Source organism: Vulpes lagopus, chromosome 1, assembly GCF_018345385.1.
Source record: "Vulpes lagopus strain Blue_001 chromosome 1, ASM1834538v1, whole genome shotgun sequence".
Taxonomy (NCBI): domain Eukaryota; kingdom Metazoa; phylum Chordata; class Mammalia; order Carnivora; family Canidae; genus Vulpes; species Vulpes lagopus.
In genome coordinates this window covers 4181377-4469734 of record NC_054824.1, presented here as the reverse complement: position 1 = coordinate 4469734, position 288358 = coordinate 4181377, and the positions used below count along the sequence as shown (strand labels likewise).

Here is a 288358-nt window from a genome sequence, read left to right as displayed (position 1 = left end):
TCTCTCAAGTAAATAAATCTTAAAAAAAAAAAAAAAAGGAATCTCAGTTTATTTCTCTGAGCAGGGCAACAATGAGAACTATCAGACTATGCGCGGCTGCCCAAACCTTCCCCAAGAAGCAAACTGGTTTTCCAAAGGATGAGCAGCTAATAACACATTCTACAAATATCTGCCACTTATTAATAGCCAAAGCCAAGTTAATGTGTCCTGGTTCTCCACCAGGGTCACCCGAGGCTTGAACCCAGGGTTCTTCACTGTGGTGTGGTTTTTTAGTTCAAAACAACGACAGAGGGGATCCCTGGGTGGCTCAGCGGTTTGGCGCCTGCCTTCGGCCCAGGGTGCAATCCTGGAGACCCAGGATCGAGTCCCACGTCGGGCTCCCTGCATGGAGCCTGCTCCTCCCTCTGCCTGTGTCTCTGCCTCTCTCTCTCTCTGTCTATCATGAATAAATAAATAAAATCTTAAAATAAAGCAAAAAACAAAACAACGACAGAGATCATTTCTTCTGACCCCCTACTGGAGTATTATCGCTTTGCTTCCTGTACTCGCTGCTGTAACAAATAGACCGGACATTTTTTTTTCATGGTTAACATACTAGGGGTTTATTTCTCCATCGTCATCTCCTGCCTGGCAGGCTTTTCTCCACTTGATGACCCTGAGACGCAGGCTGCTTCTGCCCTGCCCGTATCTCCCCTGAGATCAGTGATCACCCAGTCCCACGGGAGAGGGAGCAGAGGGGCTGATGCGCATCTAGCCGTCTCTGCCTCATTTCCTTTAGTAATGAGAGTAATCGATGGGCCTTATTTTCTGTGGTCCTTTACACCGTGGTGCCACTTTAGAACAGGCCCAACATTTACGTTTCGCCCCTTATACAAAACTTTCAATTGCCCGTGAAAGTCGTGGAGCAAAAGGGCTAATGCTGCATCCCTAGTGTGTGTGTGTATGTGTGTGTGTGGGGGGGGGGGGGCGGAATTCAGGCCTGTCAGGGCCTGTCCCGAAGGCTAAAAGGAATTCTGTTTGCATGAGGTCCGGAGGAGCTTCAAGGAGAGGCAGCGTGTGTCTGAGCATGAGACCAAGCTGGGCATGAGAGCAGGAATCCTTTACCTTGCAGACGGCGAGCTGGATGAGGAAGGAAACCCTACAAGAAAAGACAATGGTCTGGAACTCCTAGGCCTACGGATTCTGCGCACGGTGCATGGGGCTGGCTGTACAGGGACGTAGGTAAGGATGGTGCCCTTGGTACTTCTGGGATTTACTGCTATAGAGAATCAAACCCGTTACACAGCTTACTGTGTACACATGACTCTCCCACTCTAGTGTCTTCATCACATGCATAACTTAATTATTACAGAAAATGCTTATCCGGGGAGACAGAAGTTGCAGACAATTTTATTGACCATTGCGAGAACTTCCTGATAGATGTATCAAGTCTTTATTTAAAAAAAAAAATTAACAAGATTTTGTTTATTTATTTGAGAGAGGGGGAGAGAGAGAGAGAGAGTGAGAACACTCATGTGAGCAGAAGGGAAGGGAAAGGGATAAGCAGACCCCCTGCTGAGCACAGAGCCCATTGCAGGCTCCATCCCACGACCCTGAGATCATGAGATTTTGACCTGAGCCAAAATTAAGAGTCTGACGCTCAACTGACTGAGCCACCCAGGTGCCCCTCAAGTTGTTTATTTAATTTGAATTTTAAAAAGCATTCAATGACAGCTTATAACCTAAACCTTTGGCTTCCAAAATCCTTGCTTTGTTTTGTCCACCCATACTAGATGATGGTATCATGAGCCTTCCTCGGCCCCGAGCACGCCGCACACCAAAACCCCGTCTTAAGTCAGACTTTGAGATCTCAGGACCTCCTTAGCCGCCCGCGCTCTGAGAGGCTATGAGACTCCACGGACAAGTGCTCTCCTTCACTGCGGTAGCAACAGGCTCAGCTTTGTCCGATCAGTGCGTTGTTTGGGTGATGTTCTGCACAGCCAGCGCTCCATGGTGTCTTCTGGTCCAGGGGATTCGTGCCAGCTTCCAAAGGGGAGGGAAACCGTGAGGGCATGAGCATTGTACTTAGGGGAAAAGATCGTCCCCGTGGCAGGTCCAAGCCACTGAGCGGGCCCAACTGTCTCGGACTTCGGCTTACCATGTAAGACAAGGACCCACCTCTAGACTGTGACTGGGAGAAATACAACAGTAGCTAGAGTCCCTGTGAGATGGCAGGAAGCAGCGTCCTCATAGGAAGATGCTGGGAGCGGACCGTGGCAGAAGGACGGGGAAAATAAATGCTGCCCAAGACCATGCTCAAGACGCACGAGGGGCCCCTGAACTGGCAGCAGTCGATTCCACGGGTGAGGCCCTTCGCCCAGATCCGGGCTACTTTTCCCGGCACTGTGCTCCCCAAGCCAGGGATGCATGGCTATGCAAAAAGATTGGCATTTGGGAGACCCCCCTCGTAAAAGTGGAGTCCCTCTGTGATCTGCTGCCAGAGACCAGAGCAGCTGCTAGAAAGAGGAAATACTGGAAGAGCCGAAGAATGCCTGTGAGCTGCCCAAAAAATGGAAGAGAGAGAGAGAGAGAGAGAGAAGGCTCATGGATCTGGGGTCTGGAGGAAGAAAAAGAGGAAAGGAAATGAAAAACATGTGATATCCATGGTAGGAAAGAGTCGGGACCACAGGAGAACAATCTACCACAAGAGAAGAAGCTGCCTTCGTCCCCACGAACTGAGATATTATCAGCCCCAAGGACAATAGGACTGTGGACCAGCATCTAATTCAGGGCTGGGTGAGGGATGGGGGAAAGAAGAATTTATCATCACTGCAGGGTAAATATTTGCATTAAATGCCTCTGATAAAACTTTCACTTTCCCCTGGAGAAAATTACCAGGTCATCATTGGTCATTCATACCATAAATTAGATTAGTGAATCAGCTCACTTTCCTCCTGATAGTTACAGGAGGAGGGAGAAAAGTTGAGTTGGAGGAGGGTAGGGGGAGCTGGAGGGGCGTAGGGGTCCTGGGGGCAGGAGAGGGGAAAGTCTGTAGAGCTTGGCACGCTTCAGAAGAAATCAGATATGACAGGATGTATAATGGGGCCCTGAAGCCAGAGGAAGTAGTATGACATTCAGTGCGTGTGTGTGGGATGTTCACAGGGGGGAAAAGGGCACCAAACAATCTCACTTATGAATTTCTTTCCCAGGCCAGAAATTCTGCATCCTTAGTCGAGCACTGGCTGGAGGTTTCTATCTGTGTGATGGAAATATTTGATTAGCACTGGCCGATGTGCCTGAAAAAACGAATATTTTACTTTAAAGGTAGTGTGGAAAAGACTTTAAGGCTAAAACAGAAACCTCAAAGATCTGAGCTTTATTTGTGAAGACAGTGGCCCATTTCTCTGCAAGTGGTGCAGATCAACCGCCGGAGGATGGAGAGCCTCTTCACTCAAACCCACGTGCTGAGAAACCAGCACTGAGGATCCGAGAACTGGGTCCGTGTCCTTAGAGAACCCTGGTGGCCTTCAGCTGAGCTTTCTGTTATATGTTTTAAGGCCTCGTAAGAATTGTAAACTGTCCTTTCTCCTAGTTTTCCGGCTGCAAAACAGAAAAAAAAAAAAAAACAAGGGCCAGAGAGTTATTTCACTTGGAGAAGGTCCCAGGAAGACCCAAATAATTCGTCAAGTGGAACAGATAGGGTCAGAGAAAAAGACTGGGGACAGGACATCCATCTGAAGAGCCTGGTCCTTGTTGGTAGTTGACCCCAAAGACATCCTGAGAGTCCTACACCCTCTGAAAGTGACCCATCATCACCTGCATCATCAGCCTCATCATAGTAATATTTACTTAGTTAGCAAATGTATACGTAGAACACAGAACGTTGCATTAAAAATAACAAATATTGAGCTTACCTTTAACACGGACGAAGTATAAAGAGGTAAACAAACAAAACGGTCGGTTTTAATCTTGCTTTTGATAAAGCAGATCAATAAACAAACCTATCCATGGTCACAAAACACCAATATACAGAGACACAAAATCCATGATTTATTTATTCAGCTCCTGATTGATGGACACATTCTGTTTGTTCTCCTCCTCCTCTTTTTTTATTTTTATTTTATTTTATTTATTTTTTTTAATCACAGATTTTGCTGCCATGAAGATCTTTGCATGAACATCTTGGTGAACATTCACTCAGATGCCCGTATGTCAAATGTCCAGCACTAGGAATACACATAAAATCATGTTAGGTCGCAGCCACCCTTCACTGAGCAACTACTATGGGCTGAGAAAAGTTCTCTATATATGTTTTTGGGTTTTTTGGTGGGTAGGGGAGAAAGCGAGCACACATGCATGAGAGGGAGGGTAAGGGGCTACGGAGGGGAAGAGGGTGAGGGGCAGGGGCCGAGGGAAAGACTGGTAAGCAGGCTCTACGGCCAGCCTGACTCCCACGCAAACTCATGACCCTGAGATCACGACCTGAGCTGAAATTAAGAGTTGGACGCTTCACCAGCTGAGCTCCCTCCAGGTGCCCCGAGGCTTCTCTATATTATTTTTAACCCCTACAGCAACGTAGCAAGGCCGTCAATGCCATCAGTGATTCCAGGGGACGAGCCTCCTCCTGCCCAGGTGGCAGAGCCGTGAGTGGCAGCGCTGGACCCGAGCTCTCCGTCTTTGTGACTGGAGAGTGGCGCGGTCGTCTAAGGGTTATCAGGCCCATTTAAGATGAGATCGGGCGACGGGAAGGGCCTTAGCCATCTCCTAGCCCGAGTCTTTTAATTTCGGAGATGGCAGGGAGACCTCGAACTCTTTGCCAAAGACTGTGGAGCTAGGTTGGGACCGAGGTCTTTCCACCCAGGACAGTGTCCTCTTAAGCACGGTGGTGGGTTTGCATGTTAGGGGCCACCGAAGCCCTTTTTCCGGAGAAAATCTTGTATTTTCTCAGAGCTACTCTCCCTGAATCAAGGGAGGGGGCCCAGAGCCTGGCTGCCCCTCGTCCTCCACCCCTTCTTTCTCTCCTGGCACCACCGGGGAGCAATTTGAAAACCACTGGTGTGGAAGCCACATCGGTGGCATTCATCATCCTGGGTGTACTGGGCGACCCAAAGCTCTGGCGTCTTCCTCCACATGGCAGCGCAGGCCTCGGGGCCACCCTGTATGCTCTGGGCCCCCTGCCCCCATCCTCCCGGGGGAGGCCCTGGTGCTGGGGCCGCTGGGGCTTCTTGCTCATCGGGCACGCGATGACGGAAGGTGTGCCGGGACCCCGGGGTTGTAAGGCCTGCAATGATTAATCCTGGAAGAAACGGGGGAAGAGTCGAAGGAAGGAGAAATAATCAAGGCTTTTTTAGAGTGCGAAGCTTTCTCCTGCTGCCCGGGGTAGCGTTGGTGGAGAAGCGTGGCTGCGCGGCTGACAAGCGCGATAAGCCGTCTCGGGCCGGGCCGGATGCACCACGAGGAGATGGGTAAAAGCACCAGGAGCCATGCGTCTCTAAAGGAAGCCAAACAGGAAATTTGATGTGAATCATCAGCAAGGCGACTGTGTGAGTGCGGCCGTGCAGCTCGCCGGAGGTGAAGCGGGGCTGAGGGGCGACGAGCGGGAGAGGGCCTGGCAGCCCAGGCCGGGTTAGAGACGCAGAGTGCCCGGGTCCTGGCCCAGGCCGGGTTAGAGACGCAGAGTGCCCGGGTCCTGGCCCAGGCCGGGTTAGAGACGCAGAGTGCCCGGGTCCTGGCCCAGGCCGGGTTAGAGACGCAGAGTGCCCGGGTCCTGGCCCAGGCCGGGTTAGAGACGCAGAGCACCTGGGTCCTGGCAAGCTGCTGTGAGCGGATCCTGCCGTCTCTGAGGTGCCGTGGGAGCCTTTGGCAGACGGCGTGGCTTCAGCTCATCTTGTGTCCATTTGCCCTGCCACCACCACGGGGGCCAGGAGGCAGTTGGCAGTGTCACACTTGCCGGCAGGCACAGAATAATTGGGGTCACCCACAGGCAAGCCGGGCTCCATTCAGTACGGCCTCTGTCTGAAGTGAGGGAGGCCCCAGGAGCTGGCTCTCTGGGAGAGGCTCTCCTACTCCCCAGTCTTCTACTCCCGTTGGTCCCCCCCCCCCCGCCACAGGAGGTAGGAGGGAAAGGTGGGAGCCGCGATGCTGACAGAGGGTGGCCAGCACCGAGAGAACGGGGGGCTCCCTTTCCCCCTCAAGGGAATCCTGGAGGTAACACTGCCTCCTACTCCCACCGCCTCCCACCCCGAGCCTCAGAAGCGACCACGTGTGCAGGCCCGTCAACAGGCTGCCCACGGGAGGATATCGAGGCGGTTTGAAGACCTTCGAGTCATATCCCGTGGGGACACTAACAGAACACCGCAGGGCGGAATGGAAGTGGGTAGGAAGTGTGGTCCGAGGACTGGACTGGGACTCTGAGCAGTGGCTCCCAGGGCCCCTCTTGCCCCTGGACTCTTGGGCCTAACTTGCTCTCTCTTTCCTTTCCTGTTGTATATAGAGGCTAGCCTCGAGGCTCTCTGAGGCCGTCCCCACCAGCACCCGCTGCCCCCACCACCCCGCACTCCGCGGCTCCCCTCTCCAAGCCACCTCGTGTAGCGGGGACTCTAATGCTCACTGAGTATCTGCAGTGACATCATTCAAAGCACGTTGTACATACAAACCCACTCCACCATACAACCCTTTATGGGTAAGTACTATTATTTTTGTCTTATGGATGAAGGAACCGAGAGAAATTATGTGACTAGCTCTGGGCCACACAACTAGGAAGCGCCCAAGCCGAGACAGAAGCGCCATACTACCCCAAAAGTGTACGGACGTTCAAAAGTGGGCAGAGGTGTGCTCGCTTCGGCAGCACAGATACAAAAGTGGGCAGAGGACTTGACACTTCTCTGAAGAAAACACAAATGGCCAATAAGCACAGAAAGAATGTCCAATAATAACTAATCATTAGGGAAATGCAATCAAAACCATAATGAGATACCACTTTGCCTATTAGGATGGCTATTATTTTAAAAAAAGAAAAGAAAAAGCAGCAACAACAACAACAAAGAAACCAACCCAGAAAATTACAAGTGTTGGGTGAGGATGTGGAAGAAATTGGTATCCTGTGCTTTGCTTGTGGGAATGTAAGATGACGGAGCTGCTGTGGGGAAACAGGGTGTTCTTCGAGAACCTAAATATGGAATTACTGCATTGACCCAGCAATTCCACTCCTAGATATATTTACCCTGGAGAACCGGAAGTAGGAACCCAGATAGATCCTTGTCCACCGGTGTTCACAGCAGCCTTATTCACAGTGGCCAAAAAGTGGAAACAACCCCAAAATCCATCTACAGATGAATGAACAAGCGCAATGTCATATATCGATACAATGGAATATTCTTCAGCCTCAGAAGGGAATGAAGTTCGGACCCACGCTGCGACATGGATGATCCTAGGGGACATTATGCTACTTAAACCGGTCCCCAGAGGACAAACACCGCATGGTTTCACTTCCACGGGGCCCGTCCGGAACAGGCAAATTCACAGATACAGAGACTAGAGGTCACGGGGACAGGGGCACAGGCCGCCGTTGAAGGGGCGCAGAGCGTCTGCTTGAGATGAGGAAGAGGTTCTAGAGTAGTGACGGGGGCACCACAACGTGGATCTACTCTGTGCCGCTGAACCACATTTAAAAAGGGTTGAAATGGTAACTACTGCGCTATGGGTATTTCACCACCACAACGGAGGGGTGCAGAGTCCTCCCTATGGCTCCTGCGGTCCCCTCCAGCTGGGCCGTAGCACGTCCACCCGGGCCAGGCTCCCCTCTGCTTCCCTACCCCGCTGCTCTGGGCCCCTTTTCACCACCCCCAGGAGGAGGGGTGAAGCTGTGCAAGAAGTCTTCCCCCGTCTACACCGGTGCCCCGGGCTCTGTTAGGAATCTCCCTAAGACTTGGGGGTCTGCGCCACGATGCTGAGGATCCCAACACTGAATTATGTTGTCTTGGAGCAGCGTCTGCATGTGCGGTGACTCTGGGCCACCATCCAGCTTCTCCTGGGGCCCCCAGGAAAGGCCAGGGGTGGAAATGCAGCCCACCCAGTGCAGGCTTCGGGCCTTGCCTTGAAGCCAACCTGCTGCCGACTTTTCCGTCCACTCTGGCCTCTCGCTCGCCTCTGCAGGGCCTGTGTTGAGGGACCTGCAATCTCCCACCTTAGGACCCAAGGGGGGACAGCTGAACGTGGTTGGGGGCTGCAGGAGGGGACTAGCAGGACCTGGCCAGGCAGAGGTGGGCTTCCTAAGGCAGGTGGCCCCCTCGGACGCTGCTCTTGGAGGAGCAGCTTCAGGGACCTCCTGTGTTATCAGCTCTGCGGTCTCCTCCTCGGATTTCCTCGCCCTTTAACGTTCTGGGCACAGACCCAGCGGGGGGGACCCAAACCCAGGGGCGACAGGGCCATGGCGGGCCGCAGGTGTGGCCCGTGTGCAAACCCTGGCCTGCACCCAAGTCCCCCTCATTGCACCTCCCCCAAGTCGCTGGCAGGTAGGTCCCCGGAGAGCAGTGATGCAGCGGGGAGCCCAGGAGGGGGAGGCGCGGGAATAGGGGGCGTTTGCAGCGTCACACACTATGCAGCGCTTCTGAAACGTGCTAATTCACTGGAGGCACCCCCGGTGGCCCCCCCGTGACGGAGGGCACAGGGCTGCAGGTGGACGCATCCCGACGCGCCGCTCCTCCGGGCGGGGGCGTGGCCCGGCAGGCGCGGCTGCAGCCCCCGCGGAGCCCTGAGGCCCCCCCGCGCGGTCGGAGCGTGACGGCAGCGACCTCTAGCGCGCGGCCCGGGGACTGCACGCGGCGGGGATTCCTCGGGAATTCGGGGAACAAAGGCGAGAGCGGCGCTCCCGGGTCCCGCGGTCCGGGCGCGCGGCTGGGCCCCTCCCCCTCCCCCTCCCTCCCCCGCCCCCGCCCCCCTCCCCGCCCCTCCCCCCGCCGCTGCCCGCTCTGGGCTCTGCCGCTTTGCTATTCCCTCCGGCCGGTTCCCTCCAAGAGGAATCTGGTTTTCAAAGGCTTCTCGGTTGCCTTGGGGCTTAACCCGGGGAGCTCGCCGCGGGCCCCGGGGTGCGGGGGGAGGGGGGAGGGGGGAGGGGGGGGGGGGCCGGGGTGCGGGGGGGAGGGGAAGGGGGAGGGGCGTCCTGGGGTGCGGGGAAAGGGGGCTTCCCGGGGTACGGGGAGGGGGTGCGAGGAGGGGTGCGGACCCGGGGTGCGGGGGAGATGGGCGGGCCCCGGGGTGCAGGGGTGCGGGGGAGAGAGATGGGCCCGGGGTGCAGGGGTGCAAGAGAGAGGGGCGGACCCGGTCGGGGTGCAGGGGTGCGGGGAGAGGGCGGGCGGGCAGGGGTGTGGAGAGGATGGGCCCGGGTGCAGGGGAGAGAGGGGGGAGGGGGCGGGGCCGGGGGGTGGGGGGGGGGGGGGGGGAGGAGGGGGGGTGGGGGGGGTGGAGGCTGTGGTGGGGGAGAGGGCCCTGGGTGCGGGGCAGGGCCCAGGAAGCCCCCGCCCCCCGCCCCCCTGCTCGCCCCCCACCTACTCGCACCCACTTCTTCAGAGCAGAGATGCTGCGTTTTATTTGTTTTTTAATTCATGTGTTTTGCTGTGCTCTTGAGCTGAGCGCGGCCGGGGTGCCGGGTGCGGGGTGCCGGGTGCCGGGGTGCGGGGTGCCGGGGTGCCGGGTGCGGGGTGCGGGGTGCCGGGGTGCCGGGGTGCCGGTGCGGGGTGCCGGGGTGCCGGGGTGCCGGGGTGCCGGGTGCGGGGTGCCGGGGTGCCGGGGTGCCGGGTGCCGGGTGCGGGTGCGGGGTGCGGGGTGCCGGGGTGCCGGGGTGCCGGGTGCCGGGTGCGGGGTGCCGGGGTGCCGGGGTGCCGGGTGCGGGGTGCCGGGGTGCCGGGGTGCCGGGTGCCGGGGTGCCGGGTGCCGGGTGCCGGGGTGCCGGGGTGCCGGGGTGCGGGGCCCTCCCGGGTCTGGAGGCCCCTCCTCCCAGGCGGTGGATGGGGCTGGGAGCGCTTGCTGAGAGCGGGTCATCCTCAGCGGTGACCAGCTGAAGCCCAGCCTCGGGCCCTGACATCGGGCGCCGGGTGGGGGGTGACTGGGGCGCTCGGCGGGCCGTGGCCCAGCGACACGGAGGGGTGAGGAGCCAGGAGGCCTGTGGCAGGTGTGGGGTCGCCCAGCAGGTTGACCAGAGGGCATGGCTGGGCCTGTGGAGCCTGTGGCCCGGCTTGGGAACAGGGTTGGGACAGGGGTGGGGACAAGTTCAGGCCAAGGGAGAGGGCCCCAGGGAGGAGGCTAAGAGCTCGGCGCTCGGGGTCAAGGGTTTAGCGCCCCGGGGCTCCGGTGAGGTGGGAAGGGGTCCGAATCCCAGCCCGAAAAGGAAGAAAAGCAACATCAGGATGATGGTGTGTACAAGCGACACCAAGAGAAGGGGGTGCCTGTGGGTGAGGCAGGGAGGCTCTGAGGGGAGGTTCAAGGGGAGGCAGATTGAGCTGGATGAGGCCTAGGAGGCCGGGGGAAGACTCCCTCCTGGGAAAGGATGGGGTCTGTTCTGGGGCTGTGACGGGCCAACAGGACAGGGACGCCCAGAGCCAGAGAGGAAAAGACAGTGGGATTTGCCGGCGCCCTGGACTAGGGGTTGGTCAGGAAGGATTAGGACTCCGAGGCCACGAGGATTTCTCCGAAGCTGAGTCAGGGACCCCGCAAAGTGGTGGCTGGGCCAGCCGGGCACTCAGGCAGGGCCAGATTTCCTGGAGGTAGATGGTGAGCCGGGTGAGGATTGTGCCCTGGGAGCAGAGTCCCAGTTCTCGCTGTCCCCCCTCTATGACCGAGGCGGGACTCGACCCCAGGACCCCGGGATCGTGACCTGAGCCACCCAGGTGCCCCGCTTCCCCAGATGTTTACATGGCTCGTTCCTTCACTTGATTCATCAGCTTTCTGCTCAGATGTCACCTCCGTGGTGAGAGACCTTTCCTAGCTAAGGGGACGCCCCTGACTTTCTCTGTCCCCTTGCCCCACTGTCTTTTCTTTATGGCACTTCACGGCCACCTGCTAGATACTTCCCTGTGCTTTCTTGTCTTCCCCCCCGGACTGTAACTCTTCGGACCGCTGTTACATGGAACACTGAACCTGCAGCACATCCAGCAGCGCCCGACACATGGAAGATGTTCAACAAACGTTCATTCACCAAGTCTCTTTTAGATGCCTCTAGATGTCACACTGCTGGCATGTCTTTCCTCCTGGAGATGCTGTCGTCTTTATGATGTCAGCTCTTGTCTCCTACTTTTTGGTTGCGATTTCTTTGTTTTCTCTTTTCCTGTTTTTCAAGGCTCGGGTTCTTCCCCGGTGCGCTTCTCTTGCTCCGCTTTATTCACTGGGGACCACGAGTGCCCTCAGAGCTTTCTCTCCCACGGCTGTGCCCCTCTCTTGGCATCTCATCTGAATTCCAGGCCCGTGTTTCCAGCTGCCTGGTGGCCATTTCCCATTTAGGAGTCTTCTTGTCCCCTAAAGCCCCCAAATCCTCTTCCACTGTTGGAGCCACTGTCCCCTGCCAGTGTCTACCTTCTTAAGGTAGAAAGAAAGGAGTAACTTTTCTCTTACTTTTCTTTCTTAGAAAGAAAGGTAGAAACTTTTCCATTTCCTTTTTGTCCCATCTTAACAATTTTTTTTCCCCCAATCCACACCAAGTCCCATAGTTTCTTCTTTCAGAATTCATTTAAGGAAATATTTATTTACTGCCTAGTGTATGCAAAACACTGTGTGGATGCTTTGGAGTTGGTGCTGTCAAGATTCATTTTCTACCCTCAGGGAGTTTGTAACCAAAGCTTAGAGGTAAAACATGTTCAGGAATAGTAATTTAAGGAGGAAAATAATGAGTTACAGATTTGAGTTACGAGGATGCAGAAGAGGAGAAAATGACTTCCACGTGAGTTCAGGGAGGCTTTGAGAAAGAGGGACATTTGAGATGGGTGTGAAAGTTAGGTCATGCTTGGACATGCCGACCCTGGGGTTGGCCGTCCGGCCAGAGGGAATAGCATGGACAGACCTCCAGAGGCAAGACAGCCGTCAGCGAGGAGGGAAGAGGACCACGGAGCTGGGGGGAGCCTAGAGTGGAGCCTCTAGGGTGTGCAGGAAGGTGAAGAAGACAGGCAGGGCACTTACTTCTGTTCGAAGGCCTTGGAAAGATTTTCAAAAATGCTGTGCAGGTGAACAGTGCACTGGACCTGCGTTTCCGGAGAGTGGATCTAGTTCTAACTCAGCCTTGGAAATGAGAAATGCAAGACGGGGCGCAAGCATCCAGGCTGGAAGTCGCAGCCGCCCGCATGTGGGTGGGAGAGGTAGAGGCCGACGTGGAAACCAGGCCCGGGGATCCCGGGGCCACTGGCGAGGTGGAATGAGCAGAACTTTGCATCCAAAGTTCGTGAACACGGAGCACAAACAAGAGGGAACCGTGGCACAAAAAGTGATGCTGACATGTTGGGCCCCAAAGTGTCGAGCCTCAAGCCAGAAACGGGGAAGACCGGAGGATCAAGTGTGCGGAGGAGAGTGGCCCGGGGGGCATCCAGCATGGGGCTTTCTAATAGGTGATTCAGCCCGTGAGCCTGAAACTCATGACAGTGGCCAGACCCAGAAATGGCAACCTGGAGGCCCTCCAAGGGGAGGGTGGAGGTCAAGAGACCGACCACGGTCGCGGTCGCCAAGGTGTGGTTGAGAGAAGGTGGCCCGGGACGGTTCCTTGTGAGACCCCTATATTGATGTGCTGGGGGAGGAGGACTCCAGGGAAGGGGCGTGAGGAGAGGAGGGAGGGGAGGACGTGTCAGAGAAGACGAGGGTGGCAGTTTCAGGAAGGAGTCGCAGACATCAGGCAGGGTGGAGGACCCGGGCAGGGTGACGACGGAGAAAGCGCGGTGGGGTTTACGTGACCCTGTGTCCTTCCGTCATCCTGTGCCCCCCACCCCATGCTCCCCTGTGGCGACCGTCCCCTCCCACACCTGGGAGCCTCCCTTCTCAGGCCTCGTCCCTGCTCCCGCAGGCCACCAACTCCACGATTCCTCTCTGATGCCAGTTCTCTATTCTGCGTGGAGCCAGAGAGGTGTCGTGGGAACAAAATTAGGCAAAGGGTGGAGAGACCTGCTCCCCTGGCTCTGCCAGAGAATGAGCCGAGGGCGCTCGGGCAGGGTCCTCGAACCCGTCGGCCTCTAAGTTCCCTTGCGCTCTAAGCCCTGGGATCTCCTTCTATAACAGCAAGACCCAAACAACCCTCCCAGGGTTTATTGGGGTCTCCCCCAAACCCTCCAGTCTGCCTCTCCAACCTCGCTCTCCAGGTTCTCAATGCGCTGTGCATCGTCACACTGGTCTCCTCCTGGTTCTGTCACCAGCCGGCACAGATGCCTGCCTCTGTGCCTTCTTCCTCTTGGCTTTTCGTGCCTCCCCTCTGCCTGTGTCACTCCTCAACTCCTCCCCGGGCCAGCTCAGCACCCGCTGCCTCCCAGGAAATGTTCCCTGGCCCCCCAGTTCTCACTGGTCTGTCTTTCTGTTGAATTCCCAGGCATCTACACAGAACATCTAAATCCTATTTTTAATTATTTTTTTAAAAAAACTTGCCATTGTTTTGGGCACCGTTAGTCTCGGTTCTCCCATGAGTTGTAAGCTCTTTGGGGGGGAAACGAACCACATCTTTTGTGTCCTTTGTATTTCTTACAGCATATTGCTCAGCATATGTCACCGAACGCCTGGTGTGTTCTTTATGTACATGCGTCGGTCAGCGTCCCTCTGAGAAGTGTAACACACAAACACCCACAGAGAGACTTATTTTAAGGATCGGTGAATGTGACTGTGGGGGCCTGGAAAGTCCTAAATCCATAGGGCAGGCAGCAGCCGAGAAACACAGGCAGCATTTCATGTTACATCTTGAGGCGATATTTCTTTGAGCAACCTGTTTTTGCGCTGAAGGCCTTCAACTGATTGGACGAGGCCCACCACAACCTTGAGGGTCATCTCCTTAAAGTCACCTATTGTGGATATTAACCACCTCTACCAAATGCCTTCAGAGAAACATCCAGATTAAGTAACTTGATTCAGTAACTGGGTGGTATAGTCTACCCAAACTGACATGAAACCGACCATCACGGCACACTTGCTCGTGGAATCATATTGGGGGGTAATTCGTTGTAGAGGATTCAGCAAGGGTGAATCTTCGGAATTAGAGTGGAAGGATCCATGAGAGACGTTAGTAAGGAGCAGGGAGTCTCCAGGGTGTTCAGGGGGTGGAAGCACTACGGTGTTCCTGGGTGAGCTGGTTGCGGAGAAGTTTATGAATTAGCAGGAATCTGCAGATTCTGGGTACTTGGTGGTTAAGAGGAAGAGAGGGGGGCATTACTCTTAGAAGGTACTGGAAATATGTCTGTGCAGAAAAAGGGGTGGGTGGGGTTGGGGCAAGATGGGGAGAGGGAGTTAGGAGGAGGGAGTGAAAGGAAGAGAGATTAGGGAGGGAGAGAGAGAGAGAAGGAAAAAGCCAGCGACTGAGAGAGAGAGAGACCCAGAACTTTAACATCCCAAGTCTTCGTTGTATATGGCTAAGTGAAACCGAGGTGAACGGAAGTGGCTTCAAAATTAGGCAGAGATTTTGCTTTTTCCTCAGGCACTAGACAGAAACTGATGAGAGACTGGAAATACGAGAACAAAGTCGATAGGAACCCACGGAAGGCAAAGCAGATGCCTCTAGTGAGGGGAGAGTTCTTGACAGATTTTCAGATGACATAAAGCCAATTTTTATCTGGAAAGGTTTATTTCAGATGAATTTGGGGAGATAAAATCTTGAGGGAGTAAAAGAAAAAAAAAAAAGAAAAATCCCCCAAACAACCCAAACAAATACAAAAGCCAAACAAAACTGCTTACAGCAGAAATCCAGATATTTGCTGCAAAACAATTAGTAATAGCATTGCTGGAGCATTCCCGAAATAGATGAGCTTCCCCATTAGCCTTCTGTGAATTCAAGCAAAGAGGCATCATTATACAAATTATACGCCTGGAGAAGGGGCTTCTGCACCGGGATGAACTTGTAAAAACGTTTAAACCGAAGGCAATTTCGCCTCTGTAATTTGCTCTATTCCCCTTGCTATCATCGAAGATATTTATGCCTGAGCAGATTTCTCACTCCCAATCCGATTTCTCCTCTTTCTTAATCCAGCCATGAAGTCATAAAATCCCCTGTTTGGGACAATATGATTTGCTGCCATGGAAACAATTACGATATCATAAATTCCTCCTTGCCCCGTGAGAGGAGAGAGGAAAAGCAATAACGCTGTGATTGTGCAGTTCGATAGTACCCACCATCCGGCAGTCACCAACTAGCAAATGTCATCGATTCGCAGATGGGGACAACGGCAGCGGCAGGCCCTTGTGCCTCGTCTCCAGCCCTGGGATTTTAGACCGCGGCAAGAATGTCCGGATACTTGTGACGCCCACCCCGAGGAGCAGCTAAGGAGCCAAACTCTTGGTCTCCGTCAAATGTCCTCGGAGGGGACGGGGTGTCGGCTCCCCTCCCAGCCCCTGGGCTTCACCCACTGTTCCTAGTTGTGAGAGTATCTGGCGGAACCCAGTCTGAGAAACAAAAAGGCCTTGGTGGTTGTCGCAGTGGTCAAAGTATTTACATCCATAGGAATAGGGAGGACGTTCCAGCGCTCTCCTCCAGCTCCACCCTGGCCTGACCCGCCCTCCTCCATCCTCTCTAGACGCCCAGCGTCTTGGATCCTGGCCATTGCTGAAGCTAAGGGCCTGGGGTGGCCCCTCCCACATAGAGACCCCGTCCGGGGCTCTGGAGGAGCCCCAGCAATGTTCACCTGGACGGATTTCTGAAAACATCCACACTCTACCTTCCTCCTGTGTCGGGGGCTGTTGGACTGGCCTCTGGGATTCTGCTGTGGGTGGGTTGGGGGGGTCAGGAATGCCTTGGGACTCGGTGGTTAGCAGTCACGTCGGTTGCTAGTTGAATTCTTGCTAACCGTGGCTGAGGGCAGGGGCTTCCGGAAGCCTCCTCTTGCCTTGCCTGTGCTGCCCCTCCTGCCTGGTCAGAGGTAGTCATACATCCCAAGGACCCATCACTGGAAGCAGGCATTGTGGGCCCTCCTTCTTCAGGGAGAGATGTGCGACATGCAATAATTCATCCTTTATTTTGGAATGGATGCCCCGGCATTCCTTAGATCACCGGGAACCTAAGTTGCTTTATTATTACTATTGTATTATTATTATTACTTTTTTCAAGGATGTGGTGGGTTCCTCAGCCTGCATACGGCTAGCATACGGTTCCTAGCCTCCTGAGGGCACGTGCCTTAGTTAGGCTTGCAACGTACTTTCTAGCCACTTCTTGCTCATCCAACCCCATGAGCATAATGTCATTAGTGTATAAATGGACCAGTGTGAGATTCTGTGGGATGTGTAACCAGTCTAGGTTTTTATTTTGGACTCTGTTAGGACAGAAGGTGGGAGAGTTCATATTGCCCTCAAACCCGACTATAAATATGCTGTTATGTGCTTCTGATCCTCTTTTTTTGATAGAGACAGAGAAGAATACACTTGCCAGACCCGTGGCTGCGTTCCACATACCCCAGGCCCTGTGCATCTGCTCTAGCAAAAATGCCACATCTGGTAGAGCAGCTGCGTTGGCCTCGACTGAATGGCAGCCACCTAAACCGTCATCCTTCAGGATCTGTCTGATTTTTGCAGGAGCCAGGCTGGTGACTGGAATGGAGGTACGATGGGGTTCACCAACCCTATGGCCCCTTACGGGTTTTCTTCCTGCCATTCCCCGCGGAAAGCTATCTTGTTTTGTGATTTACGATTTTGAACTGGGTTTGGGAGTAGTGTGGCTTCCACTTGGCTTTCCCACAGACAGTGTGGGTGTGTGAGCATCCAATTTTTCATCTGGGGACCATGGAAATGACAACCGATGGGTCCTTGGATTCAGTGGGCCCAGTGTAAGCCAATCTGGGGCCCGGCTACACTCGTTTATTACCTGGAACCCATGTGTCCTCATTGGAAAAGGAGGGCCAGATTGATGTTTTGAGGCTCCAAATGTCCGCGTCAAGTCAGCTCTTGTATTTGGTAGACCTCGCCATGTGCAGGGTCTCCCTGTCCTTGTGAGCCTGAGGCATAGGGCCACACAGTCTCTCTGGGGAAGGACTAGAGGAATTGTTAGTGGATGCACCTGCCATGATGTTGTAGGGTCCTTCCTCCCAGGACCCAGACTCTCTTTTATTGGGTTCCAGCAGGTCCATAAAACTTGTTGGGATCTAGAAACTGGGCAAGGGATCATAGCTTTATACTGGGATGACACCCTCAGCACCCTGATCATTCATCCTTGATTACTTTTAATTTCAGATTGAGCAGCATCCTTGCTGGGCGCCCATTAATTTTGTGCGAGGGATGCTAACCCTAGAGCACACTGGCTGCTTCCGTCGTCTCAGAGGATTCAGAACAGTCTGGGAAGTGAAGATGGTTGAGGGCAGTTGCCCAGATATCCCCATCCCATGTCTCACTTGGATGAGATGGACTCCAAGGTCCATTTTCATCCTGAAATATCTTTCGAGAGTGACCTTTTCATCCAGGTCTACCCTTTCCTTGAGGGGCAGCCAGTCACGGGCTATAGGATAGACCATGAAGGTCTGACCTGTGGCTCTGCCACTTACTACCTGTGGACCTTGAGCAACTTACCTGATGTCCAAGCCTCAGTTTCTTTATCTGTGGAATGGTAACAACGAAATACCTCCCCGGGAGGATGACATGAGTAAATACGTGTGAAGCATTTATAATAACGTGTGGCACGTAATGAGGTTGCCTTTCTCGAAGTATTTGTTGTCCTGGTTCCTTTGCTCAACAGGCTCGGATGCTGCCTCGGTGGGTCTGCGGCCTGCTGCATTTACGCGCCGCGGTGGTTTGGCCTGTCTGGTGTACAGGCCTCACCCCGAGCCCCTCAAGGACGCGAGTGTGCTCTGTGGCCTCTCACTCCTGACACGGTGCAGCTGTTGGGCAGCTGTTCTTGCGGCTGAGCGAGCTGCCGGTGCAGGAACGCCTGCCCTAGGCTGGGTCCCGCCGTGCAGTGAGTGCCCAGCCTTTTATTCTGCAGCAGCAGCAGCTGGGTCCTCCCGGGGGTGTGCACAACTGGATCCTCCGGGGACTGCCTGCTGCCTGACTCCTCCGGCGAGCCAGTCGTCCTCCGGGTGCTCCTGAGTCACATCACCGCTGGCGTCGTCCACCTCACGTCCGCACCTGTGCTCTGGCTTCTTGCTCCGTTGGGCTTTTGTGCACTACTTGTTTTTAGCTCTTCTTGGGCTTTCAGCTTATTGGTTAGCTCCTAAAACTCAGCGCCTCAGGTGTGCCCACTTCTGCGCTGACCTCCACGGAGCTTACGTTTTTGGTTCGCTCTCCAGGAGGTACAAGCAGATGCCTTGTTTCTATTTTGGCTTCCTGTGCTGAGACCCTCATCTAGCTTCTGGCCTCTGGGAGCTGAAGCACCCTTGACAGGTTCCCATCTCCGAGCCTGGGTGTTGTTTTTTTTTTTTTAATTTTTATTTTATTTTATTTTTTTTAAAAAAGATTTTATTTATTTATTCATTAGAGACACAGAAAGAGAGAGAGAGAGGCAGAGACATAGGCAGAGGGAGAAGCAGGCTCCAATGCAAGGAGCCCAACGTGGGACTCGATCCCGGGATTTCAGGATGAACGCTCTGGGCCGAAGGCAGGCGCCAAACTGCTGAGCCACCCAGAGACCCCATGGGCCTGGGTGTTTGATTGGTACTGCCCCATCATCCCTCCTGGAGCAGGGAAGGCACAGTCACCACCACTCCCCGCTCTGTGCTCAGGATTAATCCATCACCGCACTCTTCCCTTCCGTGTCCCGATGAGGTTGCAGAGCGTGTACAAACCCATAATCAATACTCCCCGCAGCCACTACCGATCAGAGTTGGCGCAGGAGCGACATCCTACTTGCCAACCCTGCATGAGATTGCGGCCTTCGTCCGTGTGGCTTCTCTTTACTATTTCCCCTGTGCTTCTCTGCACCTCACCCACCTCCTGCCCATTTGACAGATGAAGCCTGCCCATCATTCGGAGCTCCTGGCCCCAGCCGCACAGCTCTGGGGTCTGTTGGACATCAGCTTCCAGGTCTCTACAGAATCGGCTGCAGTTGTGCCTGTTAAGGGTCAAAGGGGACTCTTGGCCTACAGTCCCTCTACCACCGCCGTTCCTGAACTGTGCCTAGAAGCAGCTTCCCTGCCTGAGGTTTGAAGGAAGCCCGGAGAAGTCACAGATCTTTTCTGAAATGTACCATTTTCTTTTCTGTGCCTGTTTATGGGATTATCTTTGGGACAGAACCCAGGTCAGATTGATTCAAAGTGTCTTCCCGGGAATTACTCGTGTAGATAGGGTCTACAAGAGGTAACCACGTTAATCGAGGTCATAGGGTGCTCACTGATCCAGCATGACCGGGATCCTTACACAAAGAGGCGATGAGCACGCAGGCAGACACCGGGGAGAGACGATGTGAGGATGGTGAAAAGGTGGCCATTCACGTGGGAAAGAGGGAAGCATCAGAAGGAACCGGCCACGTCAACTGCTTGATCTTGTAGTTCTAGTGTCCGGCTAACCCTAACTGGGAGAAAATATGTTCCTGTTGTTTCATGTCCCCAGCCTGTGGTACTTTGTTATGGCAGCTCTAGTAACCTAAGACACATGGGGATGTTCTCCAGTGGGCCACGCTTCCCACCACTGCCCTGCCTGGCCCAGTTTAGCCATTCCCATCACTTCTCTGACCCCTGGAGGCCTCACAGGAACAGAGGGGGGTGTTTCTTCTTGATCAAGGGGAAGAGACCTCCATCTACTTCCCTCACGATCTTACAGAGTGGCGGGTCGAGAGATCCTGAATCTTGGCCAGGTATTTATACATTTCACCCCAAATAACCCTTTTATATACTTATGATTCATTTATACTCAGAGCGGCCTTGGGTAGCATGGTCAAGTTTATGCTTCTGGGACTGGTGTTTCTGGTGATCCCAGGTCTGGGGCTTAGGAGCTTGAGCAGGTGTGGAGGGAGGGGAAGGTGCCTCTCAGGCAGCAGAGCATGGAATCAAGAGAGATCCAAAGGAAGGTTCCGAGGCCATGTCTGAAATGAGGGCCACGCAGAGGCTACACATGGAACATTCATCTGAAGAGGCTGGGAAGAGTCTTGGGAAACGAGGTATGAGACAACACAACGCAGAATGGAGATATAGGCCAGACTGATCTGCTCCGGGTGACGGAGGAGGGTGGGGGAAAAAGCCATCAGGTCACCTGTAGAGTGCTTATGGCTTTGTCCTTGGATAGATGGGAGCTGTTGAAGGGTCAGAAGACAGTCATGTTGCCCTGCATTCAGGAAGGAGGAGCAAAGACCCTCCTCTTTGCTTCTTGGTAAGACTCACATAGGTTGTAGGCCTATATTTGGGAATCACAAACCAAATTAAAGTGTACAAAGCTCACGGAGGACAGACATCCCCACCTACCCCAGCACCCTAAGGCCTCACCAGTTCACACAGGCAGGATTAACAGGGAACTGGCGTCTGGTGGTAATAGTGTCTATCCTCTCCCTCCACCACTCTATCGTATTGTTTTTGTCCTGGAATATACTATTCTTATTTTGATACCTTCTGTGTGAGAAGGTAGAGAATTTTCCCTCCTTCTGAGATCTCTGTGAGGATAGTTTTGTTTATGCTAGTGGAAGAAAAGCAGAGTTTTTGAGTAATAGGTTGAAGTAAGGCCAGCCTTTGCCCAAGGTGGAACAGACCACGCCAATAATTGTCCTCATCGCCTGTTTTCTAGATTTATCAGTGCTCATGAAGCAATGCTGGCACCATGCCTTTATTATTTCAACGATCCACTGTGTATGGGGAGAATAAATCATTTTTGTCCTCTCTGCACCATAACTTTATATACTTAAAGATTCATGGCTCCCCTTAATCTCTTTCCTCATAAAGCAAACATAGTTGTTCTTATTTGTGTTTTCTTGTAAGACTTACTTTTTAAAAAACCATTTCTTGTTCTCATTTTCCTTTGAAACTCCTTGGGTCTATGTTGATTTTGAAATTTGCAACTTGAGGAAGAATATAGTTAGTATTCCCACCGGGTTTGGACTTATGAAGGCCAAATCAAGAGTAATAAACACGCGCCTATTTGACCTTGGAGTGAATCCCTGCATCCCAGCCCGACGCACCACGGTCTAGTGTAGTGGGGCCCTCTGTGGACCTCCAAAGTATTTATTACTCATGCTCAGCCAGACCAACAGTCCCAATTCTCAACTTGCTCCATATTTTTACTTCTGGGAATCACTTTGCTGTTTTAGAAATTGAGTCTCATTTTATTGATCTGAGCCCAATCTCTAATTCTGACAATGTACATGTTTTATTATCCTCCCTCACACAATGGGCCATTATTTTCAGTGCCCCGATACTTTATCATGAATGTTTTGGCCTGAAAAGAATCACATCTTTTGAAAATTCAGCATAATAGAGTTCCAAACTGCAAAATAAATGTACCAATTGTGTTATAATCCCCTCGCCGTATCTATGTTATGAAAGGAGGCATTTGCTTCATTAAATAAATATTGGCTTGTGTTTTAAGATCCTCCTCATCACGCCTTTGGAGTATATATTCGGCTGGCTAAAGAGAAATTTTCACTAATTTATTCATACTTTTGGTAGTTATTGAGATTCCATTGTGAGCAAGGATGTGGAGGACATAAGGGAGATGAGACATGACTACCCCAACCTTTAGGAACAGGCTCCCCTTTCCAATTGGCCGTGAATCATAACAGGAACTGAGTCTATATTCTCTTCCCTCCTTAGACATAATTCAAATTCATGGTGTTCGATAAAGGCTTATTGTATAACTGAGTGCAGTGGGTAACTACTTCCAATAAACTACCCTCCTTCCATCCTCTTCCCCAAACACGTTACCACCATGTTTTTTTGTTTGTTTTTATTACCACCATGTTTGACTCTAGTCTAATGCATGGGAACTCTAGTTTGTAATTGGGAGCAGAAAAGAAGATAAGATAGATGGAGGAGACACTGTAACACCTGTCCCCATGTAACCCAGGGAGCTGGTGAGTGCTGTGGTTGGGGTGGGGGGACACATGTCAGAAGCTGGTGGAATCATTCAGATGGTGGACAGAAGCTCAGGTTGCAAACGCATGACCCAGCGTGGTGGAGGGGAAGGCTACTCTCCCAGCCACATCAGGAATCTCATGCTGTTCTGGAGCTCTGAAGACTGGACACATTGGGGCCATTAGGACATAATGCCCATGACATGGGGCTTTAGGTTCTCAGGGTAAGTTTGGCCATTTGGAGTGTATGGGAGAGGCTAATTATTGCTCTCTTTGTTCCCCTCCTGAGAGTCCCTAATAAATGTAGGAAATGAGGGTGTGACAACTGGCTTAGGGACTTAACAGGTTGTATTTGAGTTAAAAGTTGAAGATTCTTAGCTACAGTGGGCAAGACAAAGAGGAACAGGGAGCAGGAAAAGGGGGAAATTAGTATCTTAAGTTTACATTTCGTATCAGCATATTGGGTACTTGATATATGCTGCCTTACCTCAACCACACAATAGATATCATCCTCCTTCTTTTCAGAGGAGAAAAGGGAGACTAAGAGAGGTTGAGTAACTTGACCAAACCAGGATTTGATTATATAAGTTTTCTTGGCTCAAAGACTATACCTCTTCCATGATAACATGACTGGGATTCCCTTGTATACTCTTCTGTGGTCGTGTCATATGGCCTAACCATGTAGACTTGGTCTACTTTGGCGGGGGGAGGCCTCACTCTCATAATTATAGAAATTTTAATATGACTCATCATCACTCTCCCCTTATAGAACACTTCCAAGGAAACAGAGAGAGTACACAGTGTTTTAGTACACGTCTCTCCCATAATAGAAAAAGTGTCCCAAATCAGGCCTGGGGCAAAACTTTTCTACATGATAAAAATCTATAACCTCCTTCTGGAAAAAAGTGCTTATGCAGTTTTCTGCTGAATTTTAATGGAATGAAGATCTGGTCTAGGATATCAGTTATCCACCCATCCCGCTGACTCTCAGCTGATTGTCAGAAAGGAGCTCAGGGACCTTTAACCCAGGCATTCTTCTTATTTTGTATCTAACAATGATATTTTCACCATGTTCTTTTCCTGTAAAATATCTCTGACTTGGCCTACCTTAGGCTTTTTCCCTTCCAAGCATGATGTAAGCCTTATTTTGATACTTGCTCATAACTAATTTATCTGAAATTTTTTCTTTAGCACAAATAATAATAAATATTAAGAATTAATATTTATTCAATTCCTACAACATGTTAGGCAAGGTTCTAAGGACATTAGTTATTTTGTTTTCATAACAACCGGATAAAGTAGGTACTGTTGGCATCTCCATTTCACAGATGAGAAAATCGGGACCCTGGGAAGTGAAATAATTTGCCCAGCAACTCACGGCTTGTCAAATGGTAGAGCTAGGTTGTGAATCCAGACAGCCTGAGTCTTTCTTCTTCCCCTAATGCTTGAGGTCTACCTGCTTTTATTTTTGAAGGTTTGATTACTTTTACCTTCATAGAGCTTTGAATATTGATCTACTTATATTCTCTGTTGGGTTTTGCACTGGCTCTTCAGTTAGAGAGAAAAGAGGCAAAATGTAGCCCCTCTGCCTTCGTTTATGGTTGAACGTTGTCATAATCACTCCATCTTTATTCTGATCAAATTAAAATTTTGGCTTTTTTTGGCGGGGCGGGGGGAGATGGAGAGGTTTTGAACTGAGGAGTGTTATGATTGGAGCTGTATTTTAAAAAGCTCACTTTGTGGTCTCTAGAGGAGATGATAGAAGGACAAGGGTGGAAGGAGGGAGGACACTTGGGAGACACTCCCAGGACTGAGGGCTGATGGCATCTGGGACCAAAGTGTAAGAATAAACTAGAATCTATAAATATTTTTGAAGATAAAATGAAAAGGATGAAATGGGTTGGCTATGGGATAAGGAGCCAAAGATAGCTCGATTAGAGGCTCTCTCTGGGGACAGGAAGGGGGAGATGGTGCATCTTCTGAGCATGATTTCTGGACCATCCGCATGAGGATAAGAGCCGTCAATACCAGCTCCTCTCCACAGAGGAGAAGGTGCAAATCTTCTTTTGCAAACCTTCACCCCTACCCTATTGGAATTTTCCTAAACCCTGAGGTAGATAATAGGAAGGTTATAATGATTCAAGCTGGTCATGGTTCTTCCTTCTTGACTTTCTCTTTCACCTGTCTCCGGCATTGTATAGACTCATAATGGTCATGCTTTTGATTTGATTCTTATTTTTACTTTTCCCTTTTTAAGTTATATTTTCCATATTGTATTAAACATCTTTTGAGGTATCTTTCCAGGCCACGGGCCCCTTCTTCTGAAAATCGTTTCCCCCAATCTCGGCTGAGGGTCTTGTGTGTCATGTAATTCTTTATAGACATCCTGCATAATCCTTAACAAAAAAGTAACTACTCCTTTTTTTAAAAAAAAAGATTATATTTGACACAGAGAGACAGTGTGTGTGTGTGTGTGTGTGTGTGTGTGTGTGCACGAGCAGAGGGAGGGGCAGAGGGACAAGCAGACTCCCGGCTGATGAAGGAGGAGCCCAAGGAGAGGCTTGATCCCAGGACCCTGAGACTAGGAACTGAGCCCAAGTCTGACTCTTAACTGACTAAGCCACCCACAGGCCCCTCTCCCCCTAATTTATCAATCGAGAAACCTGGATTTTCCTATGGAAGGTTAGCCAGTCGGCGGGGGAAACTTCATACTAGTACAAGAGGATTGCCTTCGCGTTCGTAACTAGCTAGCTAGCTGGACAGACACGTAGATACACATATATATGAAGGTGTGCAGATACATATGTGTAAGACCGCGTATGCCGCACGTATTTGAGCAGGACCCACCAGTCCACCTTACTGGGTGCTTGACACAGTGAGGGGAAACGCCCTGAAACTGATGTAGGCACTAACAGGAATTCATTGGCTTCTGTAGCCGAAGCATCCAGGGCAGCCTCGCTCCAGGAAGGGCTGCATTCGGGCACTCAACCACATAACCGGGGACCTGTAGCTCTCAGGCAGGCTCTCCTGACCTCACAAGCCCCAGCAGTCCCCAGCTTACATCCCACTGGCTGGAAACGGGTGAAAAGAGAGCCAAGTCCAGCGATTGGGTCTCACGGGGATGACTGGGTTCGTCTTCCTGACCCTGCTCCCAGCTCCAAGACCTCTTGGCTCTACAGAATGGGAGTGGAAAGGGGATAGTTTTCTGATAGGAAATTACCAGAAGAAGGGAGACGGAAGCCCGGCTGCCCATCAGCAGGTGTCCTCGCTCAGATTTCGCCTCCGTTCCTGCTCCCTTGGGCTCTGTCGGTAGTGGACAAGCATCTCCCGCCGGGGCCTGGGTTACCAAGTGCCCACTGCATTCCCAACTCGAGACAGAAAGTGCCTTTTTGAAAGTGAAACAATGAGGTTGTTTCTTAAGGAGCTTTAAAAAAAAAAAAAAAAACTCCCTCCTCCACTCCCCGCTTGAATTTAATCTTTTATATTTCCATCAGAAATAATTTCTAGTGTTCTTTCATCTGCAAATAAGAGCTGATGTTGTCTTTGTCTGCATGTATTATTTATCATTCAATTCGTGGTGTGTCTTTGTCGATCAGCCTGTGGGTGTATGTGCCTGAATTTAAATGAGAATTTATCTGTGTGGTCAAAGAAATCGTTTGGGACATCGTCCCCCAGAAGAGGCGGTGAAGGCAGCAGCGGCTTGGCCTTGCGCTGGGCTGGGAGCAGGAAGCTGCATGGAATAGCCGGTCCCCGGGGGGCAGGGAGCCCCGCTAAAGCTCCGAGATCACCAGGCAGGTGTGCGTCCCGGAGCACTGATGGCATCTCCGGGGTCACACGCGGCCTCAGTGCAGCCCAGTGAGGAGTTTCTGGATTACCCGACGGCGGGCATGCGGGCACAGGTTAGCTTGCATCTTACCACCGAGGAGAACTCACCGCCCATTCTCTTGCTTTATGGGTGATAATTTCCCTCAAAAGGGACAACTGCAAGGAAAAGGAGCTGAAATACATCACTCACTAGTTCCCTTCCACGCTTCAGGGGTTAGGAGTTTTCAGAGTTGTTGGTAGGAACCAGAGGCACTATTTGCACCAAAAAAAAAAAAGCTTCCTGGCAAGTGGTCGGCTTCTGAAAATAATAGTTCAGCCCCCATCCGAGGGCTTCCATCCCCGTGGCGACAGGCGAACTCTCGGGTAGACGCTCGAGTGACGAACACCACGGGGACCTGTGCTCACTCCGCGAGGCGTGGCTTTGTGCCGCTGGGTCCTGGCCGGAGCCCAGGCCCTTGGGCTGCAGGGTCGGTGCGGCCGGCCCAGGCCTCGCCCGGGGAGGTCCTGGGTGCAGCCCTCCTCCTCTGATGCACCTTTTTATTAAAAGACCAGATGCTTTCCGAAAGCATCGTGAGTTGGAAATTCTCCTTTAGTGTCGTCGAAGAGAAAATTTGGGGCAAAACTCCACAAAGGGGTCTCGGTTTCTTGCCTGCTGCCTCCCCCCACCCATCGCCCTTCCCCTATTAGTGACCGAGTGAATGGAATGAAGGCCGCCACCAGCCACCCTGGGGCACACGCGCCACGTCATCCCGGCCTCTGTGGCCGGACAACCTGGAAGGACGTTGGGCACCGACAATTCCCTTCTTGAGTCTCAAGAGCGCAGCGGGCAGTCCCAGGAGGGCCGGGCTGTGCCCTGACGTGGGGGCGGCGGGCCTTCCCTTACTGCCGCTGGGTCCCTTCCTCCCCTCCCTGCACCCCTCTGCCTTCCCCTCGCTCCCCTCACGGAGCATCCCTCCGGCCCCTCACTTCACAGTGACTTGCGTCCCTTCTTGATGGGGAGCGTCCACCCTGCAAATCTCCCACCCTAGAAGCATCGCCGGTTTCCCCATGACTCGCTTCCCGCTGGGCCAGCTGAGTATTTTCTTCAGGGAACCCCCCCTGCATTTAAATTGCTGTGATCATCTCTCCTTCTGGGGGCACAGCTCACGGCCTTCTCTTGGCCTCCCAGACACACTTTTCTTGGATACGAGGCGGTGCGCTGCCCGGAGCCCCAGCAGGTGCCACGGAGCCGGGGCTGGCGGGGAAGGGTGCAGGCCCAGGGCCAGACGATGGCCTTGGGGCAGGGGCCTGGCCAGCGGCGCCCGGTGCTCCTGGGCAAATCCCTTCTCTCTGTGCCTCCATTTGCTCCTCTCTCGAGTGGGGACAATAGGGTCGTTGTGAAAATGACGGGTTAACTTCTGGAGAGCACTCAGGGCTGTGCTGGGCCTGGGTAAACTGAGCATTAAAGGCAGCTGTTACTACAGATGCTAAGACCGTGTCTAAGATCCTTGACATGTTCTCTGGGAGCCAAGTACTGCGCTGCGGGTTTCATAAGGGCTCTGGCATCGAATCCACGCAAAGCCCTATGGGTGTGTCCTCTGGCTACTGTGGACTTTGTAGATGAAGAAACTTGTTCCGCAGCGTCCCTCGGTTACCCAGTAGCAGAGACAAGGTACTAACCCGCTAATGCCCTGCTGGAGCACATGCACTTCATCACTAGGCCGGGCAGGCCTGTGAGTTCTAGTATTTGGGGTTTTTGGGGTTTTTTGATACTGGGAAAGGTTGGGTGGGAAAAAGCAACTTTTCCAAAGAGTGATTTTTATCTTAGTAGTAAGACCTCATTTGGATTTGAAAAAAAAAAAAAAACGCATTCCCATTCCATAATTATTAGATCTATGCAGATCTCTTCAACTAATAAAGATCTGAGGGGATCCTCCCCGTGAACGTCTTGCTGTGCACACACACCTCTCGGATTCCCAGGAGATGGCACACAGCCCGGGGAAACTTGGCCCATTTCAGAGACGGATCCGAAGCCACATGAAGGAAGAGGGGTTGGTATGGGTGCCTTGAACGGGTGCTTCTCCTCCCTGAAAACCCCAGCTGTCCGGTGCTAATAAAATCAGTTTGACTGTCACTTTGGAGGAAACTGAAAATAATTGATCCCAGAATACAAATTGCTTAAAAAAAATTAAAAAAAGGATTTTGTTTATTTATTTGAGAGAGAGAGAGAGAGAGCACAAGCAGTGGGGAGGGACAGAGGGAGAGGGAGAAGCAGGGAGCCCGATGATGCCAACGCCAGGGCTCCATCCCAAGACCCTGGGTCATGACCTGAGCCGAGGGCAGATGCTTAACCAACTGAGCCCCCCCAGGCGCCCCCAGAATACAAGTTCTGCTGAGAGCCAGCAGGAGGGAGAGCAGCGTGCGGCTCTCCACGGGGGAGAGGCCGTGCAGCTGGCGTTACTTGAGGGCAGCAGAGCCCCGAGGCTGCCCGGGAGCATCTCAGCGACGAAGACCACGGTCCGAAGCTCTGCTGAGGATAACTGTTGTTTTTCAGCTTTGCTTAGTCCTGGGCCTGGGTAGCCCAGGAAGGTTCTGGGAACCGACAGCTACTGTCCTCGTGCGCCAAATCTCTGCTATACATGCACCATCCCATCTTTGGGGGTGTTCAGTACTATCCTTGTGTTAAAGGTCACCTGTTAAAAGAACGGCTGGGCTAATTAAAAAAAAAATCCTGCTGGGCACATGAGCTGTGTGGAAGGAAGTTGAGGCCGCCCTGTTCTTTCCCTCCTTGGCACCGTATCCTGGCAGCTAGCCGAACCCCCGGCTCCTCGGATAAACTCCGTGGGCCGCCCCGGCCAGAAGTGAGTGCCTGTGCGCGTACAGGGAGCCATCCCCACCCCACACCGTCTCCGCGTCTGCGGCTCCTCCTCCATCCACAAAGGCAGCCTTTCCTTTTTTTTTTTTTTTTAAATTTTTATTTATTTATGATAGTCACACACACACACACACACACACACACACACACACACACACAGAGGCAGAGTCACAGGCAGAGGGAGAAGCAGGCCCCATGCACCGGGAGCCCGACGTGGGATTTGATCCCGGGTCTCCAGGATCGCGCCCTGGGCCAAAGGCAGGCGCCAAACCGCTGCGCCACCCAGGGATCCCTCCTTTGCTTTTCCTAACGGGCCCTCGCCGAGGACATTGGCCGTGGCCAAAGCATTTCTCAGATGCCCAGCATCGGAGCAGGTGCGCTTCTGGACTCCCGACCTCTTGTCCCTTCTCCCTGCCCCCCACTTCTGCATCTGTCCGCTATTCGTGTGAGAATGACGTGAGCTGAGCCCCCTTTTTCCCAACTGTAAAGTGAGTCTAACAGAAGCAGCCCCGCTCGGGGCTTCCACGGGGATGGAGTGATACGCGAAGGGCCCCGTGCCCTGCTGGCCAGAGGCCCCAAGGAGCTTCAGCCGCCGTCACCCCCCGGCCTTGTGTCCTCTTACGTGTCCCAGTTAGGTAAGGTACGTCCCTTACAGCATCTTCTAGAAGCTCACGGGAGACCCCGATGATTTTCTTGAACAGCTCGTACTCAGGCCTCTTTTCATTAGCCTTACAGCAATGCCTCACACTTCCTCAAACCTAGAGTTAAAATCAGGCCCCAGCTATTGCCCCCAGTTTCAGGAGGCGTAAATAAGCTTCTCCGAGAGACTTGGAGACTTGCCTCGTTCGAGGTTAATTAGCTCTGCATCTGCAGGGTGTGTGCATGGGGCTGCCTTGCTCCCACCAACTTAGAAACCTTGTATGAGCAGTTCTTGCAGCACTTAGGGGTGTGCGGGGCGCTGCCCAGCACGTCTCTAAGGGTTCGGGCATCTCTGCTTGTGCTGGGGCTCAGGCTCCCGTGTGGTCCCTCTGTCCGCAGCCATCCGTCGAGGGTTTCAAATTCGGGGACGCGCCATCAGTGGGGGGGCGGTTTCAGAGTGTAGACAGCCTTAGCAATAACAAGCGCGAGGACTGTTTTGAACAAAAGTCAGGCTGAGTCTTTTGCATCTGTCATCCTTGGCTCCTCGGATCCCAGCTAGGACAGTTCCAGGGGCCATTCCTCTCCGCCGTTCTCCAAGTTAGGGCAGGCCAAGGGATTCTTGTGGGCACTGCCTTCCGAGCGGACAAAATACCTTGAGAAGCTGTCAGTGTGGACTCTCTCCACTTTCTCCTTCCTATTCTTTTCTAGGACCTCTCGCATCACCTTCTGTCCCCACCTCTGTATCGGACCACTCTTGCTGAGAGCGACGGGGACCTGCAGGTGGCCGAGCCCAGCGCTCGAAGATCTCGTTCTCCTGGACCCATCGGCACACTTGACGCGGCCCACCATTCTCTGCTGTTTCAGAAACGCTCTTTGCTTGCCTCTCAGAAGCCTCTCGGTCTTCCTCTGGCCCCTCCAGCTGCTCCTCAGTGCCCTTAGCTGATTTCTCCCGATATCCGGACCTCTGAACACAGGCCCAGGTGTTTGGACACCTTTCTTATGTCCACACCCTCCCTGGGTGGTCCAGGCTCACGACAGTAAATACAACCCGTTTGCTGACGGTGCTGAGGACCCGAACACTCCTACATCCAGCGCCTGTCTCTTCCCGGGGCCCCTGAGTGCATCAGGAATTGCCTGGGGACCACCTCCACCAGCGGGCTGGGGAACGGCCCTCCAGAACACACCTAGTCCCTGCCACCTGTTACATGACCTTAAATGGGGAAGGGGACTTGGAAGCTGTGACTGCGTCCAAGATGGGGAGAGTGTGTCGAGACGGGGGGGATGACCCCGGTTACCTGGGCCGGCCCTAAATGCAATGGCCTGCAGCTTCACAGGAGGGTCGCACAGGGAGATCGGCCACGCAGAAGCGGAGAAGACAGCGTGACGGCGGAGGCAGAGCTGAAGGTGAGGCAGCCAAGGCCAAGGGGTGCCCCAGCCTCGGGGAGCTGGGAGAGGCAGGGGACCGATTCTCCCCGAAGCCCCCCGGAAAGGACATGGCCTTTCTGACACCTTGATCTTTGCCCATGAAAACCGATTTGGGGCTTCTGGCCTCTAGAACCTCGGGAAGGACGTCTCGGTTGTTTGAAGCCACCTAGTTAGTGGCAGGTTGTCACGGCAGCCGCAGGAAACACTGACACCGTATCCCCTGGGCGCCTGCAAACCTGCACGCCCGGACCACACGCCTGGGATTCCGGGTACACCCGCTCTCCTGGCAGCTCTCCTTGTCCCAGAAAAGTGACAAATCTGCACTTCCCGGTGCTGGGCCCCGAACCCTGGAATCGTCCGCAAGGCCTCTCTCAACCTCACGTTTCGCCTCCCGCCTGGTGCATCCTGCTTGCTCCAGCTACTGGGGGTCCCGGTCACTGGCCCTACCGTCCCGGGTCACCGCCCCCATCGGGACCACTGCAGACGCCCCTCACTGGCCTCCTCCCAGGGAGGCCCCCCGCTCATCTGGGTGAGGCGGCTCCCCCGGGGACCCCTGACCCGCACCTCCCTGCTCTCATTCCCGCTAGCAGCTGTAACTACCGCACGGACCATCCATTTTACTTGTTGACTGTGTCTGTCATCTTTTTCCCTCACCAGAACATAAATTCCAGGAGGAAAGAGATCTATTATTTTTTTTTTTTCCGTTTTATCCATCACCCCAAACACCATGATCTATCCCCAGGCCAAAAACAGCACCTAACTCCTAGTACGTGCTCAATAAACAGTTGTCAAATGACTGATTGAAGGAATCGCCTGGTGGTCCTTAGGCCAGAGGAATCGAGAGAGACCCACGGTCCTTTCCTAAAGAGACTGTGTCACCGCACATGCTTTCACTGGGGTTCTTCAACGACCTACAGCTCAGAGGACTTTCATTAAGCAGAGGATCCATTGTTCAGCACAAAAATAGAATGATAATTCCTGAATTTTCTTTGGCCTCAGCCACTCCCCCATTTGCTGTTTCCATTCTTCATTCTCAGGTATTTCATTTCTCTTAAAGTTCTCCTGCTCTTCTGAGTTTCCAGGGCTGCATAAATTACAGGAAAGCCAAGAAATATTCAACAGAAACTGATAAAAATCCAAGATCATTTTGCTTTTTTTTAAAATGTATTTATTCATGAGAGACACAGAGAGAGGCAGAGACACAGGCAGAGGGAGAAGCAGGCTCCCTGAGGGGATCTGATCCGGGACCCAATCCCAGGACCCCAGGATTACGACCTAAGCTGAAGGCAGATGCTCAACCGCATCCCGATCATTTTGCTTTTTAATGGTTCAGTATTAGAAACAATAAAATACTAAAACATTCTTCCCTGCAAGGTCACCTCTGGCCGTGTGAGACCCTTAGCTCTGCACCCTGCATGGGGAAGGTGCTCAAGCCAGTGTCTAGTGAATAAAAGTAATTGCAAAAAGCACCCCAGCACCCATCATTCTCTCAATGAACTCGAGTCCTCTTATGTATCCACGCTCTACACAGAAGCTAAATTATGAAATGTCACAACCCAGCAATGAGTTGTAGATTGGGACTTACTACGCCAGAACTTAGGACATCTACTCCCGTCACCGCTGCATGGAAAAGAAGAGCGTTTGAGCATTAGACGACTTCATTGGCCTTCTGTGCCAGGTGCCATTTCTAAGCACCCTACAAATATCAACTAATTTAATCTTCATAACAACTCCATGAGCTAGGGACCATTACTAACCTCATTTTTTAAGATGGAACCAAGACATAAAGATTGATTTGCAAAGGCCACTGTGTTAGGATTCCCAGTACAACAGAATGTACTACAAACTGGGTGGCTCACGTAACGGAAATTTATTGTCTCACAGTCCGGGAGGCCAGATGTCTGAGATCAGGTGGCATCAGGGTCATGCTTGCTATCAAGACGCTAGGGAAGGATCTGTTCCAGGCCTCTCTCCCAGCGTCTGGTAGCACCTTGGCTTGTGGCAGTGGAACACCATTCTTCACAAGGGAAGAACCCACACCCCTATGTGTGTGGGTGCGTGTGTGTCTGTGTCCAGATTTCCCCTTTTTATAAGGACACCCATCATTCTGGATAATGAGCCCACCCTACTCTAGTGTGACCTGAATTGAACTTAACTAATTGCATCTGCCAACAGCCCTGTTTCCAAAGAAGGTCACATCCTGAGGTACTAAGGAGTTAGGACTTCCACACGGGGATCTGAGAAGGGCACATAGTCAGCGTCCGTCGGTGACTAAGTGCAGAGCCAGGACTTGAACCCAGTTCTGTGCTGTTGACAGTGCAATGTGCTATGCCCTCTACATGGAGGGAGTAAAGGAAACGTGGAGGTGGTGGTGCAGGGAGCAGCACTAAATGCTTGACTACGGTACTTGCATTTACTGCCATCATACGATGCTCAGGGTACTTGCTCTCACTGCCTTCATGGGGGAAAACATAGAACTGGGCCAGATGTTTCATAATTTTAGTGGATTCTATGTGCGATGGACTGTTGTAGTTCTGACAGTTTTGCTGGTTCTCCTCAGAGATTTTAGAATGTGACAATGGGAGGTCATTGAGTAAAGGATGGGGGTGGGTAGGCATGATTCCCCCTACCCTGGGACTGGCCTGAAACCTAATGACTTATTTTTGCATTAGTTAATCAGCAAATGATTATTGAGCTCTCTGATTCTGCTGGGGCCGTGTGCTGGGCACGGGAATGACCTGTGACCGTGGCAGACATGAGGCCCGCCCATGGGCAATTACGATGGGTGCTGTGGAGCAGGGGCTGGGCAGGCCGTGGAGGGCTGAGATCTAAACCCATGCAAGGAAGGCAGTGGTGAAGAGCCAGCTTTTACACTGAGGAACACCAAGTACAAGTATGAAAAGGTCTGAATATATTTTCATACATAAAACAAAAAACAGGACTGAGGATACAAGTGTACGGGATTTAGATCGCTTTCCTATTACCCGGCAATGAGGAGAACCGAGAGGCGTAGAGTGAGGACAAGCCAAAAGGCTGCTTTTCTGTGCCCCTTCATTGTGATTTTTTTATGTGATGCCTTTCGTTCCCTTCCCCCCACCCAACCGGCATGAGAGGTGGGGTCCAGATCGAGCCCGAAAACAGGCCACTGGACAGTTAACAGTTGCACAGGTAGTGTTGGGAGTCTCGTTTCTGCTCAAGGAAGGCTCCATTTTTATCTCGGTCCCCCAATACTGGAAATGGCTCTTTCCAACACACTCTTCCCTTCCTCCATTATCCTAAAGGGCACAGTGGCCCAGAGCCCTGGTGGGCCCAGAGGTGCACCCAGGACAGCGCTAGGCAGAGTGTGTGTGTGTGTGTGTGTGTGTGTGTGTGTGTGTGTGTGTGTGAAGCCAGTCCTCAAGGGGCAGGAGAAGACCTGGCTGGCAGCCAGCCTGGAGCAGGTGTGTGGGACCTAAGAAGCAGCCAAGTGGCCTGGCAAGAGGCCAAAACAGGCACCAAGCTTCAGAGGAGACACAGTCCAGACAGGGCGACACAGGAGAAGAGATATCGGAACACGTCAGAACACAAACCAACAAAGTGGTTTTCACTAGTTCTTGAATGACAGAGGTGGGCCTGGGTCTCAGACCCCAAGGCGGACGGTCACCTGACGTTCTGAGCTGAGAGATTGCTAAGTGAGCTGTCCGGCCACGGCCATCTAGCTCCCATTCTGGTCGGTCGGTCCGTCTTTTCCCAGCAAACGCGTTTGGTCCGTTCCTAAAGCCCGTGATTTTGGAAACCTCTCAGGGATCACTTCTGAGGGTTGTCTGGGTGGAGTGGATCCTACTTACTAGCTCAAATCTATGCAGTGGCTGGAGCAGGAAACGTCAGCAAGCCACGTGCCCTCCAGAACGGAGCTCAGACAAGGCTTGTTTCAGTCTGGGTCTGTTAAACCTTACACCCTTATTCCACAGGAGGGACTGGCTTGATTTGTACTTCCCACAGTGCCAAGTATTGTGCATGGTAGGCATCCAGTAAATATAAATATATGGGAGATATGCATTGAATTAAACTACGGGTTCTGACATCATCCGTAAATCCTGCACATTTTGGGATGCCGTCCAGCTTTCACAGGACCACCAAGACCTGTGGATCCCCCTCCGACCCGCTAACCACATCCTGCTGTGCATACGTGCTTGCAACTAGAGTGCTTGTACAGCAGTCGACTCTACCAAAGTCTCAAGTTATAAAAGATTGTCCACGATGGTGTTGGGTGATTGCCTCCTGAGGAGCGGGAGCACGGCTACTACTGCTGGTTCATTGGGACTGAACTGACGTGGTCCTTACCCAATGTGGAAGAGGGCGATTCCAAATGCTCCTCTCATGGAGAAATCTCCAACCTGTCTTTAAGTAGGTTCTCTCGGGACGCCTGGGGGGCTCAGGGGTTGAGCGTCTGCGCTCGGCTCAGGGCCCCTGCGATCGAGCCCTGCATTGGGCTCCCCGCAGGGAGCCTGCTTCTCCCTCTGCCTGTGTCTCTGCCTCTCTCTCTGTCTCTCATGAATAAATAAATAAAATCTTAACAATAAATAAACAGGTTCTCTCACCTTGAGAGGCAAGATATTTGATTTAGAGAGTAAATAACTGCAGTTAAAGGACACGGCCATTGGTCAAGGTGTGGATTTTAATTCTTCCTGAAAGGGTCAGAGGACTGCCACCCTCCTGGGGGGGGGGGGGCTTTTAGCGTCGTGGTGAGTCTGGGTTGTGAGTGGCAGGGGGTAGGGTGATCGCTGTCCTCCAAAAGGCAAAGCCAGAAGAGCCCGGCTTGAGTCTGCCTTTGCCGCGCCTCCCCTCCTCCGTTCCACGCAGCCCTCAGAACTCACTTTAAGGGAGCATGGGCTTGGGAGGTCAGTGAGCCCCGGGATACCTACCTAGGTCCTCAAGGCAATGAAACTTGGACAGAGTGATGGGTTTGGACTTTGAACTCAGGAAATATATCTGAAAGTCTCTACTTTATATTGGCCAAAGAAAGTGCAACCAAACCGATACAGCGAAGTGTGCAATCCAGTGAAGCCACAGGCTTATCCAGTGATAGCAATGGTTCGGTTGGGTGGCACGAAGAAAACACAGAAGCGTAGAGCCTTCGTGGAAAGGCCCGGCTTGAGTCTCAGTGTGAGACAAGAGGGGACCACGGAAGAAATGCCTTGCCGTTCCACTGCTCTGACTCCCCACATCCCTCAAGGACGACCCCCTGCTGCTACTCGTGGCTGCCATCTTATTCATGAAGATGATGACCTTGGCCCAGTAGGGTTTCTCTTGTTATTATGTTCAAATTCTTAAAGGTTGGGCCAGTACACAAGGACTGGCCTGAGGGTCGGCTACTCGTGGGGCCATGGTTTGTGTACAGAGAGAGGGCAGGCGGAGGGAGAGGAGAGAACCATGTGACACCCATAGTTGTGCCATCGCAGAAGCACTCCGACAGGATCTCTGCTGAAGGCTGCTTGGAAGCATCCTCTGTGAACTGGAACACTCTTCATCTGGAAGACTTCCCTGCTTAAGATTTAGAAACCACCCAATTTACTCCTCACTGTGTGGATTTCTACACGCTCTACGTCTTTGACACTGTCAAGATACACAAGATGCCCTAGAAAGGATTTGGGGGTTAGGAAGGCACGGGAAGCCTGGCATTTAGGACTCAGGGGTCAGCACAGACTGTCCGTGCAGTGTCTGTTCAGGGATGAGGTGTATGTGAGTGAACCTGCCTCCTCAGTCTCTCCGTTCTCTGTAGTTGCTCCCCCTCTGGCTCCACGTGGGCAGAAGGAGAATCAGGCCATCGCAGCGTCTTCCTTCCTCTCTCACCCATCATTTCTCTGCCATCCAGCAGCTCGTAAGGTGCACCCATTCCGTACCAAGGCACCGTTGTCTTTTGGCTTCTCCTCCTCTGTTTCCAAGTCATCAAATTGGTTCAGGGGGCCCAAAGCCACTATCTTCAGGAAAACAGCAGACCTGTACCCTTTCCTATTCTCAGAATAATTCTACAAGGATGTGACTATCATACTTGTGTTTTGACACAATCTGACACCGGTGACAGGGGAGATGACTGTGTCCTGGGTCTGGGACAGTACGCTCGTTTAAAATCACGTATGCACGCATGCATCCCAAGGATGTGGACCCCTTCTGTGCCACCAGACTTGAACGAAACCTTCCGACTTAAACTCCCCCCTCGTCAGGCCTTCTGTTGCGTAGCCCCACTCTACCTATCCGGTCCTACTTCCCTCTCGGGTATAAACTCTTTCACTGTGTACACACAAGAGCATACCGCAAACAGGCTGCTGGAGACCAGCGTGCGGTGCTTGCTGTTGGCCGGGCCTGCTGCCCGCGATGATGTTGGTCCTCGCTACCCGGCAGCCCACCTTGGCAAACGTGCAGCGCATCGCCAGTGAGAACGTGGCTCCACAGAGCAGTCAGTCTGTGAGCGCCCACGAGATCATCGGACAGGAGTATCTGGAGCTGCCTGGTGCCACAGAAAAGGGAAATGTTGAGAAACAGGAATCTAGGGCAGTTTCTGCTTTGAATTTGAGCCTGAAGTTAATTTAAAAGGCTGCCAGAAATCTGGAACCACTTTGCTGGCTGGAAGTTGTTGGTGAAAGCACAGAATAGAGTGTTTCCTTTTTCTTGAGGCCAGTTTGGAACATCCTGGAAATGGCCCTTGGATCCCAAGTCTCCGCTCTCTGGGCTGTGATGTCTTCATTGGGGCCACGTCCTTTATGTTGGGCTGTCCTCTCCCCAGGGCTGAAGTGAACCTCAACATCGTTACCTTCCTTCGGGTCCTGCCTGTTATCCCGCCACCCCAGGCCCCAATGTCTGGACCAGCGTTGTTAATCCTCTCCTTCTTTCTGGCTCCTGGAATTCATTACCACCCTTTCCCCCTTCCCCAGAGATGATCTGAGAGCTCACCAGAATCAAAATAATCTTCTTCCTAAGTGCTTATCAAGTGACTCTTCGCATGCAGTGTTGGGCTGGGCAAAGCACCGAGTTCAGGGAGCAAGGCCTGTGCTCCTCAGGGTGTTGCCCTTCTGTAAACACCAACGTGGAAAGGATGTTCAAGATGTTTGGTTAGGGGGCACCTGGCTGGCTCAGTCAGTGGAGTGTGTGACTCTTGCTCTCCGGGTTGTGAGTTCAAGCCCAACGGGTATAGAGATTACTTAAAAATGAAATCTTAAAAAAAAAAAAAGACTTTTGGTCAGTTAATAAATACTTTCTTTTCCCTTTGCTCTTTCTTGTGCATTATTTCCTTTTGTTTTTGTTTTTGTTTTTGTCTGTTAAATAGGAATAGGAAAAAAATAGGAATAGGATCACTTGTCTACTAGAGCTATTTAGAGAAATAAATGAAGTGATTTACCTGGAAGAGCTTTGACAACTATGAAGTCCCATGTGCGTGTTTGTCATTATTTCCAGCACCCTACATAATGCCTGGCCCCTTGAGTACTTGGTCATTTTGTTGTTGTTGAAAGAATCAGTGAACGAAGGAGCGAAATAAAAAACATAGTCTCTGCCATCTGGTTAGAATCAGGTCGGGGAGAGGTGGCGCACACGCATGAAGTACATGAGAACAGTATGTAACGACACCTCACCGAGTGAGACGCCTGTTTTTGGGGTGGCAGCAATGATCTGGAACGTAGTTGAAAACCAGTGTCCCCAGGTCAGCTGGAATAAATGCCCTTAAACAGATACACCCAAGCGCACGCACTTTATTCATGGAGGAGGCCTTGAATCATAATCTACATATTTTTATGATTTTGTCCATTCTTCTAACAAACGTTTCTCTGGGCTCCTAAACTCACAGCAACACTTTGGAGCAAATGGAACATGGAAACCTCTTGCTAAAGGGACTTTATCATGGGTCCCAGAGGTATCACTGTGATACAGCCTGGGGTTATAATTGATGTTTTTAATGATGACCATTTGCGATCAAGTAAAATCTACAGTAGATGTAGTGTCTTCTGCAATCATCTGACTTAAATAACACATTGTGGAAATGTTTAAAAAAAGATTAAAAAATCTCCATATTTAAGATGTTGACTCCAGTGGTGGGAAAAATGCAGCGTAACGTGCCGGAGCCAGCGGATGAGGAGGGACACTGTCTGGGTTCGGTGCGTAAGTCCGGAGAGGCAGAGGCTTCAAGCAGAGGCTATTCCGAGCAGCCGCCTCTTCTCCGAGGAGAGGATTGAACAACAGTTGTTTTAGCAGGTGACTTACCCCGTGCTCCGCAATATTCTGACTTTGCCTGTGTTAACACATTAAATTCTTGCAACGACTCTCTGAGGCAGCCTCGCCATTGTCACCCTTTAACAGATGATGGAACCGAGACCCCGAGACGTTAACCTGCCCGAGGTCACGCAGCGGCGGAGGTGAGTCTGGCTCCAGACGGTGCCACTCATCATTGTGCTAATTGCTTCCCCATGTTTGGAAGGAGGAGAATGAGACTCCTTGATAAGGGAGAACAATGGAAGCAATGCACTGAGTGGGAATAATGAAGGAAAAAAGAATCATTGAAATGGTGCTTGAACAGTCGTGAGATCGCAAAACAGCCGCTGTGAAAAAAATCCATGCAAGAAATTGTGGTTTGGGGAATTGCCTGAATGATGAACCAGGAGAGACCATCACTCAAAAATAAGGCACAGCACATATAGCAGGGAAGACTATGGTTTCATAAAGCTCTAGTTTCACGTGTGTGTGCTGGGATGTGATGTAAAATAATTTTGTTTTCGTTTGGTTTTTGCTGAGAGTCACAGTCAAGAATCTTAGAAAGCCCTTGACCTGTAGTTAGGCTGGAGCAGCCAGCACTTATAATGGTCCAGGTTTGTTGTCTCCCTGCCCTGTAGACCCTGCAACCTCATAGCTCCATCCTCATCACCTGTTCCTATTTCCAAAGGGACCATATCGGAGCAGCGTGCTGAGGCTCACCAGGAGCTCCCCTGGCTGGTTGTCTCCTTAGGTCCATGGCGAGGCGCGCGGAAGACCACTCGGACAATAAACGAACGTGGATCAAGCACCTACTGTGTGAAGTCCCCTGTGTTAGGGTTCTTGGGCTCTGGCATTTGGGGTTCAACAAAGGTATGTCTGATGCAAATTTTTAAATGGCAGAGAGGGAATTTTGTTTTGAAATGGGAGAGAGAAAACAAAGTCCTTCCCTTGTTTGTCTCTGTAGCTTGACAAGCTTCAGTTTGAGGGTTGGCTTTAACTCTGTTTTCATTTCCAGTGGGTATGCTTTGAGTTGGCACACAAATTCAATGTGTGAATGGTGTGGGAGTTGAGAAAGTTGCATTGCTATTTCTCTTCTTAAAATTAACAGTGGAATCCTTATGAGAGCAGTGTAGGCTCTGGAATGTGCCACACACGGCTCCCTAACTGCATAATTAGGGAGTTCTCCATAATAAAATAGTCCTCATTCTTGCCAAAATTGATACCCCTCCTCCATGGCCTCCTTTGAGAAGCAAGTGACTGACGGTTGCTCTTCAGGTTTCTCCAAGGCCTGGAATTTCCCTGTCAGTGTTGTATCCACACCCTGGTTATTAGGCTTTCTCAGGTGAGCTTTAAGGACACGTTCACCTGCTCTGAAGTCCTGTTGCCTTTAGCTTTCCGGGTGTTCCAAATTCACTCTGTGTACCTCACTGATGCACGGTAGGTGCACACACACCCCCAGGCGAGGTCAGTCCCCAGTGGGTCGTGGCTATCTTCACAGGGAAAAGCTCTCTACACAAACGTGGTCATCACGGAGGCTTGCTAGCAATGCACACTCTCAGGCCCCTCCCACGCCCCACTGGATCGGAGTCTGCATTTTAATGAGACCCCCACCCCCACCCCCCGGATCATTCATGGGCACATTAACGAAAGAGAAGCACCACGGTAGACTCTTGAGAGCAACTCAGAAGGCAGCCCAGATTTCCCTATTGAGACCCAACCCACCAACCAACTCACCAACTAGTCAGCACCTACATTTCTGTGGAACACCCACCATGTTTTCCATGATGACCTATGTACATGATTACCAATGCAGAAATCAGAGTCATAAAAAAGTGCTGTCCTTGGGTTTCCCAAGGAAATTTTCCTCATCATGGTCATAGGGTTAAGGACAATAACTTAGCCCTGGAAAGTTGGTAACGTGGGAGGAATCCAACAATTCTGTGAACACAGCTTGGGCTACTGCAGTTACTATTGTGATGACTTCATTCTGGGTGGTCAGTGCTGGCAGTAGAGAATAAATCTGGATTTGGTGTTTGACAAAGAAGCCATTGTCGGGGCGGCTGAGCAGGCATGAAGGTGGCACCGTGTCCTGCGGCAGCTTAAAGCCCCTTCAAGGAATCCGTCAACTAGAAGTTTGTAGTTCTAAAATGGTTGGATGTAGGGGTGATGTGGCTGCCATATATGTCACCCCACTGGTAGCCAGAGTTGGTTCAGCTCATCTGGCTGGTTAGGTGTCTCTTTCCTCTCTCACTGCTCCCACAGCTTCATGCTCTCTTGATTCAAGAGGATGGCCTGCCCTCATAGAGTTCTCCAGTCAAGGGTATAACAAGCAGCCGTGCTCCCTGCTAGAGCCCTCAGACAAGCTCACAAGGTCCATTTGTAGGAGATTCCAGACTGATCCCAATGTTGGGTGCTGCCTGCGGTAGCCTGCTTTTCTTTAAAAAAAAAAAAAAAACTAAAAATAAAATGGTTATAAAGTCATTTCTCAGGATATACCAATGACACATTTGAAGTCTTCCTTTCAAGCTCTTGAAGCCATGTTTGACTCTTCGTTTCCTGCAATATCCAACTTGCCATCCAGGTTACTAATTCTTCTTTATTTAAAAAAAATTAAAACAAAAATTCTTTAGACATGCTTTTCCATCTGCTTCTTCCCCCATCACACCCTCCCCCTTTCTGTGCCATCGCTGTAGTCCAAGCTACTCTAGCTTTTGTTTATAACAGTTATTAGGTGACGGTCTTGCTTCCAAAATATTTCCCCGAGTACATCGTGAAAATTTCTTTAGCTGCACAGAATGTCCTCAGATGGTGTTTATCAGGTCACTTCCTGGCTCTATAACCACATGGATGTTCCACCTAAACCCTCTGTGGTCTTCAAAGCTTCTGCAACTTGGCCTCATATCACCTGGATAAACTTACCATTTATGCTCAAAACAGGAATTAAAAATTTCCTTCCCAGTACCCTTCGGTCAGAAAAAAGAAAAGCTACTTTATATTGAAGTCTTTACAAAGTTTGTAAAGAGAACCTGTAATGTGGGTGTTTTCTCAACTAAAATTGCTAGCTGGAGGACACATATTAGGCTAACACGAGCGCTAGAATTTCCCTGTCAGTGTTGGATGTTTGGGATGCTTATTAAGGTTTCTAGTTAGTCATAAAAAAGAAAAAGGCAAGCAAAAAGAAATTTAGTATGGCTTAGTAATTACTTCTGAGGGTATGACCTCACTTTTAAGATTTTTCAAGTTATAATTTTTTAAAGGTTATTTAAAAAAAATACAGTATGCAGTAGGAAGTCACTGTGTGGAGATCACGAGTGTGTAACAATAGAGAGGTTGACAGCAACAACAACAGACCTAAAGAAAAAAAAAAACAACAGACCTAAAGAATGGAACTGGCAAATCACAGCTTGGATAAGACATTCAGTAACAACTTTGCACGTAGGTTTATGCCAAACTGTATGTCCAGCGCCTTTGATGACGGTAAGGGTGGTGGGCTCTGTGAATTGTGATGCACGACCCGAAACTGTAAGTGATGGCAACGACGCACATGGAGATACATAAAGAGGTGCCTCAAAACCTGGGTTACAAAAAAGTGAGAATGGAGACAAGCATGTGTACGCTGTGTGAGAGAAGATTCCAGAAGGGCACACACATTAGACCCAGAGATGTGTTGCCCAGGTGCCTTTAGGGAGCCACTTGCCTCCGAGCTGTCAGGGCCATCGGGCCTCTCTGTGAAGACGGCTCCCCGCCCCTGCGCTCACTCTCCGGGCAGCTCCCAGCCGAGGACAGAGCAAGGTAGAAAGACAAAGACCCGGCCACTTGGCTTTACCTGGGGTAACCGTCATAGGCAGTAGCCCCCATCCCCATCCCCTGCAGGTTGGTGACGTCTTTGTCGGCCTAATGTACAAATTAATGCCGTCCTGCTCAATCCTGCTTCCCCTTCCTTCCTCTTCCTTCCTCTTCCTTCCTTTCCTTCCTTCCTTCCTTCCTTCCCTCCTTCCTTTCTTTTTCCTTCCTTCCTTCCTTCCATGGGGTTTAATCTCTGATAAACATTTTGCACCCCAAGCTCCCTCTTGGCATCTGCTTCCAGACAACTCACCCTGCGACAGTGATGGAATGACGTTAATACATGTTGCACTAACACGTTGATTAGCTCAACTGAAGTTTGTACATTCAGGTTGGCTATTAATTTTTTTTAAAAAAATCCTCTCATTGGGAAGATTGGGCATCACCTCATGACTTACGAGCAGGCTCTTTTATTGGCATGTACTCAGTGTTCCCATCACTGCTCTATTGGGGCCAGTCCACTCCCTGTCCTCACATCCGTGCCCTGCCTCCTGTATCCCGTCCCCCCGCCCCACTCAGTCATGCTCGGAGGTTCTTCCTCATGCTGCTCCCTCCGCTGCAAATGCTCTTCCTTCCGCTCTCTTGCACATCCAAATCCTACTCATTCTTTAAGGTCTTAAAGGAAGGTACTGCATCCTCCACGAAGACCACAGTTACGCCTTGATGCCCAAGTGACAGGCTCTCCTGGGAGTCGAGCTGATGACGGCTAGTCTCAAATCCAAGGTGGGGAACACGGCCCCCCAGGCAGGTGGGATGGAGCATCCCTGCAAGCACAGGAGGCCCGCAGAGAAGCAGGGCAAGGGAGAGCCCTTAGCCCCAGGGACTCACGGGTAAAGATTTGCCTTGGGCAGCCGGTCTCAACTCTGGCTGCACATTGGAATCACCTGGGGAGGCTTTAAAGTCCTGGATCCTGGATCTCACTCCTGTAGGTGCTGATGGCATTGGTCTGAGGCGGTCCGAGGACACTTAGAAGCTCCCCACGTGATTCTCATTGCAGCCAAAGTTGAGATTTCTCCACAGCCACGGCTTTAGGCAGACAGGAATGAGAATATTCAAAATAATTCTTTCTTCTATGCTCCCGGTTTCCTCTACTGAGTTATCTGTTGTCCCAGAAATTGCCCTGGAAGCTGTCAACCACGGCTCCGTAAACAACTGTCCGAGTTGCTCCCCTTGGAGCCTGAGCCTGCCACTCCCGGTGGGGTCTGAGGACCCCCAGCGCGGACACCACCCTGGAGCCACTAAGAAAAGCAGCATTTCCGGCCCCACCTGGATCCTGAGTCATGAGCCCCCCACTGCTTGTACTTGTTGGAGAAGCACTCGGCTACACAGAGTTGCCCCGCGAAAAGCAGCTCCACTCAGCTCAAAAGCTGTGACCCAAAGCAAACAACAAACCAACAAGCGAACCAAGTCTGCGACCCAGACCGTCAGCCTGTGTGGCTGTGTCTAGACTTAGGTTCAGGCCAAGGCACATCTCTCCCCGTCAGCAGGCGCCTGGCCTCCTAAACCTCAGGTTTGCTACCCTGCTGGATGACGGCTAGCTCTGGAAGGCAAGCCTTGGGCCCCCAGAATGAATCTTTCAAGGAGCAGTTGGTCAATGTTTTGTTTTTTTTTTAAGATTTTATTTATTTAGTCCTGAGAGACACACACACCACAGAGAGAGGCAGAGACACAGGCAGAGGGAGAAGCAGGCTCCATGCAGGGAGCCCGATGTGGGACTCGATCCCGGGACCCCAGGGTCACACCTTGGGCTGAAGGCTGTGTTAAACCGCTGAGCCACCCGGGCTGCCCAGTCAATTTCTTTTTAAAGATTCTATCTACTTATTTGAGAGAGAGCGAGAGTGAGAGCGAGAGAGCACACAAGCAGGGAGGAGGTGCAGAAGGAGAGTCAGGGAGCCTGATGCAGACTCCATCCCAGGACCCTGGGATCATGTCCCGAGCCGAAGGCTGATGCTTAACCCACTGAGCCACCCAGGCGCCCCCAGTTAGCCAACATTTTAAGTCAGACAATCTGGAATTCATGAAAATCTTGTCTAGCTGTGTTCCCCGGAGGTGGTCAAAGCAGAGGGAACCAGAAACGTAATTTTATTTATATAGATAACAAATGGCATCAGAAACAGTTCTTTTCCTGCTTTGTTTTGGATGAAATAAAGAATGGGGGTGGGGACGGAGGTGTAGGCCCTAAGAGATGGGCCGAATCATCCAAATGGATGTGAGCCAGCTACCCAACAGCCCACTCTCAGGTGTTCCTGGAGGGCTCAGCTGGATGAATGAAGAGAGTGAGAGAGAACCCTCCAACGCCAGAGATGAGCTCTTAACTGCACAGTGGGGTGTTAGCAGGTCTACCTCCGCCGTCGTGCGCCATCACGGCCCGCCCCGCCGATGAGTGCCCTGCAGCTCGAGTCAGTGTCTCCCATCCGGTGTCCTTGTAACCTTGACAGAAGGACTTAGGACTTCCCTCACAATGAAAAACAAACGGACCCAAACCAGCCTCATATCTTTGCAACGAGTAGATGTTCTGGACCGTGAGCCCTGTTCTTTCTCCAACACCAAGCTCATGGAAGGTCCGTCCTTCCAGGGCAAACACAAGGAGCCGACTCCTCATTTTCCTCTGCTGTGCTGCTTGTGCGTGGGCTCATTAGCTCCCTTATTCATTTGTTCAACAAACATTTATTGTCTGCTTTTCTCTAGGAACAGTGCGAGGTGGGGGGACACGTGCTCCTGTCTACCTAGAGGTCGGAGAAGGACACATCGTGGATAAACTGTCAAACTCAATTTTTTTTGAGGGGGAGGAGAATGTTATATTAGAAGGTGAAACTGTAATATATTAATTATGTCATCAATGGAGAATACTAATTGATTAATATAAAGGATAAGATTGCTGTTGGAGATGTTCCAGCACATCCCTTCTAAACAGAAGATGAAGAGTAGATAATTGTAGAAATTCAGTCATCCTGCAGACAACTTATTTTTTTCTCTCCAGAATAGCGCACCAGCCCCAAATCAGATACTGATGACAGCAGCACGGCATGTCTGGTACCTGCACGGTCCTTCTGGCCTCTTCCATCACAGTCTGTGCCACGGTATGATAATCAGGCCAAATGTTGGCCATGTGGCCGCCCAAGCACAGAGGACTGCACAAGAATCAATAGAAATGTGCCCACCTCAGGGATGAGAATGGGACTGTTAGTGGTGATGCAGCAAAGGCCCAAGGAGCCAGCTGTGTTCATTTTTGGTCATCTCATTACTCAAAGGGTAAAAGGGAAAGGATGGGTTCCCGGTTGCAAATCAAAGACCCCCCTCCTTGCTGTTCAGAGAAGGAAGGCATTGGCAACGTATTGGGTAGCTCATGGGATCCACGGGAAAGCTGCACAACTAGGCATGGACGATGAGGGTCTGTGCAGGGCGAGCCTGGCAGTGAGGGTCATACCGCAGGAGCAATCTGGTCAGCATATCACCATTGGTGCTGCCCCCACAGCATGGCCTGGACGTCAGTACCACCATCCCCACGGCAACCACAGGTCATGTCTATGTTCTTTCCAGAGTCCCAATCGGGAGCATTCAATCAGCCCGGCCCAGGTCACACATCCACATGGGGGCTGTCAGTGGATGGAGAAGATCCCATCAGCCCGGCCCAGGTCACACAACCACATGGGGGCTGTCAGTGGATGGAGAAGATCCCATCAGCCCGGCCCAGGTCACACATCCACATGGGGGCCGTCAGTGGATGGAGAAGATCCCATCAGCCCGGCCCAGGTCACACATCCACATGGGGGCCGTCAGTGGATGGAGAAGATCCCATCAGCCCGGCCCAGGTCACACATCCACATGGGAGCTGCCAGTGGAGGGAGAAGAGCACTGTTCGTCAACTTCTGGCTCCTGTGGTAAGAGGTGGTGTCCTGTGTCCCTCCAAGATGCATGTTCTGGAAGGTTGATTCCCAAATAAGAAGAAGCTTTGGCTACTGGACAACGAAAAATACAGCATATGTCCACTAGAGGTTGTGTGCACCTGAGTTGCCCTACTCGGTGCTCCTCACCCCTGGTCAGAGTCTGCTGTAGGTTAGGTCCCCTCGGCTTTCTGCAGAGGGAAGAGAGTAAGTTGGAAGCCAAACAAATGGCAGACGAGTTACATCTCCGTTGGATGCAGTTACCAGAAACCCAACCCAAATTAGCTTAAGCCAAAGAGAAACATGATTTTCAGCATATGGAGGAGGAGTGTATCTCCTGGAGCCCAGGGGCTGATGACTGCTAGAGATCTTGGCAAATGCCACAAACCTAGCAACTTGAGCGCTGGCGGGATTCTGACACTAATATTACTGGAATTAATAGTAATGTTTCGGAAGCACGTATCACGGGTTCGCGCTATATATATATATTTTTTTATAACAACTCTAGGAGCTCTGAACGGAAATCACTTGCATTTACAAGAAGGAAGCCTGGAGACATTAGGGCATGTGGCCAATGTCGCATAGTCGAAAGTATGAGAATGGGTGTGGACCCGAACCCTGTGTCTGCGACCCTCACCACGCTGCGTCCTCCTGCCCCTGGTGCAGACCACGGTCGTCTGCCCCTCACGTCTGCAGACCCCCAAGTTTCACACCTGCTGTCCCTCAGCCCGGGGAGAGGTCACACCCGCCTACGCACCACGCTCAGCCTCTCGAGACAACCACTGCGATCGGCCAGTGTGGCTTAGGTGCCAGGGGTAGCGTCACCCTGAGTGGCCCTGCCACCACCAAGTAAGTGGGATGCATGACTGCGAGAGGCTTCAGGGGGAAGCCAACCGCCTCCAGGAAGTAAGGGTGGCGGCAGCCCAACCGCCGAACTACAGATCTCAGTGTGGCCTTTCGCGTGACTTTTCGTTTTGCCTTAGTCTCCAGCAATTTGGGAATCCACTTCATTTTCCAAGGCGATGACTAACTCCTTCCACGTGCCCGGGAACAGCTCTGCCTCCGCTCGCTTCTCCAGAACAACTTTCTTCTTTTGTCGTTTCCATTAGGAAAATCTCAATTGCCTTAATCTGTGCCGTGCTTTGATCTTTTTGGTAAGTTGTCTTAGAACCTGTATGGAAGCGGGTGAGGAATAAATCACACACGGAGAGAGGGAAAGACTACCTAGGGGTGCCGTCCAACACGATAGCCTCCAGCCACGTCGGACTATTTATTTATTTAATTTATTTATTAAAAGATTTTATTTATGTATTCATGAGAGATGCACAGAGAGAGAGGCAGAGACGGAGGCCGAGAGAGAAGCAGGCTCCCCAGTGGGAGCCCGATGTGGGACCGGATCCCAGGACCCCGGGGTCACGCCCTGGGCCGAAGGCAGACGCTCAACCACTGAGCCACCTGGGCGTCCCCCACATCTGACTACTTAAATTTAAGTGAAATTTATTTATTTAATACATTTTAATAAATTTAATAAATTTAATAAAATTAAATAAAATTCCGTGTTTCTGTTGCACTAGCCATATTTTACATGCCTAACAGCAAGCACGCTATAGCTCGATAGTAGGCAATATTTCCATCCTTGCAGAACGTTCTGCTGAACGCTGTCGCTGCAGGGGGGTTCCACGGACCGCATGGCCTGTCTTCCGAAATAACGAGCTCCCTAACGAACGTGGCCTGCTAACCTCGAGGGACCCTCCAGTTCCCGGGCGCTGCGGGTTCCAGTTCTCGTTCCCAAGCTATGATTCCTGTCGATTAATTCCTGATTTGTTTCCATATTCATTTTCTCAAAGCCAATATTTGCATCATATAAACTTGAGTTACTTCTTTCCTATAGTAGAAAAGGTGTACAAACTGTAATAGAAAGTTCCTGGGCCGGAGGCACATTTGTGGCCGATACTGAAAATTTAATGCACTTGCTTAATTACAGTTGGGACAGAAGGAATGTATGAGCTGGAAATGCTGGTTAACAAAATGACATGTTTCGATGTGGAGAAGCTTCCAGAACCCAACAACAAGAGTCCCTGTGTTCTGCATGCTGAGGCAGTTTCCATCCTCCCGTTTTTATGACTGTCCCAAAAAGACAAAATATTCTTGATTGAAACCATTCTGAATCTTTAACATGACTTTGTCCCTATTAGAACAAAATTCATTTCCATGTGGAGCCAGTCCACAAACTCTGTTTCTACTTCCCGTTGGTTCCTTTAGATCCCATCTAAGAGGCTTTACAGCTGTTACCGTTTACAGAAAATTCTACCCCGGAGTGGGAAGGGAAAGAGGCATGTCTCTGGAGGCAGCTGGGCAGCGACGGAGAGATACCCCCCAAGACTAGGCAGGCGACTCGTGAGTGTGGGGGCTGCTCTCCACTCCTCGGCTGTGCACTGTGGGGATGGTCAGACAGGCTGTGGGGTGACCCGAGCCAGGCGGGTGGACCCCAGAGGCAGGACCTTCCAGGTCAGAGGATTCTCATACCCCGGGAGTGGGACAGAAACAGCAGACTCCAGATCCAAAGGGACACAGGGACTGGAACAATGCGGCCTGTGGGCTACAGGGACCCGGCACCCTGACAAAAATCAGGATGGAGCAGGTGCCTGATGAGGATTCTGACCCCACTGCCCATCACCTGTGTGGAAGGGGGACTTGGAGTCACATTTAACCTGACTTACAGGATCCTAAAACCGCGTGCTATTTGTCGGGCACGTGAGTTTCAGAACTGAAATTCTTGGACACACAAACTGAGGGCCCGGATGGCGTTCCAGCAGCCCGCAGCCCGCAGCCAGGACTCAAGGGTCACCTCCTATGTTCTGAGGTTGACACGCGACTCACCCATCCTTGGGACAGTTTGGTGGCTGAGCCTCACCTGCTGCCAGCCCTGCCGGGCCTAGAGTGAGCTCAGTTTTGTCCTGCCGGGTCTTAGGTTAGGACCACATGTGATTTAGCGATTGATCCAGTGACCGTCCGTGTGGACTTGGCTGAGGGACAGGTTAGGCTGTATATGGATCGGTGTTTGGCAAGATGATTATTACTTCTCTGAGTTCAAGGAGCAGCCCTCGTAACTGGCCTCCACGTAACTGGTTGGCCCGATTAGTGAACCGCCTCCGCCTGCCCATTTCCTTTGAGAAACAGACAGATGGGAATGGAACCAATGTTTGTATCCCTTCAAAATCCATACGTTGAAATCTTTTTTTAAAAAATAGAGATTAGCATATTTTGATTTTATTTTTTTTAATTTTTATTTATTTATGATAGTCACACACAGAGAGAGAGAGAGAGAGAGGCAGAGACACAGGCAGAGGAGAGAAGCAGGCTCCATGCACCGGGAGCCCGACGGTCTCCAGGATCACGCCCGGGCCAAAGGCAGGCGCTAAACCACTGCGCCACCCAGGGATCCCCCATACGTTGAAATCCTAAGCTCCTTCATGAGGATGTAGGAAGTGAGCCTTTGGGAAGGGGTTAGGGCCCTTGCAAATCTGATGACTTCCTTTATAAGAGACCCAGTGTCCGCCACCGGGGGAGCAAGGGGCCTTAGTCTATGGAGCAGGAAGGCGTCCTACAGGGGCACAACCACGCTGCCACCCTCACCCGGGGGCACCCAGCTTCCACAATGGTGAGAAATAAATTTCTGTGGCTTGTCAGCCACCCAGCCTTCGGTGACACCAGCGCCCACAGCCCCCAGGGCTGGAGGCTGCCCTGGCAGGGGGAGGCTGTTGGTTCAGCGGGCCCCCCGGTGTGGGTTTGCCCCTTGCATCTGATTGTGCTCCAATAAGCACCTGGCCTTGGAGTGGGGGCTGCAAGAGCACCCCAGAAAAGAGGGATGTGCTGCCGATGAAAATGAGGCTTTCCTGCTCTGGAAAGACTCCACCAAGGGACGTTGTCTCACGGGTGCTGCTGGGTGATAGCTGCTGGCCGTGCGCACAGCATCTAGAAGGATCTGGAGTCACGAGGCCTTGCACTCTCTGGAGTCTCATTTCACTAAGGTGGCCCGAATGCTAGGACCCGGGGGCTGATGCACTGTGTGCACCTCGGCCGGCCGGGAGGGGGACAAGGCCCAAGGCCGCTCAGGGCAGCAGATCCACGTTCAAAGGGCAGGCAGGCGGGATCCCTGGGTGGCGCAGCGGTTTGGCGCCTGCCTTTGGCCCGGGGCGCGATCCTGGAGACCCGGGATCGAATCCCACGTCGGGCTCCCGGTGCATGGAGCCCGCTTCTCCCTCTGCCTGTGTCTCTGCTTCTCTCTCGCTCACTGTGTGCCTATCATAAATAAATTAAATTAAAAAAAATTTAAAAAAAAAAAAAACAAAACAAAAAAAAAACAAAGGGCAGGCAGGCAGGGCGGGCGCGTGCACGGACCCGTGAGCGCGTGCACGGCCCCGGCCCCGGCCCCGCAGGCTCGCGGCCTGCACGGACACGCGCATCCTCTGGGCGTGGGATCCCCCCCCCCCGCCCCCCTCCGCCGCCCTCCGCCGCCCTCCGCTTTGTTCGGGTGTCTTAGCGCCCCCTCGCGGTCGGAAGCGGGCAGTGCCGCCCCGAGGCCGCGGGGAGCCCCCCCCCCCCCAGCCAGGCCGCGCGGCGCCGATTTTCGGAGAGAACCTGCGGGTTTCCTGCAAAAATGCCGGCTGGACGTGCAGCGGCGGCGACCTGGAGGGCGAGGACATTGCTTCCCATCGGAAGTGCTCTCACCTGCGCACCTGAGCGCCTCCCAGGCCTGCGGGATGAGCATCCCCGCCCCGCCCCCACCCCCACGCGGGGTTCACTGCCCTCTCGTTAGGCTCGGTGCGATCTTAGCATCGAGATGGCGTTCGAGGCGGTGGCCTCCCACGCAGCTGCAGCCTTGGGGCCGCGTTCGGAGGCCCCGAGGAGGGAGCCGGGGTCGGGGGGAAGGCGCGACCTCCCGGGACCCAGACGGTAACGCGCGCCCCGGGCAGCGCCGCCTCGCACCGCGCAGGGCTGCCTGCTGCTGCTGCTGCTGCTTTTTTTTTTTTAAAGATTTTATTTATTTATTCATGAAAGACACACGCAGAGAGAGAGACACACAGGTGGAGGGAGAAGCAGGCTCCATGCAGGGGGCCCGATGCGGGGCTCGATCCTGCGACCCCGGGGTCACGCCCGGAGCCCAAGGCGGGCTCCACCGCCGAGCCCCGGCGCCCCTGGGAGGAGCTTCTCCAAGGGCCGGCGCTGCGGCAGGAGCAGCGGGGATGCGGGCGGCCCCTCCCACCCCTGCTCGGCCCACCCCACCCCTGCTCGGCCCCCCCACCCCTGCTCGCCCCCTCCCCTGCTCGGCCCCTCCCACCCCTGCTCGGCCCCTCTCACCCCTGTTCGGTCACCCCCACCCCTACTCAGCCACTCCCTGCTCGGTCCCTCCCACCCCTGCTCGCCACCCCCCTCCCCCCGCTCGGCCCCGCCCACCCCTGCTCGCCCCACCCCACCCCTGCTCGCCCCACCCCTGCTCGCCCCCCCCTCCGCTCGGCCTCCCCACCGCTCGGCCCCTCCCACCCCTGCTCGGCCACTCCCACCCCTACTCGGCCACTCCCAGCTCGGTCCCTCGAACCCCTGCTCAGCCTCCCACCCCTGCTCGCCCCCCACCCCTGTTCGGCCCCTCCCACCCCTGCTCGGCCCCTCCCACCCCTGCTCGCCCCACCCCACCCCTGTTCGGCCCCTCCCACCCCTGCTCGCCCCCCCACCCCTGCTCGGCCCCTCCCACCCCTGCTCGCGCCCCCCTCCGCCCCCCCATCCCGCGCCCCGCGGCCGCTCCCCGAGCCCACGGCGCCCCCTGCAGGCCATGCGCGCTCCTTGCAGGCCGGCCCTGGACCGTCGGACCCAGCAGCCTGTAGGCTCTAATTTTCAGAGGCAAAGAAAAAAAGGAAAAAAAAAAAAAGAAAGGAAACGCGTGGTGCTTCTTCACTTGCCTGTCAGGTGGATCATTTCAAGGCGAGAAAAGTAAACAGTGAGTGTCAAGCCCCTGCCTGCCGCGTGGTGGGCAGCAGGGCTGCGCAGGGCTCTCCAGCCTCAGGGCCTCAGCCTGGGAGGGCCAGGTGCCTGCGAACTATGGGCAGCTAAAGGAGCGTGGGGTCAACCGCGAATAGTGCTTTCGTGTAAATGCGTCCTGTGTGTACTTAAACAATTTAAGCGGGCATCCTAGCAGTGCTGCTAGCTGCATCTGGGACCCCTACGTGGCAACGGATGATTGCAATATGGATTTTACGTGGCCCGGTGCTGGTGCACAAAGGCTTGAGGGACTTTGGGGTGCTGGTGAGGAAGGCTTCTTGGAGGGGGAGCCACTTTTGCAAATGATTCACCAGACCGGTAAGTGATGGGTGGGCAGGGATCTCCCGGTGGGGCAGCAGAAGGGAAGGCACGAGGCTGGGGGGACCCACAACAGGCAGGTCTGTGCTGCTAGAGCACGGGGTGAGGAGGGAAGGGGCCCCATGGGAGCCTGCTGCATCCGGTTACCCACCGGCTGGATTGCAACCTGTGTGCAAAAGGGAGTGGGAAAAGGGGGTATAGTTGTCTTTGTTTTTTGTTTTGTTTATTTATTTATTTATTTATGATAGTCACAGAGAGAGAGAGAGAGGCAGAGTCACAGGCAGAGAGAGAAGCAGGCTCCATGTACCGGGAGCCCGATGTGGGATTCGATCCCGGGTCTCCAGGATCGCGCCCTGGGCCAAAGGCAGGCGCCGAACCGCTGCGCCACCCAGGGATCCCCTAGTTGTCTTTGTTTTTTAAAAAATTTTGTTTTTAAGTAATCTCCACACTCATTGCAGGGCCCAAACCCACAACCCCGAGATCAAGAGTCCCGCGCCGCACTGCCTGAGCCAGCCCGGCGCCCTGAAAGAGAGGTGTTAGGTGGGAGGGTAACAGGGTCAAAGGTGTGTTTGAAGAGTAGTGTGGAGGAGGGATGGCAGGGGTGAAGAAGCCCCAAGGAGGGGTTGGGGGAGGACCTTCCGAGCTCAGCAAACTCTTAAGCAGCAGAACCTGGATGTGAACTGGGGCCTTCTCTTTCCCAACCGGGGCTCCCCCTGCAAACCAGACCAACAGGCCAGGCGACAAAGTGAACAGGAAGGTCAGGAAGGTATTTGGCCTTGTTTCCCTGGGGCCACCGCCTGACCTTTTGACGCCTTGGGAACAAGGCGAGGGCACCTGCTTGTTTTTGGAGAGATGCTGCCTCGAGGCCCACGCAGACAGCCGGCAGGGCCGGGGTGCAGTGGCTGTCGGGGGGCCGCTGGTTCTTGGATCCGGTTCACTGACAGCTGGGTGGGAGGGGCCGCTGGCAGCGCCTTACCACAGGGCCGCCCTCGGGGCACACACGGGTGTGGGTGGGCCGGGCTCACACGGGGCGTGGGTGCTGCAGAGAGAAGACACCTGCTCTCTCAGGTCGAAGCACAAAAATCATGAGGGGGTGGGTGTCTTGAGGTGGGAGTTCTGTGAAAAGATTCGGTTGCGTTTAAGATGAAGACCTGTAGGGACAAGGCGAGAAGTGGAAACAATTAGCGATAGAAAAAACGAGCATAAAAAGATGCGGTGGATAAATGTGTGCAAAGGGATAGTCCTGCTTAGCTGCGGTAGTCAGAGTGGAGGTCACCAGGAGTCCGTGTAAATAACCGGCACGTTTTTACCGCACACCTGCCTGTAAGTGCCCCCAGCGCCGTTATGCCCGCGCTGCCAACCTGGCTGGAAGAAAACCGCTGCATTACTAGAGATCTGGTCGCAGGCCCTGCTGGGGGTGCAGAGAGCCAGAGGTGTGGTCCAGAGGTGCCCCGCTTTGGTTTTGGTTCTGGGGCCTGCAAGATGTCAGGGAAGAGAACACATCCAAGGAGAATAGCGGTTTTGTGACGCTTGGAGTATTTGTAGCGAGTACCAATGACTCCTCAAATCATGTAGTGGAGTGTAGGAGGTCCATTTCTTCATTTTCTTCAAATTAAACATTTATGAAATGTAATTAATTGATTAAACTTTAATTAAAATGACGATTGAAGCTGGCCCAGAACCCCTCCGCCGTCTCCATCTGTTCTAAGCTCTCGCTGGTGGGTTCCTCCCACTCCCGATGCGGGCACGGTGGGAGGCCGAGCGGCAACCCGGGAGGCCTAGCTGGTGCCCAGACAAGAGGCCAAGCTTTTGATCTGAGCTTTCTGAGCTTTCTGCCCGCACCCTCCGGGGCTGCCCGGGCTCTAGAGGCTTTGCGTGCGCACGGAGGTGTGCAGGGAGCTTGCTGATGGGGAGCCCTGACACCGGGTCAGTCTCCAGAAAGTACCGTGGGACACCAAGATTCTCTGGGCTTTGATGCTGTCACCAGATGGACTGAGCCTCCAGCCCTCACTCAGCCCACGGGCTTCACCTGCTTCCTCTTCTTCTGGCTGCCTCCCATTTACTCCCCTCCCCTCTCCTCTCTCAGCCTCCCCTCTTCAGTGAGGTCAAGCATTCCAGTGGCTTCCATTTTCTGCTTGAAGGATGGATCTGAGAGAAGGATCAAAGGCCTCGCGAACTTCTTGAGATTAGAGAGAGGAGCGGGAAAGTGTTGAGAACTCCATGCAAATTAATATCTCCGCGAATCGTCCTGCTATCGACTATTATGGGATGGCTAGGCCAGGCGGGGAGGTAGCGGGACGCGGGGAGTAAATGCTTGGAGTGTCTGCTCTGTTTCCTGCTATCCGCGGGGCCTACTCTCGTGGTTGCCTCATAAATAAAAGGAAGATGCACCCACCCCGCTGTGTGGCCTTGAATCAGACCGGCCGATACTTCCACAGCACTGGGCACAATGGAGAGATCCCGGAGCACACACTGTGAGCTGCGTGCTAGTGTCTAGCTTCACCCACGCAGATGCGGACCCTCCCGCAGAGTCCACTTTACTACACCAACCGTGTACCCTCCCACAGGCAGCGAGTCAGGAACGAAGGAAGAAGGTGTGGGCTTGAACCTTGGCCTGTCCAGGTGGCTGAGCCTCCCCAGAAAGGGGAATATTCTAGCTGTGATGACGTGCCCCACAGCAGGATTTCAGGGCTCTCACAGGAAGGGCGGTGGGCCGTGCTCTGCGCAGATGGAGCTCGTCACCGTCACCGTCACCGTCACCGTCACCCTCAGAGGTGTGCATTTCACCCGTGCAGAGGGCGCTGGAGCAGGAGCCTTCCCCAACCCTCCAGGGGCTCCACCTTCAACTCATTAAGTGCCATGTCCTCAGAGACGTCCTCTCTGCCTCCCCATCTCCATAGCTCCTCCTCCCCGCCATTCTTTCTTAGATTTTCTTGCGCCTTATCATTAGCCTTTTTTCAGTTTTTAGTTATGGACACTTGGTGTGTTTGTTTCCTGACCTCTCTCCTAGGAGGTTATAGGTGGCTCTAGAGGGCAGGAATGAAGTGTGTTTTATTGACCAACTACAATCACGTAATTTCAAGTTTTTAATACGTTAAATGAGGATAGGTAAGACTGCTTTTGCATACCTCACTGAGCTGTGAAATTGCCAAATAACATGAAACTTCCTAGTAAATCATAAGACACGATGCACATATCAACTATGCGCAGCGCCATGTGTTTGGAAGCACATCACAAGCCGAACACTTGTGCGGGGGCTTCCCAGGCAGATGAGCGCTTCGTTAAATGAGATAATAAAGGAAAGTGCTTGGAATAAAGGATGCACCCCGTGTTGCTGCTCATGGCCGGAAGTCGAAGAGGGCAGCCCCGAGTTCTAAAAATATCTTATTCCCTTAGTCCATCTGTGGTAGGCTTGACACTAGGAGCCTGCCCGTGGCTGGAGATGTGTAAACACGGGTGACAGTGGGTAACCCAGGCCCCCCAGTTCTGTACACTTGGGCGGCGAGGGGGCTCACAGGTTGGTACTCAACCAAGATGTTCCTTTCCTCCTGAGAGGCAAGGACAGGGAGTATGACACTGTCCTGTGCAGAGAGATCACAGAGGGAGGGAAGACATTTCCAGAAAAACGGTGGCTGCTCCCAGCATCTCACAGGGAGCCAGTGGGAGGAGGCTGGGCCTCCTGGGGCATCACACTTGAACGGGGGGCGCTGGAGCAGGAGGCCTGGAGTGGACCAGTACGCTCGGCCTGGCTGCGGTTCCTCTGCTTTGGCCGGACCGGCCAGGAGGTGAGAAACAGCCCATTCCAGTGGCCAGTGGGCCCGGGGTCACCAAAGATCCAAGAGCGTTAAACCAGAAAGATTAAATAAATAGGTTGGATTGGATCCAAACATACATTTTTCCCTCCCCGGGTGGTTCTGAGGTTTTGTCCTGTTTCTTAGGAAGGAAGGAGAAGGAATTGAGGGTCCCAGCCCCGCCGGGTAGTCCTTGCTATGAGGTGTGATGGCAAATACGGCTTCATCGACGACTTAGTACTCTGTGCGGGTGGCACCTCGAGGAGCCCCTGGTCCTCGCAGGACCCCGGGGTCCTTGTCGTTGGCAGAGCCCGGATTTTCCCCAGACCCCGGGCACCGGGGTTCACCACCTGCGTCTTTATAGAGCTGTGACCGCTCCCAGGAGCAAAGGTGAGCAGAGCGCCCGGGAGCCTCCAGGTAACGGGAAAGATAGGAGGGTGCAGGCTGGAAGGGAAGAGAAGGCGGCCTGGGGGGGCGCGGGGGGCGCAGCAGAGGCGGGGCCCGCGGAACCCCGACCCGCGGCAGGTGCCGGTGGAGACCAGCGAGGCCGAGGCTGAGAAGGCGCAGGGCGGTCGGCACGCGGGGAAGGCGGGGGGCGCTGGAGGGGCGCCGGGGCGGCACCGCCCTGAAACACGCTGATCCTCTCCCCAGTCTCGACTCCTCGGTGGCTGCCACGAGCAGGACCTCTCCAGCCCCAAAGACTGCACTTAGCTCGGCTTCCTCGGCCGCGGGGCCGCAGCGTCTGCGCTCAGGCCCCAGGCCCCCGCCCCCGCCCCCGCCCCCGCCCCCGCCCCGGCCGCCTCCGTCTGTGCCCGTCAGGGCCGGGTGCCCTGGGAGCCACCTGGGGTAAGTCAGGGCACCCCGGGGTGGCTGGGGGCGGATGGGGCGGCGCGGGGCTGCCCTGGGAGGGCTGTGCTCAGGGCCCCGGGGGCGGGGGCGGGGGCGGGGCGCAGGGGGAGGGCCTGCCCGGAGCGAGCGGGAGGCCGCGGGGGGGGGGGGGGGGGGGTGCTTCCCCGCCGCCAGCTCCCGTCGGGAACCCGGGGCTGCTGCAAGCGCCCTCGGCCTTCCCGCCCCGCCCGCCCTCCTCGGACGCGGGCACGCCCCTGCCCTGGCCCTGCCTCGCCCCTGCCCCGCCCCGGCCCCGCCCCTGCCCTGCCCTTACCCCCCCGCTCCTGCCCTGCCCCGCCCCTGCCCCGCTCCTGCTCCGACCCTGCCCCTGCCCCCGCCCCCGCCCCGGCCCTGCCCCGCCCCTGCCCCGCCCCTGCTCCTCCGCCGCCCCTGCCCTGCCCCTGCTCCTGCCCCTGCCCCGCCCCTGCTCCTGCCCCTGCCCCGCCCCTGCTCCTGCCCGCCCCTGCTCCTGCCCCGCCCCTGCCCTGCCTCTACCCCTGCCCCGCCCCCCTGCCCTGCCTCTACCCCTGCCCCCCCCCCCCGCCCCTGCCCTTGCCCCGGTTCCGCCCCTGCCCTGCCCCTGCCCTGCCTCTACCCCTGCCCCTGCCCCGCCCTGCCCGCCCTGCCCTGCCTCTACCCCTGCCCCCCGCCCCTGCCCCTGCCCCTGCCCCGCCCCCGGCCCCGCCCCCGCCCCTGCCCCTGCCCAGGCGGCGTGCGGCGTCTCGGCGGGAGAGAGCCGCGGGGCAGGCGGGTCCCTGGGGCCGGGCGCGGGCAGCATGCGCGGGCGCCTCCTCTGCGCTCTGCTGGGCGCCGCGCTGGCACAGGTGAGCTCCCCCTCCCAGGGGCCCCGCGGGCTGGGTGGGAGGCAGGGGCGGGGGCGGCGGGGGCGGGCAGAGGGCTGGGAGTCCGCGTTCCTGTGCGAGCGCCGCCCGCCGCACCGAGCCACGTTGTTCTCCAGGTGACGGGTTTGTAGCGCGGCAGCCTCGGGGAGGCGGCGGCAACCCCCCCCTTCCAGGTGAAGGCGCTACGGCCTGCTCCCAGGTGTTGGCGCGGCTCGCGGACCTGAGCGCCCCGTCCTGGGGGGCCCGGCTCCCCCACCCCCACCCCCACCCCCCCCCCACCCCCCCACCCCCGCGGCCGGGTCAGCCCGGCCTCTGCCTTAGGCCCCAGCCTGGGCTCCGCTTTCCTCGGCCCTGGCCCTGGGCCGAAGGTGCAAAGAGCGACCGGGGAGAAGCGATCCTGGCAGTTTTCTCCACTTAAGCCTCTCCTTGCTGGAGAGGAGCACTTCGGATAAACATTTCTATTTATTTTTTTAGAGATTTTATTTATTTATTCATGAGAGACACACAGAGGAGGCAGAGACACAGGCAGAGGGAGAAGCAGGCCCCACGCAGGGAATCCCATGGGGGACTCGATCCCGGGACCCCGGGACCAGGCCCTGGGTCGGAGGCAGACGCCCAACTGCTGAGTCACCCGGGCGCCCCAACATTTACGCTTTTAAAACATTCTGTTACTGTGCCTTTTCCCAGCTTAGGTGTCTCTCACTTTTCCTGAAAGGGAATCCGTCCATGAAGACTTTGAAATAAATAGTTCAAGCCACAGACCAAAGGGAAGTTTAATTTAACTGGAGCAATTCATTGCCTTCGTATTTTTTTAAATAAGCAGATGAAAACAGGATGACTTATTTATGGATATATTTACACAGGGGAGGTTACTGCCTGCCCAGAGGATGGAGCTTTTGAAAGCTTCTGGTGATCAGGAAAACACGGAAGTGTCTGAGTGAATAGTCAGTCGATTAGGGCAGTAAATTGTATTTTAGGAGACAAGAGATGGAAAGTTGTTATAGTTTATAGGGTGAGAGCTGAGATGACAAAATAATCCTAATAAGAATGCGGGTGGCACAGTTTACTTTCACTGAGAGCTGGAGGGGCACATTTCCCCAGTAGAAGTGAGATGGGGATGCCTCTCTCCCACTCTGCCCATCTTGAGAAAAGTCCTGCCCTTGTTGTGAATGGAGACCCTACAATGTATTCCTAAGCAGCAAATATTCCAGTACAGACAGATGTGTCCAAAATTAAAAGAAAAAAAACATAAAAAGGCATTAAAATACAGAGACAAGAAAGTATTATTTTGCTTACTTTTGCCAGAATGAATTTTTGAGGAATAATACCTACCATTCATTGAGCATCTGCTATGTACCGAGCTAGGTACTTCAGTAATTATCTTAATCCTCAAAATAACCTTACAAGGTGGATATTAATAATTCCATTTTGCAGAGGAGGATTGAGGCTCAAAGATTAAATAAATGATAGAAAGTGATTTAAGATCTCAGAGCTAGAATAAATAAATAAAATCGTTTTAAAAAAAATCCACCAAAGCTCAGCTCTGGTGTCAACTTTCTGTTGACACCAAAAGAGCCTCTTTTGGTGTACAGAGGTCTGTCTCATTTCTTTTCTGTCGTACCAAAAGAATCTGCTAACTCTTTTGTTGCTCTGAGATTTTGATTTTTGAAAACGATCAAAATGTCTGAAGAAAAAAGAAATCTATTGACCTATCTATCTTTATATTTTCCCACTATTGGCCATTTCAGGGACTCTTCATTACTTTGTATTTCTGAATTACTATCTATTGTAATTTTTCTCTAGACGGAAGATCTTCCTTTAATATTTCTTGTGACACAGATGTGCTAGCAACAGTTTTTCTCAGTTTTTGTTTAATTGGAAATTAAATTTCACTTTCACTTTTGAAAGATAGTTTCACTGGAGATAGAATTCTAGGTTGACAGGTTTTTTTTTCCTCCTTTCAGTACTGGGTCTTGTTTTCTTCCTCCTCCCTTTTTTTTTTTTTTTTAAAGACTTCATTGTTTTTTGAATTTTGTTTATCACAAGAGACCCAGAGAGAGAGGCAGAGACATAGGCAGAGGGAGAAGCAGGCTCCCTGCCAGGAGCCCGATGTGGGACTTGATGCCAGGATCCCGGCATCACGACCGGAGCCAATGACAGACACTTAACCACTGAGCCACCCAGGTGCCCCAAGACTTAAATTTTTTTAGAGTAGCTTTAAGATAACAGCAAATTTGAGGGGGTGCCTGGGTGGTGTAGTTGATTAAGCATCCACTTCATGGTTTCCGCTTAGGTCATGATCTCAGGGTCATGAGATGGAGCTCTGCATCAGGCTCGGTGCTCAGCATGGAAACTGCTTGAGATTCTTGCCCCATCTCCCTCTATCCCTCCCACTTGTGCTCTCTCTGTCCCTCAAATAAATACATACATCTTAAAAAAGAGATCACAGCAAATTTGAGAGGAAGGTACAGAGATTTCCTGTGTGCTACCTACTGGTACACATGCATAGCTTCCCCCATTATTAACATCCTCCACCAGAAGTGATGGACCTACGTTGATACATTATTACCCAGAGTCCAGAGTTTACCTTGGGGTTCACTTCTGGTGAGGTACATCCTGTGAGTTTGGACAAATGTATAATGACATGTATCCACCATTAGAGTATCATAGAGGATTTTTGATGCCCTAAAAATCCTCTGTGCTCCAGCCATTTACCTCTTCCCTCAACCCCTGGCAGCTACTGATCTTGTTACTGTCTCCACAGCTTTGCCCTTTTCCAGAATGTCATGTAGTTGGAATCATACAGTATTTAGACTTTTCAGATTGGCTTCTTTCACTCATTTCTTTTTAGCACTGCATAATATTTCATGGCCTGGCTATGTCCAAGGCCCCCACTGAAGAACATCTTAATCTCTTTGGAAGTCAGGTCTCATTATTTTTGTTATTCTCTTGTATATAATGCTTCTCTTTTCTCACTCTGCTTTCAAGATTTTTTTTTCTTTATCTTTGGTTTTCAACAAGTTGCCTTGTGGCCTCAGAGATTATATAGAAATGCTTCAAGATTGGAAAGAGAAACAAGTGTCCGCAGGTGGGCAGTTTTGAGAATAGGCATTTCCTTAAGAGGCAGCGATATGAGGAAAGCATGGAGGAGGAAACTGAGCTGGTGGGCCTAGTAAGCAGTAAGACACAGGAAGAGAGTGCATTGAGAGTGAAGGCTGGAGAAGAAGGCATAAAACCAGCAAAGGCTTTTGACAACATGCTTATAATTTTGATCTGCACAGTATACCCAGTAGGGGTCTATTCATGGGGTTTTAAGAGAGGAGTAGTAGAATCAGATATGTTTTTTAAAGGGATCCCTCCATCAGCAATGTGGTAGATTCATTTGGGAAGTCATTCTTGAGGAAGGAAGACCAGTTGGGAACATATTGCAATCCAACTCAGCAGCAGTGCAAACGGCGAGATGGTGACTAGTTCTAGAAATAGGAGGACAGTATTAGTCACTGAACGGCTATGGGAGGTGAGGGAGAGGAAGATGACCTGGGTGACTCCTGGCTTCCTAACTCCAAACTTTGAAGAAGCTGTCCAAAAGGGCAGAGGTGGGTGAGGGATGATAAGTTTAGGGAATGAGCTTTTTCCATGGTACATTCTAGTGGCGATGTCTAGTCGGTAGTCAGCTATATGGCTCTAGAGCTCGGTGGAGAGATCCTGGATGGAAATTTAGTTTTGAAGCTTGTGCAGGGTGGAAATCAAAGGCAAAGGGTAGACGAGATTGCTAAGAGACCGTGTGCAGAGTGTGAAATGCAATCCTTTAAGGTTATGAAACATTGATTAGTCTAAATGTAAGTCATACTCAGGGGGTAACGGGAGTCTGCAAAAGAGATTGAGAAAGTATGTTGAGAGGTTAAGGGTGGAATTGGAAAGGTCTTGTGTCATGAAAGCCAAGGGAGAGGAGAAGATTAAGAAAGAGTCAAATACCCCAGAGACGTGGACAAGGGGATGACATAGAGGTGCCATGAATAGAAGCCCGATTGAGCGCCACTGAACCTGGCAGGGAGGCCTTGGGAAAAACTGAGAAGTAGACACTATTTCTACTCCCTTCTCCACTATTGTACTTCTGTCCCCCTCCTCCTTCTCCAGAATCCCAGCACTGTTTCCTCCAACTCCATCCTCACATTGTATCTTCAACCTGAATTGTAGCTGAAAGTGTTTCTCTGGGGGATACATTTTGCCAGTGATGAGACAAAAGGCTGGGGTGGAATGGTGGAATTTCAAACTAATGCTTTTAAAGGCAGGATTTTTGAGTTTGAAAGAGGCTTAGATCTCTGGATCAGTGCAAGTGCTTCAGTCTATTAAATAAAAATTGAGGGTTGATTATCCAAGTTACTTGCTAGGTGCTGTGCTAGGAGCCAAGAGTACACCCACAAATGAACCAGGGGCCTCTACGGCTGGATAGCGGTAAGCACGTGGAGAAGGCAGGCACTTACATAGGTGATTTCAGTACAAGGTCATGAAAAAGGGAGGCAGGGGAGTTGTAAGACGTTTTCTGGAAAAGCTGATACCTGACCAGCCAGGTGAAGGAGTGGGAGTTGGGGAAGCATGTTCGAGGCTGAAGGAACAGCATCAGATATGCAGGGAACTGCAGACAGTTGAACTTGCTAGAATGTAAGGAATGCAAGAGATGAAGAGGGCCCCCCGAATGCTGTGCTTTGGAGTTTGGGCTTATTCCTCTAAGTCAGTGACTTTCAGGTGTGAGGGATGAAGGAGAGGAGTAGGTGAGGTTGGCTTTCTGCTTCCCTGGGAAACAGGAACTCAGTGGTTGGTGCCCCCATTCACTAAAATGGGAACCACTAGCTGAGGAGCAGTCTGTTGTGGGGAGGGAGGAAATGAGATGCTCACAGGGCATCAAAGTGGGTAGACCCAGTGGGAATTCGTGAGTTGCAAGCTTAGGGAGAGAGATGCAGGCTGGAGAGGAGAGACAGATGCAGAGATTAGGTGGTTTGTCCAGGATCAAAGCTGGTGTGTGCCAGGACTTGGGCTAGGGAAGGAAGGCAGCAAGGGTTGAGAGCTCAGGCTCTGAAGTTTGCTGGTCTTGTTCAAATCCTTGTCCTACCACTTACTGAATATGATCTAGTTTGTATATAATCTGAGTTTCAGGGGCCTCATTTATAAAATGGGGTGTGTGGTTTCCAATTGCCACAAACTCAGTGGCTAAAACAACACAAGTGTATTATCTTTCAGTTCTGGACATCTGTAGTCTGCAAATGGGTCTCCTAGGGCTAAAATCAAGTGTTAGCAGGCCTCTGTTCTTTCGGGAGGGTCTAGGGAGGGCCTAGGGGAGAGTCCTTTTGTTGCCTTTGGCAGCTTTTAAAGGCACCTGCACTCCTGGCACTTTTGCCTCTGCTTCTGTCATCTCAGCTTCTCTGACATTCCTGCCTCTCCTCCCCTCTCCTTTTTTGAGAGAATGAGAGAATGTGTGCAAGTGGGGTAGAGTGACCCAAGTGGAAATCAAGAGTCAGATGCTTGCAAAATGCTCAGCATCAGGGAATTACAAATCAAAATGAGACACCAGCTCACACAGGTCAGAATGGCTAAAATTAACAACACGGAAACAACAGATGTTGGCGAGGATGAGGAGAAAGGGGAGCCCTCCCACACTGCGGGTGGGAATGCAGGCTGGTGCAGCCGCTCTGGGAGACAGTGTGGAGGTTCCTCAAGTTGAAAATAGAGCTGCCCTACAGCCTAGCAATCGCACGGCTCCGTATTTACCCCACAGATACAGATGTAGTGATCCGAAGGGGCGCCTGCACCCCAATGTTCACAGCAGCAATGTCCACCATAGCCAAAGTATGGAAAGGGCCCTGGATGTCCAGCGACAGGTGAATGGATAAAGACGTGGCAGGTGTGTGTGCGTGCGTGAGTGTACTACTACTCAGCAATCAAAAAGAATGGAATCGTGCCATCTGCAATGACATGGATGGAGCTGGAGGGTATTATGCTGAGCGAAATAGTCAGAGAGACCATTGTGTGACTTCACTCATGTGGAATTTAAGAAACAAAGGAGAGGATCATAGGGGACGGAGGGGGAAACACAACAAGGTGAAGTCAGAGAGAGAGACAAACCATGAGAGACTTCTTACCAGAGGAAACAGCCTGAGGGTCCCTGGAGGGGAGGGGAGCCTCAAGGGGTATCCACTGTAGGGGGCCCTGATAGGGGTGAGGAGAGGAGAGGGGAGGTACAGAGAGGGCTCTGAGTAGGGAGGGGGGGGCACCCAGAAGCCAACGGAGAGGGTGCAGGGGGAGGAGGGGAGTAGGGAGGGGGGCACCCAGAAGCCAATGGAGAGGGTGCAGGGGGAGGAGGGGAGAGGCACCCCAAAAGCTGACAGGGAGGGCGTAGTGGGGAGAAGGGAGAGGCACCCTGAAAGCGGAGGGAGAGGGCGCAGGGAGAGGGGAGAGGCACCCAGATAGCGGGGGGAGGGTGCAGGGGCAGGAGGGGAGAGGCACCCCGAGAGCCGGGGAGGGCGCAGGGGGAGGAGGGGAGAGGCACCCCGAGGTCAGCAGGGGAGGGCGCAGGGGGAGGAGGGGAGAGGCACCCCGAGAGCCGGGGAGGGCGCAGGGGGAGGAGGGGAGAGGCACCCCGAGAGCCGTGGGGGAGGCTCAGGGGGAGGGGGGGAGAGACACCCGAGAGCCTCCGGGGAGGGCGCAGGGGGAGGAGGGGAGAGGCGCCCCGAGGTCCTCCGGGGAGGGCGCAGGGGGAGGGGGGGGAGAGGCACCCCGAGGTCCTCCGGGGAGGGCGCAGGGGGAGGAGGGGAGAGGCGCCCCGAGGTCCTCCGGGGAGGGCGCAGGGGGAGGGGGGGAGAGGCGCCCCGAGGTCCTCCGGGGAGGGCGCAGGGGGAGGAGGGGAGAGGCGCCCCGAGGTCCTCCGGGGAGGCGCAGGGGGAGGAGGGGAGAGGCGCCCCGAGGTCCTCCGGGGAGGGCGCAGGGGGAGGGGGGGAGAGGCACCCCGAGGTCCTCCGGGGAGGGCGCAGGGGGAGGGGGGGGAGAGGCACCCCGAGGTCCTCCGGGGAGGGCGCAGGGGGAGGGGGGGGAGAGGCACCCCGAGGTCCTCCGGGGAGGGCGCAGGGGGAGGAGGGGAGAGGCGCCCCGAGGTCCTCCGGGGAGGGCGCAGGGGGAGGGGGGGAGAGGCGCCCCGAGGTCCGCCGGGGAGGGCGCAGGGGCGCGCAGGGGGAGGCCGGCCGCGGGGGGAGCGCGGGGGAGCGCGGAGGGAGCGCGGGGGGAGCGCCGGCGCAGGTGCCGAGCCCCCCCCCCCCCCGTGGCCGCGCGTGACCCGCGTGGGTGCCCGGAGGTGTGCTGCAGGGCGGCGGCGGCGGCGGCGGCGGAGCGGCGGGGGCGGCCCGTGTGCCGCTGGCCCTGCGAGTGCGGCGCGCGGCCCCGCTGCGGCCCCGGGGTGAGCCTGCTGACCGACGGCTGCGGGTGCTGCGAGGTCTGCGCCAGGCAACTCGGCGACGCGTGCACCGAGGCGGACGTGTGCGACCCGCACCGGGGGCTGTACTGCGACTACTCGGCGGACCGGCCGCGGTTCGAGACGGGCGTGTGCGCGCGTGAGTGCGCGGGGCCTGCGGGCGGGGTCGGCGGGGCCTGCGCGGAGCAGCGGGTGCTCCCGGGTCCTTGGCGCCTGGGCCCCACCGTGGGGCGCAGCCCGCGTCCGGCCTTCCTGCCCCTGAAACGGATCGCGCTTCGGGCGTCGGGGTGGGCAGGCCGCCGCGCCCCGCTTCAGCCTCAGCCTTTCCAAATAACCCGCAGGCCATCGTGGTCTGTTTTTTAAAGATTATTTATTTATTCATGAAATTCACAGAGAGACAGAGAGAGAGAGAGAGGGGCAGAGCCACAGGCAGAGGAGAAGCAGGCCCCGTGCAGGGAGCCCGACGCGGGACTCGATCCCGGGCCTCCAGGGCCAGGCCCTGGGCCGAAGGCGGCACTAAATCGCCGAGCCACCCGGGGATCCCCACCGTAGGTTTTTTTAAAAATTGTATTTAAAAAATTTCCCCCCATCTAGTTTCTAGCTGAGGCAGACGCGTGAAGAGGAAGGCCAGGGGGACCCCCAATCACACCCCGACCCCCAGCTTTAGGGGCTCCAGCTCTGGACACTGCTTAAGACCGCCTCAGTCTATCCCTTGACAGCAATTCAGGATCCCGATTTACCTAGGATTAAACTTTTTTCTTTTCTTTCTTTCTTTTTTCTTTTTTAAAGATTTTCTTGGGACGCCTGGGTGGCTCAGCAGTTGAGCGTCTGCCTTCAGCCCAGGTCGTGACCCCGGGGTCCCAGGATCGAGTCCCACGCCGGGCTCCCTGCATGGAGCCTGCTTCTCCCTCTGCCTGTGTCTCTGCCTCTCTCTCTGTGTATCTCTCATGAATAAATAAATAAAATCTTAAAAAAATTAATAATCAAGTGAGCAAGAACAGGGGCAGGGGCAGAGGGAGAGGGGGTCGCGGCCTCCTCCCTGGGCCAGGAGCCCTCGTCGGCCCCATCCCGGGACCCCAGGATAATGACCTGAGGACCTGAGCCGCAGGAGGATGCTTACCCCAGTGAGCCACCCAGGCGCCCCCCAGATTAAGATTCCTGGGGAAGAGCAAGCCTGCGGGCCAGAGGAGGGGCAGGGGCAGCCCGCGGTGCTAGGCTGTGCGGTTCCCAATGTGGGCACCAGGCTCGGGCGAGTGATCGCACCCTGGGCTGAAGGCAGTGCTAAACCGGTGGGCCACCAGGGCTGCCCTCTATTGGAATTTAATGCATTTAAATGGATTAGAAATTTATTTTATTTATTTTTAAGATTTTATTTATTCTTTCATGAGAGACACACATGGAGAGAGAGGCAGAGGGAGAAGCAGGCTCCATGCAGGGAGCCCAACGCGGGACTCAATCCAGGTCTCCAGGATCAGGCCCTGAGCCAAAGGCAGCACTAAACCGCTGAGCCACCTGGGCTGCCCTAAATGGATTAGAAATTTAAAAATACTTAATTAACTCATTTAAAAAGAGCAAACCCATTGCAACTTGATGGGAATACATATATTTATGAAAAATACTTTATTTTCTAAAAAGGCAGAAAAAAAATAAAAGGCAGAAAAATTTAGTGAGAAGAATGGACTGTTTTACATTTTTGCCCCTTTCTCCAATGTCCGGCTTAAACAGCAGATCGATAGATTTCCGCTTTCCGTCTATTCCTGTGTGTTCTTTTGGTTGAAATATATGAAGGGAACGCAGCCTCACACAGATGGGGTCCTTGGAAAAGGCAGGAATATTTTAACAGAGTTTTCAGATAATTGTGAATATTCCTTTTGATATTATATTAGAACCTGAGAAGTGGTAGTGTCTTGGGAATTAGCTGCATCGTGGAGTCAGAAACCACGTCCGTGAATGTGCCAAGCTCCGTGACCGTGGAATGCACTGGTCTCTCCAAGACCCACTTGGAGTGTGTCTTTTACTCAGAAGTGATTTTCTTTCTTTCTTTTTTTTTTTTTTAAGATTTTATTTATTTATTCCTGAGAGACACAGAGAGAGCAAGAGGCAGAGACACAGGCAGAGGGAGAAGCAGGTGCCACGCAGGGAGCCCGACGTGGGCCTCGATCCCGGGAATCTGGGATCACGACCTGAGCTGAAGGCAGCGCTCAGCCGTTGAGCCACCCGGGCGTCCCGCAGACGTGATTTTCTGATACCACGCAGTGGTTATTTGGAAAGTGCTGGTTTGGAACAGTGGTGATGTAGCTGTTCCAAATACCCATACACTTAACCATGTAATATTTTTAACAAATCCCGCAAATTGATGCTGACCTCGTGGGAAGCTCTGCACGTCGGCAGCTACGGAGGCTGGTTTCCGCTCGCACGCCTGCCTCCGTCCTGTCACGGGCCACTTCTCTTTTCCTTGAAGTGACACAGGCTCACTGTTGACTTTCAAGGAAACGTCTGCTGGAACCCGAGTGATCGTGGTTTCCCCGTGAGTCATTTCTGTCGGTGGCATTCCTACTGCAGCAGGGGTCGCTTCAGCCCCAAACCCCAACGACGGGGGAGGCGCTTCTCCTCGAGATGCTATCGTGTCTGCAAAACTGCTCTGCGCCTACCTCCTTGTGTCCCGCAGGAGATTAAAAAGACATATATTTGATGATTAGGATTTATTTTTATTTTTTAAATTAAAAAATTTTTTTGATGATTAGGATTTATTTTTATTTTTTAAATTTAAAAAAAAATTTTTTTTGATGATTAGGATTTAACACAGTGATTTTTGCTGTGCTGTCAGGACAGTATTGAGTAAAGTTAGCTTTTTTTTTTTTTTCCAAAAAGTACATTTCTGGACAAGTAGCGGCGGCAAGGCCAGACTACGGAGACCACCTGTCCAGTCTGGGGGATGCTGAGCTTCCAGCTGCAGCTCCCGCCCCCGTTACAAACACCAACGCGGGGTAAAAAGCCGGGCACAGCTTAGTATCTTGAGCAAAGGCTTTGACCTTGCAGATCCAAGAGGTCCGAGGGGTCACAGCCTCTGAGAACTGCTACTCGGGGTCACAAATGCCTGTCGGAGGAGTGGGCGCCCCTTCCAGTTGTCGCGGCGGCGGCATTAGGTACCGTGCAGCCCCGCAGCTTAACCCATGCTGGCTTCTCCCGCCCTCGCGCAGCTCGTTTCCTACGTCCCTGCTACTGCTGGATCCCTGGGAACACCTCTGGCCAGCCGTGTGACTTGCAGTCACCGTGCCCCCCGCCATCCTCGCCGTGATCCGGAACGGGGGGCCCGTGCCTGGTCACTTCTGAGGGACCAACCGGGGCTGAGGGCCTACAATGAAAATGTCTCATTTTCACCTTGTGGCTCATGTTCTGAGAAGGAGGCTCCGGCCGGGAGCCTAAGTGACTGAGGACGCTGCTCCGCGAGGGAGAGGGCTGTCCCCGTGGTCCCCCCGGGGAGGCCTGGGCTAACAGGGGTGGCCTCCTCGGTGACCTTGCGCTTCTGTCTTTTCAGACCTGGTCGCTGTGGGGTGCGAGTTCAACAGGGTACACTATCAGAATGGCCAGGTCTTTCAGCCCAGCCCCCTGGTGAGCTGCCTCTGCGTGAGCGGGGCCATTGGGTGCACACCCCTGCTCCTTCCGACGCCGGCCGACAGCGACAGCGGCTGCTCTGGGGCTCAAGACAGAAAGAAGCTTGACGGACTCGACTGTGGCCGGGGGCCGTCCCGACAGCAGCTTTCAACAAGCTACAGAACAAGGCCGGGTGCGTAGACGCGAGTCTGTTGGTTCATGTGGCTTCTCGGGGTCTCGTCTCCTGTTCCTTTGATGAACCAGAGGTTCCCGGGCCAGTGTGAGATTTGGTCTGGCTGAGCCATCTCTCAGTCTCATAATGTTTAGAGTTTTCCAGTAGAACATTCCAGTGCTTCAAAGTGCTGCTCGGTCAGAGGAAACTCTTCTAGGCCTCGGCTCCTTCCCGCGCTACCCCTTCTCAGGAAAGCGGAGCAAACCTGGCTCCCAGGCACCCTGAGGAGAACTTGCACTCGCCTCCATGTGTTACGAGCCAGAAGGGAGAACCATCCAGTCTCCGACATTTTCCAAGGCAGCTTTGCTACAGGATGAAGGCAGAGCTGGAAGGCTGCTGGTTAAAAATATTTGAGGCTATGCTTCGAACGTGTGAGCGTCGTTTCTAAAAGCAGAAAACTGCTGACATGACATTATCATTTCATTTGCTCGGAGATAGGGCGAATAGGCAGTAGAGCTCTGAGCTCTGTCCGCAGTCACCAGCCTCCCTCTACGGAGACACAGGTGCGGGCGTCTGGAAGGAGGCCGCCCAGGTAAGCGGGCGGGAGGCCCACACCCGTGGGGAGACCCCGCGTCGCTCGCCGTTTGCAGCGAGCGTCACCGTATTCGTAGAGGCTGTGTTCTGGTCAGCTCGAAGCTAACATACTTTTTTTTTTTTGCAACAATTTAACTTTTTTTTTTTTGAAGCTAACAGCTTATTTAAGTGCCAGGGATGGGAGTTTCAAAAACCCCAACGAATGAAGCATAGGTGAGGAAAGACGCAGATGGTTCCGTATTCATGCCCGGTTATTGTTCATGTCTCTGTGTTTTCACTCGGGAATCAAGAAGGCCTTTTTTTTTTTTTTTTTTTTTTTTTTTGCATCAAAATTTAGAGCTTAGGAAATGAAAGGCGCCGTGGAGATGCATCTACACTGAAAGCTCTCAAGTTCACTTCTATTATATGGATATTTAGTAAAAGCAACTATGGTCCGAGAAATTAGTTTTAGGTGTTTGAAAATGAACTCTAGGAAAGGAACATTCTCGGAGACTTCCAATACGCCAGTTACTTTGGGAGCAGTTGAACAGGTTGTGGTGCATCCAGCACACTTCATCGTTCAGCTAATAGCATGACACTACTCGTGCTCTAAAACCTCCGAGATGATAAGCCAAACTCTTCTTTGTTCGAAAGGTGCAGGAACACTTGATTTTCTGCATTGGATCTGAGGGGCTCAGGGTGAGGTCTTGGGACCCGCGCGTGAACCTCGCTCGTGAGAAAATGCCTTAGGCTAGCAGTTTGCACAAGTGAAAGCCCCTTGGATCAGGTTCAGTTGGTCTCCTTTGTGGCGGAAGGCCAGTTCCAGAGGATTCATTTGGGACCTGGTTCGCAGGGGGTGTTAGGTGGCCATTCTTTGTGGCGAGTGCTTTGCTACAAAAAAAAAAAAAAAAGAAAAATCTGCCACTGTGCTCTGTGGTCGTAGAGGTCACAGGCCTGGGTGTGTTTCAGAGGACGTGTACGTCTCTCCCCTGCTTAACTGAAACTGTTCATGGGCCCAAGCAGAGGTGTGGTTGGGCATCAGGCACAATGACACACACACACTTAAGGTATATTTGTGACAGTAACTTACACGCTTCCTTAGCGCCAGGCAGCCCGTGGTTGGGGTTGGGATCCAGCCCCTGTCGCCTCAGTATGAAGCACGCAGTGACGTGATGCCCCCATGCTTTTCCTCCCTGCTCACCAAATGCTAAATAACCTCTTAACTTTAGAAGCTCTTCTAGTTTTCTTGCTTTTTAATGGATGTTAACTTCCTGAACGGCAGCTCTTAGCTTAACTTTAAGGGGGTTATTGGTAAGATGATCATCTAACCTGCCTTTATTTATTGCAGATGCGTGCCGGGCTTTTAATCTGCTTCCTGCATTGAGGTCTTTAAACTGTTGTCTACCTTTCCAGGTATCTTCATGTTTCTGCTTCCTCTCCCTCAGCTGCTTGTGCAATCGCAAGATCCAACTGCAATAACACTGAGAGCTGCAAAGTATCATTTTATTCAGAGACGGCAGATGCTGGCAGATGCTTCAAAGCGGCTGATGTTTCCCATCAAGAAGGCAGTTGGCGGGGGCCTGGGTGGGTGGGAGGGGGCAGGAGGAGGGTGTCTTTTCAGTTTTATTTATTTATTTATTTAAAAGATTTTACTTATTTATTTATTCATGAGAGACACAGAGAGAGGGGCAGAGACACAGGCAGAGGGAGAAGCAGCTCCCTGTGGGGAGCCCGATGTGGGACTTCGACCTGAGCCGAAGGCAGATGCTCAAGCACTGAGCCACCCAGGTGCCCCCTTTTCAGAGTTTTAAACTGGCACTTTGAAGTAACGTAGCCAGAATGCTGCTATGTCCAACTGCAGACTCAGACTTATACCAAGCATCCATTTGGGATGCATATTAACCTTAGGAAATGCTTTGAGACAATGAACCCATGTGTAGTTTGTTTAAAATGAACTTAAAATGGCTAAATTCATTCATGAGCAGAAGAAGCTCCCAATGGATTTCTAAGAAGATGGAAGAGTTATTTTGCACCGCACCACACTGTATTTTCGTTATTCATCCCCTTGCCCTCCCTTCTGCTAAGCAGGAATCAGTGGAGGGGGCTCCATCTAACCACCGGCTTACCCCCCCACCCCCCATAAATCTATCCATCTTTTCTTTTGGCTTGTCTTTTTCTAGAGCTGATTTGAAATGGCTAGTCCATGGAAGGAATACCATGGGCCTGATACCATAGGGAATGCAGCAATTAAGTTGAATGAATAAAATAGATTACACATTTGCCATGACTTAGTCTATGGCTATTCTGATTACTTCAGTGTAATGCAGAGAATTTTCTAAAAGACTAGATTAAGGGGCACCTGGGTGGCTCAGTGGTTGAGAGTCTACCTTCGGCTCAGGGCATACCTCGGGGTCCTGGGATCAAGTCCTGCATTGGGCTCCCTACAGGGAGCCTGTTCCTCCCTCTGCCTGTCTCTGCCTCTTTGTGTTTCTCATGAATAAATAAATAAAATCTTAAAAAAAAAAAAAAAGACTAGATTAAAACAAGTGGAGGAAAAATAACTGGGCTCAATAGGTTGTTCTCGAATAGAACTTTTTTATTTTAGGTTTTAACATACTACAAAATTTAACATTAAGACATTGTTCTGATTAATATCTTGAATTCCTTAATCCTACTACTGTCTATTTCATTATTGAAAATAATATCCAGCAAGATGCAAGAATGAGAGAAAACGCAGTAGTTTAATACTTGGTGAGTTAAGCCGAAGCAAGTGGGTGCATCTACTCAGATTTTCAAAGATAAAGATTTTTCTTCTTCCTAGGAAATTGGACTATAACATTTGCTTGAAAGGTAATTTGGAAAGTGGGAAGAGGAGAGAACGAGTTAGACCAGCTTATTCTGAATTACATTACATAAAAGGTTCTGATCTATTAACTATTAGCTGAAAAATATTAAAAGTTGTCTATGTATTTAGATACACATCTACTCTCCCCCCCCCCCCCTTTATTTTAGCTTATAGGAACCTCCCGCTTATTTGGAAAGGAAAATGTCTTGTGCAAGCAACAAAGTGGACTCCTTGCTCCAGAACGTGTGGGATGGGAATATCTGATCGGGTCACCAATGAAAATAGCAACTGTAAAATGAGAAGAGAGAGAAGACTGTGTTATATTCAACCTTGTGACAGTAATATATTAAAGAGAGTAAAGGTGAAACTTAAATTTGATGTAACTTCATTATAATTCAATATTAAAGAGAGTCCTAAAAAGTGCAAGTGTGTTTCAGGGGAGAGATTGGGTGTGACTCTTATAAAAATAAAATCGCCTCCGGGTAACTCTTAAAGTCAAATGATCTCGGAGGAGAACAAAGATTAATCTAATTGCACTTCATGGGGAAAATCCTACCCGGCAAAGGGGTAATGTTAACCTGTTGATTCTACTCTAACAGCTTAACAGTGTGGGTCCTGGCCAGCCTGGTTGGCTGTGGTACACCCACCATGTACGTCTTTTAAAAGTAGATCCTTTTCGGATTCCAATTTTTTAGAATATATTAATTTTATGTGGTGGAGTCAAGGCAATGGATAACAGATTTTGGTTGCTGCATCGTAATTACTGAAACAGACCTTACGAACATCAGAGAAGTTCTGATCTTGGTTATGGATCACCAAGTTGGAGGGGGAACCCACCATTTCCAAAATGCTCTGTGCTTAGATAGTAAACTTGCCAAAGGACTATGATAACATATTCACACTAGAATTGTTTGGTATAATTAGAGCTGGTCCTTCTAGGGCAAGGCAAGATGACGGTCTCAAGAGTAAGTCTAAGGAATGCTAAAACTCATCTCCAGGTTATTCCCGATCATAGTAAGAAGCTGACAACTCAATTTTAAAGGAATTAAGATAGGTATTCATTTATTCATCCACTCAAAACCACCTATGTTAGGGAATTTGCTGTCTTAGGTAAATAAACATTTAATAAGACATGGCCTTTGATATTAAAGAAGACAGAAAAGTTCTCACTGTAGAAATTGTGGAACAAAGTGAAGGGTGGACAGCAAAAAAAATTGGGGAGCGGCTCCTACATTATGATGGGACAGGAACAGGGGGGCACAGACCCCTGGCGAGGGGATTTCAAAGGTAGGAGAGTGGGGAAAGTCACTGCCCGCGTTTGTGTTTCCGCATTTGTTTCCATATATAGTACTACTTTTTCTAAACTCTTGTATTCGGATTAAAGAATGACTTAATGTTATGTGCCTTTTCAGATCCCGAAAGGAAAAACGTGCCAACCTACTTTCCAACTCTTCAAAGCTGAGAAATTTGTCTTTTCTGGATGCTCAAGCACTCAGAGTTATAAACCCACTTTTTGTGGAGTATGTGTAGATAAGAGATGCTGTGTTCCTAATAAGTCGAAAATGATCACCATTCAATTTGATTGCCCAAATGAAGGCTCATTTACATGGAAGATGCTGTGGATTACATCTTGCGTATGTCAAAGAAACTGCAGAGATCCAGGAGATATATTTTCTGAGCTTGAGATCCTATAAAACCTAGTATATATGGGAAAAGTTAGGTTCAGGTGATTATGTCATTACCTAAGAAAATTGGAATGGTTTCAAAAGGGTGGCAAATCTTATTGGTTTAAAACAGTAAGAATGCCTACCTATTCTCAGATGACTATCTTTAAGGCATTAGAAGCTATTAAAAAGGTTCTCTTAAAAATAAATGTAAAACTTGGTACAGCTCTTTCTGCTTATGGGTCCTGTCCCGGTGCTTTAATAAAACCACCTTTTTTTGCATCCCCCCCCATATATAAAAAAATATATATATATATATATATATATAATGTTAAAACTATATGTGTGTATATATATATATAATTTATATAATGTTAAAAATCTTAAAAGTAAACTTTAAAATGTGTAATTATGAAATACACAGTTGCTTTCATCTACATACATACATATTCCATACATAATGGAAAAGTGATTCAATTTACAAGAAAGCATTTTACTCTATAATCTAGAATACTTTGTTGAAGATGTGTAAAAAGTTTAGAGCTTTTTCGGAACTTCTTTAAAACTTTATCTGTACTTTGACAATGTAACCTAGGATTCCATCAGATGATAATCATTACATGGTGTGTGAGATTCTAGGTTTAATTCTTAAATAGGACAACGATTAAACTGTCAATGTACTTATAACTTCCACTGCCCTAGTCTGAGTATCAGGTTTATTAAGATTTCTTTTGGAAGGAGAAAATAGAACTTCTTTGGCCATTGGTGACCACTGTAATCTAAAAGTTTTTATACCAAATACTGTAAAATATTACATTTCCAAGATAAAGATCAAGAGCAGTATCCTTACTTTGAAAAGTAAAAAAACTTAAAAACTTAACACTGAAGGAAGCACAGATGATTTGGCTTGAAAATAAACTGTCCCTAAAAATTACTTCCTTAAATGATAACTCCACCTATGGATTTAAAATATAAATTGTATTTAAGGATAAGTTAACATTAAAACTGTAACCGGAGATTACAATACCTGCAACACTGTCACTGGACTATTACAGTCATTTTCCTGCAAAGTTTGGGAGAAGATGTCAAGCTAAGTAATGTTCTGTTTGCTTATATAAATGGTGACAAACAAAACCAATTATCAAGCGGTACTGTTTAAAAATATAGACATTTATTATTAAGAAATCAACTGGTTTAATAAAAACATTAGATTTAAAGATAATTTAATACATATTCAGGTTAAAATAAATGTAAATTTTGATTCTTTTGAGTACAAACAAGTGGTTACCCAAAGGAGAAACAAAATCTCCTTCATACTATAATAAAACCTATCCTTGTAAAGTTAGTGGGTATTACATAGAAGTATTTATGTTGTGTTCTTCTGCTATTCCTCGTACTTGCTTTTAAAGAATCAGGAGAATTTAAAGGATATAAAAAAATAAATTATAAATAAATATAAAAATATACCTGTATATGATTTTTTTTAAAAGACATAAATTATCACTTTATAAATGCCTAAATATGAGATTATAAATAAAAATGTTGAAGAACTCTGTTTTCCCAATTTTAGAAAAGGCGAATTTTCTGAAGACAAATGTTTGAAGTTAAGGTACTAGTTAAGGTACTAATTTCACAGGTTATTACCCACAAATTGTGATGAAATGAAAACCACTCTTTTTTTTTTTTAAAGACAAAAATACTTTCTAATAGGAAAAAGTGCAAAGTGGGTTTTCTGAATCACAAATATTCCAAAACAAAAAGAAAAGGTGATGAAAACCAATGTAAAATTAAGAAAAGTAAAAATTGTATTTTTGGGGTATTTTTTACATAGCTATGCTTAGTCTAGGTAAATCTTCCACAGGCATGCTTTTTGTGGCATCCAGTTGGTTGTATTCCTCTATAAGCCTTGATAAAGATGACACCGCTTCCATGAAACAGCTTTCTTCCATCCCTTCAATTTGTAGATAGTGATGAAGATGAGCCTATAAATAGTAAACTGGATACTGTTGACCATTTTCAGAAAATTGAAAAAAAAAAAAATCTCCTAAAACATAAATAATTCTTCATTAAAATGGTAGTTCACTCAGCTTTACAACAGAAATGAGAACTCAAATCCTGTGAACTCATGAGATCTCTCGTTTAGATAGTCTGAGTGCACCTCTCCTCTTCAGCTATAATCAGTACGATGAACACAGCAGTCAGGATTGCCCCTGACTCGTAATAGTGTAATTCGCAAGAAGACATCTTAAATAGCCAAAACAATCACACATAGTTATGAAGGTGTCCTGACAATTACCTTTTTCTTGTAGAGCCTCGTGAATCTGTCTCTCAGTTCCATGAAGGTGGGCTTCACGCATGTGTTATTTGCTAGAGCTAATAACGAATGGGAATGGCCCACAGGCGGTACTGAGCACAGGCTGGTTTTCCAGCCTTCTTGATTCCAGGAGATGAACCGGAGAGAAGGTTTCAATCTGAGATGCAAAAGCTCAAAGGTGAGAATGAAGGTACTGAAAATTCTGCCGTGTATGGCAGCGGACATTACTGATGGCAGCATTCTCTTTGCTCAGTATTTACTGTAAGCTATCTATGTTTTACTATTAGCAGTAACGTGGTAGAGCCCGCCAGTGAGCTAAGGGACATTTACTCGGGAGGACGTTAAATCTGGGGATGAAAAAGAGATGAAAATACTACATTTTTCCTTGTTTTGTGAGTCAGTAGAGTTTTCCTAAAAATAGACTGTCAAAAAATAGTAAAACATAAACTTAGAGGCAGTGTAGTGTGGTAATAATGAAACCATAAGTTTTCTGAACACCTTCAGAGGGTAAAACATATCCTATATCATTCACTATTCATAAACGACAATTTTGTGCCATTATTATTATTTTACATGTGAGAAAAACAAGGCTTAAGTGAGGCTAAGTAGTTTGCTCAAGGTCACACCTTAGTTAAGTGGCAATGCTAGAATCTGAAGAGAGGCCATCTGAACTACTATGCTACACTGTCACAAGTAGTACACACAAATCATCACGGAAATATAAAATCAAACCTTTCAATATTTCTGCGAAGATCTGAAACCTGTACGTTTCCTCTCACCATAAGGGCACAGGCGAGGTAGAGACTGTGTTTGGGGTCAGCCCGAATTAGCTGGTGATCTTTACTAAAGGCATCTGAGAACATCTGGTCCAACCTAGAACAATGAAAGAATCACTGTTTATACAAAATATTATTTCTTCTCTGTAGAACTACAAAATGCGAAGACAGTCACCTTCTGGTCAATAAATTTCACACACAAACACATTCTACGTTTCAGCTATCATTTTCTCAGAACACAATCTTGAGAAATACGACAAGAGAGGAGGACATCATTTATCCTTTATTTAAAGAGGGGAAGAAAAAGGTGCCAACAAGTTTGTATCTAACAATACACAGCATCCTAGTCTTTAAAATAGCTCCAGCCTGGTTCTTAAATCTCACTTAACTCAATACAAATATGATTAGGTTCCCTAGATCACTCTAGATTCTGTGTGCTGGATCTGCAGAATGGGAAGAGCTGCAGAAATCACACTGTGTTACTTACTCATTCAACAGATATTTAACTAAATGCCTACTGTGTGCCAGGCACTATTCTAAGTGCAAGAGACCAAGCAGTGAACAATTTCTACTCAAATGGAAAAATAATTCTACTCTAATGGAACTTACCTTCTATTTTGGTTATGTAACAGCAAGAATTGAAGACTCCTTTAGGGAAAGTGAGCTGTGTGGGATTCATAAATCCTCTGCTACGGTGTTCAAGATTTTGTTGTGTATGTACTTTTGGGGATTTTTACAGAGATAAGGAAACCCAGAAAAGCTTAAGAATTACTCTACAACAAGTGGCAAACTCATTCTTGATTCATCCTCTGCCACAAAACGTAAGAACTAGGAGCTATTCGTCATTTTGGCATACTTATCTTTTTTTTTTTTTTTTTTTTAATTTTTTTATTTATTTATGATAGTCACAGAGAGAGAGAGAGAGAGAGGCAGAGACACAGGCAGAGGGAGAAGCAGGCTCCATGCACCCGGAGCCCGATGTGGGATTCGATCCCACGCCTCCAGGATCGCGCCCTGGGCCAAAGGCAGGCGCCAAACTGCTGCGCCACCCAGGGATCCCCATACTTATCTTTTTTTATAGAGAAATATGGAATTTTAAGAAACAAATATACACACTTCATGTGTGATTATTTTCATGTGATAAAAATGGGACGAGGTACAGGACTGACATTTATTAATAAAGGTACCCCCAAGACATTCTCACTACTAAGAAATTAAAGTGTTTTAAAACTATGACTTCTAATAGAACAATTTTAAAACAATTTATTATCTTACTCAAGGATAAATGTGTTCATGTGCTGATACGGCAGCCTCTGAAATATCTATAGTACAGCAGAAAAAGGGCAAAAAACAACACAAAGATAGAACACTGTGACAAGTTCCCTAAGTGCTAAAATCTTTAAAGTCCCTTATACATTTTCACACGTTTTGATTAAAAATAAACCTTTGTAACAATTATGATTATATGAATAAAAAATGTTGCAACAGTATAATTTTTATCAAAATATGCCAAAAGCAGGATTAAAAGAAGTTTAATTGGCTTTAAAACATTCAGGTTGAATGACCTCAAACATTATTTTCTTTATGTAGAACTTAACTAGAAATTCCATGTCTTTATTTTTTAAGAATTAACTTTAAATGTAAAAATGTCTGGATTATCACTCTAGTACAATAAATAGTTTAACACCAATTTACATGTGTCCATATTAAAGATGCGTATTTTATTTAAATGCACTACTTTTTAATATGCAGGGCTGATAATAAGAGTGAACATTTAGTGAGTGGGTACCATGTTCCATACACAATGCAAGCTGCTTAACTCAAGGTCATCGGCATCCCATGCAGGAAGAGTCTCATCTATTAGTTGGCCTAACTGGTTACTTGTTAGCAGCTGAAATCAAAGTTAATCAATAGCACAGTGACATTACAGTGCAGAACTGTTATTTTGCCCAAACTTAAACTATAAAGAAGATCTTTAATCTAGTTTCTACTTTATCATTTACATACTTTCCTCTTACAGAGTTTGACAGGACCTTTTCCCTCTGTCAACTGTGGATGTCAGTGGGACCTTTTCAAGCTCGTCCTGTCTGTGCTCAGAATATTTTTCAACTACATTTTTTTGTTAACTAGACTGATTAAGTTTTATGCATATAAGTGGCACACAGTTATAAAACAAGGTGCTCTGGAAATGATATATAGCAGCTACCACGAACAACCACATTGGAAAAGCCTTCTGTGGTGCTGGACCAAGATAAGAACTTTAAAGATACTCTTACTCAATATACTCAACAAGCCTACGAGGTAGGTGCACTGATTCTCATTTCCACAGATGAGAAAAACTAAAAGAAAAGTCTGTCTCCTGCCCAGTGACAGAATTAGCATTCAGACTTAAGTATGTCAGACTTCAAAGCCCTGAAATCTGTTTCAATAAAAACCAATCTTTATTAATTTCATTAGTTTAAAAATTTACATTTCAAATACTGACCTTTTTTTTTTTTTAAATACTGACCTTTTAAACAATGATTTATAAATAAAGAAGCATTCAAATAATGAAAAAGTGGTTGTCATCAGCTGCATTTTATGTTCCTCTCACAAAGAAAATGACATGAAAAAATACCTAGCATTATTACAAACTTTAAAAAATGTTATTTCTTAAAAACAACTCAAATTATCAAGTAACTGGAGTAAAGTGACTACATCTTACCTTCGGGTAGGAATGTTAACATCTGCCAGCGTATACAGTGGTGTTAGACTTGACACAAGATAATGCAGCTGAGGAAAAGGAACTAAATTCATGCTGATTTCATTAAGGTCCATATTAAGGGACCCTTCAAATCTTGCAGAGCTAAAAAATCAACATTAAAGCAAGAGAAAAAAAATTTAATGTTAAGATTTTATACTTTGAATGCAGCTTTACTTATTCAGCAGGCATTCTTAAATCCTTTTGTACACTGTTCTTCAGTAGAGAATATTCCTTTTTTCTGTATTAGTGAAATTTAGTACCATGAATATCATGTACAAAGGTAATTATAATGCACAACATCTATAGCAATTCTTATTTGTGGATTATGTGATATGCAATCAACACACTATTATGTTGCACGTTACATATACAAAAATGTCTTATTTAAAACAGACTTTGAGTTAAACACATACAGATCAATAATTTAATTATTCTATAAACTTTACTATGTTCCTCAAGCACCTGCTTAATGTGCTCTATAGTTTGGAATAAAATAATGCTAAAGCAATCTTACTGGAGCAAAGTCAAGGAGATATTTTGGACCAACAATAAGGAGGTAAATATTAGCTGCTTTAAAAAATGACGATGTTCTACAGCAAAACAATATGCTTACTGTTATCTAACCAAGTTCTCAAGTGTTTATATGTGACAAGCTTTTTTCATGTAACACTTATTATTTTCTGGAATGTCCCTGGGAGAATGCTGGTTTGGAGTAAGACATGAAAATTCTGGTCCATGACTCCAAGATTTGAAAACACTAGACAAAATAAAATCAAATAAAAAGAAGTTCCTACGACTTAGAAAAGCTAAAAAAAATGCTACTATGAAAATGTTACTGCAATCACCCTCAGAGGCCAAGGGAAGCTTTTAAATTGTCCTAAGATATGCCATCAATAGGATTTACCTTGTTAGGTTCAGCAGCAAATTGGCCACAATGTTGTTCATTGCATCAAAAGGCTTCTGGTGCCGCTTTTTAACAGCCCCAGCGCTTGAAGTAACCAGACTCTTTGCCTTTATAGTTGTGCCCAACTTTCCAGAATTCACCATGAGGTCAATTTTGCTAATGATGTCAAATAAAGACTTTTAAAGAAAAAATATTGGGAGAGAAGCTATTAAGAAGAGGAGACATAGAGGACATTCTACCAGGAAGGAAAGAAGAGAAAGAAAAACAATTTAAACTTATTTAACCTTCAATCAGAAGGCTGAAAAGGGAAGAGAATGTTTCATATGCACATAGAAACATAACAGGAGACTCAATGTATATATGATACATCTATAAATTATAATGTCATTTCTTACTTGGTTGTCAATGGGCAACACACAGTCTGCATGCTCATTAAGTTCCTTCATTGCCAAGATGCTATTATAAGGCGAGGTTATGACATCATCCTCAGCAGAAGGATACACTGAAGTCACGAATCTGTATACTTCTGGGAATTCATCCTCAAGCACCTTTAAAAGAAATGTGCCAAGCCCAGATCCTGTTCCTGAGGATTAAAATTACAAAAACAAAAACAAACCAGCATAAGTTATTCAAAATAAGATTGTGAGGAACTTGGAATTTTCTGGGTTTTTTGGGTAGAAACATATATTAATAACCACAGCATTACATAGAAGACAGCTTTGATTCCATTAAAAACTTAAAAAACACACATAAAAATACATACATATATATATATATATATAAAACCTACAAACAGAATGAAAAAGGTAAACTAAGAAAAAATCTCCAACACATATGATGAAGGACTAAATTTCTTTAATAAAGAGGTCTCACAATCAACCACCAAAAAAAAAAAAAGAATACAACAGAAAAATGAGTAAAAGTACGTAAATCATAATGAATCAAATGGTGAATAGATGTGAGGATGTTCAATCCTTTTTCTAATCAAAGATATCTAAATTAAAACAATCTAATTTTGAACATATTAGATTTATGTCTCATAATACTCAGTGACAGTGTAGGGAAATAAACTTGCATAAATTGTGCTAATAATATGGATTGGTGAATTAATGTAGGAAGGTGTTTATAAATATCAATCAAAATTTAAAATGTACATATTCTTTGGTCCTACTTTCCTTTTGGGAATATTACCTACAGCTACAGGGGCATAACTGAGCAAAACTGTATGTACCAGATGTTCAAATGGGGATTATTTATAATAACTAAATACCATTTAGTATTTTATAAAATACCTAAAATTCTAAAAATACCATTTAGAATTTTATAAAAGAAGCTAAAAAAAGTTTAAAACAACATCTGGGAAACAGACTTTAAAAATTATTATATATTAACACAATTGAATTCTATGAGACAGAGAAGACACTGAAAGACATTCAGGAAAGACAAAGTTAAAAAATGTCAGAATGATATGCACTGCATGGTCTTGTTTATGTTAAAACACACACACACATTTTTAAAGGCATAGAAAGTATCTGGAAGGATAGAAATTGGCAAACTTGATTACCTGAGAGGAGAGAGGCTAGGATTTAGATGTGGGAAAGGGGACAGTTTTTAACCTCTCCCATTATTTATTTTTGCCAGTAAATTATGAATATAGTCTTCTGAGATTTTTGAGTAATAAAGGGATTTAAAAAGGCACCATAATGAACTATAAATCAAATTAGTTTTTTTCTGAAAACCTATCCAAACTTGGAGGTTAATTATACTAGTACAAAGAAAATTTGTTTAATTTAATGATTATGATGATGATCGTCTAAAGACATGCCTACATAGCACTGTAACTTTAATTTTAAAATGTTATATTGAATAATATGTATAAAAATCAATTCATATAACCTGAATATAAAATCCTAATCTGAGTGTGGAGAAAAACAGCATGGCAATTTTTTTTTTTTTTTAAAACTCACTAATCCTATTTGAAATGAGCAAAATAGGATATGTTTCCAGTTCATAGAACAAAGGAGCAAAATACTTCATTTGCAAGGTATAGGCTTCCCTGGGGACAGAAAGCAATGCAGATAATTTATTCTAGGTCAAGGTAATTACCATGTAAGGAGTGATTTAAAGGAACTAATCGGATTTCTTTTACCTATGTCTCTTATTGGACACAAGAAAGGCTGGAAGGCAGTTTAAAGAATACTGATATTTCTTAGCACAGATATCTATGAACAAGCCAGAAATGCTTAGCCTCTAGGTAGGAGATGAGACTATATAAGCAAACTCTTAAGAGAAAGCATTCCCCAAAAGCTCACAAATATTGAAATGTAGTTGGAAATTTTATAAAAGAAGCTAAAAGTAGAAGAAGAAAAATCTCCAGATTCAGTAGTACTGACTCTTAAAAGGGCTTCGGTTTAAAAACAATGGTAACAGCAACAAAATTTGACAAAAATTTAAAATAAAAAAGTTATGAATATACTCATAAACACATAGTGTTAAAAGTTGTAACTTTATTATAAAGCATAGGTCTGAAAACAGACTACTGTTAGCAAAATGAACTCCCACTTACACTTTCACATTGTTTTAGGGAAATGTGTGAATAACTTTACCTCCTCCCATGGAATGTATTATAAAAAAACACTGCAGACAATCACAGTGCTCTGCCGACTTTCTGAGTTTCTCTAAAATCTGTTCTCGATAAAGACTGCCAAAAACTTTGTGACCCACAGCCCTGAAAAAAAAAAAAAATTGTAAAAACACTCTGGCATTTATTATTTCAAGATTTTATTATTTCTGAACTAAATAAAAAGATTACAGAAAAACCCGGAAAAGCATTTTTACTGTATTAATTTTGTTTCACATCAAATAAACCGTATTAAGATATTTCAAACATACTAGATAGAAAATATAAAAAATATATAGACCTATAATCCTCAAATATTCTGATAAAATAGCTCATTATCGATGGATATTAAACTATGATTTTCTAAATCTATCTTCTTTTTTTTCCCTTTGGTATAAGACTTTAGTTACATAGTTTTTTCTCATCTCCATTTAAAATAAATAGTGATTGCAATAAATTTTACATATTAAAAAGCAGAAAGTAATCAACTAAAAGGACCTTAAAAATAAAAAATTTGGAACATATTGGTTTAATATATGAGAAAACACTGGTCACATCATGTTACCATTAGCTGAAATGATACACAATAGAAAACTGATATTCATAAGGCTCTGCAAGTCTTTTTGATTAATCGAATTTGTAAATAGCACTTTGATGCATTAAAGAATGATTAAATGATTAAAAAATGAATGAATGACTTCCCCACAACATGCAGTCTGGTTGTGTAACTCAAAAATCACATGTAACTAAAGTCTTATACCTAAGGAAAGGAGCTACTTAATTTTTAAAAAGCAGCAAAAACAGTCTCAATGTAAATTTTCAAATGATCACTGTTGAAGCTATTTACCCCGTTAAGGAGAACAGACAGTTAAATACTTAAGAGCTAAACACAGCCTTAGGCTGAGCTTAAATGCTGGGGTGCTGGGCTGGCTTGCACTTCTTACTAGTCCTATCAAGTCTGACCCACTGGAGAACTTGATAGAATCAAATAATATAGGTAAGAGAACAGTTTATAAAAATAGTTAAAATTTCTGTCACTAGTATTATGAAAGAATCAATTTATAAGAAATTTAGTAAATCCATTTTTCATGAGTTTTCTTTAAAAAAGTGAGAAAGAACTATGATACAGGTGGCTTTTAAGTATTAAAAAAAGACCATCATTTATCCAGAAAAAGATGATGGACGAAAAGCCGAGAGGCAGGTTTGGCAGGTTAGATCTTGCTTTTGGGTCAGCAGGACCTATTAGAATAAAGGAAGTTCTTTTTTTTTTTTTTTAGATGACATTCAATTTTTACATATAGCATATTCTCACCAATTATTCCCTGAGCCGGAAATATCAGTGATGAGCTGCTTGCTATCAAACACATCTCTCAATGGTCCCTGCAGAATTTCATTTACTACCCCTTCCTCCATGTCAATCAAGACAGCCTGAGAAAGAAAAATAACATTGGATTAGCATGTTTTTCCTTACAGCTAGTCACTCTGTAAATTAATTTATGAACTATAACTTGCATTGTTCTTTTTATAGTTTAAACTCGATCAAATGTGTATCGAGTCTTTATGTAGAATCTGTTATTAAAAATGAAAAAGTAATTTCACTGTGCTCAAGAGGTAGGATACAATTAAAAGACGGGTTCTAAACTCTTATCCTACTCCAAAATACCACGTGGGATGAAAACGGGAGCTGAACATCCCAACTGATTTTCTAACAATTCTTTTATTCATTTGCCTACGTGACTGTCAATGTTTTGAGAACAGGTCTTGGAAATTAAAAAAGTGCCCTGACCAGAAAAAATTCTCAATACGTGTGGAGTATTTTAATGCACTTGCTCACCAGGAGCAACCATGCTGCTCGTCAGGAATCACAGCCCAAAACTGTCCAAATCAAATCAGTAAACTTACTATCACATGCAAAGCAAGGCCCTGGATCAGAGGTCAAAGATAACAACAGGGTCCCCACGCCCAAGAAAATCTAATTCATTACCACAAACATTACTGACATGGAAGGTGACCTTTATTACTAAGAAGAAAATGAGAATATAAAACGTAAAATTAACTATGGAAAGAAAAATAGAAAAGATTGGAGGGAAACAGCAAAAAGTAGGCAGGAATAGCTTGGCAGTAGGATTAAATACTCCCTGCCCCCACTGTTATGTACTTCTTGTGTGTTCTATACTGAGGAAGAGAAGTGAGAGTGAAATAGTTAAGTAAAAAAGCCAAAAAAACTAATGAAATAACCTTAGAGTACACCACAAAGCTATTAGCTATTTGATTCAGGGTCCCAAAGCCTGGTTTACAGGCTTTTCTAGTTCTTGCGACCCTGTAACATTAAATGCTACCTGTGGCTGTCCTAAGTGCTTTACACGTATTACCCCCTTTTGGTCCTCACAACCCTCTATGTGCTTACTATACTTACCTGTCCTGCTTTACACGAGACAACTGAGGCCTAGGAGAGCTAAATCACTTGGCTGTGATCACCCAGCTTGTAAGTGGTGGAGCTGAGAGTCACACTGGTTAGCCTGGCTGCAGAATATTCAGTCTACGCTCTCCTACCTACTGAAAAGACAGTCAAGTTCGAAATTTATGGGGGTACTAACTACCGAGGGGTTGCAAGGTATGCCCATTTAAACTCTGTGAATTAAATGGTTTATGTAGGGCACCCCGGGTGGCCCAGCGGTTTAGCACCGCCTTCGGCCCAGGGTGTGATCCTGGAGACCCAGGATTGAGTCCCACGTTGGGCTCCCTGCATGGAGCCTGCTTCTCCCTCTGCCTATATCTCTGCCTTTCTCTGTGTCTCTCATGAATAAATAAATAAAATCTTTAAAAAAAAAAAATGGTTTGTGTAGTTAATTAGCTATGCTACTGCAAGTGATTAAAACAGTGTTACACACAGTGGATCAGAAATACTGCGTTTCTAACTGTACAACAGTACATCACAGTAGGATGTTAGGAAGACTATATATTATGTATTATAAATGTGCTCTTTTACAGGCAGCACGCAATAGACGTATACTTTACGTACACTGGACTATAAAGGGTTACTTGCTGGCACTTGAGGGATTTTCTAGGATATTTTATGGTAATTTTTCTCTTAGGTGTTGACTGAAACACCTAATCGGCCGTAAGAGAGCCATCACTGCATGGTAGTAGTAGCATGTGGTATACTACAAGTTGAGTAAGATCACAAAAAGAAACAAATATTAGCTTATAATGGCCTTGTTCCAAAACAGACTTAAGACTGCACGGTTTGGAGTCACAGCTTTCAGGATCTGAGGTTTATCGTTTTCTGCCAGAGCAGCCTGGTGATAGCTCTCTGGCCTCTGAGCTCTTCCTTAGGTCTAATATAGGATTTACAAAACTCTGAGTGTTTGCGCATTAACCTACGATACTGGACGCAGATGAGGGACCTAACCACTAAATCTCGTGAAGCCTGGACCCTTCAGTGATCACAGCCACATACTACTAAGACTCCAGAGGGGAAATAGAAGAGTACCTCCTAGGACAAGTCAAAGGTTACAGAAACACACTGATTTATCCTTTGCCTATAGTGTGCCCTCCACCTCCTACCTCGCTCACTGAGGGGGAGGCAGGAAAGAGCTCGAAATGGGAGTGCTCTAGGAAACCCAGTTACTTTTTCTCTGAGATCTGGATTGGGATGTTAGTGCTCTCCAGTGTGCAGGGCACCACGGGTTAATCGTCTGAACAGCCTACAAGCATATGGCCTCTGTGACTAAATTTTGTTTTCCAAGGACATTGGAGATTACAGATACAGGAAGACAGTGCTTGGGTACAACACAACTGCTCTTCACTCTTCCAGCTGCGACCCCAGGTCTGATCCTTACTGTCTTAATTCCTTCCACCTAAACTGCCTTTCTTTTTTTTGTTACAATGATTATTGATCAACAAACTGGAAAAAGCAGTTTTCTGTAGAGAAACAACAGCAGGAGTCTTACTGGAATGAGATTAAGACGAAATATGGGCTACTGACTCGAAGCATTTTTGTTCGTGAGGCCTTACACGACGATGGTACTCACTGTAACACGGCTGGATCTGTGGTTTGTACTGGGGATAGTATAACTGACGCAAAGAAACCCTCCATTATCTTCAAATGAAAAATTAGCCTGGATTAGTATGTGTTTCAGGCTTAGAGTTAAGAAAGTTCCTTTGTTATCATTTACCTAGATGTGGATCTCCTCCGAAATGGTTACCAAAAAATGCTAAATACACAGTGTGTTTTTACTTTAAACACAGTTCCCCCCTGAAGTTTCTGATAGATATAAATGTCTGTTTAATTACATTTATACTAAAGTGTGGCTTAGTACTTTTTTTTTTAATTTGAGAAGTTAAAGTTTTATTCTCATGATAGTTACAGGAGTGAAGTTATTATTATTTTTAATTATTATTATTTTTTTAAATTTATGATAGTCACACACACAGAGAGAGAGAGGCAGAGACATAGGCAGAGGGAGAACCAGGCTCCATGCACCAGGAGCCCGACGTGGGATTCGATCCCGGGTCTCCAGGATCGTGCCCTGGGCCAAAGGCAGGCGCCAAACTGCTGCGCCACCCAGGGATCCCAGGAGTGTAGTTATTTTAAAAACACATGCAGCGTTAAGAATGCAAGTATATAGATCTTACTCGTGCTTTCAGAGAACAAATCTTCCCCTTGGAAATACTGCCACCATCACCAACCACTCTGAAAGATAAAAAAAAAATGGGAAAAGGTTGTAAGATCTTCCGAGGCTAATACTGCTGTTAGGTAATAAAGCCAACTCCCATTTATATAATAAAGCTACTTACAGGCCTGGTGAGGCAGACAACATAGGGGTGAGGGCAACATAGAAGGTGCCATTCCTATTCTTCTCCTGCCCACCCTCCCATTAGGCTGAAAAGTGGGGTACTTTTTCCCCTGGCTGTCTTTGTAGTCAGGGCTGGCCATGTGATCCAGTTCTTACTAATGAGATAAAAAGGGAGATATTCTGGGAGGCTTTTCTGATAATAAAGAGATTCGGATGCACTTGGTGCCAACTCTTCCTTTTCCCCCACCTTGAATATGAATAAAAATGTGATGCATAGAGTGGAGGCTGCCACTTTATAGTCTGGAAAAAATAAACATGAGGACAAGAAACCAACACTATAGGAATAATGAAACGACAGTATCTTGGTCTTTGAAGACACTTCTCCAAGCCTAGGTCATCCCATTCCCAGGTTTCTTTGTATGAGATAACTGGATACTTCTGTTGCTTAAGTCCCCATTAATGAGGTTTTCTACTGTAGCTGAACATACATCAACTGACATATCAGTTATATTACTGTTGAGTATCTAAGGCTGTTCCTAGAATTTCATGTTGAACTAAAGTAACTACATCTGTGACCAAACACAGAATTGGGGTCAATATAGTTTACAAGAAAACAGACTATATGAAAGGAAGCTGAACTGAGCACAGATGATGCTATGGGCTGGGTTGGTAAACTATGATCCTTGGGCCGACTCTGACCAACTGCTTATTTTCCTAAATTAAGTTTTATTCAAACACAGCCATGCCCACTTGCTTACATACTAGTAAGCTAGACCTGCATTCCTGTTACAACAGCAGAGTCCACGAGATGTGACAAAAACCTGGAATATTTACCTCTGGTCCTTTGCAGTAAAGGTCTGTTAACCCCTAGCATAGGTAAATTCCTAGTATGCTATTAAAAAGGTATGGTCGTTTCCTCAAATAGATACAGGAGTGTATACAAGAAGTGTAAACAGCGGATCTTGTTTTTGAAAGTTTTTTTTTTTTTTTTTTTCTGGAACAGATGCCAGTAGGTGCTGCTAGTACATAGCAAGAGTCAAATGCCAGGACTCATCTCCCCTTTTTGGAAAAACTTGGGAATGGGGAAATAAGAATGCTCTCAGGTTAAATTATAAAACGGAGTAGAGGAGAATGTGGTTACGGAGTCAACTTATCTATTTTTTTTTTTAAAGGTTTTTATTTATTCAATCATGAGAGACACAGAGAGAGAGGCAGAGACACAGGCAGAGGGAGAAGCAGGCTCCTTGCAGGGAGCCTGACGCGATCCCGGGACCCCGGGGTCACGCCCTGGGCCGAAGGCCGCGCTAAACTGCTAAACCACGTGGCTGCCCACCAGAGTCACCTTGTTAAGAAACAATACCTCCCCTGGCTGAGACTCAGCTAAATAATACTAATGATAGGACTGGCCATCAAGAGGAGAGCGGATGAGTGGCAATTTAGAAGGGAAGCACGTAAAAGGAGGTATTACTAAGGCACATATGAGTCTCTTAACAGTATTTAGGGGAGAGGATGTTCTAGTTCACAAACAAGAGGGAATCTAGGTAACAGAGATCTTCATACAATAAAGATAAAGGACACCAGCCATTAAGGTAACACCCCTAACTCCCCTTGGTCTGATTCCACTGTCACGAAGCAACCTTTAATTATTTTGCTTTTCAGGTAGTTTTCCTACAGAAGAGAAAGTGCTTTTGAAGGGAAAAAGCGGATGCTCTCTCTCCAGTTACGGCTCCTACTGTCTGTTACTACACTGACCTTCTGCTTTTTAATCTCGCGTTCTCTTTATGTTTGGTTTGTCTGCCTGTACTGGAGAGCAACGGACTCAGTCTCAAGATGTTACGTTTTCTGAGTCTGCAAGCCCGAGGGCCTGCCTCTGAGATTCACCATGGAAGTGGAGACTAATTAGCCTTCCCTAGGAGACAACTCACCCCAAGTACCCCACCGACTAATTCAAACCAGAACAAGAATTTTTACTGAATTATAAAGGTGGATATTCACTACATGTATTTTAGTTCAAGTCCACCACAGTTTGGTTTTATTAATAGTGTTGGAAACTTAATGAAAAAATACAAACTTCATGATAAAACATTAAAAGCTTATGGACATACCCTGAAAGTCAAAATCACTTTCAGATAAATGATACACACGCTCTTTATGATAAACAAAACTAATTCGACAACTGTTTTCCTCCTTTTTTATAGCACATTCTATTATTAAGGCAAATATTCGGGGATCCCTGGGGGGCTCAGTGGTGGAGCGTCTCCCTTCAGCTCAGGTCACGATCCTGGAGACCCAGATCGAGTCCCCCGTCAGGCTCCCTGCGTGGAGCCTGCTTCTCCCTCTGCCTGTGTCTCTGCCTCTCTCTCTCATGTCTCCCATGATTGAATAAAATCTTAAAAAAAAAAAAAATTCCTGACTACAAGTAGTATCACCGAAATGTAAAAAATACAGTTCACTTTCAAAAATTAGTCATTCTTGGGGGGACCTGGGTGGCTCAGCGGCTGCGCGTTTGCCTTTGGCCCAGGGTGTGATCCTGGGGGTCCCGGGATTGTGTCCCACGTCGGGCTCCCTGCATGGAGCCTGCTTCTCCCTCTGCCTGTGTTTCTCTCTCTCTCACGAATAAAAAAAAATAAATAAAATCTTTAATAAACAAAAAAACCCCAAAATTAGTCATTCTTGAATGCATTAACAATATACCCTGAGGGAAATTTTCAGTAGTCCTTCAGCAAAACTGCATTTCAAGGTCGTGCTGAAAGGTGGTGCACGAGGCGTGCCCGGGTGGCTCAGCTGGTCAAGTGTCGGCTCAGGTCCGCACCCCAGGTCCTGGGATGGGGCCCCTGCTGGGTGGGCAGTCTGCATCTCCCTCCGTCTGTCCCTTGGTCCCTCCTCCCATACGTGCTCTCGCCCTTGCTCCCCTTACTCTCTCATAAATCAAATCCCTAAAAATGAGATGGAACAAATAGAACAGAATAAAATAATAAAGTCAAACAAAATAAAATACTTTAGGAAGGCACACTAAAGGTTCTTCTTGTTCCTTCACATGGCCCTGGAAGGAAACATGCTGTGCTGCTCTGCAGAGTCACAGGAAGAATATTAAAGACATGAGAAATAATGAGGGGAAAAAATATGCTTTCAATAATGAGAAGGAAAAAAAAAAAAAAAGCCAGACGATTTACATATAGTTATCAACTGTTTCATTGTCCTTTGGAGAATTTTCACCCAGTCTGACGACAGGAAAAGAATCCTTTTTTTTTTTTTTTTTTAAAGATCTTATTTATTTATTCATGAGAGACCCAGAGAGAGAGGCAGAGACCCACGCGGAGGGAGGAGCAGGCTCCACGCAGGGAGCCCGACGCGGGACTCGATCCGGGACCCCGGGGTCACGCCCTGGGCCGCAGGCAGGTGCTCAGTGAGCCCCCCGGGCGCCCCAGGAGAAGAATCCTAATGCTATGTGACGAGACTTTCACCCCATCTTACCTGGTATCCACATTTCGAAAGAAGCTGCTTATTGCCTCATCATAAATTCCCTGCTAATAAATAAATAAATAAATAAATAATAAATAAGTAAATAAATAAATAAATAAGGCGTACATGACAACACTGCTAAGGCTTTGCCCCTGGCGCGGACGGTTTAACCACCTCCCAACACCCCGATGGCTGGTCCCTGGCTGCCATGGCAGCACCGACGCCGTACCCAGTTACGGCCCTAAGCCCGGGGACCGTGCAGAAGAAGCGGGGCGGGGGCGGCCGGGGGCGGCCGGGGGCGGCCGGGGGTGGGGGCGGGGGCGGCCGGGGGTGGGGGCGGGGGCGGGGCCGGTACCTGGTTGACCGCGGCGTGCTCCCTCAGCGCCAGGTCCCAGAAGCAGCACCCGATCTGGTTCCCGCACTGGCCGACTGCGATCAGCGACAGGAGGGAGACAGAGCGGCCATGAGGCGGCACGCAAGGGGCTGCGCGGCGACCGGGCGCCCCCCATCCCCGCCCCCGCCCTCACCGGCGCCGCTTACCCTGGACCACCACCGACTGGGTCATGCTGCGGCGCAGCGCCGTCCGCGTCACTTCCGTCCTCCCGGCCCGGCCCCGCCCACGAGCGGCGCGCCCGCGGGAGCGCGGCAGCCGTAAGTCACGCTGCTGCCGCAAGTCACTACGGTCGCTACGCCCTTCCCCGGCGTCGGCCCTTAACGCCTTCCGTCGAGAAGGCCGCGCATGGGCAGTCGCGTCCTGCCGTTCCCATAGCGACGCGTCCTCCGCCCCATGGGACCTGCGGCTTCCGCCAACATCTTCGAGCTTCGGCAAGCTCCGGAGGCCGGGGTAACTGGCGGGTAACGAGGCTGTGGAGTGGGGTCTTTGAGCCGTGTGTCTTTAAAAGCGCGCACGGGCTGTCGGAGGCTTGGTTCGTGTTCAGAGTCCAAGCGTCCTGAGCGCTGGGGCTGGTGCCGTTTAAGGAGAGTCCTCGGGACGCTGTGCTTGGGGCGAGCATCCGACAGGCCGCGTCTTGGAGCAGCGAACGGTGGCTTTGGGACATGTATATATATATAAATGTATATAATATAAAAATATAAAAAATATATAATACATAAATATATAAATATATAATATATAAATAAAAATATATAAAAAATATAATATACAAATACATAAAAATATAAATATATAAATATATACAATATATAAATAAATATAAATAATATAAATAATATAAATATATAAATATATTATATATATATAAATAAATATAACAAATATATAAATATATATGCATATATATAAATATATAAATATATACATGTACATATATTTACATATATAAATATAAACATAAATATATGCATATATAAAATATATAAACATACATACATAATATATACATACACATATATTTACATATATAAATATATAAACATATATTAAAAAATATATATATATATTTCAGACGCTCCTGAAAGTTACCAAGCAACCTCAAATGGTCAAGCGGTCGAAAAATTCTCTGAACTCCTTAATCGATCAGCGTAGAGCAGATTTCAGTTAAGAACCCCAGCCCTTCTTTGCTGAAATTAGTGATCTCCACAAAATTCTGAGGCCCCAACAAAGATCCCGGGAAGCCACCTGCATTAAAACCAGGAAAAGTCAAAGTATGTGCGCAATTAGTGTGCAGTGACGGTAACTATGATATTGGATTGATCAGATTGATCAGAAGCACCTTATTCCTCTGCCGGTAGTAGTTGTCACTGTGCTTCTTCGCTCAGTGGTAAAGCTTGGAGTTGCAATGGGTGGTTTATGGTGCTTATAGGCTTCCCCATGTTTCCATTTGGATTTTTATTTTTATTTTTTAAGATTTTGTTTATTCATGAGACACACAGAGAGAGGCAGAGACACAGGCAGAGGGAGAAGCAGGCTCCACGCAGGGAGCCTGACGTGGGACTCGATCCTGGGACCCCGGGGTCATGCCCTGGGCCGAAGGCAGGTGCACAACCACTGAGCCCTCCAGGGGTCCTCCATTTGGATGTTTTTAACTTTAGTGCTTCTCTCTTTTGTGATGGGCAATTTTTAATCAGCAATGCTTTGCAGCTGTGAGATTTTACTCTTAAGGGCTTATTAGTGAGCATGGGGTCAGTGGTGGAAGTGTGTAGTCTGAAACCCCCAACACTTCGCTTCAGGTTTTGATGCTGAAGTCCCAAAGCCTGAGGCTTCCAAAACTTGCCATGTTTGATCCAGTGTATAGGCAGTGGTGTTAGTAGGTCTGCACCAGCGAGTCAGGGTGTCGGCTCATCTGGTGTTCTGGCCTCTGCAGAGGTCTCTCTCCCATTCAGTGCTTAGGTGCATGCAAGGCATTATTCCGCACAGGTCGTACCTCGGGACAGGTTAAATTGAAAAAGTCCTATCAAGTCTCATTAATAGCTTCAGACTGGAGAGAAGCAGACCAAGAGGCAATTGTGCTTTATGACCCAGGCAGAGCCTTATATACCAGCCATTCTAAGACCCCAGTAGAAGCAGAAAAAACGCTTTAGAGTTTATATTTTCCAGGAGTCCACATTGCAGTCCTATATTTGAGCATATGCTGGAGCTGAATAAACTCCTAATTAGATGCACTGAGACCTCAGTTAAGACCTTTCAAAAACTCAGAAAACTAGGGAGAACCCAGGCCATCCCGGAGGGTTATACAAAGCTCTAGTGGGGTTGTGATATACCTCCTCTGATACAAACACAGTGAACAAAAATAGAACTTACCTTTTGTGCTATAGCTGTAAGTAGAAGAATTGGTTTTAGAAATGAAGAATTAGAAGCACGAAGAGACAGACTAGAGAGCCGAAAATCAAGTTACTGATGTGGACGAGAGGCTCGAGGTAATCATAGAGAATACCGAGGCAACGACTAGAGGTATTAAAGCTCTTAGAAGAGAATATAGATGAAAGAGACAAAGATGGTTCGACAGGAGATTAATAAGTGCCCCTGAAATAGAGAACAGAGCAAATGGAAGAAGAAATGTCCCTACTGGTATTAAAAAATACCAAGGAAAAAAAAAAATACCAAGGAAAGAAAAAAATCTCTAGATGAAAAGGATACAAGATTAAGAATTATAGGAAGGGTATTAAGAAGAGAATGCTTATCATGATGAATACTGAGTAATGCAGAGAATGTTGGATCATATTGTACATCTGAAACTAATAAAACATTGTATGTTAATTATACTTCAATTAAAAAAATAAAGGGATCTACCATGTTCCCTGGAAAGATTTCTGTAGGACAGTCAACACTAGGATATATCCTGGTTAAGTCACTCAATTTTTAGAATAAAAGAATTCTGTGGGTACCCAGGCAAGAAACAAAGGCGGCAGCAGCGGGCTGGGGAAATGGTGGAGAAAAAAACAATTAGGGTTTGTTAGACTCATCCATAGCACAGCCAGTACTGGAAGACATTGAAAATATATTACAGAGTTCTGAGGGAGAATAAAATGTGTTCCAAGAAAATGATACTCCTTTGACTTCCCAAGTTGTCACTTGAATATAATTAGAAATTGTGGGGGCTCTATCCATTTTTGTTCCTGTTGGCACACTGCATTTCTGAGCCCATCTCTCTTTCATGTAACTTGACAAACACAACCATAGCAACCAATGTGTTGCCAAAATTGTCTTCTAACCTCTTCCCCTAGAATTCAAGTTCATTAGCGAATCATCTGTCTTCTAGGTTATCCCAAGAGTTTTGCAGAGAGTTTTCCCAGTATATTTGCCACTAACCACATAAATAATTATCCTTCCAGCTTCCGGTAACAGTTTCCTTGTTACCTGCTGCCTCATCACTATGCTAGTGACTTATATTTTAGATTTTTGTTATGGCAGTGTTCAAGTCTAGACCCAAGTCTGTATAAGTCATGATAAATTTTACGAAGTTGTGTAACAACTAACTCCTGAATTTCAGTGATGTAAAGCAGTAAAAGTTTATATTTTTGCATACGATCCATGTCTTTTGGGAGGTATCGGCAGTTGTGCTTTACGTTTACCTCACTCTGGCACCCAGGTTGCTGAACTACCACTATTTGGTACATTCTTGGCTTTTGTGACAGAGGGAAAGACAAGAGGATCTTGCACTGTAGTTGATGGCTTTTGTTAATTCACTGGCTAAAACTAGTCACATGGGCTCTGAGTAATCTTAGGGGGCCAGGAATTGCAATTTCTAGAAGGCAGAAAGCCAGAAATATTTGATGAACAGCATCTATAAGTACATTATAAGCATTCTCAGACATGGTATCAGAATACAGCATTCTCTCTCCTTGAGTATGGACGAGACCTGGTAACTTCTTTCTGGTGAACACAGCTCACACACAGCCCAACTGCCATCCTGAGTTGGAGAGACAGAATTGAAAGTTCTGGGGACCAAGGCAGCTAGGATCTTCAGAGCAGAGTGCCAGAGAGAGGAGTGAGTATAGAGAAAGCTCTGGAGATCTTCAGGGAATTTCTCTGAGCCTTACTGAGTAGCAATATATACATATGGGGAAACTACCCGAGACTAAGGAATGACCACTGGGAAGAAGCACGCATAACAATTTAGGGGGGTTCACACGGGCTGGAACTAGCTTATATTCCCAGTATCTTTAGTGGAAGAGCCCTGTAATATCGGGGGGTGTTGAGTACAGTAAGGGTATTGCCTCAGTGGTGGAGAGAAATTAGCCATAGATAAAAGGCTCTCCTCTTCTAGTCTTCAAAGGGCCAAGCTATTTCCAAATAACTGTGTCCCAGATCAAAACTTTTAAGGGTTTAGAAGACTAAAAATAAAATCTAGCATTCAACAACATAAAATCCACAATGTGCCAAGTCAAGTGAAAAATTGCAAGATTGGAAGATGTAGAAAACACTCCACATGAGGTTAAAAAGAATCAGTAAAAACAAAGCAAGGAATGACACAAATGAAAGAATTAGAAGATGAGGACATTAAAATAACATAAACATGCTCCATATATTCAAGAAGGCAGAAGGAAGCATGAAAATATTAAGAGACAAATGTAAAAGACCCAAATCAAACATTAGAGATTTAAAAAAATGCAATGTCTAAGGTGAAAAATACACTGGATGGAATTAAGAGCAGATTAGACCTTACAAATGAAAAGAGTAATGAACTTAAAGATTTAACAGTAGAAACTATCTAAAATAGAACCAAAACAGAATAAAAAAGGATTGGTGAGCTGTGGGACGACTTCAAATAGCTTTATATACACTAACTGGAGTTCCAGAAGAAGGAAACAAAAACATACTTAGAGAATATCTGAAAGGTTTTCACATGTGATAAAAACTATGAGCCCACAGACCCAAGATGTTCAATGAAACTTTAGACACAGGAAACAGGAGTAAAATTGCACCAAGCACATTATAACCAATACCAGTGCCTAGGAAAAAAATTAAAAGCACCCAGAAGAAAAAAAAAAAAAGACACACTGTATGTAGAGGAACAAAGAATAAATCAGACTTAGAAAACAATGCAAGTCAGAAAAGTGGAGCAAAAATCTTTAAGCCCCACAAAACAAAGCTGTTGATTTAGGATTCTGTACTCAGCAAAAATACTGTTCAAAAATGGAGGTGGAGTAAAAACATACTGAAATGGGATGAATTTATTGCTAGTAGACAGAGCTGTTAAATGAAAATCTTCATTCAGATAAAAGGAAAATGCTGTTGGAGGGAAATCTGGACCTACTGAAGGGGATCAAGAACACTGAAAGTGACAAATATGGGAGTAAGTATAAAAGATTTAACTTTTTTAAAAAAAGTTCTTTTAAAACAGTTGCTTGAAGAGAAACTTATCATGTGTTGTGGGACTTATATGTAGAAGTTAAACATGACAAAATACTACAGGGTGGGAGGGGGAATGATTCTTTTAGCCCGAGTTTCTTTTAATGTAGGGTTTTAGTGTAGGCGAAGCGGTGTAATGTTATTTAAGGCAAACAGGTTAAAAATGTGTACTTATAAACCCTAAGATAATAGATTTTATATTCATAAAATATACTCAATTGTTTCCAAAGAACAGACCAAAAAAAAGGGAACAAAGAACAGATAGCACAAATAGAATACAAATAGCAAGAGGACACACAAATTCAGTTATATCTATCGCATGAAATGGAGACAATTGAAACATGCTAATTAAATTCAGAGATCATCAGAGTAAATGAGAAAAAGCAAGATTCAACTATATACTCTTTATAAGAAAACCACCTTAAATATAAAGACCAAATAGGTTAAAAGTAAAAAGACGGGGGGAAAAAAAGCCACATTATACTAACATTAATGAATAGAAGGTAACTATATAAATTTCAGACAAAGTAGATTTCAGAGCATAGGATATTACTAGAGATAAAAAAGGAGAGTTTTTAAGAATAAAGTTGTTAATTCATCAGGAGGACATAAGCCTCCTGGGTATTTAAAATGTACCTAGTATCAGAGATTCAAAATATATGAAGCAAAAACTGGTAGAACAGAAAGGAGAGATAGATACGTTCATAATTATACTTGGAGGTTTCAACATCCTTATTTCAATAATTGAAGAAGAATGCAGAAAATCACGAAGAATGCAGAAGACTTGAACAACTCTCTCAGCCAAGTAATTCCAATGATAGAAGACTTCACTCAATAACAGCTGAATCCATACTCTTTTCAAGAGTAGAAGGAACACTTGCCAAGACACGTCTCCATAAATATGAAAGGATTATACTCGTACAAAGAATGGTCTGTGCCAAAAATTGAATCTTAAGAAATCAGTAAAAGAGAACTGGCTAGAACATTTCCAGATATTTGAAAACAAAATAGTCCTAAATAACAGTCCTGAATAACTCATAGGTCAAAGAAGTAACCAAGAGGGAAATTTTTACCTGAAGGTAGTGAAAATACAGCATTTCAAAGTTTGTGGGATGAATCTAAAGTTGTGCTTTGATGGGAATTTATAGAATTAAATATATCAAGAAGGGAAGTCTCAAATCAATGATCTAGGCCTCCGTTTAAAGATATTAGGAAGAGAAAAGCAAATTAAACGCAAAGTAAACAGAAAAAGGAGATACTAAAGGTTGGAGAAGAAATCAAACAGAAAACAAAGTTAACAGAGAAAAATCAATGAAACCTAACATGTTTCCTGAAAGATTAAAATTCTTTTGTGAGCTCCTTTGCTCATAGGTTAAAATCTTTAACTTGCATTCATGTTCCTGCTTGGGTTAGCCTCTACTTATTTCTCTGATCTTATTTCTTTTTTATTTTCTCTGCTATAGTTATGCTGGCCTTTCATATTTTTTGTTGTCTTCTCTACTGGCAAATGATGTTTGCACCTGCTGTTTCCTCTGTTTGCCCCATCCTCAATGGTCTCAGTGTTTTTACTTCCTACCTATTTTCACCTAGTTAATGTCTAGACTTAGGATCTAATTCGTTAGACTTAGGTTTGATACCCTAGTCTAGCATATACACTACCCTAACCTGTAAACTCTACTAGAATAGACACTGTGTGTGCTTTGCTCAATATTTTATCTTCAGTACTTAACATATGCCTGGCTGATGGTGGATTCTTAGCAAGTATTTGTTGTGTGAATGAATTATTCCTAGTAATAGATCATTTTTCTTAAGATATGACAAGTTCAAGCATTATTCCTTTTCCGCATCTCATGAACCAATAGTCTGAGGATTGAAAGATTATCATTACTCTGAGGTTTATGAGGATTAAGAGAGAGTATTGGTGCCAAATAACTAGTTAAAAATAATAGTACGTTTGAGGAATTTATGAATATTTCACATGAAGATACTTCATTTTGTAGTTTAAAAATATATCAGTGATTAGGGATGCCTGGGTAGCTCAGTGGTTGAGCATCTGCCTTTGGCCCAGGCCATGATCCCGGATCCCGGGATCGAGTCCCACATTGGGCTCCCTGCAGGGAGCCTGCTTCTCCCTCTGCCTGTGTCTCTGCCTCTCCCTCTCTCTCTCTCTGTGTCTCTCATGAATAAATAAATAAAATCTTAAAAGATGTATCAATGATTAAAAAGTGAAATCAATGCTTCAACACACTGATTTCAAGAATTATGCACAAAGATGGGATCCCTGGGTGGCGCAGCGGTGTGGCGCCTGCCTTTGGCCCAGGGCGCGATCCTGGAGACCCAGGATCGAATCCCACGTCGGGCTCCCGGTGCATGGAGCCTGCTTCTCCCTCTGCCTGTGTCTCTGCCTCTCTCTCTCTCTCTCTCTCTCTGTGACTATCATAAATAAAAATTAAAAAGAATTAAAAAAAGAATTATGCACAAAGAGAATGTGCGCTGATGGAATTTTTTGTATCTCAGACATCAGCTTTATTACATGTTAGATTTTTTGATTCCTGAAAACAACTCTATGGTGTAGAAATTCATACCATTTTTTTTCAGGCAAACTTTTAGCGATTTGCTCAAAGCCTCAGAGTTAACATGGTGTTACAATTCAAACCTAATTCTCATGTCAAAACCCATAATGTTCCCTCTGCGACCTCCACTAGAAAATGTAAACTCTTAAAAGTTTTTGCCATCCTAAGGCTCAAATGTTTAGGTCCTAATGATACTTTAGCTAACAATGGCTAGCAAGTATTTCAGTTTGTCTGACTGTGACACAGTCAGTTAAATGGTTTCTCTAGGCTAAAATTGTGATCAACTATTCACACATAGCTCCCTAGTAAGAAAAAGTAGAGGTAAGATTTTGTCTAACATCAACTTAATTACGTAGAATGTCAATTTCCAATGCTGTAAATCATATGAAAACGAAATAGTGGGAACTTAGCAGAAAATGTGGGTAGTAAAAAAGGTTTCCATTAAATGAAAAAAAAATGCTTAATGTCATGTAATATTTTGTCATCAACTATGAAAACTGAAAAGAAATTGACGATGGCAAGGAAAGAAAAAAGAAAAGAAAAATGAGAAAAGATTAGCTGAAGAGCAATGTTCTGGCTTAAGGGTTATACTTTAGTGTTACATTCAGTAAGGTAAGCTCTTGCTACAGAAGTTGGGAGAGGGCAGTTCAGAAGAGAAGTTTCATCTTGTTGCTGAGGCTGTGAATTGAGACACTTTATTCTTGAGCAGATAGGAACCTATGTGATAGAGTTCTGATGTCATAATTTCAGGGTGTCGCTGGGACACTTGATCATCATTCCTTTGGCAAAGATGGTACAAACAGAGGAGAGCCTCAGGGTCCAGGAAACAGAACAGAGACAGTACAAGATGTATTCTTATTTTCTCAATTGTCCTTATTTCTGTCATTTGGGGATTTCAAGGTTCTTGAGGAAATAGAAGTGGTAGTCCAGGCATCAGATGTAAAGAATCTCACATAGGAAGAGCCGTAGAGAAATCTGTTAAGGTGCAGTTTGAGGCCTTTGGTGTGGGATGAGGACATAGTTAGATTGGATTAGTTTGTATTAATAGTTAAGGGAAAAACTGGAAGATAAAGATAATGAGGAAAATGGGGTATAAAGTGGAAAGAATCTTGTGATTTTGTACAGATTAGACTGTAGCTTTAGAATATAAATACATTTATTCATAGATTAAAATATTTCATATCATTGGAGAATAATTAATTTCATATCATTGGAGAATAAGGCAGTGACAATGTCAACCTTTAGAGACGATTTTTTTTGCTGAGTTTCAGCTTGCTGCTGGAGCTATGAATTGTGACATTTTATTCTTTAGCAGGTAGGAAACTATGTGAAAGAATCTTCTGATGTAATAATTTCTGGGTGTCACTGGAACATTTGATGATCATTCCGTTGGCAACTCCAGCCTTCTATGGAAGGTCAGTAGAAGCAGTTGATTTATTCACCTCTACAGGAATCAGACTCAGCCTATTTTGGTAAGTTTACATATCCTTGGTCAAATTAGCCAAAACTTAATACTTATATAAATTAGATAGTTATACTAAACCATAGATTTTACGGTAGTTTTAACTAACTTGTCATTGAGCATGCCACTTTTTTCCTTGATAAAGGAAACCCATAGTCTATAAAAACCATTATATATGATGTTCAGATTCCTAAACTTTAATAATTCAGTTTTATTACTGCAATAAACACTTATTAGGCATAGAATACTGTTCTAGGCATAAAAAAACAGTTATAAGACCTATTTCATTTTTCCTTTCTTTTGTTGAACACATGTACATTTATACAAAATAGTTATTAATTACTGTGTGCCAGCCACTGTTCTGGGTATTAAGGATTCAGTCAGTGGTGACAAAGACAGGCATGAAATGGGGGAGGTGGGGGCAATGATTAAGCAGAAACATTTACAATTACAGCGGTGGTTCTCAATAGGGGGTGGTTTCTTCCCCTTTTCCACCCCTTTTTCTTTTTTTCTTTTTTTTTTTTTTAAATGGAATCCAAGTTTAATTTAAAGCATTTACATCTAAAAGAAGGATAAAGTGATGGTTGCAGATGCATTAATAAAAGGGAAAAATGGCAATTGTAAATGCCTACAATTATATTACTATTTCAATTTAAATTTTATGAATAAGAGTAACTTAAAAGAATATGGAGTATTAATTCACACTTGAATAACACTTGCATAACACTCATGTGCACATGATAACAATATTTAACAAAAATCTGTATTAACTTGCAAAGAAATACTATTAATTTATAATAAAGGTAGTTTTTCTATTCAACTATGAAAGTCCCAATTCCAACAAAACACACCAATTTGGCAATGTCTGGAGACATTTTTGATTGTCACGACTTTGGGGTGAAGTGCTATTAGCATATAGTAGGTGGAGGCCTTGATGATGCAAAATATCTGACAAAGCACAGGCCAACTTCTCTCTCCAACAAAAAACTATCTGGCTCCAAATGTGCATGGTGTCACAGCTGAGAAATCCTGAATTAAAGTAATAACTGTTACAATCAGAAACAGAGAGTTCCATGAAACCTTATGTAACAGAGCGGTTATGGAAGGCTTCTCTGAGAAAGTGAAATGTAAATTCAGACTTAATGAGTTAGTCCCAGCAAGTAAGTGGTGGGGAGCAGTGGGGTGGGGAAGAGCTCCAAGTAGAGGCAATAGTAGGCCATAAAGAGCTTATTTTAAAAATTGTGTGTTTGTGTACGTGCATCATACTTACCGGCTATCTCACATGTACATTATGTGCGTGTTTGTGTACCTATATTTACTAATGCCCAGTAGCATCTGCTAGGTAATAATAGTTAACCTTGATTGAGCATAACTATGTGTTAGGCACTGCATTTTACGTGTATCACCTTATTTAATCCTCACTATTACCCTGGAAGGAGATACTCTTATTCCTGATTTATCCTTGAGAAACATTCTCGGTTAAGTACCTTGTTTAGGATTATTTGCTCAGTCCAACTTTCCCAAGGCTCTTTCTTAACTAATAAGCTGTGAATAGAGAGACGTGGGGAAATGAATGATCATTCCTGGAGGATGTGAGGCTTGGCTATGCTTCAAAGGAAGAGAAGGGCTTGGCAGAGAGGCAATGGGGAGTGGAAGTAGGGGCTCAGGCTTATTGATTTTAACACCCATTTCAAATAAACTGGTTTATTTCCCCCCCACACAGCAGAAATAGATTTCAGTAATGTTAACTATAGGGCACAGTTTACTTCTGCCATCTAATGGCTGTTTTATATTTGTCGCTAGACTTCAAATTGTGTGTAAGGGGGAGTTGTGTGTAATATAGCATTTACATACTGGTATAGATATTTTAAAATGTCATTTCGATGGTGCAGCGGTTCGGCGCCTGCCTTTGGCCCAGGGCGCGATCCTGGAGACCCGGGATCGAATCCCACAAGGGGCTCCCGGTGCATGGAGCCTGCTTTTCCCTCTGCCTGTGTCTCTGCCTCTCTCTCTCTCTCTCTGTGACTATCATAAATAAATAATAATAAAAAAATTAAAAAAAAACAATAACACTAAAGACTCCAATGAATTTTTTAAAGACAGCTTAGCCCCACACCATTATTTTAACTTTCTATCTAGGTTTTCGGTGAATTATGCCTTTTCGGTTTGGGACCCAGCCAAGGAGGTTTCCAGTGGAAGGAGGAGATTCTTCAATTGGGCTAGAATCTGGGCTGAGCTCCAGTGCTGCCTGTAATGGGAAAGAGATGTCACCAACTAGGTAAGGTCTTCTCATCCTGATGCCTAAGGAAATGCGTCATGACTGTTACCAACATAAGCTTTAGTTGATGTCCAATATTAACAAGAAAAAAGTCCAGGACCATTAAATTTATATTAACAAACATTGCTATTATGAAGTCAGTATTAACAGATTCCAGGGTTTCTTAGCACAGTCTGTTTTTGGCACCTCTATAAGTCCAATAATAGACCAATTCTTTTTTTGGTAAATTTTTAGCTAGATTGTTGTTGTTGATAGTTACAAGAAGATAACATTAATTTAAACAAGTAACTTTAGTGCTATTATATGTTACGCAGACATCTACAAATGAGAAGACCCCAACCTCAGATTTAGTATCACTTTGGCTTTGATTTGACTTTTAGCCGAAAGATGGTGATACAAAGTGTGAATGTTTTATAAAACAAAATCATTTCTGAAAATTGAAGAAAACTATAATGAATAGGATTTCTTCCACTTTTCTGCTGTTTACCATTGCAAAACATCAAATACTACGTTGTTAGATTTTTTTCACGGCTTGGAAATTTTTAGAACACAACACAGATTTGAACCTAATAAGGCAGTTACTTTAAAAATCAGAGTTATTCAAGGATGCAGTAGGCTATTTTGGGAAGTACTAAGCCCTTGTCTTTAAAAATGTCTGAGGTGATTATCTGGTGGGAATGTTGGAACAGAAATTCAAGCACGGGATGTATTTTTAGACTAGATGTCATTTAAGGATTCTTTTAACCTGAGGTTCAGTCAACATTTGAATAGTATATTAAATAGTATGTTCAGTTTTATATTTTTCCACAAATACTCTAGTTTTTAAATCACTCAATTGAAGTGATTTTAAGGTACATGTGTGCATAAATTGCCATAGTATTATCACTGTTTACAACTATGCACTCCCCACCACCCATCTCCGCTCTTTTTTGCCCTTTAGCAATCACTGCATACCTTTCAGATTATCATCTAGAGGGTTATTTTATCTTTATGAACTTCCTGTGACTAAATGTATGGCAACAACCATAATCTTTTTGTAACCTGAGTCTAAAATGTCTGGCTCATCAGTGCCACTGTGTTATAATTCTATTGTGACATTCAGAGATTTCAAAATGATTTAAAACACTTGATATGTACTCAAACTTTGCTGCCCTGAAAAAAATCTCCTTTTTTAGTATCTAACCACATGTCATTTGCTCTTTTATTCAGGCAACTCCGAAGATGCCCTGGAAGTCATTGCCTGACAATAACTGATGTTCCTATTACTGTCTATGCAACAATGCGAAAGCCACCTGCACAAAGCAGCAAGGAAATGCATCCTAAATAGCATCATTAAGTCTTTTGTAGAGGTTTGACTAGGTCAAGGGTAATGGGCCAGTATCATCTTATGATCTGGTAAAACAAATAAAAGTGGTGGCACCTTTGGATGATGACAGCAGTTGAAATATTTATTTTTAGTAGGAGAAGACACAGTGTCATCTGGAACACGTGTAGTGATAAGCCATCAGTTATGTTTGATAGATAAGATGGAATAATATTTCACAATTAGAATGCACTCTAGTGATCATCTTGCTCACAGTGGATCATTAATATCAATAACTGCAGATGAAGGTTAATCTACCTTGATTATCAGTCATGAAGGCCCTGTTCTAAATACTTAGTGTATCCTAGGCTGGTGTCCTTTGTTTGTATTTGGGTTGCCACTTAGCTGAATCCTCTCACTTGAATACCCTAAGCCAGTTCCTGGCTTGATATCTTTTGATAACGTTCTGCAGTAATTATATTGGTTATATTATATTAGCTTATATTGGTTAAGAAAAGCCCAGTAGATTGTGCATTTGGGGAAGAAATGCCAAAGAAAGTTCTTAGTCTGTGGTTAATCTGCAAAGCATTAAACTGAAAAAAAAAAAAAAAAGCATCAACTGTTTGCATATGGGATATCAGGTTTTTTGTTAAATTTATTATAATGAGGTCAAGGCTGTGTTTCTAGCTCCTATTTTTCCATGAAGAATGATGTCCCCATCATTATACCATAGGTCCCAGAGCCACTCCTCTTGAAATTGTCTACAATTGATACTGAGAGACCTCGGGTGGATTTTTTTTTTTCATTTGATTAGTCCTAAGGATACATTTTGAGGTCTAGGCCAGCTCTCTATGTTTTTTTTTTTTCCCTTTCTTTTTGCAATAGTCTCAACAAACTCAGCTGGCTTTCATTTCCTCTTGAAGGTTGCCACCATCCAACCCATGAAATTGCCTTCTCCAAAAGACTGAGTTTAGGGTCAGGTATAGTTCCCCCAGTTTCTTGTCTCCCTTGCATACCTGAAGATATACAGATATGCCTTTTTAAATGAAAGGTTTATTAGCTTATAATTACATGGACATAGGTACATGTGTACCACATGAAGTGAAAAAAACTGGAAAAACAGAGTTGTATAATATAATGTATAATAATGTACATTAATACATAATATATAAGTGGAATAATTCACAAAGTGCCCAGAGGTATTTGAAGTCCAACCAGCCAGAGTGGAAAGACCTTGTTAAATGTGAAACCTCAGAAGGTCACACCTTAGTTGGAGGTCTACATTAGCAATGGGTTAAAAGCTAATGTATACCAACTTTAACAAAGCTTAAATGTAAGATTTGAGAGAGTCAAAGTGATTCCTAAGTAACTTAATTACCTGCCAAAATAAAATGTAATACTTCTTAAAGCAAGAGAACAAAATCCAGAAAGGAAATTGTCCAAGGCTGGGGAAAAGTATAGCAGGAAAGGAGAGAGAAGTGATGAAAAATTCTTCAGAATCTATACAAGACTGGAAATAACTTGTGTTTCAGTCAAAATAAAGAGATCTTTTAATATATGGAGCATTGAACAGATTCATCTGCAAGATATTACCTCGGTGGGGTTGGCTTTGGGGTGGAGAGGGTAGAAATAGCTTTAGACTAAAGGCTATTCTGGACCTTTCCTGACAAAACTTAAGAGCAAGACTTAAAAGGATAAAACTGATTCCAAGTAACTGCGCCACATTCAAGGAGGGGGAAAAAACCCCAAAACCTTTAAGATTTAAAGAACTACAGGGATGCCTGGCTGGCTGAGTTGGTGGAGCATGAGACTCTTCATCTTGAGATTGTGAATTTGAGCCCCACCCATATGGGCTATAGAGATTACTTAAAAATAAAATCTTATGGGGTGCCTGGGTGGCTCAGTGGGTTAAGCATCTGACTCTTGATTGGGCTCAGGTCATGATCTCGGGGTCATGAGATTGAGCCCCACATCAGGCTTCACACTCAACAGGGAGTCTGCTTCTCTCCCTCTTCGCTGCCCTTCCCCCTGCTCGTGCATGTGCTCTCTGTTTCTCTCTCTCTCTAAAATAAGTAAATAAATAAATAAATAAATAAATAAAAAGATAAATATTTTAAAAAAAGATTTAAGGAACTACAGTAAAATCCAGCACCAAAAATGTAAAATTAACAGTGAACATACATCGTTTAGTAAAAAATTACCAGTTATGCAAAAAAGGAAGAATATACAATCTATAGTCAGAATCATTAGTCAATGGAAACAGAATCAGAAAGACAGGTGATAGCATTAGCAGACAAGCTACTCTAAATATTCAAGTAGTAGATTAAAAAGTGTAATAAAAAAGAGGTGGAAGGTATAAAAGGGTCCAAATTGAGCTTCTAGACATTAAAAATATAATATCTTAATAAAAATATGCACAAAATGGTATTAGGAACAGATTCGACATTGCAAAAGATTAAGTAAACTTGAAGACATATGAATTAAAAAGGACTGGAAACATAAATTTTGTGTTTCATATCAGGCAGTCTAACATATATTTAAGTCACTTCCCAGAAGGAGGAGGAGGGTGGATAGAAGAATATTTGAAGAAATAACGGCCAGATTTTTTCCATATTTGATGAAAACTGTTAGCTCACAGACCCAAGTAGCTTAACTATAAGAAGAAACATGAAGAAAAAACAAATGAAAAAGAGCCCTATAATTAAATTATCTGAGAATCCAGGGATAAAGAGATACATTAATTAATTATTTATTTAGTTTAGATTCTATTTATTTATTAGAGAGAGAGAGCAAGAACAAGCAGGGAGAGAAGAGGGACAAGCAGACTCCCTGAGGGTGGAGCTCAATTCTAGGACCATGAGATAATGACCTGAACCTAAGTCAGATGCTTAACCGAGCCACCCAGGCACCCCAAGAGACAATTTTACGATGTGACAGAAAATTCATTCAGGGGAATAAAAATAATAATGAGAGCAGAATTTTCATCAGAAACCATTTAGGCAAGAAAGCACTGGAACAGTTTTTTAAAGTATCTTTCAAAAGCCACGAAGAAAAGACTTTTCAGAAATAAATAATAAATAAAATAAAATAAAATAAAATAAAATAAAATAAAATAAAATAAAATAAAATAAATAAAATAAATTGCTGAGTGAATTCATTACCAGCAGACCTGTACTAAAGGTATGTTAAAGGGAGTTTTTTAGGCAGAAAGAAAATGACACTAGATAGGAATTTAGATCTGCAAAATAAATCAAGAGCACCAGAAATGGAGAATATGTGGATAAATATAAAAGCCTCTTTCTCATTTTTAAACATTTAACAGGTGACTGTTTAAAGCAAAATAATGACAGTGATAATTTATATAAAACGGATAATGTATAATAAAAATAACCAAAAGACATGGGGAGGAAGATGGAAGTTTGCTCTTGTGTTTTAGACTATTTATGGAATGGCATAATAGTATTTGAAGATAGACTGTGATAAGGTAAATATGTAAATTGTAAACTTTACCGTTATCTCTAAAGACAGTAACAGAGAGCTAATACCCAACAGTGGAGGTAAAATGGAGTAAATATTACTCAATCCTAAAGAAGGCAGAAAAAGGGGGAAAAAGGAACAAAGATAATGAGTAGAAGTCAAATTATATTGATATTTACACTAATTACAAAAGGTCTAAATACTTCAATGAACAGGCAGAGATTCTCAGATTGGCTGGAAAAGAAGATGCTATGTACGTTTTTTTTTTTTTAGATGCTATGTACTTGAACCTACTTAAATACTAAGAGACATAAATTAAAAATATAAAAGGTGAAAGTAGATATACCATTTAAACATTAATCAAAAAGTTGGAGTAGCCTATATTAATAACAGGCAAAGTAATTTTAGAACAAAGAATACTAACAGGGATAAAGAGAGGCATTTCATAGTGTTAAAATGGTCCTAACAATTTCAAGTGCTCATGCAGAGCTTCAAAGTATACGATTCAAAAACTGATGAAATTGAAAAGAAACAACTCCACATATTATAGCTGGAGATTTCAACCCCTTTCAACAACTGGTAAAAGAACGATACTATGGCAGAGACTGGGTATTCTCTTCGAGCACACTTGGGAAACTCACCAGGAATAACACCATGTTATAGGCAACAGAACAAGTCTCAACAAGTTGAAAAATGGGCAAGATATGCAAACGTATTCCACTAGAATTAAGTCAGAAAAATATCTGGAGAATCTCCAAATATTGGGATACTACATGACAGGTTTTCAAATAACCCATGAATAAAGAAGAAATGACGGGAGAAATTAGAGTATTTTGAGCTGAATGAAAATGGAAACACAATATATCAAAATAGATGGGGTTCAGATGACTAGTGCTTAGAAAACATTAAATTCTTTCATTGGAAAAGAAGAAGTATCTCAAGCGAACGATCTAAGCTTTCACCCTAAGAAAACTGAAAAGATGGGCAAACTAAACCCAAAAGAGGCAGCGAGGAAGAAATAACAAAGACCAGATATCAATAAAATAAAAACAAATAAGAGAGAAGAATCAATGCAACCAAAAGCTGGTACTTTTAAAAAGTCAATAAAACTGATAAACCTCTAAACAGAATTATCAGGAACACCCCCCGACACACACACACACACACACACACACACACACACACACACACCCCCTACTGATATTAGGAATGAGAATAGAGACATAAGGTCATAAAGACATAATTTATTATTAAAAAGACAAACCAGTTAAGTTAAAAAAAAATTTTTTTTTTTAACCAGTGTGAATTCTTTAGTCTTCTAAAATGCTTTCCCACATTGCTGTCATGGCTAGATATGGGCCTTCCGTAAAGGGGATACAAACAGGTTGGGGGGCGCCGTGCTTGCACAACCTTCCTCCAGGCGGACACCCGCTCATTAAGCGTCACCCTTAGACGTGATCATTTTAAAACACACCGTGTTGATGGGGCCGATTCAGCTGCTGAGATGCACCCAGGGCCTGGCGCCTGCTGGCCAGAGCGTGCGGCCCACCCGGCTGCGGCAGGGGGGAGCAGGCCTTCCTTCCGCAGGCTCACCTGCCCCCAGCCCCTCGGGCCTGCCCACTTTGCCCCCAGCAGTGTCTTCTGGGAACGATGTCCCCTGGTGCCCAGAAGCTTAAAAACCGAGCTGGCCTCATCCAGGTGGCCAACCGTGCCCCCGACTTGGTCTACGGCTTGTCTACTTACTGCTACCGTGAGAATGAGGAAGTAGGTGCCCCCCTGAGATGCTCCTGGAAAATCTTTTGGAAAAGAAAATGGTGGGTTGTATCAGAACCACTTCTTCCCACCTGGGTCTGATGGAGGGAATGCGATGCGGGTGTGTGGGGTGTTTTGCTCACTGGCTCAATCTGGACTTGTCAAGGCTCTAGACGTTGGGTGTAGAGTTTTTAGTCTAGACGTCACACATGGCTCTCAGAAGGTTCTGTTTGGTCAACCTGGTCCGGTGGCTGCTGCCGCCTTCATTAGTTACCAACCGAAAAATCAGGCTGTTCCAAACCCCCCAGATTTCAGCCTCTGTTGGCAATTCTGGGTCCTTGAAGACCTGTGTTCTTTCATGGGGAGAGTCAGGTGAGTTGAGCCACCTGCTGGCTTTCCAGATACAGTCTGGCAGGTGCCCTCTTGGTTTTGTCAGTCAGACACCCCCCAGCCCCCGCTTTACTCCTTTATGATAACTCTCCCAACTCTGCAGGCCTTTGGGTACGTGACTCCAGCTTTAGGGAACAGCTGACGGCGGGAGACAGTTCTCCGGGGGCAGGAGGCCAGGGGGTCACTGGGCTGCCAGAGGCCTGGCTCTTCGGTCCAGCCGAATGACAGCTGACAATGTACACCTAACTTGTCTGAGTCTCAGGTTTCTCACCTGCGAATGCCACCTCCTGGGAGATGATCAAACCAACCTTAGCTTATCACGGAGGCCGGCGTGCGGTCGCTCCTCTAGGAATCGATACCAGCTATTACCATTGATATCTTCAACTTTATTATTAATGCACCTGAGACAGGAGGGTAGCGGGGGAATGGACGTAGATATATGTTTATGTGTCTTATGAAATACTTTACATATATCTCCCCCCCAGGTCAGACATTATTTTATTCCCTTAATAATTCCTCAAAATATTTTACGCCCCCTTCCTTGCCCCCAAAGTCATTCCTTTTACATATCCCTAATCCTACTGATGTGAGGGCCTATTTTCTCTCAGTCTGTCTATAATGTTGATTATCTTCTCACGTACAATCTCCTATTTCAGTTTCTGTATTTTAACGACATAGCAGCTACTCAAGCCTATTTTTTCTAGACTTTATGAACATAGTCACCTAACAAAATCATAAAATTATGCTGGCTGTGGTGTACTTTTTGGGGACTTTTATACTTTTAAATAAAATTTTATGATTATGTCCTACTTTCTTAGCTATAATTGTCCTCCATGATTTCTATAGAACACACAGGAATAATATCTTAAAGGAGCGTCCCCTTATGCTGTTTTATTTTTCTTTTGAAGTAAGAAGGGGGAAAAAGTGGTTTAACTCCTTTTTGCCTTCTCTAGAAAAAAATGGATGCTTCCATTTTTCTAATAATTCATTAGAAATCTGCTTTATTAAACCTTATAACTGCTATAAGCCTAAAATAGTCGTGTTATACTGATCACTCAAACAAAAGTGCTAAGAGCAAACCTGCCATCTAACTTTAGATTGTATGTAGATTAGTAAAACGTTTTCGGGATACAGAAAAGTATACCTTGGATATTTTGGTGTATTCAATGCAAAGCACAGTCCCTGAAAGAAAGGTGAATCCGAGAATCTAGCTGTACTTAGAAATGTGTGCCAGTGTTTATTTAGAATCCCTTCTAGTTTATTAGAAACAGGAACGGTAATTTCACCAGCAGGAAATAATACAATGCAAGTAAGCGTAACGCTCCTTCAGGGTGTTGTTCACTGCAGAGATTTGGGATCCGAGGTAAGAATCCACATGAGAAATAATAAACCGCCAGTCCCTGATGATGCACCTAAGTCCTGCTCAACCAGATGACAGCTCCGGCAGCGAGGAAAAGCTGCCCATCCCGGCTGGCTTCGCCTCCCAGGCAGCGCTCCCAGGACCTTTGCACAAGCGGCTCTGCGGGCTCAGGCTGCCGGGCAGGAGTTGATGCTCACGGCGCCGCTGACCAGGGCCGCCTTGCTGAAGCTCACCGGGCGCCCGTCAATCACAAAGTGACGGATGCAGCCAGTGAAGGGCCGGCCGGGGGCCAGGCGTGGGGTCAGCAGAGACTCTGGAAAAAAAGAAGAAAGAAATGGAAACAGGGATTGCAGAGGCGCCCCTCCAGGGCCCCCACGTTACTCTGGCAAAAAGTACATGCGAGCAACCGCTCAGGCCATCAAGATTTACGTGTCAAAAGATGGAATAGAGTGATAATTTACTCATTTTTTTCAGGAACTTTATCTGCTTTTGTTTTATTTATTTATTTATTTATTTATTTATTTATTTATTTATTTATTTTCCTTTGTCTGCTTTTGAAGTAATGGGAACAAGTGGTGATTTTCCCGCTTGGCCACGTTTCCCGTGATCATTTTTCTGAACGCAGCGCAGCAGCTTCCAGGGCCGAACTGCCCCTCACGCAGGGAGCCTGGGGAGTGCATCCTCGGGATCCCCCTATGCTTCTGCCTCTTAGGGCTAATTTCGTCTTGGTCTCACTTGTTGTGTGTGATGGACGCAGGAAAGAGGAAGAAATTTTAGCTTCTCTACTATTTTTAGACTCAGTTAGTGCTCCTCTTTCTGTTTAATCTGTATCATTACCTTTCAACCTTAAGCCTCCACATTTTTGCCAAGCTCACCCCATATAATGAGGAAATAATGAATTCACGTAACCTGACTTCTAATGTCTTCGGAGCTCTGGGTTTAAGAACCATAAATAGGCTAATGATCACTGGTCTGGTCTGTGTGGGCACAGGTGCCCCGGAGTATGCCAGGGAACCTTCTCCCCTCACCTTCATTAGAGATCTAGAAGAAGCCTTATGCTTGTTAATTGTCCAGATACAATTAAACGAGTCGGACGATAGAAGCAATATAATTTAAAGCAACTTAGAGGGCTTGGAAACATCATGGAAATAAAATCCATTTAGTCAAAGCTTATTATTACGTACAAACAGCTATGTGAGCAGTAGCCGATAAAAGACGGAAAACCCTCCGAGATCCCTAACTCGGGAAGGAACATAAAACAGGACAGCGAATTAAATACCATCACGCAGCTGTAATAAGTTTTCTAAGCAGCGTAGATGGAGACTGTGTACTGAAAATAAATCAGGGAAATAGCATTTCATCTTCGGAATGATAATTATGATGTTTTAAGATTTGGAAGGGGCTGCGGGGGACTTCTCTCTGTCTCTACGTTAGCAAGACTGTATATATTCGGCAAGGCCGCTCCGCGCACTTCACCATCAGAATAAAAATGAGTGAACGGGAAAGAGGGCAGGGGCAGGAGCATCTATTTCTTCTGCTCATTTTGGAAACTAGTTTTAGAGCATGGCTTTGGCTTCTGTTCAAGCGCACCATCCTGTGGTTCGCAGGGAACGTCGTTGAGGGGAAGTAGTTCATCTAGAATTATTACGGTCTTCTCAACGCACCACACGACTTATTCTAGGTAGTGACGGTAGATGCCCCAGAACCCTAAGTAACTGATTAATAAAAGTCAATCCATGATGGGGATCCATGGATGGTTCAGCGGTTTGGAACTGCCTTCAGCCCAGGGTGTGATCCCGGAGTCCCGGGATCGAGTCCCACATCAGGCTTCCGGCATGGAGCCTGCTTCTCCTCTGTCTGTGTCTCTGCCTCTCTCTCTCTCTCTCTGTGTCTGTCATGACTAAATAAAATCTTAAAAAAAAAAAAAAAGTCAACCCATGATTTTAAGAGCGAACCTTCCTCAGGTTGGGAGCCCGGCTTCACCGCAGACTAATGCAGGCTTTTCAGTAGAGGAACGGTCAGATCGGTGTGTTTGTGGACCCACGTTATCTGGAACGCTTTTTTAATTTCCGATTTTGATTTTTACATTCTACAGTCAGATTGACTTTCAGGGCACATAGCTCATTAAATTAACGTGCCGTTGACAGAAATAATATCATCAGGGTTCTGCGTGACACAGGAGAACTCGTCGGGCTTCCAAGGGAGTTGGGTGCCTCTCGGAGGTTTATTTATGCCCAATTGCCTTTCGTTACTCTTCTTTTCATGCCTCAGTTTCTGATGTGATTTTAGTGGGATTAATGTCGAACAGCCCTGAATGGTGTGATTAATGACACTCAGCTTAAGCCATAATTGCTTTTGTCCCAGGCTCGCTGGCAGGTTCCTGGATGGCACCCGAAGCCATAAGGGGGTGGTGGGCTGGCGGTGAGCTGCCCCAGACCCTGGGGCCCATGTGCTGCTCATTAGCTATGACCTGCTGTTCCCGAAAGCAGGTCTCGGGCAGGCCGAATGTGGCTTCAGGGACCCCTCACCCACCCAGCGTGCGCAGCTTAGCAACTCTTGTGGTGGGAGACACGACGGCAGCGCGTCGTGCTGGGACCAGACTCTGCAAAGACACGAAAATCAAGTGACAAACGTATGTTTGATGCAAAGAAGAGAGCCACCTCCGGTGAGCCCCCGGGAGGAGGGCCACTCCCGTCCCATCCCTGTCTCAGCGCCTAACAGACCGGAGTTGCTGGCTTCGTGTCAAGGGGAGTCGCGTCGCCTGGCAGCAATGAGTGTACTGTTTCAACCTCAACATCCTGCGGCAGGTGTCACCGGAGGGCGGCACAGACCCAGCAGGTGGGGAGACAGGGCATCGCACGTGTCAGGAGAGGGCTGGGCTGAGTATGAGGGGTCAGGAAGGAGTCAACCCGGGAGAGGAGTCGGAGAAGTTCTTGCTCACAGAGGTACCAAGGGAGGGGAGCAAGGACATTTTCCAGAAACTGTGGCCCTGTGTGCTGCGTAAAGGCCGGGGGCGCCAGGGGGGCAGCGTGGAAGCACGCGGGGAACTGCAGAGAGTGTGGGGGGCCCAGAGGCAGGGGTGTGGAGGGGCCGGAGGGTCAGGGGCCTCGCCGAACCCCGCCTCACAAGCTCTTGGGAACCTGTGAAAGATCTTAGACGGCGCCGTGGTGTCCAGGAAGAAAGCAGCGTACAGAAATATGGGAAGTGATGGACACGTCGTGCACACCCCAGCTGCAGGAGGTTCGGCGGGGGCCTTTGCCAGAAACCCTCTCAGCACTGAGGCTGGGAGCCAGGAGGACAGGACGGGGAACGGAGGTGCGTGTGGACAGTGGACGTGAAGATGATGAAGGTCTCAGACACTTCACCAGCGAGTTACTGTCCATACGAGCATTTGAAAAATACAGAGGAAGGCTTAGTTGCCACTATCTTCTGAGCACCCACGGTCACGTGCTTAATTTGATCCATGCTTTCTCTCTCTCCTCTCTCTTTTTTTTTCACACACTCTTAAATTATTACTTGCCTTTACATGGGTCAGTCTAAAATAATCCAGGTATGGGGATCCCTGGGTGGCGCAGTGGTTTAGCGCCTGCCTTTGGCCCAGGGCGCGATCCTGGAGACCCGGGATCGAATCCCACGTCGGGCTCCCAGTGCATGGAGCCTGCTTCTCCCTCTGCCTATGTCTCTGCCTCTCTCTCTCCCTCTCTCTGTGACTATCATAAATAAATAAAAATAAAAAAATTAAAAAAAAAATAAAATAATCCAGGTAGGACACAAGGAACCATCATGTTAAGTTTTTCCTTAAAATCACCACCAAATTCCAGATGTAAAAATTTGGTTTTCTCCTTCTGTCTGTCTCCCTCCCTCTCTCTTTCTCTTTCTCTTGCTTCAACATTCTGTTTTTCCAAGTTAGTGAAATGTGCACATAACAAACATTTTCAACATAGGTCACGGTTCTTGCTCTGGAGATTTAAAACTATTGGTGGGGGGTGGGGGGGGTCCCTGGGGGTGCTCAGCAGTTTAGCACCTGGCTTCGGCCCAGGGCATGATCCTGGAGACCCGGGATCGAGTCCCGTGTCGGGCTCCCCGCAGGAAGCCTGCTTCTCCCTCTGCCTGTGTCTCTGCCTCTCTCTGTGTGTCTCATGAATAAATAAAGAAAATCTTTAAAAAAAAATAAAATGATTGGTGGGGTGGGGTGGGGCGTGGGGGTCCATCCGTTTCCTCCTGTCACCACCCTGGATTATACACCTTTCTCGGCAGAGGACAGCAGCGATGTGACTGGTGAGGTTTGCAGGGTGGCAGCTGGGATGCACTGTTGGGGCCTGGCCCTACGTAGGAACAGAACAACCCAAGGTCTACAGCTGCGTGCACCACTGGGGCCAACCTTGGACGGGGGAGAAGAATATATTCCCTCCCCGGTGAGGAAGGGGAGTGATTCCCAGTGAACCTTCAGCCCTCTGGATTCTCAGATCCTAGAGCAGTGTCAGTACATGAGGGTGCTCTGTGTCAGAGAGGAAATGCAGTGTGTGTCCCTAGGCGGACGCGAGGATGCATAAAGGGGAGGGTGAGTAATGTCCACCAGGCCGGGGGCTGAAGCGTGGTGCTTCCGGGTTACTTGGGTTTTGACCCTTGGGTAAGGAGTCTTAACCGCCTAGGAGAGAACCCTGTATATAAGAGCCCCTTGAGTTGTCAGGGGAATCACGAGAACCCGCAGCTCAGCCCTTCGTACCCCAAGAACGGTTATGAGAACGTACCCATTTCTTGGATTTGGAAACGTGTCCCTTTTCAAGTGACCCTTACCTGGAACACCCCCAACAAACACCGGCTCCCTGTGATCAACCGGTTTTGGATTCAGGGGTCCAACCACATGGTTCACTTCAGAGTCTACATCCAACTGAACCACATTTGAATCTCTAATAACTGAAACAGAAGGAAAAGTCTGGTCATAAATGGCACCGGAGCGATGGCTTTTCCCGTGAAAGAGACTAACTTGTAACCGTAGTGGCTTTTATGTATTCCGGAACAAGCCTCACACTTTCTTCTGTATCATTGAAAACGTCAACGTCTAAGCGATCACTGTAACATTTTCCTTTGCAAGGGACAATATTTAGGATACTCTATTTTTTTCTTCATGAATTATGCATTAAAAAAAAAAACAAACTTCCCTAGGACTATTTTTTTTTTCTTCCTGGGAATATTTTGGCAGGAAAAAAAAAGATTATTTTGAGAGTACTCAAATTTTCAAACCACATGTGGGTTTGATGATACATACAGTAACATCTGATTCTCCTTCCTTGGCCACCTTGGGGCCGTTGCCCACCCTCTATCTTATCATGCAAGTTACAGTCCGAGCTCTTCCAGGACGGTCATCCCACGCGGCGGGGACGTGGGCCCCCGCTATAGGGTGAGCCTGGGACACTCCGTGCCTCTCACCTGTAATTCTGTGCCACCTGCCGTCGCAGAGACTCTGCTTGGGCGTCACGGAGGTGGAAAAGTCCCTGATGCCGTTGTTGACCTTCACTACGACCTGCCAAAGACACGTATGTTACACACTTGCCCTCGTCCTCACAGTGACAAAAGGCCAGACTTCTTGAACGGACCACGGAGAGGCACCGCGTCCACCCCTGCGGGCCGGTTAGCTTTGCCGGGTGAACACGGGGTCAGTCTTCGGTAGGTGGTGGGGGGCAGATGGTGGGAGAGGCCCAAGAGGATGGAGTGGCCGGGGGAGCAGCGACAGGGCCGGGGAGGGGGGCATGAGCTCCTGTGATCCTTACCGCTGCCCTCCGAGCAGGTGCAGGTGTTGCTGGGGAGCAGGGACGTGCAGACAGAATGGGCGCCCAGCCCGGGGCCCCCGTCTACGCACCTGTGAAGCCCTCCCCACCGAGCCACCGAGGGCCTCACTGCTGGTTTGGAGCTGTGCCCTCGCAAGCGCTTGGCCATCACATGGCTCAAGAGGACCGGAGCTCCCATAAAAATCAGTTCTTTGGGGCAGCCAGGTGGTGGCGCAGGGGGGGCCCAGTGGTTTAGCACTGCCTTCAGCCCGGGGTGTGACCCTGGAGACCCGAGATCGAGTCCCGCTTTGGGCTCCTGCATGGAGCCTGCGTCTCCCTCTGCCTGTGTCTCTGCCTCTCTCTCTCTCTCTCTGTGTCTCTCATGAGTAAATAAAATCTTAAAAAAGAAAAATCAGTTCTATGAAGTCGGAGACGGTAACGCAAATCTGCTGCCGCTTCCTTAATATTTGGTTGGACACCCTCATGGATGTTCCTTAGTCATGCCTTTTAAGGATGAAAGTAGCATGGAACCATAATAACTTTTTGATTTCTCACAATCGAAAACAATATATATGTAAATATACACCAATACGCGTACGTGCACATCGATACATACACGTCTGGCCCACGGACATAGACAGGGGCTTGGCTGCTGTTCGTTCTGGTGCAGCCGGGTATGTCTGCTGCTCTCACTTGTAAAGAGGTTTCCTTCCGATGCTTTTATTAAAGCCTTTTAATTCCTTTGTTACAGTTGACTTTTTTTTTTTTTTTTTTTTTTTTTTTTTTTTTTTTTTTTTTAGCTTTGCCATGTTTCCACGGCTCTTTGCTCTAATCAAATCCATTCCCAACATATGGATCCGAATCCAAGGACCGCCTGCATTTAGATTTCCTGTACGGCTTCCCCACTATTCTCCCCCCCAGCTGCGAAAGACTGGCCGAAGGGCTCTGTGAAACGGTCCTGCTTCGATCTAGAATTCGAGGTCAGAGAAGAAGACAGTTAACCAGTGTTTAAGGCCCTACCTGGCCCTTCTTCATGTGAACATTCAGGTACTCCCCGTTGACGCTGTGGCCGTGAACGAGGGTCCCCGAACTGCTCCGGGGCCGCACTTCGAAGGCAATCTCAAACTTCAGTCCGATATTGAAGGACTCATCTGCGGAGAGGAAATCAGGTCTTCAGGGCAGCAGCCTGCAGTTTGTAGCCGCCGTGTGACCGCGTAGACGCGTTGCTACCTCTGTTTTTGAAACCTCGATGGGTCTCTCACTAGGTAAGCAGCAAAAGTGCCATTTCCCACGTCAAAGCCACCGTGCCAAGCTCAGTGGGGGGTGTGAGACCACGAGCACCCACCCCGGGGCCGGGAGCTCGGCGGAGGAGAAACTGGTCCCAACCCGCAGGACCACCTAACATGGCCCAAGTGAGGAGGGGGAAAGGGCCACGTGGGCGCGGGGAGCGGCGTGAACAGGGGTGTAGAGGCCGGGACACCGGGAGGGGCTGCGGAGGCCAGTGGGGCCAGGCCTGCGGGGACGCTCGCTGGGAGCCACGGGGGAAGGGGCCGTGCTGTGCTCACGTAGGGAAGGTGGGCTTCATTCTGCAGCCACTGAGCAGGGGTATTTATTTATTTACTTGAGAGAGACAGAGAGAGAGAGAGCGGGAGGGAGGGCAGAGGGAGGAGCAGAGGCCTGGCGGAGCAGGGAGGCCATCAGGGCTCCGTCCCAGGACCCCGGGATGGGGACCCGAGCTGCAGGCAGATGCTTAGCCGACTGAGCCCCCCGGGCACCCCTAAAATAAGTCTTAATAAAGGAACTGGTGCCAGAACCGCAGAGCGGCCCGGAGGAAAGGGAAGCGGAGCTGCGACGGCCGGGCCGAGGGCCGAGGGTGAAAGCTCACTAGAAGAGCCGGGCTCACTCCAACACACGCCCTGCAAACCCGGGCATCTTCGTAATACTCACTGGACATGTGTCCTTACAAGTCACTTTTTAATTTTTTCCCCACTCTTAGTTAATGTTTACGGAGAGCATGCACGGTGCGGGTCGCTCTGCATTTCAGGCTGCCGAGCCTGCGAGTTCTCACCACTGAAATCCAGTGACAGGCTGAGAAATGTGAGTGCAGGTGCTTCATTGTGGGCGAAGGAGGAGAAAGGAAAGTTAGGTCATGAGCCAGGCAGAGAGAGGAAACACGACCTCTGGTGTTCTGTTGGACGCGGGGCGGTCATGCCTTCATTCAGGGGGTGTTGGGGTGCCTTCCTCATACCTGCCGCTTGCTCTGTAGAGCTGCAGTGGCTTGGATGGGGATTGGGTGCCGTCTGCTAGGACTACAAGTATTTATTTTTGGAACCATTATGTTCCATCACTTGGCATAGGGAGGGGCCTGCCAGAGGCACGCAAGAAACACTCGGTTGAATGAATGAGAGAGTCAGAGTTAAGGGGAATAAAAATCCAGAAATATAATTTCTGAAGGCTGGGGTTGCAGAGCGGAGGGAAGAAGTGGGCCTTCCTTTGGCAGGGTCAGGGGGTCATGCTAAGAGGGAGCAGAGAAAGAGCAAGGTGGCCAAGAGCTGACACACATAAGACCACAGAGCAGCACAGGACGTCCTAGGAGAGCCACGAGGGTCCACGGCAGAGGGCTTGGCAGCTGTGGAGCAGCTCTGGTCAGGGAACGCACGCAGGGATGGGCACGCCCGGCTGCTTGGGGACAAAGGCAGGGGACAAATGCGATCCCCGTGGGAAGGGGCCTATTCCTAGGGCTGAGTGGGTCTGCTCCCGAGCCCGACCCCCCTGCCAGCCACCGTCCCCCGGGAAGGAAGCATTCCACGCTCTGCGCACTGTTACCTAGAACCACGTAGCCTCCTTCTGTTGAAAAGTATGTCCCTGTTTCCATCGGACCCTCAAAGCAAGGCGTCACGCTAAACGTCTGAGAAGCGGAGGTGATGGAGGCCCCGTTGAGCTGAAGATTGCCGAGGCAGCCACTGAAGCTGTAGACCGAGTTTATCTGAGGGAAGAAGACACGTCTTGGAATCCAGTTTCTCAACACCCCCAGGTGCGCACCGAAGGGAAACAAAACGAAGGGATTTGTCCTGGGAGGGACGAAGCAGTCCCCGGTCTTACTCATCTAGCTGTCTGGGGGCGGGGGGGGGGGGGGTCAGTCATTTTCCAGGTAGTTGCTTCTTTAACTAGTCCTTTGAAGCTGGGATTTTTCTATTCGATAATGTCAGGCTGCAGTCACTAGCTATGAAGGTTTCTACACACACAATGACAAATAAGTCGCAGCTGTGGTTTTGAAATTAAATATGAGAACTACCGTTAGTTTGTCTCCCTTCAAGAATGACAGCTGGCCCCAAATCATCCAAAGCTGACGAGGGCTAGCGGAGGTCTTAGCCGTTCAACCTCCCATGGTTAGCTGGACAGCAGAAAGCTTGCATTTCTGGCTTCATTACCTCATCTTGTGGTTGAGCATTTATCACACCCCAGGACGTGGCACTTGGGCCACTTTGGACGACTGAGATCACACTGCTTTGCAAATCTTTCTTTTAAAGGGGTTGTCATGAAATTGGGACCACTTGCCTAAAATCTAAGTATAACATGGCCCCCCTGCTTTTTTGCCTTAGATTAGCAAATCTTAGAAATGCATCGATTTTTTTTCATGCTGAGGTCAAATCTATAGGTTAAGAAAGATTTAGTCCTTTGACACATTTCCATTATTGCTAAATATTTTTGTAAAGGTGCGGTATTATTAACTTTTTTTGATATTATTAACTTTTAAAGCACAAAAATAATATGTATTTCTTACTGTATCCCCCTGCCTCTCCCCCCGCAGGGGTAACCACACTTCCTTGCACATTTACAAATTGTGTGTGTGTTTGTGTGTGTGTAGGAAACAAAAATGAAATCGTAGGCTACAGAATGGCCCCAAAGTTTTTTGTGACTCAATAATATATAATGGAGCGACTTCCTTCCTTCCTTCCTCTTTTCCTTCTTTCCTTCCTTCTTTGCTTCCTCCCTTTCTTTCTTTCTTCCTTCCTTCCTTCCTTCCTTTTCTTTCTTTCCTTTCTTTCTTTTCTTTCTTTCTTCTTTCTTTCTTTCTTTCTTTCTTTCTTCTTTCTTTCTTTCTTTCTTTCTTTCTTTCTTTCTTTCTTTCTTTTTTCTTTCTTCTTTCTTTTTGTATTTTTTGCACTAAAAGCATGGGTCCTTGCTGAACAAATAAGCATCTGCTTGAGATATAACTTCCCACGACAGCTTAGACTTCTGAAACTGTTTCGTCTCACCTCTACCTTAGAATCAGAAGATCCCTCCTGATTTTGCAACGCCAGAGGGCAGATAGACTTCTTCTGGGACAATACGCACTTTGATAGCCTATATCCAGGGAAACTATGGTTCTATTCTTGCCAATCTGCTGATAGTAAAGCAAGGCCCTGGATTAAATAATCCTCCGGCTCTAGGGGTCAATGGCTCTCCCTGGTCATGCCAGGCCTACCTGGACATTTTTCACAGCCCTTCCAGGAGCTACACCTCCCAAATAAATAGGACCCTTGATGTTCCAGGCAGCTCCAGTAGGAGGAAGACTCTCTTCTAGGACTCGAAGGCCATCAATGATCAGTCGGCCGCTGCTCTTCTCCCGAATAAATATCACCTGGATGGAGAGAAGGACAACAGCACCTGTCAGGTGCATCCCAAGATTTGGGGGAAGGCTCAGTTGCCTCCTCTTCTAACTTTGCTACTGTAGGACTGTGGGAAATCTGCAGAAATTCTTTAAAAAAACCTGGTCTTTTCTCTGAAAGTCAAGGGTTTGTTTTTTTTCCTTTAAAGCTTGACTTAAAGCTACAGGCTTAATTTCTGACTATAGCTTGTATGTATTTAGTAGAGTCGTCAATGAAGCTCTTACCAGCTGGCCCACCCACTTGGTTTCTCCGTCTCCTACATTTATGGTAATTGATCGTAATGCATCTTACACTTCTTACTGTTTTCATTGCATAACACTGATTTGCTTCGATATTTAGATATTCTCCCTACGGTATCTTATCTTCCTAACAGATTTACTTTTCACTTTGTATCTTCCATAGCTTAGCCTGTAAAAGACACTCAGCAATTGCTGCTGAAATTTAGAGACTTCCAGGCAGTGGGAAAACAAGCAGAAATTTGTTGAAAATCAAACTTCAGGTTAGGTTTGCCATTGGTCCTTTGGTGAAAATTAAGTACGCTAAAAAAAATTACACTCAGCCTGTATCTCTTTTTAAATAATATGCTTCAAGATTTTTTTTATAAGGAATTAAAAAAAAATTTCAAAATTGAGCTCCGAGTTTTAAAATGGGTATTTTGAGAGAGACCAACAGTGGGCATTAATGTCAGTTCATTTGACAACGATGAATATTTGCTGGTAATAATATTCCTCTGCCTTCAACTCACATCATGCCACACTCCATCATTGTATTTCTCTTGGCTTCTAATCTTTAGTTTCTTGTGGCCAACATTAAACATGAAAACCAGGCGGCCGTGGGCTAAGAATAGAGTCATGAAGTCATTCTCTTCTTGATCGGAGACATAGAAAATCATCCCATGGGAGGAGCGAGTTTTCAGACGAATGGAGAACTGAGATCTGGTAAATGAAAAGAAAAAGCTTACTATCTGTAAAATGAGACTCAAGGTGGTCTCTAGTTTCCCACAGCAACACAGTGTAAGGAAAGATGAGTAGCCATTCCATGAATCCCAAGCAGCATCACTTCTAATTATACCTTAGTGTGATTAATGAATATTGGGAAAGGGCGACTAATTCAAAAATCTAAATCTTTCCCTACTTCTTTATACAGCAGGGCTACATTCCACATTCAAGGAAGCATTGTTTCACGTAACGTGTCTTGCCTTGAAAATAGGGTTGCATTTAGTTTGTTCATGGGGATAACATACTAGTCAGTAATTAATGTGCATATAGAAATCGGCATAGAGAAAGTATGATTTGTGTGCTATCTAAACTACAGATTCAGTATTCCTGTCTTTCCCAGGAAAAATTAATCCGTGGATATCACAGGTTAAAAAGAGCCACCAGAATGTGTAGGAATTAAACAAAACCTTCTAGACATTTAGCTCCAGGCCCTATAGATAAGATACATTTATTAGGCTGATTTCCAGTTTGATTTAATTCTAAATTCTTCCTAATGAATACAAAATACTGATACTGCCCATTAGGCAAATAGCAAATTCAAAGGCGTTAGAGGTTACTTACTGAATGCACCGCCTCTATGAATGTTTGAAAGATATGAGACCAATATAAGAATATTTGGGTGCTCACACTATAAAAAGAAATCCTCAAAAGTGCCAAGTAACCTGGAGATTTGTGGAATACTGGGAAGAAGGGCTGGGCTTTACGGACAGCTGGAGCACTAGCAGACAGGGAAGTGGGTTTGGGATCTTCAGTGTCTTTCCTTATTAACCTTCCAGCAGTTCAGAGGCACCCCCATTCTAGATATGAAAGCAATTTATATGGGAGAAGGAAGGTAATGCCAAGGTTCGATGACGAGTCATATGAAATGGGTCCCATGTGCCTTTCTTTGATTGGCTTTCCTTTTTGATGAATGCAGCAAACTCCTAGGAGAATGCGGTTTTATCCCTCTTACTTTGGGGAAGAAAGTCACAGAGGACGTAATGTATCGGAAAGGAAGGATCCTGCACCATGTAGCACTTATTCTGTTAATAAAATAATAGGATTAAGTGGTACAGAGAGGAAAGATCATAGGAAAACGATGGCAGATAGAGGATAAGGATGAAGTCCAGCCACGGCATAAAGTTTCTGGAAGGATAGCGTGTTACTTTACTTTTCACCAAAATCTCTTTTTAGGTGTTCAAACTCCTGGCGGCTGTTGGCGGTCCCTCCATACTGATAGGCGTGCTCTATGGCCCTAGGACTGTTGGAAAGGTGGCAGTAAGCATCTCTTGGAGCATTCCCCTCTGGGAACTTGAGGCCTGCAGGGTCCCCAGAAGGTGCATCTTTACTTTTCTCTCCCTGTAAGAATAGGAAATAAATCATAGTAAGGGATGAACCTGACATACTAGTAGCGGAAGTTCATTTGTGATTTCTTTATCAGTAATCAATAAAAATAAAATATAGTGAAAGTGTTCATTATTTGCGCATTTTCCATTCACAAAATATTAGGGCCCTCTCTTTCCTTAGGCAAACGACAGCAGGAGCTTTGTAGCACTAAGAACAATACATGACAACAACGCAGTATCTTAACAAATCCAAAATTCTAGTCTGTGATAGTAAAGCAGAGCTAACCTGAAGCCGCAGACATAACCGCTCTATCATTTCAATTAAATGCACATCTTAGCCAATGGTGAAAAATGGAAATATTGACAAATAAAATAACCTTGAGGGAATCCGTCGATAAAACCCTCCTATCTTAGACAACAATATTTCTTCAACACACAAAAGTTAACATACTGAGTAACGTCTTCAAAATATTTAAGAATATTTTTGGTGATAAGATAGCTAGTAAGCTTCTATGTGACGGGACATAGAACAACACTTAAAAATTACTTTGCGCTCCTAAAATTGCACTGCTGATTTTAAAATTTAGAGCTGTGAGACTACAGGCTAACATTTAGTGGTTATCTAGTGTTAATTTTGGAAGCAATGTTAAACTAAATGCAAATAAGTCTGATCATCTAAACATTCATTTATCCAAGCAAATGTTTACTGAATACCTAATAGGCAGAAATGATGTGGAAGGAAATGAGTATTTCTGCGTGCCCCCCACGGGCCATGTGTGGTGGGGGAGGAGAAAGGTGAGGGAGAAATAGTTGTGGTATTTTTTTTTTTTTCTTAAGGAAATGAAAATTGATTTGGAAAAACAGGCAGTTAAATAGCGAATTGGGAGACAGGCTGTCGCCGGATAGAAATGACCTTAGATGACTTGCTAGGAGGATGAGGTTTTGTTTTGCAGGAGGGTGGGGATGAGAGATTGGCTGAGGGGTTGAGGACCATCCCCAACTCGAGGGGGGCTCCTCCTCCTTCCCCTTGCCATGGAGAGGATCTCACTGTTTCTCAGTCAGCGTGTCCACTAGCAACGCGGACCGACCACGGGGGTCAGCGAAGCTCAGGGCTGCTGGAGCGGCCCTGCCTTTCTCTGCTTCCATGTGGGAATCCGTAGGCTGGGATCTGTCTCCTGTCTGCTGCAGGAGGGGAGAGATTCTGGTATTGGTATATTTCCATATGGTGACCAAACACTCTAAACTCTCTGTGGATATAAGCCCTGAATATCAATAATAATAATAATAATAATAATAATAAATGAGTTATCATGTAATGAGTCCCATATAACACAGAGACTCCGTTTACTCTGCTAGAGTAGCTGTGTGCGTGGGTTTCTGAACCTCACCAGACTCTGAATTTCCCACTGTAATTTTTTTCTCTGAGCATCTGTTTCAATTCAGTACATTTCTTCAGTTTCACATAAGAGCCAAACTAGTTGAGCTGCTTAAGCACAAGAGGGCCGTGTGTTATAAGGATATGGGAGTATCTTACGCGGTCCAGGGGATGTTAGGATAATATAGTGGGGCGCTGCTAGGGGCAAGAATCAGGAATTGGAAAGCTAGGAAGAATCAAGGCACTCCTTTTCCAAATGTTTTTGGTATCTCAGCTCTGTTTTTCTCAGACTGTTTGCTTTCATTTTTCTTTCCCTGCAGGAGAGCTTTCTGCCTTTTCCTCTTTCTTACAAAGCAGCTTGCTTTCTCCGTGCACGATTAATGCAGAGCTCTTAGGTTTACATGTTTTCCGTTTGATGACCAGACTAGACTCGTGTCTTTGGGTTCTCAGTTTCTAAGGCAGGGAATCTCATAGCCCAGCTTAGTTCACATGATCTACCCTGGTCCAAATATCTATAACCAGGTGGATGAGGTCACCTGCCTAAAATATGGGGCTTACCCTGTGTGTAGGGAATCAACTCTCAGAAAAGGGAGTGCTTGGCTGGGTACTCCAGAATGATGTCTATTATAACACGTAACATTTTCATTATCACACTAAACATCACATGAGAAACTATGTTCTCATTTAAATTTAAAAACGTAAAAATTATGAAGAAATTTCAGGTTGGAACATAGGTGGTAAGACAGGTATTCTGATGTACTCATCGGGGACTATAAGTCAGTGTTCCTTTTTTGGCAAGTAGTTTGCCTTGAACCCGGTAAGTCTACCTCTAGGAATATTTTGTAAAGATTTATTCAGCAATGCAATCAAAGATTAACGTACAATGATCTTCACCCAGGAAGGGAGGAAACTGGAAAGCACTGAAAGTCTCTTAATAGTTAAATAAAATATAATCTACCCATAAAATGGAGTATTAGGAAACCACTGTGAAAGGAAACGATTATAAGCCCAAATTGCTTTGAATCAGCCTCGATAAAAATTGAAAACAGAGGCCACACGTTTTCCTGGGTAGCTCTTTAAGAAGCTATTGATACAAGGGTAAATACGAGAGAAGATTAGCAAACATTTGACATTCTAATTGCCAAGAAATATAAGTGAAATCCATAGTGATTCTGTTATTATGAAGTTGAATTTCGAAGACTTTTTTTTACAAGAAGGGCTAAGAGGTTTCCTATAATATCGAAAAGTTTGTGTTAATAGTTCCAAGGGCTGTTGACTGCACCCTTGACAGTATGAATATTTGTTAGGAAACTACGTTTGATAGACAGCTTCAAATAGAAAACTGTCTTCATTTAAAGGGGTAAAGTGAAAAAAAAATAAAGGGGTAAAGTGTGTGCCGTGGGTGCATCTTCCTCCTCAGCCTCTGACATTAACCAGCTGCGAGTGATCCACTGACCTGCGCTCAAGTGTCAGCTGAAAAACTTCAGGTTAAACCTTTTAGCATCAATATGAGAAGCTGACAGTAAGATTTTACCATAATTTCAGAGTCTCCTCCGAAAAAATCCTTTATAACATCCTCTAGGAAAAGCCTTCATAAAAGTCACATGCAGTGATCTCGCCGCCTGAATCACTTAAATCTTTCTGCCTGAATCACGTGACATTCAGAAAAGGATCCTGAAAAACCCTAGATTTAGATTACACGGAGATAAAATTAATTCCGCTAACACTGATAAGTGCGAACAGAGGGGTTGCAAGGAGGTCCTCAAACGGGGTCCCTCTAAGCTGAAATACACAGGGAAGCGCTCCAGAGAGGAGGGCCGGGGAGGCCAGAAGCTGGGGGGATCACTTCCTCTCGCTGGTGGTTCACAAGTCGCCTTGGAGGCAGATCGGGCCTTCCTCTGAAGATGCCCAGCCGCCCTCACGGCCCAGGAGATGCGATTAAAACCGCGATGAAACGTGTGTCTGTTCGCAGGAGCGCAATTCAGCGCGGCCTCAATATCGCAGCCCTAGTCCATGCCCCAGATCAACCCTGCCTGTGAGCCCTTGGAGTGAAGGTCAACGAAGGAAGGGAAACGGGGGGGGGGGGGGGGGGGGGGGGGGGGGGGGAGTAGATCAGAAACTCTAGTAGCTTTTGATTTGTATTTCCCTGATGGCCAGTGACGCGGAGCATTTTCTCATGTGTGTGTGTTGGCCACGTCTATGTCTTCCTCTGTGAGATTTCTGTTCACATCTTTTGCCCATTTCATGATTGGATTGTTTGTTTCTTTGGTGTTGAGTTTAAGAAGTTCTTTATAGATCTTGGAAACTAGCCCTTTATCGGATCTCACCTCACCCCAGTGAGAATGGGGAAAATTAACAAGGCAGGAAACCACGAATGTTGGAGAGGATGCGAAGAAAGGGGGACCCTCCTGCACTGTTGGTGGGAATGTGAACTGGTGCAGCCACTCTGGAAAACTGTGTGGAGGTTCCTCAAAGAGTTAAAAATAGACCTGCCCTACGACCCAGCAATTGCACTGCTGGGGATTTACCCCAAAGATACAGATGCAGGGAAACACCAGGACACCTGCACCCCGATGTTTCTAGCAGCAATGTCCACAGTAGCCAAACTGTGGAAGGAGCCTCGGTGTCCATCGAAAGATGATGGATAAAGAAGCTGTGGTCGGGATCCCTGGGTGGCGCAGTGGTTTGGCGCTTGCCTTTGACCCAGGGCGCGATCCTGGAGACCCGGGATCGAATCCCACATCAGGCTCCCGGTGCATGGAGCCTGCTTCTCCCTCTGCCTATGTCTCTGCCTCTCTCTCTCTCTCTCTCTCTGTGACTATCATAAATAAATAAAAAAAAATTATAAAAAAAAAAAAAAAAGAAGCTGTGGTCTATGTATACAATGGAATATTCCTCAGCCGTTAGAAATGACAAATACCCACAATTTGCTTCGACGTGGATGGAACTGGAGGGTATGATGGTGAGTGAAATAAGCCAATTGGAGAAGGACAAACATTATATGGTCTCATTCATTTGGGGTATATAAAAAATAGTGAAAGGGAATAAAGGGGAAAGGAGAAAAAATGGGTGGGAAATATCAGAAAGGGAGACAGAACATGAGAGACTCCTAACTCTGGGAAACGAACTGGGGGTGGTGGTAGAAGAGGAGGTGGGCGGGGGGTGGGGGTGACTGGGTGGTGGGCACTGAGGGGGGCACTTGGCGGGATGAGCACTGGGTGTTATTCTATATGTTGGCAAATTGAACACAAATAAAAAATAAATTTATAAAGAAAAAAAAACTCTAGTAGCTTCCATGAGGGTGACGGAAGCCTGAGATCTTACACAAAAGCAAATGATACTGGGAATGACAATACAGTACCAGATAACACGCATCATGGGCACAAATGGTTAGGGATGGAGCAGTTTTAGCGACTGCAATGAAAAGCAGTGGGTCGTGCAGAGTAAAAGCTGATTCAAACGGTTTCTCTGGGAGCAAAGCTCCACAGATCAAAGCTGACAAAGCAGCAGGTCAGAGGCTACCAGGATCCCCCCTCCGTGTGCACACACAGTCGCAACCTGAAGTCGGTCGCCTAAAGCACGGCGTCTAGCGTGGAGAGCACGGCTACGAGGGCGGCGGGGAATCTGGCACGGCGTCATCGTTTACCTTCTTATTCTGGCTTGCTTTAGGCTTTGAGGAATTTTTCCCTTTTTTGTAGAGAAGGAACAACGGCGAAGACTCGATGGGACACTCATAAAGAGAGGTGTGGACCTTCTCCGAATACCGCTGGAAATCTTCGACCTCCACATCTCTATCCAACCTATGCAACAACAGGGGGAGGGGAGACCCCTTAGGATGTTGTTCAGAACTACATGATGGAAACCACGGAAGTGAAAGAATTTGGCAACTGAGATGTGTGTGCGTGTGTGCGGGTGATGGGTCTTTACCTATCAACCACTACCTTCATCTGAGCCCTTGTCACGACCCTTGAACAATCCGTGGATAATTTTGCCTGGCACCAGCACATCCTGACAGATGAACATCTTTGCCCTCCCCACGCTCTGGATGATTGGTGCCACCTCTGTGTCATGCATTAAGTTTCTCCCCCGCTTTGTTCTTGTACTCAGGGAGCCCTTCCTGTCTTCGTGAAGGACCCGGAGTAATGGCTTTGTTTGAAGTGATGCATCAAATTAATAAGACTCCCTTCACCCTCTCACAAGGGTTTGGGTACGTTGCTCTGCTCCACCATGAATGATAAGGACAGAGATAAGGTCCCTGATACCCACAGCCACTGTATGCCAGGTGCCTTACGCACATTTTCTCATCCAATCGTCGTAACGAGGGGGCAGGCACTATTATCCTCTGCATTTTGGCAGAGAAGAAACAAAGGCTGACTTAGCCAAGGGCAGACAAATTTATTTATTTATTTACTTATTTATTTTTAGGGGCAGACAAATTCAAAGGCAAGAAACCTACAGGCAAACCCAAGTATGTCTAGTTGCTCCAGCACGTGCAAACTTTTAATGACCACCCTCTATTGCTTCTCATACGTTTCGTAGTTCTCAATATTTATATGAAAATAAATATTTTCATTATGGACTTGATTTTTTTTAGCCGATCATGCAGACTTATGAATAATAAAAATATCATACCTGGTGAAGTAGGCATTACTTATACAGCCAGTGAAGTTAGCATACTGGGGACTGATGGGGGAGCCGCCAAAGTAAAACTTCTTTTCACCTGCTTGGGTCTGTTCTCCTTTCCCTTTGGTCGGGTTCTTACTCCCAAGTCTGCTTTTATCTACTATCAGTTCATATCTGCAAAGGAAAAGAGCTTCTTTACACACCACACTGCTACCATTTTACCTGCAGTTCCATTCTAGGCTGCAGGTTTTCTCATGGAACTGAAACGGTGACAATTTGGTGTTGAAAAGATAGTAATTTGCCAGACTCTTCATGAAGTCCAGGATAAAACAGGCGAATATTTTGATATGCGGAAAAGACTCCCCAAACCCCTAAAAGCAAGAAGCTCAGATGTTTAGTTACCAGCATTTGTGTGTGTGTGTGTGTGTGTGTGTGTAAAAAACAACATAATTCATGGTGATTATTTAATCACATTTGGGGAGCCTGTTTTTGTTGTAAAGCACATTGACTGGTTTTGAGTGTAATTGGAAATGGAGTCTAGAAAGGCCTATTAACGTGTTTGTTTTGTAACAGGAGGGCTCCACAGACGCTGCCTGCAACAGAGATTTAATTCTTATTCCAGAAAGCTTTCTTCTCAATAAAAAAGAAATTCGGTATCACCTATTTAAAAAAATTAAAGTCAGAGCTGTTAAAATATGGCCAGAAATGTAGAGCTCTCAATTGCTTCATTAAAATCTAAATGAAACCGATGTGTGCGGGTCTCCTCCTAGGTGCCAAACACCGCACTCCACGCAGTAAGTACGACATGGAGGCACTTCCCTCAAGAAGGTTTGTGGTTTTATTCGAAAAAAACCCTTTCTATTCCTGTTAAGCAATTATACAGTGATTCATTTGGCATGTCTTGATCTTAAAAAGAAGTTGCTATTAATTAAAATTAAAATTAATAGGAACTTCTTTTTAAAAGAATGTAAGGTATTTCCTCTATCATTTTTTTTTTTAAACACTGGGAAAGCAATAGCGTGGCCTACTACTTGTCGTGGTCGTGTAGCAGGGTCGTGCCTTCCAAACAGAGCCGGCTGGTGGGAGGAAGTGAGGTGAGGCGAGGAGCTGTACCTTGCGGGTGAGACAGAGGTAATGACCAGGTGGGACAGCCCATCATTGTACTGCTTGTCTGCCGACTGCACCTTGATGCCCTTTACGTCCAGGACCACGGTGCCGTTATCCAGAGAAATGGAGAACACGTCAGCCTGCAGTGCAAGCACAGGCATTAATGTCGGGAGGCCAGGGACCCAAAGGAGGACACGGTTTCCGCTTTCCCCGAATGGCATTGCTTAAAGGACCACCCCACGTGCGGGCAGTTTGCTTGTAAAAGAGCATCTATGAAAACAACGACAGTGCATTGCTTATTAGGCACCTTTCAACGGAGAAAGAAACCCTCTGCTGAACTGAGGGTTTCTGGTGACTTTGTCAGGCTGAGAGTTGTCTGTCGCAGGGTTAGTGCTTTCCCTGACCCGGGCCCTGCTAGTCTGCAGCCCCCCTCCTGGAAAGGCAAGATTTGAATCTCGAGTCGGGGATGTAGCTAGAGCACCAGGCAAGGGTTAATTTGCCAATCTGGCTTTTTAAGAGTTTTACTTTATCTGTAGAAGTGGGAGAGAAATAGAAGAAGAGCAGAAGTCAACGTTTCTTTTTCTGAATTTGCTAATTGATTGCTTAAAATACTGGCAGATTCCCTAAAAAAAAAAAATACTGGCAGATTGACAGCCTTGCTTCTCATCCCTTCTATGGGCACTATGACTCGACAGTTGAGGGCATGGCCCCCAACATGACCACTTCTTGGGGACCACAGGTGTTACCTAACCATGGGAATCTGAGGCAGGTTTGCTGGTGGATGTCCTACAATGTGCTTTGGGTAAATTCTCACTGTTGCTACTGATTTAAATTCAGTATAAATGTGACAAATACAAGGAAATAAGTATGAACAGTGAAAAGCTGCTTTTATAAATTATATTATGACCTGCTCTATCAGTGTATATATTGGTGATAACCTTTTCAGAGATTGGGTCTTGGGGTCACCAAATCTCCGGATATCTTGTTTTATTTTTGAAATAATATATCTTCGGAAGGTTGAGTTCACGTGTTTCATAGCCAGTCCGAGAACAGAGAAGTATGTTCCTTTTACTATTTTACAAATTAAATCACATGTGTGTTTCTATATATACACAGAGTCCTTAATACTGTTTGTGCTATGGACCCCTTTGGCAGTTAGGTGATATACACAGGCCCCTTCAAAGATAACATTTTAAAATTCTCAAACAAAATATCTAGGGATACAAAGGAAACCAATTATATTGAGATACAGTTTCAAAATATTAAAATAATAAATCTGTGATCTAGTAATTAGGTACTTCTTTATTAAAGCGTCAAATTGTAAAATCTCTCAGCAGATCTAATAACTACTGTCATTTTAAAGGAGCAATGAGCAAAAATGGTATTTTGAGATTTCCGTGACAACTATTATGTGAAATGAAATATATTTGTGGTTAATGATATAGTAACAGGTTCTGCAAATATTTCTGATTTGTTGCCGACATTTGTAATTGAAGAAAATGCTAAATTTTAGTTTGAGAAAATAAAATAAAATAAAAATCTTAGGGCCCCTGGGTGGCTCAGCAGTTGAGCATCTGCCTTTGGCTCAGGGTGTGACCTGGGATCCTGGGATCGAGTCCTGCATCGGGCTCCCTGCATGGAGCCTGCTTCTCCCTCTGCCTGGGTCTCTGCCTCTCTGTGTGTCTCTCATAAATAAATAAATAAAATCTTTAAAGAAAAATCTTAATTTTTTCTGACCTAGGTCCATGGACACACCAAATTTTCTTCATGAAGTCCTCAGGGGTGGGTCTATGAATCCTAGGTTCAGAACTTCTGATATGCAATGTACGCAATTATAAAGTGGATGCAATGAGGCCTTCTGCAGTGTGTTCATGTGAGTCAAAATTAATCTGAAGCAAAAATCACTTTTCAGATGCTTAAAGAGTAGTTTCAATAGACAAAAATGATCATCACAAAAAATTTCCCATAGGGAAAAACAAGTACTTACCCCTGAAGCATAATAGAATAGCAACCCATTTGGCTGTAACGTTCGGAAATTAAAACCTCCTTCAAAGCCATCGAAGAAAGATATTTTCTGAACTGAAGCAATGAAACTCTGTCCATTGAAATATGCTCTGCGAGATATCTGCGTGGCAAAGAAAAAAAAAGTGTGTTTAGTGTTTGTGATAATTATCATATGCTTCAAATACCAATTTCTCACACATCAAAACCCTGTCTACTGGTTTCTATAATAAAGAGTTTATGTTTTAACTTCTGGTTTATACTGGAATTCAGGCATGTTAACTTTTCCTTCTGGGTGCCTCTACCCGATGGGGTTTTAACTTCTTCACTTCCTCCACCCTGAGTGAGGAAAAAGCTCACACGGCTTCTCTGGGCTTTGGACGTCCCCCGCCCCCTGCCCTTGAAACCCGAAGCACATGGACAAGTCACAGCGGAAGCCCCACGCACCTTTCCAGCTTAACCATTCTCCTTTCTGCTGGTGGCGGAAAAAGGAGCCCAAGGTATACCTGGGATCACAGAGAAGCTGAAAACAGCTTTTCCAGTTTTTAAGAATGAGAAGTTTCATGGCTATTTATTGTGTGTGTGTGTGTGTGTGTGTGTGTCTATTTATTAAAAAGCTTTTGATTGACTAGTACTTACAAGAGAGTCTTCTGGGCATCCATAACCAACCCCCAGAGTTTCCGTCTGCTCCAATAAATTGAAATCTTTCTTTTGGAACTGGAAACCCTTCATGCATCCTCTGAAGTTGATATCTAGGGGAAGATGTGCTCTGAGGGTCCTGGAAAAGAAAATTAGTCTTCAGTAATATTGTCATGGTGAGGAGGAGGATGTTGCCCTGCATCTGTGGGATATGAAGTTTGATTTTATATATTGTCATTTTTAGTAGCTTTGTAATTATTCATATTCTCATGCTTCCTTTCATAAGCACATGCAGTGTCTAATCTTTGCCTGTAGAACAGCTTTATGCCACATCGAGCCAATTTGTTTACTTCTTTATAGTTTCCAAGATGCTTTAACTTACATTAGCTCATTTTATGTTTATAAAAATTCCGTGAGATGGAAGGAAAAGCTATTATTTCCCTTTTACAGATGATTGATTAATAGGTTGAACCACAAGGAACTGATGCATTTTAACAAATGGTCAACTTTTGGCAACTTCACACGGTTTAATCTATAAAATGAAACTAAGAAGCATCAAGTTTTGTTTGTTTTTTATTTTTGTTTTTTTAATGTCACAAGTTGTAGGCTAGGAGTTGAACCCAGGTGTTTAGTCTTCCATTAGTCCATTCCCAAGTGGGTTGAAGTCACGAACTCATCTTCTTGGCTTTTTTGGGAGACACTATAATTGACTAAGGCCCGAGAAATGTCCAGGTGAATGTTGAGCTTTTGGATTAATAGGAAAGTAAGAACCCATTTTTGAGATTGGGGGGAAATTTTGATTAATATTGTAATTCTAGTACCTGTCATTATGCCTAGTATCTAGGAGGTGCCCAGGAGCATATTATTAAATATGGAATGACTATGAAATTAATTTTGATAAAATTACAATGGCTTCAATGTATTTTAAATGAACAGTGGCCAGACTAAGGAGTAACAGTCTCACTATATTCTGTTCCATCAAAATCACAGCTAGGGGACGATGCTGACTAACAGACTGGGGTTATATAATGACAACCATAATGGTTAAAGGTCCCATGTGGCACTGTTGAAGGAGCTAAGAGGGTATCTAATGGAAAAGAAGCTTGAGGTTGGGGCCTCATCCCAGACCAACTAGAATTTCTGGAGAGTGGTTATGGGCAATGGTGTTTATAAAAGTTCTCCAGGTTTTTCTAAGGAGAACCAGGGTTGAGAATGACCAGACTGGAACATCCTAAAAGTTGCCTCTCAGTTTCAAGGGTGTCTGATGCTATGACTTGATCGTAATAAGAGAGTTAAAATTTTAAATACAGGAGAATAAAATTGTAATGACACCTAATTCACAACCCCTTGGATAGGCTTAAAAATTTTTGTGCCCTCAGATGCTATTTGAAAGTTCAAAGAAGTTTAAATTAAGACTGAAAAGTAAAGGGACACAATGCTTCATTTTCACACAGTACACATGCTCCATCTTTCCTCTTGCAGGTAAGAAATGCCGTATTGGACTATGTTCTAAGATTAATACGACAATTAAAGAAACCTGTAGATCTCATCTAGGAGATGCTAATTTAAGGAGGTCATGAGGGTGCATGAGGGTGCACGTAGCCAGTGGGAGTGCCTTCATGCCTTCAAACTTTTACTAGACCTCTCCTGGATGTTGAATATTCAGCCCCGTACATCATCAGGAACAACAGCCACCTAACAACAAGAAAAGTGTACCTGGATTGTAAAATTTCTGGGGGAGCCCCTCCAATGTATATGTCTGTAAAAGGTATTTTCATCTTTTCATTGTCCATGCTCTTGACATGTCGTCTGTCAACCACCAAAATCATTTTCTTGTCATTGTGGTAAATGACTGAGATCTAGGAGACATAATATATAGTGAGTCTTGATATTGTGTAATAATCAACTTTTTGAAGATGACAATATATTTTAATTACTCAGGTTATAACAGCTGAGCCCCTGTGTTCTTGGGCTTGTTTGTTCACAAAATGGGGAATAGATTTTCCTTTCTTACAGACATGGAAACTCACACTTAAAGTAGCCAGAAGCTCACATTTTCTGGAGAAGGATTTTCATGTGGAGAGGGAGCTAGACCAAACAATATTTATATATTTTTTTTAATCATGAGACGAGTTGTTTTCATTTGCTCCTTTGGGGGGATTCAGGAAAAAATGATAAACAGGGACTTTGGGGATCCGGACTGTACGTTACCTGGTGTCACTGTTTTAGTGACACACTGAAAAGTTTTAATGAATCTGCAAAAATGCTAGTCAGAGATATAGTTAAGATACTCTTCCATTGTAAACCATCCTCATGGAGGCGAGGGACTTTGAACTGCAAAGAGAAGTAAAGCCTCCTACTCTCTGCATTTTGGTTCAACTTAAAAGATAGGCCTTTTATACATTTTACTAATTGTAGATTCACAGTAGTTGTTAATGAAAATAGATGAAGTATATTGTCAGTATAGTGTACAACTGTTTCAAAGTCAAAGAGGATTCCTTACAGACTCTCTGTATAAGGAAATCTGCATTAGTATCTTCTAGGGTCCAGATAAATGGTTTACAAGGAAATTCTCTATTTGCTTACTATCTACTCTTTGTACATTTAGTAGTGCTCAAAGGATACATTTAAAAATGGCTGTGTATCCACACTCTGGCATTTTCAACAAATGTGCAAGAGAGTCCTACGGAGTGCCATTGTAATCGGGCAGGCGTCTTCTGGTCAATGAAGCAATTAAAATGAATCTTTCAGTGACTCTTTTATTAGAAAATATCAATATGACAAAAACATTCATTCTTTTAAAGCAAATGTTATCCTGGAGTTGAGTAGATGGGACCCTGCGTTGCTTTTTAGAGGTGAAGGTGTTCAGTCTAATTACTTTCCCATCTATGTCACTTGACCATCTGATTAGATCAATAGATCAAAGTACAAGTAAAACAAAACCAAAGCACACAAATTGCAATGATTTGTACCTCATGGTATTTTGCATCATTAATTTGAGCTCTCTTCGATGTGTCCTCAAGATGCACAGGGCCATTGCTAAATCCAAAGTCATAGAACACATGTAGGTAACCGTTGCGCATTTCCAAGCTGAAAAACATACTCTGTGGAGAGAAAGAAGAAGCTATAAGATACAAACATCTGCCATCATGAAAGTGCAGATTTAGCTGAATTTGATTTTAGCTGTATTCTTTATTCTTGAAACTGAAGACTAAGGAAGCCTCATGAAGTTCTTATTATAAAATTAAAATCACAACTCCATGCATATCAGCAGTTACGCCTTACATTAAGATACCAAAGAGTTAAGACTTATACACAACTTAACACAACTATCTTCTGTTTCTTAATTTATGAATTAATGAAATTTTAAGTTTACCTGATTGACCTTTTAAAAATCTTGAAAACTTCTGAATATCCTAACAGGCTAACAGATATGATTGCATTTTAAGAGGAAGATTGGCAATCCTGAAAAATAATTCCATAGTTTTTTTGGAAGAACCTTAAAGAATTATCAGCAAATATGGGTATAAGAAAAAAGGACGTTTCTGTATTATTTACGGACAGTGGGTTTACATAGATAAACATGAATCGATTATGCACTTGAGCCATATGATGTTTGAGAATCAAAATAATTCTGTAGCACTCAAGTAATTTACTGGCCAGGCTTGCTTGTTTTTGAAGATAGTTTACAGACAGAATTGAATGGATTTGAAAAATAAGGATTGTGGTAAAGTTCCTACTTATCAGAAGTGATCTCTTGAGCGGGGTCTGTATACTCCTGAGATATGGAAAACAATCCCTTAAGGGGAAGAAAGAAAATATTTCAACTTCCATTTATACTAATTTTAAAACTCTAAAATAGAGGGAAAAAATTAACTTTTAGTATTTAATACATGGAGTGAGCTGAGCCTTCATTTTATCCTTTGGACAGATTTTCATGGGCTTCTCATGATATGTGAGGCCTTGAGGGCAGAGTTTCACGCTTGGAGGCTGGTGGTGGCCCCTCACCCACTTCTTTGCTTTAAGCCCTGTTGTAGTTTATTGCAGGTTACGTGTGTCAGGTTACCTGGATTTACACGTGAGAAGACTTAATAGAATATTTAAAATGATTTTTCTATTGAGATGCAATGATGTGAAAATATTTTTGAGACACTGATGTTTGCAGATTACTTCTTGCAAATGACTAAAAATGCTGTCAGGTTTAAAGAGGGTTGGTTACACATTTTCTTTCTTAAATGGGTTATTGTAAATTTGTTGGCCTTCATTTGTGATGACAAATGTCTTTCAGTACTGTGAAGTTTACCGGTTATTTAAAAAAATATATTGGCTGCCTTTAGTTTTGTTGTTTGTTTCCACTGTGCAGAAGCTTTTTATTTTGATGTAGTCCCAATAGTCTATTTTAGCTTTTTTCTCCTTGTCTCAGGAGACACATCTAGAAATATGTTGCTATGGCCAACGTCAGAGACATCACTGCCTGTGCTCTCTTCTAGCATTTTTATGGTTTCGGGTTTCACATTTAGGTCTTTAGCTCATTCTGGGTTTATTTTTGTGTATGGTGTGAGAATGTGGTCCAGTTTCATTCTCTTACATGTTGCTGTCCAGTTTTCCTACCGTTTGTTGAAGAGACTGTCTTTTCCCCATTGTATATTCATTTTTCCCTTGTTGAAGACGAATGGACTATACAGTTGTGAGTTTATTTCTGGGTTTACTATTCTGTTCCATTGATCTTTGTGTCTATTTTTCTGCCAGCACCATACAGTTTGGATGACTACGGCTTTGTAATATAACTTGCACTGGAATTGTGATCCCTCCAGTTTTGATTTTCTTTTTCAAGATTGCTTTGGCTATTCAGGGTCTTTTATGGTTCCATACAAATATTAGGATTGTTTGTTCTAGTTCTGTGAAAAATGTTGCTGGCATTTTGATAGCTATCACATTAAATCTGTGAACTGCTTTGAGTAGTGCAGCCGTTTTAACAATATTTGGTTTTCTATGAGCATGGAATATCTTCCTATTTCTTGATGTCATCTTCAATTTCTTTCATCAATATTTTATAGTTCTCAGAGTACAGACCTTTTGCCTTTTGGTTAAGTTTATTTCTAGATATTTTATTATTCTTGGTGCAATTGTAGGTGAGATCTTTTCCTTGATATCTCTTTCTGCTGCTTCATTATTAGTGCATAGGAATGCAACAGATTTCTGAAGGGAAAGTAACCTTTTTGAAGAAAGCTGTCCTCTGGAGAGATGGTTTTTAGAAAACACATTTGTAAAATTTTCTATTGCTAAATGAATTTGTTGATGAAAATCATGTGTATACCTATGAAGACTCTCATATCTGCGCTACTAGAATAATTTTGGAAAAAAATTTCTAACCTGTTTAAAAATCTTTCAAATGAAGATTTTGATGGTCTTGAGCTCTTTTGTTGAAGTTTACAAAATGATATGTATCTGATTAGCTAGCTAGAACTGACATCAGGAAACATGGAAATGTACCAGCCAAATTCAAATACAACTTTTACCAATTAGTGAAGGACACTGAAAAATGGTATCAAGATTCAGTGAGCATAGCCAATAATACACATTTTACATTTTTATTTTTAAGGTACCTTATTCAGTTTTGACAGCCAATAAAAGTTAGTATGGAAATCAACTGGACTTTGGACAAGACTTTTTTGTTTGTTTGTTTGTTTTAGGACAAGACTATTGTATCACTGTATCCCAAGGAGTTAATGAGACTTTCAAATATACATAAGCATATTTAATTATATTGTTCTTGCTAACACTGCTATTAATATTTGTGCCATCAACAAATTGAAAAGAGCTTTATTTCATCTTTATTTTAAAGTTGTATTTATTTTATTCAATATTTTATCTTTATACAAATTGCCTTTTATTCCTAGTTTTGAATACTATATCTCTAATAACATTATTATTATTTTTTAAAGATTTATTTATTTATTCATGACAGACACAGAGAGAGAGAGAGAGAGAGAGAGAGAGGCAGAGACACAGGCAGAGGGAGAAGCAGGCTCCATGCAGGGAACCTGACGTGGGACTCGATCCCGGGTCTCCAGGATCACACCCTGGGCCGAAGGTGGCGCTAAACCGCTGGGCAACCAGGGCTGCCTTAATAAGATGATTATTAATAACCATTAATAAAATGCATCATTACTTTACATTTTTATGTATATTATTAATAAAGAAATGCATATATTTATAGTAAGCATGCTAATTTTTTTTTTTTTTACTGATAAAGGCATATGATATGATGTGAAAGTGCTAAATTTCTGCAGACACATTACCCACCTAGATCTTGGTGCTGATTTTCTGCAAAATTCCCTAGTCTATTAAAGGGGATTATGTTTAATATGCATCCCAAAATGCATTTCAGGGCTGCTTTTACTTCTTGCTGCATCACTTCCCTAAAGAAAGAGAAATCTAATTTTGCTTTCTAAACTCAGTTTTAGTTTACGTTGACACACTCAACCTGGGAAGGTTCCTAGGAAAATGCATGGCAGAAAGTAAAGGAGCTAGAGGAGAAGATAAAGGGCTTTTATGTGTACTCACTCCATTGACCATCAAGAGTATGAGGCCATTGTCAGCTGGTGTTCGAACTTCTATGTCAAAGCGAGTCACCTGACCGAATTTCCCTCTCCTTGTGATATCCCTCACCACGGCATAACTAGAGCCATCGAAGAAATAGCTGGCAGCCCGACTCTGAGTGAACGCCAGTTTATCTCTGAAATAAAAACATGAACATGACAGTTTGCATTATGCTTTTCGCGTGAGGCCCTTTTAACCCTTACACCTGCAACCAGCATTACACTGTATGTTAACTAACAGGAATTTATATAAAAACTTGAAAAAAAAAAAAAAGAAGTCCCAATGTCTTCATGGCAGACATAGAAAAAGTATTCATAGGTAAGTTAAATGGTTTTATTTAAAAAATTTTTTTTTTAGTTTCAGGTTTAGAATCTAGCGATTCATTGCTTACATACAACACCTAGTGCTCATCACACCAAATGCCCTCCTTAATGCCCATCACCCATCTAGCCCATCCCCCTGCCAATCTCCCCTCCAGCAACCTTCAGTTTGTTCTCTATAGTTGAGTCTGTTTTCTGGTTTGCCTCTCTTTATCCCCCCCATGTTCATCTAAGTTATGTTTCTTAAATTCCACAGATGAGTGAAATCATATGGTATTTGTTTTTCTCTGACTTATTTCGCTCAGCATTATGCTCTCTAGCTCCAGCCACGTCGTTGCAAATGGCAAGATTTCATTGAATTCCATTGTATGTATACGTAAACCACATCTTCTTTATCCTAAATGAATTCTTTTACATGGATTTCCTCTTTACCTTTTGTGCTAAGACAGCAGGAGTTTCCAGTGAAACCCCAATCTCTGGAATCCTAAATTAAAGCGGCAAGTATGTTGTTTAACACTTTTCATAATCGTACATGTTCATCAGTGGTAGAGGAGAACTGAAATGCTTTCTGCAGGCATGACTATCATGCAGTTTCAAAACTGGTTTCCCCAAAGGAAAAACCGAGAACCTGAATATTGATGATCCACGTTTGTCTCACCTGCTGCTCTCGCGTGGCTACCAAAGTCTTTAGTACTCTTACCACTTTCTTACCTGGCACAGGGTACTGACTTGGAGGGATCCATGTTATAGATGTGCTTAAAGTTGTACAAGCTGATCACATCATTATTCAAAGTGGCCAGTTCCAGGCAGCCCACGAAGCCAGGCAGGTTGAGGCTTGCAGGGAGCTGTACGACAGACAAAGTCAATGATCCCGTGATCGCATTTCACCCAGATGATACAGAACAGACAATGAAATAAGACAGCAGGTCAAGGGGAACGACCTATGGGTATAAACATCTTGTTAGACCTGTGTCTCCTCTGTGCCAAATGATTTAGATAAGCAATGATTTGTCAGTTGTGCATATGCAGCACAGAGGATGGGACTTGTGGAGTAGGTGCTATGTATCAGTCACACTCTCAACAGTGAATTCAGGACCAAAATCAATTCTTACAGCAGCCCTGCGAGGCAGGTATTCCTGTTCTCAGATTAACAGAAGGCAAGTCATTCTCAGAGAGGTTCAATAATGTGCTAGTAACTAGTAATAGCTCTGGAATTGAAATCCTACATCGACTCCCTTTCTGAGCCTTTCATTTGTTTGCCCTTTCCCGAGTCTCATACACCCACCTAGACCCACCCCTTCTTTCATCCCAAGTATTTTATTTTATTTCTGTGGTAGTTGAAATAACTGAGTTTTTGAAACTGTCATTGTGATCCAGAAGACGAGGTACAGACCCATGAGGTATACACACTCCTGTAGTAGCGGGTGCGGGTAATATCGATTACATATGCACGGATCGGAACGAAATGAATTGATTCAAGTGTTAGCGACAGCTTGAAAGCATGTGATGCTATGAAAATATGGGTGGCAGAGACCAGATTTATAGATCAGAATTTTATCATACACTGAGTTAACTTCTTTCTTGAAATATCAAGATTTCTATCTCATCCCCAAATTACTGCAGGTTTTATGGATTTTTAAAAACAATCAGTGTCGATTTTCAGTAAGTCCAAGTCTGGCTGGCTAGCTTACCTTAAAGTTTGAAGGCACGCCACCAACATAAAACACAGTGTCCTCAGGGTCCAGATCCAACAAGGAGTCATCTCCCGCAAATTCGCCTTTTTTAATAAACTTTTCTTCTGCAGTGCTACTTAGACTCGGGACTGTTAAAAACACCTTTCCGTGTTTTCCTACCCTGTTAAGAATTTTCAGTCTTTGTTAGCCAGACAATTTGTAGAAAACAGGGTTTTTTTTTTTTCAATGTCAAAATGCTAATGTTCCCTCTTTGCAGAATTGGTGATTTGATTTTATCACAGCTTATAAGCCTTAACAGAATGTCAACAATCAATGGAAAGAGGCAAAAAAGACATTCCATCTTGGGATCAACTCATGGATTGTCCAGATAAAAAGATCTAATAATCAGATTGCTACTTAGAAGTGATGAGTATTTTTTTCTAATCTTTTGTTTTCCACTTAGGTATTTGGGAAGGACTAGAGGAATAATGGAAAAAAGTGGAGCAACAATAAAGGGGAAAATTGCTGTGTGTGTGTGTGGGGGGGGGGGTGCATGTGCATGCATACGGTCAGTAGATTTCGTATGAAATGTGCAGGGAAGTCTTGTGCCGTGGCTTACTTTACCTTTCAATCTTGACAATGCTGAAGTAAGCAGGCCAGGAACTGACGGGCTTGGAGTCCAGGGGAATCTCTACATCCTTATTTCCCAGATTATAAACGTACACCAGGTTATCATTTTTGATTGCAAGACCCATGTATTCTTTTTTGGCCTGAAATGTCAAGAAGTCACTTAAATAAATAAACTCCCTATGAATGAACATCATATTCTGTTTTCATTTCTTTAAAGGACAACCATCCATCCAAGCACGTGGCTGTATACGAGGCCTGAATTATTACAAAAAGTGCTGCTTCCTTTCCAGGCTCCCCGTGGCTACCTGGGTCCGTTGTCCCCTGTGTTGGTCCAAGTGCATCCTGGTTGGGGAAGCAGGGAACTGCAGGCTTGTGGACATTTGACAGCTTCCAAGAGTGTGCTAATCCTGTCTGGTTAACCTGGGGACATGATGCAGCCTGCCAGTGCCGATTGCTGTGCATCTTCAAACAGGAGGCTTCAAACCTAACAGGCCTCTATGTGCGGAAAGTCTGGGAAATGCTGCATTCAGTTAGCAGCGTGAGGCTGATACTGAAGTGCCCCAGAAACAGCCCATGCAGAGAAGAAGGAATTACTTGTCTTTAAATCACTCCTTGAGTCTTGGTGTTAAAGTGAACTCTACTTTTTGAGTTACCAGGATGGGAATTTTGTTTGTTTGCATAGGTAGTTTTGTGTTAAGGCAAGAGAAAAGCCCCAATCTTTCCTTTTAATATTATTCTCTCTTTTAAAACATCATGCTCTACTGCGTGTTATACGCAACTGATGAACTATTGAACTCTACATCTGAAACTAATGATGGACTATATGTTGGCTAGTTGAGTTTAAATTAAAAAAAAGAAAAAGTTAAAAATAAACAAATAAATAAGTTTACTAGGGGGAGGAAAAAAAAAACACATCATGCTCTTACATGTTTGCTTCCGAGGTACAGGACAAAGCGGTCCGCAGCCCCAGCTGGCTCTGGCTGCTTCACGGGAGGAGGTTTCATGTACAGGCTCAGGGATGTGAAGGTCTTTAAGTCATCCAAACTGGTTTTGGGGTGTACCTCGACTGCTGACTGGCCATCAAACATCATGGATACTTGGATCTGTAGTTACAAAATGTTTCTGTTAAAAGCACCCTGCAGAAGTGGGCATAGATAGCTCTCCCCGATGGGGCCCAATGGGCTTCCCTCTGTCCTTATGGGCTCTGTAAGCCCTACTCCTCTCCTTGCCCTTGTTTCCTAATATCCTCACCTTGTGGGAGAAAGGAGCTAGGGTGGATTATAATACAGTCATTTAAATTTAAAATGGGGTGAAAGGAAGCCAAAAAGAGGGGTGAAAAAGCAGATCCGAGATGAGGATACACACGAATTCCACAATGAACTACACTCCTGGTTGGGGGGAACCAAACAGCTTGATGGGATTGATGGTCTACACAGCTCACGACGCCCATACAATTAACAACGACTAATTTATCAGAAGAAGTATAACTAATCTTGGGTACTAATGAGGTGAGGACTTCCTCCTCAGTGTCTTCAAAAGAGGAACATGAAGTAAGGCTGTAACATCCTTGAGCACATCCGGACAGTTGGGAGGGGTCTGGCCCCAGCTCTGAAGTCTTAGACGGGGTCTTGAACCTGGCTTTGCCACTCACTAGCTATGTAACCACGAGCAAGTCCCTTAGCCTGCAGTTTCTTCCACTGTAAGGGGAGGGCAAAAAAATTTGCCAAATGAAATAAGGTAATAACTATAAAGTACTTTCCAGTTCCTGGCTCCATAATCATTATAACTCTAATGAGGAGTTCATTAAGATGTTTCTTATAATGATTCTTAGAAAGGTATCACAACAAAGCACAGGTAAGCAGATGCCTTTATTGAGAGGCCCGAGACGATTAGCCGAACTGGTCTGGTTCAGGATGATTTTCTGAGTGTTCAGAAGTGGAGAGGCTTTTTATACCCATGCTGCTCACGCAATATTTCTGAATAATCAAATGTATTAAACATCCATTATTTCATATTGATTTGGTTAATACTGATGGTCAGTAAGCTCAAAATCATATTCCCAAATGTCTAGAGTACGTCATCCTATGTTGCTGGTGGAGTAAAAATCAATCATCTTAATAAACAAACAGTTTGCGGGATAAAAGCCTTTTTGTAAAAATTGAGTCTGAGAAAGGAAATATATCTGCACAGAGAGCCTCTCACTTTGGGGAGCCAAGTGGGCCCCCAAAGGCATTTGCCAAGACTCTCTTTAGAAAACGGTTTTAGGTGATTAAGGTCTCCTAAATTCTTCTCCATTTATAGAAAATTACTAGAAAGCACCCAAAGAAACTTAGCTTTGGAAACGCCGTTTCACCACGATAAGCTTTTCTTGAAATGCTCCCCAAAGGATCTAAAAAAGTTAATTTGTGGTGTGGGACCAATGATCACATATCATTTAAAAGTCGGATATATTTACCAATAATAATCTCCTCCATTACAAACCAGTGGCTTTCCAACTCCCTCTGTCAGTACTTAGGGCCAATGGTCTGTTTAGGCCAATTTGCAATTGAGAAGATGAAACCAATTCATTTGGCTGTAAAAATGATGCTGGTCTACACTTCAATGAAAAATAAATGAAAAAGAGGGCCAAGAACAAGCCCTGTTTGCCGGATTGAATCATTACTTGTTGTGTCAGGATGTGTTCCCACCACTACCAGGCACAAGTCTTGGTGTCGCCATGTGGCCTCTGTGCAAGCGTCTCAGAACAGGGTCTTTGTTGAGATTATTCAGTTCATGTGGTCTGTGATTCCCCAGTGAGGGAGTCAGTAAAGGCTTCCAATCATCATCGTTACCCAGACAATTCCCTGAAGAGGTAGATGGGCAAGTCACCGCACGTGGTCATTGCACTAAAACACCTGTTAAAATAATTCATAATAATGACAATACTAAGTCAAGCCTACTGGTGTTCACTTTCCTCAATTTCTTTTGCTCTATGAGCTTTGCTGACCAGGTTAACTCTGTGGCTCTTAATCTTGCCTGTACTCAAGAGTCACTGGGAAGCTTTTCAAAGACCCTGAGCCCCTCCTCTGGAGGGCCTGATAGATTGCTTTGAGGTTGGGACCAGGAGCGGGTTTGGTTTTCAAAGCTTCTCATGCGATTCTAATGGACAGATCCAGATGGTGCTCAGAGCTACTCGGGGAGAAAGGTTCCCGGCTCTGGAAGCCGCCCGAAGAGTGGCAGTTCGGTTCCACGTCGTCCAGATGCCCGAGTACTGGGGGGGCCTCCTTTCTCGCTTACCTTGCTGGCGACGCTCCTGGTCTGGGCGATGAGCTCCCGGATCCTCTGGATGCTGGCGGAGACGTTGCTTGCGGGCCGCTTCTGTTCTACAGTGCGAAGCTGATCCAGCAGCTGAGGGACAACTTCTGTCAGATTTCGTACTGCAGGCAACAAAAATTAAGCACGTGAGTAAGGATCGCAACCACACTAAGTAATGCTAACCATCGTTAGGAGCCAGGGGAAGAGACGACGAACAGACGGTTCCTGGATCGAACTACAAGAAGTTATTTGCAATCCTGCAAAATTAATAGGTAAGCCCGAGACGTGAGCGCTTCCTATTCTGTGGCATTTATAACATACACTGGGCTACAAGTTGTGTGCAGACTAAGCTGGCTTTTAATGTACTTTTCTGAAGGGCGGGATCCACGGCAAAGGTACAGGTGATCCTTCACCATATAGCTCAGGGGCTGCTTGCATTTCTAATGGAACTGATATAACAAGTCAGAAGGGAGGCCGGGCAAAAGGAGGTGGACAGATCGATTTCTAGGACGCCTCTTCCCACATCTCCCTGCTGCTGCCGTGGTCCACCCAGAGGCAGGCTATCTGGAGGAAACAGGTGGCACCCAGAAGAGTGGCAGTTGTGCCAACGTGGGGGGAGGGCAGCCTGTGCTCTATGCCCCCAGAGAAGGGTGATGGTGCAAACACAACATACTGACTTTGTAGGTTAGGTTTTTCCTTTTTGTAAGGTGTGACATGCACATAGAAAAGAGGGTGGGGTGCCTGGGTAGAGTAGGTGGTTAAGCATCCCACCCTTGATTTCAGCTCAGGTCATGATCTCAGAGACGTGAGGCCGAGCCCCACGTCCCATGTGTGCTCAGCACAGAGTCTGCTTGTCTCTCTCCCTCTGCTCCTCCCCCCGCTCACATGCCCCCTTTCTAAAAATCAATCAATCAATCTTAAAAGAAAAACAGAAAAGAGAATGAATTTTATATATTTTATATATTTATATATTATATATATTTTATAAATAATTATATATATAATATTTATACATACAAATATTTATATATAATTATAATTATAAATAATTATATATAATATATAATATTTGTAAAGCATATATAATACAATATATATAAAATATACATATACACAGATCGATGAGGGAAACCCACAGCCGAGAGATGCCATAACTCTCTCTAAGTTTTCCTGAACCGGACCAGAGTTTTTTTTTTTTAATTTTTATTGTTTTTTATTTTTTTATGCCACTGAGAGGTATTTATTCCTCCATGAAATAAAACTATAGCACTCTGAACTGTCTATTTCGAGCTGCAATTCCATCCAAGATTTATGTTAAGATTTTTCTCTTCACTCAAAAACAAGACTCCAAGAAAAAAAAAAAAACGCTCAGGGAAAAAAATGGAAAGCCCTCCAAAATAATTTTGTTTACATCTGTAATGAAGGCAGATGTTACCACTTTACACTGCCAGGTGCCACACCATGGGCTCACCCACACAGGCTCCTCCTTATACAGCTCGTACTGCACTTAAGGAGATTTGACACCCAGAGCTCTCCCTTGAAGGCCCAGACAGGCGCTCGGGACTTCCTCTGCTGAAGAGGCTCAAAGTGGTTCTCAAACGTGTGGTCCCCAGACCAGCAGCATCGGCCTCGTCCGGGAACTTGTTAAAAATGCGAAATCTGTGCCTCTGACCCAAACCTGCTGACTTAGAAACTCTGGGAGTGAGGCCCAGGTGATTCTGAAGCACGTGAAGGTTTCAGAACCACTGAACTAGAAAATGAGTATCTTTTGGGTATTTTGCTGGCTAAGGGCAGGGCCGCGCTCATTGAGCAGCAGCAGCAGCTGGAGGATGGGTAAGCCTCTTCCTGGAGCCAAACCAAACTCAGGTTCTGGAGGATAAGTCAGTGAGGACCAAGGATGAATGTCTTTTCTGTATTTAGGACATGTCTTTTCTCTATCATAGGGAACGGAATTAAGTAAAATAATAGCAATTATTACTTTATTGGATTGACAAATACAGAGGTAAATATTTGTTGTTTGGATGACTAACCACAATAGCCATTTTATAGTATAACAGTCTTTAAAAATTATGGGTAATAAAGTATATTTAACGCCTTATGCTAGATTTTGATTTTGGAAATGTTTATAAAACACGGTTTCCCTGTTGTCAATTCTCCGAGAGAAAGGGAGCCACCTTTCATTAGAGTCTTTATAAAGTTACACGGAGGAGCTCACAAATACATACTTAAGAGATGAACAGAAAACAGCTGTCTTCCAGTTACGGGAATGAATATTTGTGACCTGGGATAAAATTTGTAGTGACAGACAGATCATATATGGACTAATAAAATTGTTTCTTAACTCAGATGGAGTGAAGGTAGCATGTTCAGCAAAACCATGCTGGAGAACAGAAAGCTCTAGTCATGACAAAGACACTGATATTTAAGAGGCGGAAGAAATTGAATAGGCATAGTAATATGTGATTTTATTTTATTTTCTTATTTTTTGAGAGAGAGAGAGAGAGAGAGAAAGCACTCATGCGTGGGCGTGGTACGGGGAGGGAAAGGGAAAAAATCCTAAGCAGGCTCCACACTGAGTGGGGAGCTCAGTCTCACGACCTTGAGATCATGACCTGAGCTGAAATCAAGAGTCAGATGCGTAACTGCCTGAGCCACGCAGGTGCCCCAGTAATACATGATTTTTATATCTATGTGTAACTAAACAAATGAAGCAGATACTGAAATGAATATTTCATCTTCATTACTACAAATCTGTCTCCAAGCTGGCCAACAAACTGTTCTTCTTCACGGGAACCTTCAGTTGTGTTTGGCCACAGGCGGTATTTGTTGGTGGGAACCTGCTTTACTCGGGTAAGGAAAAAGCAATGCAGTTTAGTAAATATTTTTCCTAAAAGTAAACCGTTATTTTGTGATTGACGTTCTCCCCCAAGAGAACAGATTTACACTGACCAAAAAAAAAAATCAGTGCTGCCGTGGTTTCATCTAGAAAAAAATGATTCTTCACCAATCTCCCTAGTGGTTATTTACGTGAAATATACCTATTTCCTGTGCACACACACACACATCTGTCAATAGACGAGCCGAGCAAAATTTTTCTTTTTTGCTAAGCCAACTTCTACAATATTCCAATTTTAGTATATGTGCTGCCGAAGCAAGCACAACTTCTACAATATTCCAATCTAACAGCCCGATGGAAAAACCCGCTTCTTAACGAAAGACGTGTTGAGCTTAATGGGCAACTCTACTGGATGTTTGCAAACCGTGATACCTGCATCTTGGGCAGAGTCCACTGCGGTGTTGTAGGCGGAAGAGTCAAAACTCTGAAGATTTTGCGACCAGTTGGTTAGATTGTCAGCCATCGGGGCGGCTGCCTGCTGGACTTCCACTGTGGTCTTGCTTGCCTCCTCCGTGATCAGCTTCGACTGACCCAGGCGCTGGTGAGCGTCACCTTCACACACAGAGCACAGGGATCACACTCACTTGGCAGAGAAGCAGGACACTTGTGGGGAACACTAACCTCCATTTAATTACTGGGATAAAAGAGACCTCAAGGTTTTTTTTTTTTTTTTTAAGTTTTGGGTTTTTAAGCTGAACATAGATCTTTAAATGTAGGTTAATTAGGGTCTAAGGTGCAGAATAAAATTAAAAAGTGAGCTTGAAAGACTCTAGATTCTTCATCAGCACACCCGCGTGGCCCTGATGGGTAAGCATCTGCCTTGGGCTCAGGTCAGGATCTCAAGGTCCTGGGACGGAGCCTTGAGACCCGGGCTGCGGGGTCAGCAGGGAGTCTGCTTCTCCCTCATCCTCTGTCTCTCCCTGCTTATGCTCTCTCTCTCTCTCTCTCTCTCTCTCTCTCTGTATCTCTCTGTCTCAAATGAATAAATAAATCTTTTAAAAAATAAAGACTCTTAAAAATAAAGACTCTAGAGTCTCATTAAAATCATGTAGTCCCACTTAAAAACTGTTCAAATTAGAGGTAAATTTTAAAAAAGTAAGTGGTATTTCTTCAGGTTAGAAACCTGGTGAGGAAGCCACAGAAAACACATACGAGATTTTAACTCACAAAATGTTTATGTCTGGAATGCATCGTAAATGTCACTTTCTTCTATGTGCAACACCTTTTGCCATAAAAATGATGTTCTCCTACAGAAGTAAATTAGTAAGGAAAACTATTTTTAAATAGTAAAAGCAAGTTTCCAAATGGCAAAGTATAGTGACATTCTATTTTTATTAAAAAGTTATGTATTTAAAATTGGGCAGCCCCGGTGGCACGGCGGTTTAGTGCCGCCTTTGGCCCAGGGCGTGATCCTGGAGACCCAGGATCGAGTCCCACGTCGGGCTCCCTGCATGGAGCCTGCTTCTCCCTCTGCCTGTGTCTCTCTCTCTCTCTCTCTCTTTCTCTCTCTCTCTCTTTGTGTCTCTCCCTCTGTGTGTGTGTCTCTAATAAATAAATAAAATCTTAAAAAAAGTCATGTATTTAAAATAGAAATAATGTAGGTTTACAACAAATGTTTTCCCCTCCTAGGTAATGAGATCATTAAAGATTTTTCTTCTTTTGTTATCTCTTTTTCTTATCTGTATTTTCTACTCTTTCTGTAATAATCATGTATTGATTTTGTTGTAAGCGTCACTGAGGTGAGGTTGTAGCTTTACTTCTTTTGGAGAAACATTTAATTCAACCTCACACGGTCTGAACTCTGATGCGTGTATTTTTGAATCCCGGGTCTGCCTCTTGTTGGAGCTGTGCCTTTTGGAGCAAGTTCCCGAACCTTGACAAGCCTGAGGGCTCACAGCTATCTAAAGGCAAGGGTGATACTTTACCACATCACATAGTGTTTATAAAACAGAGCCCAGTGCCCGGCGTGTGTTAGCTCTGATGGTGCTGAGGATAGGGATTCTCAATGGACCAGACCCTCCTGGTGGGGTTTTGGTGTGCTACGGTCCTGGAGTCTCAGATTAGGCAAAATGAGGGCTCTGGTGTCTCTATGTGGCTTGCTGGTCTCCCTACTTGTACTATGAGAATGACGTGGCATGAAACACAGGGCAGCTATTTAGAGTTGGGGCCAGAGGAAACCCAATAACCAAATTAGTGCATATTTATTAACAAAGAAAGAATGTTCACAAGAAAGTGGGTTACCAACTACTATAAGCAGCATGCTCTTATTAAAACACACACACACACACACACACACAAAATTGGAGGAAAATGCTCTCAAATTTAATGGTCATGCTTAGATGGTATGATTATAGCTTTTACGATTATTTTCCTCTGTGTGTGTGTGTGTGTGATGAACATAGTTTCTTTTGTCATCAGAAAACAATATTTATTTATGAAAGGAATCATGTACTTCTTCCTCAAAGGAATTATTTTAATCCCAGTGAACAAACAGATGAGGCGTAAGCTCTTGTCTGTGATCCTTACCTCTCTCTGTGGCTTGCAGTCGCTTAATGGCATCATTCAATCTGTTTCTGAGAGCACTCTTCCTTGCTAGAGCTCCATCCACGCGCCTGTTGGTGTCGGCTACTGCCTCATCATTGCCTGTGGAGAAGACAAAGAAAGTACCAGTAGAGCCAAGATGCTAGGGGGAAAAAAACCCTCCATTTCAACAAGGAAAATTCTGATGTGTCCCATCGAGTCATCTGTACTATTCTGACTATGATGTGAACATAGAACACCAGTTCTGGAAAGTGGCGCCCCAATTAATGAGGTACGGGACCACAGAATACTAGTCACATTGCTTGGGAGTGATTTAGGATGCCATAAAGCGACTCATAAAAGGTGCGGAGATAATGGCTAATGTCTTTGAAAAATACAGCACAGCTGTGACTGACAACTCCTGGCAGCACGGTTGATAAAGAGCTGGAAAGAAAAACGTCTGTCTATATCCATGGTGAGGACTCTTACATTAGAATAATTCTTTTTTTCTTAATTTAAAAAAAAATCCTAATTGATACACAAGATACCTCTAGAAAAGGGTGCATGTTATGAATGAGTTTTCACAAACTTAGAGCTTGTATTCACAAACAGAATATAAGCAGTGCCAAGTCAAGAAAGTGGAACATTATTGTTACTCGGTTTCCTGGGACCCCTATGATAACCCAAGGATGACCACTTTTCTGAATTCTATCTCCATCTGTGAGTTGTGTCTGTCCCTCAACTTATTCAAAAGAAATGATACAGTATTCGAATTTTAAAAAATATTTTATATCTGTTTCAATTTCTGTAATGGCAAATCTTGATATCTGGTGGTTTGAGTCTTCCAGCTTTGTTTTTGTTCTTCAAGGACAGTGCTGGCTTCTTAGCTCCTCCCACCTCATTTGCATAGAAATTCTAGAATCATCTTCTCTATTTACATATAGTTCTGGTACTTCAGTTGGTATTATATTGAATCTACAGATAAATTTGGCAGAATTCTCATTTTCACAAATTTGAGTCTTCCAGTTAATACATACAGTTTTTATTTATTCTTCTTTAGATCGAAATTCTCATTTTCATCTGTTTATTTAGATCATTTTTAATTTCTTTCAGTAGCATGCTATAGTTTTATGTGTAGAGATCTTATCTTTCATCGGCTTTTTCCTATTCTATGCTATTGTAAGTGGTGTATTTTTTAAAAGTCAATTTTTAATTATGTTTTACTGCATTTTTATGCATCGAATTGGTAATGTGGAGTATCTTTGCCTTGTTTCCAATCTTAGTGGGCAAACTTTAAATATTTTAGTATTAATATGCTTGCTATTATTTTATTATTCTTTGTTAGATTATAGAAGTTGCCTTCGATTCTTAGTTTGCTATGAGTTTTTTAAAAACATGAATGGGTATTGAGTTTTGTTAAACAATCCTCCTGCATGTGGTGAAATGATCATATGAATTTTCTGATATATTCTTTCAATGTGGTGAATTACTATTGATGTTTTAAATGTTACACTATCCCTGAAGTCCTGGAATAAACTTAACTTGGTAATGTATTATCATTTCTATGTGTGTTAGATTTTACTTGCTAATATATATATTTTTTTGTTTAGTTGCTAATATCTTGATTAGGATTTTGACATCTCTGTTTGTGAGAGAATTGAGCTTATAGTTTTCCTTTTTCAATAATGTCCTTACAAAGTTTTTTATCTTAGTTTTGTTGGCGTCATAGAACAAATTAAACAATGGTTCCCTTTTATTTTCTATTTTCTGGAAAAATTTATTTACGTGTGGTGTTATTTGTTTAGATATTTGGAAGGATTCACTGGAGAAGCCCTCTGAACCTTGAATTTCTTTGTGGGAAGGGTTTAACTACTGATTAAACTTATTATATAGGTACATGTAGGCCTACTGGATTTTCTATTTGTTCTTGTATTAGGCTTGATAGTTTTTTTCTTACAAAACTTCTTGAAAGTGCGCTTGTAACATTAGTCTCAAAACGGGTCATTGTGGAGCAAATCCAGACAAGTCGTGATGTAATATCTTGTTTTTTGAACTGAAGGATGAACTTTCCCAAGAATTCTTGGTTCATGCTTGGTTTATTTCCAAAGCATCAGGAAACTTATGCATTTTTACACCAGAGAAATAATTTCTTCACTTCCTATTGTATTCTTCTCTTTCTCTCCAAAAGACTTGTATATATATACTCTCCCGTGGCGTATTTTCTCATTTCTATTATACAGTCTTCGTGCACTTGATTTCTTGTTCAGTTGTCTTTCCCAACTTGTGTTTAGTGGCTATAAAATGAGGGGTGCTGAGTTGACTCTGTCACCAAGTACAATGTAAACAAAGTACAAGCATTTCTTTCTTGTCGCCTCTGGGTAGTGCCAAACATTTCCCAGAATTCAAGGAGGGACTTAAACATACTTTGTACTTTATTACACCCTGTCTTCCTCTTGTACTTTCAATTTTTGAATATCATAATACAAACAATTTTTTCAACTCTTCCTTTTGGGTTTTGTAGTTTCAAAAAATGCTGACTGATACACTGAGAAAGAATATGTTTAAATATATTTGGAGCCCTTGATAAAAATAGGTGAAAAAAAATTCTATTTGGGGCTGGGTGTTTATAAGAAAAAAAGCGTTTCATAAAAAGTCTTCTGTCCTATTTAAAAATCGTATTGTTTTACATGAACATTTTTCATTTTACAGATGAATTCAGTAGGAGATTCCTTTAAATAGCAGCTTCCCGAGTTTATTATAGATTGCTAACTATTTGATATAGATAATGAAGAAAAGGAAATCTGGGATATCAAGATTACTGATCATTGAAAGTCATCTGGAAACAAATTAACAGTAATTTGAAATTATAATGTAACTCAGGAGATAAATATAGTTTAATCTGAAAATCTGAAATTATATCACACACATGTATTATCTAAAGGGAGCCAAGTTCTGATCCACACAGTTCTAACTTCCCATCGGCGTCCCTTTGGCAAATAAATACGTGAAAAAATTTAACCAAACAAGATCATGAAATAGATGCCCAGATCTGTAAAATATTCAGAGACTAATGCAGAGAGATTTTATCTGTGCTTAAAATATAGAACTTTGAAGAGAGATTATGACCAGAAAAGAAAAACTGTTTTCCTGAGATTCAATAGCTCAATAATGACAAAGTTGTATTGCAAATTATCAAGGAGAATAAAATGTTTCAGTCACTGTGTCATGAAGACCCACATATTCTGGTCTTTACATCACAAACAAAGCAATATGGCAAATTGGCATACAAATATGGCAACATTTACTTAAAAATATTTTACTTTTAAGAGTCACTTATGGGATGCCTGGGTGGCTTAGCTATTGAGCATCTGCCTTTGGCTCAGGGCATTATCCTGGAGTCTCGGGATCGAGTCCTGCATCGGGCTCCCTGCAGGGAGCCTGCTTCTCCCACTGTCTGTCTCTCAGCCTCTCTCTCAGCCAAGCACAGCTGGCTGGCTTAGATAAATGTTTTTCAACATTTATTTATTCTCAAGAATAAATAAATAAATAAAATATAAAAAAGAGTACACTTATGATGAGCACTGAGCAACAGAATTATTGAATCATTATATTATAATACCTGAAACTAATATAACACTGTATGTCAGTCATACTTTAATAAAAAATATATTTTACTCTTAATATTCTAAATCGTTGCTGCTAATATTCTAATTCTTTTGTAAGGAGTATGTTCAAGAGTAGATTTATATAATGAATGAACCAGAACATATTTATTGCCTTTATTTACTCAGCAAACAGAAAATAATAGTTACTTTATAAATATCCTGCATATGAAAAACCAATGCATTTCCCCCCTCTTTATATATAGAGTGCTCTTTGTAAAAACAAAAAAAGAAAATGCATGGTTAGAATTGAGATCAATTGCTTTCATAAAATTACATGACATTTTCTGTTTCAAATTTGGTCTTTGTTTTTAGGTGATGTCAGAAGTTACCTATATAATAGATTTCCAACCTCATTAGTCAATGCACACCCATCCTCCGGCACGAGTTCATCAGCTTAGAGATGAGTAATGTTTAGTGAAATTCTCAGTCCATGCAGTTGTTTTCAGAAGTAGCTCACAAGAGTCAAAGTTGACTAAAATGATTTTGCTTTTATTTTTTCTCACTTGGGTGTGCTTGCTCTCACAGATGAACATTAGCCCTTGGAAATGGTTCTTCCCGGGTGGTCGTTCGGCTTGGCGTAAATGCAGTAAACTTGTAGAACACAAACTACAGGGCAGTGCCAAGATCCACATGGCTCGGTGGTATCTTGTCCTCCTGACACTCCCTGTGCTGACCATTACTTCATGTAAAAATTTAAAGGGCCTTCTGAATTGTCCAAGAAAGACAAAATTATGCACAATATAGTTTTAATGCTAAGTGTATTTTATGGCATTATCTCCTTGAAAATTGGTATTTATGGTAAATTTCTATTAACCAGCCTATTTGATTAGCCAGAGCATCCACCACTACATGTTCATGTACATGGAAGGTTTTTTGTTTTTTGTTTTTCCTAAACCACAATTTATTTTATAATATCCAATCTTCGGGGCACCTGGGTGGCTCAGCTGGTTGAGCGTCCAACTCTTGGTTCCTGCTCAGTCCTGATCTTGGAGTCGTGAGATCAGCCCCGTGTCGGGCTCTGTGCTCGGTGTGGAGTCTGCTTGCCCCCCTCCCTCTGCTCTCCCCCCTGCTCTCTCTTTCACGCTCTCGACTAGAAATTTCAAATCTTAAAAAAATCATAATAACATATCCAATCTTCACTTTTCCAATACCTCGAATCTCAGCAGGAACTATTGATGTATTATTCAGTTAAAAGATCATCTGCTCTTTAATCCTAGAATTTTGAAATCTCTGTCCATATGCAGAAGTGGTGTATGAAAAGAGAGAAGCAACTATAAATCAGAAGGGAGGTAGGAAAGGGAAGATAGTTACTAGGATCTGTCTTTGCTTGCAGCTCTCTGGCTTGATTGAGGAGGTTCTCGCTCTCATCCTTATGGTAAATGATTTGAGTATCAATCCCACTCACAGCCTGCAAAGGAATTGTGTGGAAAGAGTAAGAACGACAGCAGAAGAAATCCACTTTTCATGGATTGAAAATTTAAATGGCACCGTTTATCTGCTAAACATCACGCAAAATTCACACAATTTCATTTCCGTAGCTCAAAATCAAGGTCAAGTGGGAACACAAGAAAATAAAGTCCAGGACATTTTCAAGATAAATGTTTTTCAAGGAAAATTCAGTGCATCTAGAACAGTGTCTGGCCAAGGCCCCAGCAAGGTGCTTGTCAAATAGACGCCACTCAATAAATAGGTTTTTGAGTTGAAAAAAATGAATGTATGCATAAAGCGTCTTCTGTCCCAGCACAAGCTATTCTTAAATATGTCTTATTCAGAGACTGTGGTTTAAAAAAGCTGTCAAAGGAACTGGCATTTGCTGACAGGAGGATGGCACATAGTAACACAAATAAAATGGTCTTTTCTTAGTTCTCTTGCCCTTTCTGCCATTTGTATTACATTGGAAGCTCAAGTGGTTACACGATAAAACAGAAAAGTCATAAGCTGGGAAAAGACAACATGTAAAGTGAACTTTAAAACACGAGAACACGCAGGGCGGGGGAGCGCGGCTGGCTGGCTCAGTCACAGGAGCATATGACTCTGGATCTCAGGGTTGTGAGTTTGAGACTCACATTGGGTACAGAGATTTATTTAAAAAAATCATAAAAACAAGTAAGGGAATGCTCACATCATAAATTCGGTCAGTGATGTTCAGAGCCCATGCTGCCGTTTCATTGGCTTCATTGACGTAATTGGCGATGTTTTCATAGACATTTGAAGCATCCAAAGCCTTCTGTACCAGCCCATTCATATCTGAACTGTGCAGATTCCTGTTAAAGAACAAATTTGTCATTATTTCTCTTTCTTACTTTTTTTTAGGGGAAATGAGGCCATTTATATGGTTTGATCTGAATACTTCTGGGACCACAGGGACCTCCTTCCTGGTATTCAAAATCACCTGTCTCAGCAAGTCTTCCTGGGCTGCCTTTCCTAGGAGCACATCTTTTGCTCTCCTTTGCCTTGGTGCCCCCAGGACTTTACCCCATACTGGCTCCATGGAAGCTGTTTGCCCCGCTGAGGCCACAGGAAAAGGGAAGGATGATTTCAAAACTGCCCTCTGCACCTCTTCAAGCACCCAAATCGGCATTGTTATTTTCTTTCCATAAAAGAAACTGAGGCTCCCAGAGCAGGTGCACAGCCTCAACATGGTGTCAGGTACTAGTTGGTTTTACTCTATTCATTCAGCCTTTGGTTCACTTTATGAAACATCAGGTTTTCCCTTAAGAAGGGGAATGATATGGGACACCTGGGTGGCTCAGTGGTTGAGCACCTGCCTTCAGCTCAGGGTGTGATCCCCGGGGTCCTGGGATGGAGGCCCACATTGGGCTCCCTGCAGGGAGCCTGCTTCTCCCTCTGTTGGTGTCTCTGCCTCTTTCTCTTTCATGAATAAATAAATAAAATCTTTAAAAAATAAAAAAAATAGGGGAATGCTATATACTGAGCATCTAGGTGCAGACACCAGCCTAACCTTGTCCTGCATGATATGTCTTTAGTTCTTACCACACCCGTGAAGTAGACATTGTTATTCCCTTTTCATAGAGGGAACCAGGGCTCTTGTGATGGTTTGTCTCTCTCCTGCGGCCAAGCTGCTTCCTTAAAGGGCGAAGCCCTACTCATGCCCGTTTCTGCCTTTGCCCTATCCACCGTGTTCTCTGCCTTTACCCCTCTGCGGCCTTGGTAAGGTTCATCTAATAGTAATGGTACCCATCCTGCGGTGGGCACTCTCACATGGCGGATCTCACATGCCTCAGGGGATTGATGTGAGGTTCAACAGGGATGAAATATCTGAAATGCTTGGTACCGTGCCTGTCATCCAATAAACATCAGGGTTTATTATTGTGCCTAAACTATTTCCTGAACCGGAATTTCAAATTCTAAGTGTATTCGTAGAATAATTCACTTTATCGACAAATGCTTCTTTCTAGTATAAACATCTCTTCATTTCTGCAGCTCATCCTGAATCCTTTGTCTTAATTTTACTCAGTTTTGAATCCACCATTCCAAACATTGATGACTACTATCACTTGATTCATCAGGAACTTCTAGAAGATTCTCTGTGACCCAGGATGTGACATTGCAGATCCCATGCTGGCTCATCTCTTTCAACTGCCCTGACCTATGGAGCTCAATTGAGTCTCAGCTTCCTGAACCCAGCTTCAGCCCCTGTGTGCTCTCTCAGGCTCAGAACGACTTCTCTGAATCCCCTTGGCTACTTCCTTCTCTTTTGTCCAAGCTCATCATCATCGGGCTCCTTTGCGAGAGGGCTGGTTTATCCATTAGGCATAATAGGGCCCCATAAGATTTTTTTCATTTTTTTTAAATCAGAAGAACAATGAGGATACTAATAATGATTACATTAATCTTTATAACAATGCTGTCATGACGTATAATTTAATTTTTTTTTTTTAATGGAGGAAAGGGCCCACAGAGGTGAAGGTACCTAGGGCCCAGGAAAGCCATAATGCAACTCTGCCTTGCAGAGGTAATTCTAATCCAAATAATTGCTATTTTTTCCTACCCACAACCCCTTGTCCTTAGAAATGGCACAGATAATAAAATTTAAGGAAGTTTTAAAAGGAAGGGATATAAGGAGTAAAATGTTACAAGTATTCATTAATATTTTAAAATTTTGCTGGCTAGTATTAAGATACTAGAAAGAGCTGGAAACAGTCTGTAATACTCTGCTTTCATTACTAGACACAAAACAGGTATTGCATCAATACACAAAATGAAAATGTGCTTTTGAAATGGAAGTTTCTTGATGAATTATGTTTATCTCTGTTTTATGCACGCGAAGCAAATCGTTGGGTCAACAAATGATGAAGAATATTTACATCTTGAGGGCAAGACATCTATTAAATTTGGAGGTTTCCCTGAATATATCCAGTCTAAAATATCCTAAATGCAAAAGGCATTCAGGGTGATTGATATTTCTGATCATTTTTCCATGTGAAGCATGGGCAACTTTCTTGGAATCACGCTAGGACACTGTTGCAGGGTGTCATTTAGTGAAGGTATGTGTTGGGATCCCAATCAATAGGACATGGTCACTAAAACGGCAAAAGAACAATCAAGAGAGCCATAGGAGGCATCTCAAAAACAATATTATATTAATATAGCATATTGTGCAAATAGTATACTATCTAAGCTCCATTTAATTGGCTTGATCAGAAGCACATTTCTTGGAAGCATGACACTAAGGTGGATATAACGCCATCCTGGACACCAAGATTTTACATAACATCTGTTTCTCTCTGTCTGTCTGTCTACATCTCTCCCCTCTTTCTTTCAATTCTCAGAAGATTCGGAGGGATATTTGAAAATTTTGACAATCAGGAATAAAGAGGTAGTTTAAGTTTGAAAGAGAGTTGTTATTGGTTTTTATTTTATTCATGACCTTTACTGATCCTCGTTTCTAATTGCCAGATTTGTAGTCCTTCTCTGTAATTATCTCATTATTTACCTATCATTTCAAGGTCACGAATTCAATTCCAATCTTTCAGTACATTTCAATTAACATTAATTGAGTGCCCAAAGGGTGTGCGACTCTCTTCTGGATGCTGTGAGGAAAATTGCCAATTGATTTTCTCTTAATCAGGTGTTGAAATCAAACATTTCCTGCTGGGCAACTGTAGAGTGTCTAGAGTATTTACCAGAAGTCAGTTGTATTGCCAACTTCCAAACGGCTTTACCTGAGACCCTGGGGTATGGAAACCTAATGGTGTCTGTGAAATAAATATGTGATGGGGGTAGAATTAGACTTGTAGAGGGATCTGATTTACTTGGTAATTTTTTTAAAAAGTCTTATTTATTTATTATTTGAGACAGAGAGAGACAGAGAGACAGATAGAGAAAGAGAGACGAGGGGCCAGGGGAGAGGGGGAGAGAGAATCTCAAGCAGATTCTATGCTGTACATGGAGCCCCACGCGGACTTAATCTCATGACCCTGAGCCGAAATCAAGAGTCGGCCACTTAACCAACTGAGCCACCCGACGCCCCTTACTTGATAGTATTTTGTGCAGCAGTTATGCCCCTAACCAAATGTCTTAGGTCTCACTTTATTAATAACTATGGAGCAGAACCACCCCTCAGGACACAGGTCTCTAATTTGACAGATTTTTTTTTTTTTTTTTAAGACCAAGAAACTCTTCCCAAAGTAATTGCAATAAACAATGATTGACTGGTTCTCAGTTCTCAGAGTGGCTTGGTTCCAACCAAGCGCCCTCCAAATGAGCACAAACACACCCCAAAACCTAACCCACTAACCTGTATCCCCATAACTCCGGCATGTGGAATTGAAGAAAAATGAGTTATTCAGCCTATGCTGGTATTTGCATTTCTAAAACCAGGATATTACCTGCTCAATTCATCAGCCTCTTGTTGAAGGTTCTGTGCATGGTCAACAGCTTCTTGGACTAAATCATGACGAAGGTTGCTGAGATTGGCTAGTTTGCCTTGTAGTTCATTTTTGGCTCCGTCTATTTCCGCATAAATCCCCGAAGCATTCTAAAGAGAATATTTTAAAAAGTGAATTGAATATAGAAGATCTTAAAATCTTTCCCCCAGGGAGCTCTTTTCTTCCTTTTTATGAGGTTCAGTAAATTCCAGGCCAGGTCTACCTGAGCCTGAAATACTTTAAGTAGACTTTTATCTATTTCTCTTGCATCTTCAACAAAGATTCCTCCTGATTGCTTGCCTAGCTTTCAGACACTCTCTGCCTTCTCCCATGTGAAAATAAAACAAAATGAAGCTAAACAGAAAACCTCCATTACCCATACCTCTCCCCAGTGTTGTTACCTTACTTTTCTATTCCCTCCGCAGCAATATGTAGACAAAAAAAGTGTTTATGTTAGCTGTCTCTATTCCCTCACTTTTTAATTCGCTCTTGAACCCACCCCAGTCTAGTTTTTACTTCACTACTCCAACAAAACAGAAATTCAAATGAATGATATCTAAGTTGCTATATCTAACGAGCGTCATTTGTTGCTCCCAGTCACCCAAAGAGTGATTCTGATCATTGTCGCCATTCTTGAGCCAATCATATTTCCTTCCTCCATCGCCATCTGATTCTCAACAGATCACTTATTCTTTTTTATTTAGAAGACATCAACTGCCTGCAGCAGGGATCATTTTTTCTGTCCTCCTGATGTTTCCTCCCTATGAGGCGAGCTCAAGTAGTGAAGCCTCGGACCTCTCCACCCCTCTCCTCACTCTGCTCCTGAGAGGGGGACTGGTTTATTTGATTGGTAAGTTTTGGGGGGATAACTGTAGGCTCTGTTCAATTCTACCTTCTGCCTCTTGGTAGCAAGCTCCAGCAGAAAGCCTGAGCTCTTCCTGTGTTTGTCCCCAGTGAAAGCTGTTCTGTGCAGAAGCCCCACAAGAGCCTGCAGTGCTGCCTGAGTGGGCAGCTCTGTCTAATTCTGGGACTGAGTATTAGCAACCCCACTTGGCTAAGAGACCTAAAGCCACACCCTCGACTGCATTGGAAATGAAGGCGATGTTCTTAGACTTTACATTTACTGTTTTATTTATTTTTCAACTTGCTTAGAACTTGGGAGCCAAAAGGGGGTACTCTTGTACTCACAGACTCCAACACCAACAAAGAAGAACTGCAAACAACTCTTTGCCACCATCCTCCGGTCCCTCCCTCACCCAGAAACCCCTATACACTTATTTATAGCTGCATCTTTATGTACATTTTCTTCATACTTTCAAAGGAAAAGTGTTCCTTTTCCATATAAGGTACGCTGTCCTGTTCTCTGTTCTTCTGGCTCCTTAGCTACTGGCTCCTCTCAGATGTAAACATGCCCCAGTTAACCTCTCCCACTAAAAACAAACAAACAAAACCTACTCCTTGACGCTAACTGCCCCTCCAGCTTACTTTCTTTGTTGATGCAGTGCATTCCACAGAAATGGTTCTTGCCAAGGTCCCCGGTGTCAGACACCATATTGCCAGACCCATTTGACACTTTCCTGTCTGTATTTGCTGGATTTATCTCTGGTCTGTGACAGTGTTGGTCGCTGCCTTTACCTTAAAACTCTCTTTCCTACCTTCTGTGACACTGCTGTCTCCTGGCTCTCCTGTTTCACTGTCTAGGAAGGAGACTTTAAAAGTTGGTGCTGCTCGGTCTTGACTCAGCCCTTTCCTTTCTGAATACTCTAACCCCTGTCTCCCAGCCCAGACTGCCAATCTTCCAACCCACTGTGCACCATCCTACAGGAATGGTGATCTTTCTGTTAAGCAAATCTGATCGTGTTATTTTCTCTCTCAAAATCAGCCAATTGCTGTACAGGAACAAATTGGATTACTCAAGTGGCTTCATCAACTGATCCCTCCTCTCTCACCAATCTCATCATTTCTCACCCCCTCCACCCTATTACCTACCATGTGCAAACTTTGCTAACTGATGTTTTAATGCTCCATGATTTTTTCTGACCCCTGTGTTTTTTCAAATAATATTTTCTCTGTCCATGATACTTTGTTTCCTTTTTTCTCTGACTCACCTGGAAAAGTTCTACTCATCCTCCCAATTTCAGCTGAAACCATCCCTAATTTCTCCAGGATGAGTTCAGTGTTGCCATATATTTCTATTGTCCATGTACCACACTACTATAATCATTTTACCTGAATATTCCACCCACCAGACTACATAGTCGTAGAAGTCAAGATTTGTGTCTAATTTATTTTTGTATTTCCAGAATGTAGCACAATTCCTAGAACAGAGGGTTTATTTCTATGGAGACAGTATTAAGTGTTTAGCTGTTTGGTAGGTCATCTGGGGAACAATACTTTGAAAAAAAATATTTAGTTATAAAAACAAGAAAAATACTATGGACATTCCACCTTTACTCATTGATTCATTCAACAAATATTCATCATATGCCCACTATGTGCCAGGCACTCTTTTAGGGGATAGCATACATAGCTATGAATGCAGTCTCTGCTCTCCAGGAATTTACAGTCTAGTGGGAATGTGTAGATGATAAACAACTGACCAAATAATTAAACAAGTTAATTTCAGGGAGTAAAGAGTATTTTGAATAAAATAAATAGGCGGGATGGATTGGACAGTGATTGAGGGTCAGAACCCCATTTGAATTGAATGTTCACAAGGACAACAGCCATTTGACGATCTGGAGACAGCAAGTGCAAAGGTCCAGAGTTAAGGAAAAGTATGGGTGTGTTTGAAAATCACAGCAGAGTTGGCGGGTAACAGGGGAATGGGCTGGAGGGCAATGAGTTGGGGAGAGATACATGGAATGAGGTAGAGAGTTGGGGCAGAGCTGGGGCACTTAGGGTCTCACAAGCCATGGTAAAATGAGCTTGTTTCTTACTCTAAGTGTCACTGGAAGTTTTATGAAAGAGAAATAATGTGATCTGATTATGTATTTAAGGGATTGTTTTGCTACTGCATAGAGAATGAGTCTTGAGGGGCAAGATTGAGGCAAATGAACCAGTAGGAGGCTCCTTTGGCAGTTCATGCTGGAGAAGAGGTGGTTGGGACTGCAGAGCAGCAAACAGAGAAGGGAGTGGTCAGAAATCAGGACTCATTTTGGAGAGAAGCTCAAGAGGTCTTATTGAAATGGGAGGGAGGGGAGAGGAGAAAACAACGACTTCAAAGTTTTGATTTGAGCAAATGGGGTTGTGCCACTTACTTAGGGGGGGAAGACTAAGGAAGGAGCAGGTTTTATTCAGAATATGTTAAGTTTGATGTGTCTATTACACATCTAAGTGGTAGATAAAATTATGATTCTGCTATATATCACATTAAGTTCTTGAAAACTTCAAGTAAGAGTTTGGATATATGAGTTTGGAACTCAGTGGAAGTATGAAAGTTGGAGGTATGAATTGTAAGATCATGCATATAATCGTTCTTTAAAACCATGGGATTCAACAGGATCAACTAGGGAGAAATTAAAAGTACCAAAGAGGGCCCAGGACTGAGCCATTCATTATCAAGAGCAGGGATGGACAGAGCTCTGTGCCAAAAATGGCTCAAGGCCTGTTTTTATATAGCTCCTAGCCAAGAATATTATTTATATTTTTAAAGAGTTGTAAAAAAATAAAAACAAACAAACAAAAAAAAAACAAAAAAGATTAGCCTGCAGAGTCTAAAATATTTACTACATAGAGGATGTGTGGAGGTGAAGCTAGCAGAAGAGTCTGGGAAAAAATGGCCAATGAAGTGGGAGGAGGACCAGATGAATGGGGTCCTGGAGGAGCCAGGATGAAAGCTCAGAATGTTTGAAAAAAGAGGAAAGGTTAACTAGCAGGAAGGGTAAGAATGCTGAGGAGGGAGAAACAACCACAGTTTTGGCTATGTTGAGTTCTCCGATGACCTGGATAGCAGTCTTGGTGGAGGGGCGTGAAGTCCCATTTGGAGTGGGTTGTATACAGCAGACAGTGGGGTCTGGGAGGTGGAGATGACAATGGGAAATGACTCTCTAGGTGTTTTCCTGTGAAGCTGAGCAGAGTAGAGTAATGGGGCAGAGATTAGAAGGGATGTAGGCAAGGTCTTTCCTCTTTTAAAAGATAGGAAATGCTTAGAGCATGTTTACATTTTGGTAGGAATGGTCCAGTAGAGAGTGAGAACTGGATGAACAGAAGAAAGAGGGAAAACTTTTGGGAGTGAAACTCTGTGACCATTTTTGAGCTGAAGAACAATGGGATTCAGAGCACAGGTGGAGAGATGGGACTTTGCCAGGAGAAGAGACACTTACTTCATTAATTATAATAGGAAGGAAGAGTGAAGTAGGAATACAGATGTTGGTGGGCTAGTGGACCCGGGCAGGAAAGATTAGGGAAGTCGTCTTCTCTTTGTTCCTATTTTTTCAGTGAAGCACAAAGTAAATTCACCAGCCAGACTAACAGAAGAGGAGGTGGGTTTTTCATTATGTTGGCTTCTCTGGTATGGCCATGATGCTGGGGCTACTTGGGTTTACTGGGATATGAGGATGAGTCAGTAGGGGAAGTGGTGGGTGTACAAGTTAAAGGTGTTTGCAAATAATGATTATATGGTAGTCTCGTCTTATCTTTGGGGGACACGTTCTAAGACCTTTAGAGAGTACCGAATCCTAGATGTACTATGGTTTTCCTATGCATACCAACCTATGATAAAATTTAATTTGTAAATTAGGCTCAGTAAGAGATTAACCACAATAACGAATAATAAAATTGAAGGCTTATAGCAACGTATTGTAATAAAAGTTACGCGATCCCTCTCTCAAAACATGTTATTGTACTCGCTCTTCTTGTGATTATGTGAGGCGATAAAATGCCTACATGATGAGATGAAGTGAGGTGCCTGATGCAGGCAGGCATTGTGACATAGTGTTAGGCTACAAGTCACCTAGAGAGGATAGGTCAGAAGCAGGATCATCTGCTTCTAGATGGAGGTTGACTGTGGGTAACTGAAACCGTAGAAAGCAAAACCATGGATAAGGAGGGACCACTGAATCGATAATTTTAGGTGCTTAAGGAGGGAGAGAGGAGATGAGAGGAGTGGGACAATGAGCTGGATGAGGTCTCCAAGTGGCCAGAGGATTGTTGGAGTGGGCATTCCAGAGTAAGTGAGATGAGAGAGGGAGGGGCTGGATACTGGGATTTGGGAGGAGGTACTGTTATTGATGACAAGACCTGGGTATGGCCCTAGGAGGGATAACCAGGGCAGGCTGGAGGAAAAGCTTATTGGCCAGGAGAAGTTATAGGAGCCAGAGCTCTGAGAGCTGGTGGGCTCAACCGTCTAGATTTTGATGTCACCAAAGATAGTGATGGGAGTAGGGATGGAGAGGAAGACAGGGAGCTTGGTGCTGAACTAGCCATAGGACGAGATGGTGATCCGACGACTTTAAAATGGTATCCTTGCAAAGGTAATAAAAATGAGCTAAGAGTAATTTGGGGATTGGTTGGGTTTACTGCATTTTACTGGAAATTTTCCACTTTAAAAATGTGTCTCTTATTGATTTTGAACGCTAGCTTTATTAAGTACACAACTTACGACTAAAGAGTGAGTAGGATGGACCTAAGCAGCACTTACTTTCTGCAAGGAGGTCCCTGCTGTCCAGGTCAGTAGCCGCTGGCCACGGGGGGCGCTATCGAGCACTTGAAATACGGTTAATTGAACCGAGGAATTCAATTTTAATCTCTTTCATTTTAAGTCACTTAAATTTACATTTAAATAGCCGTATGTGAGTAGCACCACCATACGATGAAAGAAACTGAAAAATTCGGTCATCTAACGTTGCTTCTATAACGCCAGTTAAGTCGGCAGATCGGGAGTGGATTCCGTTAGTGTTCTGTGACCTGAGCAGCTGCTCCAATCTGCTATAAACACAAACCTCCAAGTCACATGCGTCCTTACCTTTACTGTGTCATCAAGTTCTGAAAGGGTCAGCCGAGGTGTTGTCAGAGAATCCAAGGATGTCTTCAGAGAAACGTTCACCCCTTCCACCTGTTCCCTCACTCTCTCGTGTTGTTTCTATGGGAACGAGGAGCAAGCAAGAGTGGAAGAGAAGGTCACTTTAGAGAAAGCATCCAGGAGGGTAGTCGATGTCACCTCCTCCTATCTGTGTGCCCAGACGAATCTGGGTTCTTATCCCAGCCCCACCACCTAATGGCTGCGGGACTTCGGGTAATTCTATGCATGACATACTCAGTTTTCTCATGTATAATATGGAGGTAGCAAAAGTGAGCCCTTTGGGAGCTTTGAAGCACTTAGTTATGACTCTTACTTGCAGCACCGTCACCTCAAAGAGAGTCACCGCTTCAGAGAGGGCCGTTGACTTTTTCTCCATAAACGTAAAGTAGACCCTGGACGCAGGATTGCACAGAGGCTCTATATTTGCAGTAAGTGGAAAATGAATTAATTCCCAAATCCATTTATCATGTGCTGACTTTAGGCCAGGCACAAGTAGCTCATTTGGATAGGAATGAGCATATGCAAAACCTCTATAAACAAAATGTTTAAATGGCCCTACTATGAAAGCATAAAACTGTGACTTTCCTTCCTGCCACTCTGAGCTCTTTATGTTGTTCGAGGCTCAGATTTTTTGAGGGAAATGGCCCCAGTGTTTTTTTGACGAATGCTTCCGTTTCTACCCTCACAGTTGGGTTCTAGAAGCAGGCATGCTGTGATTCTGAGGAAATATTAGAAAACGTCAAATGAGTTTGGAGTTTGAAAGCAACCGGAACGATGCTTCAAGAGGGAAAAGTACGACTCGTTTTACAATCGGAGTAAAAAAATGAGTTGAGGTTACTTTAGAAAGAGTAATTTGAATGGGAGCTGAAGCATATGACTTGCGGTGCCATCGAAGATATCATGGGAATAATTATCGAAGCCCAGATACAGAAGGACATACTTTAAAACTTCCTAAGTTCATCTTAATGTCTTTCGTGCCCCCTGCAGTCTTTTCTAATTTAGTGGGAAAGAAGATGGAAACCATCCTCTGCAAACGCATCGCTACAGGGGAAGATATAGGTCCAAGGACAGAAAAGAATCCCATTTGAACATCTTCTTAATGCAAGATCATTACAAAATCAATTTGCCCTCAAAATCCATCAAGCTTACTACAGTGTGACTATCTTGGGTTAATTATTCTTGTCTCCACGAGGAGAGGTACTTACACAGCTCTACACAAAAGCAATATTTTAAAGTAAGGGCATTAAACTCTGTAAGGAAGGGAGGTGAAAAAGGTGGGTATTACTTAGCTCCTTCAGAGCAGTTTTCCTTTCCAGACTCTGAGATGTGAGCCCTGTTGGAAGCTCTCGTATGTGGGCGCCTTGGGGGGACAGAGCTAACATTCTGAAGCCAGAGCCCGATTTCAAAGCCTTGAGGTAACATCACCGAGTGCTAAGTTCTTTGCAGTAGCTGGGGGGTGATGGGCGCCAGGTTAAGGGGCTTACCCCTTGTCGTGTACAGAACTCATCATACACAGCGTTAGACAGAAATGAGCAGGATTAGCTTCGAACCAAAGATGCTCCCCACAGGAAGGAGGTCAATTTGAACAAAAGAGAGTTTTGAAAACCAATAATTATGAAAACGACACACAATTAGCACGACGAGGCATGTTCGGTATCCGTTTCACGTATGCAAAGGATAATAAAAGGTTCCTGATCCTTGAAAAAAAAAAAAAAAAAGATAGAAACGGTCCTGGGAAGGCAGAGGTCTGGCTTAAGAGACTCTCGGAACGGTGCTTTTTAAACTATAGCATCTTACCATCATCGGACGAAGATCTGTATCATTCTGTTACCCTTCGGGGTGTGTAGGATGGTGAAGCAAATGGTGTAATTACTAGTTGTGTGGCTGCTGTTTGCACACATCAGGATGATGAAACTGCGTGGTTATTTTTGGTTTCGTAAAAGGGCCGGAAACACGCTGTTGCTCTCTTCTAAGCTGTGCTGTAGGTCTAGGGGTGAGCTGTGGAGCTACCACACGTGCACCCAGAGGGAAGACAGGTCCCCTGGGCGGGGGGACGGTCACAAGGCGGGTTATGGGATTGCTGAGGAGGCACCCACTAACCTGGGGAGGGGGGTAGGCTTCCTGGGGGGGGTGATGCCTGGGGCTACTGGGGGGGGGGAGTAGAAGAAGTGTCCGTTCCAGGCCGATGGGGTGACTGGGGCTGTGATATCGCCTGAGCTAAGCTGCGAGGCGGGGACACAGCGGTAGGAGAGGCCAGGGAGCCTGGCAAGGGTGGGTCACAGAGGTCCCTCGCGGCCTGCACAGGGCAGGGCAGAGGCCACAGGACGGTGCCTCAAGTGTCCTGAACCATGACCCTCAGCAAAAAAAAAAAAAAAAAAAAAATGCAATCTCAGTTGCAGGACTAAGGCAGGATGCGATGAAACCGCACCTTCCTGTAGATAATGCGCTTTGATAGTCTCTATTCTACTCTTTCTTTCTAGTCAGTGCTGGTTATTCAACTACACTTCACTTTTTATTTCTTTTAACGGCTGGTTAGAACCTTCCAGTGGCTCACAGGCTGCAGAGTCAAAGGCAGCAGGAGACGACGAAGGGCGTTAGCAGCCGAGCAGGGCCTGGTGTGGGAACGGAGGGAACGGTGAGGGGGCAGCGGCTCAGGCGGGGTGCTGCGGCCCGGTGGGAAGGGCCCGGGGTGGGGAGGAGACGGGGACGGGTTATTTTGGTCACTACCTTGACCGTCATCGTTCTAGAAATCTACTGGCTAAGGGATTGCTCCTGTTTGGAAAATGGTGGTGATAAAAGGGTGATTCCCTTTCATTCGGGAAAATTTCCAGTGACCTACTGAGACATGGTGACGACTGAATACCAGGGCGGAGAGTCTCACTGAGGTTGGTTTTGCAGACAACAAAAACAAACATAACTGAATTAACGAATTTGCTCATGGCAGCTTCCTATTCTTTGGCATTGCTATTTCACTCTGATCTTTATAAATATGTCCAGCGACGCACGCGTCTTCCTCCCAGAGGATGGCTCCCCTCGGTGGGGGTGGTTGTGGGTGTCTGCGTTGCTCGCAACAGCCGTGACCACCGACCAGACGTAAGCCCCCGAAGCGGGCCTGCACAAATCCTGGCCCCACTGGGGTGGCCGCCTCTGCAAGCTATGGCTACGTCTGCGGATTTCTTTGTATTTGCATGACCTTTGGCTTGAGTTGGCCTCCCTAGCTCTGCGGCTGCTGACCAGCCAGGCTGTGGGATTTGCTTATCAGGCCTTCCCCAAAATTACCCATACCCTCTAGAAACGTGGTTCTGGGTTGCTTTGGTGCTCTAGTGCGCTCTCTCTCTCTCTCTTTTTATTTTTAAGGTAGCCATAGGGGACGCCTGGGGGGCTCAGCGGTTGAGCGTCTGCCTCCAGCTCAGGGCTTAACCCCCGGGTCCTGGGATCGAGTCCCACATCAGGTTCCCTGCAGGGAGCCTGCTTCTCCCTCTGTCAATGTCTCTGCCTCTCTCTCGCTGTGTCTCTCATGAATAAACAAATAAAATCTTAAAAAAAAAAGTCTTAAAAAATAAAGGTAGGCATAGGAGCAGCACATTGCTCGCTCACTTGCAAGAACCCACATATCCATACACGCAGACACAAGCACCAGTTGTGTCCTTATCAATGCAAAAGCCAAACAATGACGACGGTTTCAACTCGACTTTAGGTGCACAGGGTTCTATTAGCCACCTATGGTGGCAAAAATGTACAGATGCCTAAAAAACAGGAATATTTGAATGCACTGATATTTTAAGAAATTGGGCCCCCAGTGTCCCTTCCTGTCGCAGGGTCGTGTGGCGTACGGCTGGCATGCATTCACGGGTGGGGCGTGCACCGTACCTCGTGGTCCCGCTGCCTGGCTGCCGTGGCTCTGTTCATGTCTTCGGCATCCCTGACGTGGTCAAGAGCCTGGTCAAGTGATTCCTGGAGGTCTGACAACTTAGCATTGTAGTCATCCAGCTGCTCCAGGACGACAGGAAACAGAGAGCGGGTGTCATTGGACAGCCGCTGCCAACTCTCGGCCTGGTTCAGCACTGGGAAGAGATAGGCACAGACACTCAGTGTGGGCCGCGCGGCTCCTCTCATTCCACCCGGCCCTTAGCGGAGGTGCCAACCCGTCAGGCCGGGCCTTCTTCAGCAACAGGGACTGGGGCCGTTGTTCATAAAAATAGCCCCGTGTTTTATACTCGAACAAAGACAGACTGTGCTGTAGGGTTTGGGAGCCCCTGCATGACAGCCAGAAAGAGAGTTCGATTAGTTTTTCCATCGAGATTACGTTTTTTTTTGCGGAAACCATGTCATTATACTGTGTTTATTGTTACCTGTGATATTAATAATTTTACCAGACAAGGGTGTTTGGATATACACCCTTGGATATAATAGTAAAAACTCTTAAAAAAATAGTAAAAACTCTAAAAAATAGTAAAAACTCTTAAAAGTAACCAAGATTATCTTGTCTGGTACTGACAAGTGGTGTTCACAACCACTCATTTTTCTGTATTCTCTCCAGGTGATTGTTTTTGGGTAGTTTCTTTAGGCCCAACCTAAGCCATTATTTTGGGTGGTAGGAAGATTAAAAAGATTGTATTTCAGGTACAAGAATATTAATGACCAAGCAATGATACATTCTTAAATTCCGTATATGTCTTCATTCTCTGATCAAAGCAATACACATTGAGTCTGACCCTTAATTCTCTTTTCCCTCCAGGGACTATCAGTCTGACTTTTTGAGGTTTTGTATTTCCTTTCATCACTGTGAGCAGAAGATACAAGCTCATGGCTGAGTAAAGAAGGTGGTTAAAAATGCATTGACTACGTGGAAGGTGGCTAAGTGGGAGATGTGATTGGTTTCATTTCCCCAGGGCAGCCTCGTTACATTCTCAAATAGGCGAGGAGTGTGGAAGCATCTGCCTGTGACGTCAGAGCTCCAGCGTTCCTGAGCGCTGGCTTCATCAGAAGTGGGGCCTGACAGGCCTCTTGGGTTCTTACTGTTTCTGAGACTTCATACATTTGCTATGACAATATGCCTTTATGGGAAGAATGTTCCTCTTCTGCAATATGTGCAATAATTTTTAGCAGAAGTTGATGGGAACTATTGCAGGTCATAAATTAGTGCAGGTGTTCTTAACCCTCCCCCCCTTTTTTTGGTTCTTAACCCTTCTTGTGCCACGGGACCCTTTACCGTCTAGTGAAGCCTTCAGACCCCTTCTGATAATGTATTTTAAAATGTGTAAAATAAAATATATAGACCTAAAAAGAAGACCAATATATTAAAAAAAAAAACCCAAATTGGTAATATGACAACACATGTGCTTCTTTATTAATGCATAAAATAACCAGAAGTAGAGGCAAGGCCTCATAACCACATAATTTTGAATTACTGATGAACCTAATGAGATAAGAACTTGTGAAATAAGAGTTTAGCTAAAATCTGATATCCAAGTCCATGGCTTCTCTTGTTGATTGTGGAGGTTAAAAGGGACACGAATTCTTCACAACTCTTGCCATCAAGAGTAGAACCTATTTCCTCACACCTTTAATCTGGGCTGGTCTGGGCCAGTAAGATAGATACCACATGGCTGAGTTCCATTCTTGCCTTCCCGGAAGGCTGCTGCCTGTGAATGAACCTGGGCAAGGCTCCTTGAGGGTAACACCCGACTAGGGGGAGAGGCCCAACCATCCCCGCTAAGGCCCCAGGCAGAGGAGGGAGGCCAGCTCGTGCTACGTGGAGCAGAGATGAGCTGTCCAGGTTGATTTGAGCCCAAATTGCCAATGAAATCACGAGCAAATAAATGGTTATCATTTTAAATGAATATGTTTGGGTGAGTCGTTGGGTAGTCATTGATAACCGATCGAACGACCAAGTCATAGGTACCCTGATCCTACCTTGGTTTCTTGCCTACAGTCATCATTAAAGCAAGTGTTAAATTTGCACTGGAGGTTAAGAGTCATTAAAAGTCCTTCTCAGACCTCGGAACATGAATGTTGCTGGGCCTGTGGCTTTACCGCCTTCTCGATAAAATTTCTTTTATTGTGATTCTGAAAATTGGTTCCTCTTAGGTTTTCTTCCCCTATTTTACATGTTTTCATCAACTGTGAAGTCCCTGTTTCTTGTCCTCAGGAGTTTCAGGTCTATAGATTCTGTGTGGCATGTCAGCTGTTTTTCCAATGCTCAAGGTTGGGCCTGGATGTAAAAATCTTGGATTACCTGATACCATGTCCAAGGTTCTAAATAGCAGTAAATAGGGGTACCAGGGTGGCTTAGTCGGTGAAGTGTCTGTCTTTGGCTCAGGTCATGATCCCCAGGTCCTAGGATGCAGCCCTGTGTTGGGCTCCCTGCTTCACGGGGAGTCTGCTTCTCCCTGTCCCTCTGCCCCTCTCCCCACTCATGCTCTCTCTCACTCTCTCTGTCTCTCTATCTCAAATAAATGAATAAAATCTTTTTAAAAGATAGCTGCAAATATTGAGGATTGCTTGATTCGACCAGAAATGCTCCCCCGTGGCTCAGTGTCCTCACTTGGACCCACAACGGAAGCAGACACGTGCTCTGCAAGTGGATATACTTACGCTCATGGGCTTCATCTACTTCTTCATCAACTAGCTCCCTTTGTGTGAAGAATGGTTGACGGCGTCTGATCTCCTCCAGCATTTTCTGGGCCAACACCAGCTTCTCAGAGATTTCCTCAGAGGTCAGTTCGTGCTCCTCCCCGTAATAGAGCATCTTGTTGTTGATCTCTGAAAGGCAGGACACAGTGAGGGAAGAAAGCACGGTGGGGTGTCTGGGCGTTTCCCAGCCACTGAAAACACTGAAAACACGGGGAGTGAGGGCAAAGGGCTGGGCGGATCCTAAAATGGAAAGAGGCCTTCATTCAGAGACAGCGAGACAGTGTACTGATGCTCACGCTGCAAGCACTGGTCGCCAGGGTTGGAGTTCACCATATATTCCAAGGAGAATTAAAACCTGAGGAAACAACTCTGCTTCCCATTTGCTGTCTTCAGAACGGGGATGAGATTAATGTAAAGTCTGTCCTGACTTCACAGTGTCTGGTTTCCATAGTAATGCCTGAACATTAATATTTAGCGCACACAAATCCAGGGTCTTTGATCAACCCCCCCCCCTTTTTTTTTAAATAAAATACATAACTAGAGAAAATCGTCTGAGGTAGCACCTGTCATAGGATGTGTTAGAGGCATTAATTCTATTTTAGCCACATTTATCTGCCCAAAGCTCTAAACCAAAATGAGAGCATATTGATAGTAGTTCAAGTAGGTGTTTCAGAGTATTCCATAGACCAGATATGACATGGAGGTTTGTTATAGTGTGAGTGTTTATTTGCTCATATAGATTTATAAGTTTTGTGTGTATACACACCACATTCTGCAATTGCCTTCTGTAGTATGACTGTCAAGACTGGGCCATTTTAATGCTGGATCATTTTCGGCCCGCTTCCGTAAGTAGGGCGGAGAATTTTAGAACCAAAGGCACTGCTGATGTTCCGAGGGACGAGACCAGTTGTCTACATATCAACAGAGCTGAATTGTTCTTTGACTTTCTCTTCCTTCTAAATATGATCAGATGAAAGTTATGTAATTGCCACCTTGTCCTCTGACAGCTCTGGGAGGAAGCATTTTATCTTCCTGGCATAAATGAGATTGTGTGTCTGTGGTTTACTATGATCTATGCGGTTGGCCAGACAAGATGGGTAAACAAACACTGGCGTCACATAAATCAAACCAGATAAGGCCTTGTATTTTATATGGATAATAGCTTGAAGGTCACCAATAGTTATTTTACAGATGGTTGGGCAAAAGCAGGACACACTGTTGGTACCGTGTAGCATTCCTAAATTCTGAAGGAAGAGAGATAAACAGGTAAGAGGCTTTTAACGTTGTGAATATTACCGAGAAAGTCATAGGGAAACCGAGATACGCTAGAAACAAAACTTATGAAGGGATTAAACATTCACTTTTCAAGTGAAATCTATAATATTAACTCTAGAAATAAGCTAAACATCGGTCCCCCTCCCCACCCCAACCCCCCTTAGATCTAGCACTTGCAGTGCTGACTTCTTTGGCATTTTGCTCCAAATACTACATGTTCACTTGGGGCCTGTTTTATTTTAGCCATGTCTGGCGTAGATTAGAAAAAGGAAATGTAGACAATAACATTTTTTTTGCCTTAGTCTTTGGAGACTATTCGTACATTATTTTTAAAAGGTAAACTGATGGAAATTATTGTTTCCCATTTATATTTCTTTTGTATTTCTTTCACCTTCTCCAATGCTTAAAGGGTCAAATAGAGGGCTTAGATGCCTTCCAAATGAAACACGTTAGAATAAAAAATTTACCGCAGCCAAGGTGAATTATTTTCTCTGAATGGCTTACGAGGATGCTTGCTTTATTTGCTGCCTAGAGGGGCATTTATTTCTTAATTAGATGAGGTCGGCTCTTCTAAGTTCAATCTTACTTTTTGAAAAAAAAAAATCAATAGTAACTCTAAAATGTCACAGGAAAAAAATGTTTTACTGGTAGATGCAAAAGCACAAGACAGTGAGGACGGGATTGAGGGGTGTTTGAAATGCATGTCACTTATTTTTATTGTGTAGTACGGGCAGCAAAGAAAATACAGCAAGTGTCTAATCTCGGCTCCATTCATCCTTTTGCCTGGAATATGCTCCTTATACTTCAATATAAAGATATGACCTTCCCACTGTGGGCTCCTTCACTGCTATTGTGCCCTGAGATGCACTTGGTGTTGTCACCCAGCTCTTAATACATAGGATAAAAGCTGTGGAAACACACAAATACTGTACCTTTGCAGACTGTAACCCACGGAAATTCTTTTTATAACGAGTGAAAGTGCCTATTTTCTGTTGGCGAATTGAAGGCTGGTTTTCAGTAGGCTATTAAGACAGTCCTCAAAATATAGCCAGCACTTATCAGAAGTTAGAGCACAAAGAAGTCCTCCTCTAAGAGGGAAGGTAAAGCCACAAGGCTTTAGGGTAAAGAAATCTCACATGCCCCCCGGCCCCCCGGCCCCTCCTCCAGGCTTTTCTTCTGGACTGGGGACCAGAGCATGTTGCCTGCCTGGTCTTTGGGAAATGGCATCGTAGAGACACCTTAAGACAGTTTGGATTAGTGGACAGTTTCCCGCCACTCTAAAGGCAGTGTTTTTGCTGTAAAGTGTCCAGAAAACATGACTCCTACTCAGCTCTTGCATTTTAGAGACACCATAGCAATTCCATTTCTTCCGCTGGAAAGGTAATCTGGCCTTCCATTTCCTTGAAATGCCTGGAGAGGGAATGATTCTATACATTTATTCTTGACAACCGACACATAGAAAGTAGAGATGAGTGCTTGGGGCTCCTAGACGGACAAACTAGGAGACCAAATGTAACAGATACACTACTCATATTATATATAAACTAGGTCATTAAGACCTATATGATCTATACACTACTCATATTATATACAATATATATAATATTATATATATGCACTTATATTTCATATATATATAAAATGTATGTATTGTATATAATATGAGTAGTGTATAGATCATATAGGTCTTAATGACCTAGTTTATATATAATATGAGTAGTGTATAGATCATATATATTTCATTTATATGAAATACCATGAGTGCATATATATTACCTTATATCTAACAGTTCCTGGCACAGAGTAAACATGAAGAGTGACCATATTTCTGTTGTTGTTTTAACAAACACGAATGATTCCTTGACATTGGGCTGTAGGAGAGGAGAATATATTTACCTTGAATTTTATCCCTCATGTCATGAGCTTGCTCCACGAGTTGAGTTGCGTGGTTAATGGTATCCATGCTTTCCTTCTGAGCCAGCTTGCCCCTTCTCAAGGCTTGATTTTCCTACAAATAATCCATATAAACACCAGCTTAACTTTACGAGAAGGGGATGTTGTGTACGTGCATGTAGCGGCGGGTGGGCATACCGTATTCCATTACACACAAAGTTCCTGGGCACAGAAAGCTCTGGAACACCTAAAATGGTCCCAGAACTCATGCGTTGCAGGCGGACGTGATGGCCCACTTTGGAACTGCAGGATGCTCTGAACTCAGCCAGAGTCCTCTGCGCTGGTCAGGGTTCAGTCCAAACCAACCGCCTTGCATATGTAATTTACTCTTTGAATTTTTACTGTAGCTCCGGATTCCAGACTAGGAAATTATCCATGTCTGCTGACCAATCTGACATTGTGCGGACGGAAGAGCGTCAAGTTTCCCAGTTGGGGGGGGGGCGGGATTGTTGAGAAAGTAGGCAGACCTTGAAATGCTTGCGCGTCCAAGGGCTGCTCCTGGGTGGTCCAGCCAGTGCTGACACCCAATTACCCCAGAGGTGGAAGGGATCATGCTGCCTGGGCTCAGTGTGGTTTTCCGTGCCACAGTCCAAATTCCCAGGGACACTAATGGCACTTGGGTACAAAGGGCTCCCCCGGCAGATCTGGCCCATAGTGAATTGAGACTCTCCTCTGAGAAGCAGACTCCATCCTCTCTGCTTGGGAGCTTCTGTGTCAGAGCTCCCATGCAGTATTTGTCGAGATGAGATCCCCACTCGAATGCAGCTTCTGGAAGGACGAGTGGGTGTGTATGTGCACGTGCGTATTTCTGTGTGTGCAAGGACAGAAGCTCATCTAAGAAATGGTTCAAGGCCGGGACCCTGGCCTGCGTGCAGGGCATTGGGGATGCGGAGCACTGGAAAGATCGACTCATGGCTTATGTGTAAGAGGAGAAGTTCTCCTGTCTGACACCTGGTAGATGCCCATCGACCTCATCTGGTGCTTTTCTGGGCTCAGGTCTCTTAACAAAAGGCTGCGGTATCTGAGTGGACTGCAGGCTGGTCTGCCCACTGCTGCTGCACCAGGACAGGGGAGGGGTCTTTTCAAAATCCTCTCCTCTGAGGCCTCAGTGTCCTAGCCGGGGGATTATGGCATGATTTTACATGGAATGTTTTATGCTTTCCAGGCATAACCCACAGAGAATGCAGAAATGGTATCACAGCAAGCATGTGCCCCAGAGGCTTTCTGCCAAGTGAGCCCCAATGTCTCCCATATAAAGCTCCCTGTGCAGCGGTGACGCTCCCCCAAACAGCGGGACCTCCGAATGGACCCTGCACCTGAGTCATCGCGTCCTTCCTCCAAGGACCGTCTTCCTCCTGCCTTGTTCTAATGCTTTCCAGACACACAAAATCTGGGGCCATTTTAATATTATACGATGCAGAAAATAAGATGAATCTTACTCTGATGTCAATTCCCCCCACTTTTAAAAATTATGGATGCAGACACTTAAAACATCTAGAAATTTTTAACAAGTTATTTTTGATTCAGTTCGAGTTATATTTGCAAAGTGCAACACTTAAAAAAATTTTTTTTTTTTTTACTTTGGCTTCATCCTTCAGAGAAAAAGGCCTGTCCTAATTACTGTATTCATTTAACTTATTTCTTGATAAGGCAACTTTGAAGTTGAAGCAATGAAAGGCCGGAGGAAAATGCAATACTTCTGAAAAAAACTCCTTTCCTACGAACACCAGAGGGCGCCTGGATATACGTTATATATTTAATAAAAGACTCCATTCGTGGTAAAGAACGGCCATCACTTTAAATTGGAAATTTATTGGCTCTAATAGATAGTGATGCCTTACTTGAAAGTTTTATTTTTTTCTCTAACTTTGCTTATGGAAGAAAAATAATGGTAAAACCGCATGGTAAAACTGCGGCATCCTGCTTTAAGAGCTAAAATTTAAAAAAATTAACTCACAACTGTAAACCAGTTGATGGTTTACATTACAAATAGATGAATCATTTACTCACTTCGACATCAAACATTCCTTGTACCTGCTGGATATAAAAAGTGGCAAGAACTCTTTGGTAATACAGTGCATCAAGGGTGGTGTATCTAGATTACTGATTTAGAAAAAAAAAATCAACCAGACTAAGTGAGGGTTGATAATCAATATCTAGGTTGATCATATACATTATTGTTTGCACTGTGACACTTTTGAAAGGGAAAGGAAAAGTGGTCACTCTGGGAGATTAGCGTAAATAAGGTTGTTACTGGACAAAACAGTAGTGGGAATACCGGTGTGCCACTTCAGGATGTGTACAGGGATACCCACCGTGGGTTTCCCTGCCTCCTGAATGTGGATGGCTTCTGAAGCCTTTTCCTCTGAGCTACAGGCTCAACTCTTTCTCTAACTGCCTCTGGGTATCCACAGAAAAATGTCCAGAGTAATTCATTCTGTAATTTTATTTTTTGATATTTTTTATTTATTTTCTTACTTATTTTATTTTTAAAAGATTTTTTTTAATTTATCCATGAGAGACACACAGAGAGAGGGAGAGACACAGGCAGAGGGAGAAGCAGGCTCCATGCAGGGAGCCCGATGCAGGACGCGATCCCAGGACTCCAGGATCACTTCCTGAGCCAAAGGCAGACGCTCAACCCCTAAGACACCCAGGCGTCCCCTTACTTATTTATTTTAAATGTAATCTCTACCCCCAACGCGGGGCTTGGACTCATGATCCTGAGGTCAAGAATCACATGCTGTACTGACCAAGCCAGCCGGGCACCCCCATTCTGTAATCCTAGAATAGTCATGTCTCTACGCCAGAGCGTCCTTCCTTGTTACTCATGTCCAACTGGTCACCACATTGTCCTTATTCTACTTGCCATTCCGGCCTCTCTTCCTGTTCCGTACCACCACGGTCCTGAATGATTCCTAATCACTGCAGATTCTTTCAAGTGAAGGCAAGGTAGTACTCAACCTGGCTTACCTAGACTACTGAGGCAATTTTCCAGACTACTGGTGTCAGGATCTTCAGAGTCTTCCCTCGCCAATCCATCATGCCTACTGCAGAGGAATGTTTTTGAAATTTCCAATCTGAGCAGTTCGTTGTCCTGTGTAAATACATCAGTGTTCTCCAGAGTCCACAGGCTGAAGTGCGCCTCTTCTTGAGCGTGGTGGTCGACGTTCCTTGTGATCCGGCCTCTGAGAACTTCTTCAGCAGTATCTCCTGCTCTTTGCCTTACAGCTAATCCTGCACTAGGCCATGGTCAAGGGTCTTCTAGTTCTAAGGACACACTATGAACATCTCTCTGCTCTTGCGGTATTTTCTCTTGTTTGGAAGTATTCGATAAATTCCCAGTCATTTTGAAATACATACCCATGTGTAAACAATACATGGGTGGCTCAGTCGGTTAAGCGCCTGCCTTTGGCTCAGATCATGATCCCAGGGTCCTGGGATCGAGCTCCGCATCAGGCTCCCTGCTCCTTGGGAAGCCTGCTGCTTCTCCTCCTATCCCCTGTCTGCTGCTCCCCTTGCTTGTGCTCTCTCTCCATCAAATAAATAAATAAAATCTTAAAAAAGAAAAAAAAAAAAGGGAAACACATAGGTCAATACTCACCTTCTCTGAGAAGCATTTCCTCAAGTATCACAAATTCAGTATTTCTTCCTTAGAGTTCTCTCTTTCGCCCTGTAGCATGCCTCTTACCCTGCTAGACTGTGAGCTGCTTGAGAGCAGGGTTTATGCTCTATCATCATGTTCGCTTCAGCATCTAGCACCCAGCACAATCCCTTATACAGCAGGTGTTAAGTGACGCTTTCGGAATTCAAACATATTTTTTGCCCTACGTTTTTATCAGGATCAGAAAGGAGGCTCAGGCGCTTTTGATGTCTACAGTTGACCTACTTTCCTTGTGGTCCTCAACATCTCTCTGATGCACTGATAAGCAGGGAGTTTTGTTGCGGCTGAAGGAGGAGGATGGAGAGGGAGGAGGTGGAGAAGTGGAGGGGATGGTGCAGCACCCCTTGAGCCAGCCCTTGGAGACTGGGCTCCATGCCTTGGGCTCTGCATTGCAAAGTCAAGTTCCGGTGGGCAAGGGGGAGCACTGAGCTTGGGAGAGGGCCCCCACCTCTACTTTCACTTGTAGCCTAGTGCCACTCTGAGCATGGTGGCTCGGGAACATGGGAAGGTGCAATCGCGACATAGCCTTTGGCACTTCCTTGCAGCCTCCAGGGCTGGAAGAGTGAGGTCCTTTTGAGCAGGGCTATCTGTGAAGACCAACGCCCGGGCACCCTTTCGGGGGGGTTCCCAGAAGTCAGAGGGCAGGAAACGGCTGTAGAATTTTCCAAAAGAGGACTTGGTTGTGAAAGTTGGGACAAAACCAGTAACTTTAGGTTAATGTGAATTGTGAGCTTCGGGTCTCACGAGGTTTATAACCACAATTTGCAGGCAGGTATTTTCAAATTCAAGAGGCAACATTACTGTGATTAAAAAAAAAAATCACCGTGGGAACCTACAGTGAACTCCTTCACTCTATTTAAAGGCAAGTATTAGTTACTTATGTGTAGGGGACTTTCTAAGGCGATCCTTTTCTTAAATCCTTCCAAGAATCAATCACGGACTTTTCTAGACTAAAGGATTGAAGGATGCTTGAGAGGTCATTAAGAGCAGCTCTGGGCATTTGTTTCAAAATGTTTTAGTGGGTTCTTATGCCATCTCGACTGTTGTCATAGTTAGAAGGACCTTATTTTCAGTAAGAGTCAGTAGAAGTAGCTGGAAGTTTCAGGAGCTTTATCACCAACCTCTGTTCTTGGTGCCCAGGAGCCTATTCTACTGTGATGTCACTTTTAAGCTCATGCTGTTTCCTCCCTATGAGAGCCTGCATTTACCTTCTATTGGAAGTGGAAAAAATGTACAGCAAAAGGATCAGTAACTGTGTCTGAGCTGTGAGAGGAACTAATCTTGGGGAAAATATTTTCTCAAGAATTGAGACACTTTGGGCAAATTCCAACCATGGTACCGACACGAAAAAACAATGAGTTTTTTCACAGAGATTTCTTTCCTAGTATTTCCTCCTTTGAAATTTAAGACATTGCATCGCTTTCTACATACGCTTGCGGTTGGATTAATATGCACCACTGCATGGGAAAGAGGGACACAATTTTCATTTTTTTCTTCATACACATTTCAGAGTAGTTGAATCTTCCAAAGCTAAGATTAGAAAATTCACGTTTTTAAAAGCATAATCTCTAAAACGTTTAAGAGGCCCAGGGTCAAAAGAGACGATCGGAGTTATTCTAACTTTTATTTTTGTAGAAAATAAGAGCTGTTTTTGAGAGGAATTTCGATAATTGATAATGCCAAACACCAATGTTTGAACGTAGAAATTCCAGAGCAGTCTGGTAAAGAGTAATCAGGGGGGAAAAACGTGTCAGACATTTTAATATGTAAAATACGGCACCTTGTGGCTTAGTTATATTTTTTCTTTATTAGTACAGATGGATATTTTTCCATTCGGCTCCTGAGGAATGTATTTAATAGTCTTTCAATGTTGACTCCGCTCCTGTTTTAATGTTGTTTTTTTTTTTGTTAATTTGTGAGAGGCTTTACAAGCCATATTTCCCTCAATATTTTTCTTAGTCCGGTTAAATTTTCATTGATTTAGTTGTTTTACTGGGCACTTGAAATTTTATCTTGTCAAATCTATTACCTCTTTTTATCATGATTCTTCACGCTGTATTGAAGCATACTGTTATTTCTTTTCAAGGTTTAACAAATATTTAGTTCTGCTTTCTTATGGATTTGAGGTTTAAACTCAAGTCTTGATCTGTGTGGAATTTATTTTGGCATGTGGTATCAAGTGAAATTTGAAAGTGATTTTTTTTTTCCTGTCCACCTGCAAGATTGTTTTCTCAGCATGATTCTTCTTTCCTTTTATTCTTTAATGCATCCTTCAGCAAACATTTAAGTATACATTCTATACAATAAAGTTTATTTCTGGGGTCTCCACAGCTCTTAGCCATAAAATATTATGGCAAACAACTGACCGACTACCCTAACTGAAACATATATCAACCACATGAACCAGAAGCAAATACAATGAAAGTTCCCCCATACACATAGTTTTTCCAAGGAAAGCAATCAAAACGGGGAGAGACTGTAGAGATCAAGTATATTAGCTTTCTCCACAGATCTTGCCTTGATTTATTTTAAGGCACATGGGTCACTGCATTTTTCCTGCACTGTGTTAAGCCTCAATCGTTGGTGACTAGCCAGGCCGGCCCCAGCTAAAGCCTTTCTCTGAAGGCAGCCCCAGAAACTGAATACGTACCCTTTCAGCTAACTCCTCCACGTCAGACAGAAAGCTTTTCATCGTGTTCTCAGCATTGTTGATTTGTATCTTTCTTAGGACGTACTGGTTTTCTCTTTCTGACAATTTTGTCTGTGGGGAAAAAAGTTTTGAAAATACTCAGCAGATGTGCACACCAGGTTTTAAAAACATCTACACAACGGGGCACCTGGGCGGTGCGGTCGCCCGCACCGAGTCAGGTGTCTGACTCTTGGATTTGGCCCAGGTCGTGATCTCAGGGTCCTGAGAGTGAGCCCCATGTCGGGCTCTGTGCTCCGTGCAGAGTCTGCTTAAGACTCTCTCTCCTTCTGCCCCTCCTCCTGCATGCTCTCTTTCTCTCTCAAATAAGTCCTTTTTCTTTTTTTAAGATTTTATTTATTCATCAGACACACACACACACACACACACACACACAGAGGCAGAGACACAGGCAGAGAGAGAAGCAGGCTCCATGAGAGGAGCCCAATGTGGGACTCGATCCCAGAACCCCAAGATCACGCCCTGGGCTGAAGCCAGGCGCTAAACTGCTGAGCCATCCAGGCGTCCTCAAATAAATAAAACTTTAAAAAAATATATATATACATACAACACTTTCAGTGTAAGAGGACTCGGAGTAGAATGTGAGCATCTGTTATCAAAACTGTGGGGTCTGAAGTGCTGCTGCAAGCTGTTGTGAAGGTTGGGGTCTGCAAAAGGGTTCCAGCAGCCTACAGGGCCACCATTCTGCAAGCTCTGCTCACTGGGCCAGAGACCCTGACCCGGGTTGTGCCGGTCATGGAGAAAGGGCACATTTTTCTAATTTCACAAAGCACCATATATAGACTGGTGGCGGCCCAGGGTATCTGACCTTTGCAATTCCAATTTTGGCAGGCCCTGGAGGAAATGATGAACCCACTAGGATTAATGTAATATAAAATGTAACGTAAAATGGAGTTTGGAAATTTCCTTTTTTTTTTTTTTTTTGGAGAAGCAGAGCAATTTTCTTTATTTCTGATCATTTGTCCGTTCTTTTCCATTTTTGAGGAGTTAGAGCTAATGTAGCTTTTTGCCTGGATTACTTTGGAGTGAGCCTTTCAATCCTGGCTCTGATTTCCTGTCGGCTATAATTATACGTATCTTGAAGTTGTGCTGCTGAGGAAAGAGAGTTCAAGCCGTATCAAGAGGCCTGAGTCTGGATGACTCCTCTGAGGAGTAGTACCTTCATGTATCCAAACAGATGAGTTTGGATAAAAACGATTCCTAAGTTTGGAACAGGATGCTCACTAGGAGTCCAACCAGCTCTGTGATTTTGTGCTTCTTGATTTGCTTTACATTTTGCATATTTGGCCAATTGCTGTGATTATCAACTATTTGCACTTCTAAAAAGTAGAATAATGAGCACTTTCTAGGATAGGTACTATTGTAACTGCTCTACTACCTCGCTTGCTGAATTCTCTCAACAACCCATGAGGTAGGTGCAATATTTATTCTCAGCGCTGGTGCAGAAAACTGAAGAAAGAGCAGATTAAGTAACGTACTCAAGGTCATAGTCTGAATGCAATCAGTGTGGTTTCAAAGTTTATGCTCTTACCCATGATGCAAAATTGACAAAGTAAAAAAACGTGTCCCAGTATTAATTCCATTATCCTTCCAGTTAATTACTATTGTTAAAAAAAAAAATCTGTTGCTTGTCACAGAAGCCCATAATTTAGAGGGGAAAAACACCTCTTAAAGTTTAGATATGTGAGTACTGCTACAGTCTACTGTTTTTGACTGTTGTCTTGTTTATTAGATATGAACCACAAGACCCATGAGGAGACCCTGACCGTGTAGGTGCTTCAGTGTGTGTGCGCGTGTGTGTGCATGCGTGTGTGTGTGTGTGTGTGTGTGTAGAGGGGAATGAGAGAGACTGTGCATCAATAAGAAAGAAAGGGAAGGGTGGGAGAGAGAGAGAGAGAGAGAGAGAAGCTACTAGAGAAACTCCTCAAAGCACCATAAATTGAGGTTAAGGTAGTGGTAAGTGTGTGGTAAGGACCCAAATCACCAATGTCCATTTTTACCAAGGAAGTAAGAGCGTTTGCCTTCCCTCAGTAGTTTGGTACATAGATACTGCTTGTTGTAGTTACTGCATTTTCCATATTAACTCCTCTTATAGACGGAAGCTCTTGCTTTTGGCTGAAGCTCATGATTACAATCAACTTTTTCTGATTTCCTAGTCTAACACTCCCTCCGTAACAGCTATGGGCCTCGGATGATAGAAGGGACCGAGTCATAGGAGCAATTCCACAAACGAGCATGGGATACGCCTGAAGGTACAACATGGCCACATACTTTGAGGAGGTAGATGGTGGAGTTGAGTTCATTCACATGCCTATGAGCAGCCGCACCGGACGATACACTCAACAGACCAGATTTGCTTTCTTCAATCGACAGCGCCGCTAACCGAAGGTCATCAATCAGATCCCAGATGCACTTATCACAGCCTGGAGGTAAAATGGACATGTCATTTCTTTAAAATGGAAAGTCAGCCAGGAAGCATGTGCTCTAGCAGATCATTACGCGGACTTCCTCGGTTCATATCATTTTTATGTTTGTTTCCCAAGTTGCTGCTCGGGGTCAGAACCAGACCTTGCGTTCAAAGCACATTAGAGCCTAAGATGACTCAACCTGTGCATCGGGCCCTCTCCCCACTTAAAACATAACAAAATGAATGCATTTTGTTCATGCAAAATGCATGCAACAGAGAAAGTAGGCTGTCGTTCAGTCACTGAACTGAGAAAGAAAGGAAGCACAGAAGCGCAAACCATTGGCAAGATGGGTGGGCGAGGAGAAGCACTCTCTCCACCTCTCCTTAGCGGTAGGACAGCCCTCTGGGATGGCCCTCTTCCTGCTGGGCTTTTGCTTGGTGCCCGCTAGTGAAGAGGGCTGTTTGGTAGGCACCCAGGTACCCCCTCTTTCCTACTCTTATCCCAGGGGTGGCTCAGCGTCTCCGCATGGCCAGACCGCCCATCTGGACCAACACTGCAGCCATAAGGAGGTCTGCAGAATGCCACTGCTTGCGTGTATCTGCTCGATCTGGGCATGTGGTCAAGTAGGCTGTAGCTTCTCCCAACTCCTTGCATTTCACATTTGAGTTCCTCTTACTGCTGTCATCGGGGTGGGGGGCCCAGTGGCCCCTTGTGGCACCCTCAGGAGGACAGCAGACCGAGCTTTGAAACCTGTCTTGACCCCTCTTGGAAACTTTCCTGTTCCCAGTCTCTCTTCCTCAGACTGTACTCTTTTCTAATGAACCAATGAAGGAAGACTGAAGCGTTAATAGTTGTTAATATGTTAATTTGTTATTTGAAGTTTAACATGGTCTCATTTTTACGCTATCTTGAAGGAATGACGCCCCAGCCAGCACATCAGGGCTGGTGGAGGAGATGTGTGGGGCTGAGCAAGCATCTTGGTGGCCTTAAAGTGACCTCGCTGATCAGCGTGTGAACTTTGCCTTGCTTGAGCCTCACATCCTGCACCATCTTCTAAGGTGTGAATCATCGGTAATATTGATCTCTTGGGCTCAGGTCAAGATGCTTTTGTTTGGGGGAGGGGATCTGAATGTTAAAATAGTCTTTAAACCACTCTACTTTGAGGCAAATATTAGTTATGTTCTCAGTAAAAGGGCTTTCTAAGGCAAACCTTCCCTTAAATCCTTCTAAGAATCAGTCATAGACTTTTCTAGATGAATATCTTGAAGGATGCCTGAGAAATCATTAAGACCAGCTCTGGGCATTTGTTTTGAAGTGGTTCAGCAGGCTCCTGCACCATCAGGACTGCCCACGATTCGATTGACAGGAATGGCAGAGACACCCAGGAACATAAGAGGACAGCCTCCTCCCTCCACTCCACAGGGCCTGCGTATTTTCTTTCTGGTGCCCCTTCAGTTTCGGAGTGATTTGGGAAAAGCCACCTAAGTCTCTTAGCATCTTGGTTTCCCTGGTGTTGCAAAGCATTGTCTGAAGACAATGGGGGGGGGGCGATATATACTGCGTTATCTGAGGACTTGAAGATATAATATAGAAAAAGGAGCTAAAATGAACTCGGTCCACCCACGAGGTAAGATGCTGAACTTTAAGGCTTCACGACTTAAGTTTTCTAAAATAGAGTCTCTTAAATATGTCAATCACCCGTTTGCCAATTGGAATCAAGTAGAGCGCCGAATCGCTTTGGCTTAGGGTCCACTCGGTGGAGGCAGAGGCAGGGTTAAAGCCAGGGGTGGGACTCAGGCAGTTTCTAGAGAGGGGATTGCATAGCTCATCTTAATCCTACACCTGCAGCACATTAGAGAGAGTGGGGTTAGTCAATCATGTACTGTTATTTTTACTTATGGTTGGGCAGTCCGTGCCTGTAGGGGGTTCAAAACCTTCTTCCAAGCATTCTCCCGTTACGCTGTCACACGGGCCTCCCCCGCAATTGCACACTGTGGGAAACAAAAACAAGACGTTAGGGATTCGTTGCTTAATGCTTCAAATATGGCAGTGTTTCCCGGGTTTCTAGAAATACTGGCTCTCAGTAGATAGTTCTTCCAATGGGGATTGATTATAGAGTCTGTGAGCTCAGCGGCCTTCTCAAAGGTGGTCCTGGGACAGAAGTCACTCTAACTTTTCTAGGACTCCTCTCTCAACTTTTCGGAATTCTGACATGACTGTGCAATTGCTCCAGTCCAGAAAGATCCTGGGAAGTTTCACAAAGTACAGAACGATCCCGGGACCCATCATTCAATGGGAATCTGAGAGCCCTCCTTTGGTTGCGGACGGATTCTCCAGTTGAATCCAACTCTAGGGTTGATCATTGCCAGGTGTGAGGGAGGAGCAGCCCAGTGGGAGGGAGGGAGGAGGCTCAAGAGCGATTTTTGGCTCCCACGGTGCTTGACCCTTGGCAAGGCTGACTTCAAACCTCCAAATGATAGCTATCAGTGGGATGGCTCGGATTAATGTCGTGGGAAGATTCGGGAAGATATTTATGTGAATTTAGAAGACCTGAGAGCTCATTCTTAATCTACTAATGATTTTCAAGAAGGTTTTTGGAAAAACCAAAAACCAAAAACAACACCCCAATCTCATCAGGCTGTTCACTTTCCGCTAAATTTCTCAGTAGTAATTAATCTGTAATATTTATTTATTTATTTATTTATTTTTAATCTGTAATATTTTAAAAAGATATCCCAAGCTATCGATGCTAGCCATGAGCTGGAATCGTATTGTGAATTCTCCCCCACTTCTTAACTGTCCTTACAGAATAATCCTAAAAAATTAGCTTCAAGAGGGACGTGCATTTATTACATTTTAGCCGTCTAATGTTCCACAAGGTGGAGATTCATTATGCAATTCAGCGAGATCCTGCTTCATGGCTTCTAACGTTAGCATCTTTCCTAAGAGTGATCTGCATCGATGTAGTTTAACCTAAGTTTAGTAAATGTTTTGAGAATCGGAACTTCAGGGTCTAAAACTTTGATTTTGCCCACACTCTTTCAGATGCTGGTTTTCTCTCTTCAGTCTGACGGGACTGGACACAGAAGTCCTCTCCTGCCCCGGGAGCTATGCCTTAGTGCACTTCGTTTTCTTGTAGACGTGTTTACTTTTACTGTGACTTCTCCAGATCCTATGTGCCTTCTTCCCAACTTTAAACTCTTTGCTCCTTAAAATCCTTTCAGGTGGGAATCTGCTTCCGTGAGGGGGATTCCAGTAGAAGTGTGCCGCGAGAGCACAAGGCCTCCTCCTCTCCCTGCGTCCTCTCAAAGTCACAAAAGAGTAAGAAATATTCCATCTTAACCTTCCTTTGCTCCTAGAAGAAGGCAATTTACCTTTGTTTCCGAAGCGCTTCACTCTATGCAGCAAGTGGATTAGAGAGATCACGAATAACATGTGTGCATTTCAGTCTAGCTGAAGTTTAACCAGGAAGATTTCTTACACTATCCCTGCAATATTTACTCTGACAATTTGAGGAAATTGGGGGATGACTACACTGCACCCTTGGCTTGCTCATCTATTTCACTAAGAAATTTACCAAACATAACTGATAAAAGAACACGGCTTCCAGAGTAAGAGAACTGAGATAAATCTTGCAAATTTCCCTTCAGAATTCTGGTCAATGATAGATAATCTGTGCAAGTCTGATTTACTTCTTTGATCAAAAGCAGAAGAATATGGGGATCCCTGGGTGGCTCAGCACTTTTGCACCGCCTTCAGCCCAGGGCGTGACCCTGGAGACTGGGGATCGAGTCCCATGTCGGGCTCCCTGCATGGAGCCTGCTTCTCCCTCTGCCTGGGTCTCGGCCCCTCTCTCTTTCCCTCCCTGTGTCTCTCATGAATAAATAAATAAAATCTTAAAAAAAAAATCAGAAGACTATAAGATAAGGTGAAAGTTCATTTGTGTGACTGTCTCATGGTTTATTCTACCCATGATCTGACTTAATACCAGTAGCCTTGATAGTAATCTACCCCTGGTGAGTTTGGGATGCACGTTCCTAAGAATGCACATGGCCCTGGAAAAGTGACAAGGGGGCACTTGCAGTTTTCCCCAATGTTGATCCACCTAAATTCAGTGTGTGTGCTGGCGGGATCTACAGTAGCGTACCTGCACAGTTCTTGGCTATCCTGGCATCCCCATAGTAGCCAGGGGCACAGCGTTCACACTTGAATCCCGTGGTGTTGCGGAGGCAGTTCCTACACTGGCCGGTGACCTCATCACAATCTTCAAAGATCAGGTTGGGATCTGAATTTCCACTGCAGTCACATTTCTTACAGGTGCTTCCAATCAGCAAGGGGTTTCCATAGTAACCAGGGGCACATCTAAGGCAGAAATCGCAGGTTAAAAATTTAGCAGCCATGGTTTTTCTTCTCTTTTATCTTCTTTCCTACCAAGAGAAAGGATAGTGAATATACGTGGATTGCCCTTCCAAAATTCATTCCCGCTTTTCCATCTTCCTATCACAGAACCACTCTTCCCTATTGGGATGAAGCCCATTTAGTTTGGTCAGAACTTCAGATGCACGAATGTCTAGATATAACTAGTGTGTGGGCATTTTGGGTCACCCCAATGACTAGGGTGCATGGCTGGTATATGATCGGGAGCTGTCAGATATGCTAAATGAAGAGGCAGGTAGCACTCAGCTCTGGCAGCCATCGTGTGGTGGAGGGAAGGTGGTGTGGACACAAAGCGGAGGGCAGGGCTGAGAGTACCACAGATACATGGAATTGGAGCTCAGATGGCCATTACTGTGGACATTTTAATATGTGAGCCTACAGAGGCCTTGTTGTGAGGGCTGAGCTGGTGTCTATGCTCATGCCAGCTGGGCCCTTAATGAGAGACCCCAGCTCAGTTGGAGAATAGAGACCAAAATCCATCCAGCCTTTGCTGGACTTGTTAAGCTGTGCCTTCAGGGTGAGGCTGCTTCTGCTCAGGGGAAGAAATGCTTTTCCCTACTTTTCCCAATGGTGCCTTGTGGGACAGTAGAGGCCCCGCTGTGAGTGGTGGGACCACAGGCCCCCGTCCAAGGGAGCAGCTACTCAGCTCCTGTCCACTGTTTCCAGATTGTAGCCTTGAGAGAATGGAGGATCTGTGTTGCCAGATCTCTCTATTTTTAAAGAAAAAAAACTGAAGTTTGGATTTTGATGTGAAAACACGATTTTTAAGGGTTGGCTCAAGCTTTGTAAGAAACTGTCTGAGCCAAACTACACATGTTTCTGGCTGGCTATAGCCTCCTCCTTGCCGTGACCCCAACGCAGTGTCGAGACTGGCTAACTGGAGCCGAAGACGCTTTGGGAGTGGCTGGAAAGAATGTGCAGTCACCCCTCCGTGGAGCTGAAGGTCAGGCGCAGGAGTGGGTTCTGATGTGAGAGAGAACAAGAAAGGGAGCCAAGGGAGGTTTTCATGATGAAAGCAGAGGTGGGGGGAGCCGGTGTTGGCTTCAGATGCAGGTGGGCTGCGGGCTGGAATGGGGAGGCAGGGCTGGGGTGTGGAGGGCATGGGCTGGGGCGTTGGCCTTGGGGAGGAAAGCAAGGGAGGACTTTCCAAGGAAATCAGGGAGACCTGGCCAATAATAACAAGACATTACTTTCTTCTTCTTTCTTTCTTTTTTTTTTTTAAACGCTTGCATGATTCAGAACATTTGAAAAATAGAGAAATGAAGATCACCTAAGGTCCTAACAAGGTCCTAACAAAATCACTGTCCGATATTTTGCCTGAGTTCCTCCAGGCTTTATTCCCATGTCTCGATTTTTTGGTGTAGTTGTAATAGTGATGTATGTTCAATCTGTATGCCCTTTATTTGCATCGTGTCTCATAGTGTCGCCGAGGTGAGTTTATTTAGCTCCCACAGACACCCGGGAGGTCGGCCACACGGGCCTGGCATTCTGAGGCTGAGAGGCTACTTTGGTTTTCCAGGCTCATGTAGCAAGGAACTCCGGGCACAAGACCCACACCTTCTGACCCTGATGTTCTTTCCTTCACTCCACCCTGGACCACAGTGCTGCTGCTATAAAGGAATGAATGAATTCATCCAACAAAGGGACAATTCAGGTCTATTTTATGTAAGGCGTGGAGAGACGGGAAGAGGAAAAACACACAGCCCATGCCCTCAAAGAACAGGAAACAAATCAAGCACAATTATACATAATATCATAAACTCTAGGAATCCAGGTCTATGAACAAGATAAGGATGAATGTACGTGCCGCACAACCCACAGAGACACCCCCCAGGAGGAAATGTTCAGTGAGTTTTGTTATTCATACTCCTGTCTTTGCACCTCTGATTTATGGCTTCTCTGGTTCCCAAGCCAGCACAAACCATTCCTCTGTGGAACACGTGGCTGGACTGAATTCCTATCCCTTGCCGCAGTTCACCAGCCAGTGTTAGACTCTTGGTCCCACTGAGAGGGGCCTCAGACCTGCCACCTCGGAGTAGGGAATCCCGGGGTCTGGGTGTAAAGGACCTTGCCCTAGCTTCCAGAGGTCAGGCGCCACTTCCTTCCTTCTCTCCATTGAATCCCACTGTATGTGGCATCCATAGGTCGTCTCGTGGTCCCCCGCAAGAGAAAAAACCACATTCTCCCTTCTGCAAGTCAGAATCTCAGTCCCCGTGGCAAAGCTACTTTGAGTTTCGAGAACATCTTTTGGTGGTAGGTTCAGAGGCAGTGAACTTCATGCATGTGCTCAAGTGCATTTTCTCTCTCTTTCTCTCTGCCTCTAACAAAAAAGTGAGGTTAAAAAATGTACTATTTAGAGCAAAAGTCACACTGGGGTGAGAATGAGAGTCGCAACACTCCTGTCTATGAGGCCTGTACGCTTTACAATCATTTGCATCAGGTGCTAACTTGCATTTGCAACCTCTATTCAGCCAGAAGGCAGTGTCTTGAGTCACTCAGTTCGGTGTCACCCTCTTCCATTTTCTGGGCGTGAAGAGGAGTGGGAAGCAAACAGAGCAGGCGATGACTGACGCTCGTCACTACAGGTGCCTTTTTAAAGGAACATTAACAGTACCGGCATTGATTTTTCATTAAATCAAAAAAGGGTGTTACTTAAGCAAAAATGACTGAGTGTCTTTCTTGTTCCAGATACTGTGATGAGGGAAGAGCGGCAGAGAAATGAATGAGATGCAACTTTTGCTGAGGAGCTTCTACTTTAATAGTAGAGACTGCGAAAAAAAAAAAAAAAAAACCCAAAAACTCTGAAATGTGTGATTTTGAGCATGTGGCTTAATTTCTCTGTCTCTCACTTTCCTACTCTATAAATAAGGATGAAAATGGTATCTCATAGGATTTTTTTTTAGGGTTTAAATGTATCATTGTATGTAAAGTGCTTTCAAGGCGCCGGCACAGGGTAAGCCTCCCTGAGGTTGCTATTTTTCCCCTCCTCGCCAGGCCATCATCCGCAGTTGGGCTGGAGGATCTGAGGAGCAGCAGCTCCCACGTGGAGAAGTCGAAGTGTGAGGTGAGGAAAGGACTTTGGGAACCAGCCCGCCAGGGGCCGGGGAGGCTACAAACACGGACCTCGTTATAAAGAGGAGGGCGTTTGAGCTGTTTTGCACGGAAAGAGGGAAGGGAAGAGGGTTTGGTAAGAGGGTCCCGTTCTATGCTGCAGAGCTGTTTCTCAAACTCGTGTGCGTCACGGATCCCTGTGAAAGGGAAAACATTTTCATAGAACACCTCTCCCGGTGTGCACCGAAATGATCTTTAAATCTTTAAGTAGATCGAACAGAAAACTGGGTAGAAACTTCTTACACCTATGGCTTTTACACATTTTGAAAACCAAAATAAATTCTGCAGTTAAAACACAAAACTGTGAAACCACTGAATTCGAACTGATAGCATCAGTTCAAGACAACGGGTGAGGTTGTCTTGTTGCAACTGAATGGCCACTTGCGACAGGACGTGGGAGGGGATGGTGCGAGTTCCGCACCCACGTCCCGCCATGTGCTGTGTGACGTCGGTCTGCTTTGACGTCGTGCCATTTGGCCTCCAACTGTCTGGCACGTGTCATTGACACCCCCCGCCCCGGCTGGTACTTTCTCCTCCGCTTTGAGGCAGATCTCCCTTTATCATAAAGTGGTTCTACAGAAAGTCCAGAACATGTTTCAAGTGACTTTTTCCTCGAGATGATCACTGAAGTTGAACATTCCCTGAGAACTCATGAACCTCCACGAATATTTCCGAGGACACCAGCGATTCCTAAGGAACCGCCCGAGAAACCGTGTTCCACATCAAGCAGGTGCGCTATCGGGGGCTGAGCAGCGGGTCGCAGGCAGTGAGGATTGGTACAAGAGCCCAGCAGAGAGCCCTAAAACAGGTCCCTGGGCCTCCCTCCTGGAGGTTCTTTCTCAGTGGGGCCCAGAGGGGAGGTGGGGAAGGCTCAGGAATCCAAGGTTTCCAGGAAATACTCCCCATACAGTCAGATTCGAAAACCCCCTCCCTTGGCTAAAAGATCTCTCAGGACAGAAACACCTAGTGTGTTCTCGGTTTGGACCGATTCCATTTTTGTTTGAAATAGGCACCCGGGGACTCCTGGGTGGCTTAGCAGTTAAGCTCCTGCCCGGGGTCCTGGGATCGAGTCCCACATCGGGCTCCCTGCATGGAGCCTGCTTCTTTCTCTGCCTGTGTCTCTGCCTCTCTCTCTCTGTCTCTGTCTCTCATGAATAAACAAAATTAAAAAAAAAAAAAAAAGAAAGAAAGAAATAGGCGTCCACACGAGTCAGCAGCATATCTTGAAAACATCTTGTGGAGAAGTCCCAGGTCACCAATATATTGAAAATACAGATTAGACTGAAGCTTAACTGGGACGATCCAACAACTTGGTGATTAAACTCAAAGGGAAACACCCCCACCAGTCTCAGGGCCAAACACAAGGCAAAAGCGGTGGGGGCTCCCCCCCCCAACCCAGGCCGCCGGGCGGGGAAGAGCTCCTCCTTCCTCTGCTCCCCTGGGGAAGCTTTGCTCTTTCCCCCTGTGATGGATGGTGTGTGGGTTTGTTGCTGCTCCAGCCTTGACTTTCATCGAGGACAAGGGACCATGTCTTCGATGTATCCCGTCCCTGTGCGGTGGTTCCCAGCTGGAGGAAGAGGCCCCCGGGAGTAAGGCCAACCTGCGGTGTAAAAGGCCCCAGTGCACCCTCCTTAAAATAGCAGGGCGTGAGGACTGGTGGACAAGGGAGAGGGGACAAGCAGACAAGGTCGCTCGGGGTGATCCAGGCCTCTGAAGGACGCTCTCTTCAGCGTGGCTGGGAAGCAGCCTCCCCCCTCAGCCTCCAGCCCCCCAGAGCCTCCCCGCCAAGGCTGGCAGCAGGTCGACTGTGTGTCTCCTCAACATCCGACATCATCCACTTCATTAATTGTCAAAGTCTGAAATAGAAGACCTTTGGGAAGACCTCTGGGGGAGACGGTCTGGGCACAGAGAAAGAATCCAGGTTTTTGAGCCAAGCCGTGTACATCCTGGGCCCCCCACTTAGCAGGTCACCTCCCTTTGCCTCAGTTTCCTTACCTGCCATGTGACAAAATACCACCTCTTCTCAGCTGGTTCTGGGCCTGAGCAATGAGGACGATGAGACAGGGAGGACCCAGGGGTGCTCCCCAGGTCAAAGCTACCGTTTCTGGCCCAGCGTCCCTTTGGTGCCACAGGCCACACTGGGCACCTCGTGGTGCCCCTCGGGTTGCCTCGGAGCCAGCGTCTTCATTCCCTCCATTCCAGGGTCGGGGCACTTGGCCCTGGCCCCCAAACACCTGGCTGGGGGCGGAGCAAGGACTGGAGCTGAGGTGCAACCCGGCCCGGGGTGGCCCTCAGAGCTCACCCTGGCCTTGTGGAGCCACAGGGCTGCCCGAGCCTTCCTGCAGCCTCCCCGGAGGCTCATCGCCGGGAGGCTCCTCTGGAAGGAGGCTCATCTCCCCAGAGGCTCATCTCCCCAAGGCTCATGTCCCTGGAGGCTCATTGCCGTGGAGGCTCATCATCCAGGAGGCTCATCGTCCAGGAGGCTCATGTCCCTGGAGGCTCATGGTCCAGGAGGCTCATGTCCTGGAAGGCTCATCGTCCAGGAGGCTCACGTCCCCGGAGGCTCAGCCCCTCCAACCCTCCGTCTGTCCGTCGGTCCGGCCGCCGTCCTGACCCCAGGCCTCTCCCCGCGCAGCCTCGCAGGCCGGAGCCCCGGGCCAGAGGTCACCTCGCTGCTGGGCCTGGCGGGGGGCAGCGGGGCTGGCAGGGCCGGCCGAGGGCGCCCACCGCCCCTCAGCTGTCCCCCACTGGAGACGAGGCCCGGGCCTGGCTCACCGCCGTCCTCCGGACTCTCGCAGCCGGGAGGCGGGTGTCGCCGTCGGCCCAGGGAAGCTCAGAGCGCGTGTGGCACAGACGCCGGTGAACCGACCTCCGCCGGCCCCGAGATTCCTGTGTGCCATCAGCTGTCCCGTCCCCTCTTCTCTCGTAGCCACAAGGAGGAAAGTCCCTTTAGAAGTCTTCAGTGAAAGCGTCACCTACGATTTGTGTCGATATCGTCCTGGGCGCGGTGCGTCCTGCCTGGAGGGTTTCTCGGGCCGCGGGCGCTGGGGCTTGGCGGGGCCCCAGCGGGCAAGGCCCCAGTGGGCAGGGCCCCAGAGGGCAGGGTCCCAGCGGGCAGGGCCCCAGCTGCCGTCTGAGGGGCCCAGGAGCTCCCTGGGAGGCCAGGGCTTATCACCTGAGGGCACCCCTCTGAGCTGCAGGCTCTGGTGGGCCCAGCTCGGCCGTGGGGACCGCCTGGGTGGGGGGGCAGAGGCCCACCAGGTCCCCCGGCCCCTCCGGCCTGTCTCTGGGGCACCCCCATCACCTCGCCGCCCAAACACGAGGGCCAGGCCGACGGTAAAGGCGTTTCTGTTCAAAATAAGAAGACGGCTCTGTGGGGCTCTTCCAGCAAAAGCCATTTGATTTGAGAGAACTGAGTAACTGACAGGTGGGGGGACGGGACATGGCTGGCCGGGAGGTCAGGCGGTGGAAAGCCTCCATCTCTGGTCGCCAACGTCTTTCTTATTTGAGCAAAGCCCAGAGCAGCTTTTTTAAAAAAAAACGTGTTAGGTTGACGAAGTCCCAATAGTTCATTTTTGCTTTTGTTTCTCTTGCCTTCGTGGTGGATGTATCTTGCAAGAAGTTGCTGTGGCCAAGTTCAGAAAGGGCGTTGCCTGCGTTCTCCTCTAGGATTCTGATGGACTCTTGTCTCACATTTAGATCTCTCATCCATTTTGAGTTTATCTTTGTGTCTGGTGCAAGAGAGTGGTCCAGTTTCATTCTTCTGCATGTGGATGTCCAATTTTCCCAGCACCATTTATGGAAGAGACTGTCTTTTTTCCAGTGGATAGTCTTTCCTCCTTTGTCGAATATTAGTTGACCAGAGTTGAGGGTCCACCTCTGGATTCTCCATTCTGTTCCATTGATCTATGTGTCTGTTTTTGTGCCAGTACCACACTGTCTTGATGACCACAGCTTTGTAGTACAACCTGAGATCTGGCATTGTGATGCCCCCAGCTGTGGTTTTCTTTTTTAATACTGCCCTGGCTATTTGGGGTCTTTTCTGATTCCACACAAATCTTAAGATAATTTGTTCCAACACTTCATCAAGATAAGAAGCTTCTGCACAGCAAAAGAAACAGTCAACAAAACTCAAAGACAACCTACAGATGGGAGAAGATATTTGCAAATGACGTATCAGATAAAGGACTAGTACCCAAGATCTATAAAGAACTTATTCAACTCAACAGCAAAGAAACAAATAATCCAATCATGAAATGGGCAAAAGACATGAACAGAAATCTCACAGAGGAAGACATGGACATGGCCAACACGCACATGAGAAAATGCTCCGCGTCACTGGCCATCAGGGAAATACAGATCAAAACCACAAGGAGATCCCACATCACCCAAGTGAGAATGAGGAAAATTAACAAGGCAGGAAACCACAATTGTTGGAGAGGATGTGGAGAAAGGGGACCCTCCTGCACTGTGGGTGGGAATGTGACTTGGGACAGCCACTCTGGAAAACTGTGTGGAGGTTCCTCAAAGAGGTAAAAATAGACCTGCCCTACGACCAGCAATTGCACTGCTGGGGATCTACCCCAAAGATACAGATGCAGTGAAACGCCAGGACACCTGCACCCCGATGTTATAGCAGCAATGTCCACAGTAGCCACACTGTGGGAGGAGCCTCGGTGTCCATCGACAGATGATGGATAAAGAAGATGTGGTCTCTGTATACAATGGAATATTCCTCAGCCATTAGAAACGACAAATACCCACCATTTGCTTCGATGTGGATGGAACTGGAGGGTATTATGCTGAGTGAAATGAGTCAATCGGAGAAAGACAAACATCATATGGTCTCATTCATTTGGGGAATATAAAAAATAGTGAAAGGGAATAAAGGGGAAAGGAGAAAAAAATAAGTGGGAAATATCAGAGAGGGAGACAGAACATGAGAGACTCCTAACTCTGGAAAACGAACAAGGGGTGGGGTGATAGAAGGAGAGGTGGGCAGGGGGTTGGGGTGACTGGGTGACAGGCACTGAGGGGGGCACTTGATGGGATGAGAACTGGGTGTTATGCTATATGTGGGCAAATTGAACTCCAATAAAAAAAAGTGTTAGGTGTAAATACCAATGGGGATTCAGGAAACCCAAACTCTCCTGACATTTGTTGGCTTTTCAGGGAAGGAGATGGTATAAAGAATGGACTAAATAATAGGCTCGTGTCTTTGTCAGTGTATGGCTTTACTAGTCAGTAAAGGATTCCCCACCCCCTTTTTTCCCTACTGAGGAAGCCTCTCTATTAATTACACTACAGGTTCCCAATGATGGAGAGAGAGAAGGGTGTTACCAAAACCATCTAGAGAATCTTTTCAAAGTATACGTATCATTTTCCTCTTAGCCTGACCATTTCTCCTGAGATATGGCCCTGACCTGGAGTCGTGGGGGAGCATATTGTCATAGCTCCATCTGTGGCATGAGATTTGGGAGAGCTCCCCCATGGGGGTCTGAAATATGATCCTCCATTCCCTCCTCTTAAGACCCACTCAGTGGGAGCATGGTAGAGCTGATGAGTGCAAGAAACAGAAAGTTCCTTCAACACACCCAGAAAAGAGTGAATTTTATTAGCCTACCTTTCACAGTTAGGTCCAGCATAGTTTTCTTTACAAATACACCGAACAGCTCCATTTTTTCTATAGCAGGATTCTGCAAAACTAGAATTAAAAGAGAATATTAGAAGTCAACTCCATACATCATTGAAAAGATTGTCCTACTTTTGGTTTGATCATCTCTGCCTTGGTCCCAGTCAAGTTCTAATGGGTGTGATCATTTGCTTTATTTATATCAAATCTTCCTCCTTTCAGGAAAGTTTAGACTGGCAGACCCAGACAGAAAATGCCAAAAATGCCCATCCATTGGTGAGACCATTTCCCAGATCCACTTACTTATTTTGCCACAGAGGCACTTAATTATTTTTACTGGAAGCAGTGGGATTTCTAGAATATATATCCATTTAATACAAGTCCAAAACACATATCCCAGAGCCAGAAATAAAATAATCAACTTTTTAAACGTGCTACCTGTAATTTTTGATGAATATTTTCTGTGTATACCCAGAAAGTTTGAAACTTTCTCCCTCTTTTTTTCTGCACTAGATCTCTTCCACTCTTCAAGGTCATGAACTGCTTCTTTTTTAATTTTATTTTTCTCATGAACTGCTTCTAAACTATATGATCTCCACTGAACCTTAATTTCTTTGTTGTGTACCTGAAAAGTGGGGAATAAAGCGTGCAGGGACTGGTTCTTTTGATCAAAATCACAAAACTAGTACACAAGCAATAAATAGGACCCACAGGAAAAGGATTCCTGTCTGTAGGAACCCTTCTCTGGATTACTGTGGTTTGTTTTGTTTGTTTGTTTGTTTTTTTAGAAAATGAAAATTTGGACACAGGACAGAAAAGCAATAAAAATATTGTTCAACTATTAAGACGGAGGAAATGGAATATATTTCCATGCGTTTGGAAAATTCTACATTGACACATAAATCCATCCACATGAGAGGGGTGTGAAAAATTTTAAAGACTTTCAAATTAATTGGCTTAGGGATTGTGCCATCAGTGGAGTGTGACCTGCTGCTCTCACATTCCTGCATGTATTAGCAATTTTACCCTAATGGTCTTTGGAGCAATGCAAATGGATGTGTTTGCTTTGTTTGAAGACATTTCTAAAATCAATATATTCTTATAGAATATACAGAAAACAATACATTCTTTGCGGTGAAAGGCAATATCCACAATTTAGTTTTTCTATCAGTTTGGCTAAAAACATTTCAACAAAATTACACTTCTTTGGCTTTTATTCTTCATTTTGCTTGTTGTTGTTTTTCACCCCACTTCAAAAAACACTGTCAGTTAAGAGTCCAGAACGTGGACAAACCCTCGTGTATGTTTGTTTGAAGATGTTTCTCCCAGGAGCCTGTCCAGGGCTTGGAGGACTGAAGCATCTGCCTGGATGTCTGGAGTCCTCTGCCTTTAGCTAATGTCCTGCTGCTTCAAAGAGATGACATTTTCCTTAATTGGAGCGATTACCTTAGCTACTAGTAGTTTGGGAGGATGTCTGGCCAACTCTAAAATAAATAAATGAACTCTGTGCAAATGGTTCCTGGGAATAGCTGCGTGACCATTGGTCTCAGTGGAGGGAGACTCAGAGGCAGTGCCAACCATTGAGATTCCTTTTTTGTTTTTTTTATCAGCATTAATTGTTTATATTTTTCTTAGGGTAAAGTCTGTTTTTTGGCCTGGGAAATGGGAAATGAAAACCTTGAGCCTTTCTCAGCCCACATTAACAACCATGGCACCCTTTCCAAGTGGAAGGGAGCCTTTTGTTCTTGGAAATCATTATAGTACCTAAAGAAAAATAGACTCAGCACTGTTTGCTTGCGGACCTCCCTCAAGCATAATTTCGTTGCTTTCGGATGTGGCGATTGTAACTAGAAACCCAAATCCTGGTCTGGAGGCTCAACTAAAGGATCTCTTAAAGTGTGATTTGGATTCCATATTACATGACTTTCTGAGCTCAAATACAAATCTTGGTACTTTAATTTTTATAGATAGCAGCAATATGAATTCTAAAGGAGCTGGAACAGGAAATGGGTATTTGATTTTTGATAAGATGTTTGAGGTTAGTTAACTAAATCAATAATAAGGTCATGTCAAAGGCTAGAACCTTATAGGATCCAGGCAAATTTGTCCTGTTCTGTGGCCACAGATTACACCCCGCTCCCCATCCCCACCTCCCTATTTGCAGCCAGTTTCTTCCCCCAAAGGAATAGGGAAATAGGACTGTTGCCACCTCAGAGAAAGCAGGTGCCTCACAATCCCTCCACAGTCTCACATAATGTTCTTATACGTGGGGGTATTTTTGCTTCTGTGTTCATTTTCAGCAGGCTTTTCAACTTCAAATGTGTGCTTCAGAGGCCTCAGTTTTCATATCTGTGACTAGGTACCTAACTGCAGAGCTCGTTCCTTGAGACCTTCAATTGCTCTTTGAACCAGGATCTGCTCACACACCCAAAGAACATGAGTGGGAATGGTGACCCAGTAGGAACTGGTGCCTCCTTCAAGGCAGGAAGCTCATCATCCTAGTTGGCAAGTCTCCTCTTTATTTATTTATTTGAAAGGGCCTTCAGAAGAGCTTCTTGATCAACTCAAATACTGGATAACCCGGCTCATTTGCTTTAGGCGCTTTAAAATGCGGCTGCATTTTGACTTAATTTCATGAAGGCATTCTGACTGTTTTGTTCACTACAGTGACCAGCGATTAGTGAGCAGATGGCTGGCACCTAATAAGTGCTCAATATATATTTGTTGATTGCATGTAGACAAAACTTCTCAGTACACAGGAATGAGGTTCCAAAAATCTCTTATCTCAAAACATTAATGTCATAATTTAGATAACATCTTGTCATACTCATGTGGAAATGTTGGGGTCCAGAGTGAACAGTCAAGAAAGAATTCTTGAGATGCCTTTGGTGCAAATAGGTGGTTTTATTAAAACATGGGGACAGGACACGTGGGCAGAAAGAACTGCACTGGGGTTGTGATGGGTGACTGATTGTATACTTTCAAGTTGGGAGGGGGTGAGGGACAGTACAAGCCTCCAAGGAATTTTGGAAACAAGGTTTTCAGGACCCTGAGGGGACTAGCTATAGTGAGGGAAAGGTCATTTATTACTGTTTGGTAAGCCCTCACTCATGAGACCCTTCAGACGTCTGTCAGTGGACCATATGTTTGGAGCATGATTGCTAACATATATCTGGGAGGTAGAGATAAAGGAAGTGTCCAAAGGAATTTCTGTATGTTTCAAGTAGACTCACAGGATCCTGGGGGGTTGGGATAAAGTTAAGCTAAGACTGCCATTTGTCAACATCAAGACAGCTGAGCTCCCAGAGGAAGTCCCCTCTGCTGGTTTAAGGACCTGTCAATGGGCTGTAAGTAGTAAGGAAATTTAATTTTTTTCTTTTGCCTTTGTTTCTTACATCCACACGAATGAAGCAAAAAGGGCAAAAGTCAGAGGATACAACTTAGAGGATTGCCTTTCTGCAGCTCAGGGCTCCTTAACCTATTTTGATCAGATGATGCTACATAGCATCGTTTATTTGGGAGAATGAGGGGAACCTGTTACTGGAAAGTTGGAGGTTATTTCTAACAAAATAACGATAGCATGGCAAGAGAGCAGCAAGCTGAACATCTCATCAGATATGGTTAAGACTAATGTTTGAGAGCAGAATATTAATGAAAAATTAAAGAATATACCTACATGAGACAAAGGGAGCTCATAAATCAGGATACACTTGGGTGAAAATAACAGAACATTCAATGCTTGAGGTTTCTATTCTCCCTCTCAATACCATCCATTTTGCACACATTGTTGATACCATGGGACATGAAAAAAATCACAAAGTAAGGACTGAAGCAGTTTAGTGGCTTCTAAAGAAAAATGGGGCTGTAAAACCTTTGACTTCTTCACTGTGAGACTCATCAGAGGATTTGAACAAATCACAAAATTTTAGGTGAAATGCTAGTTGATATTGGTGTTCAATTCAGGAAAAAAATTAGGGAGAGATTTGGCTGTCATCTTGGTTGTCTTACAAGAAAGTGAGGGTGACTCGGTGGCTCAGTCAGTTAAGCATCTGCCTTTGGCTTAGGTCATGATCCCAGGGTCCTGGGATGGAGCCCCATGTTGGGCTCCCTGCTCAGCGAGGAGCCTGCCTCTCCCTCTCCATCTGCTTCTCCTCCAACTCATATACAAGCTCTGTCTCTCTGTCTCAAATAAATAAATAAAATCTTTAAAAAAAGTTGTGTGTGTGTGATATTCAGGCCCTTTAAAAGTTATTTTATAAGCACTATTTAATTTAATCTTTATTCTAGATACCAACTAAATATTACATCCAAACATTTAAAATGTTGTCTGACACAGAGTAAGCAATATACTGGTGTTAGAAAAAATACAAAGTATGTGTTCAATAAAGGCAGTAACTAGCAAACACCTTCCGCTACAGAAGGCCCCAATTCATATGCTCCACACATATTATCCTAGTCCAACCCTATGAGGCAGATCCTTACACGACTCAGGGAAAAAAATACCCCTGAGATCCAGAGCAGATAAAAAAAAAAAAAATCAACAAATGGAGCCAAGATCTGAATCTAGTCTCCTTGACTCCAAATCCCATGGAAAGTGAGACATGGGGAGAAAGTACCTTGCCTGAGGTCATATAGCTATTTTATGCCAAAGCAGTGATAAGAGCCTAGATTTCAATACTCTTTCTACCTGTGGTTTAAGAAAAAAATATATATATATTTGTTTTTTGTCCCAGTTTCTGGCACAGAGCTCCTAAAGCTCTTGGAATTTCCTGAGTGATAAGATTGTCTTTTATTATTCAGAATGAACCCCTTTCAGCATAAACTTGAGTTTATGTTACTGAGGTGACTCTCCAGGGCCCTCTAAGGGGCTTTAGGATGGGGGCTCGTCTGCCAGAGGAAAAAACTAACTGGTTAGAAGGTTGGAACTTTCAAACCTATCCTTCCCTCAACCTCAAGGAAGGGGAGAGGGGATGGAGATTGAGTTTCAATCACCAATAATTTAATCAATCATGACTATGTAATGAAACATCGATAAAGCTCTTAACAAATGAGGTTTGTGGAGCTTTGGGGTTGGTGAACAACCCAGAAATGCATAGAAGCTCTGCTCCCTCCCATCTCCCTCTTCACCCCCTGCCCTGCCTCTCTTCAGTCTGGCTTGAGTTATATCCTTTAGGATAAAACTAATTGTAAGTATAGCACTTTCCTGAGTTCTGTGAGTCATTGTAGAGAATGATTGAACCTAAGGGGGGTACGTTGAATTTATAGTTAGCTGAGCAGACATGTGAGTAGCCTAAGGACCTCGTTTATGGCTGATTTCTCCATCAACTGACTAACCCCAGGTACTTATTGTCAGAAGTGAACTGATTGTAAGACACCCACTTGGCTTCAGAAAATCAGAGAAATGGTTGATATTTAGAAAACCAGACACCACTCCACCATTTTAATTCTACACTCTGTCATTAAGACAATAAAGTGGCCAGTCATGACTTGACTATTGGACTTATACATCTTGTGCGCCTGAAAAGAATCCCACTATTTCCATTAACATGTATTCTCTTGGACTTCTCACTCAGGTCAAAACATAGCCAGAAGTGAATGGCTTCTGAATTTTCAGAAGTGAAAATTAGTTTTCTTGGAAATCTTTCATGAGCTGACTGGCCTAAAGCATGCATCCTGTTTATCTATGTCCTGATGCTGCTTGAACAGTTGGCCACCACATGTAGGACAACGTCTACTCTGTGAGAGGCAGAGGAAACCTCACTACTGAAAATACTGGATTATGAATCTCTTGTCTCTTGGCATTACCAGTTGCGATCTCCCTAGGTCAGGGGCTGGCCAAGAAACTAGCCTCTCTTCTAAAACCTGAGAGACTCCATTGGCCTTATGATGCTACACAATATTTTGGGAACAGAGTCATCACTCATCTGCAAGTGCTTGAGTTTCCCCAAAAGTGTATTTAGGCTAAAGAACTTTCCGATAGCTTTTCCAGTCTCATCTCCACATGAGGTGTTCAGTCTTTTCACTGATGTGGGAAAACCTGAGAACTCTGGATAGAGCAAAAATGAAAAATACATAATTAAGAGGGTAAGCAGCAGAAGAGAACATCTTCTCTCAGAACTTACTTGGCCACGTAGGGTAGGGGACAGGGACACGGCTGGCAGAACCGGGGTGGCCCCCTGATGGAATCTCCAATATAACCATCTAGACATTTCTCACAGTGCTCTCCTGTTGTGTTCCGCTGGCAGTGCTGTGAGGAAACGATGGGGAGATGGACAAAGACACAAAAGAAACGTTACATACACAACATATCTGGGAACCAGACAGTACTCGAAGTAAAGGGGATGTCAGGCTGATGGAATTGATTGTGTGGTCAGAACCGGTCAGCACAAAAGAGCCAGGTTGGCCCCAGTCAATGATAGAAAGAGTGGACAAGGAGGGATGACTTCATCCCGAACTTCCGTGTATGAACCAGCAGCCTGAGGAATTCAGAGTTTGCATGCAGAGGGGATAATTCATCAGTTTCTCATTTCAATTCAACATAATAACCAGAAGGATCAAACTCTGAATGTTCTAGAAACATCAGCTTACTGACTTGGAATGAATATGAAATGAAAAAAAAAAATCCCCCTGATACTTACCCATGACAGTGGGAACAATTTAAGGATTTATGGGCTTGGAAGAACATTTACTGAAACATAAATGGAATGAAAGGTAGATAAAAACATCTAATCTACCTAATATATATGAAAGCTAATGGGTTGGTAACCTGGAGAGTGACATATGACAAATAATACGCTAGTTTTTCTGTATGCTTTTCCATTTGTGGTGGAGACAACTGAAAGAAAAGCACCAAATAGGCTGAGTTTTCTGCTGATAGTTCCCTGTTCATCTTTCAGGATCTGTACGAGGCCTCAGAACTCCAGGAATTCCTTCTGATGCCTCCTCCCTACCCCCACTTCCACTACCCGCATGGTTCTGCTATCATCTGCTCCCAGCCTCAGCAGCCCTTTGGCCACCTTGTGCCTCTCAGTACTGTGCTGCCGCTGCCTCAACTGGAATAGGTACTCAGCAGAATGGAGTCAACTCCGCAGTGACAAGTTCATGGATTAATTCCCACTTAAGAGGCAGCGATGCTAGTCTGATAGTTTCCTCCAACGGGACTGAACTGGATTGCACAAGGCAATGCCATTAGCACTGTGATTATTTTCATCGTTACATTCACCAGAGTGTATAAAAGTTGAATAGGGTTCTCAGTGAAAAATGATGCTATTAGAATTAGAATGCCATCCAAGAGGCAGCCTCCCGCTTGATCCATTCCCTTAGTAACATCTATGCCCGAGAGCTTCAGCAGACACTGTTTTCAAACAGAGCTCTGTGGAAGAACCTAAAGAAAGGCAAGATGAAGCAAGACAGCAAGGTGAACTCGGAGCTCTTTCTTTTTGTCTTTGTGTTCTATGCTGAAGTTCAAAATAGAATAACAGTGAGGTTCTGCTCCAAACATGTTACATGGATTAACACATTTAATTCTTAAGAATAATTCTAAAGTAAGTTACTATTTTTTTTTACCCCATTTTACATTTGAAGAGACGGAGGCACAGAGAGGTTCAATAAATTGCCCAATACATTATTACATGAGTGGAAGGAGACAAAAGTGGATTCGGACTCAGGCCATCTGGCTCCAGAGGTCAGGCTGTTAATTTTCATATTACACCACTTCTCCAGTGTGATAGACAAAAGGCTCTTTGCCCCAAAGAGTCATAAAATGACTACATTAGGTGTCATACCATTTAACGTACAGTTTGGACTTCAAATCAAAAGGGCAAAGTTCTAATGTGGGCAACAGGCTATCACGGTTGAACACCTTTTGGGCATGTGGTCCGCCATTTGGTCCCTGATTAGAAATATGTTAACAGAATAAAATTTAGAAGCCAGTTCAGAGTGCCTGACACATCAATGAGAAACTGAAAAATAAAAGTATGATGCACAGACAACGGGTTGTTAATATATTCATCCCCCGGTTCTTAATACTGTGTCTAGAACTAAGTCATTCTTCAATAAAGGTTTGTGGGCGGGGGCGGGGGGGGAAATAAAAGAAAAAGTAGGAAAGGGTGAATAAATGAATTAGTGTCTGGAGAACATAAGGGATATTAACATGTACCCAAATCAGCTCAAAATTGGTAGCAATCTCCCATCTCAGGGAAAACGAACGAGCCTTGCCCAACGACCAGGAATCTAAGGCATAAGCAATCGGGGCAGTTGCTCATGGGCTAGGATCAACTTTCTCTGAGTCCCTGTTGGACAGATGAAGCCCATCTGTGCAGAAGAAAACAGGCTTGTTGGAAGACATTAGGTCATACTTCCTAAGGCCTATTAAGCTGCAAAAATGAGCTGATTCCTTTCTGTCCCCTTATGGCTTGATGGGTGCTTTGGACTCCTTGTTAGGGCTCTAAGTTTGCCACAGCAGCCACAGAGACCAATTATCCTCAAGGACACGGCCACCAAATCTGTCCGACCTCTCAGTGCTCAGCGTGTGAACACTGACTTTCCTCATCTGCCTTCCTTTAAAAGGGTTTGTTAGGGAATTCCCTAAAAGGCAGTGATGTACATTCTGAAAGACTGGCCGAGATAGTTAGACCAGGTCCCTACTGCTTCCAGCTTTTCTAGACTTGAACAAGTCACTTGACCTTTTTGGGTCTCTATTCTCTAACCATGAAATGAGAAGCCAGATGAGATGGTCTGTGAAGTTTCTCGTAGCTCTGAAACTTTTTACTCTGGGATTGCAAATATGCCATGACCTGCAATGCTCTGCCATTTACAGATCAAAAAAGAAAAATGACAACAATAAATAAGTATGTTGTTGAGGCTGGGTTGGGGGAGTCTTTATTTTTTAATAAAACTGACCCCACTTAAAAATGAAAAAAAGCATCCTGAATCTTTGGCCCGTTGTTAAGAAAGTTACATGCAGACAGTTGATGGCAGGAAAGTGGGTAAGTGTTAGAAATGGAATATGAGGGATCCCTGGGTGGCGCAGCAGTTTGGCGCCTGCCTTTGGCCCAGGGCGCGATCCTGGAGACCCGGGATCGAATCCCACATCAGGCTCCCAGTGCATGGAGCCTGCTTCTCCCTCTGCCTATGTCTCTGCCTCTCTCTCTCTCTCTCTGTGACTATCATAAATAAATAAAAATTAAAAAAAAAAGAAATGGAATATGAGATCCAGCTGCCTTCTCTTAAGCCAAACATGAACCATATTTTTAATTTGTAAAATATGTTTGTATTTTATAAAAGCATGTTACTTACGTTAACGTGTAATGGGTTTAATATTATTATTTTCAAATAAATTAACATGAAGAAACCAGAAAAACTTCCAGTTTTAAATTTCTTTTTTTTTTTAGTTAAAGATTGATTGATTGATTGATTTTACAGAGAGTGAGAGTGAGTGAGAGAGAAAGAGAGTGGGGGAGTGAAGAGGCGCAGAGGGAGAGGAGGAGGGAACCTCAAGCAGACTCTGTGCTGAGCATGGAGACCAACTTGGAGCTCGACCTCAGGACCCTGAGATCATGACCAGAGCCAAAACCAAGAGGAGGTCACTCAACTAACTGACTACCCAGGTGCCCCACCTTCTTTTTAAAAAAAGATTTATTTACGGTTTTAAATTTCAAATGTGGTACATGTGGATGGATATAATCTCCACAAACAAAACTCTCTGGCAACTTGAATAAAATCATTCTTATGAGGGCGAGGGGGTCATGAGAAGAGACGTTTGAGCACTTCTGCTCTGTCTAGATGAGAGCTTCTTAAACTTCACTGGACATACCAACGCCCCGGGGATCTTGTGAAAATGCAGGTTCTGATTCAGGATATCTGGGGTGGGGCCTGAGTATCGGCCTTTCTTACAAGCTCCCAGGTATCCCCAGTGCTACTGGTCTAGACTATCTTTGTGAAGCCAGGGCCTAAAGAAAAACACTGTTTGCTAGTTGCTCAGTGCTGAGCCTGAGCCTGAATACCTTGCATAAAAAGACATATTTTACTGCAACAAAGAGTGACCCAAAGTCACATAAATTATAAAATTAAAGGTTTTTGCATTTGTCAGTTTGTTATACTAATTCATTCATTCATTTAACAAACCGGGATTCAGCTGATATCATGACAGACGATGAGCCATGACTGCTGTTAAAATAAAGAAGATCAAAAAAATAAAATAAAATAAAGAAGGTCAGATTCATTTATGTGTCATTTTGTCATTATGTGTCATTTTATGAAAAGGATCTGGTTCCTGCCTTTGAGTAATCACAAGCTTGTGAAGGAGACAGAGAGGCAAACAAACAATAAAATAGGGTGCTGGGCTCTGGCTGAGGTATGCATAAAGTATGCACCTACTATGGGAAAAAGAGGAAGGAAACGTCTGGCTTTTCCCAAGAAAGTTGCAGAAGATGTAATGGAGGCGATGGCATTTGACCTAGGCCTTGAAGGATAAGCAAGGAATCCCAGGTAGAGGGCAGGGGAGCAGTAATTCAGACGCAGACTGTGTACAGAGTTAGTTTTAGTGGCAGTGAGAAGCTCAGTGGGGCCGGCGTAGAAAGTCCTGGAAGATTTTAGAAAGGCGAATGCCTTGATTAGGTTGAAAGATGCCTCCTTTGCTGATAAGGAAGACAGATTAGGGGAAAGTCTGGAGCAGGGCATGAGTCATTGGAGAGTCATGGCTGCGGTCTGGGAGAGATGCTCTGGATGTGAACTAGGCAGTGGGATGGCAGAGAAGAGAAGAGGTTGTCTCCCCCAAACCTGCCCACCCCCCACCCCAGGGGGTTGAATGTTGGGGAAGAGGAAACGGAAACTGATGAAGCATCTGGGACATCTTAGCACCGTGGTTTGGCAGAATGATGCTGCCATTAATTGAGGTGGGGAATAAAGAAGAGGAACACGGTTAGGGTTGGAAGAAGAAACAAAAATGACCAATAGGGAACTTATTTACATTTGGTTCCTATGATCTTCTTCTGTGCCTGGGCACAAAGCAACAGAGGACTCTAAATTCTCTGGACATAACAATTTTCTGACTTTGTTTCAAAACTCCAGTTAGCATGGAACCCAATCCATCACTATTTGCGAAATTTTGGGGTTTTCCAAGTTTGCAATATACTGGAAAATTATCAAAATTTTGATGTAAGATTTATGCACTTGATCTCGGTACCAACTTTATGGTTGCAAGTAAAACAGGAAAAAGAAGTCTCTATAACTCGTTTTTTTTCCTTGTTATGGGACATCTAATGAATGTGCTGGTTTATTAATCACACATATTTAGTTTTACAGGAACTTACATTAGTTGATTTCTGTCTCACACACATAATAAAGGAGAATTTTAAAAGCATGAGAAAAAGACTAGTGTCTGCAGAAATTAGAGATGTAATATCTTTGCTTTCCTGAATGAAGTTTTAATTAGGCTTTGAGAATAATAAAAAATTCATTAGCTTTCAATATATAGGATTACTCCATTATGCTCAGGGCGGGGTAGAAGTCCATTTGAATATCAATATCTTTTTAACTACAAAATTATTACTGGCAGTTGTAGAGGATTTGGGGAGGCATACTGTAAAGTGAGAAGAAAAAAATAAAAATCCATGTTTCCAGCAGCCAGATAACAGCTTGATGGGCATCTCTAGATTTCAGTAATATTTTTGCCGTTCTTTTAGTGGTTTTAAATCTGAATATTCTCATTCAGATTTAGAAAAAATTTTCCTCCAATGCTGGCACAGACCCTAATATCTTTTTTTTTAAAGATTTTATTTATTTATTTGAGAGAGAGAGCACATGGGCAGGGGCAGAGGGAGAGGGCAAAGCTGACTCTCCGCTGAGCAGAGAGCCCACCATGGGGCTGATCCCAGGACACCGGCATCATGACCTAAGTCCAAGGCAGACCCTTAGCTGACTGAGGCACCCAGGTGCCCTGACCCTGAAATTTTAATTTTTCATTTGATTGTCATTGAGCAGATAGGGATTTCTGCATGTGCTTGTAAAGCTCCGTGGTCCTCACACCTTGAGCTTTACTACATCGGTCAAGTCCAGAAGCACTTTCAAGCAGGTGCTTCAGTTTCTACAGCCCTGGAACCCAATACAATGGAAGCCACTTAACCTGGAGGCTAGAATAGTGCTGGCACATAAGTGGAGTCAAAAAAACAACAAAAAAAAGAGCTTATTTGTTAAATGGTTAGATGAAATCAATAGACCAACCAATCCTTAATCTAAAGGAACCCGAGGAGCCCTGTTTCTGTGGTAAACTTGAAGGTAGATTATCTCCACTGTAGTTCTGGTCAGCGGGCTCCTGGCTTTCTTCTAATGATGAGAAGATTCTTTAGATGGGAACTGGCCTAAGTCAAGGCCTCTTCTTAATTCTCTGTATCTAACCTATAGACTTGGGATAAATATAGGTTCCAGCGGCGCCCTGGTGGCTCAATGGTTGAGCATCTGCCTTTGCCTCAGGTCATGATCCCGGAGTCCTGGGATCCAGTCCAGCATCAGGCTCCCCACGGGACCAGGCATTCCTACCACCAGCACTCTATCTGCTTCTACCTGTTTGCTCCCCTAATTTCTTTCTCATGCCTCCTTCTGGAGTTTGCCTAGAGAGTCAGCCATGTCCGCTGGAGTTGCCTTTTGGGGCCCTGTCTGGCTGACTCAGTTAGCTGAGAACCCTTCCCAGAGCATTCTAATTCTGGTAAGGTGCAAGGTAGCATTTTGGAAACATCCAGGACATGTTGAATTTCATTCACGAAGCCACTTTTCACTTAGCCAGTTTTCTGCATTTGAAGAGTAAGCGTCCCTCTTATGAAGACATCTCTAAGCTTCCTTGCTATGTCTACAATGGTAGCATAACCTTGTCTACTCTACATTTTATCATCAAATGGCTTAGTTCCTTAAAATCAGTCTAAAATATCAGGTCAAATTGAAATTGGACATTGGAATCGAAGAAGAATTAAAAACAACTGGGGGAAGGCAAGATGGAGGGAGGCATTGTAAGCCTTCAAAAGTAAAAATTAAATTAAAATGAAATAAAAGAAAGCCTTTTATTTTGGGCTGTGTATATTAGATGGGAGAAACGAGTGAGGCAAGCAAACAATAAGAACTGATTCAAACTCAGGTCCAGAAAAACAAACAAACAAAAAAAACTCAGGTCCAGAATTGGCCCCAAGGAAGTGTTTCTCAGAGCCACTGCTTCTCCTTTGGAACCCCTGAGAAGTGGGTGAGCTGGATGGTGGAGCTACAGGGCAGGAGCTGATAACTGGCCCTGCTCCACCAAGAGGCCAGAATACGGATGCCAAAGGAAACAGGAAAATCTGAGTTTGAGTCCAGTGGCACTCCATTGGCAATATATTTACCACCTTTTAATTTTTTTACTTTTTTAAAAAGATTTTATTTATTTATTCATAAGAGACACACAGAGAGAGGCGGAGACACAGGCAGAGGGAGGAAAAGCGGGGTACATGCAGGGAGCTCGATGTGGGACTCGATCCCGGGTCTCCAGGATCACGCCCTGAGCAGGATCACGCCCGAGGCAGACGCTCAACCGCTGAGCCACCCAGGTGCCCCTATATTTTACCATCTTAAGTGACAAAATATTCTTTCTATATTGGCAAGCTTCTCTGTTCACTACTAACATTTAATTAAATACGAGCATCCTTTTTTTGTCTTTCTAAATTAAATTTATAACAATATACATATATATATATAGTTAGCTCTGGGGGCATATGATTATGGGTGATTTTCACTCTGAATTTCATGTACAGCATATAGCTGTATTGTTTTGTTTGGTTGTTTTTTACACGGGGCACCTATTACTTCACTCAGAGAAACAAGCCATTTCCCTTTGGGTAGAATTGGGGGGGGGGTGGTTCACCATCAGGATGAGTAGGATGGCTATTTCTTTTTAAAATAGTTCTGTCTTGGAACAAAGTAATTGCAGGAAGATTGGCAGCTTCCTTGAGCGGATATATAAGCGTTTACACCCCAGTCCATTCCCAAACTTTTATTAGACCTTTGTATGCCCGGGAGCTGTGAAGGAATGTGATGACTGTCTGGCTCAGAGCTCATGTCTAGCTCAGAGATAAAACCATGACAGTTCCTCTTCTGACAAGTAGGCTTTGTCACAGCTCTTCGCAGGAGGGACTTAGCAGGAGGGACTTTTTGCCCTTGTATTTCAGCCTTCCATCTTACTGGCCTCCCGACGGCCGCTGATGGGCCTGCCAGTCCCTATTGTCTTCTATTTTAATAAACCAGATGACAAAGAGTCTTTAGTTGGTCAAATTATCGGAGATGTACATTATTAGTCCAAGTGCATCCATGGGATCTTCTTTTCAAATGTCACTGGGATTAAAATAACAGGAAACCGGAGATGGAAGCTTTAGAAAGGGGCAGGCTTTGGCAGCTGCGGGTGCCTACGCGGCTAGAGGACATCCTGGATGTGACGGTTATTTAAGAAGATGGGGGAAGGGGGAGACGGACCCCCCAGGACTAAACAAATACTACAGAGAGATGGCAGCGCCCAGTGTTTGCCCCCACATTCACCCTCCCTGGGTTCAGAGTCGATGAAATGTTCTAACTGGCATCTCAGTGTGATGCCTTCACAACGGGCCAAACAGCCTCCATGTGCACAGCTCGGAGACCAACTTCTAATCAAAATGATCGGCGTAATAGGGATCATCATACTAATTTTGAGGTAAATAGGGTGTATTTAATTAAGAATTCTTGTAGTTTATGCAAACATCCTCTTGCAGTTTTGGAAAGCCTCTTCTGCCCCTCGGGACCTTGAAGAGTCTAATTTTCCTGCCATGTGGTCTAGCTCACGAAGGAAAACGCCATCTTAGGGCAAACGTCTGTTAGAAACGCCTCCTAGGACTTCTACGAAAGCCGTTTCTGGTAAATATCTCAGTAGCCATTTTCAAGAAGTTGTCCCTTCAGTGAGCCCGGGAAAGGCGTAGCAAGCGCCTTTTGCTAGGAGGCCTCTCAGTCACCTCCCCAAGTCCCTGTGATACGTCACCGAAGAACAGTTTGTTGGGGAGGTTTCCCCCCACTTAAGGGGGAAACAATGTCTTCTGGGGGCTGAAGCACAGAATTACAGAATTACAAAGACCGCAAGGCCAGAGCTTTCATTTTTATTAGCTATTCTGTTCAAACCTCGGAGGTTTTTAAACCTGTTTTTAAAAATTTTGATCTCTCGACCTGACTATCTTAGGTTGTAAAATAGGCTATGAAACAACTGTTTTATCCTCCTGGTTTATGTGGCGTGAAGCCAAACATATGGCAAACTACAGTATCACAGAGGCACTTGGGTGGATGATTTCCTCCTCCGTGTACCGTTTCCAATCCCTCCACCATCGGCCGACAGGAGGAAACCAGCTGCCAAGGGCGGTAGGTCAGTCACCTCCAGGAGCCCACGGGGTCATACCTATGCCTTGATGGCCACTTACAATCACCGGTAGTTTCTATGACGCGTTTCAAAGGACAAGGTGAAGGGCAAGAAGAGAGCTTGACTAACTCTTTCCTGGGGTGCTCAAACGTGCGGGAAGACTACTTGATCCCCACTGAAGATGAAGAAGCCCAGTGAAGTAAAGACAAAGTGACAGGAGCCCCGACCTACCACACAGAATCCAGAGCCATCCAAGCACTCGTCAGAGTTCCCGTTGCAGACACAGGGCATACATTCTCCTGACTGGGCGAGAAAGAATCCAGCACCACATTTCTGAAACAGACACAACAGAAACATTTTCTTTAATGAAAAGCCTTCTTTTGGTCAATATTTTCTGAGGAGCATAAGAAGAGATGGCTATTAAGCTACGTACATATTGCCTTACAAAATGTACTCAAATGAATTCTTTATACTGCTGTTCAGTGAGGTATATTTAATTTTTTTTGGTTATATTCCCCCCCCCTTTTTAAATTTTTTTGACTTTTCAGGGGAATGGGAACATTTTAACACTGTCTTAATATTGTAAGGAAGGATAAGCAGATTTTCGGTAACAGTAAAGGGGAAAGAAGTGTTGTTTTCTAACCAAACCAAACCAAACCAAACCACATCACGAAATAAAGACCTATGGTTTCAGAAATTACTGGCTGTAACATAACAACTTAGAGATGTGTCTTTCATGCTTGGGCTCTTAAAAGATTCTTTCTCTTCAGATCCTAAAATTTTAAAGGGAGGGGTAGAGACGTTAATGAGCTCTCGTACTTGTCAGGTCCTGAGTGGGTGCTGTCCAAATATTTCATTTATCCTCGTAGCTCTGTGAGGAGCACACTATTTTCCTTCATGCCAGCCGTGAAATCATCAGACCCAGAGGTACTAAGTGGTTGTGGTGATGTCAAACCATCTTGCGACGCACCAGTCAACCTGCACAATGATGAATTGCCCTCCACCCCCGCCAATGTCACTCGTGCTTCAGTTGAGAAACTTTGCGAGATTGTTCCTGTTTTATGTGCTTGGAGTTGTGAATACGTATTTTATGTCTCTCCAGAATGTCTTAAGGATGCAAGGCAGCAATGGCGTTAGAGACCTGGAAGTCCACTCCCTGCCCACCAGACAGATTCACTTCTAAGGAATTCCAGACAGATAAGAATCTGGGTTGTTTCCACAAACTTACAGAGTAGGAGATTTCACATCACCCCCACCACCCCCACCAGCACCATTTCATTGACTCATTGTACTTTGTACTATCTTAGCCACCAGGAAATTTTTCATTATATCTGGCTGAAGTCCCTCTGAGTGCTAACAAACCCCATTTCCTCTTGCTTTTTTCTCTGTAAAAAAAGAGCCACTAGACACTATTCACGGTATAAAAACACCACCAGTTTGGGCCCAAAAACTAAAATCTAATATATTCAACTGGGAGGAAGTTTAATAGAGAATCATGACATTTGTCCATGAAGAAAAGGTGAAGAACTTCCACCTTTCTAAGTGAGAAAAAGTAAGGCCGAGAGGGAACCAGATTATATTTATCATGGAGAGTTTGTGGTTGATAGGAAGGCTTTTTCTCAATTTCCACTAGGGAACAATGGAGAGGGAAAGTGCTAAAACTACAGCAGGAAGTATTTAATTCAGACCATCTAAGTTCATGTGTTTTTGAGTTTTGTTTCAAACTATAAAAAATACATATTTGGGGCACCTGGCTGCCTCAGTCAGGTGAGCAGGCAACTCTTGATCTCGGGATTGTCAGTTTGAGGCCCACACTGGGTATAGAGACTACTTAAAAATAAAATCTTAAAAAAAGTACATGTTTTAATGGTGATACAGTACACAGATATAATATCTATACATAAATATTTAAGGATATACAGGTATATCAGAAAAAGATTCACAAAGCAATAATTAACCTATGTGCCGTATAGCTTAAACTTCTCTGTTTTATTTAAAAATGTATTCTTGTTATAAGACATAAGTTTGATGACCCATCCTGCAGTTTGACATGAAGAGGGTTTTAATTATCAGAGGAAGGGATACAAATAGGGAGAGGCTTGGTATTAATGATCTCAGTAGCTTCCAAAACAGTGATTTCTGAGCTTTCTAACTGGCCAATGCATGGACATGTGGGGGAGTCTCTTATTCAGGAATTCTGACAGTGAGGCCCCAAAAATCTGTATTTCTTATAAAATAAATATTGTATTTTAAAAAGTATTTATTTAAATTAATCAATCCCCCCCCCCCGCCGCCCCCGGCTTTATTGAAATAATAATTGACATTTAGCATTGGGTAAGTTTAAGGTGTACAACATATTGATTTTGATGCATGTATATATTGCAAAATGATTACCAGCATAGCTTTAGCTAACATCTCCATCATGTCACATAATTACCATTTGTTTTTTGTGATGAGGACATCTAAGATTTACTCTCTCAGCAGCTCTCAGGTAAATAATACAGTATTGTTAACTATAATCATTGGACTGTACATTAGATGTCCAGAGCTTGTTAATCTCATAACTGGAAGTTTGTACTCTTTGACCAACCTCTCCCCATTTCCCCTACCCCTCAGCCTCTGTGACCACCATTCTGGTCTCTGTTTCTGTGAGTCCCACTGAGTGGGGCAGAGACTGGAGGTGTATTAGGAGGAGAAAAGCATGCTGGTGGCGGCAAGGGGTCTAGAAGTGATGCCTGGAAACAGAACATAGGAAGATCTACATGTATCATCAACCAGAGGACCTTCCTCTGGCCCAAGGTATCAAATTTAGGTAATGGTACTCTAAACCGGTATCAGTTCAAGTCTTTCAGGTATTTCTGAAGCTCTTTCTTCTGAAGAAGACAAAAAATGAAGATGCAACTAACATGCATCATTTTGAATATGACAGTAGTTAATCCCTTATGTCTTGAGGACCTAGCTAAATCAAGAGATTCATTTAAACAAACAAACAAAAAAAAAACAAAAAACAAAAAAAACAAAAAAAATTGCACAACGTAGAAAAAAAAACCCAAATAACAATATAAAAACATTTGGCAAATTCTGTATTTTAGAATAGCTTTAGATTTATGGAAAGGTTGCAAGGATCTATTTTTGTTTTTTATTTTTACTTTTTAAAAGTCCCCTGAAGATTCCAATGTGTGATCAGGTTTGGAAGGATTGCTCTAAAGCATCTCTCACAGTGCCTTGTACATGTTAATTGCTCAGAGAATGCTTGTGATTTAAACGGTTTGGACCAGGTTCGGAAATCTGAAGCATATGTGCTGTTGGAAACCAATGGTTTACGCTGCTAATATACCCACTGCACCCTACTAGGGCTGGATTTGGTCTGCAATCTTTCTCAACACAGTCCAGGCAGCCACTGCCTAGGGTGGACTGTGCTAAATGAAATCTTTATGTTATGCCAAGTTCAGGAAGTGACTTCACCCAGAGAGCCTGTTATTATCCACTTATCCACTCCCCAGGCGAAGGCTCTGACCTTGTGTGAAATTGACTTGGCTCCAGTCTCTTAAACTGTGGGAGATGGGGAGAAAAAGGGAGGCAGGGGAAGGGTCATGTGGAGCAGTCACTTGGCCCCCTGTCGAGAGGGTGAGGTGAGGCGGAAACCAGCCAACTTCTTTCCTGCTAGGCTTTGTACACCTGAAAGATTATATTCTCTAATTCATCTATCCAGAGAGGGGGCACCATTTTTAACTTTGTGTAAAGGCACCATACAGGCTAATGGAAACCCTGGGCCTGGGGGGTTCCTGTTGCCACCACTACACGCACTGGCTACCTTGGACCATTTATGTTGTAGAGACTTAGAGGATTTCTTGCAATGGTAAATTCTTAAGTGGTTCAAGAGAAGTTTGAGTATCTTCAAGGAAGAGCCATATAATGCTGTTCCTTTCATGTGGAAATGTTCTATCACGGCGCCAGAAAGTTCTGTTAATTTTTACTAAGTCTCTTCTTGAAATTCTATAGGAACTGGCAAAATTGACCTTTGTTATAATATTCAAAGGTAGATAATTTTAAGAATGAAATCAGAGTTATTTTTAGTTTTGTTCCTGGTTAGTAATCTCTTGGCTTGGTGATTCCAAGACTTGTATTATTTAGAGAATTTGAAAGCTGAGTGGTCTTCCACAGAGAAAATAAATGTCTGCCTGACTTTTTTTGAAATATTCTCTAGAATTTATTAAAAGAAGATGGTGTTTATGTTTATATGTGTCTCTGTCAGCGAGAGAAGTCTCACAATCAATTTTTAGATGCCACACTGACCACTTTTACCCGTATGAGAAGACCTGACCTATAGCATACAACTGTATAAACATGTGAGTGGCTGAACTGAGAGCATTCAGAAGACTTATACTGCCTGGGATGGTGGCCAGGCTTCAAAAATTAATAATAATAACAAGGATAATGATGGTAATAATGAAGATAATTATAACATAGCTATTATTATTGAGGGCCTATGTACCGAGTAGCATGATGAGTGCTTCATTCATATTATGGGATTTGCTCTTGGTAATAACTCTGTGCATTAGGGATCAGTATCTGCATTTTGGAAATGAACGAACCAAGGGTCAGAGGAGATAAAAAAAAAAAAGTGTATCTAGTGTCACACAACTTTATAAAGAGTTCAGATTCATCTAGATCTTTTTCTTTCTCTACTATAGCATGCTGTTTCTCATAAAAAAAAGAGAGAGACAGGAAGAAAGAAAGAAAGAAAGAAAGAAAGAAAGAAAGAAAGAAAGAAAGAAAGAAAGAAAGAAAGAAACTGATTTAATTGAAACTTTAATTAATTGAACATAAATGTTGACCCCGTTTAAGTCACTGCGTTGGTCATGTTGTATCCTTCTCTCATTTTACCCCACAGTAGCCCTATAAGGGAAGAGCTGTCACCTACAATTTATAGATCAGTCTTTGTAGCTTACAGGATTTGGTATGCAAACCATTAACACAGATGAGAAATGGTGGACCTAGGATTTAGATCCTTTGACTTCTGGGTGTGAGCTCTTAACCATTTGGTGTACCACTCATATGTATGGATTCAACCCCTTTTGTTGGACATTTAGGTTATTTCCAAATTTTTCCTGCTACAAACAGTCCAAAGCTGGCTGAAATGAATAAAAATGTAAAATCATTCCTTTAAACTCCAAAAAAAAATTATTAAAAAATTTATGCATGCTTAAAATAAATAGTTATTAATATATGAAAACCATTGAATGGGAATATCTACTCTTTAAAAATTTATTACAGCCTAATTGTCTATTTTCCCTAAACCATTTGTAGACTTTTTACAGCTCTCCATTATTAGCTACTATATTATTACAGCTTGCCTCTTGCTTAAACTCTGATTGGATTAATAACATTTACTTCTGCCTTCAAAGAATAAAAGTGGAGATTGCCATTTACTTATTTACTTACTTTGTTATCATTAGTATGATGTCTTTATTGAGTAAACATCAATATGGGTGTACTTGACTAATTTTACATTTACAGAAATTAGAATTAGATGGAACTTTAGGAGGAAATTGCTATGGTATACCCACATGCCACTTATATTTAGAGGAACGGTAGTGACAGTATATGTTGATATCATTGCAGAAGGCATGAATTCTAGAGGTCCATCATATTATCACAATATTAATTATTTCATAAGATAATATTATAACAAAGTGAGATTCTTTCTCTTTCTTTCTTTCTTTCTTTCTTTCTTTCTTTCTTTCTTTCTTTCTTCTTTCTTTTCTTTCTTTTTAAATTATATTTATTCACAAGACACACACACACACACACACAGAGAGAGGCAGAGACACAGCAGAGGGAGAAGCAGGCTCCACGCAGGGAACCTGATGCGGGCCTCGATCCGTAGACCCCAGGATCACGCCCTGGGCCAAAGGCGGCGCTAAACTGCTGAGCCACCCACCTAGTGAGATTGTTTCTTAACAAAGAAGGTAGCATTTATACAGTTTTTGATAGTTTTTGCCCTCATATGAAGAAGTCCCTTGAGAACAGTGACTTTAACTAACAATATTGTCATCATACAGAACATATTTTGAATTTTCTTAAGATTCTGAAATCATGCTTTTTTTGAGGTACAGTCCAGTCTGCATCCCTTGGGCATAGTAAACTCAAGCTAAGTAATACCATTTTAGGTTAAAAATGTCCACAAAAATCTCACTGGGCTTTCCAAATACTGTCACAGAGGAGTTAATAAATTGACCCGAAGTCACGACTTCTGCATAGATATTGAATCTCTGGAACCTTCCCTTCAGAATTTCTGTTGAAATGCCTGATTGACTAAACAATTTAAATGTTCGAATAGCATTCTCTAGGAATCTGAGGTCCCCAACCACTCATTAAAACAAACCACGGCAAAAATTGATCAAACTTGGGGAGTCTGAAGTTGTCACGTGAGGCTTGTGAGACCTATCTTGAGATCTCTCTCAGGGAGAATCAGACCCTAATCTCCAGCTCCAACAAATGACTACAAATTAATTATAATGAAAGTCCATTGCAAAAAGCAGATTCTACAGACCTGTGCCTATTCTAATATGATTTGACCTATAGGGCACCTGGGGACTCAGCGGTTGAGCATCTCCCTTTCTCTCTGGGGTCCCAGGATCGAGTCCCCCATCGGGCTCCCTGCATGGAGCCTGCTTCTCCCTCTGCCTGTGTCTCTGCCTTTCTCTGTGTGCATCTTTCATGAATAAAAACAAAATCTTTAAAAGAAAAAAAAAAGATTTGACCTGTCATACAGTGGTCCCCCCTTACCTGTGGTGATACCTTCCAGGACCCCCAGTGGATGCCTGAAATTGAAGATAGTACTGAACCCTATGCACACTATGCTTTTTCCTATACATACATACCCATGATAAATTTAATTTATAAGTTAAGCACAGTAAGAGATTAACCACAAAAACTAATAATCAATTAGAACAATGATAACAACATATAATAAAAGTTATGTGAAAGTGAGCTCTCTCGAAATTTCCTGGGTCTCCAGGACCGCGCCCCGGGCCGAAGGCAGGCGCCAAACCGCCGAGCCACCCAGGGATCCCCTCGAAATATTTTATTGTACTATATTCACGTGTCTTCTTTTGTGATGATGTGAGATGAAAAAAATGCCTGTGTGATGAGATGCAGTGCGGTGAACGACATGGGCATTGTGACTTAGTGTTAAGGCTGCTATTGACTTTTTTTTGTTTATTTTAAAGATTTTATTTATTTATTCATGAGAGACACATCTTGCTTTCAGAATTAGACTTCTAGAATTTTGATCCACCAGTTTTTGCTTTAATTTACTGAGTCTCGATGTGGAAGGCATTTAAAAACAAACAAACAAAAAAAACCCACCTCGAACCAAAATTCTCTGAATTCATTCACTTGTGTCCAGAGTCATTGCTCCCTTCCAAATTAATATTCTTCAAATTTAACAGCCCACATCCAATCTTCTTTCTGCTTAGGCTTTAGTATGTATATAATGAGTCCACTTTTCTTCTTGTTTCCAGGCAACAATGATTTTAGCTCTAGTTTCAGTGAATTCTGTTTTGTTTTGTTTTGTTTTAAGTGAATAATACAAGTCACGTTAAGATTGAATATTGTGCTCACTTAGGAGCTACAGCTGTGCCCTTCCTCTGAGTCTCTGGTCCTTGCGCAATGCTGACTTCCATCTGCTTAAAACTTAGGCAGACTTAAGAGTCAGTACTCAGAGGCCTTTTAATAGGGACCAATAATTCAATTGAATGTATTCGGAAAGATCAATTTAGCCTTGGCTGGGGAGGAGTGACTTCTGAGAACATATGAATTGATTACATGGGCAGGCAGGCATTTCACAGGCCCTTTTTTCGGTGTCCATAAAAATAAAAGATAAAGTATCTGGGATGGAAAGCAGTCCTGAATTAAGCTATTGATAATTTTTGGCTCTATATATCTTCACGGAGGGCTTGCCATGCCCTGTTGGTTCACATATAAAACCATCTCCAAGTGCCAAGTTAGCAAGAAGTTGACTCTTTGATTGATTTTACTTGAATGTGGACAGAATTATCCATGTCTCCTCCCTTGGGTCTCTTTAAAGCTCTAGTTTGCGTAATTGAAATTCCCCACATTTCAATAGGTGAAGTCAATTTTTAGATTTTTGACAGTGATTTCACCATAGCTTGATTAGGAGAGTGGTTTCAACATTCTTCCGAGGTTTATCCAGTCCAAAGGCATTTCTTCTTCTTGCTGGCCTAATAAGGCCAGGGCGTCGCTAAACACACGCGGTGGTGGTACTAGTTTCTCCTTGTTGGCGCTTGGAGCTTCCTGTGTGCCTACCTGGCCAGCCTGCCAAGCGCTCCAGCTCTCAGGGTGGTCGCCAGCGAAACAGAGACAAGGAGCTGGGTCCTGAGGCATCCTGAGAAGCCCAGAGCCGCCTTGACCAGAGTTAAGCCAGGTCCCTTAATTCTGTAAAGTGGAGAGGTGTTCATCGTGGCATTGCCATCACATTGGTGTGGCTACGCCTCAGCACCTTTTATGGACTTTTTGAGTATTCTAGTGGGCAGGGAAACCAGTGCTCCCCTTACGATCTCAAATAACTATTCCCAAGCCGTGTCCTGGCTCAAATGTCATTTGGACTCTGGACACCAAGACTCAGGCTGTGAGGAAGTACTCATCACCCTTGGCTCTCTTTAGCTGTATGACTAAAAGGATCAAACAAGAAAGTTTAGAGCCCTAAAGCCAGAATGATTTTCTTTTTGAAGTGTTGGCTTTGGGGATGATTATGTTCATTAATACTGATGAAAATTTCTTTAATTGTCTCCTTGAGAAGTTGCCTTAAATAACTTTGTGAGTTGCTCATTTGTAGCAGCGATTGCACTTATGTAACGTAATGGGGCGTTAGTGGTGCCTTTTTCCCTTTGATTTTCTTGAAAAAAAAAATCTGCTAACATCTGGCTTTCTGCTCTGGGTCCTCGTCACTTCATCGCATGTAACTGGCTTGTTCTTTTCGCTCCCCGCCTTCCAAGCTACGGTTACACAACATAACCTTTGCCAGGTTTTTTTTTTTTTTTTTTAATATCTCAAAACTGACTCAGTTTAATTTACTGGTGCAAATGCCATGGACACATTTCCAAGAAAGGAAGAGCTGTGGTGTACGAGGGCTATAAGAACAAGTAGAGAGAAATGACTTCAGAGTTACAGGCATTTGGGGGATTTTTACGTGACTCCTTTAACCACTTGGCAGGAAATCGACGTTGTGACATGACAGACATTTCTGTCATCTTCAACTGGGTTTTTATGAATAATAACAGCTAATATTTATTGGCTGACACCAGGCACTGAGTTAAGTGCTTTTTATAGACATTCCAATTTGGTCATCACCACTTAATGGCCCACAGTCTTGCAAATGTCTGACTAAATTGTCTTTTCTTTTCACCAGGAGACCATGGTGCTTAATGGTCTATGAACTTACAGTGGCTTCCCCTCAGAGCGTCCAGGGCAGGCAGGGTGACGGGCTGAGGTGCTCCATCAGTTTCTTTTGCTAATAAATGCGGCCCTTCTGTCATGAAGTACTCCTAATCCTTCGGTGCTCCCCTTCCCCTGGATCACTCAAGATGCAAAGCACAAAGGGACTCGCAGTCCTGTTTCTCTTCTGCTCTTCCTCATGCGTTTTATGCATCATGGAAGAAATACTATTGTGAATTAGTAGGAAAGGATAAATACCTCCCAAACCTCTACTGTACCCATTTATTCTCAGTAGACAATCTTGCCTCCTCTTTCGATGAGAAAAAAGAAGTCATTGGCTGGAAAATCTCTTTTTCTTCTCCTCAAAATTCATCTTGTTCTTGCGTCATTCTAATTTCCTCTGCTCATCTCAGAGGAGAGAGCACTCCCCCTATTAGAAGAGATTCGCCCTCTCTCTGTGCTCTGGGACCCGTGCCCCTGACCCTGTGCCATCACCTGGCCTCCTTCTCTCACACGCCGTCCGTCAAATGCACCCACAGGAGTGAGAGGCAGAGCATAATTAGGTCCTGGGTCCTGTGTTGGATGAGCAGTGACTTCTTCCCTGGGGCTCAGAGTCCAAGAACACCTTCCCTTTCATTCTCCTCCTCTTTTGCTCAGCCAAACTTCACGACTGAGAGAATTCAATCACACCAGCTCTGCTTTCTTCATGCCAACCCATGCCTCCACCCATCGCATGGCTTCTGTCTCCCTTGTGCCACCGAAGAGCTGTCAGAGGACCCAGGGCAGAGCTGATAGAGCTGTCGGGTGATGTCTCTGTGTCTTTGCGTTTCCAGTCTTACTTGTTCTCGTTCTAGTACTGAACATGGTTGAAGTTCTCTCCTTGAAATTCTCCTTTCTCTTGGTTTCCAGGATGAGTCTTCCAGCTTTTCTCCTGCTTATCCTTCTCAGTAGTTCAAGGGGTGGGAGAGGGGGTGGAAGGACGTGCTGTTCTTCTTGCCCTATTGCCTCCACACTGTTGATGTTCTCCAGGATCACTCCTTACCTCTATTTTCTATCTACACACTTTGTGATGTCAACCTCTCCCACAGTTTCACCCCCCTTCTGTATTCTGATGCCCCCGAGCCCCTCTGCCTGTCCCTCATCTCGCTCTCTTACGCCACACTCTTGTTTCCAAGTGCCCGTTAGACTAGCCCATCTCCAGGTCTGTAGGCACATGGAGTTGAATGTGTCCCACAGTAACCTTATTACTGCCTCTCCCTAATCTATTTTCCTTCTTATATCTCGGAGGAAGATGATGGAACATAAAAGGAAAAAGCACTGGAGTGATACTTTTAAATTTTATCAGTACATCTGGCAGTAATGTGATTTTTGGAAATGCTTCCAAAAGAATGCACTCTTCAAAGATCAGAAAATGGTTTGCACGCAGAATAACATTTAAGTACCCAAGGTCTGTCTCTTCTTTTTCACAACCGCTGTGCTATCATTGTTTATCTCCACTCCACGGCTTAAACGGAGACAGATGGAGTGCCACAGAGCTTAGAGTCTCGAGTCAGAAAGGGCCGTACACAATTCTCAACGGCTATAAACTTACTTTCTAAACTAATATCTCCATCTGCACTAGGCGGACTGGAGGATGGGAAGTCCTCCGAGTTAATTTCTGTGTAGAATGCAGTGTTTACTAAAGGTTAAGTAATTGGAATGTGCTAATTTGCAGCTCACATATTTGTTATATTATTTAAACTCAACAGTAACCACAGCAACTGCGTAGAACTTAGACAACAAAAGATTTTTTAAGGGAGGAGAATTTTCTCATTGACATTGTTTAGAAATGCTGGCACTTGAGGATAATAAAAAGCAGACTGTGGTTCGGCAAGTTTTATTTTTGTTTTAAAATTCTCTCTACACGATGTGCCTCTCATTGCCTCCACCTGGCTTAGACCGTTCCCACGTCCTGCCACCCTTTGTGCGCCGTCCTTCAGAGAGGTTACACTCCGCCTCTGAGATATTTACCAAGGCGACTCTTCCCTCTTGTTCCAGTACCTCTGTTTAGTTCAGGATCTTGGCCTTTCTCTCCTGGATTATTATAATTACCTACACCCTACTCTCTTGGTCATCAGACTTCCTCCCTTCCAGCTGATTCTTTATTACCAGAATTAATTTTTAAGAAGCCTTATAATACTACTTTTCTGCTTCAAAACTCCCGGTGGCTCTTCGTTCATTGCCTACATGAGTAATAAAATTCTTGAGCGTGATGTACAAGGCTCCTTTTTTCATAATCCAACCCCAACCTGTCCCTTGGGGTCAATTGAAACTCTGCTCCCTCTGCTCTACTTAAACTACGTATTTCCTTCCTCTCCCAAATTTACCATTCTTTTGACCACCTTGAATTTGCATAAGAGGCTTAGGCAGGCTTTCTCCCCTCCATCACTTACGAATCCTTTTCTTAGTCCCAGACTCGGTCGCTTTTCCTCTGTGTCCCCCTGGCACTCGGCACATATCTCATTAGTGCACATGGAGCTATTAGAGTTTTTAATTTGCACTCCTGCCTCTCTGAAATGACTGTGAGCTCTTGGAGAACAGGAATCGTGTCTTGTTCATCTTTGGATCCTCACCACCTATCAGAGTCATTAGCAAATAGCAAGCAGCTTTTGAAAGTGTGTTAGTTGAAAAAAGTAGATTTGAACCTGTAAAGAATGAACCAAATGAGGGCAGATAGTGTGGGAACTCTGGAGAGCATTTTGGCAAATCTCACAAGTGAAGATCTTTAATCATGAATGAATCTCTTAAGTAAAATATTGAGGAACAAGAAAAGCCAGCTGCAGAACAGAAACACTACATTTATACTGCATTTAGAAACATGCAAAATAACATTATACTCTACGTTGTGTAGGGACACACACATACAGAGGAAAGTATGAGATATGAACGGGAATCTAAGAAATCTGGTCATTTACGGGGGAAAGACGGGAATGGGATTGAGGAAGGAGATATACATAGATAAAGATTTATGCAATATTTTACTCCTTACGCTCTATGGAGGGCACATAAATGCTCATGAAAAAATAAAAGGAAGAAAAAAAAAATGAAAGGAAGAACAAAAGATCCCACTTAGCTTGGCTGGATATTGGCTTTCCATGTCTAGACCTGGTGAGGTCTCTAAAACATCATCTCTGGGAAGTGACTAATCTGGCCTTGACAATAGATTCAGATGCTTGTGTATAATTTCCCTAACTTCCTTGTTATTCACTATGTACCATGATCATTATACAAAGTTTAAAAAATAAGCATAAGAACATTCCTTTCCTAATTTGTTCTTCCTTTGTTTTTCATCTTACAGCTGGCAGCTACATCATCCCCTGGGAAAGCCTTTCACGTGTCTATACGTCTGTCTCAGTTGAAGCACGCATCGGCTTTTAGGTTTTTCTAAAATGTTTAAAAGACTTCTTAATTTGGTTTCCACTAACTAAATTATTCCAGCAGCAAAGCTACGTGTCCTATGCTACCTGGGCAGCCTGTAGTACTTTTCGAGGGCTTATTTATTCTAGTTGGGACGTTCTCATTTAAGGCAGAGGTAAAGGAGTCTCGGGATAGTGCAAAATACTCTCATTTTCCAATGCCCAAGAAACTAAAGTTTAAAATTCAAGTAGGAGAACTTGCAGGCTGGTTTTCTGTTCTAAAAGGGGAGCTGGGATCCAAATTCAGAGGACCCTGGTCTCCCCAGGGGCCACCACAGCTGGTAAGTGGGAGTCCCACCCACCTGGGGCGTTAGATGGGCAGAACATGGCGGAGTGACCCACTGGCTGGGGCCAAGCGTTGGCCTCTCCAGCTGGCTTGGCATTGGAAAGATGGAGCAATGACTCAAACCAAAGGAAGCTGAATCGTGAAATTTAAGACGATGTTCTTAGAGTCTGCTAAGTTTTTTTTGATATAGTCTCTTCTTCATTATTCCCCTACATGAAAGTCCAATAGTTTGTGAATTGAAACAGCTCGTTGCAGCAGATGCTTTTGGAAAGTGTTGCCCCCAGCAGAAAGGGGAGAGAAAGAGCCATGAATCTCCAAAGAGAGCCTGTCCCTGATGTAGTCAGTCAGTCAGTCGGTCAGGGGCCCAGCAGGAAACAGAATTCACCTCAGGGGTTCCAAGGAAGCATGGGAAGTTAAGGCACAAGGAATGCAGAAGCAATGGGAACAAAATTCTAGCACCTCTAGGGCGTGGGGAGTAAAAAACAAAAAAGAAAAAAAGGTTGTTCCACTAACCCAGGTCAGGCTGGGGCTGTGGACGAGGCACCAGGAAAGCCCATGTCTTGAGGCTTCAGCCCTGGAGGCGAGGCCTAAGGCAGAGAGGGACGGAGCAGAACCGCCCCCACCGCTCCTTCTCCTGTTTTTGGGTCTGGCAAGGGAGCATGGGACCCCCAGTCTGCAAGGCTGGGCCCCTGGGGCAGAGCGAGGCGGGCAGGGCCAAGCTAGGATCTGGGGGGCGGGGGGGTGGGGGCGCAGGGGCAGTGTCCCCGGGCACGGGCAGCAGCAGGAGACCCCCGACCTGCCAGCTCTCGCGGGGCCAGTTGATGGTCCAGCAGGGGCGGGTCCCAGGCCAAGGCCTCCCTCCAAAAAACCGAGTTGTTTTTACGGAGTCTTTGAAGGCTCATTAAGGAAATGTGAATTGACCAATTAGCATGGTTTCAAGACCCTGAAACAGGAGGAAACTCAGCTTTTGTTAGAAAAGTATTAAATGTGAGAGCAGAAATTCCTGTGGCTGTGTGAATTGGGGTAAAATCAGGCCAGAACATTAGGATTATTTCTATCCAGTTGCCTTTTAATCACTCCTTGCCGTCTCTGTTGGTGGGAGCAGTGTGCCTCCTTCCTAGGTGGCCCTGTTCCTCAGCCTTCCTCAGCCTTCCTCAGCCTTCCTCGCCTCCCTCAGCCTTCCTCACCTTCCTCGCCTTCCTCAGCCTTCCTCACCTTCCTCAGCCTTCCTCGCCTTCCTCAGCCTTCCTCACCTTCCTCGCCTTCCTCAGCCTTCCTCGCCTCCCTCAGCCTTCCTCACCTTCCTCAGCCTTCCTCGCCTCCCTCAGCCTTCCTCACCTTCCTCGCCTTCCTCAGCCTTCCTCGCCTTCCTCAGCCTTCCTCACCTTCCTCAGCCTTCTTCACCTTCCTCAGCCTTCACCTTCCTCGCCTTCCTCAGCCTTCCTCGCCTCCCTCAGTCTTCCTCACCTTCCTCAGCCTTCCTCAGCCTTCCTCGCCTCCCTCAGCCTCCCTCAGCCTCCCTCGCCTTCCTCGCCTTCCTCAGCCTTCCTCACCTTCCTCAGCCTTTCTCGCCTTCCTCAGCTTTCCTCAGTCTTCCTCACCTTCCTCAGCCTTCCTCACCTTCCTCAGCCTTCCTCACCTTCCTGATCTTCCTCGCCTTCCTCAGCCTTCCTCACCTTCCTCAGTCTTCCTCAGCCTTCCTCGCCTTCCTCAGCCTTCCTCAGCCTTCCTCACCTTCCTCAGCCTTCCTTGCCTTCCTCAGCCTTACTCGCCTTCCTCAGCCTTCCTCACCTTCCTCAGCCTTCCTCACCTTCCTCAACCTTCCTCACCTTCCTCAGCTTGCCTTCCTCACCTTCCTTGCCTTCCTCAGCCTTCCTCACCTCCCTCAGCCTTCCTCACCTCCTCAGCCTTCCTCAGCCTCCTCAGCCTTCCTCAGCCTTCTCAGCCTTCCTCAGCCTTCCTCAGCCTTCCTCAGCCTTCCCCTCCTCCTTCCTCGCCTCCTTCCTCGCCTTCCTCAGCCTTCCCCTTCTACTCCGCTTCCCTCAGCCTTCCTCACCTTCCTCACCTTCCTCAGCCTTCCTCACCTTCCTCAGCTTCCTTCCTCAGCCTTCCTCAGCCTTCCTCAGCCTTCCTCACCTTCCTCACCTTCCTCAGCCTTCCTCACCTTCCTCGCCTTCCTCACCTTCCTCACCTCCCTCAGCCTTCCTCCTCTCAGCCTTCCTCAGCCTTCCTCCCTTCCTCAGCCTTCCTCACCTTCCTCACCTTCCTCCCTTACCTCACCTTCCTCAGCCTTCCTCAGCCTTCCTCAGCCTTCCTCAGCCTTCCTCAGCCTTCCTCACCTCTCACCTTCCTCAGCCTTCACCTTCCCACCTTCCTCAGCCTTCCTCGCCTTCCTCACCTCCTCACCTTCCTCGCCTTCCTCAGCCTTCCTCACCTTCCTCAGCCTTCCTCACCTTCCTCAGCCTTCCTCACCTTCTTCATCTTCCTCGCCTTCCTCAGCCTTCCTCACCTTCCTCAGCCACCGCCTCTGAGAACAGGCAAACGATGGTAACACCCATTGACTCCTCCAACATCCTGAGCTCAACTTTACATTTCATAAAAATGTAATCAGCTCTTAGGAGGGAACTATTCTTTGTTGAAGGGGAAAGGTCTTTTCCAGCTATATTTACTCTAAACATTAACGTGGCAGTGACAACAGATTTTTAAGTAGCCCCACCAGGGGCCCGAGGCAGGAGGAAGCACGGACACAAACGCCCTCTTACAAGACATATTTCTGGAATAGCTAGTAACAGCCTGAAATGAGCCAACAAATCGAATTCTATCCGTCTGGGGACCGAAACTGTTCTCTCTCCGGATACACTGCACTTCTCGCGCCCTAATTTATAAGAATCTGGAAAGAGCGACATTTGCCGCCCCTTCAGTTGCTGGAGCACGTTTTCCAGGAACTGCAAGTGAGAGTTTGCATTCAGAGGCAGGATCCCTTTCAGGAATCCATGGTGATAGGTTTCTCCACAGGACTGCAGAGAAGCACCTGTTAAATGAGGACATTAAGAGCAGTTCGTAGGGAGGGGGAAGGTCCCTCCAACGTGTTCTCTTTTCTTTCTTATTCTTCCAACGGTCTCCAAATTCTCCTTCTCTCCCTACACGCAGATGGCTACCTCCGGGTAACCTTTCTCTAGATTTCGCACCCCCCCCCGTCAGAATGTGATGCACATGCACTCTCTGGCATAGATGCATTTTAAGAAATGCACACACGTGTATCGACCATCAAGTTTCCACCGGTCGACTCTAGATCTGGCTGCAGCGTTCGGTTAGTATTCGTTGAGCGGGTGCATCAATTTCTCCTCCAAATACGCTTGCATTCGGGATCCCCCCAGCTTCCAGACCTCGCTGATTTATCTCCCACGGGCACCGATGGGTACACTGCCCTCCATGCCTCGCACCAGCCATAATTCCCTACGGTCACGTCCTTCGGAGACCCCCTGGAGTAGCGGAAAGCACGAGATTATCTGGCTTCCAGTTCGACCACCCAGGCTATTTAACACGAGGTCTCAGTTTCCCTTTCTGAAAAATGGATAATATTACCTCCTACAGTAGCTGCGAGGATCAACTAATATTGTGCATTTACAGTGCAACAGAAGGGCAGGCGAGGGGTTCAATGGCTCGTAGTTTCCTCCCTTCCCTTCACACGCGCCTGTGTCACCATGGGGGTGGCCCCGCAGCGAGCTGGAACTCTTCGGTTATGGCACACGGCTCAGCAATGACAGCCGGGGCTACCGGGTCACTGTCTTTCCTCCCCAGAACCCTTAGCTGCCCAAGAACAGAAACTGGATTTGTCTGATTTGTCACTGTGGCCTCCGGGCCTTGCACAGCAGGTGCTTCCTAAATACCTACTACATGCGAGCTGGTGTCACAGAATCGCAGGGGCCGGGAGCTGCAAGGATTACCTGATTACCTTGTCGAGCCCATTTACATGTGGGGAAACTGAGACCCAGAGAAGCAAGGGACTTATCAGAAGTCATTTGCCTAGAGTGTGTCAAGGCGATCTCAGTGCGCCTTCCGCGAAGCCACACTTCTTGATGATGAAGAAGAGAATGATGGTGAGAACCCCAGGGGAGCCGTGGAAGCTCGCATCTTCTGGGGCTGCAGACGGCCCACGCCGTCCTCCTCTGCCTTTCACAGGTATATCTGGAGTAAAAATCAGCTCCGCTCAGGGTATCCAGATTCTCAAGAGTCTCATTAAAGCTATTGCAGGGGCACCACGTTCTTGTCTCACAGGTGAAGGCCAACATCATCAAAAGGTCTTCCTGCCACTCCCCAGGCGGGGCAGGTGAAGGGGCAGGGCTGGGCCGGGCGGGTGATGGGAGGGGATGCTTTTAAGCCTCTTTCGGGTTTGCTTTGCGTGTGGCGCTCAGTCCAGATAGGAAACCTTGCCCAACAGCCCTCTGTAATTACTTGATTTGGCGGAGGGCAGCTATTATTCATTTAGATATAATCCTCTGTAGCTGGTGTTTCAGTTTCTACCAGTTTCTACCCTAGCGCAGCTAGAAAGGGACAGCAAATCGTGTAGATAGCTCATTAGAGAAGTCAGGCCTTGTTAGCAGCTGGTCGAATGACATCCAGCTGTGTCCTTGACACCTCTCTTGTTCCATCTGGGCGATCTGACAATGGCCTTGGGAAAGGATGCCCCTCTGTGTAACGTACAGCAGCATGTGTGCAGGTGTTTCCCCTTAACGGATCAGAAGCAGATGCCTGGTTAGGAAGAATGTATGGCAGCTCGACACATCTGGCCCTAACAGGAAGACAATGGCTCATAAATTGTGCTAATAAAATACCACGGCTAGAATTCTGACTGAGTCACAAACCAACACCTTTGTCCTTCGGCGTGAAGGAGGCTACATCCCGCGGAGGGCTCGGGACGGGCGTGAAATTTAGATTGTTCGTTGAACCCACACACTGCCATCGCTAGGTTTTATGAGACAAATTTTCTGAGACAAAGGGCAACGGGACTCTACCCGCAGGTGTTCTTATTTGTGCATTTGTAAGATGCGAGCAGTAGAAGTCATCAAACTAACATTGCACGTCTCTGCCGTGTGTCACCCACCTAAAAGGCTCAGAAGAATGAATCTTAAGGGCAAGATCGAAGTCTGTTCAGGGACTCTGATGACAGGGCCATTTTCAAACGGTCCACAAATAAGCAAATACATTAAACACCAAGTGCTTGTAGAAAGCGTGGGGAGGGAACATCTAGAAGATCCTGAACATTAAGCTCTATGACGTAGGGAGCTAATGAAAAAAAAAAAAAGGACTTTTCCAACACATGGTGAAACTCTACTAACCAAATTTTAACTATAATATCATGAACTCTCCATAAGCCACTTCAATTTTTTAGAACATGAATGATATTCAAAATTGGTAGAGAATGGCCACCCTTGTCGTGTTATTTGGGACTGTATCCTATGGTTTTCCTGCCCCCAACTCCCCTTCTCTGAAGATGTTATTTTGTAATTTTGGTAAAAAAAAACCCTGCCTGATGTAAAACTTCACTTCATTCCAGTTTACATTTGTAAATGGCACAAGTAATCCGCACGTTTCTTTTTAGTACAAATCTTGGAGATGGTTCCAGCATCACTTTACAACCTGATCTTATCTGTAGCGTTCAAAATTTGGCCCCAGGTAACTCCTGTCATCCTGAATGCTACTCCGTTGGGGCACAGTTATAAACGTGAAGGTAGAGCATACAAACTCACATGAAAAGAAAATGAGTGCGAAGGAGCGGGCGATGCCTCGAAAGCTACAATCTGCTCTGTGCGCGGCCACGCTAGTGACAATAAAATAATACACGTTTATGAGCGGAAATAGATGGGGAAGGCTGAGCCTGCTTGATTTAAAGTCACTCTGTTATCTGTCATTTGAGGGGGAAAAATTGTGCTGATTTTAAAACAATACTTTAGTTACAGATGTTTCCAGACCCCTTCCCTGATCCAAGGAAACAAAATACCATTCAGCAACAAGCCCAGATTTAGAGATGGGGCTTGTTCCAATATAAACATTTCTTCGCTAGACCTTCTCTATGAAACCGCATAGTCAATTTTTCCATATACAGTGGGAAAGACAAAGCTTTTAGCTTAAAAGGCATTCTCACCCGCAGCTCAGAGCTCCTGGAATGAATAGGCCAGGGCCGCCACGGTTCACTATTGATGTTAAGCTGAAGGCCCATTTGGCCATGAGGATCGGAGACCGAATTATGTCAGAGTGTACAGATGCTGCAGACAAAAGACTCAGCACAGTTGTCAGCATCTGGTGCGGCCACTTATTCATTCTGTCTTTTTGGTTCACGGACCCCTGTCTACCTGGGGCCCAGATGAGGGTATGGCGCAAAGCAGGCGTTTAAGGAGTGAGGGAGGCATGAGCTTTTTCTTTTCTTTTCTTTTCTCTCTTTTTTTTTTTTTTTTTTTTTTTTGAGCACTTCATGCTGAAGGCACTTGGCCAGGCGATCTGGGGAATTAGAAGATAAATCACAGACACTGCGGACCTCCAGGGGCTTAAGGGGGGGGCTTAAGTGACTTACCATAGAATCATAATGTAACGGGAGACGTACAGAGATGCTGAGAGCGTGAGGAAGGAGAGAGGACTTTTCACATGGGAGTGGGGTGGGGGTAGGAGGGACATACATCGAGAAGGGTTCTTCAGAGGAGGTGACTGCTGTGTAGAGGATTTTTTTTTTTTTTTTTAGAAGGAAAGCTGAAGCTGAAAGCCTGGAAAGCACAGGGCACTTAGTCATCCCCCACTAAGGTACAGAGGGTCAAACTTTTGTTCTTTCTGTCGTTTTATTGTGCAACGCAGACATCCTTCACTCCTGGTAATCTCCCTCGGTAAGGGCACCAGATGGACCTGTTATTTTCCTGCTTTCTGGGACCTTCTTTGGAAAGGTTAGTTTAATATCACGATTAAACTCAAGTGCCATCCTCAGCCACCTTCTTGCTTACGCCGTAGTCACACAGAGGTACTGCTCACTCTCTCCAAGCATCATAGATAATATTAGAGGCCTCCCCTAAACCCCAAAGTAAGTGGTCAGTATGCCTAGAAGCCTCAATAATTCTCTGTGGTCATCAGAACTCTGTAAGTGACGCTCACTTATGTGGCTTTGAACCTAGGAAGTTTGGAATTGACAACAGTTTTCAGGTTATACTTTATGCATAGAGAGAATGTCATTCAACTATAGATAGAGGATACATATTTATTTCAGCCTTTTCATTCTGCTATCTGGTGAAATTTGCCCAAAGTGAGATGAACAAAAGAATGGTGGTAGAAACACTTGGTTTTCTGGCCCTCTCAGTAGCTATAAGATTGATTTAACTTACTTAGAACCCATCAATAATTTTTTTTTATTTTTAAAAAATTTTACTTAAATTCAATTAACATATATTGTATTATTAGTTCCAGAGGGAGGGGTCAGTGATTCATCAGTCTTATATAACACCCCGTGCTCATTACATCGCGTGCCCTCCTTAATGTCCATCACCCAGTTACCCTGTCCCCCACCCACCTCCCCTGCCCTCCGGCAACCCTCGGCTTGTTCCGCATGATTACGAGTTTCTTATGGTTTGTCTCCTTCTCTGATTTTGTCTTGTTTTATGTTTCCTTCCCTTCTCCTATGATCCTCTGTTTTGTTTCTTAAATTCCACATATGAGTGAGATCCTACGATAATTGTCAAGAATTAAGGCAAGAATCTGGTACATTTGGTTTTCAGTGCTCTATTGTCAATAGCCCAGTCTCTGAGCAGCTGAAATAGAGCAGAAAACTATCTTCATTTAAGGCCTCGACTACTGTTTCAGTGTTTTTTTTTTTCCTTTTTGAAGTCTGCAAATTTCTTAGATGATTTGAACTGTGCTTGAAGGAAATCCATGCTGACTCATGACTTTGAGGAGAACAAATTTTCTCGTTGAATATGAGCTTATGCTAGCAGATTAAGAAAAAGGGGAGAGAGATTGTAATCAAAGGAAAATCAAAACACAGTTTAGAGCATCTGAGATGAAGATATAATGTCTTAGACCTAAAAAAAAAAGAGTCCCACACCAGTTAGCTTTCAGAATAATTAAAATGGAAGAGCAGACGAAAAGATGTTCTACAGGCACAAACAAAAACAAAAACAAAACCACCACCAAAAAGCTTATTTCCACTGAACATTCTGAAAGATTGCGAGTCCAAAAACACAGGTCACGGGAAAAATGTGCTGCATCTGCCAAAATAATCACAGATACTCTTTGAGAGTAGGAAGTATCCAGCCCTTTCAATAAAACCAAGGAATCTAAATACTCTACAAAGAACATTATACCTCCCTCATAAAGATTATTCCTTTAAGCTTGCGAAGGTATTTGCATCACCGTAAGCGCAGTATCGCTCTCACCGTACGAGGACCCCTCACATCAGAGACCACGGGACAGGACAAGGGATGGCGGTGGCCGCCTTTTGGAAATGGAGCACTGGGTGGGCAGCAGTGGGCTGGCCTGCCTCCCACAGGCCTCGGATTATACTTTATGCATAGAGAGAACATCATTCAACTGGAGTAAGAGGATATATTTATTTCAGCCTTTTCATTCTGCTATCTGGTGAAATTTGCCCAGAGTGAGATGAACAAAAGAATGGTGGTAGAAACACTTGGTTTTCTGGCCCTCTCGGTAGCTATAAGATTGACTGCAGGGGGCGGCCCCAACGCCCTGAAATGCTCATTATTAGATTCAGGGCACCTCTGAGCAGGTGCTAGTCATGGGGAAGTCCCCAGATTTCACTATAGCTCTGCGGGGCATTGGCAGATTTTATTCCAGAAACACGGTATTAGTGAAAGTGAAGATGCTGAAACCCTGAACGGTTACAGAGCCGACTGGACGGTCCCAGCGGGGAATGACCGCCCGGGGAGGCCACTTTGGTGCTCTCCCCCATTTCGTGTTCCTCATCGGTGTCTCGTGTTACAATTGTTCTGCTGCATGACAGGGGAATTTCTTAAAGTCATGTGGAAACCTGAATGATGATCTCGTGCAGGGGGAACGGCAGACGTGATGTGGTCTGGGAATTTTTAAAATTAGCTCTTCAATGGTTTTGAAACAAAAGGGTCATTGTTCGTCTTTGAAACAGATCTCTCTTTTTGTTTTTCTTTCTTCCTTTTAAGATCCAGGATGCGTTGTTTATTTTTTATGACCATCAGGAAATCCTAGGCAGAAATTCTGAGATGTGATTGTACTTGAAAGCTTTCTTTCTAAGTATAGGTGCTAAAAGTATGATTTAAGGAGTCAATAGCCATATGAGGCCAGCGCCAAAAATCTCTGAAATGAAAGAAAAGGTATGAATGATGTGGCTATAAATTAAATTAAAAATTGGAGCAAATATAGTGATCAAGAGACTAAGAGAACCTCTAATACTTTAGCACTCAAATTTCTTGGGACTAAACATAGATGGTGGCATAAGACATAACAGGAAAATAAACATGGATACACTTTGGTCTCTTCCAGCTTGTTTCATGTCCCAACACACTGGTCATCAGGTGTTCCTCATCCCTCTTATTTGTTCTGGTGATGGCATCTATGCTGTGATGTAGGCCAAGAGGACTCCTCTGAGGGCCAGGAAACTTGGTTCTGGCCCCCGTTCTAGAAGCCTGCTGTGGGACTCGAGGAAGTGACTAAACCCTTGGCTCCAGTTCCCTTCTCTTTTAATGGCATTAGTGACACAGTGATTCCTAGGCTCTTCCCATCTCAACAGTCATAATTGTATAAAATTTCCTGTGGCCTCATTAAGGTGACACGCTATCAGACTTTGGAAAAGTCATTTGACATCTCCATGTTTCCACAAATAAGATTCATAATGCCTGCCCTGCCTGGTTTATAATGTGGTTGCAAGAAACAAAGGTGGAAATATGCAGGAGCACACCTGGTAAACCATGGGAGCTTTGTAAATATTAACACACGGAGTTAGTAGTCATCGGAAATTCCAATATTTGGCAACTGTGAATAACATTTGTCCAATATCGATAGTTTTTTTTTCTTTCTTTCTTTTTTTAGATTTATTTTTCCTAGTAAAAGAAGCTCAAACTCATGACCTGGAAATCAAGAGTCACACGTTCCTCCAACTGAGCCAGTCAGATGTCCCCAATATCAATAGCTTTTTAAAAGCAGGACTCTTCAAGCCAAGGGTTGACAGATGGAGCTTTCCTAACTCACTGGAAGATCAGCTCTTCCTCGGTGTTCTGCATATATGTCATAAGCAAAATAAAACAAGCCGAAGGTTGCCTTTATGACGCTGTGAAATGATTAAGGTATCACTATTTATTAAGACTATATGTATGTATGTATTTGAGAGAGAGAGAGTGCTAACAGGGTGGGGAGGGGCAGAGGGAGCGGGAGAAGCAGACTCCCTACTGAGCGGGGACCTTGACGCAGGACTGGATCCCAGGACCCCTGAGATCATGACCCGAGCAGAAGGCAGAAGCTTAAGCGACTGAATCACCCAGGTGCCCCAAAGTGTCACTACTTTTATTCAAGGGAAAAAGTAAAGAGAAAGCACAGTTTTTAACATTTACCTTCTCCCTTGCCATAGACATCACACTTACACGAAAAGTATTCTGGGCTTTGGAGATAAAGGACCACGTACCGGTATAAGACTGTGTTGAGGGAGGGAAGAGGAAGACTAGGAGCCAACTTTTTAGCTCCAGCTGCAGGTGAGAAACTGTAGTTTAGAATAAGCTTTGGGATAAGATGATGTTTATGGTGATGGAATAAGTGGATTAAAAAAATTTAAAACCAAGCAAACATCTGACCATTCCTGCACGGATCAAAAGACATCAGTTATCTGGTCCACTCACTACCACCCTATCCTTTAGTCCAAAACTCCTTTGTTAGTTGTCCTCCGTACCCCCCAGGTAATAACCGAGACAAAAGTGGAATTTCCTTATTTCCTAGGAAAGGGCCAAAAATATCTTCAGACAAGGAACAGGAAGCATAAAAATAACTCTCAGAGGAGCACCAATTGTTTAGAGATTTCGAGCTCCTGTTTGGCACTGCTACAGAGGTGCTCAGAGCATCGGGGGCTCTGTGCAAGCGGCCGCCTGGCCTGGTCCTGGGGCAGGTGTGTGCGCCACTGGCAAACGGCATAGGAGAAACCAGTTGGAACAGAATTTGGGGTAACGTTTCGGACAACTGTCACGATTTAGAATATCATCAACATGGGAGCCCCCAGCATAATGATTCTCAAACATATTAGAGTGGAGGTCCTCCCGCCCCCCGCCGTGAAATAGCATGTGGGATTCATCTATGAAGCAGATAAAAAAAGAGGATGCTCTGGTTGAAGGAAGCGAAGCCCCAACTTCCTGTTGCTCAGCCACCCTCACCCCAAAATATGCCCAAGGCATTTCTGTAAAGCCTCAGCTCGAAAGTCACTGACTTAGTAGGTCTTATGTTAAGAACCCTCCAAAGCGATTTTTTTCCCCATGATGTAACATGTTTCTTACAAACATCAGCAGCACCTCTGACTTCTCCCTCACCTCTGCTCTCCAAACATACAGCAAGTCGTCTTGATAGAATCTCTGCAAAGATCCCAGCATCTGTTCTCTCCAGACTGCAGCCGCCATTCAAGTCCAGGCCTTTCTTCCTCCCTCCCGAGTCACTACCAGTGCATGACGTAGGCCGCTCGGATTCCAGGCTCTCTTGCTGCCCCCTGCCCAATGCATCCAATAGCCCGTTCCCAGATTAAGGCTGGTCTGGAAGCACAACTCTCACGGAGTCTTTTCTACTCCAAAATCTTCAATGGCTCCCTGTTGTCTAGTCTCACCACCTGGGACTATATCTCTTTCTAGAAGAAACCCAGGTCTTTTGTCTTTACTCATCCTGTCCCCTCACCTTGAGTGTCTCTCAATCTTAATGATTTACCTCAAACGCCACCTCTCCCAAGAAGTCACCCGTGAGCTTCCCACCAGGAGTGAACATTTCTAAACCTCTAAGAGTTTTTATAACGTATCAGTTCAGTTGTATTATACTACTGCTGTACTTGTTTCATCTCTTTGTGTTTTATTGAGCTTTGCAGCCTATGTTGGCACTCACTGAAGCAGTAGGATTTTTTTTTTTTTTTTAAATAAGAGAGTAAAAGATATTGATGCTCATCAATCAAATGTCCCTGGACACCTAAGGGATACAGGATGGCAGTAGAGGGCCTGGCATCCTACTTCCATATCTCAAAATGTCTACCTAAAATTAATTGCGACGCATTCATAAGAAATGTACGATGAAAACGAAGTGTGAAATTTTTGTGTTTGTTTTGCTTTTGGCTGAAGGTAATGCAAAGTGATAACACCGATTGCCTGATTTCATCAGAAGCTCTCTTTGGCATTTATTAATCGATTTGTCTCCTTAAAAATAAGGTATTGCCTAACACCCCTCTCCCGGTAGGAGTTACGGACTCAATTAGGTCTCCCACAAAGTCCTATGTTGAAGCTCGAATGCTCAATGGAACCATCCATATGGGGAGACAGGGCCCATTAGGAGGTAATAAAGGTTAGCTGGTGTCGTTACGCAAGAGGAAGGGACACTAGAGAGCTCTCTCCCTCTCCGCCCACTCTCAGAATAAAGGACACGTGAGGACCCAGAGGGAAGATGGTCATTTGTGAGTTAGGAAGAGAGGCTTCACCATGCCAACCCTGACGGCCCCTTGATCTTGCACTTCTAGCCTCCAGAACTGGGAGGAAATGAATTCCTGTCCTGTCTGCTCCCAGCCCACGGCATTTTGTTGTGGGAGCCCCAGCAAACTAATGCAATAGGCAATATATTCCGAAACATGAGGCTAGAGGAATAGGAGACCTAGTAGAGCTTCTTGAGCATGAAGATTTGGGGGGCCGCTAGTGTAATACATTCCCCTCTCCCAGGGTAGCAGTGACCTTCCCGTGACCACCACTGCAGCTCTTCCCCGGGTCCAGGAGGACAGAGACCACCTGGTCTGTTCCAGGCTGACCCATCAGAGCCTTGGTGGTGCTTCTCCGCACGTGGCTCTTAGTTCTTTTGTGCTGAATGAATAACTCTCTTTTTTCAGACATACTGTTTTCTAGAAAAGGAGTTAATAGCCTACGTTTCTTCTGGGTCTGACTTCAATCCTTTCTGTCGCTGAACTCCCTTTTTCTATTGCTGTTCACAAAGAAAAATTTTAGGAGATAAACTGTTTCTAAACCTTCGCTTGGTCTTCCCAAGATTGACATACTGGGTCTAATCATTCCCTCTAAGGTCTCGCTTTACCACATTTTGGTTTTCTTGCCTTATCCTTCTACCGAGTTCTTTTTAGTCATAGGTTGGCAAAGTAAACTCAGGATCCCACTGAAATGGTTAATGCTTAGCGTAGCTGGAGAAACACGAAAACGCACGTTCAGAAATTATGTCAATTTTTATTCCTCTTGTGTCCAAAGAAGAACCTCTCATTGCTACTGAGCTGACAAAGAGGTTTACTCTCTGACTAAGAAACAAAAAACAAAAAAACAAAACAAAACAAAACAAAAGTACCAGAAAAAAAAAAAGCCAAAATATAAACATACCAGTAATTCAAACATTCTTTACAGACTCATCAACTAAGACCTCCCTGGCATTTCTGGGTGATCCTGGGGACCCCTGTTAGAGGAGCTCCTGTCAGCCACTTTGGGATTTAGAAACACGGATGTGAGAGGGTCGTTACAGGACAAAGACTATGAGCCTGAAGCTAAGATTCTAAGCTGTGATCTTGGATGAGTTACCCGACTTCTTCGTGACTCAGTGTCCTTGTCTGTGAAATGGTACTAACGGCGGTGCCTTCCTCGCCACTATGAGGGACCCTGTGAACCAGGAGCACACACGCAGCGCCCACAACCAGGCCCGGGACGCCGCAGGCGCGCATCAAATGCCCAGGAGTTAAAGCTAAAAGGAGGCCTGCGATCAGCCTGCTGGCTGCCTAGGAGGGGCTCCAGGCTGCTATAAAACAGCCCCCCCCCCCGTCAGGGCCAGGGCACAGCCCGGAGATGGGGTGTCGGGGGGGGGGGGGGATGCAGAGGCCCCAGCCTCGTGGGGCAGGCATGACCGCAGCCCGGGGCTCGTCCCTGCAGGCCTGGCCCCGTGGTAAAGCACCAGCTGGGGGGTCACCTCGGCAGTTTTCCTTCTGCAGAACGAGCTACCCCCAAATCTCTGAACATCACCGCTCGGGCCTCCAGCCTCAGGCAGGACCCCGCTTCCCCCCCCCCACACCAGACCCATGCTCGGGAATTAGAAAGGCTCCCTGGGCAGCGAGGGAAACAGGACGGTTCCTCGATTTCCTGAAGAGTCTGAGCAACACCCTCTTCTGAGGCAGGGGCCACCAGCAAACTGTTGCCCGCTCCCCCCCTTCCCTCAAGGTCACAGGATCTGCAGGGGTCCTGTCTCCGGGCAGGGTGCAGGGAAGCAGGGGGGACTAGGCCGCCTTCCCTACCGGTTCACGTCCTAAAAACCCCTTCCTGAGCCCCTCGGGTGTGCGGGCTGCGGGTTCAGCTCCCCCAGGAGCCTTGCAGCAGCCCTTGGCCTTAAACTTGAGTTTTACTGTGGGGGCGGTGGGCAGGCCAGAGGCCAGTACCTGAGCAGGAGCTCGGCTCTCTAGCTTAGGCCTCCCCGGACTTTCGAGAACAAAGCTTCCTTTTCTGGATTCTCAATGTCCTGCTAGTCCATTAAAATTCAAGCACCGCTGGTTGGAGAGACCGTGGGGGGGGGGGGGGGGTGTGCTGCGGGCCTGCACCTCCAGAGCTGGCCTCCGGGCCCTGCTGCCTCCCAGCTGCGCTCATGAATAAATAAATAAAATCTTTAAAAAAAAATTAAATAAATAAATAAAATCTTTAAAAAAAAATTTTGCTTCCAAAGGTTGTGTTTTGCCCAATCTGGAGCGGGTTATCAAGCTGGGCTTCCTCTTCACCTTACCACGAGGTCTCGGGTGACGGTGATCACAGGAATGCAGCGGTTTCAGTTGATTGGTTTTTTTAATTTATTTAAAGATTATTTATTTATTTATTCATGAGAGACCCAGAGAGAGAGGCAGAGACACAGGCAGAGGGAGAAGCAGGCTCCATGCAGGGAGCCCAACGCAGGACTCGATCTCTGGACCCCGGGGCCATGCCCTGGGCCATGCCTCCGAGCCCCCCAAGCTGCCCTCAGTTGGTGTTTATAACTAATCAATAACCCGACACTGGCTTCCCCTTCCTTTTGCACCGAGTAGAAAGTATATTCCCCTTGCTGGCCACCAGCACGTGTCCCTTAACCTTGATGAGGGGCAAGGACACAGGCCGTCCCTTTGGGGCTCTCTGTGTGCCTCAACGTTCCCCCCCCCAGTGACTCTAGAGCTGCAGCTTAGGGTCACCCCGAGGGGTCTGGGGAGCACAGGTGGCAGCGCGCGGGAGCCAGGCTGTAACCTGACGTTCAGGGCACACGCATACGTGTCTGCAGCCACTGCTGAGAAGCCCCCTTGGTATGTCCCCCCCGGGACACGCAGGCCCTGTCCTGCCGCCACCCTCCGACTCAGCCCCGCAGTTGCTAGGGAGCAGGGACATCGGCCACCAGAGCCTCCCCGGCCCACGACCACATCAGGACCCCCCCTTCCCTCAGGCTCCAGGCCCCTGGGTCGTGGGGTTCTAACTAGGACCGCGGCGGGGCCTCGCACCGATTCTGTTCCTTAAGCCAGCTTCCTTTCAAGTAGCATCACATTTGATGTGTTTGTTAGACAATTCTAGAACTGCATTGCTAGAAGTAACCTTGTTTTTTATCTATTTATTTATTTTTTGCTTATTTTGCTTTATTCTTCCTAAACGGTTAGAAACCGAGGACCCAGGAGGTGAAGGGACTTGCCCAGGTTCCTATAACTGGTCAAGGCGAGGTGGTCTGGTTGTCGGTGGCACCGCCAAGAACCAGGAGAGCTGGTTCCAGACTCTCACGCTCCGGTGCTTGGCCCACTCTGCTGGATTCCACGGGATTCTCCTATGGATCATCCAACTCCAGGGTAGATGGAAACGGTAGAGGGGAAAGTGAGGAGCAAGCAGCTTTTGTCCTAAAGATGTGTGTGCATCTTACGGTGTGTATGAGGAGTCCGTTGGGACAGCCTGAAAGAGTATGAGGCCGGAAGTCAGAAGACACAGCTCCTGGCACTGGCGCTAACCAATGAGCTTTGCGTCCTCAACCGCTTCCCACCCCGAGACTCAGTTTCCTTCCCTACAAAATGGGAGGATTGAATCTCTAAAGTCTCTCTCTAGATCTAAGGTCCTACGGTCTCTTTGATCTTACGGTTCACCCCGCAAGGTGCAATAGGGTCATATGTGCAACAGTAAGCGCCGTCCGGCTCTGCATCGACACAGGCCTCCTTTATGCTAAATTCTGTGCTGCAATAGGGCCTTCAGGGCTGCCCCCCCGTACACGGAATTCCAGGGTGTCTCCTGGCGTTGATCGCGACGCACAGTCCCAAGGGGACAATAGACCGAGGCAGATATTCCTGCACCGCACGTGCTGGCTCATCTCCAGGCATTCAGACTCTGTTCAGTCCCCAGGTCGCATACACTTAGCACCTCACCTGTGACCCGGGCACTGGCCGCATCACAGATGACAGAAATCACCCTGTTGCTCCAGGCAGATCAGCAGGAAGAGAGGTTACACTTAGGGCACCCCTGGCCTGTCAGATTGTGTCACTGATCCTCGGGGGATGGGGGGGCACACTGTGTGGCCTTGAAGCCTGAAAGGCATCGTGAACACCTCCACTGCGGAGGAAGAGTCTGGCCACAGCGTTAAGCCCGAGATTCTGAATCTGAGCTCTGGTTCTGGCTGTCATTCTAGGTGGTTCCACCGCCCTGGTACCCCGCAGCATGAAGCTCCCTGGGCACTTCCCCCGCCCTCTGCTGATGACTGTATTATACATCCCTTGGGGCCGACACCTGGTTTACAGACCGTAGGCCACATTGCAACTGGCTTTGTACACGGACAACATCACTGCGGGTCACAGGCAGCTCCGAGGGGGCTTGGTGAAGACCGCTCTGCTCTCTGGACTCCCTAACTTCCTCTAAAGCAGTCCTGGCACTTCACCTCGCAGAGGGCACGATTTCTAAATAAATGGGAACGCGCCCAGTCCGCAGTGCACCCGAGGGTCCTCGGAGCAGCAGTACACACCGCACGGATACTGGTGTGTCTGCAGGGCCGCGTGCTGGTGCAGCTGCTGCTGGCGTGAGGCCTGTGCATCTCGTCCTGCTCACGGAGCCATAAATGTAGGTATCCCACTCCAGGGAGGTAGACACTGGACCCCCAGCTCCTTCCAGGACAGAACACACAAGCTTAGAAAGTCCTGGAAGTGTAGAGGGTCATATTGCATATTACTCAAAGGACGTCTGACCAACCCCTCTCTCTTTCCTCTTTTTTTTAGAAACAGAATTCATTTCTTTATGTGTTTCTTTTTTTTTTTTTTCTTTATGCAGCGGATTTGGGCTTGACTATGGACATTTTCCCACTACCGTTCGGCCTCGGAATGCTGTTTTCCCCTAGTTTCTCATGATAAAAAGACTCAGATGCAGAGCCGAACTGCTGGCAGCTGAATTTCATTAAGACTTTGATGGGAAACTTAAGTTGGAATTACAAACATCTGTGGCTAAGCTTCCCTTTAGTAAGCCATTTCCCAGAATTTGACTTTACCACATTAGGAGCAAAAAAGAAAACAGTTGAAAAAAGAATGCTTCTCTTTGGCAAACGCTGGAGTAGATATTTAAATATCCTTCTCTGTGGTCACTACATCTCAATGAACAAGCAGATTTACTGGTTTCAGAAAACAAATAAGGAATTGTTTGGAAATGCCCACTTCTGGAACTCAATAATGTCCTGCTAATGTCTGATTTTAATGGTTTCTAATCAATCCAATGTCTGGCCATCATTATATTTATATGGTCACTTGAAGCAAGGAAAACCCCAAAATGAGAGGCGTGTTTTGGGCATTACATATTCCAAAAAACTATGACAAGTAAGATTTGAGAATTTAATTGCAAAAGAAAAAAAAAAGGTTATAGTCTTTGTTGTATTGAAGATATTGGGGTTTTTGTTAAGCTTTTTTGGGGATTTAGGAAAACTCCTTCATTTCCCCTTACTGCTCAGGTCATCCTGTCATCACTGAGGAAAGCCTATGGTTAAAGAATCATTAACTGCCTGGATGGCTCAGTCAGTTAAGTGTCTGCCTTCAGCTCAGGCTCGGGTCATGATCTCAGGGTCCGGGATGGAGCCCTGCATGGGCTCCCTGCTCAGCGGGAAGTCCACGTCTCCCTCTGCCCCTACGTTCCAGGTGCACAAGCGCAAGCGCTCTCTCTCTCTCTCTCTCAAATAAATACATAAGTAAAATTTTTAAAAATTTAAAAAATTAAAAAATTAAATTTAAAAAATAAAGAATCATTAGGGATACAATGATTATAATATTTAAACTATAATCTCCTTCTTCTCCAAATGTTGGATAATCGGCTCATTTGTAAGGAAAAGTTGGAAGTAATCAAATTTCCAGAATAAGTAAAAATGCAGATAAAAATAGACTGATAAATCTTAAACTGCAGATAAATAAAAACAGTGGAAGAAAAGGGGAGAGGAGGGAGGTACAGAAGAGAGAGGCACTGTGTCAGGCAGTTTATATATAGTGTTTCCCAACGATCTTGCAAGACAAATACATTATTATTCATTCTACAACCAAACAAACTGAAACTCTGAAGGATGAACTGATTTGTTTAAAGTCAAACAGCTAGAAAGTAGGGGAGCTGAATTCACAGCACATCTGTCTGGCTGGAAGCCCACACTGTACCTCCGACGAAAGGTGAATTTTGAATGTGGTTAAGCAGAGACTGTACATAAACAGCCCTTGGGCTGAATCGGGCCTTCAGATGTATCTCCCACAGGGTATTAAAAAAAAAACAAAAAAAACGAGTCAGCAATTTTACTTAAGAACTCAGATTCTGTTTTCTCTTAAAAAAAACCAGAAGACCTGCCTCTCTGGAAGAGACAACCCTTCCCCTATTCCTTGGCCTTCCCACTCGCAGAATGTATTCCTTTCACTGCCCAGGTATTTTTTGCTTGGCCTCTACAAGAATCCCAATTCTAAAATTTTTTTCTGCACCGCACAATCGACATTTCCACTTCTGGGGATGGACTCCAAAGAATGGAAAGCGGAAACTCAAGACAGGTATGTCTACGCCAACATACACAGCGACACCAGTCATAGCAGCTAAAAGCTAGAAACGACCCAAACGTCCATCAACAGATGAATGGGGAGACAAGCTGTCATGTATTACGTACAACAGAATACTATTCAGCCTTAAAAAGTAATGAGATTCCGACGTCATGTTCCACCATGGATGAACTCTGAAGACATTATGGTGAACGAAGTAAGTCAGGCACAAAAGAACAAATACTGTAGGTTCCACGTAGTAATAGTCATAGAAACAGCGAGTGGAGTGATGTTTGCCAGTGGAATGATTCCCTCCTTCTGGGGAAGCGGGTAAGGGGGGCTTATTGTTTAGTGGGTACCGAGTTTCAGTTTGGGAAGATGAAAAAGTTTTGGAGACGGAGGGTGGCGGCGGCTGCATAACAGGGTGAATGTACCTAATGCCACTTAAAAATGGTTAAAATAGAAAATTTTATGTCACGAGTATCTTACCACAACCAAAAAACTTGGGGTTAAATCAGAGAGCTATGGAACTATGTAGCACATGGAATTCTTTATATTCCGGCAATTTTATATTAAATTCTGTAAGACAGGCCACATATTCCTCTAGGTGGTGCTGTTCTGAATTCTTTACCTATTAATCTAAATCAAGAGCTCCTACTGTGGACCACCGCGTCATGGAGAGGAAAACATACTAGGATATGCTTATAAAAGGCAAATGGGATGCAAGAAAACGCTAGAGTTCGAAAAAAAAAATCTATCAGGGACACCCAGTGATATGCTGGCAAGAGAATGGAATTTGGAAACCTTGGGCAAGGTACTTACCATCTCCAGACCTTAATTTCATCATCTATGAAATGGGTATGAATTTCACTACTGAGTATTAAAAAAGATAATGCATGGAGTTTCATGGGACATAGTAGAAATCGGTAAGTGGTGATTTTTGTCTTTCCGATGTGAGTACTTTAAAAAGTAGCTATTAGACCGGTCAGGAAAAGGAAGTGAGCTCGATTCTTTGGTAATCCTGAAGTTTTATGCAACTTATGCTGCTCATCGAGCAAGCATTGCACAGTCTTTGAATGGCATTTTATATGCCTTATTTTAAGAAATTGCCCAAACTTTGACGGCGATTATGCTTACAGACAGCTCCTGTACCCAACCACTCTCCCCAGATACTCCCGCAGAGTTGAATTACTTCCTCGCTGTGCCCCTTACCGGACAGCGTACCTGGGCGAGTGTTCTGTGCCTCATGTTTGCAAAATAAGATCGTAACTATACAAGTCCCACTGGGGTGTGGGAGGGATAAAAAATTAATGTACGGAGAAGGCTTAGTCTAGCATGTGCACCTGCCACGGCCGTGCTGCCACTACTGGGTTTAGTCCTTCTAAAATAATGTTTCCCAGGAATCTTGTTTGGTATTTGGTGAGTAGGTGATTGTGTCCCACTGACCTGGCCCAGGAGTTCTCCTTTCCCATTTTACCCCCCGGCCCTTAGCTGGCAGCCACACTCACCGAATACTAATTCACTCTGCTGTCTAGACTGGCTGTGCACGTATTTTCCTTCCTGAGATTGCTCACTCCCTGAGGGCAGGGATGTGACTCTGCCTCTTTCTGTCCTTCCTGGTGCCTACTTACTGCTCCGTCCATGGTGAGGCTCCTGACCTGCCTGTTGCATGATACTAAGGGAAGGAAAGAGCGGCTGCACGCAGAGGGCTCCTTACCTGACCGCGCCACTGAACAGCAGTCCAGAAGGAAGGCCCAGGCCCAGGGGGCCAGTGACTCAACGTGACTCCACGGGGCCGTTTGCAAAGTAAGGGCCCGAGAGAGGGAAAAGGCACCCAGACAGCGAAAGAGATCTAAGCTGCCTGTTAATAGACATCCTGCGACCCTTTAGAGGCAGGGCACCAGGTATTTGGGAGCACGGGACCATGCAGCAACAATTAAAAATCGTCTAGAGGGAAAGTCACTGAGAATTAGTCTGGTTCATCATGCTTTGCCTTTTTTCTTTCTTTTTTTTTTTTTTTAGAGCAAGCAAGCAAGTTTGCTCCGTGTGGGGTACCTCTGCACGTGCGGGTCATGGGACATCGATGTTCTTAGAGGGAAGCTAACAACAACAACAGCAGCAGAAGCAGCTGCAAAGCCCAGTCAGGTTATCAGGAGGTAAATTCCTGTTTTCCTCTCTGAGAAAAATTTGCTCGATATTGTCATTTATTTCCCTTAATTTCTCCATCACCTCCCAAAGGCAGTGACACGGCCCACCTCCCACCTACCCCTCCTGCAGAGCCCCCCCCCGACCCTCCCGAGTCTCTGTGTGGGGGCTTCTTCCTCCCACCTACCCCTCCTGCAGAGCCCCCCCGACCCTCCCGACTCTCTGTGTGGGGGCTTCTTCCCAGCCACACGGTGTCAACCTCTAGCCTTGTATTCTTGACCTTATTCGTGCCTGCTGCTCTCTGACAGATAAGACTGTCATTTCTGCCAAGGACATTCTGATACCCTCTCCTTGGGGACTGTTCCTGTCTCCATCCCTGTACCCCCTTCCAGTTCTTTCAAATATCCACATTACTTAAGAGGACTTTTGACTTGCTAGAGTGTGGATGATAAAATCAAAGCTTGCTTTCTTTTCTTTTCTTTTTTTTTATTTTTAAGATTTTATGTATTTATTCATGAGAGACACACAGAGACAGAGACAGAGACAGAGACAGAGACGGGGGGGGGGGCAGAGACACAGGCAGAGGGAGAAGCAGGCTCCCAGCAGGGAGCCCGATGTGGGACTTGATCCCAGGACCCCAGGATGACACCCTGAGCAGAAGGCAGACGCTCAACCACTGAGCCACCAGGTGTCCCAAGGCTTTCTTTTCTTGAATGTAAAATACTAGAACAGTGAATATACTTTTTTGCAAGTACCGAGTCTCCCCTTTGCCCACCACTCCTACTAAGAACCATTGCTTTCCCTATAAACTCAGCAATAATGGACTCAGGAGATTGTAAAAAAGCAGAAGGTGGGAAAACCCTACCAATTAGCACAGAGGAACCCGTGGGTGATCCTCTTTTCAAACTCTTTGCATCCCGGGAGAAGTTTGGCCTTGTTGGAGAAGGAAAGGAGGGGCCTTCTTTCTGGGTCAGCCAGTGCTCCTCACCCTTTTATTCAGTGTGCATTCAGCGTCTTTGATCTCCTAACTCACACTGAGCACCACCGTGTGCCCAAGACCGGGGTCCGTGTGCAGGGCTAAGGACCTAGGGGTGGGGAGGGCACAGACCTTGCTGCCAAGAAGCTTGGGAGAGCCTTTGGAGGGCCATCGGCCAAGCACCTCCCACTGCTCCATGCTAGCCTTAGTGTTTTTCTTTCTTCACATTGAAGGAAAATCGAGGAATAACCATTCACATAAATCCAAGTCAAAGAAAACGAATGTATATTTAGAACGTCCCTCCATCCACATCTGGAACCTCCCACGAATACTGAGTCCTACGTGTCCGTGGACTCTTTGTCTTTGTCTCTAGATGTAAATACAATCTCCCGAGCCAATTCAGTAGAGTGGTTCTACTAAGTTATTACATTTACAGAATGTATTTGGTTTATGGTCTCCTTACTGGCTGTAAGGAGCATGGGAAAGCTGAATGGCGGGGCACTGGGATCGCCGTGGGACCGAGGCTAGCTGGAGGTATTATGTGAAACTATGCAGTGGGAACGTAATTACCCCAATCCCACCCTTTCTACATCATATACTTTGACCCTTCTGGAATGACTAATAGCTTCTTTCTGTTTCCCTAAACCCAAAGCCTCAACTGACATTCTGAACCTATTAGACTCTGACAGTATTACAAATTTAACTCACTGTAGAACATTCTTTCTGGTTGGAAAGATAGAGACAAACAGAGATACAGCAATATTAAGTAAGATAGCACCATATAAATAACGTTCTGAGAAGTATTCCCAAATTAGGATTTCTTTTAATCCAATCATCTGCATATTTTAGACTTAAGACTTTATATTTAAGATTTAGAACGTATAAAGAATTTTATGCTATATCAGGTACTGTGTTAAGCATTTTTTTCTGTATATTTTATCTAATTTCTGTAAATTTTTAAAAATTTCGTGACAGTAACTGTAAGAAGCATGAAGTAGGCACCAAAACTTACTCTAAGCCTCAGTTTCTTCCTCTGCATCAGTAATTTGCCTAAGGTGAGGGAGCAGGTAAGTTGAAATTTGAGCTTGGGACCATCAGAATGCAAAGCCTGCCATCCAAAACACGGCTGTGCTGCCTTCCTAGTCTTCCATTGAGCATATGAGCATCTAAGAAATCACGGTCTCAGCAATAAATGTAAGCTTCCTGGGAAATCAGAGAATTATTTTCTTACTTTTTGTGGGATGAGTTATAAAAAGTTACATGTGCCCATCTCTTTAAAACAGCAGGTAAGGGGCAGCCCGGGTGGCTCAGTGGTTTAGCGCCGCCTTCGGCCCGGGCGGGGATCCTGGAGACCCAGGATCGAGTCCCATGTCGGGCTCCCTGCATGGAGCCTGCTTCTCCCTCTGTCTGTGTCTCTGCCTCTCTCTGTCTCTCATGAATAAACACATAAAATCTTAAAAAAAAAAAAATCATAGCAGGTGAAAGTGCAGAATGCCTAGGGAAATCTGAATTTCAAATAAATAAATAATTTTCTACTGTAAATACATCCCATGCAATATATGAGACATGAAAAAATCTACTTGTTGCTATCTGAAATTCAGATTCAATGAGATGTCTTGTATTTTATCTGGCAAGCGACCCTCAAGCATTTCATTCTGAGACGTCCCATGCTCAAAGCAACAGGTGGAAATAATGCTTCCCAGGGGCTTAATTCCAAGCCTGTGGAGAAGCGATGCGTGTCTCTCCTGGCCTGGCCTGTCCCCATATCTGGGCAGTACGTGGCTGAGCAGAAGCCATGCCCGTCTCTTCCACACAGAGTTACTCTTTGGGCCGTGACAGGAGGCTGGTATGCTCTGGGGCTACCCACCCTCCCTCTTTTTTGGGGGGGAGCAGTGTGCATGGGGCTCACTCCTGGAGAAGGACCATCTTCATGCACCTTACTTGGCAGTAATAATCACGAACTACAGTTACACCAGCGATTAGTAGGATCAATAGCAATTATGCAGACTCGGGTTCTGTTAGAAATGGTGTCAATCCACATAACTGTTTGGGTTCTGTGGTTGACATAACCATAGCTACAGCCTGTGCGTGTGTGCGTGTGCGTGTGTGTGTGTGTGTGGGGGGGTGTTAGGTCAATTGCTCCTTCCTTTCCCACGAACTTAGGTGACTTCATTTTTCTCCTACTTAGCATCTCCCACGCGCTGGACATGCTCTTGCCCCTCTTGGCTCTGGAGACTGAAATCACTTAGTGTGGATTCATCCTCCTTCACCGGTTTCTACACTCGGGCTCCTTTCAACATAAAAGCTCTTGTCAGCAGCTCTCTGCCGGCACGTGTCAGCAGAGCACACCCTGAACTTTGGGGATGTGCTCCGTTCCCCACTTTCTGCTTCTGCACTGTAGTGGCTCTCGGCTACTAAGGTGTCCGCTCTGCGGCCTCCCGGCAGGTCCCCCCCACCCCGTCCCCGCGGCAGGTCCCCCAGGACCCCGTCCCCCGCGGCAGGTCCCCCATCACCCCATCCCCCGAGGCAGGTCCCCCATCACCCCGTCCCCCGTGTTCCCCATCACCCCGTCCCCCGAGGCAGGTCCCCCATCACCCCGTCCCCCGTGTTCCCCATCACCCCATCCCCGAGGCAGGTCCCCCATCACCCCGTCCCCCGTGTTCCCCATCACCCCGGCCCCCGCGGCAGGTCCCCCAGGCCCCCGTCCCCCGCGGCAGGTCCCCCAGGACCCCGTCCCCCGCGGCAGGTCCCCCATCACCCCATCCCCCGAGGCAGGTCCCCCATCACCCTATCCCCCGAGGCAGGTCCCCCATCACCCCATCCCCCGCGGCAGGTGTTCCCCATCACCCGGTCCCCCGCGGCAGGTCTCCCAGGACCCCGTCCCCCGCGGCAGGTCCCCCCCCTCCGCTCGCTCCCCGGCCCCGTTGCCCGGAACCTCCTCTCTGATTCTCCCTAAAGGGCTGGTGCCCGGTGTCGCGCCGCCGCCCCACGGCTCAGGGGAGCAGGGACCAGGCACGGGGCGCGCGCTCAGGGCGGCCGGGGGCGGGGGGGGGCGGGAGGTGCGGCTGCGGCCCCAGGACCGTGCGCGGCGGGACTGCGCCTCCGCCACCGCTCGGGCCGCGCTCCCAGCCTCAGCCCGCCCGCGACGTCGAGCCCCGCGGCGGCTACGCGAGCTCTTCCCGCCGAGTTTCTGGGCTGACCCGGGGGCGGGGGGCGCAGGTGGCGGGGGCGAAGGGAGCAGGGGAAGGGGCGGGGGCGCTGGGGCAGGAGCGCAGGGGCGCAGGGGAAGGGGCGCAGTGGGCAGGGGAAGGGGCAGGGGCGCAGGGGGCAGGGGAAGGGGAGCAGGGGAAGGGGCAGGGGCGCAGGGGGCAGGGGAAGGGGAGCAGGGGAAGGGGCAGGGGCGCAGGGGGCAGGGGAAGGGGCGCAGGGGCGCAGGGGGCAGGGGAAGGGGCGCAGGGGCGCAGGGGGCAGGGGAAGGGTGCAGGGGGCAGGGGCAGGGGCGCAGGGGAAGGGGCAGGGGCTCAGTGGGCAGGGGAAGGGGCGCAGGGGCGCAGGGGGCAGGGGCAGGGGCGCAGGGGAAGGGGCGCAGTGGGCAGGGGAAGGAGCAGGGGCGCAGGGCGCAGGGGAAGGGGCGCAGGGGAAGGGGCAGGGGCGCAGGGGGCAGGGGAAGGGGAGCAGGGGAAGGGGCAGGGGCGCAGGGGGCAGGGGAAGGGGAGCAGGGGAAGGGGCAGGGGCGCAGGGGGCAGGGGAAGGGGCAGGGAGCAGGGGAAGGGTAAGGGGTGGGGGCGCAGAGGCGGGGGCGCAGGGGCAGGGGCGCAGGGGCGCAGGGGCGCAGGGGGCAGGGGAAGGGGAGCAGGGGAAGGGGCAGGGGCGCAGGGGGCAGGGGAAGGGGCAGGGAGCAGGGGAAGGGTAAGGGGTGGGGGCGCAGAGGCGGGGGCGCAGGGGAAGGGGCGCAGGGGCAGGGGCGCAGGGGCGCAGGGGCGCAGGGAGCAGGGGCAGGGGCGCGGGGGCGGGGGCGGGGCGGGGGCGCCCTACCTGGGCGGCGGGCGGCGGCGTCCCGGGAGCCCCGCGGGCCTGGCTGGCGGCGGGCGGGCGGTGCGGGCCGCGCGCAGGGCTGGGAGCGGCGTCCGGGGGGCGGGCATCGCGGTCCCCGGCGGCGGCGCAGGCGGCGGCCCAGAGGAGCCAGAGCGGGAGGCGGGCGCGGCGCGCGGAGCTCGGGGCCATCTCCCCGCGGACTGTCCCCGCGGACCCCGGCGCCGCTCGTCCCCGTCGGCGCCCGCGGCTCCCTCCCCTGCCGGCCCCGCCGCGCCCCGACGAGCCCCCTGGTCGCAGAGCGCGAGTGAGCGGGGCGGCGGGAGGGCCTGCCCCTTCTCCCTGCCCCTTCTCCCTCCCTGCCCCTTCTCCCTCCCTGCCCCTTCTCCCTCCCTCCCCCTTCTCCCTCCCTCCCCCTTCTCCCTCCCTCCCCCTTCTCCCCTCCCCTCCCTTCCCCTCCCCCTCCCCCTCCGGTCGCCTCTGCCTCTCGCTGCCGTCCCGCGCTCTCTCCGCCGCGGGCCGGACGGACGGACGGACGCAGGGGGGCGCCTCCCAGGCCGCGCGGCCCCGCCCGCCTCCCGCGCCCCTGCGCTCGGCTCCCGCTCACCCTCCAGCCCGGCCCGCGCCCCTCCTGGCGCCCCCTCCCCTCGCGCCCGGACCCCCGAGGGCCCCCAGGGGACCCTGGGCGTCTGCCTGTGCTCCCTCGCGTCGCTCACTGGTGGGGTCGGGTGCCGGGCCCTAGCCTGGGGATGTGCACGTGCGCCCGGGCCGGGCCCCCTCGTTTGCAGCTGGTCTGCAGGCGGGGGGGCGAGAAGGGGATTCCTGGGGCGGGAGCCGGGGTGGGCAGCGCCCCTGGGACGGCTCAGGGCGACGGCACCCACCGGCGAGGCTTCCCAGCGCCCACGCACCCTTGGGGCACCTTGGGGCGCGCGTCTCCTTCCTGACAGTCCCCACGCGGGGGGCTGGGGGAAGAGCGTCTTCCACTGCAGCGCTGGAGAATGACTTCATTACGCAAATGCATGAACTTTTATTTACAAAGAACATCTTGTTTCCACCCTAAAGAGGCGCTTTGTAAGGGGTCCGGGACAAGGCCGCAGTGTAAGGGCCCGGCAGGCAGCCTACAGCCCGCAGCCTGGCGCCTGCCCGCTGCTCGGCGGGAGTCCTCTGGCCTCTCCTGGGTGCCTCTGCGGATGGGTCGGTGGTCCCCGGGGCTGAGAGGTACCTTTGCTCCCCTTGGCTTCATAATGGGGCTTTAAACATTCCCACAAGACCCCAACACGGCTTAGGATTAGATGGAGCCACGGTGAAATGACACCCCAGTGAGTCTCTAGATGTTTGAAATGATCCAGGATCACGCAATAAAGCACTTGCATCAACCCTAATCTTTAGCCCTGTTTTATAGGACAGAAGTTACTGTAGCTAAGGAAAAAACAAACGCTCATTTATTTCGCACCTACTGCATGTCACCTACTTTGCATATGTTATTTGTAAGCCTCACAGCATTCCTGTAAAGTAGGGCTACTATTTTCATTTTACAAAAAAAAAAAAAAAAGAGGTTCCAAGACAGGAAGGCATTTGCCCGACCTCACACAGCTGGTAGAAAGCTAAGCGCATGTTTGCATGGGGTCATCGCTGATCCCCAAACTGTGTTTCACATCTACACCACGCTCAAACCCCTGAAATTAAGGATACAGATTCGGAGTAGGGGAGATGGCATTCCCTTTTTTTTTTCTTTTTTAAGATTTTATTTATTTATTCATGAGAGACACAGAGAAAGGGGCAGAGACACAGGCAGAGGGAGACAAGCAGGCTCCATGCAGGGAGCCTGATGTAGGACTCGATTCTGGGACCCCAGGATCAGCCCTGGGCTGAAGACAAGCTCCAAACCGCTGAGCCACCCAGGTGTCCCTTTCTTTTTTTTTTTTTTTTTTTGAGTACTTTCTATGTGCCAAAAAGTTTGCATAAATTATCTCATTGAATCTTGTCCCTGCTGTCACCCCAGGAGACGAGTATCATCACATACCTTTGGGAATGGGGAGGTAGCAAAAGTGCTCCTATCTGATGCTAAGGCCATTGCTGTTGAACAATGAGACGGCGTGAGACAAAAGTGCCAAAGCTGGTAGAAGCGAATGGTTCTCGTATATCCCCAAGGATTTGTAACGTTTTCATTTTAAGGCATAAAAATAACATTGCAACGCACCAGTAAGCTAACTATGAGCATCTGCCCCGTAAACTGGATACCCCACTAAATTAAGTGGAAGTACTTACAAATCTGGTTGGTTGGTTCTCGCAGAGACTGATACTGGGAGGCAAGATGGCTAGAGTCCAAGAGGAACAGATGATGTTCGATTCCTGTCCCATTCTTGCTTTTAAAAACGTTAAGTAATGTTAAGCAAATACTAATAATAGCAATAACATGAGCGTCATATTCTGACTCCGCCCACTTGTTTTCTGAAAGATTGTGTCCTGCTCCTCACTGTCAATCAATCACACACTTTGTATGTGACCTTGGGCTGCTTCTCTCTCTGCCGACAAGGCCACGGTCAGGTTCCAAGAAAGGCCTGAATGGTGGTGGTGGGAGTCTATTTGTCCAAGACCCGTGAACTTCTGATTGTTGATTAAATATCCACTTCCCATTCCTCCTCCTCATCTTCTTTTTTGCAGATACTATGATTTTTGAGGCCAAACAGTATAATACAGAAGACCATGGGTCGGGGGCACCTGGGTGGCGCAGGGGTTGAGCGTCTGCCTTTGGCTTAAGGCGTGATCCTGGGGTCCCGGGATCGAGTCCCGCATCGGGCTCCCTGCGTGGAGCCTGCTTCTCCCTCTGCCTGTGTCTCTCTCCCTCTGTGTCTCTCATGAATAAACAAAATAAAATCTTTAAAAAAAGATCATAGGTCTGTTTACGGTTCTGGGAGCTTGGCACACAGACGGTCTCTGTGGACGTCAGATGCCTCGCCTGTCATGGAAAATGGGTCAGCGGGACCTCTGTCACTGAGACGATGGAGAGTAAAGGAAGCAGTGGAAGCCAAGCGTTAACGCAGCCCGCCATACAGTCGGGCTCAGGATAGACGGTTCAGCTGTACTGTCTTTCGGAGTCTCAATGAGAGGAACAGAACAACTATTTTTAAAGAGGAGAAGTAACCACGTTTATTTATCCTGTGGCCTGGGTAACCTCCCGTTTGCCGAGAATAGCTGTTGACATCTGTGGCTGCCACCCGGGCCTAGCCCGTCCTCCCGGAGGACAGAGCGCCCGGGCAAGGAGAGGGCAGCACGGGAGGAGGCAGGAGCACGAAGGGGATCATCCCCTCACCAACAGGCCACCCCCAGGCTATCGAGGCCCAGAGCGTGGAGGACTCCCGTCGGGGACAGTGGCCCACGACAGCCAGCCCCAGCCCGAGCGTCTTGAGTGGGCCCGCACGCTCCTCTCCTGACAGTGAGGCCGGGCACTCGCCAAATACTTGCACCTTCCGTATCTCCCCCCTGGCCTCCCACCTGCCTCGTGATCCACGGAGGGCTGCGCCCCGATCCCCACGCACACCGCACCCCGTAGGGAGGCCAACAGGTTCAATGGCAAGGACGTCAGGCCAGTGAAGGCGGACGGGGCCCCCACACCTTCCGACTCCCAACCACATCCAACTATTTTTAGTTCTGGCGGCAGCAGATCTGCTGGCTTGGAGGCCTTATCAAAAGAAGGTTCTGGAATTCCCTTCTGAGTCCCCCGGTGGGTGCAGTTATCCGCAGATAAATATCAGGGCTGCCCACTCCCTTCAGCACTTGCTTGTTGGGCCCGTCCACACGTCGGAGGGCCCAGCAGGGTGTCGTGAATGCATCCCACACGCCCTTCTGTAAATAGAAAGTCACGTCAGATGCTCTTTTGGATTTTTTTAGGCGCTAATCTTGGACATAATTAGACAGGATTGTTGTGGGGCTGTGTACTAGTGAGGCGGCTGTTGGGGCGAGGTTGGTCAGAGGAGCAGGGCCCGCTGTCACCTGCCTGAGGCCTCTGAAGGAAGAGGGGGGGGGGGTGTCTCTTTTCTGCTGCCCCCCTCCTCTCCGGTGTCCTCTCAGGCTCCACTTCCCCTCTGTGGGCGCCTCCGCCGGGGAGTCCAGCCACGTGAGAAGGAGCAAGAGCAGCAAGAGAGCCGGGCCGAGGGGGGGGGCCTTCTAAAAGCCGTTCTTCCTCCCATTTGTTTTCTCAGACTTTAGCTCAGATGTGGCCAGCCTGTGTGACCAGCTTCCTCTCTGGGCTGAGACACTTGTCGCAGCCCCATGTGGCTTCTAGCACGCGCCTCTGCGTTCTTTCCACGCACCCGTCCCTCCTACCAGCCGTCCCTTATCCAGCTCTTCCTTACTTCATTTATTCATTGATGTCCTCTGAGTTTATCGAACACTCCAGAATGGCAGGTGCGCTGCTTAGGTGAGATGCTGAGGCCATACGGTGGCTCTGAAGGCATCGAGGGTCAGCTGAGGCCGACTGCGGTAGCCCGGGAAGGAGGCCAAGGGGTTAACAGCAATGCGGAGGCCACGTCCGGATGAGCTGCTCATCAGCTGTGTAGGCCAGTCCTTGCCCCCGACTCTGCGGGCCGGAGGAAGGGGCAGCCCCGCTGAGTCCGCCCTGACGAGGGGGCAAAGGCGGCACGTGTGGAGGAGCAATCACGCGGGACACTTGCTGCCACAGGAGGGGTGAGAGGGTCATGGGATTCCGAAGGCTCCTTGGGTGCCCGGTCAGGGCTTGTGGTCATGGCCTTCAAGGCCTGGAACAGCCTGAGAAGCAAGAGCTTCCCAGCCCCCTCCGGGGCTCTCGGTCTTTCCTCCACCCAGGCCCCAGGCTTCGCGGGGGTCTTCCCCGGGGCGGATCTCAGCATTGAGGAGCTTGTCCCAGTCCCAGGGATGTGTTGAACAAAAAGCCCGAGGAAACCAACGGCAGGAAGAGCGACTTCTTTTAAGTTAACAGAATGTTGACATTTCATTGTGGTGAGAACTTAACAGGAGAGGAACCTTCTTAACCGGTTTAGAAATGTCCAATAACAGTATTGTTGTATGGGCGCAGGGTCTCCCGGGGAAGGGTATTTCGGAGGCCCCACCGTCCCCTAGCTCTCCTGCTGTTGCTCCCGCGGCTGGACTTCCCCTTCCCGCGGGGTCCACAGGGAAACAACCCCCGAGAGGAGGGGGGGTCAGCAGAGAAGAGGCACCACTCTCCACTTTTCCTTCCTGCCATCTTTGGGACTACATGCTTACAGACTTCTGTTGTGTCTGTTTCAATTTTTTTTTTTTTTGCATCTGTACCATGTTTTTAAATGTTTTATGTATTCTATTTGATATATATTTTGTATGTGCGTAAAATATATTTTATGTATCCTATTTTTTCATGCAAAAACAAATCAAAATGGGGACCTGGGTGGCTCAGTCAGTTGAGGGTCTGACTCTTGATTTTGGCTCAGGTCATGATCTCAGGATGGTTAGATCTAGCCCTGCACTGGGCTCCATGCTCAGCAGGGAGTCGGCTTGAGATCCCCCCGCCCCACCCCTACTCATGCACACTCTCTTTCTCTCTCTCTCTAAAATAAATAAATAAACCTTTAAAAAAGAAACAAAACAAAACCAAAAATGAATCACAATGTACATACTATTTTTAAGCTTTCCTCCATGTCAGTGTAACCTCAATATGTTTCTGTGAGGAACTCATGGTGTTCAGATTTGCATCTGGGGAGGATTCTCAGGTATGAATGGGACCTTGACTAGAGGGCCTCACTGAGAGACCAACGGGAGGCTGGGAAGCCCTTTCTTCTTGCATTGGCTCTGCAAGCCTCAATGGCAGAGACCCTACAGCGAAGAGGAGGGCTCAGATTGGGCTGGGGAATGATAACAGCAATGAGGACATCCTGATCCTGTTGGTTCAGCCTGATGGAGAAACAGGTGAAATCAACAGATGAGAGAGAATGGTCCTGACAAGGATTGTCGACCACCTCGACTGTGGCCATCACTCAGGTCCACCAGGATAATTACTTCATCAGGTTAAAGGGACGTGATCGCTGCTCAGAGGTAATGTAATCAACGGAGAACAGAAGTGTCAACAGCCATTGGCTTAGTGATGAGATTAACATAAAATAGCTCCTGGGATTTAAACGCAAAATGATACAATTAAGGAGGATTGGGCAACATTCAAAAGAAGAGACCCAAGACACTGGGTTTTTGTGTCCCTGGACCCATCCCAACCAAAGCGCCACAAAGGGAAGAGAAGATTCCTTAAGAGAAGGACTGCTGTCACCATGGTGGGTATATGAGCAGGGCAGGGGGTTAAAGCGTGTTCTAACCTGCCTTGTGCGAGCAGTAGCAGAAATTGGTTTGTAAGAGTCTAACTCAAGAGCTCTCTGTCATCTAGCTCTGTATCCCTTGTATTGTCCTCTAGAAGATGCATGCTGGATGTGCTCACCTTGAGAAATCAATTGGTTTTGGAAAAAGAATCTCAGAATTAGATCATAACCACAATCATGTCTCCAATTTCCGCTGTGCTCTACAGTCTGGAATTGAGGTACAGTTATTGCTTGTCTAACAAGTGAGAAACTCATCTGATTCCAAAAGTTCAGATGTACAAATTCAGACCTCTAGGAGAAAGATTCTCAGGTCATTGCCCGCCACATCTGTTAGGTGGCCTATAGCTCCTGAATGTTTAACAGTCTAAATAAGATTTATTCATCATCCATTCATTCAACAAATATTTAAAAAAAAAACAAATATTTTACAATGTCTACTTGGCAACTGGCATTTTTCTCAGCCCTGAGGATAGGGCAAGGTAGAAATCAGGCAAAAATTTCTGCCTTCATGAGGTTTATATTCTAACTGAGGCAAGCATAGGAAAGACCTAGAGAATAAACCGTCAAGCAAGAGAAATACATCTGCATGGGATGTTGTATGTCAAATGAAAAATGCTATGGGGAAAAAATAAGCAGGGTAAGGGGGGTGTAGCATGCAGGTTGCAGAGGGTGGAAGGTGCTTGCCTTGTTGAGGAAGAGAATAAAGTGGTGAAAGCAAAGTAGCTGGAAATAGTCTGAAAGGTCAGGGGCTGTGTGGGGTGGATTATGTAAGATAATTATAAAAACTTTGGCCTCGAGTGAAATGGGAAGTATTTGAGGGGTTCTGTGCATGAAAGTAACGTGAGCGGGCTTATTTTATCTGCCATGTGAGAGCAGGGGTAGAGGGAGAGAGATGAGGGAAGATCCAGGGAGACCGTTTAGAGGCTATGGTAATAGTTCAGGTAGAGACAATGAGGGCTTGGTCCACAATGTTAACAGAAGTGGGAGGTCATCAAACTCTAATTTGTTGTTGGTTTTTTTTTTAAAGATTTTATTTATTTATTCATGATAGACATAGAGAGGGGGCGGGGCAGAGACACAGGCAGAGGGAGAAGCAGGCTCTATTCTGGGACTTCAGGATCACACCCTGGACCAAAGGTAGGTGCTAAACCGCTGAGCCACCCAGGGATCCCCACTCAATCTAAGTTGAATGTAGAACCAATAAGACCCTCTGGATACAGGGATTGAGAGTAAGAAAGGCCTCCATCTTTTTTGGCCTGAGAAGAGTTGAATGATTGATTTGTCATTACTAAATGGAAAGGAAGAGCCATTTAGAGGAATGGAGATGATGAAAAGTTTAGTGTGGGATCATTTTTTTTTTTTTGAGATGCCTCTTAGATTCTTACACTCTATTTCTTTTCTTAAAGACTGGTTTTGAAAACATTATATATTCATCATACATGACACATGAAGCACACATGTTTTTAACCAGGATCTGCTAAGTGCAAGGCACTGGGTATAATACTGCGCAATAACCTTATCTTGTTGTTTAATAAGGGATTTATAGCATCTAGGTAACAGCAACACCTATAACTCGTCAGTAGGTGTTCAAGATGGGCACAAATCCATTGCTCTTGGGAGTTAGAGCAGGAAAGCCTACTTTGAGCTAAATGAGAAGAGAAAGAAGCTTGGAGCTGGATCTCCCCATGGGCAGAGGAATTAGGCATGGGAAGGTGAGTGGAGAACGGCACGGAGAGGGAATTTCAGACAAATGGAACAGCAGAGGCACAGGCATAGGAACGGGAAATCACATGCACGTTCAGGTAAGATCAAGGGCAGGTGAGCCAAAGCATTGTGCAAAGTTTGGGTGGAGAACACGAGATAATACGGAAACAATAGGTATGGATCTGATTGCTAGTTTACTACCAGAAAGGAGAGAGAGGATCACAGGGGAGTTAAGAAGGATGAATCAGATAACCTTGAGGAAGGTGCACTGGAGTGGAGAGACTGGAGTCTCTGGGACCAGCTGGAGATTGTTGCAATAACATTGTAGGCTTCAGGCGACAAACAGAAAACATCTTACGCGCTGTCGCTGTGTCCCCCGAACACAACTCCTCATTCCTGGGGCAACCCAGATGCCACACAGACATCTCAATTTGTAAGACCAATATTTCCTTGAAGCTGAGCTGAATTTCAGCTTGAATGGAATCAGCCCCTCCAACTGGAGGGAAAGTGTATGTTGTTTGCACTGAACCAGCCAGGCATCCTGGAAAGACTTTTTTTTTTTTTTTTTAAATCAAATAAAGAATACAAGTGATGTGCTTAGCTTGAAATAAATGTAATTAACGTCAGTGTGGGACTCTTGAGAAAGTAAATGAGGGAGGACAACAAAGAAGAAACAGAAAAGAAGCAAGACCAAGGGAGAAAGGAAGGAAGAAACTAATGGTGGGTTATTTGGGAGTAATCAAAATAGTCAAAGTAGACCCAGGGCCAGCAACTAATGAACCTTACGGTCAGACGGCCTGGTAGGCCGGGCAGGAAAGCAGGGATTGACCGTGTTCCCGAGCCCGCACGTGCTCACCGGTTGACCGGGCCTCGGTACATTGGCTCTTCTGCCAGTGGAGGGTGTTACCTGATGGTAATCCTACGAGATCCTGTCCATCATGCACTTCGTCTGACCGTAAAGTTCATTTGTTACTGGCCCTGGGTCTACTTTGACTATTTTGATTACTCCCAAATAACCCACGAATAGTTTCTTCCTTCATTTCTCCCTTGGGCTTGCTTTCTTTTCTGTTTCTTCTTCTTTGTTGTCCTCCCTCATTTACTTTCTCAAGAGTCCCACACTGACTTTAATTACATTTATCTCAAGCTAAGTGCATCACTTCTCTTCTTTATTTGATTAAAAAAAAAAAAAAAAAAAGTCTTTCCAGGATGCCTGGCCTGTTCAGTGTGAACAGCATAGGACTTTTGATCTTGGGGTCATGAGTTCAAGCCCCACATTGGGTATAGAGATTATTGAAAAAAATACACTCACACGCACAAAGATAATCTTTCTTATTTTTTAAAAAATATTTTATTTATTTATTCATGAGAGACACACAGAGAGAGGCAGAGACACAGGTAGCAGGAGAAACAGGCTCTCTGAGGGGAGCCCTATGCGGGACTCAATCCCTGGATGCCAGGATATGCCCCGAGCTGAAGGCAGACACTCAATCACTGAGCCACCTGGGTGACCCGATGATTTTTCATATAAAATCAACTCCCAAGGCCTTTTTCCCCCCTTTTTAATAATTAAGAAGAAATATATATTAGGTATAGTAGATACATATGTAAAAACAAACAATTATGATATTTGGGATCATAGTCCATGCAGTGTCTTACTAATAAAATAATCCATAAACATAGGTTCTCACCTTTATTTATTTTTAAAAACATTTTATTTGTTTACCCATGAGAGATACAGAGAGAGAGAGAGGCAGAGACACAGGCAGAGGGAGAAGCAGGCTCCATGCAGGGAGCCCGATGTGCGACTCGATCCTGGGACTCCAGGACTAAGACCTGGGTGGAAGGCAGACACTCAACCCCTGAGCACCCCAGGAGCCCCAGGTACTCACCTTTAAATACAGCCAAATCTCTCTGTTGGGATTTCTAAACTAATTCTTACCCTGACATTGCTGGGACCATAGAGATGATGGGAACTCTAGTGGACATTGGAAGAGCTCTTGGTAACAACTTCTATTTTCCATGGAGAATTCAGACCTCCTCCACACAGTAATTACCTGTGCCAATGTCTCATTTTTCTGGGTGTGTGTGGGGCATTTGGATCAGATGTAAATGAATCACTAGAATCTGATCCCACAGTGGAACTCCTAAGTGTAGGGTCAGAAGTGGTCATAGGACCAACAGGCCACCGGATGTAAGGAGAGGTTTGCTAGGGCCTCCTGGAAAAAGGTTTTCCTGGGATGTTTTGGAGAGAGCTTCTAGAGGTGGGCAGCTTTTTTCTCTTGTATATGGAAGAGAGACTTTGTTCCCTTTGGAGTTATTGGCAATCCCAAGGCAAGCCACTTTTAAGAGAAAATAACCCCACAGAAGTCAGAGTAAAAAGTGGAGTAAAATGGGTCCTGGAGGGCACCTGGGTGGCTCAGTCAGTTAAGCAGCTGCCTCTGGCTCAAATCACGATCCTCGAGCCCTGGGATCGAGCCCTGCATCAGGCTCCCTGCTCAATGGGGAGCCTACTTCTCTCTTTCCTGCTCCCCTGCTTGTGCTCTCCTTCTCTGTCTCTGTCAAATAAGTAAGTAAGTAAGTAAGTAATAAATAAATAAATAAATAAATAAATAAATAAATAAATAAAATCTTTAAAAAAAAAATCGATCCTGGAGGATGTTGTTTACCAGTGAAATCGAATCTACCTCTGAACTTTCAATTTCATGGGCCAAGAAATAACTTTTATTGCCAATTTGTGTTGGATTTTCTCTTACAGACAGCCAAAGGGATTCTGATATAAGAATTGTTGGAACTTGAGAAACATGTGAATTTGAAAGAGACCGTGATGAGTGCTTCAGGGAGAAACAGGAGACGCTGGTTGGCAGAGCGGCCGTTCGTCTCCTGGAGGAAGTCAGCATAAAAGCAAAATTCATATATGGGATATATTGTTTTTCCATGTTCTTCAGTCTGTAGATCTTTATTACAAGAGAAATTAGATGCAGTTGTTAAAAAGCCTGCAGATTCAGACCGTATCCCTCAGTTTTCCTACTGACCAGCTGTGTGGTCTCAGGAAGTGATTTCACTCTCAAAGCCTCAGCTGCCACATCGATAAAGAGGAAAGTGTCCCTGTCACAGAGTTTTTGTGAAGGTAAAATAAGATAATGCACATAAACTTCCCAGCTGGGCAATAGTGAGCGCCCAATAAACCTTAGCTGCTATTAGCATTACTAATAACACTAGTAGTATCACTGTTGTCATATGACTAACGCATTCTGGAGAAAATGAGAAAAACAGGCTGATAATGACAAAGTTAATAGAATTCTTTGTTATCTATGGCATAACTCAAGAACCATTTTGCACTTTTCTTTCAGTAGTTTTAATATCTGGAAGCTATAACTTCATTGCAGATGCTTTATTAACAACATAGTACTTAATATTTGCTGGCCTTGCTCATGGAAGCTGCTACCCAGGCTAATCCACGGTTCTGGTCTCATTATCCATCTAAGACAACCTCTAGCCCCTCATTACAGGTCCCATCTTAATCCTTAGCCCCATTCAGATAATTCATGGCTCCGACTACACTATCCTTAATTACTTTACTCTTTGAGTCCAAAGTGATTTCAGTATGAATCATGTCCTTAATTGACTCAGTTCTCTATTTGAATTTTCATTTGTAGACTCAGACGTGCTTAAACTCCCTGGGAATAAGTGACTAGAAGCGAGCAGGCTTTTCTAGGGAACTAGACCATAATTTAGGGGACAATTTCTTGTCTAGTATTCTCAGGCATTCAAATTCAGACTCTGTAATTACTAAAGGTTTTTAGAATTATGGCATTTTTACACTGGTTTTCATTTTCCATCGTCGCGAGCATGCAAAATGCTGTCACACGGTCCAAAGCAATTCCCCCAACAACTCAGTAGGGCATGCACCATCATGTAACTTGAACCTGGGAGAGATGGAAACATCAGTGAGAGCAGACCATGACCCAAAGGCTGATCTTCAAGCTACTCAGCCTAGCGTGATTCCTTCCCATCCCCTTTGGCTCCCAAAGTCATCAGTCTTTGACATTTTTGACTTGTATAACTCAAATGAGGTCATGGCTGAGCAGCAAGCACATAAAAAGAGAAGTTTTCCAAGATTGATGTCAATCAAATTTTGAGGAACAATTCACTGGTTATCATTTTTAAATGAATATTTATTTAAAAGTGAAAATACCAATGACCAAAAAAAGTGGTTATGAGGTAAGAGGAGAGAAAGAGCCCATATTTGGAAGGAGACACATTTCCTCATTAAATCATTGAATAAAAGTGAAGGCTTATTCTCTTTCTTTATTAAATGCATTATCTGAGCACAGAAAACTTACGGATTGGGTCTTCCATAGTTCACACTTGTATTCTTCTTCTGGGTGCATATGATTAAGTACGAAAGACCTTGGAATAGCTATTTCTTCCAGCGAGCTGCTGAAGACGGGCCTGTAACATTTCTGTGCTTATTTCAGCTGCACAGCCTTTGGGAACGGTCTAGAGTGGTTTTTTTTTCCGGGTGTTATGATGAATGATGACCAGCAGCTCCCTGGTGGGCCTAGGAAAAAGCACAGGGAGGAGAAAAGGCTCTACACTGTGAGCTGGAGACCTGGTATTTCCATCCCAGGGCTGCCTCTCACTGGTCGCAGCCTTGAGCTAGTCTTCTAAGCTCCCTGGCCTTCACCCCTTCCCTCTATAAAATGAAAACTGAGACAAAATGCACCTGGGGTCCCACTCAGCTTCAAGGCTCCTAAGTTCTAGGAAGGGACCTATTCCCAGACATCGACTGTTCTGGTCACGGCCAGGAGCAGATGGATGGCTTAGAAAGTAACACTAACAGAGTGATCCTGTGGCCTTCCTTGCTGGAATAATTAAGCCCAGAGCTTGGTAATTTGTGACCGGACTCATATTTTAGGTGCCTCAGGAAATCCTGTGGACAGTTAATGTAACAAATCAAATGCAACAAAGGGAAGAGAAATATGAGTTATTATTTTAAACTCTTCCAGATTCAGAACTACAGGCTAGGAAATAATGCCACTGGAGACCACAAAAGGAAAAGAATTTAGAAATATGTCTTCTGTCCTCAGTTCACCCCTCTAGTATACAGCCCTTCACTGGCCCGAAGGTGTGTACTTCCTAGAACAATAGGCCATCAAATCGGTAGGGCTGGAGATGGAAAAAGACCAGGCAAAGTACACAGGATACAGGAAATAGTGACTCTACTGGCAGAAAAGGGGGATTGCTGTCAGCCATTAGGTCACCTGCAGGGCCATTCAAAAAGCATTTTTCGAGTTGTAATGTTCAATGAAGTAGAATTCCATTCCTTTCCTTTAGCCCATGTTTTTCCTTAGCTGTGAATCATTTCATCCTTGCCCTTGGTGAATATGTTAAATATATAATCTCAATCGGTGAAAAGCAAAAGAGTGAACGATGGACAAAATGCGTATGAAATTCATATGCCCAAGGCCAAGTGTAGACACCAGCTTGGCTGAACCATATAGGAGAACAAGGAGCATCTGCTTGATTGCAGGATGATGAGGAACATGGGGAATTGGTATTATGTAATTTGGTGTGTAGAGGCCTTATTTACTCACAGATTTTATGCAATCTACTACTTAGACTAAATAGAACCCAGTCTTCCAAGGAAAACATTTATATTTAACCCAATATAACAGCAGTGATTTTAAGACCATCATGTAGCTTTTAGTAGCACATATGGCCAAAGTAGGACACAGGCAAACTCTATCCTTCTGGTCTATGTGTGACATAGATATAAAGATAAATCATACAAAGAAAAGAAATTTTAAAACAAACAAAATAACAAAAAGCCAAGAGCATTAAAATACAAAGCAGTCACAGAGAGATGCAAAGAACATTGTGCCTTCCTTTCTCCTACTCCTCCCACTTTCAATAACTTTCATGGTTGCCTCTGACCCCTCCTTGGGATGGAGGACAATACCATACGCTGTGGTCTACTCTCCGTCCTGGCAATTGCATTACTGTACTATGGTTGAACATCATGGTGGGACATCAATCAATCCAGCAGGAGTCGGTTGGATCTAGGAGGAAGGTACAATATTGATAGGGCGTCCAGCAGGCTGCCCAGATATCCTGGGAGAGAGGCCTAGATACTTAGCTTTAATCAGCCACTGCCTTAATGAAAAGCTGAGCTGCGAGCTAAACCTGCACAAAGTGGTAGGTCAGGATTCACTCCCTGGATTCTGGGAACTGCCAGACATTTTGATTCACTGATGAGACTTCATGTTTTATTAAGTCAGTGGCTGCTGACTTTACAACTGGGGCAACACCTTTACCCACTTACCTAATCATAACACCGGCATAGCTAGGATTCCCTGGATGAAAGTGGAACAATCCAGGTGACTGCTACTCATTTGAGTCAATCAGTCAGTTCTAAAGGCCTGTCTGTCATCGATGCAATAGTCAGTCTCCTGGGATTCGTCACCACCTCCCACAGTGCCACAGCCTGCCCCTCCTCGCCTCTGCCCCAGCTCCCAGGCTGCCTGTCACTGACACAGAATGCCATGGCATAGTGCAGGCTTTACACCACAAGTCCTTTCTCTTCATCCTATCAGGGTCCTCCCAAATATCTTGCAACCCAGTTATTGATATGTTTTGAGTTCTTTTGCATATTTTTAGAGGTCGTTGTATCGAACTGGCACCAAACTGTGTTTTCTGTGGCAGGTCTTGTGTAAAGTGGGTGGTTGTATTGAATGGTCTCCAACGTCTCCCTTGCTCTAACACCGAGTTCATGTTTGAACCTTCTCAGCCTCCCTCAGGTGCCAGTCTGTCACCACTGGCATGACGACTGGATGACACCGGCGACTACTTTACTGAGACACATGACTAGGTTCCCTAGCTCTTCCTCCTTTCTGTAACTTCACCATCATCCACCACTATCTTCCAGGAAGATGGGGATTGATCCTTACCAAGACGAACCCACCCTACTGCACTCTCCTTCCCTTTTCTCCAGTGATTTTATACCTTTTGTTGACATATTGAAATTGTAAAAAAAAAAATTCATGATGGTAACAATTTAAGAAGATGGAATTATTTAAAATAAAAATGTACTTGCTTCTCTTCCTCCACTTCCTATCCAATCCTACTCCCCAAAGGTAACTACTTTAATTTGCTGAATATTCTTCCAGAATTTTCTTCTATGCATATACAAATGTAAACACATATATGCATATATAAAATAAATGTGAATCTTTTCATAATCAATTTACATGTTATTCTGTAATGTGTTTGTAAAACTTGAGGGCTCCTGGGTGGCTCAGTGGGTTAAGCATCTGACCTTTGATCTCAGCTCAGGTCTTGATCTTGTGAGTTCAAGGCCCATGCTGGGCATGCAGATTACTTAAACAAGCAAACAAACAAAACGTAACATTCCATTCAACAAGTATTTATTGAGCTCCTACTATGGGTTAAGCTCTGTGCTAAGGGCATGGGTATAAAAGGGTGAGAAAAAAGACATGGTTTTTACCCCAGTAGAACTTTTACAGTATATTGGAAAGATATTTTGAGCTTCATTTCATTTCACTATATGCATGTTTTGTTCATTATTTCTAATTCTGGTATTGTTTTCTGTAGAAGAGGTCTATCATGATTTATTTAAACATTCTTTCATTGGAAAACTTTTAAGCACTGCAAGTTTTTGCTATTACAACTAGTATTATAGTGAATATCCTTGTATCCTTGCATTGACTTTTCTGTGGGACAGAATTTTATTATGAAATTGCTGGGCCAATGGGTATACACACTTAAAATTTTAGTATATTGTCACATTGCTCCCTAAAAAGGCTGTATTGATTTATTTTCTACCGATAGCAACCCGCGTCCTGGCCAGTCCAACAAGCTCTTTGAAAATTTGCTTTATCAACGATCTCTTTTTTACTTCCTTTGCCTGCAAGAAAGCTTAGACAATCCTACATCCTAGAAACTTGAGGATTTCCTCTATTCTGCTACTTCTTAAGTTTACCAACCTAGCTTTCTCATCTCCTTCATCTCTGACATACTAAGTCAGTGCTCCTTGCCATCACTCTCTGCATGCCCTCAATTCTTAACACTTTTCCTAAGACTTAAATCCCTACTACAAGGCCAACAATGTTCTCCGCAAGGTCCCCTGTCACTTCAAATCACTACATTTGATGACCTTATTTGAAGTCTTCATCTTTATAACATTTGGGTAGCATTTCATCCTTGTTGAGACTCCCTGCTCTCTTGGATTCAATAGGAACATCCATCTCTGGTTCTTGTCCCAACTTTATAATGGCTCCTTAAATACAGGGAGATGTCCTGCCTTTCCCATTCTTTCTTTTTTCCTCTCAGTTCCTTCCCAAACTAATCTCTTGCCCTGGCTTTAATTACTGCTTCTGTATATGCCTATGAAATCTTCCTTTCTGGTCAGGACCATTCTAGTAAGCTCTAGTCCTGAACTTCCAACTGATAGGCAGTGATACCTGAAAAGCAATCTTAGTATCAAACTCCGTATGCTCAGAATGGAACTCATCATCTCTCCCAACCCCCAAATTTCTGCATGCTTACAATTTCTTGTTGTAAGAACTGCCATTCTACTGCTTATTCAGGCTCAAATGGCAGCATACTTTTTACTACTGTTTTTTTTTTCTTGAACCTCATTTCCCATCCATTGCCATGTCCTTATTATCTACTAAAGCAGTATTTCACAAACCAGAATGAAATAAAGGTTAAAGGTTAAACGAAATAAATAAAGTTTAAATAAATAATAAATAAATAAAGAGGGCAGTCCCCATGGCTCTACGTTTTAGCGCTGACTTCGGCCCAGGGCATGATCCTGGAGATGCAGGATCGAGTCCCACATCAGGCTCCCTGCATGGAGCCTGCTTCTCCCTCTGCTTGTGTCTCTCTGCCTCTTTCTCTGTGTGTGTCTCTCATGAATAAATAAATAAAATCTTTAAAAAAAGAAATAAAGGTTAAAGAAATGAAATACTACTTCTCAGAATCTTACATTGTGAATCCCAGGGCCTATGCATTTCTCCACTTGTGAGCCCAAAGAACACTTGTTTCCAGGAGAAGGCTCTTGACATCTCTCTAAAAGTTAAGGAATATATTCTGCTAAATGCATGCATGGAAAAAATGTCATTATCTAATAAAAGTGTTTTGATGTGTCATTTCACTGAATTCATTCAGAAGCAAGCAACATGAGAAGGCCAAGTTTGGTGACATCCATGCGGAATGGGTGGTGGGCTTCTTGCCTGACATTGTCCCTGATTTCTGAAACCAAACATTTGTGTGGTTTATTGCTGGCAAGTTCCATAATCACTGTGAAAGTAATCACAGATGCACAGGCATTAAAAATAAATGGGTAAAATCAATTCCATACTTAGTATTACTTTGGCTCAAAATTCTTTTTTTTTTAAGAGTTTGTGTATGTATGTATGTATGTATGTATGTATGTATTTATTTATTTTAGAGAGAGAGAGAGAGCACGCGAGCAAACAGGGAAGGAACAGGGGGGGAGGAGCAGAAGGGAAGGGAGAGAGTCCTAAGCAGACTCACACTGAGTGCGGAGCCTTAAGTGGGGCTTGATCTCATGACACTGAGATCATGGTCTGAGCTGAAACCAAGAATCAGTCACGTAACTGACTAAGCCACCCAGGCACCATGGCTCAAAATTCTTTTAAGTGGTCATCAGACATCTTACTCTGTCTCTCATTTGGTCCCTCTTGGATTTACCAAAGCATTGTCTTTTAAGTGGTAACTATTAATTAAAGATATCACTTTCAAGTGGTATCTATTAATTTCCACTGAAAGCTATTATTTCTAGGTATCAGGAAGTGGAAAAACTGCTCCAAGACTTTTCAAATAAACTGATAAATTCAGCCTTTATAAAATGCTAATTGATTCAGATGAACAAACATACTTTCCTTTAGGTCCTAAAACTGACTTTGGTTATATCTACCCTAGCCTGTGGATAGCTCTGAAATTATGCCCCAGAACCAATATTCACCACTTTTGTAACATTGTTTTATTTTTTTCACATTAAAGAATATTTCCAGAATCCAATAAGACCAAAATACATGGAATTATGGAAAATATTCAGTGTTTTCTTTTGTGTGTATGTGTGTCAGTAGCAAGTTTTAATTTTTTTTATTGAGGTATAATTGACATACCCTATATTAGTGTGATGTGTACCACATAATGATTTGATATTTATATATATATTGTGAAATGATCACTACAGTTAAGTCCAGTTAACATCCATCACCATGCATAGTTACAGATTATTTTTCCCAACTATTTCTCTCCTAGATGTCTTTGAAGGAGAAATTCCCACACATGTGCGACAGGACATGTGCTTAAGGATGTTCGTAGTGGTGCTGTGCACAACAAGGAAAACAGAAGACAGTCCAGATGCCTGCCAATGGGAGAATGGGAGGGTGAACTGTGGTCTATTGATACAAAGGGAGATTATGGTGTAAATGAATGGATTGATTTCAGCAATATGATATTAAGTTAAAGACATGAAGTCCCAAAAGATTAGCTATAATATGATATTCTTTTTGAGGCTAATAACAAGTAAAATTAAAACACACATTTTAAAATGAGTATAGACATAATAAAACTATGTAAAAAGGAAAGCAAAGGAATGATCAACACTGGATTCTAGATGATGCTACTTTGAGGGGGATGGCTAAGGGGATGATGATGAACCATATGGATACATGTAGGTATTTCCAAAGGTCTAGCTTTTTTTGAGGGAGTAGTTTCATAGGTGCTTATTAAAGTATTTCAAATATTCAATTAAGTAGCTAATTCAGTAAATAAAATCAGAACATGCATTGACCAATGATGAGAGTATGTCGTGAAACAGGACTACAATGAATCTAATTCCTTGTACTGGAGGGCCAATGGAGGGTCAGAGGAGAAACTGGTAAATGAGCAAGTGAGGTCTCCAGGAGTCGATCTGTAAGAAATCTGTTCTTTAGCTACCATCCCTGCATGCTCCTTGCTCCCATGGAGGTGGGTTTACAAGGGTGCCTCGATGGAGACAGCGGGGAGGGAAGGGCGTGGAGCCTTTCTCAGACACTGGTCCCTTCCTTGGCTTCACAGATGTGCACTTTGACCTTAGATAGAATGGTTATTAAAGAATTGAAGGATTATTTTCATGAGGAAATTTAAAAACCAAGTACCCAAGCATGACTGCTTTGGTAGCCACGACAAGACATAAAACCAAGAGGGAGATAGTGGCCTTCTTCCTGCCTCTGTTCAGAATACAGCTGCGCATGGCCTATAGAGGGACTCTTCACTTTGAGCGCACTGGGACTGAGACCCTTGGCAGGATTATCAGTGCTCTTACGGGGTGTCCGATAGTCAGAGCAGAGATGAAATGCCGTGTCATTCAGAAATCAAGAGCAAGGGCTAGAGACAGAGTGAATTTTTTTACTTGCGGGCTCTCTACTTACCTTGTGCATGCTGCTGACATTCCTTGAGACTCAGTTTCCCCGTCTGTAAAATGAAAATAGTAATAGTCTATACCCCATGGTTTACCTTGAAGGTTTCATGATAAAATCTAATAAAGTAGATTATGTAGTGCCCAGCCGGTAGATTTTACATGCACCCTCTTAATAGGCACATGGACAAAGATATCAAAGAGCAAATGCATTTGTTTCTGGTGTTAGAAGGGCCATAGGAGGTGCGAGTGAGTTGGGGCCTGTTAGCACACAACAACTCTGCCTCCTAGTAATGGCAACGTCTATGACTGGATGGGTCAGTTTAACAAGGACCTTCATCATTCCCCTCCTCCTCCGCTTCCTCCTCCTTCTTCTTCAAGATTTCACTTATTTATTTGACAGAGAGGGAGAGAGAGAGAGAGAGAGAGCACAGACAGGGGGAGCAGTAGGGAAGCGGGGGGCGGGGGGTGGGTGGAGAGGAGGAAGCAGGATCCTTGCTGAGCAAAGCTCCATCCCAGGACCCGGGGATCATGACCTGAGCCCAAGGCAGACACTTAATTGACTGAGCCACCCAGGCGTCCCAACAAGGGCCTCCATTCTTGAGAAAGAGTTAGAAAGGAAATGAGCTAACATGGGGAAAGAAGAGTGGGTTAGATGGTGAACTTTCTAATAAAGACCCAGGTCATCAAAAATTAAAATAATTCAAATGTTCTCTTTTTCTGAAGACATAGATATATGGATATATTCAGAGCTCCATCCCAAAAGGATTAACTGACACACGCAAACTGGCCTGGTATTTAAAGTAGTAAGGTCACAACCATTCCCACAGCTGTGCTCCTCCTCAGAAGACTGGCTTGATGAACTCGGAAGGGGACTCCCTTTTCTGTGCTGTGCGTTGGGAGCCCACCAACATCATTCTGGGTGTGACTGTGACCCTAAAACCCAGGCCATTTCAATGCATGCTGCATATCCTCCTCTTTGAAGCATGTCAGAGATAAAGAGTGACCTGATAAGCTAGAGCAAGTTTAATTAGCACACGCCTCGCAATATTTTCCCCCCTGGGGATTAACTGTGCTTTTTCTGGTTTGGAAGAGACTCTGAAATCCAAGTTTTTTAAAAGGCATTTTACTTTCTGAATATATTTCTAGATACGTTTTAAAAGTCAGCACATCATGCAGGGATCTAAGGAATAGACATCTTGCGCAATCCAAGGTAGAGAAATTAGTTGCCTTCTTAGCTCTTCCCACAGTTTTTGAGACTTATATTTTGAAGTCATGATAGCCAGGGCAGCCCTCCAGGCCTCTGGGGAGAAATGTTCTTGCTAAAATAAAAAGAAAGGACTGTGGGATAAAGAGAATTATTAAGATGTGACTTTTGGTTATGTCCTTCCTTGCCTCGGTCCTGTGCCGCTCCATCCCTTGGGGGGGGGGGGTGGCTGCTGGAGCAGGCCCTGCCAATTAAGCAGACTCAGCCTGTGGCTTGGCAGCTGTTTCTCTCGTATGGCACGTTTGATTTACAGGATCTGGGACTAAAGTTCTATCTTTTCTCTTCTCCACCCAGATGAAATCATTTCCTTTCACCACCCGGCAGCTTAGTTCTTATGGAAGAGAAGGGTTTGGGTCATAAAAGAGGGAGGGAATGGCAAGGAAGGAAGAGACACTTTATAAGCATGCCAGGCTTTCAGAGGTGGGCTCGAAAGAGCGCTGACACTTGCAGAGAGACAAGGGCGCGTACATGCCTGAACCTGCCACGTTGGTGAGGATCGATCACCTTTCCCACCTTTGCTGAGCCAGACCCTAGAAATGTGCCATGTCAGTCCCTGAAAGGACTCCTTGTTAATTAGCTATATTTTGTTGTTCCTTTTTAGAGATTATTAGGGCTTTACAACACCGGAATCTCGTTGGGAGTCAACAGGCAGTTTTCAAAGTCCTATTAAATCATGGGATGGAGAAAATACTCCCTGAGCCTCATAAACGTACAAACACGGAAAATGGCAAGCTTTCTCTTTTTTTTCCACAGCACATGAAATTTGAAAACTAGCATGAAGTCTGTATCCAAACCCTCTCTGCCCTAAAAATGGCATAGCAATCTAAGGAATGAGTACATGCAGTGACATATGTTGTCAGCTGTCTCAATAAAAGGATGTTTCCATAATATGATGTTATTTCTTCAAGCCATATTCAATATTCTTGGCTGCCAGATGACAAGGGGAGAAAAAAAAAACGAGACATTTTTAGGGCATAGGACAAAGACTCAAGAGCTGGGGGAGGGGGACGAGGAAGGGAAGAGCATGATGGCTTGAAATTTGTGGCTCCTCTGTTCTATTTCAGTTTTGAGACGGGTGGGGAAGAGGCACATAGACTAGGAGTTTGGGGAAGTCCAGTTGCCTCCATGCCGACACGTATCTGGAGGTATTTTTACTTATTTTTGTACCGAATGCTCCTTTGACCGAAGGGCTAAAATTGGGTGAACATGGGTGGATGGGTAGGAGGAAAGAAAGACGCTGCTACTCTCTGGTGGTCCTCAGGGACTTGCCAGGATTGGTGTCATTCCAGGGCTGGCTGCTCCCAGAGTTACCCTCCCAAGAGGGCAGGCATGAATGGAACGATTATTGGCTTAAGATATTTAATACGGGCACGATATAATCCCCTTAGTCTCATAGTTAAGCTCCCACCTTTCTCAATGTTTGTGTGTGTGTGTGCACGTGCACACACACACCCGTACACACACCCTCCCTAGCCTCGGTTCTGGTTAAGAGAGTCTTATTTTTAGTTTTGCTGTATAAAGTGGCAAAGATGAGGAGCTTGACAAGCTAGCCAATGGGACCTTTCTTGATGCTCCCTTCTGTGACAGACTTCTGAGCCTTCTAAGGATTTGCAAGTTGCTGATGGTAAAAAAAAAAAAATAATCATAATAATTGGTTGAGAATATAAATTCTTAATCCCGTTTCTTACATGTTCAAGGATTATTATTCCTTTGGCCTCTTCTTCTTCATCCATGTCAACATGGTTTGGATTGTGAATCGGTCGAGGGTAGGGGCAGTGAACACATATGGCCTAGATTTTCTAAGAGAACCCTGATTTTAGACGTTCTGCTCTGTGGTCCCCTGAAATGCCTTCAGACGGATCAGAAAGCCGGCCCCGTAGCTGCTCTGTCTACACGGCCTCGTGTTCAGAGAAGTAGTTAAAGCTCTGTGATGAAGGCAGTGGCGAGTCTTAATTCAGGCTGTTGAGTGGGGACAGCCAGGCCAGGGTGTCCTGTGGCAGAGCTGTTCCCAAGAGAGGACACCCGGGTTTTATTGTTCTCAGAGAACCAGAGGAAGGAGAATCCCTCCATAACATCGGGTAATTTTTATTTAAAATTGTGAGCCTAGGGACGCCTGGGCGGCTCAGTTAGTTAAGCATCTGCCTTCGGCTCATGTCATGACCCGGGGTCCTGGGATCGAGTCCTGCATTAGGCTCCCTGCTCAGCGGGGAGCCTGCTTCTCCCTCTGCCCCTGCTTGTGCTCTCTCTTTCTCTACCAAATAAATAAATAAAATATTTTTTTAATAAAATAAAAATAAAACAGTGAGCCTGAACCGCCTTGCCCGATAAAGTAAAATTTACTCCAGCATTGGCAGCGACTGTATGACTGTCCTATTTTCAGGAAATGATCTGCAGCTCATACATTCTGCCAAAATATGAATAAAACTAAAATATCCCTAAGTGAACTTAAAATCATTCTGGAACAGAAAAGCTCCCCAGTGAGATGAGACTTGCCTTTTTTTTTTTCTTTTTTTCTTTTTTTTTTTTTAAGGGAATCTTTGAAAATGAAATTTTGCTTTAATTTTTCCCCCCTCCAGTTTTTCTCAATGACTTTTCTCACGGCTCAGGTGAAGAACCATCCCCCTTTGGTTCTGGGGGAGCGCTGTGGCACGCTCAGCAAGTCCTTCCAGGTGGGTCCTAGGTTTTGCTCCCCGCCGCCCCCTGCCAGACACACACACACACACACACACACACACACACACACACACACAAGCATGTTGCTGGGAGAGCAGCTTCAGAGGCACGATGACATCTGCTGTGGACACTCAGCAGCACAGCTGACACCGCTTTGAAAAGTGAAGTGCTAGTGTCATTTAGGGAGCAGAGCCATTTCCTCCATCAGAGATGAACACTTGGATTAAGAGAGAGTGCTTAGTTCTCATGAAAGTTAGCATCCGAAATAAGGGTCAGAAGCAAATCTCTTGACTCTGGAGTTGAGGTCAACCACTCCTGGGCAGGGTCAGAAGCTTAAAAGAAAGGTTGTTAATAGGGCTTAATGGGGTGAGGGCCATTTCCCACGGAATCTGAAAAGCCCTTCAGGCTGCGATTAGAATTTACTTTTTGCTTAAGAGAAATGACTCTACCCATTCACAGCCCTTGATTCTTATTTTTTGATACGACTTCATGAGTGACATTAAAATATTTAAAACAGTCGAATATTTGGCGTTTATCTTTATTCCTTTCTCTTCCTGCCCCAGCCATACCAATGATTTTGAAGTTTTCCCAACAGGCCATGTCGTGTTGTGGTTGGTCTTCAAACATTCTGTTTTCTCTTCTAGAAAAACTCTATCTGGGGCAGCTGGGTGGCTCAGTGGTGAGCGTCTGCCTTTGGCTCAGGTCGTGGTCTGGGGTCCTGGGATCCAGTTCTGCATGAGGCTCCCTCCCTGCAAGGGGCCTGCTTCTCCCTCTGCCTCTGTGTGTGTGTGTGTGTGTGTGTGTGTGTGTGTCTGGGTCTCTCATGAATAAAGAAATAAAATCTTTAAAAAAGAAAAGAAGAGAAAAGAAAAGAAAGGAAAAGAAAAGCTCTATCCTTTCCTTTGCCTCTCCGCCTGGCTAATTCCCCCTCATTCTTCAAACCCTGAGCTGTACCTACTATCATCTCTCTGGCTGGGTGGGTGACACTGCTGTGAGCCCCCTGACCCCTTTGTGTGCCCACCTACATGTCACACTTTAGCTTGTCGGCTAGGCCCTTCCACCTCTGCATCAAAAGCGCTCCAGTGCCGGGCACATACTACGTGCTCAATGTTTGTTGGATGAATGAAGAACTGGAGATGAGAGGAGTGAACAGAGAAGTAAAGCGCCTAGCACTTAGTGGAAGTGTCTTTTAAATGTTATTTTGCGTCAGGATCCGTGGGAGGACTTGATAAAAATGCGAATTCTCAGGTTCTGACTGCAGAGATTTTGCACGAAACATAAGGATGCGTGTGGTAGGCCACCAATGGCTTGTTACTGCTGGAGCATAACATGTGAGACAGAAGCGGAGGTCGACGGGGCCGGAGAACAGGCAGGGAGCAAGCTTTGGAGGAAGCGCCAGTGAGCGTGGGTTTTATCTGCAGTCCAGGTTATGAGGAGTCAGCAAAGGGCTCGAAGTAGGATTGGATTCCTGTAATCTGTAGAAATTAGATTCGACACCGGTTCTCAACCTTGGCTGTGTATGAGAATTATCTGGGTAATTTTAACAAAAAGGCCATAAAGCTTGGGTCTATCCTGAGAGATTTGAATTTAATTGAATTTGATTGGTATGGCCTGGACTTTGGGTGGTTTTAAAGCTTCCCAGGTGGTTCTGTATAAAGTCACAACTGAGAACAACCAAAATAGAGGAGAAAATTGGTCTGTACAATTTGGCAATCAACTCTCTTGTGACATCTCCTAAATTATACTTGTGTATTGAGGAAAAGCAAATTGGAGATTGCAATGAGATATCAGTATACATTTACCAGAATGGCTAAAATAAAAAAAAAAGTAGGAAAACGAAATACTGGGGAGCATGCAGAGCAATTAGATCTCTCATACACAGCCGGCAGGAAAGTATAGTTTCTTACAAAGCCAACCATGCAACTACCATACACCAGTATTTGTATTTCTGGGCACTTATCCCAGAGAAGTGGAAATGTAGGATGACAAAAAACCTTGTGCACAAATGTTCATGGCAGCTTTAATTGGCCCCACATTGGAAACGACCCAAATGTCCCTTGACGGGTGAATGTTGTATAGAGTCTGGTGTGTCCGTACCGTAGATTACTACTCAGTGATAAAAAAGAACAAATTGTTGGCCCCAAACTGTTGGCCCACGCAACAACTTGGACGGATCTCAAGGGCTTTACACTTAATGAAGAAGCCAAAGGTCACATACTCTATGATTCTACTTCTATAACACTCTTAGAATGACAAAATAATAGAAATAGGGAACACAAGACTCAGCGCCAGAGGACGGGGATGGAAATGGGTGCGATTACAAAGGGGTGAACGTTAGGGGTCCCTTTGTGATGATGAAATCGTTGTGTTCTGATTGTGGTGGTTACGCAAATCCCTCGGGAGGATTAAATTGCACAGAACTACATCCACACACCAGCACACAGTTGAGTGACAGGTAAAAAGTGGTGAAAACTGAATCAAGTCTGTAGTCCAGGCGTCCGTATGGTACCAATGTCAATTCCTTCTTCTTGATTTTTGTCTACAGTCATGTAAGATGGCACCATGGAAGTTGGGTGAGGGGTTCATGGGACTCTATGTTCTATTTTTGCAACTTCCTGTTGGCTACTACTGTTTTAAAATTTAAAAAAAAATGTAGCTATGTATTGTTACTCAGTTGTATTATTTAGAATGTCATGCATTTATATTTTAAGTCTTTGGATAGATTGGAGGTTTAAGTGTAGTGACAGCGTCTCATAACCATCTTCATTCAAGTCCATGTAATAGTTCAATGCAGTTAAACTCAATTTCTCCAAACATTTGAGGGCTTACTAGATGCAAAATTAACGAGTTTTATAGTCTTCTCACTGTTAATATTATATTGTCCATCCAGCCTAGCACAGTGAGATCTCAAAACGTGGTATCACTTGCTAGGCTTCTTAATTTTTACGGTGATGTGTGGTAGACCCCTTATTTACATAAGCACTGCTTTTTCTTTGTTTTCTTTCTCTGAAAAGATGAAACATTACGCAGGAAAGTACATTTTTCAAATTAATTTCTGCTATTTAGATTTCTAAGCCCTAAGGACTCATGAAACTATTTATTTGATCCATACGTATATTTTAAATTGCAAATATATTTTAGTATATTATCTTATATCAAAAGGCATAATATATATTTTTATTCTTACCTTGAAATCAGGATAAAACAGCTTACGCTACTAAACAACATCCTTGGCCTTTTTTTTTTTTTCCTCCTTAATAATCACTAAACTTAAATTTGTGGGGAGGAGTGCAAATTTTCTTAATGTTTTCTACTTGGTTCAACATTCCCAGACAGCAATTACAAGCCAAATATCACTTTAGTAAATGAGAAATTCTTGTTTTCATGTGCTGATTGGCTTTATTACACGTGAAGGTTAATTGGGAGGCTTCTGGAGCTTATCTGGGTAATGATGAACAGCTGCAACAGATTGCACTCCCCCTGCCCCCACCTCATTTTGACCAAATTGCACCCAAACAAAGCCTCCTGCAACGGGAACATGATCAAACGGCCCCGCCAACCCTGGTTGCGGTGGTATCCGAGTGAGCATCACGGGGAGCCAGAAGGAGGCCAGGAGCCTGAGAGGACACGCTCCGTTCAGCAACGGGGGCCCCCAGACCACCGCAGCTATGGGAGCCCACAGCTGGAGCTCCGAAGCGCTGAGCTCAACTAGCTCTGTGTCCTGCAGGAGTTGAGTGGTGCTTCCCACAGAAAAAATGTGCTCAATCATACAGAGGCGCTAAATGGCAGATTTTTCTAGTCCCAGGGTGAGAGTGACCGTGTTGATTGAAGTAGCAGAGAGAAAGGGTGGCTCTGGCTGCTTTGAAGAGCTTCTGGAATGTGTTATCTGTCTCACGACACCTTTAATAACAACAGCTAATATGTTTGAGCGACCGGTTATGGGCCAAGTATCGTCCTAAGTGTGTCACATGTGTGGCCTCAGCCAGTGCTCTATGACCGGAGGATAGAGTCATGATGTGTATGTTAGGGATGATGCCTAGGGGACATACCAAGCTCATCGAGGGCCACAAAACCATGAGTTATCTGAGCCTGGACTTAATTCTGGGTCCATCCTTCCCTAGAGACTTGCTCTTTTCCTCACAGGGGGTGGGGTGGGGTGGGGTGGGGTGGTTAACTGATACTGCCGTGCAGGGAACTGTCTGGTAGAGAGGTCGTGGGGAGAAGCAGATATCTTTTCAGCTCAGTTACCCATTGGCCAAGCCATCGGATGGCTGGGTGTCTGGCCAATACTCTCCGGTTCCCTGCACGCACATGGGGGTGGCCTGCTTTCTAACGTCTGGTATCATGTCACTGCAGTGGTCGTCGGGGAGTCGAAGTTTTCAGGGAAAAGCAACTTGCTTAGGAATCAAGAAAGAGTTTGCCAGGAATGCTTCGGAGGGCAGATGGACGTGTGCCGTCGGTGCCCTCTCTTGCTGGCAGGCTTCTCCTCTTCCAAGGCTCTTCTAGCTCCTCTATGACCTTTCCTGGGTCCTGTCACGCTCTTCACGTGAGGCCCTCAGCGCTTTGTACACAGTCTTCCATCTCACGGCCTATTTTTTTTTTTTTTTTTAATGATTCCTTGTATCTCTCTCGGCTTTTCCGTTGATGACAGCAAGGGAGTAGCAGCTTCAGAGGGCAGGCTGGGAATCAGGTCCGGGCTCAAATTCCAGCACAGGCACCTGCTGATACCTAGATACCCATTTGGGTCGAGTCCCTTAATTTCTCTGAGCTTCAGTTTTCTCGTCTGTGAAACGTGAGTAAGGACACGCTATTTTCGGGTTGTCGTGGGAAGTACACGAGGCGATTCATGTAAAGCCCTATTCCTGGCGCAACGGAAGCCTCAAACGCTTGTCAGAAGTAATCGCCAACAACAAGAACAATTAACACCACTCACTTCCAATCCGTTAGACCTGCTCTTCCCGTAAATTTGGAATTCTTTTTTTTTTTTCCACTTATCTCTGAGCTTCCTTGGGCTCGACATATCATTTAGCAACACGAAGACCGTGCACGTGTAGTTCTGCGCGATTTCAAAACTCACACTGTCCGGTATTCTAGCTGCCAAGCACTGTAATAACCACCACCTCCTTGATTTTTCCTTCTCTGATATATTATTTAGCGCCCGTGTAAACCTATGCAGCTGGGCTCAACTACACATAAATGTTGGCTTACGTGCTTCTGTTACGTTTATTTATGTGATGCTGTGTACAGCCAACTTCCTTATTAAATCATAAACTCTCCTGGGCCGCAGAAGACCACATTCTCTACTTTTTGCAACAGGTCTGGGTGTCCTTCCAAGAAGAGATTTCAGGAAGGCCGGAACTAAGACATATAGTTCTGCTTTAATGAGATATTAACGGCAAGCGTCCAAACACTGTGTTTCTATCCAGGGCATGATTTCTTAAAGAGACGTCAGTAATGCTCAGTGTTCTACGGAAATGTTCAACCTGGGGGCTTTGGGTTGGGGACTTTTGACATTTAAAAAATCAAAAGGACAAGTCTATAATTTGAGAAATAAATCAACATTAACAAAAGAAAGTGTTCCCGGGCACCAGGGTGGCTCAGCCTGTTACGCATTCGACTCTTTGGTTTCAGCTCAAGTCATGATCTTCAGGTGGTGCGACTGAGCCCCACTCTGGGCTCCACACTCAGTGGGGAGTCTGCTTGGGATCCTCTCTCTCCCTCTGCCCCTCACTGCCCCTCCCTGACTCCTGCTTGTGCTCGCTCTCCTTCTCTAAAATAAATAAATACATAAATCTTTTTTTTTTTTTTAAAGAAAGGGTCTATCAATTTGGTAATTGTTACTTTCAGGAAAACTTCAGGGGTGCCTTGGTGTCTTAAGTTGGTGACGCTTCTGGTTTCAGCACAGGTCATGGTCTCAGGGTCCTGAGGTTGAGTCCCCCTCAGGAGCAGGGAGCCTGCTTCTCCCTCTCCAGCTCCCCCGCTTGTGCGCTCTCTGTCAAATAAATAAAATCTTTTTACAAAGTTTTATTTTATTTATTTATTATTGAGAGACAGAGAGGCAGAGACCCAGGCAGAGGGAGAAGCAGGCTCCTTGCAGGGAGCCCCATGTGGGACTCGATCCTGGGACCCAGGGGTCAGGACCTGAGCCAAAGGCAGACGCTTAACCCCTGAGCCACCCAGACGTCCCCTAAATATAATCTTTTTTTTTTTTTTTTTTAAAAAAAAGAAAGGTTAACCCATTGCCCTGAATGCAGCCGGAAAGTGATGGAGCCAGGCCTCGTTGACCTCTGGGCACGCGGCTTCCTGCCCACGAGAGCAGGTTTTAGAGATGAGCTGTAAGAGAATTCCAGCATCCTCCTTCTTCATCCACACCCCGTCCCTGCCCAGCCCCGCCCAAGAGGGAAGAACATTCTATCAGGGTATGCATCATCACTTCGTGTGAATAAATAATGACAACTGCAGGGGTTTGGGATGGTTTGCAAGAAAAACTTAAGAGAGAGCCACCCCTGTCCCTGGCCGTTTGCCCCCCTCCGCCGGGCCCTCTGCTGGGCCGCTCCCCAGCCACGTCCACGCGGGGCCCAGGCCCAAGGGAACCCGTCGGGGGAGCGCCCCCTGCGTCCCCAGCCCACACGGGGGGGTGTTGCCCAGACTCTCCGGGTCCCCTTTCCCTGCCTGAGCCCTGCTCCCCAGAATAGGTGCTGGCTACCTTCCCCAGGGTCGGGGCCCTGGGCCCTCCAGGAGCACAGTCTGAGAGCCGTGCCCCCCCATGCACACGCGCACGTGTGCACACGCACCCACCCACACGCACACACACCCATGCACACATGCGCACACATGCATGCAGATACACGCATACCCACGTGCACACGCACACCCACGCACACACAAACACGCGCACGCATACACACACCCATGCGCACAGACGCGTGCACACATGCACACATGCACACATGCACGCACACGCGCACCCACGCAAGACACATGTACGCGCACACCCACCCCCCACACATGCACACACGCACGCACACGCACGCAGATACACGCGCACCCACGCGAACACGCACAGACACATGCACACACACGCACGCACCCCCCACCCCCACGCACCCCCCTCCCCGCCCGGGGCCCTGCTCCCGGCAGCCCGCAGCCCGCTCTCCCGCGCCCCTGCCGCCTCCGCCAACGGTTGCACAACTGGCCCCCCCTCCCCCCCGGCCGCGTGTAGCGCTCGCCACGAGGACCCAGGCTGGTCCCTTGCACCCCCCAAGGCACTGGGGTCTCTCGGTCTGGGGTCTTGGGGGTCCCCGAAGCCTCGGTGCAGCAGGAGCGCGGCGGCGCTTAGTGGGGAGCCCTCTCATCTGTTCTCCCTGCAGCGGGCGGCCCAGCAGCAGGGGGCGGGGGGAGGGGGGAGGGGGAGAGGGAGGGGGGAGGGGGGAGGGGGGAGGGGGAGAGGGAGGGGGGAGGGGGGAGGGGGAGAGGGAGGGGGGAGGGGGAGGGGAGCGCGGGCTGGGGCGCCTGCTCCTGGGGCTCTGCTGCGCACCTGCTAACGCGGGCTCCGGGGCGAAGGAGGCATCCCCCAGGGCGCGGTTCTCGGGCCCTTCAGCCTCCCCATCCGCACCCCCCCCCCCGGGCGGGGCCGTTTTATCAGGGGTCCCGCGCACACGTGCCGGACTGACCCACTGCAGCCCCTGCCCGCCGCCTGCGAGGAGCGCAGCCCCACCTCGCCGCCGCTCCCTGTGGCTGCCCCGGCCGGGCTCCGCAGCTCCAGGCCCGCAGCTCCAGACCCGCAGCCCCAGACCCGCAGCCCCAGACCTGCAGCTCCAGATCCGCAGCTCCAGACCCGCAGCTGGAGACTTTGCAGCTCCAGACCCGCAGCCCCAGGCCCGTAGCTCCAGACCCGCAGCTCCAGACCCGCAGCTCCAGACCCGCAGCCCCAGGCCCGCAGCCCCAGGCCCGCAGCTTGAGACTCCACAGCTCCAGGCCGGCAGCCCCAGGCCCGCAGCCCCAGGCCGGCAGCTCCAGACCCGCAGCCCCAGGCCCCCAGCCCCAGGGCAGCTCATTCACTCCTGGCCTCCTGGCGGGGCCTGAGCCGTCAGGGCTGTTGTGGCCCATTCTGAGGATGATGAGCCCGAGGAGGGCACCCGGGGGCAGGCGGCCGGGCGCCGAGATGGGACTTGGGCCTGGGCGCAGAGTTCCTATCCCGCCTCCGGTTCTTTGGCCGTCCTGGGTCTTGGCCGGGCCGTGCGTCTCTTTTGGCCTCAGTTTCCTGGTCAGATCTTATCTCCGTCCTCTCCGGAGACGCAGCGGATCCCCACATGTTGGGGAGAGACCATCGGAGCCAAGGAATCTGCGGATGCACTGCAGCCGGGGAGCAAACCCCTGCCCTCTGCCCCGAAGCGCGGGCCTCCAGGCTCTGCTGCCCGCTGCTCGGCCCACGCCGTCGGGGCAGCGGCCTGGCACGAGCAGGCCATACAGTTTCCGGCCGCCCTCACAGCCACTGAGGTCAGTGGGCCTCGTTTTAAAAAATTAAACAAAACAAAACAAAACAACTTTTTACTTTACATGGAAATCGTTGTACCTCTTTTTCACATCGCAAGAAGTTCCAGGCCCTGCTACAAAAGGGAGCCGCCAACCTCTGGGGCTCTCACCATCCGTCCTTTCCAACAGGGGCCGTTGGGTCAATAAACATCTCCTGTTCTCCTGTTTCGGTTCAGGGCTGGGGATGTCTTCACGACGCCCCTCCTGAAGCCTGGCAGACACAGGAGGTGAAGTTGTTTGCTTAGAGGGCTCCGAAGCCTTTACTCCCACGTGAGCGCTGGATGTAGATTCTCCTTTTGAAGTTTGGAGGTTTCTCACAGCGCCCAGCGGGCGGCTGGAGTTTCGTCCACGCTCAAGGGCCTCGCACGCCTGAAACCCTCAGGAAACACATTGCATGATTGTTCTCGAGCCACCGAGCACTACAGACGGGGTTAAAAACCCGTATCGTGGACAGAAGGCCCCAAGTTGGGTTATTATGGGGTTTCTTTGTGTAATCGCAGAATTTTTAACGGTTGCTTTAACCGGGTACGACAAGGGCCTCCTCAAACCCCACTTTAAGGAGCTGCCCTTCCCTGTCGTGGCCCCTTGCACCCTCTGCCTGACGCGTGAAGGCTCAGCACGTTCTCGGCCTCACC

At 45.9% G+C, this 288358-nt stretch overlaps 4 protein-coding genes across 12 annotated transcripts; 2 read left to right on the top strand and 2 right to left on the bottom strand.

The window, feature by feature from the left end:
• Positions 1-58525: 58525 nt before the first annotated feature.
• CCN6 (cellular communication network factor 6) lies at positions 58526-76448 on the top strand. Of its 3 annotated transcripts, none has more exons than XM_041753940.1 (6): positions 58526-58661; positions 66022-66277; positions 69677-69925; positions 71891-72049; positions 73490-73683; positions 74735-76448. In XM_041753940.1, the coding sequence occupies exons 1-6, from the start codon at positions 58614-58616 to the stop codon at positions 75014-75016; spliced, it is 1188 nt and encodes a 395-aa protein (XP_041609874.1). In that variant the 5' UTR covers positions 58526-58613; the 3' UTR covers positions 75017-76448. The 3 variants fall into 3 exon arrangements, with proteins under 3 accessions (XP_041609874.1, XP_041609892.1, XP_041609885.1); XM_041753958.1 differs by lacking the exon at positions 71891-72049 and adding an exon at positions 71826-71890 and having other exon boundaries at positions 74735-74871; XM_041753951.1 differs by lacking the exon at positions 71891-72049.
• Positions 76449-76677: 229 nt separating this feature from the next.
• TUBE1 (tubulin epsilon 1) lies at positions 76678-93199 on the bottom strand. Of its 4 annotated transcripts, none has more exons than XM_041753903.1 (12): positions 93145-93199; positions 92960-93033; positions 92617-92669; positions 88982-89039; positions 85656-85771; positions 84330-84451; positions 82119-82306; positions 81724-81899; positions 80781-80921; positions 78033-78173; positions 77283-77457; positions 76678-76968 (listed from the first exon to the last, which is right to left on the bottom strand). In XM_041753903.1, exons 1-12 carry the CDS (start codon positions 93167-93169, stop codon positions 76810-76812), a joined length of 1428 nt encoding a protein of 475 aa, XP_041609837.1. In that variant the 5' UTR covers positions 93170-93199; the 3' UTR covers positions 76678-76809. The 4 variants fall into 4 exon arrangements, with proteins under 4 accessions (XP_041609837.1, XP_041609847.1, XP_041609854.1 ...); XM_041753913.1 differs by having other exon boundaries at positions 92617-92666; XM_041753920.1 differs by lacking the exons at positions 88982-89039; positions 93145-93199 and having other exon boundaries at positions 92960-93138.
• Positions 93200-93314: 115 nt separating this feature from the next.
• FAM229B (family with sequence similarity 229 member B) lies at positions 93315-106341 on the top strand. 3 transcript variants are annotated; one of them, XM_041724674.1, is made up of 5 exons: positions 93338-93448; positions 98283-98360; positions 102302-102461; positions 104591-104729; positions 105939-106341. In XM_041724674.1, exons 4-5 carry the CDS (start codon positions 104605-104607, stop codon positions 106054-106056), a joined length of 243 nt encoding a protein of 80 aa, XP_041580608.1. In that variant the 5' UTR covers positions 93338-93448; positions 98283-98360; positions 102302-102461; positions 104591-104604; the 3' UTR covers positions 106057-106341. The 3 variants fall into 3 exon arrangements, with proteins under 3 accessions (XP_041580619.1, XP_041580629.1, XP_041580608.1); XM_041724685.1 differs by lacking the exon at positions 98283-98360 and having other exon boundaries at positions 93315-93448; XM_041724695.1 differs by lacking the exon at positions 98283-98360 and having other exon boundaries at positions 93328-93448; positions 102305-102461.
• Positions 106342-112887: 6546 nt separating this feature from the next.
• On the bottom strand, positions 112888-256143 carry LAMA4 (laminin subunit alpha 4). 2 transcript variants are annotated; one of them, XM_041764306.1, is made up of 38 exons: positions 255776-256143; positions 216459-216560; positions 206959-207083; positions 200828-200908; positions 191804-192018; positions 189552-189647; positions 187520-187671; positions 185192-185302; positions 178821-178932; positions 175611-175778; positions 172884-173077; positions 168957-169073; positions 162953-163101; positions 159223-159364; positions 158412-158508; positions 153442-153558; positions 151288-151467; positions 148002-148141; positions 145652-145828; positions 144720-144865; positions 144114-144276; positions 143134-143267; positions 142067-142238; positions 138472-138603; positions 137216-137358; positions 135500-135638; positions 134847-134984; positions 132866-132999; positions 131762-131926; positions 130776-130929; positions 125580-125767; positions 124177-124366; positions 123248-123403; positions 121606-121765; positions 119800-119930; positions 118442-118535; positions 117809-117928; positions 112888-113324 (listed from the first exon to the last, which is right to left on the bottom strand). In XM_041764306.1, the coding sequence occupies exons 1-38, from the start codon at positions 255962-255964 to the stop codon at positions 113179-113181; spliced, it is 5469 nt and encodes a 1822-aa protein (XP_041620240.1). In that variant the 5' UTR covers positions 255965-256143; the 3' UTR covers positions 112888-113178. The 2 variants fall into 2 exon arrangements, with proteins under 2 accessions (XP_041620240.1, XP_041620230.1); XM_041764296.1 differs by having other exon boundaries at positions 189573-189647; positions 255776-256101.
• Between the last annotated feature and the right edge of the window lie 32215 nt (positions 256144-288358).

Bases quoted from the DNA above. Each gene is read 5' to 3' on its own strand.
- LAMA4 (XM_041764306.1), bottom strand. From the start codon at position 255,964: ATGGCCCCGAGCTCCGCGCGCCGCGCCCGCCTCCCGCTCTGGCTCCTC. The intron at 169,074-172,883 runs GTACGGTGCACG...TCGTTCCCATAG, and splicing joins CCAGGCAGCGGGACCACGAG to AAACAACACGAGAGAGTGAG. The intron at 158,509-159,222 runs GTGAGCATTCCC...ATTCCTTTGCAG, and splicing joins TCACTGACCGAATTTATGAT to GCTGTGAGTGGGATTGATAC.
- CCN6 (XM_041753940.1), top strand. From the start codon at position 58,614: ATGCGCGGGCGCCTCCTCTGCGCTCTGCTGGGCGCCGCGCTGGCACAG. The intron at 69,926-71,890 runs GTGCGTAGACGC...CTACCTTTCCAG, and splicing joins AAGCTACAGAACAAGGCCGG to GTATCTTCATGTTTCTGCTT. The intron at 72,050-73,489 runs GCGGGGGCCTGG...CCTTTATTTTAG, and splicing joins TCCCATCAAGAAGGCAGTTG to CTTATAGGAACCTCCCGCTT.
- FAM229B (XM_041724685.1), top strand. From the start codon at position 104,605: ATGCCTTTTCGGTTTGGGACCCAGCCAAGGAGGTTTCCAGTGGAAGGA. The intron at 104,730-105,938 runs GTAAGGTCTTCT...TCTTTTATTCAG, and splicing joins AAAGAGATGTCACCAACTAG to GCAACTCCGAAGATGCCCTG.
- TUBE1 (XM_041753903.1), bottom strand. From the start codon at position 93,169: ATGACCCAGTCGGTGGTGGTCCAGG. The intron at 77,458-78,032 runs GTTTGATTTTAT...TTTGCATCTCAG, and splicing joins CTTCGCAGAAATATTGAAAG to ATTGAAACCTTCTCTCCGGT. The intron at 76,969-77,282 runs GTAATTGTCAGG...TACTATTTATAG, and splicing joins CGAGGCTCTACAAGAAAAAG to GCTCATCTTCATCACTATCT.